The 250,504-nt window shown below is 41.1% G+C and overlaps 13 protein-coding genes and 1 long non-coding RNA gene across 64 annotated transcripts; 7 read left to right on the forward strand and 7 right to left on the reverse strand.

The window, feature by feature from the left end:
- Positions 1-30,511: 30,511 nt before the first annotated feature.
- Positions 30,512-43,914, reverse strand: LOC107218232 (triokinase/FMN cyclase). Of its 3 annotated transcripts, none has more exons than XM_046730205.1 (10): positions 42,887-43,914; positions 39,571-39,640; positions 38,322-38,432; positions 38,010-38,098; positions 35,984-36,200; positions 34,534-34,779; positions 33,786-34,193; positions 32,711-32,991; positions 31,867-32,000; positions 30,512-31,157 (listed from the first exon to the last, which is right to left on the reverse strand). In XM_046730205.1, exons 1-10 carry the CDS (start codon positions 43,010-43,012, stop codon positions 31,037-31,039), a joined length of 1,803 nt encoding a protein of 600 aa, XP_046586161.1. In that variant the 5' UTR covers positions 43,013-43,914; the 3' UTR covers positions 30,512-31,036. The 3 variants fall into 3 exon arrangements, with proteins under 3 accessions (XP_046586161.1, XP_046586162.1, XP_046586163.1); XM_046730206.1 differs by having other exon boundaries at positions 32,711-32,964; positions 42,887-43,910; XM_046730207.1 differs by having other exon boundaries at positions 30,512-31,152; positions 42,887-43,245.
- A 309-nt stretch (positions 43,915-44,223) lies between these two features.
- LOC107223350 (E3 ubiquitin-protein ligase Mdm2) lies at positions 44,224-47,570 on the reverse strand. The gene is made up of 6 exons (XM_015663011.2): positions 47,115-47,570; positions 46,990-47,037; positions 46,736-46,867; positions 46,406-46,557; positions 45,927-46,106; positions 44,224-44,974 (listed from the first exon to the last, which is right to left on the reverse strand). Exons 1-6 carry the CDS (start codon positions 47,152-47,154, stop codon positions 44,282-44,284), a joined length of 1,245 nt encoding a protein of 414 aa, XP_015518497.1. The 5' UTR covers positions 47,155-47,570; the 3' UTR covers positions 44,224-44,281.
- A 1,826-nt stretch (positions 47,571-49,396) lies between these two features.
- On the reverse strand, positions 49,397-111,897 carry LOC107223342 (phosphatidylinositol 4-phosphate 5-kinase type-1 beta). Of its 16 annotated transcripts, XM_046730194.1 has the most exons (22): positions 111,037-111,897; positions 110,682-110,716; positions 109,840-109,968; positions 108,603-108,851; positions 108,336-108,488; positions 107,976-108,140; positions 107,635-107,850; positions 106,903-107,126; positions 106,314-106,449; positions 106,030-106,117; positions 97,930-97,992; positions 96,460-96,537; positions 95,623-95,670; positions 94,313-94,678; positions 90,423-90,630; positions 90,092-90,303; positions 89,869-89,969; positions 51,335-51,478; positions 51,081-51,228; positions 50,782-50,992; positions 49,830-50,046; positions 49,397-49,609 (listed from the first exon to the last, which is right to left on the reverse strand). In XM_046730194.1, exons 1-22 carry the CDS (start codon positions 111,146-111,148, stop codon positions 49,412-49,414), a joined length of 3,501 nt encoding a protein of 1,166 aa, XP_046586150.1. In that variant the 5' UTR covers positions 111,149-111,897; the 3' UTR covers positions 49,397-49,411. The 16 variants fall into 16 exon arrangements, 10 of the variants coding, with proteins under 10 accessions (XP_046586150.1, XP_046586152.1, XP_046586153.1 ...); XM_046730196.1 differs by lacking the exons at positions 49,397-49,609; positions 49,830-50,046; positions 51,081-51,228 and having other exon boundaries at positions 50,948-50,992; positions 111,037-111,886; XR_006902590.1 differs by lacking the exons at positions 49,397-49,609; positions 49,830-50,046; positions 50,782-50,992; positions 51,081-51,228; positions 51,335-51,478 and adding exons at positions 77,056-77,169; positions 88,112-88,217 and having other exon boundaries at positions 111,037-111,884.
- On the forward strand, positions 65,726-72,986 carry LOC107223348 (epidermal retinol dehydrogenase 2). Of its 7 annotated transcripts, none has more exons than XM_015663010.2 (7): positions 65,726-65,881; positions 69,931-70,123; positions 70,377-70,733; positions 71,143-71,257; positions 71,521-71,602; positions 71,756-71,866; positions 72,122-72,986. In XM_015663010.2, exons 2-7 carry the CDS (start codon positions 69,944-69,946, stop codon positions 72,186-72,188), a joined length of 912 nt encoding a protein of 303 aa, XP_015518496.1. In that variant the 5' UTR covers positions 65,726-65,881; positions 69,931-69,943; the 3' UTR covers positions 72,189-72,986. The 7 variants fall into 7 exon arrangements, with proteins under 7 accessions (XP_015518496.1, XP_046586175.1, XP_046586170.1 ...); XM_046730219.1 differs by lacking the exon at positions 70,377-70,733 and adding an exon at positions 65,961-66,532 and having other exon boundaries at positions 65,736-65,881; XM_046730214.1 differs by lacking the exon at positions 65,726-65,881 and adding an exon at positions 66,387-66,532.
- On the forward strand, positions 73,379-74,945 carry LOC124292705. Its single transcript, XR_006902598.1, has 2 exons — positions 73,379-73,665; positions 73,740-74,945. It is a non-coding gene; the product is annotated as an uncharacterized LOC124292705 (long non-coding RNA).
- A 1,166-nt stretch (positions 111,898-113,063) lies between the features above and the next one.
- On the forward strand, positions 113,064-122,862 carry LOC107223340 (epidermal retinol dehydrogenase 2). Of its 6 annotated transcripts, none has more exons than XM_046730213.1 (8): positions 113,064-113,208; positions 116,758-116,917; positions 117,951-118,108; positions 120,645-120,822; positions 121,093-121,222; positions 122,077-122,200; positions 122,460-122,585; positions 122,696-122,862. In XM_046730213.1, the coding sequence occupies exons 2-8, from the start codon at positions 116,777-116,779 to the stop codon at positions 122,760-122,762; spliced, it is 924 nt and encodes a 307-aa protein (XP_046586169.1). In that variant the 5' UTR covers positions 113,064-113,208; positions 116,758-116,776; the 3' UTR covers positions 122,763-122,862. The 6 variants fall into 6 exon arrangements, with proteins under 6 accessions (XP_046586169.1, XP_046586167.1, XP_015518483.2 ...); XM_046730211.1 differs by lacking the exon at positions 113,064-113,208 and adding an exon at positions 114,169-114,203; XM_015662997.2 differs by lacking the exon at positions 113,064-113,208 and adding an exon at positions 114,205-114,242.
- A 459-nt stretch (positions 122,863-123,321) lies between these two features.
- On the reverse strand, positions 123,322-129,151 carry LOC107223345 (ketohexokinase). Of its 3 annotated transcripts, none has more exons than XM_015663007.2 (5): positions 129,134-129,151; positions 128,590-128,738; positions 127,151-127,475; positions 124,386-124,660; positions 123,322-124,242 (listed from the first exon to the last, which is right to left on the reverse strand). In XM_015663007.2, exons 2-5 carry the CDS (start codon positions 128,730-128,732, stop codon positions 123,795-123,797), a joined length of 1,191 nt encoding a protein of 396 aa, XP_015518493.1. In that variant the 5' UTR covers positions 128,733-128,738; positions 129,134-129,151; the 3' UTR covers positions 123,322-123,794. The 3 variants fall into 3 exon arrangements, with proteins under 3 accessions (XP_015518493.1, XP_046586166.1, XP_046586165.1); XM_046730210.1 differs by lacking the exon at positions 129,134-129,151 and adding an exon at positions 129,124-129,132; XM_046730209.1 differs by lacking the exon at positions 129,134-129,151 and adding an exon at positions 128,988-129,014.
- LOC107223347 lies at positions 126,745-132,329 on the forward strand. Of its 9 annotated transcripts, XM_046730224.1 has the most exons (4): positions 130,684-130,951; positions 131,802-131,916; positions 132,021-132,108; positions 132,192-132,329. In XM_046730224.1, exons 1-4 carry the CDS (start codon positions 130,898-130,900, stop codon positions 132,223-132,225), a joined length of 291 nt encoding a protein of 96 aa, XP_046586180.1. In that variant the 5' UTR covers positions 130,684-130,897; the 3' UTR covers positions 132,226-132,329. The 9 variants fall into 9 exon arrangements, 5 of the variants coding, with proteins under 5 accessions (XP_046586178.1, XP_046586181.1, XP_046586179.1 ...); XM_046730222.1 differs by lacking the exon at positions 130,684-130,951 and adding an exon at positions 126,745-126,859 and having other exon boundaries at positions 131,815-131,916; positions 132,021-132,225; XM_046730225.1 differs by lacking the exon at positions 130,684-130,951 and adding an exon at positions 126,786-126,859 and having other exon boundaries at positions 132,021-132,225.
- Positions 131,947-134,184, reverse strand: LOC107223346 (proteasome subunit alpha type-7). Of its 2 annotated transcripts, XM_046730220.1 has the most exons (7): positions 133,886-134,184; positions 133,454-133,580; positions 133,236-133,349; positions 132,997-133,130; positions 132,683-132,865; positions 132,417-132,513; positions 131,947-132,273 (listed from the first exon to the last, which is right to left on the reverse strand). In XM_046730220.1, the coding sequence occupies exons 1-6, from the start codon at positions 133,985-133,987 to the stop codon at positions 132,424-132,426; spliced, it is 750 nt and encodes a 249-aa protein (XP_046586176.1). In that variant the 5' UTR covers positions 133,988-134,184; the 3' UTR covers positions 131,947-132,273; positions 132,417-132,423. The 2 variants fall into 2 exon arrangements, with proteins under 2 accessions (XP_046586176.1, XP_015518494.1); XM_015663008.2 differs by lacking the exon at positions 131,947-132,273 and having other exon boundaries at positions 132,311-132,513.
- A 458-nt stretch (positions 134,185-134,642) lies between these two features.
- LOC107223351 lies at positions 134,643-137,328 on the forward strand. 2 transcript variants are annotated; one of them, XM_015663012.2, is made up of 4 exons: positions 134,643-135,059; positions 135,207-135,688; positions 135,789-136,148; positions 136,496-137,328. In XM_015663012.2, exons 1-4 carry the CDS (start codon positions 134,993-134,995, stop codon positions 137,126-137,128), a joined length of 1,542 nt encoding a protein of 513 aa, XP_015518498.1. In that variant the 5' UTR covers positions 134,643-134,992; the 3' UTR covers positions 137,129-137,328. The 2 variants fall into 2 exon arrangements, with proteins under 2 accessions (XP_015518498.1, XP_046586164.1); XM_046730208.1 differs by having other exon boundaries at positions 134,644-135,059; positions 135,414-135,688.
- Positions 137,329-137,813: 485 nt separating this feature from the next.
- Positions 137,814-170,647, forward strand: LOC107223344 (FERM, ARHGEF and pleckstrin domain-containing protein 1). 5 transcript variants are annotated; one of them, XM_046730201.1, is made up of 21 exons: positions 137,814-137,957; positions 139,586-139,900; positions 141,556-141,660; positions 141,740-141,962; positions 142,402-142,525; positions 142,724-142,811; positions 142,898-143,053; positions 143,230-143,390; positions 143,542-143,616; positions 145,723-145,865; positions 146,509-146,739; positions 164,790-164,977; positions 165,037-165,162; positions 165,752-166,127; positions 166,237-166,346; positions 166,666-166,806; positions 166,895-167,049; positions 167,668-167,795; positions 167,963-168,126; positions 168,232-168,491; positions 168,637-170,647. In XM_046730201.1, exons 2-21 carry the CDS (start codon positions 139,709-139,711, stop codon positions 168,743-168,745), a joined length of 3,255 nt encoding a protein of 1,084 aa, XP_046586157.1. In that variant the 5' UTR covers positions 137,814-137,957; positions 139,586-139,708; the 3' UTR covers positions 168,746-170,647. The 5 variants fall into 5 exon arrangements, with proteins under 5 accessions (XP_046586157.1, XP_015518492.2, XP_046586158.1 ...); XM_015663006.2 differs by having other exon boundaries at positions 165,073-165,162; XM_046730202.1 differs by lacking the exon at positions 137,814-137,957 and adding an exon at positions 137,986-138,306.
- Positions 148,554-163,732, forward strand: LOC124292703. The gene is made up of 2 exons (XM_046730193.1): positions 148,554-149,912; positions 149,955-163,732. Exons 1-2 carry the CDS (start codon positions 148,581-148,583, stop codon positions 155,223-155,225), a joined length of 6,603 nt encoding a protein of 2,200 aa, XP_046586149.1. The 5' UTR covers positions 148,554-148,580; the 3' UTR covers positions 155,226-163,732.
- A 37,882-nt stretch (positions 170,648-208,529) lies between the features above and the next one.
- Positions 208,530-227,446, reverse strand: LOC107223782. Its single transcript, XM_046730359.1, has 6 exons — positions 227,356-227,446; positions 226,710-227,278; positions 225,333-226,601; positions 211,091-211,325; positions 210,722-210,931; positions 208,530-210,461 (listed from the first exon to the last, which is right to left on the reverse strand). The coding sequence occupies exons 1-6, from the start codon at positions 227,444-227,446 to the stop codon at positions 209,860-209,862; spliced, it is 2,976 nt and encodes a 991-aa protein (XP_046586315.1). The 3' UTR covers positions 208,530-209,859.
- A 5,219-nt stretch (positions 227,447-232,665) lies between these two features.
- On the reverse strand, positions 232,666-241,743 carry LOC107223789 (E3 ubiquitin-protein ligase RNF13). 7 transcript variants are annotated; one of them, XM_046732986.1, is made up of 9 exons: positions 241,435-241,743; positions 239,697-240,042; positions 238,827-239,019; positions 238,481-238,689; positions 238,095-238,278; positions 237,833-237,991; positions 237,501-237,707; positions 237,133-237,387; positions 232,666-233,037 (listed from the first exon to the last, which is right to left on the reverse strand). In XM_046732986.1, exons 2-8 carry the CDS (start codon positions 239,871-239,873, stop codon positions 237,158-237,160), a joined length of 1,359 nt encoding a protein of 452 aa, XP_046588942.1. In that variant the 5' UTR covers positions 239,874-240,042; positions 241,435-241,743; the 3' UTR covers positions 232,666-233,037; positions 237,133-237,157. The 7 variants fall into 7 exon arrangements, with proteins under 7 accessions (XP_046588942.1, XP_046588938.1, XP_046588939.1 ...); XM_046732982.1 differs by lacking the exon at positions 232,666-233,037 and having other exon boundaries at positions 235,707-237,387; positions 241,554-241,742; XM_046732983.1 differs by lacking the exon at positions 232,666-233,037 and having other exon boundaries at positions 235,707-237,387; positions 241,356-241,742.
- Positions 241,744-250,504: the final 8,761 nt, after the last annotated feature.

The following is a 250,504-nucleotide window of genomic DNA, read 5'->3' on the forward strand; positions in this document are numbered from 1 at the left end:
AGATCCCTGAGAGATCCCCGAGATCCCCTAGATCCCCGAGATCCCCGAGATCCCCGAGAGATCCCCGAGATCCCCGAGATCCCCGAGAGATCCCCGAGGTCCCCGAGATTCCCCAGATCCTTGAGAGATCCCCGAGAGATCCCCGAGATCCCCGAGATCCCCGAGATCCCCGAGATCCCCGAGATCCCCGAGATCCCCGAGATCCCCGAGATCCCCGAGAGATCCCCGAGATCCCCGAGAGATCCCCGAGATCCCCGAGATCCCCGAGATCCCCGAGATCCCCGAGATCCCCGAGATCCCCGAGATCCCCGAGATCCCCGAGAGATCCCCGCGATCCCCGAGATCCCCGAGATCCCCGAGATCCCCGCGATCCCCGCGATCCCCGAGATCCCCGAGATCCCCGAGATCCCCGAGATCCCCGAGATCCCCGAGATCCCCGAGATCCCCGAGAGATCCCCGAGATCCCCGAGATCCCCGAGAGATCCCCGAGGTCCCCGAGATTCCCCAGATCCTTGAGAGATCCCCGAGAGATCCCCGAGATCCCCGAGATCCCCGAGATCCCCGAGATCCCCGAGATCCCCGAGATCCCCGAGATCCCCGAGATCCCCGAGAGATCCCCGAGATCCCCGAGAGATCCCCGAGATCCCCGAGATCCCCGAGATCCCCGAGATCCCCGAGATCCCCGAGATCCCCGAGATCCCCGAGATCCCCGAGAGATCCCCGCGATCCCCGAGATCCCCGAGATCCCCGAGATCCCCGCGATCCCCGCGATCCCCGAGATCCCCGAGATCCCCGAGATCCCCGAGATCCCCGAGATCCCCGAGATCCCCGAGATCCCCGAGATCCCCGAGATCCCCGAGATCCCCGAGATCCCCGAGATCCCCGCGATCCCCGCGATCCCCGCGATCCCCGAGATCCCCGAGATCCCCGAGATCCCCGAGATCCCCGCGATCCCCGAGATCCCCGAGATCCCCGAGATCCCCGCGATCCCCGCGATCCCCGCGATCCCCGAGATCCCCGAGATCCCCGAGATCCCCGAGATCCCCGAGATCCCCGAGATCCCCGAGATCCCCGAGATCCCCGAGATCCCCGAGATCCCCGAGATCCCCGAGATCCCCGGGATCCCCGAGATCCCCGAGATCCTCGAGAGATCCCCGAGATCCCCGAGATCCCCGAGAGATCCCCTAGATCCCCGAGATCCCCGAGATCCCCGAGATCCCCGAGATCCCCGAGAGATCCCCGAGATCCCCGAGATCCCCGAGATCCCCGAGATCCCCGAGATCCCCGAGAGATCCCCTAGATCCCCGAGATCCCCTAGATCCCCGAGATCCCCGAGATCCCCGAGATCCCCGAGATCCCCGAGATCCCCGAGAGATCCCCGAGATCCCCGAGATCCCCGAGATCCCCGAGAGATCCCCTAGATCCCCGAGATCCCCGAGATCCCCGAGATCCTGGAGATCCCCGAGATCCCCGAGATCCCCGAGAGATCCCCGAGATCCCCGAGAGATCCCCGAGATCCCCGAGATCCCCGAGATCCCCGAGAGATCCCCGAGATCCCCGAGAAATCCCCGAGATCCCCGAGAGATCCCCGAGATCCCCGAGAGATCCCCGAGATCCCCGCGAGATCCCCGAGATCCCCGAGATCCCCGAGATCCCCGAGATCCCCGAGATCCCTGAGATCCCCGAGAGATCCTTGAGATCCCCGAGAGATCCTCGAGATCCCCGAGATATCCGAGATCCCCGAGATATCCGAGATCCCCGAGATCCACGAGATCCCCGAGATCCACGAGATCCCCGAGAGATCCCCGAGATCCCCGAAATCCCTGAGATCCCCGAGAGATCCCCGAGATCCCCGAGATCCCCGAGATCCCCGAGATCCCCGAGAGATCCCCGAGATCCCCGAGATCCCCGAGATCCCCGAGAGATCCCCGAGATCCCCGAGAAATCCCCGAGATCCCCGAGAGATCCCCGAGATCCCCGAGAGATCCCCGAGATCCCCGCGAGATCCCCGAGATCCCCGAGATCCCCGAGATCCCCGAGATCCCCGAGATCCCTGAGATCCCCGAGAGATCCTTGAGATCCCCGAGAGATCCTCGAGATCCCCGAGATATCCGAGATCCCCGAGATATCCGAGATCCCCGAGATCCACGAGATCCCCGAGATCCACGAGATCCCCGAGAGATCCCCGAGATCCCCGAAATCCCTGAGATCCCCGAGAGATCCCCGAGATCCCCGAGATCCCCGAGATCCCCGAGATCCCCGAGATCCCCGAGATCCCCGACAGATCCCCGAGATCCCCGAGATCCCCGAGATCCCCGAGATCCCCGAGATCCCCGAGATCCCCGAGATCCCCGAGCTCCCCGAGAGATCCCCGAGATCCCCGAGATCCCCGAGATCCCCGAGATCCCCGAGAGATCCCCGAGATCCCCGAGATCCCCTAGATCCCCGAGATCCCCGAGATCCCCGAGAGATCCCCGAGATCCCCGAGAGATCCCCGAGATCCCCGAGATCCCCGAGAGATCCCCGAGATCCCCGAGATCCCCGAGATCCCCGAGATCCCCGAGATTCCCGAGATCCCCGAGATCCCCGAGATCCCCGAGATCCCCGAGATCCCCGAGATCCCCGAGATCCATGAGATCCCCGCGATCCCCGAGATCCCCGAGATCCCCGAGATCCCCGAGATCCCCGAGAGATCCCCTAGATCCCCGAGATCCCCTAGATCCCCGAGATCCCCGAGATCCCCGAGATCCCCGAGATCCCCGAGATCCCCGAGAGATCCCCGAGATCCCCGAGATCCCCGAGATCCCCGAGAGATCCCCTAGATCCCCGAGATCCCCGAGATCCCCGAGATCCCGGAGATCCCCGAGATCCCCGAGATCCCCGAGAGATCCCCGAGATCCCCGAGAGATCCCCGAGATCCCCGAGATCCCCGAGATCCCCGAGAGATCCCCGAGATCCCCGAGAAATCCCCGAGATCCCCGAGAGATCCCCGAGATCCCCGAGAGATCCCCGAGATCCCCGCGAGATCCCCGAGATCCCCGAGATCCCCGAGATCCCCGAGATCCCCGAGATCCCTGAGATCCCCGAGAGATCCTTGAGATCCCCGAGAGATCCTCGAGATCCCCGAGATATCCGAGATCCCCGAGATATCCGAGATCCCCGAGATCCACGAGATCCCCGAGATCCACGAGATCCCCGAGAGATCCCCGAGATCCCCGAAATCCCTGAGATCCCCGAGAGATCCCCGAGATCCCCGAGATCCCCGAGATCCCCGAGATCCCCGAGAGATCCCCGAGATCCCCGAGATCCCCGAGATCCCCGAGAGATCCCCGAGATCCCCGAGAAATCCCCGAGATCCCCGAGAGATCCCCGAGATCCCCGAGAGATCCCCGAGATCCCCGCGAGATCCCCGAGATCCCCGAGATCCCCGAGATCCCCGAGATCCCCGAGATCCCTGAGATCCCCGAGAGATCCTTGAGATCCCCGAGAGATCCTCGAGATCCCCGAGATATCCGAGATCCCCGAGATATCCGAGATCCCCGAGATCCACGAGATCCCCGAGATCCACGAGATCCCCGAGAGATCCCCGAGATCCCCGAAATCCCTGAGATCCCCGAGAGATCCCCGAGATCCCCGAGATCCCCGAGATCCCCGAGATCCCCGAGAGATTCCCGAGATCCCCGAGATCCCCGAGATCCCCGAGATCCCCGAGATCCCCGAGATCCCCGAGATCCATGAGATCCCCGAGATCCCCGAGATCCCCGAGATCCCCGAGATCCCCGAGAGATCCCCGAGATCCCCGAGATCCCCTAGATCCCCGAGATCCCCGAGATCCCCGAGAGATCCCCGAGATCCCCGAGAGATCCCCGAGATCCCCGAGATCCCCGAGAGATCCCCGAGATCCCCGAGATCCCCGAGATCCCCGAGATCCCCGAGATTCCCGAGATCCCCGAGATCCCCGAGATCCCCGAGATCCCCGAGATCCCCGAGATCCCCGAGATCCATGAGATCCCCGAGATCCCTGAGAGATCCCCAAGATCCCCGAGATCCCCGAGATCCCCGAGAGATCCCCGAGATCCCCGAGATCCCCGAGATCCCCGAGATCCCCGAGATCCCCGAGATCCCCGAGATCCCCGAGATCCCCGAGATCCCCGAGATCCCGGAGATCCCCGAGATCCCCGAGATCCCCGAGAGATCCCCGAGATCCCCGAGATCCCCGAGATCCCCGAGAGATCCCCGAGATCCCCGAGAAATCCCCGAGATCCCCTAGATCCCTGAGATCCCCGAGAGATCCCCGAGATCCCCGCGAGATCCCCGAGATCCCCGAGATCCCCGAGATCCCCGAGATCCCCGAGATCCCTGAGATCCCCGAGAGATCCTTGAGATCCCCGAGATCCCCGAGATCCCCGAGAGATCCTCGAGATCCCCGAGATATCCGAGATCCCCGAGATCCACGAGATCCCCGAGAGATCCCCGAGATCCCCGAAATCCCTGAGATCCCCGAGAGATCCCCGAGATCCCCGAGATCCATGAGACCCCCGAGATCCATGAGATCCCCGAGATCCCCAAGATCCCCGAGATCCCTGAGAGATCCCCGAGATCCCCGAGATCCCCGAGATCCCCGAGATATCCGAGATCCCCGAGATCCCCGAGATCCCCGAGATCCCCGAGATCCTTGAGATCCCCGAGATCCCCGAGATCCCCGAGAGATCCCCGAGATCCCCGAGATCCCCGAGAGATTCCCGAGATCCCCGAGATCCCCGAGATCCCCGAGATCCCCGAGATCCCCGAGAGATCCCCGAGATCCCCGAGATCCCCGAGATTCCCCAGATCCTTGAGAGATCCCCGAGAGATCCCCGAGATCCCCGAGATCCCCGAGATCCTTGAGATCCCCGAGATCCCCGAGAGATCCCCGAGATCCCCGAGAGATCCCCGAGATCCCCGAGATCCCCGAGAGATTCCCGAGAGATCCCCGAGATCCCCGAGAGATCCCCGAGATCCCCGAGATCCCCGAGATCCCCGAGATCCTTGAGATCCCCGAGATCCCCGAGATCCCCGAGATCCCCGAGATCCCCGAGATCCCCGAGATCCCCGAGAGATTCCCGAGATCCCCGAGATCCCCGAGATCCCCGAGATCCCCGAGAGATCCCCGAGATCCCCGAGATCCCCGAGATTCCCCAGATCCTTGAGAGATCCCCGAGAGATCCCCGAGATCCCCGAGATTCCCCAGATCCTTGAGAGATCCCCGAGAGATCCCCGAGATCCCCGAGATCCCCGAGGTCCCCCCCGAGATCCCCGAGATCCCCCCGAGATCCCCGAGATCCCCGAGATCCCCGAGAGATCCCCGAGATCCCCGAGATCCATGAGATCCCCGAGATCCCCGAGATCCCCGAGATCCCTGAGAGATCCCCGAGATCCCCGAGATCCCCGAGATCCCCGAGATCCCCGAGATCCCCGAGATCCCCGAGATCCCCGAGATCCCCGAGATCCCCGAGATCCCCGAGAGATCCCCGAGATCCTCGAGATCCCCGAGATCCTTGAGATCCCCGAGATCCCCGAGAGATCCCCGAGAGATCCCCGAGATCCCCGAGAGATCCCCGAGATCCCCGAGATCCCCGAGAGATTCCCGAGAGATCCCCGAGATCCCCGAGAGATCCCCGAGATCCCCGAGATCCTTGAGATCCGCGAGATCCCCGAGATCCCCCAGATCCCCGAGATCCCCGAGATCCCCGAGATCCCCGAGATCCCCGAGAGATTCCCGAGATCCCCGAGATCCCCGAGATCCCCGAGATCCCCGAGAGATCCCCGAGATCCCCGAGATCCCCGAGATTCCCCAGATCCTTGAGAGATCCCCGAGAGATCCCCGAGATCCCCGAGATTCCCCAGATCCTTGAGAGATCCCCGAGAGATCCTCGAGATCCCCGAGATCCCCGAGATCCCCCCGAGATCCCCGAGATCCCCCCGAGATCCCCGAGATCCCCGAGATCCCCGAGAGATCCCCGAGATCCCCGAGATCCATGAGATCCCCGAGATCCCCGAGATCCCCGAGATCCCTGAGAGATCCCCGAGATCCCCGAGATCCCCGAGATCCCCGAGATCCCCGAGATCCCCGAGAGATCCTCGAGATCCCCGAGATCCCCGAGATCCCCGAAATCCCCGAGATCCCCGAGAGATCCCCGAGATCCCCGAGAGATCCCCGAGATCCCCGAGATCCCCGAGATCCCCGAGATCCCCGAGATCCCCGAGATCCCCGAGATCCCCGAGATTCCCGAGAGATCCCCGAGATCCCCGAGATTCCCGAGATCCCCGAGATCCCCGAGATCCCCGAGAGATCCCCGAGATCCCCGAGATCCCCGAGATCCTTGAGATCCCCGAGATCCCCGAGAGATCCCCGAGATCCCCGAGAGATCCCCGAGATCCCCGAGATCCCCGAGAGATTCCCGAGAGATCCCCGAGATCCCCGAGATCCCCAAGAGATCCCCTCGAGATCCCCGAGATTCCCGAGAGATCCCCGAGATCCCCGAGATCCCCGAGAGATCCCCGAGATCCCCGAGATCCTTGAGATCCCCGAGATCCCCGAGATCCTTGAGATCCCCGAGATCCCCGAGATCCCCGAGATCCCCGAGAGATCCCCGAGATCCCCGAGATCCCCGAGATCCCCGAGAGATCTTCGGGATCCCCGAGATCCCCGAGATCCCCGAGATCCCCGAGAGATCCCAGAGATCCCTGAGATCCCCGAGATCCCCGAGATCCCCGAGAGATTCCCGAGAGATCCCCGAGATCCCCGAGAGATCCCCGAGATCCCCGAGATCCCCGAGATCCCCGAGCTCCCCGAGAGATCCCCGAGATCCCCGAGATCCCCGAGATCCCCGAGATCCCCGAGAGATCCCCGAGATCCCCGAGATCCCCTAGATCCCCGAGATCCCCGAGATCCCCGAGAGATCCCCGAGATCCCCGAGATCCCCGAGAGATCCCCGAGATCCCCGAGATCCCCGAGATCCCCGAGATCCCCGAGATCCCCGAGATCCCCGAGATTCCCGAGATTCCCGAGATCCCCGAGATCCCCGAGATCCCCGAGATCCCCGAGATCCCCGAGATCCCCGAGATCCATGAGATCCCCGAGATCCCTGAGAGATCCCCAAGATCCCCGAGATCCCCGAGATCCCCGAGAGATCCCCGAGATCCCCGAGATCCCCGAGATCCCCGAGAGATCCCCGAGATCCCCGAGATCCCCGAGATCCCCGAGAGATCCCCGAGATCCCCGAGATCCCCGAGAGATCCCCGAGATCCCCGAGATCCCCGAGAGATCCCCGAGAGATCCCCGAGATCCCCGAGAGATCCCCGAGATTCCCGAGATCCCCGAGATCTCCGAGATCCCCGAGAGATCCCCGAGATCCCCGAGATCCCCGAGATCCCCGAGGGATCCCCGAGATTCCCGAGATCCCCGAGATCCCCGAGATCCCCGAGAGATCCCCGAGATCCCCGAGATCCCCGAGATCCTCGAGATTCCCGAGAGATCCCCGAGATCCCCGAGATTCCCGAGATCCCCGAGATCCCCGAGATCCCCGAGATCCCCGAGATCCCCGAGATCCCCGAGATCCCCGAGAGATCCCCGAGATCCCCGAGATCCCCGAGATCCCCGAGATCCCCGAGATCCCCGAGATCCCCGAGAGATCCCCGAGATCCCCGAGATCCCCGAGAGATCCCCGAGAGATCCCCGAGATCCCCGAGAGATCCCCGAGATCCCCGAGATCCCCGAGAGATCCCCTCGAGATCCCCGAGATTCCCGAGAGATCCCCGAGATCCCCGAGATCCCCGAGAGATCCCCGAGATCCCCGAGATCCTTGAGATCCCCGAGATCCCCGAGATCCTTGAGATCCCCGAGATCCCCGAGATCCCCGAGATCCCCGAGAGATCCCCGAGATCCCCGAGATCCCCGAGATCCCCGAGAGATCTTCGGGATCCCCGAGATCCCCGAGATCCCCGAGATCCCCGAGAGATCCCAGAGATCCCTGAGATCCCCGAGATCCCCGAGATCCCCGAGAGATCCCCGAGATCCCCGAGATCCCCGAGAGATCCCCGAGATCCCCGAGATCCCCGAGATCCTCGAGAGATCCCCGAGATATCCGAGATCCCCGAGATCCCCGAGATCCCCGAGATCCCCGAGATCCCCGAGATTCCCGAGAGATCCCCGAGATCCCCGAGATTCCCGAGATCCCCGAGATCCCCGAGATCCCCGAGAGATCCTCGAGATCCCCGAGATCCCCGAGATCCTTGAGATCCCCGAGATCCCCGAGAGATCCCCGAGAGATCCCCGAGATCCCCGAGAGATCCCCGAGATCCCCGAGATCCCCGAGAGATCCTCGAGATCCCCGAGATCCCCGAGATCCTTGAGATCCCCGAGATCCCCGAGAGATCCCCGAGATTCCCGAGATCCCCGAGATCCCCGAGATCCCCGAGAGATCCCCGAGATCCCCGAGATCCCCGAGATCCCCGAGATCCCCGAGAGATCCCCGAGAGATCCCCGAGATCCCCGAGAGATCCCCGAGATCCCCGAGATCCCCGAGAGATCCCCGAGAGATCCCCGAGATCCCCGAGAGATCCCCGAGATCCCCGAGATCCCCGAGATCCCCGAGATCCTTGAGATCCCCGAGATCCCCGAGATCCCCGAGAGATCCCCGAGATCCCCGAGATCCCCGAGAGATTCCCGAGATCCCCGAGATCCCCGAGATCCCCGAGATCCCCGAGATCCCCGAGATCCCCGAGATCCCCGAGAGATCCCCGAGATCCCCGAGATCCCCGAGATTCCCCAGATCCTTGAGAGATCCCCGAGAGATCCCCGAGATCCCCGAGATCCCCGAGATCCTTGAGATCCCAGAGATCCCCGAGAGATCCCCGAGATCCCCGAGAGATCCCCGAGATCCCCGAGATCCCCGAGAGATTCCCGAGAGATCCCCGAGATCCCCGAGAGATCCCCGAGATCCCCGAGATCCCCGAGATCCCCGAGATCCTTGAGATCCCCGAGATCCCCGAGATCCCCGAGATCCCCGAGATCCCCGAGATCCCCGAGATCCCCGAGATCCCCGAGAGATTCCCGAGATCCCCGAGATCCCCGAGATCCCCGAGATCCCCGAGAGATCCCCGAGATCCCCGAGATCCCCGAGATTCCCCAGATCCTTGAGAGATCCCCGAGAGATCCCCGAGATCCCCGAGATTCCCCAGATCCTTGAGAGATCCCCGAGAGATCCCCGAGATCCCCGAGATCCCCGAGGTCCCCCCCGAGATCCCCGAGATCCCCCCGAGATCCCCGAGATCCCCGAGATCCCCGAGAGATCCCCGAGATCCCCGAGATCCATGAGATCCCCGAGATCCCCGAGATCCCCGAGATCCCTGAGAGATCCCCGAGATCCCCGAGATCCCCGAGATCCCCGAGATCCCCGAGATCCCCGAGATCCCCGAGATCCCCGAGATCCCCGAGATCCCCGAGAGATCCCCGAGATCCTCGAGATCCCCGAGATCCTTGAGATCCCCGAGATCCCCGAGAGATCCCCGAGAGATCCCCGAGATCCCCGAGAGATCCCCGAGATCCCCGAGATCCCCGAGAGATTCCCGAGAGATCCCCGAGATCCCCGAGAGATCCCCGAGATCCCCGAGATCCTTGAGATCCGCGAGATCCCCGAGATCCCCCAGATCCCCGAGATCCCCGAGATCCCCGAGATCCCCGAGATCCCCGAGAGATTCCCGAGATCCCCGAGATCCCCGAGATCCCCGAGATCCCCGAGAGATCCCCGAGATCCCCGAGATCCCCGAGATTCCCCAGATCCTTGAGAGATCCCCGAGAGATCCCCGAGATCCCCGAGATTCCCCAGATCCTTGAGAGATCCCCGAGAGATCCTCGAGATCCCCGAGATCCCCGAGATCCCCCCGAGATCCCCGAGATCCCCCCGAGATCCCCGAGATCCCCGAGATCCCCGAGAGATCCCCGAGATCCCCGAGATCCATGAGATCCCCGAGATCCCCGAGATCCCCGAGATCCCTGAGAGATCCCCGAGATCCCCGAGATCCCCGAGATCCCCGAGATCCCCGAGATCCCCGAGAGATCCTCGAGATCCCCGAGATCCCCGAGATCCCCGAAATCCCCGAGATCCCCGAGAGATCCCCGAGATCCCCGAGAGATCCCCGAGATCCCCGAGATCCCCGAGATCCCCGAGATCCCCGAGATCCCCGAGATCCCCGAGATCCCCGAGATTCCCGAGAGATCCCCGAGATCCCCGAGATTCCCGAGATCCCCGAGATCCCCGAGATCCCCGAGAGATCCCCGAGATCCCCGAGATCCCCGAGATCCCCGAGATCCCCGAGATCCCCGAGAGATCCCCGAGATCCCCGAGAGATCCCCGAGATCCCCGAGATCCCCGAGAGATTCCCGAGAGATCCCCGAGATCCCCGAGAGATCCCCGAGATCCCCGAGATCCCCGAGATCCCCGAGATCCTTGAGATCCCCGAGATCCCCGAGATCCCCGAGATCCCCGAGATCCCCGAGATCCCCGAGATCCCCGAGATCCCCGAGAGATTCCCGAGATCCCCGAGATCCCCGAGATCCCCGAGATCCCCGAGAGATCCCCGAGAACCCCGAGATCCCCGAGATTCCCCAGATCCTTGAGAGATCCCCGAGAGATCCCCGAGATCCCCGAGATTCCCCAGATCTTCGAGAGATCCCCGAGAGATCCCCGAGATCCCCGAGATCCCCGAGATCCCCGAGATCCCCGAGATCCATGAGATCCCCGAGATCCCCGAGATCCCCGAGATCCCTGAGAGATCCCCGAGATCCCCGAGATCCCCGAGATCCCCGAGATCCCCGAGATCCCCGAGATCCCCGAGATCCCCGAGAGATCCCCGAGATCCCCGAGATCCCCGAGATCCCCGAGATCCCCGACATCCCCGAGAGATCCCCGAGATCCCCGAGATTCCCGAGATCCCCGAGAGATTCCCGAGATCCCCGAGATCCCCGAGATCCTCGAGAGATCCTCGAGATTCCCGAGATCCCCGAGAGATCCCCGAGATCCCCGAGATCCCCGAGATCCCCGAGATCCCCGAGATCCCCGAGAGATCCCCGAGATCCCCGAGATCCTCGAGAGATCCCCGAGATCCCCGAGATCCCCGAGAGATCCCCGAGATCCCCGAGATCCCCGAGATCCCCGAGATCCCCGAGATCCCCGAGAGATCCCCGAGAGATCCCCGAGATCCCCGAGAGATCCCCGAGATCCCCGAGATCCCCGAGAGATCCCCGAGAGATCCCCGAGATCCCCGAGAGATCCCCGAGATCCCCGAGATCCCCGAGATCCCCGAGAGATCCCCGAGATCCCCGAGATTCCCGAGATCCCCGAGATCCCCGAGATCCCCGAGAGATCCCCGAGATCCTCGAGATCCCCGAGATCCTTGAGATCCCCGAGATCCCCGAGAGATCCCCGAGAGATCCCCGAGATCCCCGAGAGATCCCCGAGATCCCCGAGATCCCCGAGAGATTCCCGAGAGATCCCCGAGATCCCCGAGAGATCCCCGAGATCCCCGAGATCCTTGAGATCCCCGAGATCCCCGAGATCCCCGAGATCCCCGAGATCCCCGAGATCCCCGAGATCCCCGAGATCCCCGAGAGATTCCCGAGATCCCCGAGATCCCCGAGATCCCCGAGATCCCCGAGAGATCCCCGAGATCCCCGAGATCCCCGAGATTCCCCAGATCCTTGAGAGATCCCCGAGAGATCCCCGAGATCCCCGAGATTCCCCAGATCCTTGAGAGATCCCCGAGAGATCCCCGAGATCCCCGAGATCCCCGAGATCCCCCCGAGATCCCCGAGATCCCCCCGAGATCCCCGAGATCCCCGAGATCCCCGAGAGATCCCCGAGATCCCCGAGATCCATGAGATCCCCGAGATCCCCGAGATCCCCGAGATCCCTGAGAGATCCCCGAGATCCCCGAGATCCCCGAGATCCCCGAGATCCCCGAGATCCCCGAGATCCCCGAGATCCCCGAGAGATCCCCGAGATCCCCGAGATCCCCGAGATCCCCGAGATCCCCGAGATCCCCGAGAGATCCCCGAGATCCCCGAGATCCCCGAGATTCCCGAGATCCCTGAGAGATTCCCGAGATCCCCGAGATCCCCGAGATCCCCGAGATCCCCGAGATCCCCGAGATCCCCGAGAGATCCCCGAGATCCCCGAGAGATCCCCGAGATCCCCGAGATCCCCGAGAGATCCCCGAGAGATCCCCGAGATCCCCGAGAGATCCCTGAGATCCCCGAGAGATCCCCGAGATCCCCGAGATCCCCGAGATCCCCGAGAGATCCCCGAGATCCCCGAGAGATCCCCGAGATCCCCGAGATCCCCGAGATCCCCGAGCGATCCCCGAGATCCCCGAGATCCCCGAGATCCCCGAGATCCCCGAGATCCCCGAGAGATCCCCGAGATCCCCGAGATCCCCGAGATCCCCGAGATCCCCGAGATCCCCGAGATCCCCGTGACGGGGAGTGTGTGGTAGACAGGGTTGGTATTGCGAGGGGAGGAGCAGATCGGCGATAGAAGGCAGGCTAACCTGGTTACGTCGACGTGTGTGTGTGGAGGTCTTGAGGTGCGGTGGAGGGTAGCTGGGTGTTCGGTGTGTGTGTGTGTGTGTCGGTGACTCTCTCTCTTTCTTTCTCTCTCTCTCTCTCGCTTTCGCTCTTGGGTTTCGTCTACGCCGGTGTGGCTGCTGCTACGGCCGTGCTCGTACTTCGTCGTGTAGGGTGCTTGCTGGTTCTAAACTTGCGATTATGGCTATTATCTCGGGGTGTGGTCCTGTGTATTGTTTGCATGTTTGTTTTGTCTGTGTCGATTCTGTGTGTCTGTCCATGTTAGCGAATGTCTGTAAAATCCTGTCCTCTGTCGTCTGTGGTGGTCTCGTGAATCTGGTGCGTGTCCATTGGGGGGTTGGTGTGGGGGGTGGTGTGTACCGTGGTGTTGGTGTGGGTGTGGGGCGTGTGGTTGTATGGGGTGTTTGTTTCTTGGTGGGTGGGTGTGTAGTCGTGTGTGTGGCCGTGGTTCGTGTGGTGTGGATAACTGTTGGTGGGTGTGTGATAATTTGTGGTGGGTGTGGTGTGTCTGTGTTAGTTTGTGTGCATGTTTGTATGTGTTCTGTGTATTTGGTGCCCCGGACCAGCCCGTTGCATTTCGGGCATTGCCTTGGTCCGGAGGGTGTAATTGTGTGTGTGGTCATCGTTGTGTGTGTTTGTGAGTGTCTCTGTGTGGCTGTGGGTGCAGTGGTTGTTAAGTGTGTTGTCGTCGTGGTGGTCAGTATTACCTTTCTGTATGTGGGGGGTGTCGGTAGTAGGGTTTGTCGGGTCTCCGTCAGGTGTGTGCCGTCGCGTCCGTATTTGTGTGGGTGTGGGGCCTGTCCTGGTGTTTGTAATAGTGGTGTTTTTTCTGTTGGTGTCGTCGTTGTCGTCGGTCTCGTCAGTCGCAGCGTCATCAGGGCCGGTATTTTTGTTTGTTGGTTTTCCATGTTGTGTTTCTGTGGAGTGAATACACATGTTAGTTTATTTTCGGGGTGTGTTATTTGATTATGTATATAATTTTAGGTCTTCTATATGACATTTTCCTATATTTCTACCGCTCTCTGTTGTTAATTCGTATATTGTGGGTGAGACTTTTCTAGTGATTATGTATGGGCCTATGAATTTTTTATTTAACTTAGCTGTCGTTCGTTCTGGTCCGGATGAGAGTGTGTGGTTCTTTTTTAGTACTCTGTCTCCCTCCTTGAATTGAATGTCTCGTCTTCGTAGGTTGTAGTAGTGTGCTTGTTTTTCGTTTGCTTCTATCAAGTGCCTCTGTACTTCGTCTCTAAGTATTTGTAGTCGTCTCAAGTGGTCTGTCCATCTGTCTGTGTCTTGTAATTCTACTTCGTCGTGGTTCTCTAACTGATTTCTTAGACATTGTGTGGGATTTAATTCCCTTCCTAGGTTTAAAAAGGCTGGTGTGTGTTTAGTTGATGTGTGTGTACATGTATTGATTGCAAATTGTAAGTCTTGTAAGTGTATGTCCCATTCTGTGTGGTCGTTGTTTACGTAGGCTTGGATCATTGTTTTAGCGGTTCTGTTGACTCGCTCTACGGGGTTGGCTTGTGCGTGGTATGGGGGGATTGTTGCGTGTCTTATGTTGAATTTTTGTGTCAGTTCGCGTATGAGTTTGTTTATGTATGGTGTGCCGTTGTCTGTCAGTAGTATGCGTGGTGTACCCCATCGTGATATTACGTGTGAGTGGAATGTCTGTTCTACTGTTTTGGCGTTTGCTTTGCGTGTCGGTATGATTTCCACCCATTTAGTGTATAGGTCTTCGAACACTATGATGTATTGGTTTCCTTTTTTTGATCGTGGGAGTGGGCCCATGATGTCGGAGGCTACTACTGTCCATGGTTCTTCGATAATTCTCATGCCCATTAGTCCTGCCGGTCGCGCTTGTATTGTTTTTGTTCTTTGGCATGTGTCACATTTTTTTATGTAGTTTACTGTGTCTCTGTACATCCCTGGCCAATAATATGTTTTTGCTACTCGTTGGTATGTTTTTTCGATCCCTAAGTGTCCTGCTTGTGTTACGTCGTGGTTTTCGTGTAGTATGTGTGTTATTTTGTCTTTGGGTATGACTAGTTTCCATGGGTTTGTGTCTGGTAGGAGGTTTGAGTGTAGGGGGTTAGGGCGGTGGAAGTATAGTTGATTGTTTCTGATTCGCCACGACTCGTTTTTCTCTGGGCGTGTTTGTATTTGTGTTTTCCCATTCGATATTTGCTTCCCATTCTTTTGCGGCCATTTCCAGTTGGTCGAAGTTCGCGAAATCGTATGGTTTTATGTATGCCTTGTATTCTATTTTCATGTTTCTGTATGCCAGGTCTAATTGTGTTCGTGGGTGGTATGGTGGTTTTAGTTGTGATAGTAGTGTTCTAAATTGTATTAGGAATTGTGTGATTTTTTGTGTTGGTCCTTGTACGTAATTTCTGATTTTTTGTTCTAGCCTGTCCCTATGTTGTATGTCTTGAAATGCGTGTGTAATGTCTCTTTCGAATTCTTCCAGTGTTCGCCATTTGCCTCTATTTAATCTGTACCAGTTTTTTGCGTAACCTTCGAGTATTGGGCTGAGGTTGTTGATTAATTGTGTGTCGTGTATTTCATAACCCGTTTGGTAGTCGCGGAGATTTTGTAAAAATTCATCTATGTCTTCGTTTGTGTTTCCTGAGTATTTTATGTTCCATGTTTGTATTGTTTTCATTGCCATTGCTGGCTGATTCCAGTATGTATTGTTTGGGTTTGATGTGTGGTTTGTGTTTGTGGGGTGTATTGACTGTGTGCTGTATATGTGTGGATCTTCGTATACGTTTCTGTCGCTTGGTGATGCTTCGAGGTCTATTAGGTTTTGCATAAGTCGTGTGTTACGTGTGTTGGTGGCTAAAAATGTGTCTGTTCCTGTGAAGTGTCGGTTCGTTTGATTGGTGGTTACCGTGTTAGTTTGCGTGTGTGTAGGTGTTGGGATTGTATTGTATGTTTGTGTGGGATTTGTTGGTTCTGGGCTTTCTTGGTGTTGAATTTGTGTACTGTGTAAATTGTGTGTATTCTCTATGATAGCTGCATCGATTATATTTATTGTGTTTGGTGAATTTATCGTGCATCGTCTATTTATTTCCTGCCGTTGGGTCGGTGTTTGTTGATCTCGTGTCGCGCGCGGCTCGCTCTGTGTCGAGTTGTTTTGGTTGCGTTCGGGTGTGTGTATGTCCATGTGTTCGCGCGCTAGGCCTTGCGGTTCCCTGTGTCCTTGGTCTGCCATTGTGTGTATCGTGTTTGGTAGTGTGTGTGTTCAACTGTCTTTATTTGAATTTTCGTGACTGTGTAGTTTTGTTTCGTGAGTCTATGTGTACTTTGTTAGCGTTTATTCCTGTGTTTTGTCTCTTAATTGTTTGGATTTGGGGTAAAAATGTGGGTAATTTACGTTGGGCGCCAATTTGTGACGGATTTTGAGTCCGCACGAATAATATGGGTGGGGAAGACAATTAGAGACGGGGCGGATATGATCGGTAAAACTTAGTGTGTGTATTTTTTTTTTCTTTTGCACCAGGGCTCGACTTAAATTAAGATTTACAAAAGGGTTGTAGACGTAAGCGGTGGCTGATCACGCCTCAGCCCTTAGCGTTGCTTAATACTAACTTACAGATACGCGCGCAGGGGGGGGGGGGAGGAGAGTGGGAGGTGACGGGGAATGTGGGGTCGGAAGGGTTGATATGGCGAGGGGAGGGTGGTGTAGAGTGACGGGGAGTGTGTGGTAGACAGGGTTGGTATTGCGAGGGGAGGAGCAGATCGGCGATAGAAGGCAGGCTAACCTGGTTACGTCGACGTGTGTGTGTTGAGGTCTTGAGGTGCGGTGGAGGGTAGCTGGGTGTTCGGTGTGTGTGTGTGTGTGTCGGTGACTCTCTCTCTTTCGCTCGTAGCCTAGGCTGTTTTTGGTCTCGATTCTGTCACGGCCGTGATCGTACTGAATCTGGCGCTCGGCTCTGCCGAGCGTCGGGGGGGCTTCGGTGATGTTCGGGTCTTTCCCGACGGGACAGGGCTCACCCGTTCGGCTCTTCCCCGCGGGTTTGGGGTTTGTTGTGACTTGCACTCTAGGTGCAACGTCACAACTTGCTATTTATTTTTAGTTTTTTTTACACCTACTTTTTTTTCTACAATTATTTGCTACTCATTAAAGTAGTCAACCGCTTTCCCGTACCACTCCGCTTACATCCAGCTTGCGCCCTACTGCCGGCGGGGAATTTGCTGACGCAAGGGTTACACACCGGCCCGCCCACACTTGTCCTACCATTACGGTAGTGTTACTTACTTTCAAATTTATATCTTCAATAGTGTTACTTACTATTTATTCCTGCACCTCGTTTTATTACAATTACTTGTTACTTATTGAAGCAATTATAGTATTTTTGAAGAGATCAACACTTACTTCCGAATCGACGCATAGGCGGTCGGATCTGGGGAGGGGATTTGTACTTCAAGAATTCGTTCTCTTTAACGGATTTGAAAAAAAACAAATAACGTTAACCATGGTATTACAATTGATAGGGGAAGTTATTCGGCTTCGCCGTACAATTGGCCAGAAAGAGAGACTGAGCGCTCCGCTTTATCTCGTCCCGTTGTGTCTTACAAAATGGCGTCGTCGGCATGCGGTCTTCCTCCCGCTTACTGTAATTGCGCAACTGCACTCATCGTTCACACAGAAAACACACACGTACCCACGGCTCTCACACAGAGAATTCCGGCCACACAGGTGTAACGTCCGACCGGAACGTCCGTATGTTTTATCGACTATTATTACTGCATGTTACTTTTATCAACTAACCAAACTCGAAGTACGAGAATCTTGTAACCATAAGAAATAAAAACAACTGTCTAACTATTTGGAATATCCCTAGATGGAAATAACTATGAAATTCACTAGCCAAGGCTTAAAAACCATGTTACGAGATCTTCGTACCACAGAGAACTATAATACTATTATACGTTATTATATATCACTATCATATTAACACTATAATTAACTAACACAATTATACCCAATTATTATATAGCACTCAACAATGCCATTTGTGCATTCGGAGCTGAGAGCTATACTTAAGCAACATACGCTTTACTATATAGCCTGGAGTATAGAAGACTGTAAAACCATAGATAAATGCATAACCAATATAATGTAAAGATAGCACTGCTGCAATAATCCATAAAACCAGAGACTGCAAAACCATCAAACCGTGAATGCTAATTACCCAGCATGAACTATACCTTCTTTCGCAACGCCGTATTGTAGGCAACACGCGCAACGTTTTGAAGGCAATGCAGATCTCCAATGTGGAGCCAACAGAGCTTCACCTAGAGAATACATTAGGAAACTTACCGACGAAACGAAAACGTTCTAGAAGCTTCCAAGCCGATTTATATCAATATAAGAATTAACAACTACAGAAGGGAATCATATACAAAAGCACACATGTAAACCTGCTCTAAAGCTATGAATCATCAAATTACTAAGTACCCTAAATCTGTTAAGATAGTTATAACACAAACAACTAAAGATATTCGCAGCAGCGTGATTCTAATAATGCTAAACAAATAACAAACTATGTTCATAAACAATTGCTATTGTACTCCAGATTAACAACGACAGTAGTCGACTTTAATACATATGCAATTCTATATAGATACAACTATAAAACTAACAACGACAGTAGTCGACTATAATACATATACAATTCTATATAGATATAACTATAAAACTAACAAACGACAGGTAACCAAAATGAAATATGGGCTTTGTAACGAGCAAGATAGCAAAAACATTCAGAGGTAGACAGGTAGTTAAGTGGCTGACGGGCGCCACAAAGGGGCTGGCGCCACAAAGGGGGCTGGCGCCACAAAGGGGGCTGGCGCCACAAAGGGGACTGGCGACACAACGAAAAGCTCACGCAGTTCGGAGAACTACGGAACCAAGTCCACGCACCTACACCACCGCACCAAGCAGCGATATACCATACGTAAAAACCTACAATATAGTAATAGCTAAAGAAATAAGATCACAGGCGTGCATGCGGCGAAGATGTCGTGCCCTAATTAGAATTCCTAGAAAAGAGGGGAGGTGCGCAAAGGCGACCAAAAAACTAGAGAGGGGGATCGTTCTGCGCAACGATCGACCCCTATAAAAACGGCGACCGATCACTCGATCGCTCTCTTGTGTTTCTACCTCCAGATTCGTCATCTAGTTCCGGTACAGTCTCGCGGTAAAATCCTTTAGCCTTTTGCATTAAAACTTTCATACAACGTTACTCTGCCCAAAAGTTCAGCGAGCTTCAACTCCATTTTTACTAAGTCTAAGATCTTACACTGTGTAACTCTGCGTTTGTGACTTTTAAATATCAAACTTATAAAATAAACCAAGTTAGTCAAAATATCCAAATATATTAAGGTCAGTTATTCCACTAAAACCTCTCACCAATCTACAAGTCATCGCATCCAGAATACTCTCAAAAAGGTAAGCCAAATTAAATCTTTTATCCAACAATTTCTCCCTCTTCGGTTCGTTCGACTAGAGCGACAGAATGCCCGTTGTCCGGTGTATTTCAATACTTAATCGGTAATTGGTGACCCAAACTACTGATGTGAGTCTGGCTGTAACTGTGTGTGAATGTTTCCGGTGTCTAACATCTGGAGATTTCCACTAGGTACCGTTCCGACGTCACATATCAAAAATTTTCTGGTGCATCGGCCGGGAAACCAAACGTTATAATCGCGAAAAACTTTTTGTGACGCGAGTAGCGACCGACGGACGGCGGAATTTTTGCGCGCTACCGACACGAACTGAAGATCACCCTAATCTCGCTCGATTTAATAAAATGACTAAACAAACTCGAATTTTAATACCCGTTAACTCGCCAAAATCCTAAAAATCAATGAGTAAATCAAGAATTTTTCTATCCGCTCTGGAAATTTCCCATTCAAATATTTCTTCGATATCGCAACTACTGGGACCTTGTATCACTGAGATCCCTCGTTTTCATCGAAATACTCTGTCGAACCAAGTTTTCAACCTTTAATCGAAACCTCTGACAAATACCCTTTGTTCTCATAACGAATGCTCCCAAAATCGAACGAAATAAACGGAGGAAAACGCGGAACCATAGCGAAGCTTTGGGAACAATATACTCAGCCGATTATATTAAGCGATCCGCACGAAATCCCGGACTCTGTAAAGGAGCCTTATCTCAATAAACCGCAGAATTCTAACCACACCATCAGAACTTCTGAAGATATTTGCTATTGCAAGGGAAATACAGAAGAACGAATAAAAGAAAGAAATAAGCTGTTCGAGCCCCCAACGCGACCCAGAACGATTAGCGAAGAAGACGCAAGGATTAGGAAAAAGGCGAAAATTATTTCTAAATACCTCCCGTTCAAACTTCCAACGATTCCTACCTCCTTTTTCTCCGACACGGGATCTAAAATTCAAAATAAACCTTATTAACAAAAGATTGTGCAATCCCAACATTAAATGGGAAAGGAAGACCCTCCTGCCGATAAAAAACGCACAGCCGTAGTACATAGTCCGCCTTCAGACCGACGACTCAGATCACAAGTTAGTACGCAGGGCACCCAATTATTCGAAGGACAATTAGAAAAATTAGAGGAGACGAACGCGTCGGGAACCTCAGGTCTAAATCCTGAACAGTCGCAAATCTCCAGCCAAAACTCTAATTCAACGAATAAAAATTCTCCGGAGAACTCGAGAAAAACAGAAAAACCCACTCAAATACTTATTCAAACGCCTGATTCGGAAAACCAATCCCAAACACATATTAAGATTCCTCAGGAATTTAAAATGGTGAGCGAACCCGTTGCAAGTACAGGCGCAACCGCCTTACCCGCACCGACTTATCATTATATCTCAATTAAGGATGCCTTAGAGGCAGTCCCGGTGTTTGACGGCAATCCGTCCCAGGTTAGAAGTTTTGTGCAGGGATGCAAGGATGCACGCGAAATGGTCCCGCCTCAAGTCGAATTAAGCCTCGCGCGAATAATACGTAATAAAATCAAGGGAGTAGCTCGACGTGTGATCGAGAACGAACGGTTCGATACCGTAGACGAATTAACCGCGCGAATAAATGAGCTTTATGGACCAGCGAAATCCGTTAATCTGTGTCAGGGTGAACTAGGGAAAATTTTCCAAAGACAGAATGAAGACGTCGTGACGTACGCCTCGAGGGTACGCGAAGCGATGGAAAATATAAGACAGGCATTCTTGCAAGAACAACGTACGGACGATTTCGAAATTTTTACGCGAAATACCGAAGCGGACGGCAAAGCCGCTTTTCTGCGCGGATTAAGACCTGAAATCGACGGAAAAATCCCCACAATACCCGGTACTCTGAAAGAACTGGTCGACGCGGCGATGAAAATAGAAAAACAGGAGAAAATTAAAATCCAACTTAGACGAGGAGATCAACCTAACACAATTCAGGACGCTACGATAAATTACGCGATGTTTCAACCATATAATTGCGTTGTGTGTGGAGCAAACGACCACGATAAATACGATTGCCAATATAATTCAGATAAAAGCTATTACGACCACCGTAAACCTCGGAATCAGACTTATGTTATCCAAGGTGATCGAGCAGACTATCGGAATAATTATAACACAAGAGACACTTATTCGGATCCCCGACGTAACTCGAACACCTACCAACTTCAAAATAATACTAACTCGAGAAATCAATTTCCGAAGCATCAAATAAATTACCAACCGCAGCCCGGTTACGATCCAAGAGAAAATCGTTCCAATCGGCAACAGGGACTTCCGAATTTTAGTAACCAGGACAATTACAGTAATCGAAGGTCGAATTCCCCTAATCAACAAGGTTATCCCAGAAATAATCAATATCGCGAAAATCGCTATCAAGGGAACAATCAATACCGCGGAAACATTTATCCCAGCAATAACTCGTACCGTGAAAGAACTTATTCAAGGGACCCTAGCCCGCAGAGGTCACAACCAAATTTCAGACAGGGAAACCAGCGTCCAAATCAGTACGACGATAATCAAATAATTAGACAAACGCGTTATACTCCGCAAACGAATTATCAGCCCTACAATTCGAACCGACCTGACGAATACCAGACAGAACAACCACGCGAACACTGTCGATATTGCAGAAACTACGGTCACTTAATCAGCGAATGCCCAATTAAACAGCGAAATGATAGATCAAATCAAATACCGCGAGAAAATCGAGTCTCATTTTCGGGAAACGGGGAGAGCCTGCCGAACGACGGTGCGACCTCGGAGGCTCTCAAAATACCGAACCGCACCTTATCTATTATACAGGGCGTACCGATAGAAAACTAGTGACGTTGGCTACAAGCGATATGGAACAAATAATTATAGATCCACCTCAAAATTCCGATGACAAATCAATCAATACGATCATAAATCCAGAAAGTATAATCCCCACGATCAAATTAGAAGCGAGCGAATTACAAAATCCGAGTACTTTCATGTTGGATACAGGCTCCGACTTGAACATTATAAAAAATAACTGTGTAAGGTCAGAAATTGAAATAAACGAACAAAAGAAATTTAATCTTAGCGGAATAGTCCCCGCGTGCGTAGAAACTATGGGAGAAGTTCCCATAAACGTAATAGGAACCGAAGCTCAATTCCATATAGTTCCGGAAAATTTACCAATCCCACAGGACGGAATAATAGGATCCCAGTTCTTCAACGAAAATCGAGCTCAGATAAATTTTGATAAAGGCACATTAGAATTCGGTAACGTACAAATCCCATTTCTAAACCGGCAGGAAAAAACGACTCCGTATAGAGCGCAGACTGGCAACTGCGACAAACTCGCGGAGACCGAACTAGGCACCGAGGTTTTACCGCTCCTGGATGTAGAATCTAACGGGTGTCTCGGTTATACAAAATCCGAATTAACGACGGAAATTTCCGAACCTCTTAAAGGAAAGGAAAAGGTCGAAAATCCGGAAGATGTTATCGTAATTCCATCGAGGACACGGCTTGGCATCCGTATCAATCTCGAAAAAACTGAGTTGACCGAAGGGTACGTACCTCTGATAGACGCAGGTGACAACGTCTACATAGGGAACGCGTTAGTGACAAACCGAGATGATAAAGCGTACCTTTATGCAATTAATACGTCAGACTCGGAAGTAAGACTGAGGATTCCACCGCAAATCCTGGAAGAAATAAGTGAAACAGAGAACTCCTTAGAATCAGATACCCAAAACTTTAAAATCAAAAGTGAGAATGCAAAAGAAACCGTTAATTATAAGAATATACCCACAAAATATCAAATATATCCCGACGAATGCATGAAATACGACAATGAATCCGATGAATCTACGAAATATTCCAATAAATCCATGAAAAATGACGACGAATCTGCGATAAATCCAAGTGAATCCGATGAATCTACGAAATATTCCAATAAATCCATGAAAAATGACGACGAATCTGCGATAAATCCAAGTGAATCCGATGAATCTACGAAAGATAATAATAAATCCATGAGAAATAATAATGAATCTACGTTAATACGAAGTGAATCTAATGAATTTGTGAAAAACGACAATAAATCTACGAAAAATAACGACGAATATGCAATAAATCAAGGTGAAGCCAATGAATCTGTGAAAAACGATAATAAATCTACGAAATATTCCAATAAATCCATGAGAAATAATGACGAATCTGCGATAAATCAAAGTAAATCCAATGAATCTGTGAAAAATGATGATAAACCTACGAAAAATTCTAATAAATCCATGAAAAATGACGACGAATCTGCGATAAATCCAAGTGAATCCAATGAATCTGCGAGAAACGATAATAAATCTACGAAATATTCCTATAAATCTATGAAAAATAATGATGAATATGCGATAAATCCAATCGAATCCAATGAATCCGTGAGAAACGATAATGAATCTACGAAATATTCCAATAAATCTATGAAAAATAATGACGAATCTACGATAAATCAAAGTGAATCCAATGAATCTGTGAAAAACGATAATAAATCTATGAAATATTCCAATGAATCTGTGAAAAATGATAATAAATCTACGAAATATTCCAATAAATCGATGAAAAATAATGACGAAAATGCGATAAATCCAATCGAATCCAATGAATCCGTGAGAAACGATAATGAATCTACGAAATATTCCAATAAATCTATGAAAAATAATGACGAATCTGCGATAAATCAAAATAAATCCAATGAATCTGTGAGAAATGATAATAAATCCACGAAATATTCCAATAAATCTATGAAAAATAATGACGAATCTGCGATAAATCAAAATAAATCCAATGAATCTGTGAGAAACGATAATAAATCCACGAAATATTCCAATAAATCTATGAAAAATGATGACGAATCTGCGATAAACCAAGGTGAATCAAATGAATCTGTGAAAAACGATAATGAATCTACGAAATATTCCAATGAATCGATGAAAAATAATGACGAAAATGCGATAAATCCAAATGAATCCAATGAATCTGCGAAAAACGATAATGAATCCACGAAATATTCCTATAAATCTATGAAAATTAATGATGAATATACAATAAATCCAAGTGAATCCAATGAGTCTATGAAAGATAATGATAAATCCATGAAAAGTAATAATGAAACTGCGATAATACCAAATGAATCCAATGAATCCGCGAAGGACGAAAATAAAACTACGAACAATAAGTGTAAAAGTAACTCCGACGAGTCCGAGAAAAATAAGAATAAATATTCCGACGAATCCATAAGAAATGATAATTCTATAGTAAACCAGAGTGAATCCAATAAACCCACAACGAGTGAATTAAATAAAATCAAACTAATGGGACCGTATATTACTGACAACACAAACAAGGCTGTAATAAATGAACACACCTCGGTATTTAAAGAAGAAATAGATCGATGCAATAAAAACCAAGAGACAAATAAATATAAAAGAAGACAAGAAATAAAGAAGTCTACGCGAATCCGAATTTAAATCCTATACGAAAAACAGCCGAAGACGAGTATAAAAGGAAGATAACATGCGCAATCCCACGGAATATCTCTACGCAAAACACAAACCGATCTAATAAAATAAATATCCCGAAAATAAAACGATTATTTATGGTTCAAAATTCCCACAACCTAGTCAAAGCCAGGGTCGAGCCTTTGGAATCCTTATTGAGATTAGAACACTTAAATGCCGAGGAGAAAGAGAATGTCTATAACCTAATCCGAGCGAATGCAGATATATTTCGCCTACCAGGAGATAGTCTAGGATGCACTAAGCATGCATACCCTGTACTCAGCAGCAACGCACAAGTTGCGGCAGAACTTCGTAATGCGCAGGCACACAACACACGTACAAACATACGCACACATTCAACTCTCAGCCCAGAGGTAGTGAACTATGCAGTGAGACTACGAAGCACCGCACAAAGAGGAGACCCCGAGTATAGGATACGCTTTGTAATATATCCCATCTCATTCTTTTGCACGTTCAATCTTACAGATACATATATATTTGTCTCTTTCTACTTAACGCCTCAAGCTTTCGAACGTTAGACTTGAAATTTCCGTACCTGGCCTTATAACTCAAATAGTTTCTTAAGGAATAAACTCCAAAAATTTTAAAACTCACGCTTCCCCTACTCCAAGAAGACATACCCAACCACACAAATCCCGTTAAAAACCAACCGCTCGCAATTAATAATCCTCATCAACACTATGATTTCAACTACTATATCAACATTTCGATTTTGCAGATGAAGCTCTTGGCAAACCAGGAAAATTTTGTCATAATATTCGCCGATAGATTTCAGCCAGATATGCGAACCTTAGAAATAAGGCGAGCTGGTAATATTATTGCCGTAATATGCAATAGAATCATGCCAAATTGGGTAAAGAGCGTGACCCGCCAGTTGTTATGGAACGATGACCTGCCACCAAGAATCTATAACTATAGCATATATACCGACTACATCGTTAGCGATATATACACCACCGTCAATCTTTTCGATTACGGGAATTATCCGAATAGCATAGTAATGATCAAAGACGTAGATGGCGATACATTTTCAATAGTTTTTGATGATCAAAATTACAAAGTCAAGCAACACTTTATGATCGACAATCTGGCAATCGAAATTCCTAACAACGGCGACGATGAATTAATAAACTAAAACCATAACAAGACCCACTGTCGGGTACATTATTAACTAATTCCATTATCATAACTAATCATGCCGCGCATAGATACCTTTCGTTAAGTACATCGGATATATATAGCATACATCTAACAATAAGATAAGAATAAAGAAACACCCAACCCTTATGCGGAGTGACAGCTAATGTACGATGAGAATATACACCGAACAAATCCCTTAAAAGAAATGATGCCATACGAGAACGACGTTTTAACCTGTGTGCAAGGGAACTACCACAACGACAATCGCACTGATGCGAAACTATGGTGATTGAAGTACATCATAGACCTTCAAGGATTTCACGGGGAAAATCATATCTTCATGATAAAGGAAATCGCAGTAATGAGTGGCTGCGAAGGCATACAATACTCCGACGAATACGGAACATGGAGCGACGTAATAGTCCAAGGATATGTAAAGATCAGTCTAGCCGAATATACTGCAAAAATAAATCTAAATTCAAATAAAATCATATTTCGATCCGGAACAACGTGTGAATTCAGCAACGGTAATTGCGTAGATAATGAAGGAGGAAACACGTTCTGGGAAACCTTGCCAAAGGATTCCTGTCAACTGGACCGATACGACGTCTTATACGACGGCAGAGCCACAAAAATCAAAAACAGCGACGAAACCTATGACGAAGTGTATACAGTTACCACCCAAGAAATAACCTTCGCCTTTTCGAAAAGGGGACGTCAACAAGTATGCGGATACGAATTGATTCGGACCGAACACCCGAAGCTACTTATCATCGAAGAACCAACTAAAAACGCGTTCACTCACAAAAAACCCATAGCAACCAGCAACTTGGACATTTTTACCTATGTAAATTCAAAATTCGTATACGTGGAAAGACATATGAGAATGCAGATGTCAGCATTATACCGAGACGTACTCTTGCAGAAATGCAAATTGGAACAACAAGTTTTACGGAACTTATTGACATCCGCAGCCGTAACGCCCGACGACTTCGCGCACCAATTAATGAAAGGACCAGGCTACATGGCAACAATAGCAGGAGAAGTAATCCACATAATCAAATGCATACCAGTTGACGTAAAAATTAGAAAGACGAAGAACTGTTACCAAGAATTACCGGTATTCAGAGGAAACGCCAGCATGTTTGTATCACCGAAGAGCCGCATGTTGTTAAAAACCGGAGTCCAGATAGAATGTAACCCTTTCATCCCAGTAATGTTCAATCTCGATAAGAAATGGTATAAATTACTACCAGAATTGACCGAATCAGTAAAACCAGGCACAATAGAACCTTTAACCACACCAACATGGAAATACATTAACCCCAATAACCTAGCAACCAGTGGAATCTACTCCTCTGAAGATCTGGAACGACTGAGAGATCATATCATGTTCCCAGCAGAGAGATCTGGAATACTAAACGACATGGCAAGGGGAATGTCAGGACAAACCATAGCAAATCAACAATTATCTATCATGCAATTCCTAACCGAAGAGGCAATGCAAAAAATAGCCAAGAACACATGGACAAAGATGTGGGGTTGGTTCGTAAGCTTTGGCACCCTCACCGCAGGAGGAATCGGAATTTGGGTAACCATCCAAATAACCAAATTCATCCTCGACACAATAATCCACGGATATGCTCTAAGAAAGGCCTACGGGTGCAGCTTTCACATGCTCGGAGCCATATGGAATTCCCTGACTAACCTACTCTTACATCTAGCCAGGCAAAAACAAGAGGACGATACGGAATCCAAAGGACCATCTAACAATCAAAATAAACCGCCGCCACAACCAAAACCTTTAGACATATCCTGGAACCAAGAACAACCAAAACCAAAACACTGCTCCGGAATCCCCGAGATACACATGGACATGTCAATCAAACACGAATACGCAATACCCGGATCCTTCAAGCAAGAAGCACCAGCGCCAAAACCTACGGTCGGGCGATATTACGAATCAATGGGAAACAACACGAGAAACATTAACCAGACTGAACCAACAACAAAAGAGGACGGAGAATACAAAGCACCCCAAGGAATGCCGATACCCATATACCCCAATTTAAACATGAAGCCAGCAACCCAATCACCAATTGCAAAAAACGTCTCAACATCGACCATGGACCCCAAGGACAACCAAAGTACCGTATGGATTGAAAAACCTACAGCACCCAACGACCGTCAGAAAGAATGATCGAGCAGAGGCTCGCCATTCTTGCATAAGGGGGGAGGTGTAACGTCCGACCGGAACGTCCGTATGTTTTATCGACTATTATTACTGCATGTTACTTTTATCAACTAACCAAACTCGAAGTACGAGAATCTTGTAACCATAAGAAATAAAAACAACTGTCTAACTATTTGGAATATCCCTAGATGGAAATAACTATGAAATTCACTAGCCAAGGCTTAAAAACCATGTTACGAGATCTTCGTACCACAGAGAACTATAATACTATTATACGTTATTATATATCACTATCATATTAACACTATAATTAACTAACACAATTATACCCAATTATTATATAGCACTCAACAATGCCATTTGTGCATTCGGAGCTGAGAGCTATACTTAAGCAACATACGCTTTACTATATAGCCTGGAGTATAGAAGACTGTAAAACCATAGATAAATGCATAACCAATATAATGTAAAGATAGCACTGCTGCAATAATCCATAAAACCAGAGACTGCAAAACCATCAAACCGTGAATGCTAATTACCCAGCATGAACTATACCTTCTTTCGCAACGCCGTATTGTAGGCAACACGCGCAACGTTTTGAAGGCAATGCAGATCTCCAATGTGGAGCCAACAGAGCTTCACCTAGAGAATACATTAGGAAACTTACCGACGAAACGAAAACGTTCTAGAAGCTTCCAAGCCGATTTATATCAATATAAGAATTAACAACTACAGAAGGGAATCATATACAAAAGCACACATGTAAACCTGCTCTAAAGCTATGAATCATCAAATTACTAAGTACCCTAAATCTGTTAAGATAGTTATAACACAAACAACTAAAGATATTCGCAGCAGCGTGATTCTAATAATGCTAAACAAATAACAAACTATGTTCATAAACAATTGCTATTGTACTCCAGATTAACAACGACAGTAGTCGACTTTAATACATATGCAATTCTATATAGATACAACTATAAAACTAACAACGACAGTAGTCGACTATAATACATATACAATTCTATATAGATATAACTATAAAACTAACAAACGACAGGTAACCAAAATGAAATATGGGCTTTGTAACGAGCAAGATAGCAAAAACATTCAGAGGTAGACAGGTAGTTAAGTGGCTGACGGGCGCCACAAAGGGGCTGGCGCCACAAAGGGGGCTGGCGCCACAAAGGGGGCTGGCGCCACAAAGGGGACTGGCGACACAACGAAAAGCTCACGCAGTTCGGAGAACTACGGAACCAAGTCCACGCACCTACACCACCGCACCAAGCAGCGATATACCATACGTAAAAACCTACAATATAGTAATAGCTAAAGAAATAAGATCACAGGCGTGCATGCGGCGAAGATGTCGTGCCCTAATTAGAATTCCTAGAAAAGAGGGGAGGTGCGCAAAGGCGACCAAAAAACTAGAGAGGGGGATCGTTCTGCGCAACGATCGACCCCTATAAAAACGGCGACCGATCACTCGATCGCTCTCTTGTGTTTCTACCTCCAGATTCGTCATCTAGTTCCGGTACAGTCTCGCGGTAAAATCCTTTAGCCTTTTGCATTAAAACTTTCATACAACGTTACTCTGCCCAAAAGTTCAGCGAGCTTCAACTCCATTTTTACTAAGTCTAAGATCTTACACTGTGTAACTCTGCGTTTGTGACTTTTAAATATCAAACTTATAAAATAAACCAAGTTAGTCAAAATATCCAAATATATTAAGGTCAGTTATTCCACTAAAACCTCTCACCAATCTACAAGTCATCGCATCCAGAATACTCTCAAAAAGGTAAGCCAAATTAAATCTTTTATCCAACAATTTCTCCCTCTTCGGTTCGTTCGACTAGAGCGACAGAATGCCCGTTGTCCGGTGTATTTCAATACTTAATCGGTAATTGGTGACCCAAACTACTGATGTGAGTCTGGCTGTAACTGTGTGTGAATGTTTCCGGTGTCTAACATCTGGAGATTTCCACTAGGTACCGTTCCGACGTCACACAGGCACCGTTGAGATGGAGGGTTCGCGATCCCTCCACTCAATCGTCGGTCGTACTCGCCTCCTTGCTCGCACGTTCACTTCTCACTCGCACGTTCTCTCTCGGACGGTACGCGGCGAACTGCTCGAGGTGGGGTGCTTCCGCCAGCCCTACGACCAGATCACGTGGTTGGTAAGCCACGTGATCGAGCCGCGAATGCCGCGCGCCCGACTCTGGCACCTCGCCGTTACCAACCGTCGTCCCTGCCATCATTTTTTCTCTAACAGTATGATGATTGTTATTAGTCTCCTACACCTAATTTTGTTGGCATTATTTACTATTTGTTATAGCAATCATCATTTAATGTTAGTCAACCGCCTGTCCGTACTGCTCCGCGTACGTACCACACGCGGCCTACTGCCGGCGCAGAGTTTGCTGACGCAAGGGTTCTGCGCCGGCCCGTCTGCACCTGTCCTGTGATTACAGTACTGTTGCATATCAATAATAATAAGGTAGTGCTACTTGCTATTTATTACTGCCCTCAATATTTCTTACCAATTATTTGCTATTTGTTAACTACTCCGTATATTATACGCATGGCGTATTGCGACAACCGCACGAGTCTTCTCATACGAATGTCTCATAAACCTTACAGCGAGTGTTGTAATCACGACTGTCATATTTGCTACTCATCCCACACGTAGAATACAATATTTTTTACAAAAACTGATCTGGAAGTCAAATTTGAGAGGAATATAATAATTTTAAAACTTAAATTACTGTAGCGGCATCGGATGGTGTTTGAGTAGTTTCTGGTAAAGTGACAAAGATAGAGTGAGTTTAATACAGACTGTACTCGTGTGGTTACATTTCTATAGTAGTATAGTTTAGGTGGAATCTGTGCAGTTATCTGATACTTAACCGAACATGTGCGTTTATGAAACACATGGTATGGTCAAGTATGCGATTATTGTGTATTTCGGAGATGACATACAGCGCTCGAAAAGTCAACTTCCAGAGCAGGTGTTATAAAAAGTCTTAATCGTACGATTCGAGCATTGTCGAGACAATTGCAGTAATCCATGTGGCAACGGCAAATGCTCCAGCGTCGACTTTTTGCAAGAAGGTAGTCTGCTTCACGTAACTAGCACGACCTGCCCTGGAAAATATGTTATTGCGATTGAACATATACTTTATAACTGCCGTACACTGAACTTCACATTTGAGTCCCCGTGTCGGTGTCGGGTCGTCCGCGTCCGTAAAGGAAAATCGCGAATGTCTACGGCCTTGGGCCCTCCTCATCCCTGTCACAATTGGTATCGATTTTTGAACCCCTCCCCCTACGGATCGTTCGACGATCGCAATCAAGGACCCCATCCCCTTTTGCGTCCGAATCGAAGTATACTACAAGTAAAATTCTGCACAAACGATTAAGTTTCATATGGCTGCATTTAGTTTCGTAATTAAATAATGTTGTGCGTGAATCTTGATTGGACCAAGTTTTAATGTGTCATTAATTAACCACGTAAGAGAGTGTTGAAATGATGTGCAGATTAACAAACACGACGTTCGGAAATAAATATGAAAACAATTTGTGAAAAAATGTTGCAAGAAAATGTTAATTTTCAATGCGAAGAAAGCACAGATTTTTCAACAAATATTATAAACGAGATTTCTGTAACGGACGTTACATTCAGCCATATCCCCTCCCCTGGTCACGCATTGTCACATTTTATGAGCCCCACGTCCTACGTAAACGGGGACGTCCTTTAAGAACGGTCCCCAATAAGTTTGCCATACAGTATATGTGAATATATTTACATCTTGAGCCTGCGCTATCAATATTGAATATCTTACATAACACCCACCTGGCTTCCATATGTTTTGTACCCTCACATCCATCTTGGGCAGCTTTGGCAATCTTTTCCAAAGCCTTCCTACGTAACCCGCCGGAGAAATCATTACTCTCAAATTCTCTGCAAGCTGGATCTAAAGCGTCCAACTGTAAACCGAATACCCGTGATCATGTTATTTTCTATCGTGGCAAGTATCATAGCTATGTGTGAGTCGCATTAAAATATTTATACTAATAATATTTGGACTCCGTTATTGCAACTGTGTCAATGACGCTGCTGAACAACGAAGGAGAAAAACGTGCATTTTGGGCAACCATCACAACGCATCGGTTGTGACTACTGTATCAACTCTTGAAGGACTTGCGCACAGTACAGCATGTATATGAATAGCTCTCCTACTATCCATACGATTGGTCAACTACGGCAGTTGTTTCAATTCAACTGCGGAGTCAGTACGAGACGTTTCAATTCGAACCAGAGACCCATTAGTTTGTAGCTTGTCCTTTACCATTACAGATCGTTGACAAATAATTGGGAGCCGCTAGTGTCGGTGTGGCATTAAATCTAGTACATTTGCATGCATGGATTGCTTATGCTTGACGGAGGTTGCGTCCTTGGCGAAAAATGAATACATCTAATTAGATCAAAGTTTTTTATCTATCTAGCCTGATCGAACCGCGTACAATTCATGCATCTAAGTAGATCTCATTAGATCCTAAGTGCGTATTATCAAACTAGATAGATAATTTATAGATGTAAGTTATAGATCGAGAATTTTTGCATTGACAGATCGTATTAGACAGGCACAAGATTTGAATGATATCTATAAATATTTTCTTAGATCTTCACCACCTACCATTGTACGATCTCCCAGTCTCGCCTTACTGTATCTCAGAATTCCATCGATACCACCTCTCCATGCTTGACTCCACGTTAGTGGACAAACTTGACCACATTGTGGTAATTTCAACTCAGCCGCCGCCGTAGTGAACATCAGCGAATAAATTGCACCTGAAGTTCCCCCCATCGTTTCTTCAGCGATGGCCGACAATGCCGTCAGTACCGATGAAGGGTGCGAGAGGGGCAGGTTTTCCAGTGACAACGAAATTCCTTGAATCCAAAAACGCGCACGAAGCACTACATATCCAGATTTGTTTTAGAGGAACAACGCCCATTCGCCGATCGTGAAAACGTAGCAGTTATATATGGGGCGTTTCACGTTGAACGTACCTCACTTCCTTCAGTTTGCATTACTTTTTAGTATGATGTTTTTATCCACCCAAAAGGGCCTCAGGAATATTTTCATATTTTCTTTAGCCACTGGTGAAATTTATGCTAAGTCACATGACCAATTTGTGAAACGCTATGTTTTAAAATGTGAAAAAATTTACACGGATTCTATGATTTGAAATGTGATTTTGAAGCACCTCACGACAACGGCATCTCAGTATTAATTTTTTTATTTTTTTTTTCTTGCAAGTTTCTAGTTTTTCCATGTCAGGTTTTTTTTTTGCTTCGCTCTAAATAGATTGCAGAATCACATTATTTTCATGATTCCGTGATCTCCGTATAGATCGGAGATTGGAAAAAAAAAAAAATACAATTCCGAGCATGGAAAAACTAAAAACTTATGAATAAATTTGTAGACATTGAAATCCCATTACCGTGTAGTGCTTAAAAATCACATTTTAAATCATAGAGCCCGTGTGAATTTTTTCAGATTCTTGAAGATGGCGTTTTCGGAATTAATTTTTCGATTTTTTTCAAATTTCACGCGTGGGCAATAAAATGTGAAGAAAATTCCGTGATAGTTCTGAATCGGTAGGAACATCGTACTAGAAAACTATTGAATCCGAAGCGGGTGAGGTACGTGGACTGCTGATTTGACATGGAATGCTACATATATCAATTGATAAATCGCGTGCCCATACCTTCGGCGAGACGTCGCATGGTCGTACCGCAATCCCCGTCGCCACATCCGGTATCCAATTCATTGATGTAATTTTCTTTCGCCGTTATCGCCATGCAAGCCCTTTTCAGACATTTGCGCAGTAAATTTTCTCCCTCCTCATTCAAAGTTGGACCAACTTTGGCGATTTTCTTGTTTGCGTCTCCGGTACTGGCAGGCTTGAACGTACCCTGCACCCCCCTAGACAGCAACGACACGCTGTACACGCTGCCTGGCCAACAAGGCGCGTCGGTTGCCTGATCCAGACAACTCACCAGACTTGTTCCGTGATGATCGCCGAGTCTTAAAATTGATATTTGTACACCAGCACCGTCAAGAGATGTCATCAATGGACCAGCGTACACCCGTAGTGGCTGTATACCCCTACAACCTACGTGCATAGGATAGTAATTTTAATACGTCGACCATTTATTGTTTTTAATGAACATATACGATACACGCCGTGCGTTATTCCGAAGAATTGGTAGCTGACTACAGGCAGGCATACAGTCATACTGAGAGGTTTTCTGAGAACGAATTTTCAGCTGAATAAGCGCCCCACCGCTGCCTGCCGGTAGCTGCGATCGCCAACCCTGAAATAAGACGCACGGGATAAAGCGGGCCTGACAGCCCCTAACTTCGACAAGTCGGTATCCGATTCTGACATTGGAAATCACTTAATCGTGCATGCAAATTAAAGGTATAATATATGCGCATCGGTTCTCCCTCACCAAGCTGCATGACGACCTCATGAACTACGATTCCTTGTTCCAGTTGGCTTGTAGCCCCAAAATTATTGACAATTACAGCGACAGATTCGCCATTGATCAGTGACAAGGTTTTCAAAATATGCTGCAGCATCAGTGAAACAACTTGTGATGCGCTCGTCAGTTTCATTCGCTTATATCCCGCTTCACCATGTACCCCCAGACCGATTTCCATCTCATCGTCGAGAACGTGGAACATTCGCCCTTGCCCTGTTTGTCAGGAAAGTTCATGATGTTGGATCTAGCATCATACAGCAACACGGCGTTTTTATTAGTTCATCATATGCATATGGATACCTATTGTACATATATGCATACAATGTATGTGCGTGTATACAATAATATAGCAGCATAGACTTAATTACCAACGCCTTATGTGCGGTGGGTCTTTTGTGAACTATAAATATTTATTGACGATGAAGTAGCATAATAGTATATGCATACCGATGTATACGAGGTGTGGTTATTAAATAACCGGACTGAAGTCATAACACTTTTTATTCGTCACCAATTACAGCAGAAATTTTTTCGCCTTCAATGTACAGCCCTTGGCTATCCCTACGCCGCTCCATACGACGTTTCCATTGGTGAAAGTAGTGCTGGAAGTCCTCTTCTGTTAGCTGGACGAGAACCTCCGTCGCTTTTGCTTTAACCACTTCCACACTTCCAAATCTTGTCTCCTTCAGCGCCGACTTGACTTGACTTGGGAAATAGACAAAAGTCACAGGGGGCAAGGTCGGGCGAGTACGCTTCTACATCGAGGTTCTGACGGCCCTACGTGAGCGTATCAGAAGACGAAGACCCGATTTGTGGAAAACCAAGTCCTGGATCCTTCACCAAGGCAATACACCAGCCCATTCTGCCTTGTCTGTGAAAGCGTTTCTCGCAAAATACAGCATCACTGTGTTGGAACATCTACCGTACACGCCCGACCTTGCCCCTTGTGACTTTTTTCTATTTCCCAAGTCAAGTCAAGTCGGCGCTGAAGGATAAAAGATTTGGAAGTGTGGAAGCGGTTAAAGCAAAAGCGACGGAGGTTCTCGACCAGTTAACAGAAGAGGACTTCCAGCACTACTTTCAACAATGGAAACGTCGTATGGAGCGGTGTAGCGATCGCCAAGGGCTGTACATTGAGGCAAAAAAACTTCTGCTGTAATTGGTGACGAATAAAAAGTGTTATGATTTCAGTCCGGTTATTCAATAGCCACACCTCGTAGACGCATTACAAGGGGATGCTGAGACATGCCTATGAGGAGGTTGTACCTTATATAAGGTTGATGTGACATTACAATATTACTATTCTGGTTATACGAATGAAAAAAAAAGCAAGTGGAACCATGTAACTACTTTGATATAATAACGTCTCTTATGCGAAGATTAATGCATGCACATAAGCGAAAGTTATCAGTTATACCTGGTAGGGCGCAGGCAGTTAACCCGACCGCATAGGTGGCCACGTTGTTGGTAACTATTTCGGCGTATTGGGCCACCGAGCTGAGATTTAACCCACGTTCAGCCAGAGCACCAGCTACCTTACCGACAAACAACATTCCCACAAGACCTCTACGTCCAGTCCTCCCCAGTTCGCTCATAGGTATACTGCAATCCTCTCCGACGGTCAACTCTGTCACCTTTACGTAATGAAATTACAAATGGTTCATAGCTTCCACATTGGTTCTGGGCTCAAGTATGAATCCGCCGGATGAATAGGTATTCGAAGGAACGATGTTTCCTTCGACAATGTAAACCTACTATTTATGGAACGTTATTGCACGGCAAAAATTTTCACCGAAGGAATAATTTTTCGATCATAGAATTAAATTTCCGTGTGAACGCTTGTTTTTCACACCTTTTGTCTATTATAAACTTTTTCGGGAAATCTGAAAAAATCAGGGTTTCCTCTACAAGTGTTAACTACGTTATATAAAAGTTGTCAAATTGAAAGGTTTTGAAGTATTGTTCATAAAAATTTGTATGCAGAAAACGACTGTTCCCTGTAAGACCCAGTATTTACACGGAGGGTTAATACAGATACCTTGTAATTTTCATGGATTTATCCCGCAAAAATCACTTATACGCGTGTACATTATAGTCGAGGAAATAAAGCACTAAAAACGGCCCAACTGTCGATTTTTTGAGCAGTAAGACGGATTTTAATGCGGTTTTTTGCATTCGATTCGTAAGAGCGCCTACAAACTTTGTGAACTAAATTGATTAATTAATTTTTTGAAAATGCATTATGGCATTAATAATATGCATTTTGCAAGTGCACTTCCAAGAGACACTAAATAAAAAATTTGCTACTCGGAGGTTTTTGGGGTCGCTGAACACGAATATCGCCACGGCGACCGTCTCCGAGGTACCTGGTGCCCAGGGTGGACAGTATCAACGTCTTCTCCTAGAGTTTTGGCGAAAATTGTGATCGAATTTGTGATTGAATTAAGAACAATGTTCTTTAATTGAGGTAAAAATGATAATACTCAAGATAATTCCAGAAAAAGACGTTGAAACGTTCACCCTGGGCACCACGTACCTCGGAGACGGTTGCCGTATCGATATTCGTATTCAGTGACCCCAAAAACCCCCAAGCAATGAGTTTCGACAAATTCGATCACAATTTTCGCCAAAACTCTAGGAGAAGACGTTGATACTGTCCACCCTGGGCACCAGGTACCTCGGAGACGGTTGCCGTGGCGATATTCGTGTTCAGCGACCCCAAAAACCTCCGAGTAGCAAATTTTTTATTTAGGGTCTCTTGGAAGTGCACTTGCAAAATGCATATTATTAATGCCATAATGCATTTTCAAAAAATTAATTAATCAATTTAGTTCACAAAGTTTGTAGGCGTTCTTACGAAGCGAATGCAAAAAAACCGCATTAAATACCGTCTTACTGCTCAAAAAGTCGACAGTCCATTGCTTTATTTCCTCGACTATTATTGCACTAAGAGACATGCATGGTTCGCTCCTAACAATAGTCTTCATTTGATACGCTATTATGAGTACCGGGGAGATTATTTTCGCAAACCTCTACGAGGGACACTCACTGATCAGACCTGCGTCTATAGCCTGCATGAACCCAAACACTTTTCAATTGGCAATTATTTCGTTATCATTTTGTCTAGTAGTCATCCAAAAAGTCAACCAGAACTTTTGTCTAGATGTTTATCTGAATCCATTGTAGGCCTGTACATTATTGAGCAGCTTTATCAGAAATTAAAGCTTTTATCTACTTATGGAAAGTTTAAAGGATACATTCGCGCATCATTCGATGTAATATAGTCAACCAGTTTGATAGTCAAGATTCGAACACATCGAGATATATCACGTGATAACGGAAAGATATGTAGGACGTCGTTTGCAGTTATGTTATATGAACGTGTACATGTATGAAAAGTAAATCAAGTATATCAGCAGTGTATAATAGAAGTGCATTCGTACCGACACGCCGTTGTTTCTTGCTTTCTCGATCGCTGTCCCGAAATTCAAGCAGTCCCCGGTGTAATTTGGGACAATCACTAATATTCCAGCTGGAAAACATACGGTGTATATTTATATAAATCTATTATTATAGCAAGATATTTTGAAAAATGTTTCAGATCTCATAAAAGTATTGCCTTGAGGTGTTTGGAAATCGCGAGAATGCGAAAATGGAAATATTCGAAGTTTTGATTGAGGTGTCTCATTGTCAGGTATATTTTTCAAATATTTCGTGCTGCGGAGGTTAGTGGTTATAGGAATATGTGACAATACCTGTGTTGTTTGTTGATACACATTGTAAGGCGTGCAAAATATGATTGGACGGAGGAGACGCAAATACCGGCCCCGTAATGGCACCAGTCAGTAATCCGGATCCTACGAAGCCTGACGGGATAAAAATTACACACAAATGTTTCACTGTAATTATAAAGGATATTCAACTAATTGTAAGTAGTTATAGGTATAACAGAGTTGTCGGATTTCTACCGTATTCTCGATTTTGTGTGATTAATGCCGTTACAGAGAGTTCGAGTAGAAAAAATTACCGTAGTATTATATTACTATAGTCATATTACTATAAAAAAATTACTACAGTAATAAGTATAGTAGTGAAAATTCACAATCACAAGTAACCCTCATAATTTCAATTTGACTTGAATGCTGAACTTGCCGACTACGTCTAATGAACTAAACAGCCGAACTACGCGTAAAGACTTATACAACATTCTATTGCTCCTTGTATAATAATTTTACACCCATATACAGACAGACGGAAGTCTCCAAGTAAACTAGAGGAAAGTTCATCGCAAAGAATGGTAATTTTCTTCTTCATCTTTCCTCGCACCAATTCGACGAGATATACTAAGGTACATGTACTATACTAATATGTATACGAGGAAGCGATGCGAATGGACAAATTTAAGGTTTCAAATTTCTTCTTTCAACAACACCAGAATGGAAATGGTGCCCTTTTTCGTACCGTCTATAAGCACCGTAATTAGTATTTCGCAAACCCCGTGCGAGAACATTCAACTCCCGTACCGACAGCAACGTGAATACCTAATCTCTCAGTCTCATTTAAGAAAAACCACTTCCGGAACCTGTATATGGCAATGCAAGACGACCCTCCACGGAAAACGGAAAGAAGAATTGATATGTACCCGGTCAACGCGCGTGCTGTGTAGCGGCATAGCCCAATTGGAGTGAAGCCGCTGCACTGACGGACGGGAAGCGCCACCAGCTTTGCGCTCTTGTATCGAAGTAGCGTTATACTTCCCCGACTACACAAGTCAATAGTAATTAATAAATAATCTGCCCGTCATTAATTACCCAGCTTCGTGTATATATTATATGCCAGTATGATCATTCAAACGTTTCGAGTGATATGTTATTATGTATGTGCATACATGCAGGTTGCTGTACTGTACATTATACGTCAGAAATCAAGTATGCTGCAGCGTGTTCTGTGTCGGAACTTTGCTAGTGATATGCATGCGTATAATAAAATCAATGTGATTGAAACCTGCTGCGTATGGCTCGTGTCCTCCACCTCCACCGCTGACTATGGCTACTTTACCGCTGCGCGTCTTCCACTGTAAACCCAATAAGACATTGTAAATCAGCGCAAGTCTTTTGACGAGGCAGTAATAATTATTTTCAACCACAAGTTGGTTGCCCTCGCAACTTCGCAATGATGGCGAGGATTTCGTGGTTGCATAACAAGCCAACAATGGTGGATTTTAATTTATTTCGTTAACACGACTATTGGTCATTCGATGTCGACAGTATCCGATTATGTTCTTATTGCCGACCTGTTTGTAGATTTGTAAAGACCATTCCAATATATTACAAGTGTGAAATCACATTTATAAAATCGCACCAGAAACTGGATAGAGTATGCGCGACCATTAGGTGTGCCTAATAATTGTCAATAAACCCTCTTCACCAAACCACAAAATAAAAACAATGATAATATACATATCAGGTTCAGCTATTCTCTCAGCTAATAATTTATTCGCTACTTACTACTGATCATCACTATACTATTATACCATCTACATCGATCTGTTAACTTCGTTCCACACACAGAATGTAACCAAAATTATGTATCTAAATAAGTTATACTGATATCTATACATGCGTTATTTAGTATACCACTCGATAGGCTTGTATGTTGACGGTATCCACTCGCCCGTTTATATATTCAGCACTACGATCAGTGTTAATCAATCTCTGACCTTTAGTCCACATCCATCTAGGGTATCAGGCATTCTGCCTGGTATTTCGACTCTTATTACTCGTACTGTTTCATACGTTTCTTAAAGGGGTGCCCTGGTCGATTTTCACGTCGACTTATAACTGATATGACTTGGTAGCCGAATAAAAGAGTTTTGAAAGGAGTGGGAAAAAAAATTTCTGAACACAAAAAATTTACAATTTTAAAAAAATGAGTACATAAGCTGGGAAAAACATAGTCGTTTAACTGTAAAAAGTAATGAGCACGAGAAAGTACGTGTTTGTTAGTAAAACATGGGAGACCGATTTATTTCCCGTAGAACAGGAAGTTCAAATTAAACGGGAAATAGCAATTTTTCGCATCCGTCATTTTATTGTAAAATCCTGTAAGTTTCAAATTTCTTCAACCAGTCGTTTCTGAGGTCATCGTGGGAGTTTGTTGGACGGGCCGACATGCGGATTCGTTGAAATTGGAAAAAGTGATTTTCGTCCGAATCTAATGGTTTTTTTTTATATCTGTAAGTAAAAAGCTGCACCGCACGGTCGCCGCGGCTCATGTATGCCTTTTAATTCACCGCGTTAAGAACATTGCATGCATCACAAAAATACTGTAGGCAGAGGTCCAGAGTTCTGTGTTACCAGTTTGAGCGGGCGAAAGTGCGTCTGAAAATACAACTGTAGTAACAAGTCGTCGCGTTTGCCTTTACATAGTAGAATTTTTAGAATTAGGGATTGCTGAAGAAGGGATTCACTTCGGTTTTTAGAAAGTCAGAAACCATTGAACTGAACCCTTTAATTAAGTAGCCTACCGTCACATAATACGTGATCGGGATTGGGATTTTCCAAGTTTCTGGGAGCCACATACTAACATTAGTTCGAGAGGCAAGCTTATAAGCGTATAATATAGTTACACCCTCATTTCTTTTACAACTCTGAAGTGCTAGCAATTGATATATATCGCAGCGGTCACAGGGCGGCAAGCGTTTATTTATTTTTCTTATCTTTACGAGCAGTATAATATAAGTATACTAATTATCTAATGATTTACCCGATGTGCATTTCTTATACCTTCTTACAAAGAACGTGTCCCAGGTCGATCTCCTCGATTTCATTTCGTCTGTAATATGTCATAGTAGACTCAAGACTAAGCGACGCGTATTCTTTTTTTATCCACCATTAAACACTTTAAGGGGGTGAAATCAGCCTCGAATGTAAGGTACGTCAACGAGGGACACGGCAAATTTTTTATTTTATTTTTTATTCATTTTATTTTATTTTTTTTTTTTTTTGTCGAGAAAATTAGCTTTTTCATTTTTCGTATGAGTCAACTTTTCCAGTTGGATTGGCTAAGAGATATTATGTTCTTGTGAGTGAAGCCGCCAAATCGCCTCTTGACATACCTTACTTTGAAGAGTGATTTCACGCCGTTAAAGTGTACGGCAGATAAAAAAAAATTACGTGTCGCTTAGGTTTTAGTCTACTTCAACATCTGACAAAAGAAATCAAATCGGAGAAATCGAACTGATATACCTTCCTTGTTATTCCCCAAAAAAAGAGAAGGAAACAAAATTAATTCGCGTTTATCACAGTATCGAACACGTCTGCCTCAAATGCTTTCATGAATTGTTGGAACTTCGTGCCTCACTTTTGATCGTAAATGTATTTTGAAAACTTCTGCCGCTGCAGTCAGTTCGACATCACCAGCTTGAATCCCATTTTTACTCATGTAACGCTTATAATCGTCAGAGGATTGGACTCATCACCCCCGATGTAACCGTCGTATTCTCGCCAATTTTTTATAACGTGTAAAACAGTACTTCTCCTTACCTCTGTCAGTTTCTCTTCGGTATTAAACAAGCAGTGCAATAATACCCTGAACAGACAATTACCACCCGGAACAATTTTAATGGTTATTTGTTTTATTTTACCGCAGCATGATTTTAATCACTTTCACTCGAGGAGAAAATTTTTCCCCCGTGAGATTAAATTGTTTGCATTAAAGCATGTGAATCATATAGAGAGAGGCTAATGAAGCTTACTTCATCTTCCTTATTTAAAGAGCTAAATGCATGCAACTTAATAAACTGAACTTCATGGATTTTCCAACATCTTTTCATAAATATAGAGAGGTATGATCAGATAAACACGGTGGATCAAAACGCAGAGACTAGCACATTACATCTTTTTTTCTTTACAACTTTGAATTGCAATAACTTTACAACGCGGCGATGACGTCCAGACAGAAGTTGTAATTATTGCTACTATTCCGTATCAGTTAGTGACTACGGTATGTGTGCGTGTACTCAAAATAGGGAAACTTTTTCACCTTACGTAATAAGGGTGTTTATTGGCACCTTGAATTACATCCGAGGCTACATAAAGAATAGCATGCAGTACATATCGGACGATACTCGAGTGAATTATTCAGACGCGTGGTTAAATAGTTCGCCGATGTACGGAAATTTCGGAGTGGCAACTGCTACATTATCACAACCATGAATGGGCACGTTTGGCGCGATCGAATACACCGTTTAACAATAGCTGGGGATAGATCGCGTTGCACTGCAATTGGTCCAGGTTAAGAATCCAGAAATAAAACTTACATCTGGCGATAAAACGACTCTCTTTGAAGGATGGTATTCGAGCTGAGGATAGAGCAGGCAAAGACCCGACAAAGATTCGTTAACCACATCGTCGGGAGCGTTGATCAGCTTCTTACCGGATGCCATTGCGGTAATGTGTCGGCTTTTGCTTTGATCGGAATACAGGGTGGGTACATAAACAGATAGAGAAGCAGATGGAGATGGATGAGATTAGATTAGATTTTTTCGTTGGGTTGGATAGGTGTGGGGGGAGGAGGATGAGATTAATCGAAGTGCACACCGCGGCGCCTGTTGGCAAACTTTGGTGGACCTAGTATATGATGCTTACATGCATAGGACACATGTGCTACGGAAATTGTCGGCCTTAACTCCTGAACCAACAGTTATCGATAAGCGTATCGCGTGGATTACGACAGCGTTGGATAGAAGGCAAACTTGGTTTATCTCGGTCACTAATTCTACCAACATGTACGCACACACGCTTTCCGTCCGATCATCATGCCTACAATAAACTTTAAATTGCGGCACGTGGATTACTTGAGTGGCTGAGAAGTAGGTGAATCGCGAATTCCGACGAATTTCAAAACTTCGCGCAATATTTTCCGTACATATATATATGTATATACACACGGGTCGCTGCAGAGCTTTCATAAACGGCTTGCGCACATATATATACATGGGGCATTCCAGGTCAATTCGACAAGGGTCTGACCCTCACCCTCTCCAATCTGAGTCTTAATGACCGGAGGTGTTTTGTTAGCCTAAAATAACATCTCCAAATTTTTCTCAGATTTTTACCAACCCCCCTGACGCTCCCCGACCCTTTAAGTGATGATATTTTCGAAAACGGTCAATCGGACATTTTTGAAAATTGTGATAAAAATTACATAAATTTTGTTGCCAAAAAGAAAAATATCCCGACCAAAATCGAAGTAGGCTGGCAAAACAGTAATTTTTCTATGAATTTTTACACCGAATAATTTTTTTTTTTTCAGTAATTTGATTTTTTTCGCATATACATATATATATATAAGTATATACTGGAAAGTAGCAGGTTCAATGAAAAATATGGTTTAAAAATATGAAACTGGAATTTGATATAAGTAATCCGGTTGCAGAATGCACACGTACTACGCCATTACTATGTTAATCACAGACTAGTTACTCATTATTCGCGAGAATTTCCATGTGCGCTCGACTAGTAATAAGTCTAATCCCTCTTTTCGGTAGTGAACCTGGATGTTTGTGTGTGCGCGTCACGAGGTGAAGGGATAATAGGTGGAAGGATGAAGACGATAGAAGACTGAGCGCTGGAGAAACATGAGTAACAAATCGTGTCACTGGTACTTTTTTTTTTATTCCCTGTGTTTTCTTCCCAGTCTCCTGTATGTGTATTCAAGTGTAAAATGCTTTAAGCACGTTGGTAACTTTTCGATTACAAATTGGGCAGCGTTTTGTCTTAGACCACACTTTCACTGCGCAACGATAACAACAACAAATGTGGGTTACAGCTCCGTGAACAAATGCACCGTTTTTGGGAGCTGCTGTACATGTAATGCACAACTTACTCTCTGTTTCGCCCAGCGTTGAGTGCGTCTCAACGATAATTTTATCACGATACTTGGGGTCTCGGTTCATCATCCATGGTATATTCCTATTCACTGTTTCATCGTTAGGTCTATCGTTGTTACCATTGTTCACCAACATGCTACCAGTCGTGTATTCTGACTCGTTCAAAATGTCCTGGGAAATCGAGGAAGGGCAGGTATCAACAGCTGCTGGTCGATCAATTTTGAATCCAGAGTCAGCCGTATCCCCAGATTGTCCAAGCTTAGAAGGTGACATTGGCAATGATGATGATGATGTGACACATGTCTTGCTTGGTATCGTTGTCTCATCCAACTCCACATCTAGCATCGGGGAACATTTGCCATCCTGGCTTGAACCGAGACCCGAGTCTACACTGCTTAATTCCTGCTTGAACGACCCTTGTTCGGATAAATTCTTGTTCAGGCTATCTTTGCATGACTGGAGTTGACGTCTGCTTTTCCTCCACTTTGGTCGTGGGGGAAAAAAATTTTTTCGTATCTGAAAATTCACAAACGAATTTGAAAAGTTATCATAACGAGGATGCAAGATGCTACCCATTTTGCATCTTAAACTTCACTGACTTTTTCAGAACTTCCAAATCCACAATTTTAATCTTCCATTACGTGTTACATTTTGTTTATTTCAAAGTCTTCTGTACCACAATCGCGTTCAAGTTTTTCATATGAAACTGATCACGCATATACAGGCATGCTAAGTATTTTGCGAAAACTATAATATATAAAATGATACAAGAATTTGATTTTCAAATTATAATTCATCTGGGAATTGAAAATATTCCCTGGGTTCTCCATAATTTTGTCGGGTAGAACAAAATTCCCTGGCTATTCCAGGTCTTACAGATGAAGTGACAACCCTGATTGTGACATAAAAAGTAGCGCATAGAAGATGGGAACACTATGGTTCTAGTTGTACCACAGGCTACCATAGCAACAGCCTGAGTTGCAAAATAATTGCTGAATAGCTGCAAGATAAAGAAGTCTAATAGCGACTACCCATTTCTCTATAAACTTCCGCATCTCCAAATAAAACAATGCCACAAAGATTTTTTAAAACGAAATGCACCCATATTGTGTGGATGCTTTATAAATTACATATAAATCCAGCTACGCACCGCATTCCGCCCTGCATCTACCTTGCCAGTACCTTGCCCAACCTCATGATTAACCCTTGGCTAGCACTTGTAAAAATTACCAGTCTTCAAACTGTTTTCTCAAAAGATAATACAAGTTGTTTAGATAAAAAAATTTTTTTCTTTATTCTGATTGGTTTAAAATTAGTATGAGCGTTCGATGAATGAGAGTGGGATCATCTGGGATCCCACAAGGCCAGCTAACGGTTGTAACCCCACCATAAGTGGCCGAAAGTTGCAGTACTTTTCTCTGTTATGAGACAGTTGCCAGGGTGGCTCATGAAAATGTGAGGTTTGTACCTGATAGCATTTTTCGCAGTAACGAAATAAGGGATTGTTATTCTTTGTATTACACTGGACGCAAGTCCAGTAGTCAGCTGTCCCAATCTCGCTGTCAACCGAGCTTCGGGAATCGTTGCTGTCATCCGCTAAACCAAGGTCAGAGTCGCAGAATGTCAGTACACCCATAGCCACGATATCCTGTCAAATATTCCAATAGTAATCGTTTAATCCAACATCCCCCTCACAGGATTGAAGTATGGATCTTTATAGGATGCAAAATTACTTATTCATTACCCAGTGGGGAATGTAAACCGCAGAATGGAATTAATATCAGTGAACATATTAATACCAATTCTATCCGAGTGGACTTTCGTTTAGCTTTATATGGAACTCGGAATATATTCAGTGATTGTATCGGGTATAAAAAGTTTCAAAATACTCCGTCAATAGACCATTCTTGAGATCTACAGTATTGGACCATTGTTCTTAATACGTACAGATACGTCAGACGACGACGTGTTGTTGTCAAATGGATTGGGATCTTCGGAGAGTGAGGCAACTTCGTACTCTACATGAAGGGCCAAATCGCCGCCGTCAGTGCTACTGACCCAAGTGTGCGTTGAAGTGTCAGAAGTGTCGGTGACGTAATCTGTAGCAATGATTAAAGAACATTGATGAAATTTAGAAAATCCTATTGTTCATCACCCTGTCGAGACATTCGTGTTTTGTTTCAACTGTGCGGACTGCAACAACAGGTGCACACTTTCGATTGCATGAATTACGAAAAACTTATCAATTCAACGGAAAGGCAAATTCTCCGTACTAACCTGTTTCTTTATCTTGGACACTATACACAGACTCGTCATCCTCGTCAGTTGGTTGTGGTGATTCGCTCTCCAGTGTAACATACCACGAATAACGTGGAACCTTTGAAGGAATTCCCTCACCGTTGTCGTCCTCTAATTTCAGAGGAAACAATATTGATTCACAGACAGTTGACTGATTGATGTTCTGTAACGGTCCTTGGGCACGCTGGAGACAATTTGAATGTTTCTAATAAAAACGAGGAAATAAAACATACCATTTTCCGAATCTGGGCACCTTTTCAACCAAGAACCTCGAAGAAGACCTAGAATCACATGCCAGATGTAGAATAACCTCAATACCGCGAATATATTCGTTCGAGATCTAAATTTTAATACGCACCAGGCGGCTGAGTATTTACAGACAGATTAACCAAGCTCATTGCGTTGGGGTTTTTCGTACATCAAGGCTTATAAGTGTTTTTCCATGTATTTTAATATTTCGTAGAAAAGTCGAACGCCAACAACTACTGAACCCAGAACCAGAGATAAATGGGTAAATTCTAAGGACTTAACAAAAGAAAGTAACCTCGATACTTTTTATTTTCTTTTATTGGCCGTTGGGTATATAACACCGTTTAAGGCGCTGCTGAACTGGCTTGCATTTTCACATTTCGTGATGTCTAAGTACGGACTGTCTAAGCACTTACGGCACTCCCTAGACGTTCAAAGTTGAATTTAATACCATTATTTTATTGGTCGGGTCTAACGGAATAGACTAGTGAAAACACTAGGGATTTATTCCGAAATATATATACTTCCAGTACTGCCGACCGTAACGTCAGGCAGTCAACTGCGAACTGCGTTCCGTTCTTCTGGCGGCGTTCAAGTAGCAGAACTATTCGAATTGCTAGCTCTGACGTCACGCGAGAAGAGAGATAAATGTGTACAGGCCACGGTCTTACATTCCGGTCTGGTAACTAGTAGGGTGGGGAATGACTCGGATAATAAGGCAAAACCGTGGTTCTCGTCTTCGCCGTCTGCAGCGCTGCCCCCTCGGTGTGAGCCAATCATAAATCAGATCCGAACAGCTGATTTTTCGACATCAACAATCCTGAATAACACTCAAAAATGAAGAAAGATGCGAATAAAAAATGATTGAGATGTTTACTAGCATTCCATGGCGGGCGTGATAATTGTTTTATTTTAACGGAATCCTCAAATGTTTAAGTCAATAAAATCCATAAACATCAAGCGAGAGCTCACAACTTTTGAGACAGTTTGAGATCTTGTGGAGAAGGTCCACCGTTTACACACTTTACACTGAGTTATGAACTGTCAAAAACTTCGATGAGCAGGTCATCTTATCGGTATATATCTATATCTAACATACCCCGGGCCAATGGCGCCCCTACCGAATAGATAGGAAACAAGACCGTGTGCCTCATTAACGGTGACACCCCCTACCACTCAAAAGTGCCGGAGTTACCAGACCTGTATGTAAGACCGTGGTACAGGCCGACGCCGCGACGCTTTTGGGCCGATCGTGCCTCTCTATCGCTTGTTCCGCGCTCTCGCTTGCGCGCTCAGGCTCAGGTGGAACGTGACACTTTTTCGTGCGTGCAACCGGTGTTCATCGATTTATAAGACGTGACGTTATCACGTCAAAATCAGACCCGAGCACACATACAACATATATACCTGTGCAACCACTGGTAGGCGTGCATCAAACAATATCCTCCAAGAAAAATTCAAAAGTTACCTGGGTGGGGGGCTGCAGACCTGCCCGGTTTTTCTATTACCATAATGCTTTTTGCCCTTCTCAAATTATAAGGCATCAACCGACACTAGAAAGTTATAATAAAAATGTATCGATTTAGAACAATGTGAGCCGTTTTATTCATACAATTACTTATCATTGTCAATCATTTTTTTGGGGTGATTTTCATTCACGTAATTTTTCAATGGGCGAATACCAATGCCACAAATTTCAAACGGATGACATTACTGGCACACCCTGCAGTAGATCGCCTACATGCTGAATCGCACAATAGTTGCATATTGATCGTTAAACATATCTCAGATAATAACGATATACCGGACCTGGCAAAATGATGAACCTGCGATGCCGAAGTGAAAAAAAAGTTGGCAGCTGCCTATTAGTAACGATGTCTAATGGTGGCGGTCGCGCGATATCATGTTGTGCCTGCCCGTTGCGGATCGAATCGTACAGATCTTGAAATTGAATGTAGCTGAGTTTTCGTATAAGCCCGCCTTAACCCATGGGCAATACGGTAGAACCTCGTTTATGCGGCATTCGATTGACTGAAGCTCCGCGTTACGCATGGCATCCGACTCATAGGAGCACTCTGCGTTAACTGAGGTGTGAACTCGTATTGTATAACACAGGAAAACTCAAATGAAACTGAACTCACAAGCTGGTGCCCACGTTTAGATGTATTTTTTTACAGTGTCACGATTCATACATGTTTTTCGCATTATCCGAGATTCAACGCACATCCGAGACGTCCTCTGCCCACATTACCTCGGATAAACAATTAGAATCTACCGTATATGATCTCTGGACCGCAACGTGATCAAGTTCTTGTAGATAGGCGTTCTTCTTTCCCGTGCATTCAACTTTACGACAAATCCGTCCGAAGGTCTTGATGACGCGATTGCAGTTTACTTATAATTCGTTCAACACACATCGATTTTTTTTTCTGCATTTCTTTCGTCTTGATATTTTTCGCACAGCGACAAAAACACATGTTCCATTGTTGTTTGACTAACAGAACTGTCAGATATTTCAGGATATCTGGCTTTCAGCTTCTCAAGCCTTTCAAATATCACACTATACTTTTCTGCGCTCGCATTGATTGCATACTTCAATATACCCTGAAAATGAAGATAAAAAAGTTTACTATACTGCCAATTGGAACGCGTTGAATGGAGAGTGGAAGGCGAGTTAGGTGCTTTGCATCAATTTCTTTATAGAACACTATAATACTTCTATTGCAGCTAGTTGTTTTATTTAGTCATTATATTCATCATTCAACGGGTAAAACGGCCCCAACAGTGTGAAATATGTGTGGTATTAGGTATAGAAAGAACTTGCAGCATGGAAGCTCTTGAAGTTAACATCGGTGAAAATTTTCTCTGTAAAGCCTTTAATATCTTGAATCGTCTTTTGATTGAGCGTTGCCGGTATAGCAATATTCAGTGTAAAATAATCGCCGTGTTGATGCTTGAGCTGCTCGCTACTCCCAAACACGACAAATTGTCCGTTGACCAATATTCCTATTCTAAAGCAAAGGGTTTCTGCTTCTTCCATGCTGAAATATATAGATTGTGCACGTATCTACTAATCATATTTCCTCGGAAACACTTACACATACAGAGTCATTTATTCGTTGCTGAGGATGAGATCCGGGTGAGAAAGCCGCTTATGCGGGTGCCTGGTTAAACGGCTACCTTCGTCGTACTAGTGTTCAGCAACGAATAAATCACCATGTATAAGGAGTATAATAAACAGTAAGGATATAATAGTCCAAGAGCCAGCGACCGCCAGACATATAATGCGTTGCAGTGTTAGGCCTTAGATTTTTGACGTCCGTGCACAGGTGCACAGTAGATAAGAACTTTGGGTGTTACGAACCTTGAGTCACGCGGACTTTGGCAGATAACAACTGCTGAAGGTGGGCATAAAAATGTTTGAGCAGCCTGTTATGATATCAAACCTAATTTCTTGACATGTTCAATGGGATAGCATTATAAAATAGAATCGACAATTACCAGGCATATTTCACATCATAAACAATAACGGTGTCATTTACGTTACGGTATTAAATCTGAATTTTATACATGTTATTCGGACGGTTGTTTAGCGATATTATTCTAAAAGCCAAACACGTCCGAAGAGTCCAACCTGTCACCTGCCGAAGCACGCGTGGCGCAAGGTTCGTAACACCCAAACGTTGATATCTTAAGCTCAATATTGTAACCTATGTCTGACTGTCACTGGCTCTCCGTTTGTAAAGAATAGAACTGTAGGGATAAAGAAACTGCACCTTTGCGTAGTGACCAATAAAGACCTGCCCATTTCACGGATGAGGTGTAGCGAATCGCATACAACCTGCCTTGCGATTGCGTCTAATCCCGAAGTCGGTTCGTCCAACAGAACAACAGGCAAATTGCCGATTAAACTCTGCAGGATACAAATTTTCTTCCGTATACCCCAAGGACAATGCATTACTCTGATATTTTCATAATCCAAAAGATCTACGAGCATACATGTCAAGTTGGGTTAGTCTTCGGACGATGAAATACGTAAAACAAAAAAAAAAAAAAAAAGATTGGAGGCATCTACCAAACACATCGAGCCATTTGTCCACTTCGTCTCGTACTCGGTCCGGGGGTACGCCACGAAGAGTTGCGTGTAAGCGTAAGTTTTGTCTGGCAGTCATGAATTTATTCAACCCTCCGATTTGGGGACAGTATCCAATCATGCCAGCGAACTTGATCATTTTTATGTCAGTTTATGGTATTCATTATGTATTATCGAAAACAATGATAACTTCAGCTCGGTTAGCTTCACATTGGTAGCAAAAATTAAAAACTTACCAAGTGCTTCTCCTTCGTTAAATCGTAGTTCTTGATAACCGCTTTACCACTTGTCGGTAGTACTTCCCCACTCAAAATTTTAAATATCGTTGACTTGCCAGACCCCGTCATTCCGAGTAATCCGAGACAATCGTTTTTGTATACCTGCAGCATACCGTTCATTTTCATTTCATAAAAGTTGCAACATCGAATTCCGCCAAATATACCGTTAGACGTACGTGACATACACTGATCGTAACAATGACGGATTACTTGCATTAAAACTGATTCCTCGAACCACTGCCTTTCTGCCGAATTTCTTTGCTAGACTTTGAACCGATAACGTTACATCGGACGAGACGTCCGTTTCGCCTGATTTATAATCTATAAATTTAAGTTACGTTATAGGTATGCATAGGCAATCTGAAAGCATTCGAATAAATCATGCCAGCTGTGACATTTCTATTTTTCTTATATTCTTCAACTTTACCACGCATGAACTCATCTGCTCGTTCTTTTTCACAAAGAACATACGGTTCCTTAACAGTTTCATGTATCGCAGCCGGGTAGCACCGCCCGTCGAACCATTTTTGGATTCTCGCTTTGTACGAAGACTCGATAAACATTACCATTGTTATAAGCATAATAGTTTCCAGTGACAATATGGCGATGTCAAGCATTACAGAATGATGAATCAATTTCGTCCGCATGGTACTCAGCGGCCGAAAACAGCCTTTATCTCCGCAAACATCTGCGGAGCAATTCAAGTTTCATTTCAATTGTATATTTTTTATAATTTGCCAGCTTTTAATTAGTCGTTCAGACTATGCCGTCTCGTTTTTTTTTTTTTTCAAGAAAATTTTATAAAAAGTCATTCGGAAGCTATGTTTTTATACCAAATCGCCAACGTTAGATGTGTTATGCACTGTGGTGGGGCACTGGTCGAAATTCTTAATGATCAAAGTTCAGACAGACCATGACACTGGTTAGTCGAAAGTCCAGAATGGTCGAAACGATTAAAACTTCTAATGGTCCAAATTCCGGAATTTGCTAACCCTCACTTATGCCTCACTTATGATGTTGATTCGATATTTCGCGCGATTAAAATGCCCTCGATCTGAACAATGCTGGTCGGAATCAAAAACATCAATTCGGTGTCGCCACAAGTGTCTCCTCTGGTTATACTTACTCTGAGGTGACGGTCTGTCTGAACTTTGCAGATAATTCGTAACTTTTCCCCGCATCCAAGTAGTGCCATTTTTCGTACCGTGTTGGATAAAATTCGTAAGAATATACTACAACGAAGTCAAACAAGTTGAAAATCACTTGTCGCAATTTTCGGGTTATAAACAGTCCGAGCATCATCCGTTGAACTGTATTGTGAGATCTCTGAAAGCTTGACAGATGTCTGGAATTATTTTGTAATTGATCATTCATTGCCCGTCCAACGCATGCAAGATTTAATTACGATGCACTTATATCTGAAAGGGTATTGCAGCTCCGAAGCGATCAAGTGTGAGAATTTGAAACGGATCACGTCAGTTTTCTCGACTGTAGGAGTATAATTTGTCCGATTGAAAAGAACTGGATATGGCAATGAGAGGTCTACGATAAGATTAACAAAAAAAAATAAAATAAAATAATTCGCAAAGCGAAATTTCGTATTATATGTGGGTGTGTGTAATTAGAAACTGTAACTATACATTCATTCTGTACTTGTATACTATGTAGCCTTAATACGATCGGAGAATTTAAATTGAACGTATCTTACTTACGGCAGCATGGATCTTCTGCCCAGAATGGGGTGGAGCAACTGTCCAATTGTCTACATTGGTAGTTGTAAATGTGTATAGAAAGGAAATTTCCGACCGCACAAGCCAAGGTATACTGAGGAAATATGTGGAGCAACATATCGCTCAATTCTCTTCCAGTTTTTGAAACAATTCGCGTTAATATTGGATGTGTCAGAGTTCCATTAGTAAAAGTAACTGAAAAGTAGATCATTGTTAAGAGAGGGTTCTCCGCCGTGAACGAAATAACAAAATGTCACTTTTTTTTTTATGCTTTGTTTTTTGTTATTAAGGATATTATTATTCAAAGAACCAGCTGGCCAAGCCTAATTTTCACTTTTTCTTCCACTGCCACGCCAAGCTTACAGTGATACTTGAGGATTATTTTCATCTTGCATCATATAGATACTTACGAATTGTTACGTTCAGTATTACCACAAGTATACACATAATTTCAACTCTTCTCACAAAGAAATGTATAATATAGCCCATTGGCAACGCTGCTATCCCGTACAATAGGAAAATCACCAGCATTCGGACTATGATTGGAACAGTTTTTCATTCATATCGATGCTTCAATTGCGAATCGCAAGGCATTCGTATATAGATTTCTCATGGACCCTTACCATATTCGATCCCATCGACATCGGGGATGACATTGTAAAAGATAGGGACGAGAAAAGCAATCGGCAAAAGACACAGCAAATAAATCAAAATATCTGTGACATAGATCGGAGCCCAATATTTTATAACGGACATTCCGATAGTATTCAATTGCAACTGTTTTGAGCTGGACCTGAATTCCGTCGTCGCCGAAGCAATGCTTGGCAAGAGTAAAAATAGGGACGCAATGACAGCGAAGTTTTGCCAATTTCTAATCCCACGACTGTTGATGATACGGCTTTGCCACTAAAGGATCAATCTTTGTTAATGTTTCAATTTTGTTTGAAAAAAGCAAGTGGTTGATGTTTCCGATTCATCAAATTTTCCAAGTAATCGAAGAAATAAGAGAAGACCATTCCAAGACTCTTACATGCGTACAATCCAAAATTGGCTCTGTTTGTATTCTAATGAAACACTCCTTACAGCCATTGTGTCTCAGCAGCGCGTTGTGGAGGAAATTGACTGAAATTGGGCCACTGTGCGATGCGGTTACAGAGTACAGAAGGTCTATTCCATCTTTCTCGGACACATCAATTCCCAAGAAATATCGTTCTCTGATCTAGAGAACATGAACTTGTCTACACGTATTCCATCACTGCAGGTAGAATGAATTACTGTCGTGCAGGTCGTCAAACAATTTCCGCAATTTTCATTAAATTTACCTCTATGGAATTCCAGGTGGGCTTTGTGATAAGCTCTCTGACACTGTCGTTGGACACGTAGTAATAATTACCCTGTCCGTTAGAATCGTACAACCTGCTCGTATCTATCAAATCACCGAGCAGCGCCGTCGAACTTCCATCGCTGCGGTGAAGCAGAATCCCGAGACCCGCGGCAGTGTATTTTGAGATGTTAACTTGGTTCACCCTGCAGATCATGTGGGACGAAAAATATATTGATACACGCCTAAGGGTGATGATGATCACAAATCATCACAAAATAATTCGGTTTTCGGCAATACTTTTCAGACTACGGTGCATGATAGGTATTGCCTAATTATGTTACCTTGATGTCATGATACGGAGATTCGCTGAGCCGGCCATTTCCATACACACGATAGATGTGACCAATGAAAATAGCAGCTGGAAAATAGTTTACAAGAAAACATCACGGATTCCAGCACATGAATAGTGGTAACTAGGGCTTGCGATCAGCGTGCCGTTTATACAAAACTTACAGAATAACCGTAGACATTCCACAACGTAAATACGTGCAAACACTTCTTGTAAAACATAATGCCAATCTGTTGCATGAAAAGCCTCCATCCTTTCATTCTCTTCCATGCCTTTGCTGAAATAATTACAGCCTGTTTTCCTCGTCAAATAAACTTTTTTCAAAGCCTGTATCCGATTCATATTATTTAATAATACAATATAATACCCAGTAGATGCGATAATGCATTGCAGGTGTGTACAAATTTTTCCGAAATAAATTGCAATACTATTATGTACGTAGGGTGTAGGGTACTCGTGTATTACAATTCATATCCCAAGGGTAGATTCCGGGTGACTAAGAATTTTAAACTTGAACCTGATGGCTGCGAAAATACTCTGATAGAAAAAATGAAAAATAAACGGGTGCTGTTCTCGTATTATTATCCACCCAGCTTGTACCTAGACAAGGGTGTAATAAAGTATCACCTGTAGTAAGGAGTTCGTGCCGTCTTTTTCTGATCATCATTTCGAATTCATTACTGTTGTAAAAGCCGTTTATACCGTGCCGCGTCTTGATATGACTCGCGAATCCTATTCTGGATCACACACATGAAATAGCCAAAGATACAGACTGAGATTAGTAATATCATTTTCAACTGACTATTTCAGATTATGAAAATCGAATCACTCATTATTTGAATTGGATTAATAGGAGTTGGCTTAAAGTTCCTTCTAAATATTTACCTACGAAATTGCTCTTCAATACTGGCAACACTCAATCCGAGAGTCTTTATTCTCAACGAATAAGCGTTGTACTCAAGATGTTTGAGCAATCTTGTGAACATAGTTCTTCGTGGTAAGTCATACTTTATTACTAACCCCAATCTGCTTCGCAATTTTATCTGATCCGAAGAAAAGTTCTGGATCGCAGCGGTGAGAAGGTCAAGGTCGCAGTCCTCTTCGAGTACTATACTGAGCAGGTAAGCAACACCTGTTTTCACGTTTCACCCATAAGATTAGAGAAATTATTGTCCGGGTCTTCCAAAAATTGAATAATTACGCCGCGGTCTTCAAACACCCTACAATCTTACAATTAGGTGATGAACGTCAACTAGCTTCGTTTTGTTTATTTCTCGCGTGTCTCAGTTGTTTAGGTGGCCGAATTTTTAGAAATAAGCAATCCATTCTGTCCGGTAATACTTATAATAATAATAACATTAACAATAACAATAGCAATAGCAATAACAATAGTAATAACAATAACAATAACAATAATAATAATAATAATAATAATAATAATAATAATAATGATAATAATGACGCCGATGACGATGATGATGATGAAAAACTAACCGAAACGTCGATTCAGATACATTTTGGTTCCATAGCACTCGACTTTACCATTTGCGATAATTGCAATTCTATCCGGTAAAACGTCCGCAGCTTCCATCGAATTTGTTGTCATTATTATGGTTCGCTGTTCCCTAAACGCCTTGACGTTTTCAACATACTATAATATATTTGTTTCCCATGACACTATAAAATGTATACTAAGTTTTACAACACGTTTGCACCCACCAGTAGCGTGTCCCAAACTCTACGCCTGTTCTGAGGATCGACGCCGTACCCGGGTTCGTCCAAGACTAGGATCTAAATATCGGAGAACCAATTAATACATTAAAGGTATTTCCATACGTGTGTATAATTAAGGTACATGTGTGTTTTCTATTTTGTAAACTTATAGTGATGAACCGGATGAGAAAAAGTAAAAAGTATCCTTGGCAACCTGGGCTAATCAATTGTTAGTATATACCTTGGCGTTCCCAATTAAGGCCATGCTCAGACAGACACGTCGTTTCATACCCAGCGAGAAATGTTGAACTTTGTCGTTCCAGTTCGAGCCCAATCCCAGCTGAGTAAGCATCATTTCAGCCTTTTCAAATGCATCCTTGTAAGGCATCCCTTTTAGCTAAATTTAGTCACATTAAACATAGATGCGTTGCATATTGTAGAAATCGCATGACTTGCACAAGAATCGTATAATACCCAGTAAACATGAGCCGGTTAAAATGTGGTTGAAGAAACGTTAAGGTCGTATAATTATGGTATAGGTAGAAAATATTACCGTGTTCGATATACGGTAATTTTTCAGTAAAATATTAATCGTTGTCTCTCCACAAATATTATACGATTTTCATTACACGTACATTTAAACAACGGTTTCTAGACTAATAATCAACGTTTTGTTTACTAGTTCAATTGCTAATTTAAATTCGTTAAAAACCGGTATATTTATAGATATTAAAATACAAATTTTCTACGTTTCATCGTTAACGTTTTGTTGTGGTAAGCGAGATTCGTAGTATAAACGTGTGGTAAAACCGTTTATATTTCTAGTCTTATGAACAGTTAATATACATGTTTTATTCCTTCACCGGTAACACAAGCTTAACGTTTCATTCACTGCTTTTCTACAACATTTAAACAACGGTTTCTAGACTAATAATCAACGTTTTGTTTACTAGCTCAATTGTCAATTTAAATTCGTTAAAAATCGGTATATTTGTAGGTATTAAAATACAAAATTTCTGCGTTCCATCATCAACGTTTTATTGTGGTAAGCGAGATCCGTAGTATAAGCGTGTGGTAAAATCCATTATATTTCTAGTCTCATGAACAGCTAATATACATATTTTATTCCTTCACCAGTAACACAAGTTTAACGTTTCGTATAGTTACCATACCTTGCCAATATGTTCTCATTAATTGTTTAATAATTAAGTCAATACACTTTTGATCTACTGATCACATGTAATACGTGAAAATTACGTCGTACATAGACTTGTCATATCGATACACAGAATTATATACCTACTCGGGCCGAAACGTAAACAAGATTTGTTTCGTACCTTTCTGACCTTCATATCCAAGAATACTACCCTTTTCAACATAGTGAGGGCAGGAATCAACTTTTACATCATTTACTTACATATTGCGATGTTTGAATTTGGAACTATAATCATTATATTCAAGTTTTTCTCATGTTAGCAGTGACTAAAATTCAACGTTTTGTTATCCTCCTCAGCACGTTTTTCTGATTACCTTAAATTTTGTAAACAACTGGTCATTCGATTTCCAATCTTTTTTTTCATTCGATAAACTAGTAAGTATCATCAAAAATATGAAAAAATTCAGGTGACATAACACTAGAAGTGATAATTTTATTCTACGTAATATTGTAAAGTAGAACAATATGTTACCTCCATTTTTTCAAATTCTTTTCCTTGTGTTATTGTTAATTCCCCAACATAGGAAAAAAAGTTGAAAAATCGATGAACAGATTTTTTTACAAAGGTCACCAAGAAATTACGTAGTTGAGCATATAAGTGCATCCCTTCGCGGCGTCTTTATTATTTGTAAAACATACGTTTTCCTATACCATAATGTATATATTGGAATAACCCATGCTAGGAAAGCGAGTGGCCGTAGATGAAGCTCGTGTACCATGGATGTTACATATACGTATAATGAGCGCATGTGTCAAACGGCAAGCGGTCGCGAAGAATCGAGAATGTCCTAGCGTGAAATACTCGCGCCTCTTCTTCTGCCTCTGATTGGCTCGCTAGGTCAGCGTGTTGTAACTCGTACGGTTCCTGCACGCTGAGAGCCGAGGACGACGCGCCAGAATGCCCCCCCACCACCGTTCGCGAAGGCTCTCAGCTCACGCGATCAGTGAATCAGTCTAATTTGACCAACTTCCGAGGCCAGTGCACGTCCGTGTTTATGTGAGCCTTCGATATAACTGATCTATGCAATGTAGGTATTTGTAAAAGACTGTGTATATATTACATCCCAGTCAAGTTTCACGGATTAGCAGTGATATCAGGAAAGTTAATACTCCAACTGCGGTCCAATATTGGTTAAAACTTGCGTACTGCGTACCTAGAAGACGCCCTCTATAGCATCTGTGTTCTGTGTTGAAATAATGTGCCAATACCTTTTATTATTTTACTTTGTCAGGATTGTGATTTTTTACCTAGTCCCGAGATGAAAGTTAACAATTTTCCTCGTTAGGGTATAATCGTTGTATGATTATTTTGTTTCATGTTTTATTTGTTATCAAACCTCTTGTATCGGATATAAGTTTTTGTTTGTTCATGTTTACTTAATTTTACTATTTGCTATACTTCTATACTCTTGTGAGTACATCTGTACAATTGAGGTATGCGTATATGTAAAAGACTGTATGTTTATTTATACATCCCAGTCAACATTCACACAGTTACATCGTTGGCATAATAAAATGTCCGCATCAACGATACAGACAAACTGGTATATAAAAAACTACTGTTATGTTTCGGATACATTGTTAAAGCGGATATTTCGATACGTGTGCAATGTAACTATTGTCATTGTTGCCTTGGATGAAAGTACCTTATAATAAATATATATCATGTTTCGCAAAGGTGTGTGCTTTATCTCATTTAATTGTCCTGTATTTCTCATAAGAATACATAGGTGTGGATGTAAAATAATTAATATCATTTAATTGGTGCAAGTTACCATTACTGAAATAGCTAAGAATGTGAGCGTTGCTGTATCATCTAACCCCTGAGATAAGTCCATATTGACCATACAAGAAGCTTTTAACAGCTTGTGCATTAATATAGTACATGAAAAATTATACCGAAAACATATTCTCAAGTTGGTTGTTACACGTTTATCGGAACCGCGTGATACTCGATTAAGTGTATTCAATTAAACGTATAATAATTGTTTACGGATATCGTTTTTACGTTAAATCAACACACATTAAGTACGTGTATTATTATAAAAAAAATTTTCCAATGAACACGCTTATTAAACGTGTTTGAACCACGAAAAATGGTGGCTATAACAGGTATATATTAAACGTCTACGTTAACATTTAAATTGCGTTCTTTCATACTTGTTTCATTACATTTCCGAAAACCGTAATTTCGACGTTTACTTCAACCGTGGAATATCCGGATCATAATCACTAACAGAAAACGTTGATGAGCGCAGTCGAAAAAACCTGTATCAGGGCGGACATTTTTCACGAGAAAAAACGTATGTGCTGAACGATTATTCAACTATATACAACGTTATTTTTCGACGAATTTCTTACGATTTATTTACCAGCAATGTTTATTGGGTACGATACTCGAAATTGCAATGATCATGTTTCATACACAAAATGCATGATATGTTTGTTAGCGCGATTCTGCCTGCGTGGCTGCATGTATGCGGGCGTGCATGTGAGAAAATGACACGCGTTTGCACGATGAAAAACTCTCAAGTTCAAATATTTCTGTCATACCATTCCGAACAAGTAAACATGTTGTATGGCAGTCAGATCGTTGACAAGAATATTATCTTGTGGACAGTATCCGATGAGGTATTTTGACGAGTCCTTCTGCCTATTATAATCCCTTCCAAGGATGTAGATGTCTCCCCGCGACGGCTTGTGAATACCTGTTTTATACAAGACATCCATCTGCTCGTATCGGATTTTTATACTTATGCAATTGATATTACGTTATATTTATGGCCTAATTAAATCTCGTATATAGGTATCTATGCATTGAAGATTATATTTTTATGGTGGCCTTAAAGCAAAATTATAGCCCCGTGAGTCGTTACACATCTGTCAAATGACGAATTGCAAAATTTCTGATTCTGACAAATCGGAAGGGTGCTGATATTTTTCTGTCTTTTTGTTCTTGTATCGGATTATTAATAGACAATGATATGCCGTATCTTCGTCGTTTTCGGAATTGTTATTTTTGAATGAACTTTTTGCAAAACTCCTAATTCCAATTGTTAGTAATACACTGTGAGATGTGTAAAAAAAACTCAGTGAACAATGATATCAAGTTTTGAAGCAGACGACAGATTTTTTTAAACAAGTGGCATTCGAAGTCCCACATTTTGCACTCATAAATGACTGCAAAGTTTCAAGTATAGTGACGTCTACTGTAAGTCATAATATGTACACGTAGTAATGATTTTTAAAACTGAAGTAACAAAGCGTGACCGTAAAGGTGGATTTTTTTCTAATTTTGTGTGCAAGAGGTGTATTTATTTACATCAATCTTGCGTTATTTTATCTATTCAATGATTCACGATCAATAAAGAAAGTTCAGAGCTATCCAGTATTTCACCATCTGAAAGGTTGTTGTTATATTCGACAATACGAATTCCGAAAATTACTATGAAAGTGACCAGAATCTATTTTTGATATAGGACAAAATTTCGCAACAAAATCATATGTAAAAGAAAATTAGCACTCTACCGGCATGGATACTCTATGGGTCTAAAGTTTTGCTTGCGGTTTCGCTTCGATGCGTATAAATTATCACCGTTTAATATGTGAGAACCAATTGTCATGCAGTACCTACAATCATTTTTAGGAGAGTACTTTTCCCAGCGCCGTTGTGCCCAAGGATAATATGGAATTCCCCCTCGTAGAAATCGATATTCATACCATCGATTGCAGCCACTCGATTTTTCATCGAGCCAAACGTTTTCGTAATCTGCCTGATTGTGATTATCGGCTGTAGCAGATTAGTACCGACAATGAGTTGTTACATCGATCGGTTACGCGACATCAATTGGTAATTAGGAAAATTCTGCGGTTAAGGTCCATATTGGGTAGACAGATATATAATATCACAATGCGGCAGCTGTATTACGCTCGGGGCGTAAGGTACGCGATAACGATCGCGAAACTATACTCACCGCCGAACCGGTCGGCGCCTTCTCAACGGTAGACCGCTTTGTCGTGCCGTTGTAACTATTGACGTCGAGATTTTCTGACCCCGAACTAAATGTCTGGAAAAACATTTTTTTTGCCGGTTTATCAATCATTTATAACCAGGTGAGAGCTGCTATCGAACGTCGATATTCGATTGACACAATTACAATGAATTGAATTATTATTTCATTTGACAATATGCAGAATTGTTTTACGTTGGAGAGTGCAGGTATTACGGGCGTATAGGTAGATAAGTGTGAATCACCTCGCACGGATAGTACCATGATCTGGCGGCCCCGAGTTTACCTGGCCTCAGGCTGTCAAAATAAAGTGTCAATAGTATCCAGAAACATGCGTGCAACGTCCAAGACGCTAGAATCATGGTAAGAGATGGTCGGTGCTCCCCGTGTACCAAGTAGATCGCTTCTTCGGAATCTACAGCTTTTGATTCCATCGGTGCCGACCTCGAAACTGGCGTGTTATTTGAATTATATCCGACGACGCGTTCTCCTATGTACGAGGGAAGAGATTTAGAGCGCTGGCGGTACTTGTTATTCAGGGCTCCAGCGCCCTGCCAAAGTCCGAACTTGGCTTTTAATCCGACATTTCGGACGGTCGCATCCAGCAATGGGAGCGGGCTTACCAATATTCGTATCATGCCTTGCCGCAAAATTGGACAAACCATAGAGCAATCCGGTATGCGGTAGACACAGTGTTGCGAGTTGTATAAAGTACCTCATGTTTTCTGTCTTCTGGCTTAATATCACTGATAAATAACTCAGTACCAGCCACAGCATAGTACCTACGAGGCATGCTTTCAATGCTGAAAGATAATATTACATGCCAGTATCGGCATTATTACAAAAACGAATCACAATGCATGTCGTAGCTGTACATAGGCATGTGCATACATATCATCTGAAGTGTAAACATTGATCCGTGACGTTCCGGACGATACAACGCTCCGACATCACGATAAATAATGTAGGGTGTTTATTTATCCATAGCAATATTGGATAACAGTACAAATGTAATCGACAGAAGAGGGAAACAGCGTGTGTGTGCGTGTGTCTGTGTGTGTGTTTTGAATTGACACGTATTCTAAGGTTAGATTCGACGGTCATGGGTTGTGTTATGTTTATTGAGGTTGAGTTTGTTTCGCGCTCGGCCGACTATGGTGCTTAAAAAAAAATTACCCGCCTCAGGTTCATTGTCGCCAAGCGTACACACATTTCAGAGATAGAAAAATTACTAGAATGAGGTTGAAAGTGGATATTCAAAGAGAGATGAGCTATATGCACAGTAAGAGCAAACTTGTAACTAAAACTAAGGTTGAGCTAAGGTAAAGTACGTCTAAATTAAGTCTACACAGCTCTCAGAAAGCTACTGTCCTATGTCGAGTGGTCGAGCTCTGTCTAAAACAGGGGGCTTTGTGTGAGTTATTGCCTATAACCTTCAACTTACAGTCATCGAAAAACGTCCCTACGAAAACCATGAAGCACGTCGACATTGTCAGATAAAGTATAACAAACAGGCAGACAGTTGGAGGATAGGTGTTCACGAATACGGGATTCAATATAATGGTAGATGCTATCGCCGCAGGCAACCCAACCATCAACATGTACGACATCCAGCCTGCGTACAAAGTGCTCGGCGACATTCCCATGGCATACATCAAGTCCTGAATCATTATAAAAAGTCTATATATTCGAGCGGTCAACATCTAGATGTCGGAGGACCGCTCAAAAAACATGCCGCCCCTGACTCGAGTCCGCAGTTCTATTCGTTATACATAAGTATACAACTGTTGCGTGCGGTAGTAATCATCATGCGGCACATGTATCTCGCGTAGCGTGTATTTACCCGAAAACCTTTGTACTTGTCGTGGACCACCTTATACAACACTTCGGCAGGTATCAATAGGAGCGCGATGATTATCAGGTAGTATGCAACGGTTACCGAAGGCTCCAAAAGCACGGGCATGACCAACAGGTTTAGCGTATGATAGGGGAAACGCCCAATCCGAATCTACTGGGAGATTTTACGTGAAATTAATTTTCGTCAAGACGTTGACCTCAAATTTCATCGAACACTGCCAGCACATTACCCATTTTCCCGTTACCTTGTTCTTTAAATTGAACAACTGGCCGTCGTTCCACATATTCAGAAACGAAACGTCAATCGCGATTTGCAGCGGTATGAAACCAGTGACCATGTAAGGGTCTGAAATATAATCGAGGCACTTGAAGTTCTTCATACGTACTTTTCGCTCGTTGTATATTGGGTACGCACTTCGACCCAATATCCTCGATTCATTGGTAATATAAATACTTAACGTTTCGTTGCGAAAAGGAAATTACAACTATTGGACGAGTTATGCATAATTAACGCTTGCCTTCTCTAGATGGCTCCTCGTCATTCCACATGGCAGAGAGACTGCTGCTGAAATCGTAAGATCGAATTTTGTAATCCAACACCGTCGGCTTGTTGCGTTGATCACCGGTTATGTTAAAAATCGCCCACAGCGACTTGACGTGAGTATTCTTGCCGTGTGCTTCGTTTTCAGCAACCGGTGCAACTGCGAATGCGGTAGGTGTGTACGCATATTATGTACAATTAAGATGCTCATTAAATGAATAATCCGAATTTTCAATATTCCCAGGTCGAGATAATCTTACTATTGATTCTCAACAACTTTGCAGCTTCCGACATTAGTTCGCTCACGAATCGGTGATTTGGGGTGTAACGACAACTCACATCTTTCGGCATCTGGTTAAAAATTTCTGCAACCTTCAGAGGTTCGTTCAGCTGGAACATCATTTCATTGTATTATTGAACTTTATCAGAAATTCATTACGGGTCGCATTAGGAGCGACGCTACACTCAACTAAAAATATTTGCATCGTTGCAGGTTTCCGGCATTCGCAGATTTTTTATAAAACTGAAATCGGAACGTGCCGAGCAAAAGGAGCGGCACTGAGTCACGCCCGCTATATGTATCCCGTACAAGTACACGGATGGTAACTTTTTTCCAGATTCTCCAAATTCAAAATCTCAGCTTGCTCAGCTTACGAGATAACGGGGAAACCCGCAATAATGGTAATTTCGCTCCATGGCATAATGTTAGTTGATATATTAGGTATTTCGAAATTTATTTATTACTTCTGAACGAAGCGCTCGCGGTTCAAAGATTAACCGAATTTGCAGAGTGAATATTATCGTGACGAGAAATTGCAGCAGCGTGAAGATGAACGTATTTTTTCTCACGAGTACAGTTTTCCGCAGTATTAAGACAAGTTTTCGCCAAGCTTCTACAATCATCTCGTTTCTGCAGCACATTTCGACAATATATACGCATATATTTATATATTATTTATAAAAAGTTCACCGGTGCCCGAGACAATCACGATTATTTCAAGAAATCTACGGCTTATCGTACTTTTTATTATGACTAAGATGACAAATGTAGACAATGTCTGTTTTATCATCTCTCAAATGTCATCTCGTCATGGTTACGCTACCGGCGGATGTTATCCCTCATTATCAGTGCCTGTGCCAGTGGTCTGTACTACATACATGCACATGATACACAGGCGTGTGTAACTAGCTGATTATAGGGGCCATGCGGCCATGTGGCCTCGTGGTCATCGACTTTTATGAAATTTCCTTTTCTCTTGAAAGTTTTGTGGTTAACAATAAGCTTGAACCCAACAATGAGTCGCGTATATTATACTCCCATGTCGTGTGCGTATAATGTTGTACAGTACATTTTCTGGTCGTTCCTTCGAACCATGTGCGTCTTTGCTATTTGTTTCCCCGCTGCTCTATATTATAGTACCGATACACGTTCGTTTCATTAACCACTATGGCGATCGAAGATGTGAGAGAAAGTCAAGATAACCTTGCAAAAGTATCTTATTTTCAGGTATACCGTATAATTAGCGGTCATTAAATTTGCATGACATTAAATTGTTCGAGATGAAACGGCGGTGGGGGTGGAGGCGAGGGGAGCACGAGAACCTTGCCTTTGGTTGCGAGCGGTAGGTTTGCGGGCTCGTTTGCCTAGGAATGGCCTCTCACTGTTTAGTAACAAGTGGTTAGTACGGTGAGAACCTTGCCTGATTACGGTGCATGCTACGAGGGGCTATTCAAACTGAACGGAGCAGCCTCGTGCAATAACGCGGTAAGAGAATTAGATATTTGACATGTTTCAATGAAAATTCGCTAGCCATTTGACGAATAAACATTTATTAACCATATAGGCATCGTCATGGGGTTACGGTGAATCGACCAATCATCGATCATTATTCTATCAAATTTACACGAGGTCTACGTTCAACTGTCACAATTTCAACGCAATAACGTTTCATTCAAGGTTTCAACGCTGCAGTATTATAATGCAACTGCTTCCAGATAAAACTGTACTGTCAACTTGAAAACTTGTATTAATCATCATCCGTACATGTATACCTATAAACATACCTACCTGCGATGTGTAATTTCTACATGCGTATTGAAGGGATAATGAAAACGTATTTTCATTATCAAATTGTCGGGCAGTGATTCGTGTTTTTCATACGGTTTAAAGGCTGACGCCGACTAGACCGCGGCGGACGGCGGCGGACGGCGGCGAAATTTTCGCTCATACAGTTATCCATATAGGTGTTCACACTAGACGGCGGCGGACCGCGGCGGACCGCGGCGGATCGCGACAATTTTTCGCGAGTTCCAGGTTGGGAATATTTCGGCGGTGCGCCGCGCATCGCCGCGCATCGCCGTCGTCTAGTGTGAACACCCGACCGATGCCGAAATTCATCCCAAGTATAAAAATAGGGTAACCTGCGTTACTTTGATGTAAATGGTTATGGTTTACAAGGATTCTTTTCATTCTCTCCACTGTTCTTGCGAATAATAAATGTATTCATTTTTACATCTTAAACAAATCCTACGGATATTAAATAAATGTTACGTAAGTAATTACTTCATTTTTAAGGAAATTTAAGTAAATGTGAGTTTTAGAACAACAAGTTATGATCAACGGATTATTTTGTGTGAAAATTTTTTTTTTTTTTTTTATTGTTCGGGTATGATGCTGATTTCGTGAAGACTGTTTTTTATTTTGCGTATTAATTTTTATGCATAAGAAATGAGAGAGTATATTTTGAGCTAAAATTTATTTCATTTTTACTATACATATATTATATGTATAATAGGGTGTTTCAAAATAAAAAAAATTTCGATTTTCCAACGGACCACACCCGAAATAGTTAGTTTAGGTAGAAACAAAAATTGTGGCGAAAGATGAGCATTGTCGGTTGAGTGGAAGATCGGGCACATTTGATTTTTAATCCTTTTTTCCTTTTTATCGAATTTATGATGGACAATTGTTAGTAATTTTTTTTCGTGTTAAACACTTCTTCATCTGAGCTATCCATAATGAGTAATCAAGAAGTAGTGGCAAATATGCATGAATATTTATTGTGTGCCCATGACGACTGAGACAAATGGTGGTCATCAGATAATTGAAGAATATCTCTTTTTCGTAGAAACAGTATCGGTGGGTGGTCAGGCGACTATAGTGGGCGCATCTCACAGTAACTGCGCCGCGGTCCGCCGCGGTCCGCCGCGGTCCGCCGCGGTCCACCGCGGTGTAGTGGGCGTCAGCCTTAATGTGTATGAGTTTTCAGTAAACAATCAGTGTAGACCACATATTATTGCGAATGCAACGCAAGTCGTGATTGAAATGATTGTGTAAACCGGTATACGGTATCAAATTCGACATAGGTATAATAATGTAAGCGATTCAAATTTCCCAGTTATATGTAAGTACAGAATGCGGTATTTGCCCAATGAGTAATGTTCGATATAGATAGTAATCTTCAATTTAACGTCCATCATGTTTTCACTATATTGTATTGCGTTTATGACGACGACTGCGCGTCGCGTATATTTCCCTATTGCTAGCGGCTTGTGTTCAATATAACTTGCCAGTGATGTATGAAAACTGATTGCCAGCTGGTGTGGTAATAACTGCCCGAAAAGGACAATGTACTGCATATTATTTGAAATAGACAACCCAATTAGTATTAGCTAGATAAGGGGGCATGAATTACGTGCATTCAAAACAGCCATTTATATATTATTGCCACAGCTTTTACAAAGGGGAACCGTAAAAAAATAAATAAATAAAACTGACCCTTTTTTTTTACGATACATTCCAAATGATTGACAACGCGACATATAATAGTGAATTTCGTTTGCATCGCACCAATGTGTTTCTCGCTTCGGTTAGTATATTTCAGAAAAATCGTTCGCAGACAGGATTTATAGCACAAGCCCGATAGGTCCAAGTTCAATGTGAGCTGATCAGCGCTGATGTCTAGTTGAAATATATAATACGTTATACTGGTTCACCTTGAGAATTATATGCGAAACAACAATCACTTTCGTAATACTGTCGTCGATTTCTTTAGACGTATATGTATACTTGTATGTAAGGTATAATGATGCATAGGTATGAAACCCTCACACTACTTTCGTACAGGTTGCTCCACACGGCAGGATACCTACGCGTGACGTCTACACCTATGTATACCAAGAGTTTCCCGTGGGCCTCAACGCTCGGCTGATTCTTAAATTTATTATGAAATGCAGCTTTGGTTGCCTATATCTGATAGCGTTGAGCGGGGAGTTTCACGGAATACTCATGGCATACACAGCGTATACGTATCTGTATACCGATTGCTTTTCACTGCCGATCCATTCATCTTGTCGATTTTGTACAGCAGAATCGCTTGTAAACATTGATTAGTAATAATTGAATAATTTCACCTATCAATATCTAACGGTTTATGCCGCGATTATAGGTATTGGAATCACTCAACTCCTGCCGGCAATTTTCCGCACGGTTGGGATCTAAATTCCAAAGTACAAATGTTCAACTGATGAAATATATTGTGAACAAAGAATATCGATGTAAGAACCCCGTTAATTAAGTTATAGGTGACAGATATCATTTATCCATGGTTGGTAGTGTGTGTCGTGTGCTACGCATGAAACCAGTTTTCGGGAGCGAATGCGGAAATAGAAGAATTTCGAACACACATTTTACGTCGGTAAATGCTAGGGGAGGGAAAACGTTCCATAAATTCGTAATTCGCTTGTAATTTGTGATTCCGACGCCAAGAAAATACTCGCATCTATAACATCAAGCCCTTCTGATTCTTACTCTTTGTTCGGGTATACCTTGGTTTTATCTTGCTGCATCTCCAAAATCTCCGACTATTAGAATCGCAAACATTGGGGTTGGCCTTAGTTCGAAGCCATTGACCTGCCAAGGATAGACAGCTTTCATAACTCCTTCCGCTCCGACGTTAAGGATGGCCTCGATTTCGCGTAATTATATGAATTGGAGGATACGCATTAAGTCAACATATTTTACATGCGAGATTACCATTGAAATACTTTTTATAGCCATACAGGTGGCCACAGAAATTCCGGTAAAATCCTTGAGACTTCCCCTAGTCAAAATCTATTGTTTCCCTGACCGACGCTAAAAAAAAATACATACAGAGATGAGGTTTTCTTCTTTCAATTCAAAAATACGAACAAGAACAACTAAGATAGAAAACAATACTAAAAAGATGGTCGGATGAGGGAAATACAAAGTTTAACTCTGTCGGCACGAACTGTCAAAATCGAACCTTTTCGAATTTGAAACACGTTCGTTTAATTAATACATCTTTTCTACATTCTTCCGTCGCGGGACGTTATTACACAGCGCATGTTTTACTAATTTCATTTGCGAAGAGTGAAGCTATGAAGTGACGGTGTACGGAAGAGCGCGGCTAATAACTTTTTTTACTTCAATTTTTTAAGTCGCAAGCAAATAGAAAAAAATCACCGGCTGATAACAGAGATAACAGAGTTCCCTGAAACATCAACGTTTTTGCCTGACCGTGGTCACCCTGTGACCAGATCAATCACAGGCAATTGCTACAATTCGACATTGACGCGTCTTAGCGGGGTAGACAATAACCGTTATGCTAAAGTACTACATAAGATTACTAATTGTCACATAAAAGTTTTCGCGTTTGTCACTCTGCAGGCTCGATTGCCTACCAAATATTGTCCCGGGATAAATGTCACACCATTTGATTTCTTGATAAAAATTCTCCGAACGATACGTCGTCGCCACAATATACTGAACTTCAATTTTTTTTTATTCATCAGATCCCGGTGTAGGATGTTGACACATCAAAGCGAGCCATCAAATCACAATGCACGAGTTCCTGTCACAACCTTCTTCTATCTCGGAGCAGAGATACTGCTTGCAGCACTGATCGGTCTCTCATTGGCTATGCTTGCTATCATAAAGAGTACACTGCCAAAACCACCCAGAGACTTGACCAACTATAAAGTTGTGGTATGGATATAAACGCACTTTGTCGATAGTTGCGTAGTACAGATAAATCAATTCCTCGCCTCGTGGTAATACTGCGGGCACTGCACGGTATGAGACATATTATAGTTTATAGGCAGAGGAATCTGATTTTACGAGGTACCTATAAGTATAAATTCAGTTTCTTTTTTAACCTACACATACGTATAACACACATTATGAAATCAATCAAATGGGGGGAAAGAGTGAAATGATTATGATAGTTTTCGTCCAACAGGTAACCGGGGCAGGATCCGACTTGGGAAGAGCTGTGGCTCAGGCGTTCTTTAGAGCTGGGTGCGTGGTAGCGTTTATTGATCAGGATTTGAATTTAAATCAGAACAATTCGCCAAATCCCGCGTCGCAGCACCGAAAAATGAATGACTTCGAGCGGTTTAATGAATTTTATCACGTACCTACGGAACGAATGATAATTACGTACATGTGCGATTCAGCGAGTAGATCGAACATCTCTGATGTGGCGGAAAAAATTCACAGAGATGTTGGACATATAGACGTCTTAATCACCTGCCCAGAGGATTCTAGTAAAGATATTATAACCTCCCTTTCCACGCATCTTATGAGTCATTACTGGGTTAGAACATTTCTATTCTGTATTTCCCGGTCTTTAAATATTCTTGTCGGCTAAATCTGTCGAATAAGGCGTGTTTACCAAATAATCATCGACCGCTACACTGTTGGAAAAAATATGTTTATTTCAAAATACGCCCGAGGTCATGAAAGGTTTACTAAAAATTTTTATCTCATCTTAAAACATTTGCACACTGAAATCCAAATTGAATTAAGGGTGTCCAATAAGATGTGCTGAAAATCACACGGAAATTCAGCACATTGCTTTCGGAACTACAAACAGATTTCGAACGAGTGTAAAATTTCCAACAGCGTATTAACCTTACACTACAGGGACAGAATTTTTGAACATCTTAAAATTTAATTGATTCGTCGCTTTGTATCCACTATTCTCTTTTTTACCAATGTTTCAGACAATTTTAGCATTCATACCTTTTATGATACAATGCGATCACAGTCACATCGTCGCCGTAATACCGACGACGTCAACCGAGGATGCTCATATGGGATCGAAGGCAACTGTTTCTGGTTGGTAAAAATATTGTTTTGTGTCATAATGAGTCTTTCCATGTTCAAAAAAAAAAAAAAAATGAACAAGCTGGGAATATCCTCGCTATCTTCAATCTGGTATAATTTGTCAGCATTGCCACGATATGAATTGTATAAATAATTGCCATTGAATAGACTATCACTATACAAATAATTTTTTAGTACGTATATTGCAGGCACTGAGCAATACATTGATCAATCGCTATAATACTCTTGTTCCTTATCGATGGTTGTCTATTCAGGTATTATTGAAGCGATCAGACAGCACGTTAATAGCGCAAACCAGCTGACGTTCACCACCATGGCTCCGAAGGCGGAGGCAAGGTACGTAAAGCCCTCAACTCGCTGGAGCGAGCGATAATACTCAGCTAGCTAACACCAAGCTGTATCCCAAGCGGGACAAGTGGAAACAATAGTTCGTTAAAGTACCCCGAATTGTCGAATATTCATGTATCGTTTCATGTTTTCGTTAATCAGGTTAATGAACCAAAGTAAGCAACAAACGGCACAAGATATAGTCGAAGCTGTTCGTAGAGATCAATACACTCTGATCACAAGCTGGGGATCTTACGCGTTGTATCCTGTCTGGTAGGTGTCTACTCTTGGTTAGAATAAAAATACGTTAGCAGCTAATAATGTATGTATATGATTACTACCGCTTTAGCCCACATCATTCTGGAATGATCGCTCACATCGAAGATTATTGTTTGACATTAAACCACCACCACCACCGTCATCATCATCATCATCATCATCATCATCATCATCATCATCATCATCATCATCATCATCATCATCATTGTTGCGCCTTGCCTGTCTGCTCATAGGTCTACCTTTTTTCAGCTGCATGGCCTACGAAGCAATCCACACTTTCACCCAGTGGTTATACAGGCAAGGTTGTGAAGATTAGTCGTGATTATTTCCCGTAAATTAGGACGCATGAGTTCAATGTCAGTCTGACTGTACATTTTATTATCGTTCGTTGAAGCGTAGTAGAGATAATGATAGTTTCTCAAAAAATGTATACAGTTTATATTACAATACATTAACATAATGTTGCGTTATGCCAGGAAAATATTAGAAATACATTTTGTAAACTGCAGAAGTAACCTTGCATAATGAAAGTTCTGTCAAATACGTAGTTGAATGATAGAGTTGAAGCAGAGCATATAGCTCAAAAAAATTTTATCCCCCCAAACGGAAGCTTAGTGCAAGATGAAACTACAACAAAACTGATTTCAATCCATAGTTTAATAGTAAAAAATTAATTTGTTTCTCAAATTCACCCGAAGTGCAGCCGGATGAAAATTGTATTGGACCCTTGCTAAGGGCCGGTCTGATTTACACACGCGCACGCACGCACGCACGCACACACGGACACACATGTACACAACTACATGCTTCTACAGTGAGTTATGAAAATGTATCGGTTCGGTACGATGCTAGATTTGTACTAACCATGTTCCAGATTTATTGAGTTCTTTTTTTCACCAACTCGGTGCAGCGCATACATACTCATAAAATATTTGTAAGCATACCAGTACAAAACATAATATATGTAATGCCATACACTACATAACATATGAAATGTGATAAAGCCACGAATATATTTACCTATGTATAAATGTGGTGAAATTTTCAGTCAGTTTTATGCCATAGAGTCGAAGGTTGTCAAGGCTTGTAAATAAATTTCAATCTCGAATTAGTACATCATAGTGACCGCTGTCCGTGTTTCCACTGAACAGCAGTCTTGCAGTACGGTAATTTTTATTTACCCGGTTATGAAAAATCCGTTCCAAAATTTTCCTGCCATCAATTTGTCGATAAATCGACAAATTCATGTGGTAAAGTTTCGTCGCGACTACACACTCTAGTTCTGTCGCGTAGGTACCGTTAGCAATCATATATTCGTAGTAATCCTGTCGATTGGAGATATTCCATTCCGCCATTACGAATGCACTGTAGTCATGCCAATTATCCTTGATATACTCCACCACCTAAAAAAGTGAATAAAATCGGCACTGACGACGACGACGTTGCGAGTTGGTTGCATTGTCGGTGACAGGATTTACTTTGTTTATACCTACCATTGTTCGGAGTGATCTGTGCTCGTCTTCGTCACCCCATATTATGTAGCTCACTGAACGATACATGCAGTTGCCATCCCCAAATATTTTATACACGCTGAAAGTACCTTCGGGAGATTCGAACTGGTCCGTAATTTCTTGATGATGAGAAAAAAAAGAAACATTGTCAAAATCAACCTGCGACGAGAATCGTTGAATTCGGCCGAAAGATACGCATATACGTTGAGAATAATTGAGTAAAGTGATCGGTCGATGAAGGGGAATCCTACAAATTCCAGCTGATTGTCGCAATTCGTACAGGTATACGCATTATTTAATACATTATGATTCTTATATTATTTAATATCTAAACATCAGAACCTGACCTCCGACAGAACGTAACGAGTGACGACTCCGGGGAGTGGATGGTTTTTCAGGGAAATTATTTTTCAATTTCCTTCGGCCGTCGTATAGCTTGTTGCAGTTATAATCACTCGCCGGGAAGAAAATAGATTGGCTTCTTTTTCCTCTGCCACTGTCACCTCTGTCACAATTACGAGCATACGTAACCTCAACGGGACAACGCAGAGGTTTGCTTTTCTTCTTCAGCCGCGCAGAATTGAACTGACTATCTACAAGAAATATAAATGACCTACTATTGAAATAGATTTTCACCTATTTTTCTGAAAATTCGAAACTTATTAAGTTGATGCCAACAGAAGATAACCCCTAAAAGTAAACCAAACTGTTCGGTGAGTCTAGATTAATTATTAATGTTACCAACCGTTCGCTCGTATTTGAGCGTATAAATTTATGCACCAAATGCAGGGCGAACAAAGCGTGCCCAAGAGCGCCAACGACTGGAAGCTGCGATCGTCCAGTTTAATTTCTTCGGAACTCAAAAATCGAAGAAGACCACTACGCTTTACGTTCTTCCTCTGCGTTTAATTTTTCATTAATTTCGTTCAACAGCCGCAGTGAAGTACCCGGGACAAAATATAAGTGAATAAATGTCGAAGCGGCGGAAGATGCTCGCTACCATCATTGCTAGAACAGATAGTGATTCATGATAAGAGTAGTTGTGCAAATTTATAATTTTCAATTGAATTTTCTGGCTTGAGGGCCCAAGAACTCGCGGTTGCAGCTTTGGTAAAAAACATACGTCGGAGCGTAACACGATAAATGCGAGTGTCAGTTTATTCTGCTGTTAGTATTCCTGCAGAATCTAATGAAGTGAGCTCGAATTTTGCAACAATTATAAATTCTGATAACGATATTTCGCAATCTGCGGGTAATAACAATCAAAAACATGAAGTCTAACGAATCCGTAAACCGATCCGTGTTGTCGTCCGGGTCAATTTATCGATACGTCTGCATGAAATGAGTAATCAATTAATTTTTTTAAATCGTTGATTTCACTGTGCTTTATTGGCATAAATATACACGTATGTTCCTTGTTCATTGATAACAGATAAAAATATCTGATTTTATGTTTATCTTCAACGTTTGAGTTGTGCCTGTATGTCAATTCTGTTACCAATATACGGTATGAATATGTCTGTATCCTGGTTACTAATAAATACAGTAAAACGTTTATTCTATACCCTTGTAACTAAATTTTCAATGCCTCCAATAGTTACAACCCGTGCAATATATGTAGATTTTTCTATTACTTTTGTGATAATGTTTGCCTAAGGTTTACCGGGTTTTGTTGCAGCATGGATTCAAGTATTTGTAAAAAGTATGAATTTTTTAATTTCAAATAAATATCTACAAAGAATATTTTTATGTGAAAAAGCCTCAGCTTGCCGATGAAAATGCACTGGCTTCCAATAAGACTCGATAATTTGACGTAATTGTATGAAAAACTGATTTTCTGTATCCGCCCCCTTTTCGCTAGCGATGAAAATATTAATCATGTATCTTAGTCTTATAAGGACATAAGTTACATATAAGTATAGCTTTACTGTATTGTACTAAAGGTACTGAAACGTTGTTAAATAAATAATACTCTATCGATGTTATAAACGTTGCCGTAAGAGTTATATTTTTGTCGAGAAAAACTTGTATTTCGAGTGCTCAATCATTGTAAATAAAAATATGCGAGTAAGCGAAAAAATGTATAGGACTGAATATACGCCTCTCGACAAGACCTGCAGCTTTGATGTCTACATGTTTCGTCAGAAAACTCATATCTATGGAGATATTCGGCAAAACCAACTTTTTTGTTCTGAAAAAATGCTTCAGAGGTCGTAACAATTGATTTAAAATTTTGAATTCTTTTTTGGGAGCTTTTTTTAACATTTCTCACAAATAGGGGCATGGAATTTGAAGTAGGTCGATTCCTTCGCAATGACACTGGTAGAAATTGTTTAAATATTTAAGTTATTTTTTAGCGGTCTTCTGCGTTGCATTCGGCGTGGAAAGAAGTAATCGAAAAAAAATCACTGGCCCGATCGGACTTTTCCGTCACATACACGAATTGATGGGTGTACCCTCCCCTTAAAACCCTTGGCCGTTAAAGCTCGCTCGGGGTCGGTACGCCTAGTATGGTTGATTTTTATGCTCGTTCGCTCGCTACGCTCGCTCATTCAATTGGATAAGCCTTACTTTTAGTGGTTTACCCTATGTTCGTAAAATAGTGAAATTTAACTGACTACCTGATAATATTACTCGTATACATCGTAATATATATAGCATAAATAATTTCCTCTCAAACTGCGTGACATAATTTTTTGTTTGTTGCCGTGTGAAATACGCCATTTTGACGCTCTGAAAAATCGCACCAGGTTAAAGCCACATCTCCACTATACTTACAGTATACCATTCGTCTGATTATGTACTATATTAGCAACTCACCGACAGGTGTGTTTTCGTTATTTTCAATTTTCTTCGATTGTTCCTGTACTTCTAGATTGGTTCCTAAAACGTATGTAGATACATACATGTTGCTTTGTTAGTGAAATATACTCAACGAATAACATTATTGACAATAAATTGAACTCACCTTGGAACTCACTAAACAAATGTCCCCACGATCTTACCGTACGTACCGTACTCCACGGCTGTTTGGATATCAACTAAGATCGACGCCGGCAATTTTCAATGAATATGAGTTAATACACAGGCGGACGAATCATAAATGATATATCTTATGTACAAGGATTACTGATTACTATTAAATATATACACTACACACTGACATGTAGGTATATATCACCAGCATACTTTCTTTATCCTATCTAAGAAAAGAGGATTTCTCAAGGAACGTAATATTTTGCAAAATCTACGTCCTCGTAAACTTCAAGTACGAAAATATCGTTATAAGATTTATTGAGGAACACATCAATTATTATACATTAGTTACCGTGTATCATACATACCGTGGGTTTTTTTATTATCGAAATAATCATGCGTCTAGGGCAGACCACCGAAGTTACAGCTCACATTACAATCCATGAGCGTTTTTTTGATAGAATAGCATAATGTGGTCACCACCGAAAACGTGATTTCAGTGGTACAATCGCGTATGATATGAAGACCTCGGTACAGAAAAAGTGAAATAAGAATTTTTGGTAGATACAACCTTATGGAATTAGCTGACGTAGGATTTTATAATTGAATCAGTATCAATGGAAACTTGTATCTATCAGGTGAACCTACGGAGTGTTAGTTCTGAAAGTTAAAATTCGTCAGATAGAGGACCTAGAGTGCAGGAACTAGGGAGCGCTCGTCTTGGAAGTCGAAATACACCAGGTAGACGACCTGGAGCCCAGGAACTACGGAGCGCTCGTCCTGAACGTCGAAGTTCACCAGGTAGAGGACCTGGAACGCAGTACCCAGAATGTAGAGTACCTGGTGCTCCAAATTCCCGGAGCGCGATTTTCGCACGTCCTCTCTGCTGCGCATTTATTTCCGGACTGAGGAATTTTGCTGACTGATTTTGGTGGTCGAACATATAAGAGAAAAAAAACTTTCGGTGACGTCAAAATGTAATTTCTGAACTTCCGAAAATCCGAAATTTTTATTTGGATCTTTAATACTATGTATGATGTATGATATATGATGTGTGATGATGATATGATGATTTTCCTACATTCGTGTCTGTATATCTGTAGGACCATGACCTGAAAAAAGCCGATCCCCCCCTCCAATGCTAGCCAGATATATGTCAAGACCCCTATGCATAACGATCATATAAGATCGTGTGGCATGTACATACATGCCCGGCATAGGCGCACATTTATACAGTTCTACATATTTTATATAAATCTATATGTTACGTCTTTGTATGAAGAATGGTTAGAATACTCTTGGAATGTGTTTATTACTTCCATATCGACTATCCTTTCAAATATCTAATTAGATTCTATAATTAATACTACGTAATATAGCCAATTCACTCGAAAACGAATGATTGCGGTATCAAGCTATTACTTGAATATTTGATTTTACAAATAAACAATAATACTATCTAACAATGACTTTTTTATACCATGAACCAAATTTTTACTTAAGAAACCTTAAGTACAATTGGAGCAAGTTGATGATTAGTATGTCCTGACTAGCGGGGTACTTTCGGTGTTGGAATGTTCGCAAACACCATTCCACTGTTGTACAGTGATGTGTATAAACACATGGGAAACAAGAATGTGCCTTAGTTGAGTGACCTCAGTTATAGAAACTGCGATAATATTACCAGTTCGATTCAATCTTTTGGTGAATAGTGTAAATATAGCAAAACCTGATTGTTATCATCCTCGATATTAGCAACTTGGGCCACTCAGCCAGCATCTTGATGGCCTATTCATTGGCTCTGGTATGCAAGTGTATTCAGTCACATTACCTCACCATCTGACTGGCTCAGGCATCGATTGGTACAACAATGGTCCCTTTCTCTTTGTTCAACTTAAGATCAAAGCAATTCACAACGACTAAGTACATACTATTACAATTGTAACAGATAATAACAATAACAAGAACAACAACAACAACAATAACAATAATAATGATGATTATGGTAATAATAATAATAATAATAATAATACTTGCAATAATAGTAATAGTAATAATAGTAACAATCACTACAGTCCCGCTATACTCTTTCGGGTATGTCCCCATAAGCTGACAGCTTGTGCAGGGTAAGGGAGGGGTGGATTAGTACCATTACAGATTAGTCTGCAGCCGTCTCAAGATATTTACTATAAACACCCGCATTCACACAAGGGACAAGGAAAACTGCAGAAAATCTTGTTCAAGTATAGCCGGACTTGTTTCAAACCTCAGCTTGCCGATTACGTGCTTGAGCAATGTGACACTTTTTTACAATTTTTGCGAGTCGTCGCTCAGGTCCGCATCGATACGCTGGGCATTTCAACTCTAGTCCCCCCCTTCCTCAGTCTCGTACGCTACATGTTACGCTACTATCGTCGGCATGTGAGTTTCGATGGCATCAAATGTTCCCTATACCGCCCTTGGTAATTTTGTATGTTTCGTTCTATAGCTGAATATCGGGGAGATTTGCGATTCAAAGGATCGTTATTGCTTTGAATATTTTTTCGTTATATTGAAATTGATACTGATAAACTGATGGACAATCTCAATTGGACACCCAGAAAAAGCACATCAACAATAATGCTGTATAATTTTTCCTATATATTATATCACATGTTCGTTCCATTCGTATCCATTGCATTAGCCACGTTTTATTTCGGTGGACATACCAATTAATATGCTATTTCCATACCACGTAATGCATGTGTATATCTAAGCCCTTTAACCGCGGGATTCCACCGTGATTCATAAGACGTGCAACTGGATTCATTTTTCGAACCATTTTGTGACTACATTTCGTAGAAATAATGCATCACAAATAGTTCAATGCATTCAAATGAATGATTTTAATTGCGACTTCAAGATTGTGAGTGATTACCAAGTGTAGACAATCATATGTTCCAAAGATGAAAAATATTGGGAAATAAGAAATAATAACACAAAATTAGTACATTCTACAACTTCCAGTGAAACGTTATCTGTGACGCATCAACTTTTCTAACATGTGAATTAAATGGATTTAATTTTAACATAATAATATATGATTGACTCTCAAATATTTCAAACAAGTAATTTTGTACCTATTGAAGTCCAAATGGGAGTGTAATGATAATATCAACAAACTTCACAACATATGCAATTTCTGGATACAAGCGCGATACCAGCCAATAACAAATGCATACCTCGTCCAAATGATACTTCATGTTTCACGACATACATATATCAGTACATTATGTAACAAGGGAATAATTTGACTGAGAATTGTTGACTTGAAAAGTAGTTACCCCATTAGCGGGAGAAAAGTGCTGCTGTTTTCCCAGAAATGAGCGGGAAATAATAACTTTTCCCTCGCAAATGCGGGAGAAAGTAAGTTTGAGCGAAAAAATGATGAGAGAATTATACCTATGCTACATTCGTCCCGTTTTTCAGGTTAATAAAGTGGCCATTACCGTTGAGTCGGGGTTAAATATATATAAATATACAACGGTTATGAAAGAAAATGGAAGACTACAGTGGTTGTGATGTGCCAGTTGTGTATAGCATTAATATCAAGTCGAAATAGAAAAAACTATAAGAATATAGTTTAAAATGAAATTTACAATAAGAATAAGAAATACTTGATACTTGTTCTAATGGAAACAGACCACATGATTATCCGTACTTGGAAGTACTTTGCGCAAATCTGTACATTACATCTTACTATTAAAACTTACAGAGTTACAAAAACAGTTTGGTTTAGCTGTTTAGATTTTTATGTATATATATTCTATTGGAGATTTCTGAACGCATCTTCATAGCAATTCTTCTCTCAGATTTTTGTTTCCTTCTTCGTGTTAGAGGTGCGTCTGAAAGGGTTGAAAGAACGTTGATAAGAACTCTTTAAGAGGAAAAAACTGCGAAGTCACCATTGGTTATACTTAATTTCGCGATTCGGCTGGGGAAAAACGTACGACTGGAAAAGTGCAGCTATATGCGGTCCAGAAATGTAGGTATTCGAGACGACTGAGTAAACTGAATACATATATTGGATGTAAATCTATGCTTCCCTCGTCGCTGTCACAAGTAGTCACATTCATGTGGAACTTTCTCCCCCTCCCGCCCCTGTTGTGACTACACTCATTTAGCAATTTTTTATTTAGAACTTAATTAAAAGAGCACTCCTAATATTATCATTATATTACAATATATTCAAATAAAGTAACAATTTGTACGTTCTCAGGCAATAGATAGGTACTCAAAATCAGTAGAAAAAAATTTCTTATTATTATATTGTGTTTGACTGAACAAGAAATTCAGGCTTTTCTTTTACATTATTCATTACTGACATAGCACGCACTGTTATTTTTTTGGAAGGCGGTGGGAAACTTGGAAGTCTCAACGTCTTCTTCGTCCAAATATAAGGCATCATTGTCATTGTTTATCAAACGGAAACTTGTATAATTTGTTGATTTTTAATGACAAATAAATATCAGAACTAAAAAAACGACTGTCAAGGAGCAAAAGTAAGCGTCGAATGAAGACATTATCTGTTTTTCGGCGTATGAATATTAAACGCGGCCGAAAAGTCGGTCCACGAATGTTTTGAATAAAGCGCGTTGAAAAAGTATAAATGCAACCAATTTTCAACTTCAAAATGATATTCTTACGATCAATCCGCCCATAACCATATTCACTTGTATTATAATTGTAGCCCCCCACCGCACCTTCTGGATCCCTCCCTTCCACTTTGTGTGTAACGTAATTAATGGACCCCCAGTAAATATACGCATGTTTCAAGAAAAGTAGGTACCATCACGTATGATCACATGCATATTTATTAAAATAACTTTTGAAACCGATTGTACTAATTCAGATAAATAAGACAAAGGCATTTTGTCAAGATTTTATTCCACCTTTTTGAAATGTTATATCATTGTGACGGCGTTCCATACAAATTCGTAACTTGCAATCATGATTAGTATATAACAAATTTTAAAACTGGATCATTGAAAAATATTTGCAATGTGATTTTCAACGTTAAACGAATGAGATTCAATTATTATCACTCAAACGTCGACTTTGGTGCCAGCAATGTGAACTTTACAAATCACTATCAGCATACAGTATATACCACAAGGATTTCGTGGAGTGTGTATACAACAATGAGTCCGGCGCACAAACTTGTTCACTCTGACATTGAGCACTTGCTTGCACACAGACGCACTTGCACAGATAAGTAATGGAAAGCCACTACCGCTGCAGTGAACGTAGCAGAAACGTTTGTCTACCGAGCTAATCACTGTGGGTTGACCTCATCGCGATTGTCAGGAACCCGCTAAATCAACACTGACTTATATAAACCTGTAGCTAAAAATAAATCTGTACGTAACTTTACAAGCCTAACTAGATTTAGTAAATGTTATTTGATTTCCTTATTTATCCGTAGCAATATACTTTTTGACGTTACAGTCAAGTATGCATGAAATCAACGTTGTCTAATAGCTTGACTACTGTCTTATAAAAATAGTAATTTTATTACTCACTTCAAGTATCGTACAGGAGTGGCTACACGTTCTTCCCCTTATTTCCACACATGTTAAATAATTTTCATTCTAATAAAGTTCACCAGCACAGTAATTGGCGAATCTAGCAATTTAGGCTCAACTTTTTTTTATGCAAATTTACACTAATTGTGGTATTTGAGTATTTGCGGATATGCAACTTGGCGAGTGACTGGACCTCGCATTACGTTCAACTAACAAGACTGATAGCTAGTCATTGAACCAAGGAATACTCGAAAGTAATACAAGTCTATTTCGCGGCCTAATTATGAGTGAAACGACAAAAGCTGATGTGGTCTCACGGTAATCTTCTCACACCCACACCCAGCGTCTTCAGCTTTGTTGTGGCAAGGACTATGCGGCTCAGGCTAACTCTGTTTCTGATCCCTGGCTTCCAAAACATGGTCCCTGTACTATGTTCGTATCGAGTCTCGTTCCCGTTATCGTTGGTAATCTGTTTCTGGATCACCCATAACAGATGATACTACAGGATAATTAGATATAACGTCTCTTACCGATTGCATTCTACCGCATGACAATTCACTGCAAAAGTACTTCACAATTGCCTCTCAATTAAGAAAAATCAACGCTAATTCAAACTGTTCGACAAAACCTTATAACGTAAAGTTGCAACGAGATACGGAAGGACTTTCGAGTCAAAATGTCCGCACAGTTTGAGTGAAAAGAGAATATTACATGCACAAGATGAATTTATTGTCACCGACGGTGACCGGATGTATACTTGGAATTTCATCCCGACCTGTACGTATATTTGTGGTGATGCACACGTTGATTGGCATATAGCTGTAGTCATCGTGAAAATGTATACTAAGCTATTAGCACATAATCCGATGAACTTCAAAACGTAGCACACGAAAGTCAAAAGCCGCCGGGATTTTGGAATTAGCAGGAAAATTGTGTAGATTAGGATAAATGAAAGAATCATCAAATTTGCATTTTGGATAGAACATTCAAAAGATATATTGCTATTAGGGGAATGGGGGCTGCTGTGAGTACTGATATCCAATCATTTAGCAGATCTTCAACTGTGGAAGTACTGGTTTTGAATTGAGACTTGAGCTCAGCAATATTCACAAAGCTAAACATCAAACAGATACACAGTTTCTAATGAAAAACTTTTCATTAATAACATTTCAAATTATAGTCAAGCGTATTTAACGCCAGCGGTATTAATCAATCATTAATGAACCCCGTTTAAAGTTTTCTAAAACAACCTCTCAACTATGGTAATATAAAATCAACAAATGTTCCAAGTTAATCCCTACTTATATGTGATATAATCTAAATTTACCAAGGGAATTTCATGCAGTGATTAATGACTTCTACTTCTAAGTTTATCCTAAGTCTGAATGAAGTAGGTATATCTGAAGGGATATCCTAAGATCTGACAGGTAACGGTTAGACTTAAAAGCAGGTCGTTTAAAAGCCAGCAAGAAATTTCTTGAACCACGGCAGGTATGATACTGGAATGCAAATAGATATAAATATTCCACTGTGCTCTCAAAATAAACTATACCTATCTGACATCGAATGAATAACTACGTACAGTAGTGTTGACTGAAAATGTTGATAGCCTGCTTAATTTAAAGGGATCACAGTGTCTCGAGTTTTGGACAGGCGACAGGCGTCGGCAGGTACTCGGCAGTTACCGACCTGATCAGAAGTTGATCCGACTAAAAATAAGAACCTGAAACTACCTTCAGGATCATTTGGGCCATTGCCATATTCAGCGGTCTTTACGTGACTCAAGTCAATGTAGTAGTCCGTGATTTAAACAGAGTCATTGATTCGTTGGTGAACACGAGTACAACTGACGCAGTTGTTTTACACGGCTCTCTTTTGTTTCGGTTCTCATGTTCAGCAACGAACAAATTACCCTGTACAGCTGATGACACAGTTCTCTTTTATAGATTAGTAAGTATATTAATACTACGAGCGTCGGGCGAGATACCTGAACAGTAAATTTATTTTGAGTACAGTTATTTCCTTAGTTCAGATGCCGACAAATTTCATGATTCAATTTTAAATGCTTGTTACGCCTCAAATCGCATGGCATTCCGAACATGCGTTGAACAAGGTTTCATAAAATGATAGTGAAAATAGTGTAAAAACACAACGTAAGGTTGCAATTTCGGTTTGCACCCAATTTCCAGAGTTTTTGATAATAACTCGACAGTTTCTTATAATCAGGTATGGTTCGAAATTGGAAGCAAAAAATTCAATGTGACTCATGTTCCCATAGGTGCTCTGGATAGCGATTATAAAATCGCTATTATCGATAAACTTTCGTGATGTTTGGCGCTAAGCTTTGATGATTGTGCAGCCCCAAGAACAGTAAGCAGGCTAGAGCCTGAAACGGAGCATATTCGTAATGTTATACTTGATGGGGTCAACTAGTATATGAACACTTATATAATATCTTAATTACATAACAATCATACTTAAAAAGCAGCAAAGATATTTTCTGTATATGTATAGTATCCGATATAAGCAATGGTTATAGTACGTATCAATATTATTTATACAAAATACCAACGAATCTTACATGTACACTAGAACTTAAGTCAATTCTAGTGCTTCTAGCGGCACGAAAAAGGGAAGGAACAAAGTAAAAATCTATGGTGTCGTCCAATTTCTCCATTACCCCGCAACATGTTAATTTGTGGAAAACCTGGTAAACCTGAGGAACCGCAGTTTCTAGACGACCTTTCAAAAGCACGTGAGAATGAATTTTTCACACCAGATCAAATAAAATTAGCATTAAATTAAACTTATGGAAGTTACAATAATTATCATGTACAGACAGACAATGTGAAAGTAGTTGTACATTGATCACTACTTTTAGATCATAATGCACTGAACACTGATGTGGTCACTTTTTAATAGTAAAGAGTAACGAATACTGTATAAATATATTCAAATTCAAATGGTGAAACTGATTATTTTGCATCTAAAATTGAATTCACAAATGTTACGATTTCTAAGAAAGTACTCGTTGATATTTTGAGTGCAAGCGTTAACCCTTAATTACAATCGTTGAACGACATTTTGGCTTTTGTAACATTTAGACTGGAAACGATATCTTTTTTGATTTTAGTTCCCGTTAACATATAGTTACACAGTTTTTAAATATACGACTTTATAACGCATAACGTATAAGGAGTTATACGTGGTACATAACAGACACACATATATGTACATATTATGATTATGTTGAAACTTGAAGTTACATTTGAGTATTGATTCGGTTATATTAACTAAGTATTTACATCCTTTTATAAACTACATCAATAATCGACAGCTACCTCTCAGGATCCCAAACTGGTGTCAAGTGAAGCCAATAAGTGACATTTAAATGGTACCAGACTTAACAAATTTCATTTATCATTATTTGCTACCGTCAGTTTTCCCTCTGTCTAATATGCGGTACACATTATTATCATCTTCTTTAACACATAGACACTTTCATTAACATGGACAACATTTTCAACATCGCCATCTCACAACTATACCTTGACAGAAGTTTGTGTTTACCTCTGGAGAGGGTAGGATATGCCCAATGAAATGGAAAAGCCACTGATGTAATCACGTTCTTGAATACACATATTTAGTACAAATGACGAAACTCGTTGCTGCAGATAATCATCTGCAAGCTCTAGCTTGCCACAGCTATACGTCAGCTCAGATTCTCATCAACATATTAAATATTTTTTCATTTAATATTATACAATATACATCCAATGTTGAAATATGCGAGTAAAGGAACTGGTCTTAAATTCAATCGAATCCAAATATTACCAATATCATATTAGTTACAGCAAAGCGATATAAGAAAATATGCCAGCTGACTCCAATTTTATTCATGGAGAATTCTCCTGCTTAATCATCAATAATGGTGTCCAGCCGTCAGGCACTTGAAAATATCTCGAGAATTCCAACTTTTTCAAATCAAAGTACCCATTTTGCCAGACTCAGAAACTTAGTTTTCCAATCATCATAGGAAATAAATAAAACTTTCTGCTTTCTTCAACAAACAGCATTTGTCCACTCTAAATTATACGTTTTACTGCAATCACCCATGATGTATTCAAATGTGAGATATTTATTCTTAGATTGAAAATTGGAGAGAAACGAAAAATTATTTTCAAACAAACAACCGAGAGTAAATATTAGGGTATGAGAAAACTCAGGTGAAAATACAAGAAGTTTTCGGAAATACTACCCAAACAGTGTTGAATTTACATCAAAACGCGCTTCGCAGTACTATACCTATAGGTATGTATACTACAGTAATATTGGACAGTCGAGTTTTTGTGATGCGTTATAGGAGTAATCTGTAAACTATGCAGCGCTATTTCGAGGTGTGTGTGCGTGTGCGTGTATTTCCGATCCGTCCAGAAATAAAAAATTTACTTATATAAGTACTCTTGTGAAATTTCCGGACATTTTGAAGTATTCAAGATCGCTGGACACACGCGATGATGTATTATTTGTAACTAGTTTATGAGTCTAGCAATTGTCCAAAAATCAATATTCAGGTATAAGACTCAGGATTAGGAGTAAACATTATTTCAGCCAGGCTCGTGCTAATCTAATACTAGCGATAATGAAAGTTTGTAACTTGTTGTTGTCAGAAAGAGGTATGCAAGTACGCCTCACTTTCAGAATTTTATTGACTCCTCTTATGTGCGTACGCCTACCGACGATGATTTTGTCCTGAGACTGTCACTGCTAGTACAAACTTACATAAGGAATTTCTTCTGTGGCAGGATTAATATTGCTTGGTGCACTCGCATATAAAATTGAATAAATCCTTCCAATTGATGAAGAAATTTAAATTTCGTTTTCAACACGAGGCGTGAGAATTTTTTTTACATAATTAATTTTATTGGCATTTTATTTCAGCTTGCGTTCCCAGGTTCAGAATACGAATCTCATGCTTTAAGCCATAAAATTTGTCAAATAATCTATGCATCATAAAGTTTCAGCAACTATAATAACTTCTACTGCAAAGGTTGTGGTCTTGTATTAAAACTAGCTATAAATGAAAATTGTATATGATCGTTTAGTGAGCCTCAGATATTACAATATATTATACATTCTTGGATGGTGCTTCCAGTAGAATTACGATAACAGTAATTGTGCTGTAGTTCGAAGTAACTGTATTCAACGTGCCCGTCATGCCGATCAGGGACCAGTAATTAGAAAGAATGGCAAAGCTTCATGATTGAATACCAATCAATGTTTATAACGTTACAGATTACCTCTTAACGCAATGATAAGATCATTTTCACCAAAAACCAAAGAGTACCAAAAATTCGATGTAGTAGTAGTGTATAATTACCAATAAAAACGCAAATGCCGACATAACACGAGAGTAGGTAATTGTACGTACGGCAAAGAACTGCAATTTGCTGCCGTTCGTAGGACAATTTGTCGTTTGATTAAGTCCTTTGATAATTAATAATTGACTTCATGGATTGAACGGTAAAGGGAAAAAAAGGAAACATGTCGATTTGCAGGACGTGTAACTTGCATAGACCAGTGACGGTCCTTTGTGGAGATTCATTGTTGCAGCATAATTTGTCCAATGGTGGTTCCAAAGCTATGCAACATTTCACTCCCGCTGCAGAATCGCCTGACACGTACAAATATAGAATCGCATGTCATTGAGATCGGAACAAATCGAAACACAACATAAAATACAGACACGAACGATATATATTCTTATCGATGGGTAAAGTGTAATAATCTGTACACTAAAAGAATAGATATTCAAGAAAGAAAAAAAAAATTATTCGAGAAAATAACAAACCCAAAATAAACGCAACTGAAATAATGAACCGTAACACAGGGAAAACAACATATACACAATAATTGAAGCGAGATACCCGACCCCTGCATACCCTGCGCACAAGTTGTGTCAAACAAACAAACGGCGCGGCACTCTACACGAAGAAGCGCGGGAATCTACCTCTACAAATGTAACAGTAAACATAATTGATTTTGCACTGCAAAATGTAACAAGAAAACCTTCATATGAGAAACAATAAACTAAACTGAACTCAAATATAAGAATGACCAATGGTAAAAATTATGATTTAAATTAAGAACGCATCGCTTTGTAATACACGGTTGCAAATAAAGATTACCTTTCTATAAATCTATTGGCGACGACATCCAGACACTTGGGACACATTATCCGGCCGGCAATTATTAACAGTATTCACATTCCAGGCATGTAGTTTCGAACATCGTCTGTGCGTATTATTATTTACTGTCATGAGAAGGCATGTGATTAAACTGTATCCAGGCAACATCATTCCTAAGCACTACAGTTACTGTGCATTCGCGTTTGTATTCATTTAAATTAGGCTCCGCAATAGATAAGTAGGCCTTTTTGAAAGATATTATTAAGTGGTTACATGCGGTCGCAACTTTTCAAAAAACGATTTTTTTTATTGCATATTATTATAGTTGCATGATCTAAGAATATTTTGCCGAAAAGCCAATGTCTAATTTCCAAAACTTGAGAAATTTATGAGCACTCGAATGAAACAATGCGCGATGTGCGTCTCAATAGAGCAGAGTTCAAGGCTAGAAATATCAGGCTTTCAGGAAGCTGAGAATGCGGCAGAAGGCCTTCTATATGCCCGAGAAATCGCCGATTAAGGGCATGAAAAATTTCTATTTCTTCTGAAACAGAAATCAACGTCAAACCAGAGGTCAAAGCTTTAAACGCGTTCATATGGAAACTACATTTTCTACTTCGCTGTTCATCCTAACCTGGACACCATTCGATGGAGTAAGTTCAAACTTTACATATGTATGTCTTTTATGATTCCGCATGATAAATTGACCGGAATTTTTTTTTAAGATTTAGCGCTTTTTGATGACAGTTAAAATACGAAGCGATTTTTGATGATAAAAAAAAAAAAGCGACGATTTTCTTCGAATCGTCATATCTTTTGGATTTGTTCGAAATTGCGAAATGCCGATCGGTATACCATAACTATTGTCATCTATATTAAAACGAATTTTGAAGATTTGATTTCAGACACGGCACTTGGTCGCTGCAACGTACACCGTTTGGTCCTACGAAAAGCGCAGAGCTACGCCGTTTTTCTGTCAACGAAAAAATTTTCAACCGGATGTAACCCCTTGAAAAGTGTCAATCACAAGAATATTTAATCATCCTGCATCGCGTTTGGCCATTTACGTTGCTGAACTTTCTCAATATGCTAGTATGGATTTTGAATCTTATTAATATTTAGGAGAAGTTTTGCTACATCTTGGGATAAGATTATCACTTCTTATCTTGACTTTCTATGCTTTGATGAAAATTATCAACTTCGTACAATTGATTAGATTATTTTTACCGATTGGTGAAAAACCGAGCAAGTGTAATCAAAAGGAATACGAGTTGTTACAAAAATATTATCACCGGAGTGCAGCCACAAATATCTGTAAAAGTATTCGCTGACTGTTTCGAGTTTTCAAGAACCTGAAATACCATTTTTCTACGACTCTTATCTTCTTCTCATGTAAGCAAAAACGAAAGCTGGATAGGTTCTTTCGAAAGTTTCAAATTTGCTTTACATACCTATATTTCTGAACTTTAGCACATGAATGTATATTAACAGTGAGAAAAAATTATTTTCCAAATTGAGGTGCTGCCCAGCCGTTTCTTTTATCACCTCATTTACCAACGCCAATAAAAATTTATAGCTGAATGAACCATCCATTTTATCGTGTCAAGATTAATTCGGTCAACCTTCTCTGCGCAAGCACACATTTTGCTTAAACGTTGTACTGTACAATGATTGAGCGTCAAATCGCAACCGTACGTTGAGCTTGCGAAACAAGGATATTCGTAAACTAGTAAAAATTGATAAATTTACTGACTTACCATTTCGGATGTCAAACTAGCTAATGCCTCCTCGACTGTAGCGACAATTCGATTATCCTCTTCCCCTCTCATACCACTTCTAATCGGTGTTGTGGGACAGCCTATCAATATGATTAATATGGTGTAAATTAAGCATTACAAAATTTGCTGGCAAATCTTCCTCATGTTGGATTATTCCATTTATTTCGTTCTCACATGAAGAACTACTAATAGACGAGCTAACCCATGTCTCCGCTACTCGAACTCTCTGTAAAGGATGGCGTCCCCTCAGTCCATGTAGGAGTAGAACCTTCGACACTGCCGGTAGGTGGTGTCCACGTCAACGCACCACCGCCACGACTGCTACCCCCGCTTTCTACGCTTAAGGACGACTTTGTTTCACGCCCGACGCTGCCGCAGCCACTACCACTGCTTTCTAAATGCACGTCAGATATACTAGAGGAGAAATAGAGAGACAGTGATTGATTGAAATGAATAGAGATACCTCGTCCACGAAATTAACCAGCATTGTGCATATGACATTGTATAAGCTAGTCAATGTTGAGCAAACTTACCTAACAGCATCGTGATAGGTTTTGGTTAAAGTAACGTGATGCACTATTTTGTTTTGCTTCGTATGCGACGAACTCAAGCTGCTAGTGAGGATCGTCGTTGTTCCGTGATGGGAATGGTGACCCCCCGATGCTAATGTTGCGTCGTTCGATGTAACAGCGTCGTCAAATGGCGGAGGTGGGGTGGAGCATGTAGAGGGAAGGGTACCACCTACAACAAGCGTACTACTATGATACCGTTGTACATCATAAAGGTAAGTGAAATCGGCACATTGCACGCTGTCCAATGTTGTACTACGAAAAGAACAAATAAAGAAATAAGAACTAGCAACAACACCAAACACTGTCCATCGTAGAATACTCCAATGATCTAACAACAATCAAGCAGCAAATCGGGTCCATTACATTGCAGCAGAATGTACGAAACAGAAGAATGCAGACCAAACTGCATTTTTAGTTCTCACAAAGGTATTTCGAGTTCCATTACAGTTGCATTAACCAGAGTGTCAACTAGCTTCAGCTCAGTGGGATCGTTAATGTTATTATACATTATTTTGTATGCGGAGGGGAAAAAAAATTCAAATAGTCATGAGAATCCCGGGACAAACTGGGCGTTGATTTCAGAATTTTTGTAGGACATATTGAGAAACGAAAAGCGCAAAATTATCACGAAAAGTCTTATGAAAGTATGAATCTATTATAAATAAATATTTTACAGTGAGAGTAGCTTGGGCTTGAGAATAGAAGCAACACCATTATTGAATTGTTTTTTCAAAATTGTGTTGTTGGAGTTTTTGCACGATTATTGGCTAGGTTGCAAATTAACTGGTGGTATTGTCAGGGACTAAAATCATTTTACACTTGAAATAATTGCTAGCTGATTCTATCTTGCAGTTTTTTTGGCACGAGTAAATTTCGGAACAGTCGCCACAAACAGGGCTGGTAGCTGCTGATTGTAAGTCGTTTCAAAAAAGTGAGAGAAGTGACTTTCAAGTCTAAGGAAAGTGACGTAAAACTGACTGATAAGAACTAGTAATGAAACTACAAGTGCTACCACAGTGTTATTCATCTCATCAGAAATTGCCCTATTTGCTATTACGTCGCTGTACACGGGTTTTTCTTGTTTTTCACGTCTTCTGCCGCATTAAAAAAATGTAACACTGTACATGATATTTGGTAAATGAATGCCAAGTGAACAACAACTGTGATTTATGAATATGTTGTCCTCTCGTGAGGAACATTTGGATACAGAAACAACGAACAATCTGATCTTAATTGATTTTCCGAAATAAATCTGAAACTGATCTTCTCGGTAAAAATACTATAATACTTAACAAATAAAATGTTGTTCAATGCATACCGCGTGGGAAAAAATCTGTGCAATCAAATTTTCTATGCACGAAACTCAATTAAAACCGAAAAAGTGACTCAAGTGACCATCTCTTGTAAAGAGTGACAAAAAGATACTTCATTAAAAAACGTGGCTAACAATGAGAAAGGTGACTTAAGTACCGGCCCTGCACAAGGTATATGTATTACTGTTCCATCATACTGGGTTCTTGGTGAACCAAAAAGGGGAAACAAGAAAAGCGGCGGTTTACATATTTGAAAACGAGGATACAGATTTGAGAAGATTTGAAAATATCAACAGCCAAAATTGTTTCAAAAAGTTACATTTGTAATGGGTGTACAAAATTACAGGGGAGCATCTTATGGGAAGAACGTTGTCTTTCCGGTCCCTTTGATTGACTAAATCAATTGCGAATCACGAATGTATCATAATATTGTTAGCAAACTAAGTTGATCAGTTGTTTGAAATTTCAACCACCACATTCTCGCAGTAGAGAATGCTTGTCCAGCCGTGGATGGACAAATATATGTGTATGTGGTATTAAAAATACAATATTCTTAAGGCCGAAGGTTTCATGCAGATAGTTGATGACGTAAAAAAATAGAACAGAAATATTCAAATTTAAAGTTTAGTCCATGTATTCCATACAATTCAAATTAAAAGTATCAAGAACCATCGGATTTAAACCTCGCATAGTTGTTGAATCATTTCAAAATAGAATGACCTCAACTCTGTGAGGCATGTCCATTCCAAACTTCTAATTTGGAATCCATTGAAGAAAAATAATAATCAAACAGGATGATCACTAAATTGGGAGTATATTTCATATAGTCAATAGTTGATGTGTCGACAAAGGCTGGACAAAAATTAACTTGAGAAATGGTATCGCTTAAATTGTCCATATGCATGGTAAAACTATATCAAGTTGAAAACATGACAGGCGGAATTCATGAATCTTTCATTTTATTGTAATTATTGATGCATTTTAGTATAACATGTGACGAATTAATACCACATGACTAACAAATGATATACCTGCTTATATCTAGAATAACACTCATAGATTAGTTTCATCTCACAATGACTTGTAGATTTCTTTAATGCTCTAAATTTTAAGGATCGGATAAACTAACATTTTTCTATTTACGACTATGCTTTTTGCATCAACACACCGTTAACATGAAAAATATTCATGGAAGAGGAAAGAAACAAAAACAGGTCGCAACTAATTAGTCAGAGTTATAACGCATCGTACTCAAGATACTTTGAACAAACAATAAATAGTACATTAAACCACAAGGGACGAAATTCAAACTTCGTGACTTAATATACTATATGTAGTAATAAAGGCGGATTGCAGGTGCATCGAAATATGACGTTTGGATAATTGCATGCCAGCAACGCTATGCAAGAACAAAACGATGTGTTTTTCACATCGGCAACGCAGCTTTTATAACTGAGTAGATTAGCCAACTGTATGCTATATTCATTATCAGACAGGTGTGAATTTGGTGTTCTGCAAGTTGTTGAACTTCTTCTGTCCTGCGCTACGGAAGGCTAATTGTCAGATATGGTATTGCTATTAGACTTTTGTATTACTTTTAAATATCTGTCATATTCAGGCGTGACTGTACAAATTCGCGTAGACCTAGCTTCCACTTTCATATCGGTTTAGTAGCAGAGTTTATCGCCTTAGGGGCAGTTTTCTTAAATTTGATTAGTTTCAGAGCCATTTGAGTATAGAAACGATTAGTTTCATTCAAGTTCGAGCTAATTACTGGCAATTAAATACGTTCCATGTTGTATTGTTTATACAGAGTATTGACTGATTTTGTTACAATTAGACCCTGTCAAGTAACACAATTTCGCTTATTGCGTAACCTTTCATTGTAAGTCTCAGAATGTTTCTTGTCCTTGCGAGACATTTTATGAGCGGGTTGTAAACTGCTTTTCAACGTAGCATTCGTTTGCGGTACAAATGTAAATTTATGAGCTTCAGAAGATTTATCTAGATCGGACATCGATATCGAAGGTTTCCCAAAATTGGCAGAGATATTGACATTATTTATACAAGATTTGAAAACTGGTGCAATGCTTAACGAGTCGGAAAGCGTAGACTGTTTGATCGGTAATGATGAACAATTTGGAGGGTACCCACAAGTCAGCTCTGAAGTCGATTGGACAGCGTTATGTGATACACCAGATGCAGATAAGACGTGTTTGCGTCTAATAGGTTTGAACGGGCAGGGACTCGTTCTGATGATATAGGATTCATCAACTTTCTCAACGCTAACAAACTCGTCAGTGTCAGAATAATACGCTCCATGAATATATAAAGAATTAACGTCATATTTCGATATATTCACATTTCTGGGTGGCACACTGTGTTTGTAGTGACTAAAATATTGATTCAAACAATAAGCAGTGTCACAGTTGTCAATGGGTAAGTCAGGCGCATTGGACGTGGTGCGTGAATTTTGCCGTAAACAGGATGCATGCAGCTGTGACGGCAGCAAAGTGGCATGCAGTGTGAATGCTTCACCTCGACTGGAGATGGTCGCGTTATTCGCCGACGTTCTCCGATGATCGTCGACTCGACTTCTCCCCGAAACAGATCCCCTAGGAGGTACCGGTGGAGGGATTTTGCCGGAAGGAACGAGATTCGGATTAGGAGGGCTGGCTCCGCGTCTGCCCTTCAAAACAGCTGGGTAACTTGACGTACCAAAGCTTGTTATATCATGGTGGTTGGTTTCATCTGCCGTGCCAAAGAGCAGAGACGGAGGCGTAACGGGTTTGCAAACAGTGGGCAAGTTTATCGGAGTTGATGTCGCGTTTGGAATGGACGTTGTGGATATTGTGGGTGCAGCAGATATGACTATGGATGAGGCAGGCAACTCGGTGGGGCTTGCTAAGCAACCATCAAGAAGCACAGTCATTGGCCGACGCGTGCGGAACAAACAGAGAAATAAGAACAAGCTTTAGAATTGTTGAATTTTTGTGAGAGCGAGTCGGATATGAGATGTAAGTAACAAGCACGAAGTAATTATTTCGTGGTAACAAGTAACAATCGGCAGATAAATATTTTCCACCAACATTGCAACGAACACGACATCTTTCATTCAAACCGACAACTCTATAGAACTGATGGAAGTTCATTTTACCTTATATGTGTACACAACATCCGCCTGACTGTTACTTTAGAGAAACGGGTGATCGGAGAATCGGTTTATGATGATCGTAAAATGTGAAGGGCATTTGTTTTGCACTACTCTTGGTGGCATACAAAATAACTTTTCTATTATGATTTTAAACGGTGACATTAAAATTATTATAGGTATGCTATTCATTAAATTTGAAATTTACGAATATGATGAATTTGAAAATGTTGGGGCGATTCGTACTTGGCATTGCATATCTTCGATATTTTACAAATGCATGATAACTGATACAAGTACATGATGCCAACATAGTTGTATCGTATAGAAATGTCATTGTAAATATATAATGTTTGTAATCAAGCAGAGTAAGGCCCAGAATATGTGAAATCTAGTATTTGAGTCCAATTTATGGAACTAAAATTGGCATCACTATTTCTGATTCACTCTATTCCAATTTTCCGACAAAACGTAACTGCAAAACTGAGTGGTTGCGAGAACGCACAGGTGCATGCTAAATTTGACTTGACACCTACGCTCCTACATAAAATTTGTTCACATCTCAACCGGCACATTGTCCCGCTAATGTTCAAATCACCAAAGGGCGGAAGCCAAGATTAACCATTTTTCGATACGATAATCACTTGCTGTTATTGATAGCAGGAGGGGGGGGGATATTGCCAGAGCAAAGACTCACCAGGCTTGGAGTTCGTTGAAGCATGCACTGCTGAACTTCCAGACGCTGCTACCGTTAAACCACCACATTACTGTTATACTGTCATCAGATGGTTTGATTGCTATCGTATTACGGTATCAACTCATAACATTTCCTTGATCTTACCAGCCCACACCATGTATCAAACTAACCTATCTCATTGCCAGCATTATTTGCAAAAGATGGATAAAGAATATTATAACCCATTATGTTCTGATAGTGTACTATTTTTATTTTAATCGTAATTTTTGTAACAAAATTTGTGACCTCGCTGAAGAAAGAACTGGGTTCACATTCGCAGAATATACATTTCCTGTAATTCAAGATGGCTATGTATTTCTGCATGTACAATCTTGATTCGGCTTAACTAGTATAACAGGATTGGATGCAGAAATTATGAATCTGCAAACAAGTCACGGATGATGCTCGTAAAGCTTTTTGACAAAGGAAATGGATTGAGCTACTACACAACTGTGGGTTTATCATAACATTTCCCTGTGGTGTCAACTTTCGCCAAAATAATGGAAGTTTCATAAATGGCATAATGACAAATGAGTTGAATATTAAATATTCTTAGTAAAGCCCATAATGGGAAAGGCGGAAAACTCAACTTAAGTGTTAATGCTTGATAGAACAAACGTGTAATAGTTTAAGTGTGAGAATCGACCAACTTAATTCCATTAAGAAACGTGATATTTATGTGGAGAATCAAGTGAATCCAGTTCTGGTTGCACAACGAATAGTGAATACTGTTGCATCGTTAAAATGTAGAAACACACAATACGAGTACGATATATTAATTGAATTAGAATTACTCACCTGTGGAATCAAAGTCTCCTTCCAACGGTCTCAGTGGCCTCGTAATACTTTTCCGTTTCGAAGGGGAATGTTTCAGAGCTGTAACAGATGGTCAATGAATTTTACTACGTAATATAAATAAAAATAAATATTCGTATTTAGAATACGACACAAGAATAGTGCTGTTCAGCATGTGACACCCCGGCATCAAGTAGCACTAGCAAAGTCTATGTGAACATTACGAGTTATTACTGAATGAAAAACTATCCTCGTCCACCCGTTTTTTTCTAAAGGACGATTTCTTAGGATGACTTATTACCAACTGCTATTAATTTCAGTTAATTTGCACAGCAGCGATATATTCGATCTTTATTTCCAAACATATTGGCTGCTGGAAAGTAAAATTTCACTCCAATTTACCCAATTTTAAGACTTTGTGATCAAAGTTATGATAATCCATTCACAACACACTTATCGTATCACGTCAATAGCATCGAAGCCAGGCCAAATACAGCTAAGATAAGAAAAAAAAGAATCAACTACCGAACTGCACTAAGATACTGCGAATCATGATCGAGTTGAAATTTTGACATACTTATCGTTTTGTATCTTTATAAAAGAGTAGAATGTAATGGAAATGATGTAACAGATACAGAGGCAAATCCACTTCTCAGCCTCAACTCTACGACACAGGATTGAATGCGCTTCCTCCATTATTGCAAGCGTCAATGAGGTAGACTGAGAGGGAAATGCATGCATAGTTACCCATCGGCTGACTAAAATCGATTGTATTTCATTGTTACTCATAATTTTAATCTATACACGGTCGAGATTTTTGTGTCAAATCACCTTGACTGATACGTTACATTGTCCAGAAGCATCAAATATTACAGCAAATTTCACTCCACCATTGATTAATGTGAAATAATTTCAAATAAGGCTTTGATGAAAATGCATCCAAGTGATCCTAAGTCCATATTATCTCTAGTGTGTCAGGAAGAGAAATACAAAGTGAACAAAATTTTGTAAAAACAGTGTTGATGTCCGACTGAGTGTCGACTTCGTGAGAAAATGTGACAAGTAGTGAGGATCGTGATTGTGATAATTTCAATGCAAAGACGGTTAGCAATTGGATGTAACAGCGAGAAGCCGGGTAAAAGTGAATAAGAAACAAGCATTATATGCGATGCATCATAACAGTCTGAGGAGCAATTACTTGAAATGGTACATGCCAAGTGTTGTGGCTGGTGGTGTATAGGTAGTACAAATGTGTTTACAGACAGACAAATAGGTAAATGAACAGCTATTCGGGTCAATGCATGTATAATATGTAAACAGAGTGGAGAGAACTGGAGAGAAATACAAGAAAAAAAAAGGATACAAGCAAAGAAGGTGAAAATGGGTAAAGAACGAGGCAGACCAATGGCCGACAGACAGACAGACAGACGGACAGACAGACAGACAGACAGACATACAGACAGACAGAGTTACCTATGTAGCTGGTGACCAGGTTACGGAACTTGCGATGGTTTCCCTTAATCTCAGGCAGGTCCACTTTTGATTTCAGTTCGAATGGTAGCAGGTGATGCGTGTCAGAGGGGTGACAAAGGGTGCAGAGACACAAAAACAACAACATTTAGCTAAACCAACACCCAACCAGTAATCATAGTCATAATTATATATGTTTTGTCAAAATTCCTAAATGTAAATGACGGAAGGACTACTTGTACAGTGAAACCTCAGTTATACGTTTCGCAGTTGTACGTTTTTCTCGTTTATGCGTTACATTTTCTTAGTCCTCGCAATTTCTGCCTGTAAACCATGTGGAAATATTTCACTTCTATGTTTCTCTTTTATACGTTTTTCGCACTTATACACTACGCATTGTGTCACCTAGCCGTGTTCTCTATTCCGTTATTACACTTGACTTTTTTAGTCTAATCGTTTGATACAATGTTTGATCTACCGCTAGATGGCATAGCTTGACCCCTATGTGCCTATTGCTATCCCATACACATTCTGGCAAGTTCAGATTAGCATCCAATCTACGGAAAGATGATCTTTACATACTGTCACTGGATTAACCTTATTAACCCATCGAGAACACACCTATTTGTTCTATCATAGAGAACACCCTGGGTCAAAATGACCATGTTCCATTTTTGATGTGTTTCCATTTCGAATATACGAGTAAGATGTACTTGAATAAATTCAGAGTTATACTTTCAGTATTTTAGAATGGCATAATATTAAAACTATAGATGTATTTCACGAATGTGATATACAAATCTGGAAATAGAGAATTTTTTGAAGTTCTACTATTTTAGAAGAAAAAGGTATCGGTCAGAATGATCCGGTATGTTCTCAAAGGGTTAACCTAGCACACGCTGCGATGAAATTCCCTAATAATAATATTGATCAGTTTCGCTAGGGAGTGAATGAAACGACAAGATGATGCCTATAAAATCATTGAAAATCACAAACTTTTCATCTTCCAGTCATGGAGGTTTGGAGTATTTAGGTGTTTCGATTTAACATTACTCTCACTTATATACGTCAACATTTCCATATCCGTTGAAAAACGTATAACTAAAGTTTCACTGTCATATTGAATACATATAAAATTAATAGATCTGGCAGTGGTTCATTGTTTGTTTACATAATTTTTAAGGATTACACATTTGCGGATTGTGTTGTGCTGTTTTATACTTGTTTGTTTTTGTTTCGTTACATTGCTTCTACACAATTGCACTTCAACATTATGCATTACTGCAGTTGGAATTGTGCATTGCAGCAGTAATACTCTAGGTTCGGTAGCATATTTACACTTGAGCACTGGTAAAATACTATCCTAGTCACCGCTCGGAGGCCTCTGGACGTTTTTAAGTTTTTCTAACTGCAGAGAGAATCAATGACAGACCTCTCAAGACCAGTTTCATTTTGACTTGCAGAATTATTTTTGATATGCTGACAAATGAGTAAGAGATTTCACGAGTGTCAATAATTTTTCAAGATTTAAGTTGGCTGCCCATGGTTTTTGGTAAGGGACGGTGTTACAAATGCAACAACCATGCGGTTTTCCAAAAATTTTTTGGTATCGTTAAAATTATAAAGCAAACACGCGTCGTTCACCATCTCTGCTGAAGAAAATCAATTTTCAGATTGACAGAGTTGTGACAAGTTGACTGAAATCCAATTTCATCACCCAAAAATTCAATTTTTCGATGTCAAATTCGAATCAACTAAAGACATATCGACCTACATTTGTTTACAGGATTCAATCCAAGAAGTAAATTACTCTACATCAGATTTTTGACGAAGTATATATTGTAACATTTTTTAATTTTGCCAATAAAAATTGGAGCCTGAACCTCGTCAAAAGCGATAAGAGAAAAAGTGTACAGTGCCTGTAGATAAACATTGATCCCTAATTATTCCCAGCTGATAAGATCTGTCAATTACCACCAGTTTAATCGAGGTCCCGATTAGCTGCCATCATGATTGACTACTAGTGGCACAAATTTTTCGTATGTATATTCTATAACGCTACAGCATAAAGAATCGACATTATCCATGAAATATGACAATTACAGAATGACAGTGTTACATGCCAAACAAGGTATTCCTCAATTGTGTAGTTTTGCGCTGGTAATATTCACTTTAAAGGCAATACATTGCTGTGAATCTCGATTTCAAGAGCAACCTATTTTTAGTGGTAAGTTTAGAATTCATCCTTCACGCATGATGCAGCGTATGTATAATCATCATCAATAATAAATACGATTCTTGGTACATGTAACTATCGAAAGTTCTAGGTTTACTAAAATCGCTACAAGTAAGTCGGAGAAATGTATACTTGTGCTAGCAGACCTCCGGAAATGGGCCCATCTTACTACCCGGTGTGATCCTGCGTCTTCTTGCATTAAATCGGAAAGCTAAAATGGGGTGCAAAACAACTAAAGGGAAAAAGTATGACTAGATTTCAATTTTTAATTGTAAGCAACTTTACCGGAATTTTTTGGTGCGAAAATAAAAACACGAGTGAAATAATACAGAAGGTTGGGTCGGACTTGGAAGGTTATAGTGAAATCTGCGTGGGGCACAGCCCGCAACCTCTACAAAAAATAGTTTGTTAAAAAAAATCTTATGGGGCTATTACGCCCATGAAAAAGCACGCAATCAATTGGTAAAAAAAAAAAAAAAAATAATTTTGAAAATTTCATTCAGCTCCTTCAAGCTCTGAAATTTAAGATAAATAGCAATTGCAAAAATTTGTCAATGGGCTTTTTTATAAAAATATTCACAGATAAGCGGTTAAATATTTGTAATTCTTCTCGTGAGTCGCTGAATGTATAGAACAGAGATAGAGCAAAAGAAGAGCCTTCTAACTTTCGCTACAGTAACAGAAAGAAATAACTTTTCTTATCCTGAAGCAGTGATTTTGATACCCCAGAGTATATAATTCAACCTATATGCAATCGTTCCTTCAAGTATCCGTTAATCGTCACAACTTGGCTTGTACCAAACTTGCAGAGACCCACTCCAAGCGGCGCGCACACGTAAATTCACTAGCACACTACCATTTTATAATGATTACTGACTGAGCTAAGTAAAACGCTGATGCATAGGAAAAAAACATTTCATACTGAAGGGCGGAATATTTGCTGTGTATCGGTCTCAAATCTGGCAACAATTACAAAACTGAGTCGCTTGCGCTACATCCCGATTTTCACCTAGTCAAAATGCATAACTCTGCACATCAGCTTAGCCGACAGGGATTTTTGTATCGAGTTACAAAATTCAATCATAAAATACTAGTAACCGACATATTTTGCGTGATAAACAACTGAATCAATGATGATTCACAATAAATCAATCTGATGAGATAAGGATAAAAGACAAACGAAAATATTTGGCGTTTCGCAAGAATAAAACGAAAACAAAAAAAAAAATAAGAGATAGAAATCAAAACTCAAGAATGTTAGTTGACTTATCTCACCGTTCGAAGCATTCCACTGACAATAAGCGAAATCATATTGTTGATGTTCTCGTAAAACAACGCTGTAATAAATCAACTAAAATCGTCGATGAAATCAATAAAACACACAGCCAGACAAATGTAAGACTACAGTAGTGTAATAATAATATGGGACAGACAGTGGAAAGGATTGTAAATGAAATGGGTTTGCTAACAATGAATATATTTATTTTGATATGTTTACGTACACGGTGTCCACATAATGATAACAGCTGATTATGGTCATGCACTTGATAAAAAATAAAAAAAAAAAAAACCTTATCGCCTTTTAACGGTGTGATACATAAATTATTTTGAACTCGGTATGCTGATTACACATACATATAATAATATGGGCAATGTATATATCCCATTTGCCAGAGTCCAATTAAACCTTGTTCGAATGTTTTCCTTTCTACTAGAGACTCCGACTTGATCCCGATTCCTCAATATATTACCCTTCGTATTGGGTTAAAACTAGGGCCACGGATCTTGATGCGCACTACGTTTAATATGAATAACTTGAATTTCACATCTTTTTAGATCAAAAGTACTACCTACATAATGGCCCGTTCATAAATTACGTTACAGTAGAATCGTGGATCGATCCACGATTCATCAATGTAAGGTCCGAAGACCCCTACTCCTTCCCTCATTCATGACTTTTTTAATCAATCTTCCCCCTCTTTTCTCACATACATTTTTTCATTATGGTTTCAACAAGAATCATAATCAAATTTATCATAACAAATATTCGTCTAAACGCAATCCAATGCAGTCAAATGCAGATAAACATTTTCTACGCCGAAGCTAAATCAGACAGTTCGAGGTTAATCAGGGCTGAAAGTCGATTTTAAAATTTTCTATTCATACAAGCGTAAGATAAATGAAAAATGGAAACCATTCTATACCTGTAGAGCTGCTCTATACAGAATTTCGGTAAGAAGAACAAGATGTTGATTATCATTGTTTAAATTTCGTAAATCAAAGTAGAATATTGCAATGATCACAAGGCAGACATGTTTTAAAAATGGTTCACCGTAAAGTCAAATAAAATGATATCAGCTAATGATTAATGAATAGATAATCAGCTATTACCGTGGACACCGGATCAACGATTCAAGTTTGCTGGTGATAATAGCGAAGATTACTCATTAGTTCACTGCAAATAGTCGATCAGCCACAAACTGAATGCGAAAAAACAAATTAATCCACAAATGCACAAGAAACAATTGAGGGAGGTGGAATGTGAGACCAAAAATAAATAAATATCGAACAACCAATTGAAGATTCACAGAGGAATAATAACAATGGATTTAAATAAGTAAATAAAGCGCCAATGCATACCCCAAAAGTAATCAAATGAACGCAAAACGTGATAGTAAGAATGACACTCTAATAAATTGGAATATTTCTTCTAGGCATTTGAAATCTGAAAAAATTTATATAATGCGAAAGGTTACTTCGAAACAAATGTTAACACTTTCCCTGCAGTGTAGTTGTATTAAACCGCCCAAAATATTATGTCACGCCTGGCGGTTGTAGAAAACATCGAATTCAGCGGTCCAGGCACCGAATTCTCAAGCGCATACGTGACAACATTGTTTCATATAAGAATCAGCATAATGTTGGAAAGGGTAAACCAAACCCGACATTGATATCATAGGGAAAAGGACTTCTCCACTACGTCTATTCCAATGTGCTACCGACGCTGCTACCACCGCAGATCCTGTGTCACCAGCGCCACCAAACGACAATAATTTTTTGACTACGTTAAATTTATAGCATCAGAGTTACCGTTCCTTGGTCAGGTTTTCGAGCACAAAATGATAATGATGGATATTGAAATACCGCGAATTTTTAACATTTTCACTTATTTATTCAAGTCAACCACGTGTGATGCGCGGCTTTATAGAAGTATGCGATCTGCACACTATTATTTCGAGTAAACTTTAAATCTATTTTGACAATACATTTCTATATTGGGAGGATTCTGTAAGGGTTTACAACTCGGACGAGGCTTTGGCAGATGAGCAGCCAAGGTTACATCTTACACGCATTAAGTACCCCAGATGTAAGTTTAGTTGCCTATCTGCTGGCAAAGGATTGTTCACATCATTAAGCCTTAAGAAATCCTCCCGATATATTTCTTAATTCCAAACTACTTTGGATCAAGAAGCTTTTTGCAGGTTTTACATCAATTCGACACTGTGTTTAGTTGGTTTCGATTGAGGATTACTGGTATCAACAAGTAGATGTGAGCACTTTCAACAATTTAACAAGGAATTGAGATTCGCGCTTATGAAATAAACCATACGGAATCAAATTTAAGTAGACATTTACAATGATAAGATAAATTTTGTATACATAGCATTCTTGCAAAGTTGAAAATACCTCCAATGATCACATTGTGTCCATCTTGTAATCTAATAATAATGACCAATTGAAGAATACCTAGTATTATGTAGTGAAATCCTTTATGTTTGTTGCGTATACATCAAATTTTTGTTTCATGGTATATATTTCATAATTTTTTATTCTATAGGCCGACTGTGTACCGACACGAACATACAACATTTAGCCAATCCTGTGTACGTTTAGGCTTATTGGCATCTATAGCACAGATAGAAACGGACTTTTTTTTCAATTGTATACCGGTGTGAAAAGACAAAAATGTGATGGCTATACTTGTGCAGATAACCAGGTTCCCTATATAAACCAAATCCTAAACATGTTTTTGAATATCATTTAAAAGTAGAAATGATGTAAAAGAATGAGATTTCATAACGACTGCCTCAACTCAACATTCAATGTAGATACCAACATTTGTTTGTCAACATAGATTTCTGCATAATGTGTGGAGCGGCACAAAAAGAATAAAAATTATTTGAAAAATAATGATTACCGATGTAAACTGTATGCCGTAGGTGAAAATGTACTTAGTATAGTGGCATTAGAGAACCCAGAGTATATTTTTCAGTTTCTTGTGTTACACAAATATTGTGATATGGTCACTCACAATAAAACTCGGTTAGTGTCAACTTCTAACATCCCCTATCATACGGCCCTCTCTTTGACAACTTCTGTCAACTGCAGGGGGCTGCAGTAGTCCGCCACCCAGCACACCCAGACCAAACCCGAGATTACTGTGGATTATCAAATATCGAGAGTTTTCTGCGTTCAAACATCCTTCGAATAAACCAAATCGAATAGAATACAGCAAAGCGAGATCAACATGAATTGAAACAAACGAAAACAAATTCAAAAGTATTGGCACATAAATCTTTTCTATTCGCTTTAATTCGAGTTAATTCCGTTTTTGGTTGTTGTCAATTCTATTCAATTCACTTTGGTTTACTGGGCTGTGACTGCCCCACCACAGGTGCATACTGCAGCGTTTCCCCATTAAATCAAGCGTCACACACGCCATGTACACTTGTGGTGGTCTTGTTATAGAAGATAGAGAGTCCGAAATCACTGAAGACGCTCAATATTTATGTATGTACATCAAAGAAGCCACACCACCAGTGTTGCTTTGGCCTCTTTAATATCCCCCTGTAGTCGACACTAACAAGGTTCTACTGTACTTGAAAAGTAAGTACTTCGTTCCTTTCATCAAATCATTCAACATCTTTTGCTATCCCAAGAGGCTTGAAGGCAAATACATAAATGTGAATTGTCACTTATTTCTTGAGTTTGTATACTTCTTTCAATAAAAATCCAACGAAAATAGCGAATTATTGTTTAATCACATTATCATCACTGTGTGAAAAAGATATTTTTAACTATAGAAAACTTGGAAAACGTAAAAGTAGCACTCGCACATTTTTAATTACTTTATAACAGGCAGTCGCGAGTCAGTCTATGTACGTGAGAACGTTGCATTTAAATTACATTGCATTGAAGCCTGTTGGTGTAGGAGAAAATATTGAGCAATCCGAATTACCATAAAAACTCGATACCTTGCTGCTTTCTTTCTTGCCATCGAGGCACCTTCCCTATCATACGTATATCTACAATTACAATTATCAGCAGCATGAAGTCGAAATGACATACATTTAGAACATAGACCATGCACAGTATTGAACTCGGCCGAAGTAAATAGACGCGGCACCTCCAAAGTGAACGAATCAGAAAATTCGTTACCTTCAAACATACGAGCAAGTCTGATTGTCAGAGATATTCGTGTCACATTACCATTCCAAATACTGAAATTTTCCACCCTTAGCACCATACAGGCGGCAAAAAAATCTGCCAAGGTAAGAGCTGCTACGGCATAAGCGAAAAGAGCCTTTCCAAGTAAAAAGTGAACATTTCCGTGCTAATAAAAACCAACAGCGCTACTTTGAGCTTTTTTTTTTTTTTACCCACCCTAGTATGTACATATTTCTATTACATCCTTTAAAAATCAATGCTTAACGTAGCTTAAAATTACTCCGACATTTCTTTAATGCCTCAATCATAATTAATAAGCAACGTAAAGTGATGGGACCATTAAAGTCAATGACGGGTTTTGTTTAGGGCAAGTATGGAGGTAAGGTGGTTGAGGAGAGGTTGATTGGGGTGGTACTTACGTGACGGAATCTTCTTGAAAACAGTTTTTGCCATGAAATCTTGAAAGCGCTGAGCGTAGAAACCAGGTCTATGCACGGAAACTGTATCCTAGAATATGTGCGACGATCTTTAGAAAATTTTAATCTCAAAAATGTCAATTTTCGCAAGATTATATCATAATCAAATAATTTGCTTTTACTGCTGTTCGTAATCTATCGTTTTTCCATATGTCTGTACTCCATGTGTTACACAAACTCATCTCAATTTTAGGCCAAAACAGGTTGTATGACAAAACATTTCTTACCCCGTCATGAATCATGGACTTCCATGTGTGCTCAAGCTTTTTCTTCAGTCTGTAACTCTGAAGTATGTCGATGATGCCGAGAAAAAGTAGGAGACGTTCGCCTCTTGCATTTCTAGCTGGTATACCACCCGGACTGCTACCAAAACAGCGTTAGATGTCGATTACAATGGTGTCATAACCAATTAAAACATCCTCAAATATATTTCAAAAGCAATTTGAGAAGATAAAATTGCGCCCCGCAGTAGTCCTCTCATTGGGATCTGACAATCCTTCAGTAATCCGTATCCCCGCTATTTATTATTAAAGCTGCATCTGTATTGACGGAGGCCAGCTGTCCCAAATAATTCGCGTTGGAACAGGAGATTGTTGCAACATATAGAGGGAGAATTTTAGAACATGCTGACAGACTACTGCGAGGCTTGCTGAAGGGAAATCCATCAACTATTTCAGTTCATGATCACGATAACAATTAGCTTGGACAAATAAATTGAGCCTTCAATTACAGCCAAGAAGTAATATTTATTTCCTGGTGGCAGCAAAAAAATTGTTGAATCGAGTTGAAAAAAATATTTCTATTTCAACTACTCACGGTACATCATCTTCTTCATCGATAGGTTCGCTCTCGGCCTGAATACTTTCCATCGCAGTACTGTGCGCTACTAATCTTTGCCTGTTAATACTTCGAGATCGATTCAACGCAGCCGCGCCAATCCTGTCTTCTCTTTCCCTCTCCTTTTCCGCTTGAATAAGGGCACCGGCCTCAGAACTTGCTCCGCCGGTTTCTTCATCCGCACTTGCCGATAACCTCTGTTCCTATAAAGCAACAAATGCTCCAATTATTCAAGATTGATGAAGAGATGGCTGGGTTAGGTTACAAATTTTTTACTGTGCCGATGCATTATCCAGGGATGTTTATGAAGCTAGAAATTCGTAATGAAAATTTTATGTCTGTGAGTAAGCATAGAATAGATGTGAAATATAAGGATCATTATAAAAATATTTTACAGTTTATAGAGATTGTATACTGCACATATATAAGTATATCACAATTTGAATAGTGAGAATATAATGCACTATTGTTCTTTCAATACAGTTGGGGACAAGTAACCATTTTAAATTACCGTGTTCAAATTGCTCAAATTGGTACAGATAACAATTAAGCCTTTGCGATATCAGAGTATTCCATTAGGTCGAACAGGCATACCCGATATGATTATAATAAAAAAAATTATACAAAATAAAGTATGAGTGATTTTTCTTCTCGATACAACTGTGTTATTCTGTATCTCTGAATCAGGATAACAACGCTATTCAAACTTACTGCTTTTTCCCTAGCCGCTTGATCCAAGTTATGAATTCCAACTAGGAGAGAATAGTCCATAATTTTAAAGCTCTCCAATACTCTACAGTCTCGCTGTATCGTTTTAACAAGTGCCCCATAAGTATCAGCTTCCAAGAAAATACCTTCGGTGTGATGCTCCATAAAATCCAAATCTTTATACGTAGGAGATGACTTGGATCTTTCGGATTTGGAAGCCTGATGAAGATGAAACCGTACATCATAAAGTATGGCTGGGGTGCAGATGACGCCAATTGAAGCGTATGATTTCTAATCATTGCGGCGGTAAATGAAATTAGGTTTACTTAAAATGAGATACTTACTTTTCTTTTATAAGTGGAACCTTTCAAATCGTATTTCTGATGTAGCTTGACGGCCGACGGAAGCAGATTATTCATTGCGATTAATCTGACATTTTTACTATTGCACTGGTAACAATACAGCCCAAAAAATTTTGGAAGTAACGTTCGAGGATTCTGGTTCAAATTCTACAAGAAAAGTAGGATAAGACGTCGAGTTGAAGTAATTTTTCATTTTATATATTAATTATGATTACACAAGATGTTATGTTGCAGAAAACCATGAGCTAGAGGTGCAATTTTTCAAAGAAAACATGGTCCTATTGAAGTATAAAGCAGAGCAACCAAAATAAACAGAAGCCGATCAATCTATTCCTTGCTTACCATGTAATATCCAGGTAGCAGCTTCTGCAAAAATTCCCCTTCTTTGTGTTGAACAGTTTTGATGATAAACTCATCATCTTCTGTCAGATAAAATATGCTACCACTTGCGCCAGGATTAGACAACTCCCTGAGTGGGGAGCTGCACATTGACATCTGTAGTAAGAAGTACACGTGTATTAATATTCTTATTGAAACAGTAGCAAAGGCGACAATACAATTTGTGCTTGTAACAAAGAAATGGATAGTGTTTGGGGAAAGCTGATGTACCAAAAAGTCGTCAGGTTGAATGCCAAATAGGTCTCTGAAGTACCGAAAGGCAATAGGAGCATAGTTTTTGAACTTGAATTCGGAGAAATGATGAGCAGGTGTGTGATTGGACCCTTCACTGGGAAAGTTGGTCGTTTCCACTGTCATAAAATCCTGCATAAGAAGATCTCGCTCTGGTTTACTAGCAAGACCCCCAACAGCGTGCTGGATCCCTAGTTGAATGGATCCCATGATTTGTGTCGTTTGAATCTGATTAAAGAATAAATATGGAATTTAAATTTCATCCAAACATTGCATACAATATTCGAACAAAAAAGTGTGACTGTAAGAGTCAAATACACGAATGGGACGTTATAGTATTGCATAAGATTTTTTCAAGACATAATGTAGAATATAATATGATGCATAGCATTCACACACACATACTGGACATGATAAGATATCCAGAGCAACTATTATCAAAAGCATCTTTTGTTAGACCTTCTAGCAATCTATTTTCTTCCGTCAAATAAGTATTATATTGAATGAATATAATAAACAAATAGAATGGCTCGATTTGGGTAAAGTTCAGATAATGAATGACATCCTACACATTTGTCTTGATATTTGTTTTCGACTTCCAAAGCAGGAGATGCAATGCAATGCATAATTCAAACATTCTTTACAGAATTAAGCTTATGCAGAGTATCAAAGAGATTTCTGATAAACTAATAGTTCTGAATCAGTTTCATTCATAGTAAAATGGGATCTCGTTATAAGACAACCAGCTTCAACATAATTCTTTGCTACACGAATCGGGAATATTTTCTTTCTATGGGAGAAACCTGTGCTTGCGCCAAGCGCATAGTAAGTGATATCGTCTTTTCGCACGGCATGATTGACTACTTTCTCTCACTAGCAAGTAAGTTGCGGTAATCAGGTCACCCTCGCTTCAACATATACTTAGGAAATTGCCGTATTACATCAAAGCCCCACTATAGCTCCATTATATTAAATGCCACTAAATATAGCTTCAGCAAGAATTGCACATAACAATCATATTCATCAACCAAGAAGAAGAAAAATAATCCAAGATTGGCAAATCCCTAAATATTTGATGAAGATGAATAAATGCTTTAATTCTCTATTTCATGTCAGCGCATCCAGTTCAATTAAAATTCTGCAGTTTCACTTCACAATTTGTTGTTCGAGAAGTGCACTATTTTAGTTATTCTTAAGTTGTGTAACTTTGTCTTACCTTTTTATATGTGATTTCACCTCCCACTCCGACTCTCCGATGGCCAATTTTTCTTTCCCTTTCCGATTTGTTTCGGGATATACCCGACGAAGTTTTGGGACCACCAGAGCCATGATGCGTTGTGGGTACCTGACAGGTATGCGACAGAATATAATATGTTTATGCCGGTTAACGGATAGGTATAGAACGGAAAATAAAACAAATCTAACCTCAAATATATATGAAATAAATATTGTAATAGCTGTGCCTGTTGCGGCAAATGTGAATATATTTTGGCCAAAACCGAGAAATTGTATTGAATGGGGGGACTACAAATGGTTATAAATGACAGCACTCTGATTATCACAACGATTGTTCGTAGCTAAAAAATGAATTTGCTTTTTTAGGTGGAAAAATGCCCAGCATTTATCATAGTGGGTTAAGAAGAATAGGTTCAATAGACAGACAGAGATACAGTTGATAATTCTCACGTGTGGAAAAATTTGTGTGCGAAAAAGATTATCAAGATGAAGAACTTGACCTTAAGCACCAATTATATTCATTTTCAGAGGATCATGGCGTTGGGAATTTTGGTGTCATTTTGAAAATTAAGTTTGAAATCTGAGTAAATTGCAGCATGAGAGGTGGACTGAGTTAGTATGGTTCGCAATAGTGCAAAAGGTTACATCCAATGCATTACTAATTGCAATCATACACTGATCCAATTGGATAAAATGAAAATAAGAAATCGTCGAATGGCAGCTGGTGCATCATTTGATACATAAGGGAGCAGCACAAAATTCCGAAAATCAAACTTTGAACTTGTTTGTGGTTTTCCTGTTTCACCGAAGTAGAATACTTACTTCCAAGGCTGTAACTTTCTCCCCGGTGGACTTATCTGCAAATAAAAGAAAAAGTGAAATGAAGCATGAGTGACTAATGCCGAGTGACTAAACAGTTGCCAGAATTAATTTAATTAACAAGGTGAAATATTCCAATTTTCCAAATGAGAATTTCCGCTTGTTAATTGGTAACTAAATACGGAATTAGATACGGTCGAGTACCACCGACCGTTTGACAGCCTGGCAATCGTAGATAACACATGCTAATTGGTTAAAAATGAAGATGACACATATTATTAGTTAAGTGACGTACGGTGTGGGACATAGGTTATGTTCACCGATCAATCTCCATAAATTTTTTACGAATCAATCGTACCTTCATCTTCCATGGCGAAGCCGCGTCCTACCCGGTCCACCATCTCCAAATCCGGGGATGTGAAACTCGATTCAACAACCTCAATCACATCCACATTATCCCCAGAAGCCATTTTGTGTCAAATCGGCTTCGCACAGCCCACTGGGCACCAGCCGCTTCCTGGCCGCTCTATTCGTTCAACGCCCAAGTTTCGCCCTGTAGATCCGCATCTCGTCGTCCCGTTAACTTGCCTTTCGTTTTGCTTGCGCTTCTTCCCTTAATCAAAGCCGGAAGCACTTCGACGCTCTTATCGCACGGCGATCGAACAACCCATCATCGCAGTTTCGACTGATCTCTTGAATAAGATCAACACTTGGCGCTTATTTCACTTCGTAGACGACAAAAGTTGGCATCGGCCTTGGCGTCGTTCCGTTTCCAATTCTTTGCTTTCCGATTATTGACCCGTCGCCATTTCAAGCGTAATTTTAATCAGCTGGGAAGGTCGGCCGCAACCGCGATTACCTTACGTCACGGCACTTCGACTCTTCCCTATTTCTTGTCAGGTGTAATTGCGCCTCCGGCTTGACTTTGCCTTGCAAATATGCGCAGATAAAATCCAAAGGCCGCAAGCATGTCGTCCGATATCACTATATACAAGTCACTCCTCCGCCCGGCAGCTCCGCCTATATTCCAGAGACCAGCTGTGATTCATAACATTATCGAGTAACCATATCTTGTCATCGGCAGTCAGCCCTGGGTAATATTTCCTGCAGCTTCGGGGGGGAGGGGGGCGTGGGCTGACGCGTTGCTCGGTAAATTGTATAATTTACAGTGTTTTTCGGTAAAAGAAGGTGTTGCTGCGGTGTACGGTCGATGATAGTATTACCTAACCTAACCTGATATTCACTGTTCCTTTCCAACCGGTGGAATGGAAAGGGGAAGGATATTTTTGTCGGTATGTCAGTCAGCCGTACCGGCAGTACAGATCGCGTACTGATTTGCTATAATCGTTGATATCAGCAAACCGTGGTGAAACTGATTTCTATGATTTGCTGCGAATTTTTAGGGAAATTAGGATATGTTGTACAATGTTGTACAAAAAATTGTTTTTGTACAAAATTGTAAATATGCGTAGTTTCTTATAACAACTTGTAGATGTACATGAAAATTTGTATTTTTTCGATAACAAATCTACAAGATACTACAATTTTTAACGAAAAATTAACAATGATTTATGAAAAACTATTCATATTCAAAATTTTGTACGAAATAATACGAAATGTTTCAATTTCTGTAAAAATTCGTAGTAGTAGAAACTTTCACCAGGGAATAACAATTCAATTTTTCTGGGAAAATTGATGATTGAAACAAGCTGTATAACTGTCGATTACCACATAAGTTTTGTTCTGACGATCTCTTACATTATCCGTACGATATTTTTTCGAACAAACGGCGTCACCTGCCTAAGGTCTTAAAGTTCAGTAGGTCCTTATCGTCAAAATTACATCCTACGACTACACTGGGGCTGGATCGTACGATTGTTACGAATATTGTCAAGAACAGAACAAACCTTGTACTGACTTTGAATCTTAAAATACATCCTGAAGTTGAATTTCCTTTCAGACCGTGGGTCGTGAACTTTCGCCGTAAGTCTCCTGGTTGAATCAACGAGGGTCGCAACTTATTCAAAACCAGAGCGGCCGACTCTGACACCTATGAATAAAACATATCAAATGTTCACCCGTTTTCAAGTCGTACTGAACTAACGATGCAAATTTCAACGGTCACGCGAGTACGATAAGAAAACTAATAACTGCCAAGCGCGCATGTTTTTCGAATTCTGACAATGCGTAATATAGTGAGTTCTTTTTTCAATATTCGCGTCGCTAAAACAAGTGTGCTAACGATGAGTTGAAAACACAAATAATGAATATAGACGCTCTGGCATGAAATTTGGTTCAATGGAGCGGGAAGAAGAACACAGTCCGAACGTACCCTGAACCCTTTGCTCTAAGCCTGAACTGTACATCACGCTCTTGACGTAAAAGATGGACAATCTTCAGGGCCGACCAACTTCCGGTGGATACTTATAAATACAATCACTGTCGACTCATACCTCGACTCAACTGGTCTCACAATCAGTGATGAAACCAGCTCTGTAGAATTCTGTCAATTCCTGCCTATATGCAAAAAGTATGTGTGAACTTTTTTAGCATGAACCTAAATTATTCATGTACGTGAATTTATATATAACTACATCGTGGTTCTTTGGTATTTCAGTAGAAATTAATATTTTTCAGTAAAATCCAATAATATGCCTCTGAGAAAAATTCATAAATTCTTAAATAAACAAAGACGGTACAACGACGGCATTTTGGAGTAGAGAAATATTTTTCTGCAAATCTCTGCAGATGTGCAGTCTCGGAATTTTCGAATTAACATATTTCTGAAATTCTACTGAAGCCTGCGGATTGATACTTTTTACAGTATAGCGTAAAATTTCAGTAAATTTGGTTTTAGTATCGGCATTTGAGTATTATTGAATGTTTCTCACCCTGGTAAACCTGGAAACTCGTTCCACTCAGCATTCATCCGTAGAAAATTGATAAATTCAACGCCGCGTACATGTAATTCAGTTTTAATAAGCGATTTAAACTTCCGTTCCAATATTAATGTTACATAACGATTTAGCCCATATCGGGGAACACGGAACACGTGGCCACCGAACGAATGAAAAGTATGGTGAAAATTCTGAATTTCGTCTCCCTCCTAAATTATAGCCTGCGGCGCACAGTGCAGAGTGATTAGTAGGACATTGCAATCAGCAAAGCAAAGTAGATAGATACCCACAACGTAGCGGAATCGGTACACCGTGTATAATGGATTGCAAGTCGTCGTACACATTAACATTATTCGCACTCGCATTGCAATCGTATTTCATTGACCAAACTTTCATTCGTGTCCTCCCCACCCTGCGTTCAATCTCTTTCTTGATTAACGGAGGATTCAAAAACGTTGAACCGCTCCGCATAACTTAATTGCTGCTACCCTCTTGGACTGGCAACATCATAGTTTACACTCGTTAATTAACACTGGCTCACAAATTGACTGATACAAGTAATTCTCAGCAACGAATATTACGAAATACAGAGCACGAGTCGTACCGGTATGGTGTCTCATCGGGCGAGGTGAGTTCCCGCCTATATGCTCGCATCTACTTTGGACACGTACGTAACATACGTTAGCTTGCCTAGATGTAGAAGACGCGCCGATAAGTCGGGTCAAAAGATATTTGGAAGTTCAATTGAGTTTTTTTAGTTGTTACAATTGGTGAGAAAAGATTTTTCAACAAGCAGACACATATTCGCTGTTCGCAGTCAAGGCAAAGAGGAATTTTCAATGCAAGAATTGAGAGTCTGATTATTTCGAAGAGATGAGAACATTCCCACGACTTCCTACAGTCATTGCTAATTGCAGTATGTAAATGGAAAAAAAAGTGAGCAGAAAGAAAATAGTCTTGGTGTTTTTAAGGTCCTGCTACACCGCGAAAAAGTTTGAGGAAAACAAATAATATCAGGTTTAAAATTTGGTCGTGTATATACGGAATGCTTCATACACGTGTAATGATATGGACGGTCTGATCGGGTTTAAAAAACGTGTTTTTTGACCCAACTTTAACTCGAGGTAAAAAATGACGATTGAAGACGAACAGAATAAGGAGCATATATGTCTGGCGTAGTACGCCTATCCACAACAGCGAACCTTGTGGTTGCGGTTGGCTCCAGCATACTCGCATGAGAACATACAGTATAAGGCTGGTGGTACTGTACGTATAATGTCTAGTTGATTATGAGATGGAGGGGAGGGAACGTTTAGTATCGTTTCGAACGCGAGCAGTTACGGATTCAAACTTGTGTCAATCGCTTCACCGGGTTCCACAATTCGGTTTTCTTTCCGTCTTCAAGCACTCATTACAGGAATAACTAACTACTGCGGCATAGCATTTTCAAAGGTCTGTAGGCTGCGGCACTAGCGAACGATGGTTTAGTCCCCACTTGATGTTTCATCAAATTCCGTAATATGTTTTATGTAACTATCGATAACAGCTCCCTCCCCGCGTGTCGTACATTAGAATCGTTAGCAGAATGAATCTTTTCGGCATCTGCATTTTTATGTAAGTGTAGGGAACGGAGGAGGCGTGTCTGATACGCGAAGGCAAGTAGCATGTTTATAGACGTGGTAACAGTCGGTCAGAGTGAAGCGAAGGTCAATTCTCAGTTCCGCATTTGTGTCTTCCGTTTCCCGCATCAGGAAATCATAGAATCTTTCAGCAAAGTCATACTCATCCGGTAATTAATCGAGACGTGGGAGGTCGCAATCTTTCATTTCACATTTCGATTTTTAGTCGTTGCCGAGTATGTAAGCATTATGTCGGGACAGTCGTTCGTTGTTAAGTTTTTCTAGAATTCTGCACAAACTTTAACCTGGATAGCGATAAGTCTGCCTCGTATATTGCCCAAAATCGTCACGGCCATAATGAATTATCTCTATCTCGTTATCTATAAAATTTGATATACGTATAGCTGGTACGACGGTGTATACAAGTTTGTCCAGTATATTACAGTACATCATCATATCAAATTGTAACTGCTTGTGATGTGTTTCTTAGAGGGCGGCGGCCGTTCCGTCTTAAGTTTAAATGTAATTATTAAACGTGGACGCGCATTGTTTTCGGCAACTGAAGATCTCTATCTAGATCTCAATCTAGAACGTATTCGACACCTGTACCGTGCACCGTATCCCTGTGACATGCGTAAACTTACGTTTACGAATAAGCACTCGTATTAATTATTACGTACCTACATACATACTGATACGCTGACGCTGCGAGGTTCGCTTAGAGTAGGAATACCGAGTCACACTCACGTGTACTTAATATCTATAATATTTACTGATCGTTGCATAAATCCAAAGTTGTACAGTTGTACAGTAGAATATGGAATATCCGGATTAATTAGGGCCGGGCCGCCCACTTGTGATTAGCGGAAGTTCGGTATAATGCTGAGTGAAACTACGCTACAAGTAGACAAAGAATTTCAGAAACAGTAGTGCATTATACGTATATATTTGTATTTATATTATATCTGGTCGCGTAATGTGTTACTTTAACACACCTCACATCGCTTGTTAATTACTACCCGGTACGGTCACGGTGAACTGAAAAGTCGCCTCGCATCTTTTTCTCCTAACAGCGTATTTATATATTCGAAAATCACGATACATTGTAAGCGTGAGCATGTTTAAATGATGTCACGATTCGTCCAATCGGAAATTGATATACCTGTACTACAGCGAAACGGTAGAAGCAGAATTAGCGTAGCGTCTAACTAGATCCAAAACCAACCATCCGATCTCCTGATAATTATTCATAGTTTCATAAATTGTATAGTCTCGAGTCTAAACTAAGTAAGCTTTCCGATGGTCAGCCAGATGCCAGCGTAACGCAAACTCGTTCCAAGATGTTTGTAGTAATTCTGTCGTTTTTTTTTCCTACGTAAACATCACAAGTGCCATCTGATAAATTGTTTGCTTTCCCCTACCCGCGAAATATCCAACACACCGTCTTTTCGTGACCTTGAAAGAGTTATTTCAGACCAGGAAGCGACGGTTGAATCCAGTCGCAGAGAGGTGGAAATCGAGCGGAAATAGTCAAGTTTAAAAACTGTTCGATCTCTGTTTCAGGACAGTCACTTGTGCAATCATGGTTACGGCGTACGCAGGGATCGCGATCTTCGCTGACATTTTTCTTTTTCTCGTCAAAGTGACGTACTTTATCGTCGAGGGTACGTTCCGGATATTTTTTCCCGTCGAGGAGAAGAGCGTCGCCGGCGAAATTGTTTTGGTATGACAATCATTCTTCATTTTACAATTTTAAATACTTTAAAGAGCTACCGGCTTGTCACAGCTACCCGCTTCTCCGGAGAATGTATAATGTTTTGTTTAGATCGATAACGGACTCCGCCCTAGCCGAGGCTATTCCGGTTAATCGTTACGTTATTTGCCGTGTATAACAAAATTAAATAACATGCTCGTATTGCAAACGTTGTGTCATATAACTATAGCCATGGATATCAATGAAAACTTTCGATCCGTCGCGCGCAGGTTACATCCAATCGCAGTTCAGACAATAACGTCGGCTACAATCAAATTTGTGAAGAAAGATCCGTATCTGATATCATAAGTTGGTCTTGATTAACGCTAATTGTAAAACTCAATCTAGCTTACGGAATGATATTTTTGGAAACGTCGTGAGGTTAAAGATATAAATTTCGTTAGGTACCGCAAAAATCATCGTTGTTCCAACAATAAACCGAATATACCTATGTGGATAAACTGCAACGTGTTTCACATGATGGGCATAGAGAGCGGGAAAAGTTTCCGTGCATTTGAAGTGCACACGATGGTGGTGCAAAATTTTCACCACATGCATTCAAACAATTAATTTCCATACCTTATTGTCAAATTGACTATAGAATATCGTCAGTCCCGCATTTATCGCAGGCTATAATGAAAGCATGATGTCAGAATCTCTTAAAAATCCAGCATATAATGTAATGTGTACCTTGTAGTATACCTAATTCTAGTTGTTGTAATATTACCTTTAATGCAAATTATTCGAAACGAACAGGTAAAACAACCTTACGCGATCGAGTGATATCCATATCCGTGAGTAACGCGACGTATACTATGCTGTATGTGTATGCTCGTACCTACTTAGAATAATTGCTTTACTAAAGAGTAGAGGTCGCCTCCGGATAATTTATCGCAACAAGTTTTTTTTTTTTTTTTTCCGTGGTTTAGAATTGATAATTCATATACATAAATTCCTTCTGCCTACATCATGCTATATTCCACAACTAATGTTCGTTGCCCAGATTACCGGTGCGGGTCACGGGATTGGCAGAGAGCTAGCCTTGCAGTATGCTTCCCTGGGAGCGAAGATTGTTTGTTGGGATTTGAACGAGAAGAGTAACAACGAAACTGCCGAGGAAATTAAGAGAGCGAACGTTGCTTCGGCAGTGTATACCTACAAGTAAGTATAAATCCGGGCAGAAGAGAAACAAAATAAGATATATGTATTCGTTAAGAAATCGCACTCAATCACACACAATCGCACACAATCGCATCGGTGTATGCCTGTACGAAAACATAGGCGAAAGGTGAGGAAAAAAAGTCAGAGCTTCTACGCTAAGTTTTTGAGAAATCTAAGAATATGAGGTGTTTTTCTTCAACTTGCGGAAACGCCAATAATTTTTTGCTTATTATAACTTCAAAATTCACAAATACTCTTGCCGTTTGGCGGAAACGTTTCACAAAGTCGGAACCAGTTCTGAGACGTTCAAGGATTCGGTCGGGCCGATAATACGTGGAATGCCCCGTATGAATAATTAATTCACGCGATTATGCAATGTATAACGAGACAAAAAACAACTGTAGTGTTGAACTTTAATTGAATCTGTAGCATTGTACGCATATAGTTGACTTTGGTACAAATGACGCGTAGTTCCCAATCATATCGTTCAACACCCCTCCTCGCCCTTGCCGTTCTCAACCGCACCGCGGTTAAAAATTAGTATATATATATATAAGTTTTCAATTTGCATACCAGTGAAACAATTTGTTTGGTAATTTAATAAATTACACTTATCTATATTTCACAGTCTATTCGTTACGATCAGAAAATGATGTGAAAAATAGTGCGATACGTCGTTATAAGCATTGCTAACTATTCAGTATAATCGCATCAAGTGCCTTTCTCATTCCTCAAGTTTTCACAACCATTTTTAATTTTTACTATTACAGTTTTCTCTGGTTTTATCTGCAGCCATCCATTATATGTTCGTATTTTATCATGCAAATTTCACACTCTTGGAAAAATAGATTGACAAAGTTTACGCCGTGTAGAGTGGGATACTCCAACGATCCAATCTATCATATTAAATATGTTGTGAAAGTTCTATGCATCTGCAAATTTCGTACTTTTACATGCTGTATTATTACACCGGTCAACACGAATTATGAGTCTGGGTTCTAGATGTCGAATTTTGATTTCTTCTATATAATAAATGAAAAAATAGTTTTATTAAATAAAGTTTGTGCTTGTAGAAACCGAACCGATATTTCGGATTTTAAGAAAAATTACCTATTTCTTCAAACATTTATTGTAACTAACAATCAAACAAACGTCAGGTTTGCATTCAAATCATTTTCATTCAAAAATAATAAATAACAATAAACTACAAATGTAAAAGAATTGGCAAACAAAGTTTAATAATAAATATTTTTCGTACTTCTACTATTGCCGTATGGACTTTCTCGTATCAAACCACAAACGTCATCTCCCATCATGCTCTCATAATACTGCCCCTCATAACGTCGATAACGATAAAGCCCACCACATCTTGATGAAAACGTTTTCCTTTTTCTTCTGAATAGGCACCCATATTAGCTGTCGACCAAAGACTTCAAGACTTATTAATCAAACTTAAAAGAGACAAAAACAAACTTCATAAGTAATAAATAAAGGTTTTGGTTATTATTCGACGTATAGAATTGGAAATTGTCGATCTCAATAGAAACTCAAAAAAAAATAAAAATTTCTGCGAACCCAAGTTGTAATCATCCCAAGGGTGCATCGATTCGAATTTCCAATATTAAAAGAGGGTTTTAGTTGCCAAGAAATTATGTAGGTGACCCATTTTTTTTAAAACCTCTGAGTAATTTTTCTTTCTTTATCTATGCCTGCACTCGCTTTATCTCAATAATAATGCCATTGATTACCTGAGTAATTATATAGATTTTTGAGAAAACTGATCGAGCTTGTATCTAAAAATTTGAGAGGAAAATTTTTTCTGTTATTTATTTTTACATTTTCACCATTTTTGCCACCGAATCTCAACTGGTACGGATTTTTCCCATAGACAGAAACACTTTTTACATTCTAGTTCAGTATATGCGCAATTGAAGTTTCCGCTTAGAATTGAAAAATCTCAACTATTGAGCCGTCCGAGTTTCTTTCATTTTGATCTAAGACGTATTATTGTTGAGACAGAGCGTGATGGAAGTATAAAAAAATTTGAGAAAAATTACTTTCAAACTTTCAGAAAATCGTCACCTGCATAAATTCTCGACGAGAAATAAGATCCTCCCTTATTTTGAAGTTTTTGAGAAAATGGTCAATGAGTTGATAAGTTTTCAACGAACTAATTCTTTTTTCAATTTTGAAAATTGGATGCACCGTTGCAACGATACGGTACATCGAAGTATTGAATTTTCATGTGCATCATAGAACTTTCACCTTATAAGTAAATTCATCCGTCAAATATAATTGCGCAAATTGTGCCCTACGCTTATCCGGATTTTCAGATAAGCCATTTCAGCGAACACTGCATAGAAATGCTGCTAAATGAGCCACCTGGTGAAATAACAATTCACAACTTACGATCTCGTGTGTGCTCGCAGCCGTCACAAAAATCTTAGTAAACTGAGGAACGACCGTAAAAAATGATGAAATAAATGCAAGAAAATTATACCGTATACTCATGCAGAGATTTCGTATTCACTTGCAGATGCGACGTAACGAACAGGGAGGAGGTGTTTCGGGTGTCAGAAAATGTGCGAAAGGAAGTCGGTGATGTGACAATTCTCGTAAACAATGCCGGTATCATGCCTTGTCGTACACTCCTGGATCATACGCCCGAAGAGATACGAAAGATTTTTGACGTGAACGTGATCGCCCATTTCTGGGTAAGATAATTTCATCAATGTATATATAATTCGTAAACAAAATATGTGGTAGATATGTGTTCGGGAAGATTTGGCCAAAAAACAATTCGTTATAAGGTGACAAAGATACTTTAAGTGCTCTACGGTTAGAAGTTCCAGTGTGAATGAATGTATGAAAAACTTGACAAGAAAAAAAAATAAAATAACGAAAAAAAGAATGGTTCATCGAAGTAAAAGTTGCATTACATTTATATCTTATATCGTATGCGTATACCGTGCCGCGATTTCTAGACGCTCCAAGCCTTCTTGCCGAGCATGATTGAAAAAAATCATGGACATGTCGTCGCCCTGTCGTCGATGGCTGGAATCTCGGGACTTCCGAACCTGGTGCCCTACTGCGGATCCAAATTTGCCGTCAGAGGTGAGCTATGCATATAGTTGGGCAGCAGATTACGGACTTTTTATTTTGCGTAACGATAATTCGCGAAGCGTAAACGCTGGATATTTTTACCACGTATGTTCAAAATGGTCTTAATGTTGGGTAAGTTTTTTGTACCGGAAAAACATCGGTAGCGATTTAAGAAAATCAATTTGTGTCAATATCTCGGAAGTAATGATACTTACGACTGAACTGATATCATCAGGACATGCGTCCCCTTGGGAACCATACAAGTATTGTCTCGGAACATTTTCCAACAGAATTTCTAGTTTTAGAGATAATCTAATGTCTGACACACGATGGGATACCCTGCAGTATATAGACGTGGAATTCGTACAGATATTTCACACTGATACCAGACCGAAATCGTTAAAAATTATTGTCGACTTGTACGGGAGTTTTAAATCTCCAAATGCCGGCCAACTAAGGGTTAATAAATTTAAACTACGCTTTAATTAGAACTGTGCCTATGTAAAGATGGATCAATTAGTTAATTCAGGAAATCGAAAAAAATTTGTTTCGATCTGACTAACAAGTCTTACAAACGGATGGGAGGGGTGGAATTCAAAGTATAAGATCATGTAATTGTTGAATCAATGTGCGCATTCGAGTTAAGCTTGCATTCTTTGTGACAGACAAAATAACAGCTCAGGTCAGTAAATATCATATTTTTCGAACGATAGAAGAAAAAAGAATTTTGACGGGTTGAAAAAAATGTTGTCATGCCAACTGATCTTTATTCTCGGTGGGCGTGTACCTGTATTCTGCACGCGGATGATTCTGGTCTTTTTTCAATATCTTACTCATACTTGGTTATCATTATTATGCTTGATCAGGATTGATGGAAGCCACGGCGTTGGAGCTGCGGGACTTGATGGCAACGAAAGAAATGAACATTAAGTTCACGTGCGTTTTTCCATACATGGTTGACACTGGGCTGTGCAAAAAGCCAAAAGTCAGGTAAGCGACACGCCTAAATTCGACTGGGTATAGATTCACTGATGTCAGTGAATAGTCGCTGATTTTCAATTACATATTAATATACCACTGAGAAAAGGCAGTGGCGTAATTATAAAATGAAACTAGTTACTGTAATTACATATGGATATCAGTGAATTCCCAGTGATTCATATTTAGAGAGAACGAGGATCACAGTTCTTTTTTCACGTTACCTACACGTCAACTGGCCTAAATTAATTATTTCGATTGATTCCTCCAGGTTTCCAAGTATAATGTCACTACTTCCACCAAAGGTTGCCGCCACTGAAATCGTTAGGGCACAACGGCGCAACATTCCGGAAGCCTCGATACCTGGCATATTTTTTCATGTCAACAATGTAGCGAGGTAAGCTTATTGTTCGAACTAGAAATATCTAATCCTTATAAGATTTTAATTATTCATCTTAGGCGGAAGTCGAAAGCGAATTAATTATGATCGTTCAATTCCCGTTACAGGAATTTCCCTACCAAAGTTGGATTGTTGCTGAGGGACTTCCTGGACAGCGGTGTTGAAGCAGACTGATCGTAAATGTCTCGTATAAAGATATGATTGTTAATTTATTTTTAAGGAAAATATTCGTGTACACGTATCAAGATTATTATTAAATAATATTTTATACGTCTTGTCAGCTTTGTACCAAGTCTGCAGACGGTACGTCAGACGTTTATGCAAGTTCGAATTTTACACGCGTAGAGAAATGATACGGTTCAAGTATGTATTCGAATTTTGAAAGCTCTGAAAATGCATATTTATACATGTTAATACCTGCGTATTGGTTGTAAAATGACAACGCACGATCGAGATTAATGATAATATTCAAGTTCCAAACATACTGCCAAGAAACAGATGAAAATCGGTGAGAGTTTCGTAATGAACGAATTAAAATTAAAATCTCGTTTGCTAGCACCAAACAGTTACCAACACTCGCGGTGCTTGGTAGTAAATCGATGTATAGTAGTAGTAGTAGTAGTAATTAGAATGTTCATCATTCAACGCTAAGGGATTATCCGATAACCAAGTGTAGTATAGGTATACGTATGTATAAGATGAATTTATGAAATTGCCGAAGGCATATGTATCGTTTATTTTTTTTTATTTAATATACATATATATATATAATATGTATATATATATATATATATGTATATAAAGAAACAATGGAAGTATATACACATCACCAAGCATTGTGCGTGTACATGCGCGCGTGGGTGCGTTACAACACAGATTTATAACGTAAGATTATCGCTAAATTGTACGATCTCTCGGAATTTCGTGAGAATTGAGTTGACTGACTTCCCAGCTGGATAAGCTAAGGACCGATAGTTATGCTACCAGCCCAACTAACCGCATGGTTTTCTCTATTTCTCCTTGCGGTATTTATGTTACAGATATATAAATATATAAACTATATTTAGTTGAAAATTCAACAAAGAGTGATAAACACTTTGCACATCTATTTTACTGTATACCACGCACGATGCCGTGCAAAAGAAATTAAAAAAAGTACTTTCACCCACATTGTGCGCATGGCATCGTGTAAACTTTGGTGTCAAGTTAATCTTTCAAGAGATCTTTAAAAACGTTGCCAAGTCCCTCGTAACCAGTTAGCCCAATTTTCGCCCCGGCAACTTTGCAAGCAAAAGTAACGGCGTTTTGCAAAACAGTGCAATCTATAAACTCCGTCAGACTCACTTCAAGGCTTTCGATGTTGTAATTTTGTGTTATTTTACGCTTCACCTCGTTCAACTGTAACTCTGTATTCGGATCTGACTGGGCTTCTGCGCCTTTGGTGTTTCTTGCGAGATCAGAGTCGTTTCTGTTTGACAATGGTGGCTGTAGCTTGACTCTATTCAGATAAAAAAGTATCGCTGCGGTAAACGTGTCCCCAGCTCCCAGGCTGTCAATAATCTTGTGTGGGGGGAACGCAGGTGATTGGACAATTCGGCCATCGGGCGTACGCGCCATGGCACCCCTGTCGCCCCATGCACAAATTATGGTTGCTCTGCGTAATAAATATACATAAGTATGAGAAAAAAAAGATCTCATCACAGCGCAAGTGGGAGGGACTGGATGCGTTAGGTATGGACTTGGCATGGATATAATATGTGTAATATATTAAGATTTTTGGGTGGAAGACGTACTGACCCGGACTTGGCTTCCTGAGATATTCTTCTCAGTGTTTCGGTCATATTGTCAAATCCTCTAAATTGGGCAAATGTTCTGCCGACGAAAGTGACGTCTACGTAAGGCAGCAGGTCCAAAAGCTGCTCGTCAGATTTTTCCAACTCAATGCTAATAGTGATCGGCATTGGAAGTGCAGGATCGAGACGATTTTTAATGTCCTTCGAAGCCAATTTCAACGAGTTATTGTACGTCTCTACATGCTTGATCATAGACAAAACCGTGCCCACGTTCCTTCCCTAGAAAAAGGACAGTCGCGGTCAAAGTTCGGGGTTTGAGCTTACAATAATCAATGATGAATGAATTAAGTTCATGTGCGAAGAACAGTTTGCAAGTCATTCTAAAGCGGATGTAGCATTGGGTAATATACCAACACCTGCAGCTTAAGGCGGCACGTATTCGGGAGCGTTAATTTTTATTCGAAATTCGTAAATGTCGTTAATTTTAACCGAATGAAAATAAGAATGGGCGAGATATATATATGAGCGTAGATCTTGTCACCTCTATGCATGAAAATAAATAGTAGCAAGTATGAGAGAACCTCTACAAATACAATGAAATGCCCTTTCACAGTTGCATAAACTTCCAAACTTAGTCTGCTACTCAAATATATTCTATCCGCATTGGGACAATAAGACTGCCACTTTATTTTTTTTCGTTAATCTATGCATATTTCAACTTGAATAAGCAGAGTTTTGAGAGTGTTGTAGAGAATTTCGTTGTTTAAAAAACAGCTTTAAGGCCTACGTTTCTAATGTAAACATTAGATAAACCTTACGGGCGATTAATAATATATTGTGCATCAAATAATGAAAAGTTGGTTTCTTTACGTCGAGCGTAAGTTTTCGCAAGGGTTTCGCCGGCAACTCATATTACAAATACGCGAGGCGAAAGAGACTCGGTCTCTATAGTGCAGACGAAACTTTTTGTACCAAAGTACGAAAAGGTGCACTTTCAAGTACTAGGACGTAATGCAGAAACGATTACTTTAAGTACGGAACGCAGAAAAGATAACACGCGTAAATCATACTAGCGTTACATAGGATAAACTTTATCGGACCAAAATTATTCCTAATCAACTACCATATATACACTATTGATTTTAGATCAATTTTGATACAGCATTTTTCGTAAAGATTATAATTTTCTATTAAAAAAATATGTTAAATGTCAAGTCTCAAACGGCACAGTTAAGGCGTCGCGGGCAATTAAAAATTTGTAATCGATCAAGCACCCTCCTAACCGCGGACGAAAATACTCGCGTTTGTCAGGACTTGTTTATCAATATAAACTAAGAATTTACACCATGAGTGGGAAAGAAAAAAAGTCTAGTAAAATAACATAGTTTAATACAACTGTACTGACGGAATAAAAATATTGAGTATGAAGATTAGCATTTTATCTATCGAATTATTACATTACTCTCTCAAATTGAAAAAAGAAAGTAGCACTCCAACTATTTTTATCAACATCTCTTCATTGAACGTAAAATTGATGAGTACTTATAACAAAATAATATCCCTCACACCGGCAATAGATATTCGTGATTCCAAAAATTTGCAAACCATTGCTTTCAGACCGAAAATAGCTAGTTCTGGAAAAAAATTATCAATGTGTATCATTAAAACCCCATATGTACTGCTTTTCTGATTTACGCAAAGGGTGGCAAACTACTCAAAGCCTAGGGTGGCCGAAAGTATCTGTGACGCATGATACTAATACGCGCGTAGTACCCTACAAGTTATATGTATAAATTTTGACGCTCGCTGAACGATATATGCGGATCCTCGTTTGTATTTCAGAAGACGAGACTGGTGCTTGACAATACAATTATGGAGGGTAGAGGCAAGGAGGATTATGCCTGTATATACAAAGTGTTATACTTACGTAAAGTAGAGTACGTATAAGATGGCGTTGCTGTAGCAAAAGTAAAACGTTTAAGAGAAAGCGCCAAGAATTGATAGAGTTAGGATACAATTAAACGGAAAAAGATAAATATCCGCTTTGTGAAGGCGCTATTTTCAAAAAACTTATTAAATGACATTTTAAAGTCTCAATTAAATAAAGTTATTTGTTCCAATTATTAAATCTGTCGTTAAAAATTTGAATTTCGTTTTATAATAACGTCTTGTGGTAAGTCTTTAGGATGTATCGAGTATATTTTCATTTCACAACGTTAGCAGTTGACCATCCATTTACATGTAGGCACTTTTATCAACTATCTAGTCACTACAACTACTCTGTAACATACTTCACTTCATCTATAACGGCCAAGTTCAGAGTAAACCCTTATTGCTTATCAGTGCTATTCCGGTGACTTATTGAACCACTATTTGCTGCTTTGTGGCGAACACTTTTCCAGGTGAAAACCCACATGACATTGTCCGCCTTACCTCCAACCTCCATAAATACAATGCCAAGTTCAGGGAAACATGAAGGTAACATGCTGGGTAACAGGCATTTTTTTGTTGCATAATTAATCCAGTCATCAGTGATAATACGCACAAAAATTAAGATTCCTTCGGAAAAACGGTAGATAGTTGTAAATGTTTGCAAAAATTGTTTGACCAAAATCACAAAACGTGAATTAACCTGGCATTTGTACAAAAACTGATGATAATTAGTGCTTATAATGTGATGTAAGAGTTGTTCAGCAGACTTTAGTGTGCGAATGTATTAATCTCGCATCCGCTGCATTTTTGCACATGAAAAATAAGTAGAGAATTCACCTCAAAATGAATCCAACTATATTCTTCCAAATTTAATTTCTCAAAATTTTCCAAACTCAATTCTGGCAAATTCGGATTGTAGTGCAGAATAGTTCGACTTCCCGAATTAAGGCTCAGGATGACTGTTGAAGTTGGACAGCCAAATCCTTCCACCGTCGGGCAGTGTGCAAAGTTTATTTTACATTTGCGCATATCATCTTGTAAAAAATTTAAATGCTGCTCCGCGCTTAGTGTACCCAAAAACTCGCACGAATTCCCAGCTTCAGATAGAACGGTGCAGTTGTTGGAAGCATTTCCTCCGCGCTGCCACCTGTGCGCGACGCATCTTTAAAGGAAAATAATTCATTTCATGGTTTTGAAGAACCTTCAAAGCTAGCCTCTTATGTTTAACAGGCGAAGAAAAGCTGATGACAATGCCGAAGCTGATCTCAGATGTGAGTTTGAAACATGACAAATGCGATTGGTGAATAGTCGTCTGTTCACTCGCAGAACAAATTGCGAAAATAGTATGTTGTGTATCAAGGAGGCAAACTCGGTTCTTTTCGGGCCGAGCGTAAGCAAGTTGTAAATACGCGGGGCGAAAAGACCGTTGCCTTCTTGATACCACACTATACTTTACATAACAAAAGTATGTTACGCGTTTTTTCGCGAAGCACGAAATCGAGGTCAAGATCGCGTAATGCCAGATTTTTTTTGCGATTACGCATGCGCGGAGGAGTTGAAAGTAATACTTTCTGGCTGCGCGCATGCGCGTTGGCAGACTGACTCTACCGTCATAGCAACGGATCATACTTTGTGTACGATAAACACGTATGAAAAAAGTTCGCATAAAACATGCTTGCGTTATATAATTAGTGATTAATTTGACCAACACCTTGTGCATATCTAGCCTACAGATTCGACATATTGATTTTACATTAAAAACTGAGAAAACAACCGTCCCGAAGTCAAGGAAACGATGACGCATGTTCCTTCGAGTTTATGGAATGAGTGTTGAGAGACGGCGAGTGGAACTAGAGCTATGTCAACTCGACACCGTATCGGTAATTTGATCAAATCAAAAAGCGGGATTAAACAGTGAAGGAATTTCTTCCGAAAACTTCCATACGGTTGGGATATACCATCCAGGGATTGGTAACCCTGATATGATCACTGTCAATTCGGCGTTCTCGATACGGTTGAAGCATGGTGGAAAATTGGATTTAAGGTTAGCAAAAGAGGTTTGACCGGCATATAAATAGGCACCCCAACAGGCGAAAATTATGAAAGCGTGACGATAATAACGCTAAGATTCGAGAATGACGAAGTGAAGATGAGTGAAGTACATCTGTATGTAGATATTCATGTATATGTATACAGGACGCATACGTGTGCGTGACTTCGTCTATACATGCATGCTTATATAAATTCACGTGCAAGACGTATGTATGTAGGCATACCTCTGATCGCTGTCCTCAGCTGGGAATTGTTTGCAAACTTGCACAATGTCCAGGCAGATCAGGCCGACACAAAGTATTTTAGGTTCATTGGGCTCAGGTGGAGGCGACGTACCCACGATCTTTTCGTAAAAACTTGAAATCATCTCCTTCTTGATAAACATACACACACACACACACAAGTATATACGTATGCATTTGCCGTTGCTCTACATACATTTATGTATTGTACACAGGACGTCACAGGAAGTAATACTTCCTGGCGCAGACGCAGAGAACTTGAGAGAGGAGTGAACACCCGTAGACTGAAGATTGCTAAAGACAGCCAGCCACGAGTATCAGTTTGAAGCAAGCGAAAGGACACGGGGATAACGCCGATAACGGCAATGCCCTACACTTACCGATTCGCTCATGGGGGTTACAATATTAATTGACAATGAGTCAGTACGGTAAAAAATTTCTATCTCGCAATTGCCCGCACTTAACTGACTGTCTTTAGCAATCTTCAGTCAATACGTTCAAGTTTCTGTAATTTACCGTTACATACCTTTGTGGACGCACAAAAAGGACGCCATGCGCGCTATGTTATTAATGGTTCTAATTGACATTCATGGTATTTACGATGACGTAACATTCGCCTAACGTACATAATATCAGCGTAGCGGGATATTTGAATAAAGGCCTTATAACCGGCCTGGTAAAAATATTTTTGTTCTAGAAATATTTATAAAATGCAGAGTACCTCAATGTCTCATAACTTTTGACTCTGAACCCTCTGTGAGATCAGTCTACGGTGCATAAGGTATAAGACGTAAGACGTGGTCCGACTGGCCCTAGGTCGCGGTGATTTTATTGTCATAGTACAGCGGCAATTCGCCAGGAGCCTCACGCGCCTACAACGCTGGTGTAAACAATAATGGCGTCGTTGTATTTACGAAAGTTGACACTTGACGGGGGATAAACTTCCGTTTAGCTCATACCTCCGTTCGATCTGAAACTTGGTATACTTAGGTATTTCGATGCGCTGATTAAGAATATGATATTCAAAATTGGCGCAAATTTTAGTTTCGATGTCATATCGAAGAAAAGTCGTTTTTAAAATTTTTTTTTGCGTTTATTGCGATAAATATGGACAGTGGAGAAAAATGTTTCAAGTAAAAGTTGTAGACCATGAAAGGATCAAAATTTTATGTCTCTTACGTTTTTTATGTAGAACCTCGGATTTTTTTTATGTATCTCGAATGGTGTGTGGGACATAGTGGGGTGGGTGCGGGGCATCTCGGATGGTGGGTCGGAAATAGTGGGGTGGGTGCGGGGCATCTCGGATGGTGTGTGAAACATAGTTAGGTTGGCGCGGGACACGATACAGGGAATCTGCATCAGCATTGTATTGTATTGTATTGTATTGTATTGCAATCGAAGTAGTTTTGGCGAAAAAACAAAAAATTCCGATGATTTTTGTATTTCTCTCCCAAATTACCGGTTCTACATGAAAAACGTAGGAGAGATGAAATGTTAATTTTGTCATGATCTACAACTTTTATCTGAAACATTTTCCTCCACTTTCCATATTTATCGCAATAAAAGCAAAAAAAAAATCGGAAACCTAGTTTTCTTCGATTTGACATCGAAAATAAAATTTGCGCCAATTTTGAATATCATATTCTCAATCAGCGCATCGAAATACATTAGGACACCAAGTTTCAGATCGATCGGAGGTATGGGCTAAACGGAAGTATACCCACGCCAAAATATGTCGATCACAGTATACTGTACTACGTTCCGTTTTAAACAGTGACCAGTATAGCTAACTATAAAGGAACGGCTTCGCAGTATACTAAATTGACGTCACACCTTACAGTGCTCGCAGTGTATATCGGATCATACCCGTAAATACATACGCCTCCAGTAATCAGGGTTCAATGGGGAACCACACTGCCAACTCTTGAAGCCTGGTGGCAGCACCATCGTTGGTTTAAAATTCAAATTCAAGCATACAATATTACGTTAAAATTCATTTTCCTTTATAGAGGATCTTTTTTCTTCACTTGGAGAAAAGCAGCATGGTAAATTAACCTGTTTAAATTCTTCAATCGTCCAAACAAAATACTTTTTCGTTTCGGATCACCGGAATTTCGCGGCAAGGTAGACCAACGATTGTGCGCCACCTGCAATCAGCTTGACAACTGTGGTCCCCCATTGGGTTCAAACGGATTGACGCTTTGTGGGACTTTTGCTGTTGCAACGCCATCTCGATTGTACTCTATTTTATGGACACTTACTTGACACGGAGATAGTCCTCCTTACCTTTATGCTTCATAAGTCAATAGTTCGAATTGCGAGGGAATCGTTCGAATTCGATGAGGTAAGTTTCGAATTGAAGTTACTTCATTATAAAATTAATAGCTATATTCGCACTTTCGGCTGGATTGAAATCCGACAACAGGAGACGTGCGATATTTGCGTTGTTACGGTACGGTCTGCACGTGCCGAAATACGGATTTCAATTGTTCTACATAATGATCGTCTTATGTTTGAAATTTATTTACGGAGAAATCACGTACGAAAGGCAAACTTTTAGACCTACCTGATTAGAAACATAATTTCAAATAAGTATCATCGTATATACGAACGAATTGAGTGGTCGAGATGTACGACGATTGCCTGCTTCTGTCTATGCGGTTCCCGCAGAAACTTTGGAGAATTGTGAACGAGTGCAAAACAGGGGCGATTAGGTGGAGCGTCAATGGTGGGACGATATTATTGGACTATAAAATGTTTCAAGACGAATATCTGAAAGCCCCAAATTCAATATTCAAAACGAATAACATAACGAGTTTCATAAGGCAGCTTAATCTCTACGGATTTCGTAAAGTTACCTCGCACAATCGTGACCCAATGTGCAACTCCCTTAACCCCGATGTCCACGAATTTTTGCATGAAAATTTTCGCGCAAGTCGTACCGATCTCCTGACAAAAGTATGCCGAAGGACTGGTGCGGGAAAAATCAAGATTTGCGACCACTTCCGAACCAAACATTCCATTAAACGTGAAATTGGGGATAATAATGAGGTCCGCGTAATTTCGCGGTTGCAAATGTGCCAGGTATCAACGTCTGTACATACATAGGGGCGTTGAATGGAAAACGTGACTTGACCCAATCTTAAATAATAACAGAAATTGTCAGTTAACCTGTCGATGTTTACTCTTATTAGTTTGCCCTGACAGAGGCCCTGCAGCAAGTGACGCGGGAGTATCATCGTGAGAAATTCTGGGAAAACGCAATAAGAGACGATCCATTGGCAGAACTATCAAATTCTCAGGAAGCAGGTGAATTGTTGAATAACTTACCAAAAAATGCAACAGTGCAATTTTTTTTTTTTTTTTGCTACTTTGGCTGCGGTTGCAGATTACAAGATTGAAAATATTTTCAGGTAGCATCGGAGTTTGGGTATCAAGTATAAAATTCGGTGTCAACGAAGCCGCGAAAGATTTGAATTTCAATGACAAGTGCGATTCAAGGTTTGCTTCGGAACTGTTACGTTATACACAATTAACATGTTTCATTTGCTCATATGTATTAAATTGAATAAATTCCATTTCAGTCGTCAACATGAGCAGCAAAGTAGAGTTGTCTGACTTCTGTGACTATTCTATGGCTAGCCATTCCTCTCAGAGAAACAGATACTAAGAAAAAAAATAAATAAATAACAAAGTTACCATATGATTGGACACTGAGTGTGATTCTTTATTTTTAGTATTTTAATGATTTCTTGATGTACCAAGATATTATTTAAAAATTGAGAATAATTATATGTATAATCACATACATTAGTGTTACTTTTTCTGTTTCTTTTTCTCAGCTTCAGCCTCTTTTTCTTTTTCAATTTCTGTAACGTATTCACCAATTGTTTCAACATCCAGCATCTGAAAACAGATCAGCGAGCAACCATAAATTATTGTCCGCATGTTCAATGTGTAAGATTTTTGCAAATCAAATTTGCATCTTCATGGGACACTTTTCATCCTTTTGTCACATAGATGTTATTACAAAGTCCTGTGTACAATATGTATTTAGCTTCATCATAGAACTTACCTGCAACGGCTGACCACGGCGCATTACAGCTATCTCTAAATTCTTTTGTCCAGACTGGACAACTTCTAGCAGCGCTCGAATGGCAAGTTTCATGGTACCTTTCTCAGTTGTTACTTCTTCAGGAGAGTAATACTTCTCAAGGAATTCACGGACTGTTGTGGCACTGCGTCCTGTAGCGTTAGCCTTATATTCAACAATGCAAAAAGTTGTTGTTATACTGGGAACTGCTTATGTGGAATGTGAAGCGATGTATTTCTGCCTTGCATTGAATTATGGAAATATAAACAGTAACGGCAATCTGCAAAATATCTCACCTTCCATTCAAAATAAGTTCCAGATGGATCGGTTTGGTACAAGTGAGGTACACCATCATAATCAAAACCTGCCAATAAGCATGATATTCCAAAAGGTCTGCGGCCATTGCTTTGAGTGTATTTTTGCTTCAACCCTGCAAAATCAAACATAATTGACGGCATGAGAATATCGAATTTGTGACTATTGATTTAAGGTATAATTCTGTTACATGTATCACTGTTTTTAGATTCAGTTTTACCTGCTACGAATCGTGTGATATATTCCAAAGTCACAGGGTCCTCAACAGTTAACTTGTGACTCTGGCATTCAATTTGTGCTCGATTTATTAATACTCTTGCATCAGCGGTTAAACCTATAAATACGGAATCCAGCAATTAGTCATATTGTATTAGATATTGATATATAGTAACAAAGTCATTGACGTAATAATACAAGTAATATACATGTTTTTCATACCTGCGAAAGCCATCACAACGTGTTCATCCAGGAGACATATTTTTCGAACTGTTCGTTCCTCTTGAAGTTTGGCCACTGATTTTTTCTCCACACCCAATACAACAACATCGTTGCCGCGAACGCCAACCTTGAACCAGTGCTCTTACGTATGAATTCAATAAGCTAAGAGGCGTTCAGAGAAATATCAGGAGTACATTGAATAAAGTTCGTGGCAAAAATATGTTTTTGAATCAAGCAATCCATGTGGTTGAGAAAATAAGGGCACACCTTTTCTTGAATGCCAATTCAGTGAACAAGCAGCCATAGAGGTTTTACGATTACGGAATATGACGGAAAATACGATTGATCTATTCGTCCACGTCTGTGTAAATTAATAACAATTGACAAGAGACCGGCGTATAGGTTATTATTATACAGGGCACATCTACTTACCGCTGTTGATCCCTTTTTCACTGCTTCTTGGGCATATTCAACCTGCAATAAGTGACCGTCAGGTGAAAATACCGTAATTGCTCGATCGTAACGAGACCCCATATTTTTATCGTGTAGAACTACTTAGAAATAGCGTTTACTTTTACAGTGACTCTACTCTTCTTCACTTTCGAGGATTCCGTATACTAGAGGTTGAGTGTATCTCACATTTCGATGAAGTTAGCACAGAATGACAAGTGAATTCTCAATTCGAATACACGTAGCCATCTCTGACTATTTTGCTGAACCCATAGACCACACCGGAAAATCGTCGACATGTTAAATGGCTGCTACGCCGCCCTACCGGGATTAAATCGTACTCTTTAAAGTGTTCAAAATCGTCGATTTAAAACCTATACACATCAATAGAAAAGGGCAGAATATAATTGTCAGTATATCAGCGTTGACTGAGATGTCAGTTAGCTATATCGACAATGTGCATTTTGGACTGAATTTTTTTGGTAAAAAAACTCTCGTCAGGCAGGATTTCTTTCACATAATATAGAATGCGCTCCGATATTAGCTCCCACTGTTGTCAACAATCTTTTATCTCTTTTAGATTGCCGAGTTCGTGACGCTCTGCCTCTGTCCTAGTGAGTTTTTAGCGCTGCCATCTAACTCCCGAACGCACTGGGACGGGCCCATAGTAACGATGACTAATCGCACTCGGTGCGCACTAAAGTGCGATTTTCCCAGTTTTTAACCAATGGCTGTAGCGATTTGCTTGAAAACACACAAGTACTGCAGACTGTTGAAAACCACGGACTTATAGACCACTGTTATAGACGGATCCCAAAGCATAGACTTTAAGCTATGGTTTCCGTGTTGAAAACAATGCACGACGCCGCCGGTACCGTAGGTAGTGACGGGAACGTCATGAGGACTTCACCTTAATGAAGATAACTATAAACCACGTGCTAAGAAGTGAACGACGCATCTCAATGTTACAGACGTTGTAGAGAATCAGTTTGTAACTTCTATTATACAGTATGTTGTAAATCCATATTTCTTTTTTCATGAATTTTTTTCACCGCATTTAACGGTGTAATCACTCATTCGCCAACCACTATGGATTCTTCAGGCAGTGCTCACCGTTCAAATTCTGTTGAGGAAAGCACCAGAAACGTAATAGGTGGTAAGCAAAAATGATCTTGCATCACAATTAACACGTTTGCATCTTACATATACAATCAAACCCCACCATCAGCGAAGCATTTCTTTGTAACTGGTGACAGATAACCTATTTCGAAAGTGTATGCAACCAAAAATACCAATCTTTCAGCTACATTGAAGGAGCAAAAGGCAGTGCTTAGAAAAGAGATTCAGGAGCTGGAAGAACTTAATTTCCAAATAGAATGTTGCCTTAATATTTCCAAATTTGGTGACATCAAGCATCTATTTGACTTTTCCACACAATCCCTCATCGTACCTTCGAAGAGATTACCTGACACTGACACAGAATACATTGACCAATTGTATCGGCTTGCAGGAATGCACTGTACCAAGTTTACTGAAAATGAATACATTTTCAATTTTGTTTCATCGAGTGTTCATACTGCGGATCGTATTTACACAGTACAAGTTACTTGTGTCTCAGACAAGCTAAAACTTGGCAAATGGGTGATGCCGATGTCAATAAATATGAACAGTATTCTTCTACAAACTCCACTAACGAGAACCTGTGATTTGAAATCCTTTTTAATGAACTGTAAACACCACATCGAATGTTACACTAACAGAGTGAAACAGTATAACGAGTTGCAAGTAAATAATTAAGTTCTACCCATATGATTCCAAATGCTTTGTCGATTGATGAAACAAATTACAGCGGTATGCATACGTAGTCTAAACATTTGTATTTCAGGTTTTCCTGACAGATCAATCAGGGTGCTATTTGGATTCAAACTTTGGACATACTCTTATTTCCTTGACATTGTTTGGTATGCAAGAACTGGATTCCGGAAACCTATACAATATTACATTACATTTGGTATATAAGTCTGACAGAGTTCGACCGCATGAAATGAAAATTGATTCTTTGGATTCAAAGAACTTGAAGCGTACTACGACAATTAAATTTAAAGCATACTTTAAAAATTTCAAATGTTCTGCTTTGAAAAAAGGATTCCAAAAAACTACTACTGCGATAGAAACTCATGTAGCATGGACGAAAGGAAATTACCAAAATGCTGAAGAACTAGATTTGAGTGTAACTGGAATAGAGGTAAGACTAATAACTGTATATATTGATTTCATTTAAAAGTTCAATTGAATAAGTGTTAAACCTGTAAAAATCTAAAACATTGATATCTCAAGCAATTTTATCATATCCTCAAGCTTATTCAAACTTTTGCTGTAGTTGACAGGTACAAAAAAATGTATCGCACTAGTGAATCCTTTTTTTTCTCCATTGTAGCAATTCATGGCTGCATTGTGCTCCTGTTATTAATATTTTAAAATTTTGCTCTCGAAAAGAAAAAATGTGTAAAGTTATACTACTTGGTTATACTATATTTGTATTGCTCATTTCACTGTTTATTGATGTAACATTCTACTCCATCAAATTTTTAGGGTGGCAGCACACCAAGCGCAGAAGATGGTTCTGCAACTAAATCGAGAAGAGTTGGAAAGAAATTAATTAATCGTCAGTCGAATCATAAAAATGCAAACATATCTTTACACAGTTATGAATCGGCAACTAGAAAACCGAGTTCTGTTGGTCCAAATTCAGAACTGGTCGAAACCTGTCATTTAAGTATGCCTAATCCAGTATATCCAATGAAGGAAAAATGTGGCAAAAGAAAAGGTAAACGGCAATCAACGAATAATACGCCAAAATCAAGAAACGAAGCAGCCCATACTTCAGCTGTGCCTAAAGCTTCAAGTGAAAAATTAACATCTATAAAAAATTTGAGCCACAACTCTAACCTGAAACAGAGTACTTTGCGATTTGAACTTGAAAAAAAAAATGAAATACAAAATGAAACACCTACGACAGAGTTGCTAACATCGACCAGGGGCAAAACTGTATCACAAAAATTAAACATGAACTTGACTGGATTGAAAAATCACAAGTTTGGTACCAGTACCCCGGTATCCAATTTAATTCGGAACAAGAGGCAGTTTGTTGCCGATGATAATACTGAAGTAAGCCCTATCATATCAAAGCGCATTACAAATTCGAAAAGAGGACGAAATGTGTAAAACGTAAATAACTAGGATATGCACATATTTTGTTTCAATATATATGTATATATTTATTTTTTTTCAATACATTGCGTCGTTACAAATATAAGGTGGGATAGACCCCAGGTAGAATATTCTTGTACGCAAATGTTATTGCGATAACGTACAAATTTAATCAGAAAAGAAACACGCATTGGTAATAAATCAGTTTATATGGATTGTAGGCTCTTGTGTGTACTCTGAAATTTTATCACACACGAATAAGGTTTCATAGCAAAACCTTCTCTTGTTGGTAGAAACAACTACCACCGCTCGTTACATTACTCGCATAAGCCATGGAATATCGTGTTTGAGTTTTGTGACACATGCATATCAATCGGCAATTAGCGGTGCTCAATCGTTGTGAACTAGCCTGGCCGCGAGAAAAATGCAGACAATGTGTAACAATTTTTCTCGTCTCATAAAATTCAGTGATAATGATTTTGAATGCGCATCACTGTAATTCATATTTATGCAGCTATATTTCAGTTAGCATTCAGCCTAGAATTTCCCGAAGGTGTAGGTGTACCCGCAATACTCATATACCAATCGGCTGCATCGTTGAATTTAAGTGGCATAATCATCGCGTAGACGAATTACTATCAATGTTGGCAGCCTTCCGACTAGAATCGAGTTGAGTGCCACTGTCTCGCAGTAGTAGTACCTCAGCGCGACGGTGAGGTGGGAGAAAATTTTACTCCGTGGTTGTCAGTGTTCTTCGGTCAGTCCCGCGACGAATTGGTCTCCGCTTGCTCAGGATCTGTGAACAATTACGGGGTGAAAAGCGGATACATTGACCACCATAAACGTAAGTGAGGTGGATTTAACAAGTTTTGTAGCGGCCGCCGTCGCTACCACATGAATACTGCGACAAAAGTGGGAACACGTAGGGTCCTATGATCAATGAACTCCGAGTGGATGTGTCGGGGCCGTAGGTCGGGGCGTGCGAGCGGTAGAGCCTTGTCGACTGTCTCTCTCGTTTCATCCATCATTACGGGCCTTTTGTTCAGTGCTTTTCTACGGCGACGTTCTATCCGTGAAATTCGTTACGGTACTCATGTTACCATGCCGTAATTGTGTTAGACACGTACTTATCAGTCAATATTTTCATCTCCGTACGTGTATCTGGAACTTGTTTTCGGATATCCGACAGAGAGGTAAGCATTAGTTAGTTACGGTGCAACGCTACGGTACATACTGCAGCTGCGGTATGTAGCCAACGGTGAACCGCGAAACTCTATTATTTAATCCGAATTTCAACTGCAACGTTATACCTAGGCGATACACGTTTATAGGAGTGTGGCATTGATTTTTGATAAGGCCCCATCCGACTCAAAATAGAGCCCCACTCGAGTTGAATGGGCTGTGAGTAGATGAAAGACCTAGGCGAGGCCACTAGAGAGGCGCCTTGGAAGCTTTATACGGGGCCTGATCGTGATTATTCTTTCTTTTACGATCGGTGTGCAGAACTGTGATAGTATTCATGAAGGAGGTTTAACCGAACAATCTCCTTTATAACACCATAAAGTATCAAAGTTGGTACAATTTCAAAATGAGGCATCAGCTGGATGCCTATCATTTTCTATACTTGTCTGCTGGTTTCTAAATGATTATTTGAATACAAATACACGCCGGATTAGGTAAAAACATGGTAATGCAACTGACTAGCAGCATTAAAACAGGACATTCTGTTTCAACTTATGAAATTACGTACTTTCACGCGCCCAATTAAAAAAATATTCATACTATAATAGGCATTGACGGGGACTAATCGAACAAGGGCATAAATCAAATTAATGCAGGTTGGTTTATTAAGAATGATAGCTGATATGTCACTCGCGCTTGTTCGAAGCCTGTAACTTGCATGACAATATTGTAGCGGGTGGAGTCAATTACGTGTCAGCCCATTATACCTAGAGATCAGTACCAGCCGACGGATCCAGACCACACGGGGAACCTTATTCTTATAACCTTATCTTATGTGAGAAAAGTGACAAACGCCTAAATGGGCTTTTTTCATTGGTCCAAACGACGGTTTCTTACTTTCACGGCCGTCCCACAATCAGCCGGATAAAGCTACAGAATCCCCCACGGCCCGAGCTAAACCCGTTGAAATGCACCGGAAACATTGTATAATGCAATGATTAAATTTTATTTTCCAAGTTTACCGTAACTTTGCCTCTTGTTTTCTCTTCGGTATTGTTGGGGAACATGTATCTAGGTATAAAAAACGTATATATTATAGATATACCTATGCGTACGTACGCCACCTGCATGAAAAAATCTCTTATGATGTATACAGTTTCCGCCCGATGACCGATGACCACCCCCGCAGTTATTTAATCGCAAAGAACATATGCAGCTACTAATTAGGCACTGGAACGGCGTAGTTTGTTAAAGAAAAGTGCCCATAGGTATACAAGTTGTTTGTTTCAGATGACCACCTAACGGATACCATAGATCGTCGTATTCCTCGACGTTCTGAACGACACATACCGCGAGCTCCAAGAGCCTATAACGTCAAATTACCGTCGTAAGATAAATGGTAATCACGCGAAGATGAATGACATTGAGAATTTGGGAATTAATTCCGCCGGGGGCATCGGCTCGAAAATGCCGCACAGCCACTCGACACCAGCCGGCGTTGACGGCGGCAGCCGGACACCACCTGCAACGCCGAGGAAGGCTGGCAAAATGCTCGCTGTTCGCGTACAGATGCTCGACGATACAGTCACAATGTTCCAAGTTCAGGTAAACACAACAATTTGCATAGGAAATAATCGAACAAGGGCTTCTACTTTTTTTCGCAGTTATTCCTTGTACTCCATCGCACGGACAATCTAAGATATATGTAATATTGCCCAAAGTTTGTGAAATGAATTCGAGAAATATTTAATGACCCTTCCGGTTAAGATTAGGTTAGATGACAGGGTGTCTGGACGTCATCTCGATGGCTGTATATACCCAAATGTATGTTAGCTAGTTCCCTCGTCGATCGTTCGTCGTTTGTGCATGGCACGGATAGCTATATCACTGCTTGGATTCTAAGTAATGCATTTAGAGACCCTTAGATTGATTCTGACGTATTTAAGGCCACCGGTGTAGTCTGCTGCCACCTGTTAAGAATGTCAAACAGACGCATTTGGTCGTCTTGGATGAGTCAGAATCGATCGGAGAGTTCGTGTATACCTGCCTATTTCTCACAGAATACCGATTTGACGCACATGGTGGGTGATACATGTATATGATAATTGTGACCGAGTGTCTACTGTATCGTTTATGCAATATCGTTATCTCAATTCTACAAATAATTTTGAATGTCCTTTTTACCAATCACAGCCCCAACCTATTGTGCTAAGCACTGATTTGCAGCGTCTTGATTTCTCGCACCGTCATTTATGTCGCGCAAAGTAGCATTTGTGACGTTGGGTAGAGAATTGTAGGTACCCAGTAAATAGAGTTTACTACTTGGTCATTTTCTTCTTTTTAGAATTAAGCTGTCATTGAACGAACCTGCTGTGTATAAATTGATGCCCTTGGTTGATATCATAGATTAAATAATTCCCTGTTGATTGGAAAGATTGACAGCCAGCCGTCGCACACCATACCGCATAACAGACCTATAGTTAATATTATATGTGGTCCTTTTCTTTTCCTTGCCTGAAAAGCTTTCAAGGTCAGCTTTAATTTGTATAGGAACTACTAGCCAACCTTAAATTTAAGTATACAGTGAAATTGAATTTGAATTGAAATTGAATGCAATTGATTTAAGTTAGTGACTATGATATTCTCACCTCGGATCATTGTGAATTACCGTAGACAAGTGATTGCAAGATTTTGTAGTTTTACCTACGATGTTAATCTTTGTATAATTTCTTCTTTCACTGAATTCTGGATTGGTGAAGGCCTTTTAGGTTCCGAAAGTATTGAAACTGAGATCAGCAATGTTCTGGAATGCTGCTGTTTAGCATTTATTTTTTATTGAATCTAAAACGGTTTGGAATCCTAATAACGATCAACTATTCTTTTACTTTTAACTCATACATGTCTCGTTATTTCTTGACCCACGAACCAATGTCAAATGTTTTTTTTGAAAATTGCCATTTCAATAGGAGATGTTAATTCTTACTAATGTTTGGCATCGTATGTCTTACACGCTTTACGATGGAGGCATTAGAACATTTCTAGAAATTGGTGAAGAATGTCGTATCTTCCTCAATATCATGTAAACTTGCCATGTGAGAAATTTTATTTTGACCCTACTTTGGTGACGGATCTTGCCTGTTTGGAATGTCTGCCGTAAACTCTTCAGACACTGGCTCAACATAGTTTCCAATTACTGTCACATTTTACACAGCGGTACTTTTATATTTGGTATGTGCATATTAATCACATAATTTTTACAGGCAAAAGCGTTGGGCAGAGTATTATTTGACCAGGTTTGCAAACAGCTGAATCTCTTGGAAGCAGATTATTTTGGATTGGAATACCAAGAATTAAATGGGACAAAGGTTGTGGCAATAAGAATTAAACTATTTATGTCTACTGCTAAATTGAACCCTATATACTCCAGGTTTTCTTTCTTTTTAGTATTGGCTGGATTTAGAGAAGCCTGTTTGCAGACAAGTCGGACTTACTCTGGTAGACCCGCTTCTGCGGTTTTGTGTGAAGTTTTATACCCCAGATCCAGCACAATTAGAGGAGGAGTTTACCAGATATTTATACTGCTTACAAATAAAACGGGATTTAGCTCAAGGGTCGTTACAATGCAATGACAATACAGCTGCGCTAATGGCCAGTTATATCGTGCAAGGTACGCTCCTGGATATTTATGCAATTTGACACTCACCGACCCGTCCTTCATTCCATCGCAGGTTCACTTTACTCAACTGCATTGTCTAGCTCGATTATTTTCTGCATTACTTCCAATTATTCTTAATGTGTACGACCTCAAAGTGGCGCGGAAGCATTGATTACTTTAATTTAAGCACAATAGCCCTGTTGGCAACGAAATTGCTGTCATACTGGTTACTTCGCTTATCTTCTCACTTGCTGTTGTTCATGATGCATTTTATAGTGTGTTTGTAAATTTCCATAGAACTCTCTGGCTTACAATTAGAATGATTGAAAAGTTTATAAAGAAGTGTAATGCTGAGCCTGTTGGCCAATCCTGTGGGTAAAAACCACCTGGTATAATCGACCTGGTGTTTAAGTGGGTCGACCTGATCGGTAAGTTCAATATATTTTTCCAGCTGAATGCGGTGATTACGTTATAGAGGATTATCCCGATCACACTTACCTGTCGACATACAAATTTATTCCTCATCAGGACATGGAATTGGAACGTCGTATCATGGAGAATCATAAAAAACATGCGTAAGAATATTATTGATTGTTACTTTTATGTCAGTTCTAAACTGGATCAGAATAATTTTACATATAGAAAATAAGAATTCCAAAGACTCAATGTCAATCATATTAATTGAAATTTTCTATGTTTAACGAAGAACATTTCTTTATCTAGTTTCCACAGTCGTCATACTAACATGAATAACTTTTTATTTCACCACACAGTGGACAGTCTCCTGCGGAAGCAGACTTGAATTTATTGGAAACGGCTCGGAGATGCGAATTATATGGAATGAAAATGCATTCTGCTAAGGTTTGTGGTGATTATTATTTTTTGGCGATTAATAACAAAATTATCGATTGTTGCGTAGACTGACATTACCTGTTCTTGTTTACAAGGACCACGAGGGAGTTCCTTTGAATCTTGCTGTGGCACATATGGGTATCGTAGTCTTTCAGAACTACACAAAAATAAATACATTCAGCTGGGCAAAGATAAGGAAAATCAGCTTTAAACGAAAACGATTTTTAATCAAATTACATCCTGAAGGCTATGTGAGTATGTTTGTATCTGAAACTGAAGTTTCGTAATGCCTCTTTGATTCATTGAATTTTTACCACTTTTGTGTAAGATTGTAGTGCAATATTGAGGAAATCAGATAATTCCAATATATGTATATTATCATAGAGAGTGATGATTGATTAAGTTCTAGCAATCTTTGTGCTTATAGGGATATTACAAAGATACAGTTGAGTTCTTTTTTGAGGGGCGCAATGAGTGTAAAAATTTCTGGAAGAAATGTGTCGAAAATCATGGATTCTTCAGATGTTCTACTGTAAAACACGTTGTTCGACAAAAAACTCGAGTCTTGAGTCGCGGCTCGTCCTTTAGGTATTTAGCTTATTGGCTTTTAGACAAAGTAAATACACATCTAATTGAATTGGAGAACCAGATTTCATATTCATTCTGACATCAAATGAAAGAAGAACATTTCGTAATCCCGTTAGTCCACAATTTACATGACATGTTTCCTCATGTTTAGGTACAGCGGCAAGACTCAGAAGCAGATTGTAGAATTTGTCCGAGACAACTACGTCAAGAGACAAACGTTTCATAGGTGAGTAATATCTGATTAGGATTAACCAATTTCTTGTGAATAGTCTATACATATGAGGAAAAGTCTGTTACAGGTAGTGCATGCATTAAATTGATGCGTATACACATATCCCATTTCTACTCCCACCTAGATATTGATTTGGTCTATTAACTTTTCATTGATGTATTCATACATAAAGACATAAGTAGTAAATGACAAGAAATAGCATGTCCTACACTGAGGTAGACATTGGTCTACTGCTAGGGATCGTGTCAATAGATACGAAAAATTTTTTTTTGCCACTCCTTATTTAAATTTTTTTCACATCCGTTAGATTTCACTAATTGAGCAGTGCATCCATTTGTAAAATAACTCATAACTCGCATGTAGCTAATGTTAGCCACTTCAGGGTTTTGAATAATTCGTTTTACCACACGCTTAGGATCATAGGGATACTCTGGGGATATTATTTTTTATAGAGTTATTTGTTAAATCTCATCTCCCTCAGGTGTCTATTGTATTTGCGTTGGTTTGTTTGTTTGTTTGTGCATTTATTTTATGTTTGTCAGTGTTGCCTGCACGGACGAGGGTTGCGGGGAGTCAGGCTCATCATCAGGCACGATTAGACCTGAATAATTATTGTATTCTCTTTATGATAGATAAATAATCAATAACTTGGTCGACTAATGCACGCGCGCGCATCACACAACCATGCACGCTTACACACATATATAAATGCTCAAACAGCGCGCGCATTTGTGTATGTGTGCATGTCCGTACGCGCGCGCGTGCGCGTGTGTATTTAACATATTTGGATACATTAATCGGGAGGATTCGCTGAACTGAAAAAGGTACCTACGAGCAGTAAACGAATACTTATCCATGTATTTGGACACATACCTTCGAATAGCTACAGGTATTCCGTTCTATGGATAATTGTTCATTTGCAGCCCGTAAGTATCATTTGCCCGTCACTAAAACCTAACGGTATGGTGTACAGTAAAGAGTTTAAAAATACTTTTGTATAGTATTGCAGTTCAATACCTCTACCACGGATCTTTCTTTAAAGAGAGACTAGAGGCATAGCTAACGAACTTATAATCGTCAATGATTATTATTATTCAACAGGTGTCATATTTTGATAAGGTCTTTCACATGAATTTTCATTACGCACTAGTGACATTAGTTGTCAGAATTATTATCTAAACTGCCTTATAAAATCACTGCTCTGTGATTGTTCATTTGTGAGGAAAATTATAGTCCAGAGCTTGTCTACTGGTATTTCGAAGAATAGCTGAAAATGATGGTTTATGTAGTGTTAACACAGTGGGGGTTTTTGAGGCATACATCGATGATTTTTTCAGTACTAACAAATAGAACTAAAACATATTTTTTAAGTGAAAATTCTTACGGCGTGCCTCTGTATGGAGATGAGTCAATGAAACTGTCACACAGACAATAACTTCTTATGGTGAGCCTCTTTACAGAGAGGGAATATTGCCGCGTATCGTATTATAAATTATAGCACAATAACATCAATCTATTCTAAACCTATCGTTGTAGTGCGTTGATTTGAGATGAGAAGACATAAATATATTTCATCGTAACATTTGAAAAGCACTTATTCTTTTTTGGCCATTAGATAATATTTTTAAATTGACGGCAAAGGAGTTTCACTTTAACCGCGCGTAAAGGTTACACCCGGACGATTATGTGATTCTCTTTCAAACAACTATTGTCCGTTGGTTTTTTTTTTACTTAAGGAGTGTTCGTACACTGCTACAGTGGGAAAACGACTACACGCACTGTGTGACAAGTTGATTAACATTGGGTATTCACTAGATTAAACCTAATCGAAAAATATAGGTACTAAAGCAGTCACAAGATGCAGTCCAGTCGTCTTAAATTACAGTGGTAGGGAGCAGTAAAGGCACAGACTAAAATTGCTTGTGAGGAAGAACTGAGGCTTTCGTATTTTGACAAAAAAATTTGGGGTATAATCAAAGGTAGCAGCAACCCTGCCCAATAAAATTGTAATAAGTAATACGAATGCTTGAAGAAGTTGGTTCCAAACGAGCATTTGACAGCATAAGTCTGATGCTGAACTTGACTCTCTCTTGCTCACAGGTCCAATTCGTTCCGGCAGACTAGCGGTGGTAGGGCACTGCAGGGCTCGGAGGGGGGAGGTTATCGTGGCGCCACCCCAAGCAGCTCCCTTATGGGCAGCTCCAGCATCTCTGCCCACCCCCTCCTGCCCCTTGGCGACCCTGGTACGTACCACCACTGACAACAACACCATCACACAAAAGCTTTATTTCTTTACTTTCTGAGTATTGTTGAGTCATATTTTTTATACAATACTCTTCTATTCTTTTATATTTCTTGTTTTGCATTCCCTTCTCGTTTAGTTCGCTTTCATTCAAGTATTGCAAGACTTGCTGTCCCATATTGTAGCGTAGCCTATAATTAGTGCAGTATTCTTAGGATGCTTCTAATTGTAAGTCGACATACATAACCGAATCGAAAGTTTTTACAATTTCTATGGGGCTTTTTGAATCTTGAAAAGTGCCCATCATGCTTCTAAAAACTTGAAAATATAAAATATAAAAATATTTCTGTCACTTGTCAGCTAAGTAGTAGGCACACCCCTGAGCGTACGAATTTCTGATTGATAATCTATGTCTCAGAGAACAGAGCTTTGATCACTATGTCAAATTCGGGTAGCTGGAGTATAATTATAGTGCCGTTAAGAACAAACCATACATAGGTGTAAACTTCTTCCCAAATGCCACTACCTACTATTTACTGACACTCTGACTCACGTGGATTTGTCAAGTCGAGCCAAAATAATGGAATTTTGAAATGAATATGTATGATAAAATTGACCGGGGTTTGACCTCAATTGATCTCCAGTTTTGGGAACACCAGCTCTGTCTCTGTCATGCGGCTCGATGACACTGGATTCTCCGACGACTGCGACGAGTGTCTCGATGGGAGGGACGACGGATCGCCGTCGCGAAGACACAGCTACGTCCTTTCGGACGCTCACCTCTATCGACATTCACTCCCCAGCCACTCCCAACCTGGCACCAGCGCCATTGCATCATCTTCATGCCAGCAGTCAGCAGCGGATTTCAACAACAGGTCGTATCAGCCCCTCTAACAGCAGTCCCCTTGAATTCCCACCACCTCGACCTTTGCCTCGACATCCATGGCAGCGCTCGGCCAGTTGTCGCGATCTTTACGCTTCGAGCTTTGAAGATTCTGGCAAGTCGCGTTCCAGAAATGGCAAAAATTCCACAAATTTACCTCTAGAACCATTTCAATTACCTTCTCAAGGCGAACTTGACAAGCCTGTTACTCGATACGACGAGACTAATCGGTCGTACAGCGCAGCTAGTTCGAAATTACCATCCCTTGACCATGACCCGATACCGGATAAAGTTTATAGCAGCTCTTATCCTGGCACTTCATCATTGTCCACCGAATCTGGACATGAGGAGTCCGGCCCAGCCGGAGATCTCTCACACGATGATTTATCCCACGATTCTTATGAACTGTTGGAACGTGAACACGAATTTGAGTACCCCGAGTCCGACTCGAGTCCTCGAGACGAGCCAGCGTCGGAAAATTCCGACGAAGGTATTGAACATGAATTATTCGAGATGGACTCGGAAACAGACGCATTTATTAAGCACAAATCCGTCAAGTCTTCCGATAGACAGCACTTTAAATCCGTGCTCGCGGATATAAAGTGTATGAAAAAAATGGCGAACGATTGGCATCCCACAGCTCTCAGATCCGAATCGGACATAGGACTAACCGAATCTAAAATTCAAAGATCTAACACACAGATTCATCGAAAGTTTGAAACAATGCATGTAGATGTAGATTCTCGCGATCAGCAAACTGTAAACATTATGCATCACTTTGATCCTGTAATTACTCAAGTCCAAAAACAAAAGGTCAACTTACTGAACGAACTTAAGAATTTGAAACAAAAAACAAAAATTACCCATGTTGATTCGGAGGTCCTAAGGGATGAAGGAATTATGCGTCCTAAGTCTAGAATTGACGATGATCTTAGTCCTGTTGACCTGGATAAGTATATAATAGGTCGGGGAATTCGTAAAACGACCAGAGCAAAGAGTATTGCAAGTTTGGAAGACCGATCGCCACGTTTGCATATGGAAACTGGCAGCTTAGGCCGGGGTCACAGATCCAGGGAGAGAAAGACACGCGAAACAGAAGCAAAAATGGAAAAGCTATTGTCTAAAATGCAGGAGAAGGAACGTAGGAGCTTAGAGAAGGAGGAGAGGAAGCGAATCGAAAGGGAAAACTCTAGGGAGGCTAGACGATTAGAGAAATCTGATTCGCGAGAACGGAGGTCGATGGATAGGTTAGATTCGCATGTCCGTAAGAGTATGGAGAGGTTAGACCTTCGGGAATATAATAGTAAGCGCGATAATACAGATCGAAGCGGTTCTCAAGAATCCCGTAATAGTTCTGAGCGACTAGATTGTATTGAGAGGAGCTACGAGCGTGTTGATTTGATTGAGCGAAACCGGGAATTGCGATGTAGAAGTATTGAACGTTTAGATTTACAGGAATCGAATAACTGTATTAAATCTGTGGATGATTCAAGTTCTTTATGTAGTTTTAAAGACAAACTTCCTTCGAATCATGATGGAAAAGAGCCCGTAGGGGGGACATTGGGATGTCATTTCGATTCTCGCGAAGCGTGTCGAATGCATGCTATGAACACAATTGACTACAATCAAAGGCATACTTTGGAGCGTTTTGATTCGGGTAATAGGAGTCCGTTTGAACGGCTAGGTTTTAGAGAACCGAGAGGCAAGAGTGTCGAACGACTTGACTATCCAGGTCATCTTGCGTTCGACTTTGATATCAAGGCTATCGAGTGTTTACGCTCACATGATAGACGTGTGCTGGACCACTCAGATTTGAAGGATAGACATCGCGAAATGAAAAGTTCGGAAAGGCTGAGTTCGAAGGAGCGAAAGAATATCGAGAAAAAGAATCTGGAGAAGATAGACCCGCGTGAACTGCGGAGTTTGAACCATTTAGATGCGAGGGATAAAAAGAGTTCGGAACATTTTGACAGACAGAATAACGAGCTGAAGGGAAGTGCCGATACATTAGATACTCGCGAATTTCAGAATGGCAAGGTAACAAATACGGACAGAAATCCGCCGGAAAGAGGGAAGTCTGAGGAAAAACCGCGTGAGCGAGATGATTGGAAGAGTTTAGAAAAGGCACGAAAAGACGATGAGCGGCGGGAAAGGGACCGTCAAGCTGCGTTGTCCTCACAACTTCTAGAGTTCCACTCCGAGTTAGTGACAGACATTACGGAAGAAAAAACAAAGGGATCTGTATTTGCTGAATATGATCCCATGATCGTTGGCGGTGTTGTGTTGGGCTTCGACGATGCTATCTTGCCAATTCATAACACAGTTGAACGTACCAAGAGTGACCCTAATCCGGCAAGACAAAGATTAGGGTCCAATAGTAAACGACACATGCTGACCCATCAGAAGTCCATTGACTTAACTCCAGCAGATTCTGGGGACGAGGATGCATTTTTCGAAGGTACACGTACCCAAAAATACAATGTGGACATTCCATATACCTTGCACAAACGTCACGTTATGAACGGTACGGCCTCAGATGAGAAGTCGGAATCAGAAAACGGAAAGACTTCAAAAAACGGTGTGAAAAATTTAGCCAAAGATTTGCTCAAGCTACCCTTGAAATCAGTGGCTGACTCGTCTTCTTTAGATGTGAAGAAATTAATTGCGCTCGAAGAAGGACCTGCCTTGTCGCCTGAACGGCCAAAGAGTATTTTGATAAGCCCTGATAGAGTCAAACCAAGCCCGAGTGTCTCTGGGAAAAATAAAAGCATATCAAGTCCTGTTTCTAAGTTTTCTCCCACAGATCAAAAACTCATCGTCTCTAACGCTACCCCAGCTGATAAAAGTCCTGTGAAAAGTGGGATCAAGTTGTCGTTAAATTCTCAAGCATCCTCAAGGTCTTTGTCATTGGACAGAATCGGGTCGAAAGCCGTTGCTAAAGATCGACTAACAGTAAATAGTAAATCCTCTAGTCTGGATAAAAAGTCTTCCAAGTTACTGCCAACTGAACCTAATGTCAAAGTTGTTCCGTCGATTGAGAAAAACTCTTACAAGCTTTCCCCGATTGAATCCCACTTGGTTATCGTTTCTGCTGTTGAAAAGAGAAGATCACCGGTTCGTGTACCGAGAAGTCAAAATTCCAGTAAACCGAGCAGTCAAACAGATTTGCTGGAGACGTCTCAGCTCGAGGAACAACCGAGTCCCAGGTTGATGGATATTGTAGGGCTGCAAATAAAACAGAAACTGGAACGAAGAGAAAAAGAAAAGCTCAATGTTCCAGATGATAGTTTAGAGAAACAGGATAGCATTGAAAATGTCCCATTGCCGGAAATTCCGTTGAAGGTTAACGATTCCGTCAAACCACCTTTGCCGATTACGCAAAGACTTGCCGAGGATCTAGGTATCCCAGATAAACAGGTGCTATCACCTCAACAAAATTCAGTGCCACAGACCTCATATGTTGATCAATCATCGCGAGCACCGATGGAAATTATTAGCTCGGAATGTGAGGAGAATGGCAAACGAGGCGGTGAAAATGTAGAAACCGAAAGACTGGTAAGGGTTCTTGAAACAGAATCTATACTCACCGATAAATCTAAGCTGCTAGAAAAATCAAGACTGTTGCAAAAGCCGAGCATACCGGAAAAAACGAAACGCATACTGGATAAAATTGAATCGAGATTTACAGAGATAAATAAAAACTCGGCCTCAAAATTAAGCAAACCTATGATCATCGATACAGGTTTTGACGATTTTGTCGATCCTGTTGCCGATCTACCTTTAGACGAGGTACCTGTGAAGCCGGCGCTAGACAGTCTCAAGGTCCCTGAATTTACTCCATTCATTTCGAGACCTCATGCCGAACCATTGCGGTGTAAGTCTTTATCCCTAGCCGAAGAAAAAGCTCCCATTGATACTTTGCTTTCTCCAGAACTAGAAAGTAAATCTTTTATTCAGGATGTTTCGCCAAAAAAATCAAGGCTTTGCAAGTCTGATGGGAAAAAAGATTTTAAAAAGCAATCGAAATCTCTAGAGGGTGACAAGCCGTCGTTCAAAAAAACTGCTTCAAAGGAATTGAAAACGTCACCTGCAAATTCAAAGGTAGGCAAATCCAAACTCAAAATAGGTGAAATGCCACAGGAGATTATTATAATAGACTCAACGGACGTTGAACCAGAAATAAGTATTGTACAAAAAGGAAGGTCGAAGTCGGTGACGCGCCTGTCCGACAGGTCGTTTTCTAACTCCAAAGACGAGAAGGATGAATTTAAAAAGTCACGAGTGAAATCTACATCCGTTGACGACGAGTTGATCAAAGGTCCCAGTAATTCGAAGATCGACAAACCGAGACCAAAGTTTCTCGGGATTTCGAAAAGTTTAGGGAGTACAGAAAAAAAGGATTCTACCGAAAAGGTATCCCCAAAGAGAGTTAGCAGCATCAAGGGCACGAGTAAAAGCGAATATTGTCAAGGGGTGAGATTGATGAAATCAGAAACAGATGTGTCGCGACCAGTCGTTAATAACGAGGTGAGAGCATCACCGATTAACTCCGAAACTAAATCGGTTGCCGATGTGGGTGAACGAAAAACAGTTTCGGAAAATTCAATGAAGAAATATCAAAATAACCAAGAGTTATGCCAAAGTTCGACAGTTATGCGCAAACCCGGACAGGTGCCAATACTCTTTGCTCGTGCACGTCTCGGACTGTCGGAAGGTAGTGGGCTCGGTACGCTCCAAAGACAGGGGGCTACCCAGTCTCCGACGGCACAGAGAAGGGCAAAATCGTTAGATGCTCCTGTTATTTCGGTCCATAGGCTGCCGCCAGTCAATGCATTTTCTAGCAAAGATGATACAGTCGACACAACCGAAGAATTGGTAGAGCACGAAATTGTTTGTGACGAAAACTTGGAAAGTCATCAAATTTTCAAATCTCTTCAGTCTGTGCAGATGGAGGCATCTCCTAACCACAAATCTGAAAGTACGGATCACACGACTATACCAGAAATGTTAACAGACTCATTATCTGTCACAGAGACTTCGGCACAATATCTCGAATCACCATTGACCGAATGCAACGAAATTGTTATTTGCCCAGATTTAATCCCGTATGAACAGGAAAGTCAAGTTCAATCTGTGCACTTGTATAATTCCAGAGAAATACCTGTTACTGACAGAAAAATCGACAATTTGGGCTCAACGACGAAATTTATTGACCAAAGTTCGATTGAATCCGGTGCTGAGGTAGAGGCTCTTCAAGAAAATGCCCAACCTAAAGGTCCATTATCTGGGAGGGATGTCCCCATAAGCAATATGCCATATCTGGATAAACATTCCCCTTCCATTTTTGAAATAAACTCTAAAACCGAATTTTTTAGTGGACCGGATAACTGGAACACTGGAGCTAGGGACTGGAATCACGAAAAAAACGCTTCACCCCAGCAGTACAAAATTGCAGCTTGGAACAGTGACACTTTAGATGAAAACAAGGAAGAGACAAACGACACGTTACTCAAAATGCAAACTGTTAAAGCTCATCCACCGTACATAGAATCTACGTCGGGTATCCAAAATTTGGAATGCACAGCTGATACGGAAAAAAATGAGCTTATTCCAGAGATCTTGAAATTTTCGCCAGATCCGAATACAGACACCATCAAGGCATTTATACAAATATCGATAGAAGAATGTTCAGACGACGAACTTGTTATTGAAACTGATAATGATTTAACAACTGACGTAATCGATATAAATCGACGGAAATCACGTCTAGACTCGGGAGATACAAGCGAAGATACACTAGACGCTCCGGAATCTCAAGTACGAGGTGATGACAGTGAGGTAAGCTCACCGGACTACGGTGTTGCGAAAGTAGACGAAAAAACGTTAGTAGAAGTACAATTGACATCGGAATACCTAGATATGAAAAAGGAGGACGAAAAGATCATCGAAGCACTGCCAGAAGATGAACCATTTCCAGCAGATACTAAAGAGGCGTCAGACCCAAATCACTTACCCATTGAAAGAAAATTACGATTAAGCACCGAACGTTCCGGGAGTGAAGAAACTAACACCTGGACACCGGATCGGGAAGATCCAGATTCCAGTTCATGTTCCATAGCACGCCCTCTCGGAATTGGTCGGGTACAACCGATATTAGATAGGAAAGAAATTGCCATTATGAAAGAGACTCGGAAGGATGGATCTCAGGAGGAGGAGAGTAGTAGCAGTTCGTTTCCCATACCTAAACCAGAGCTGAGCTCAACGTGGAAGCCATTTCCCCTGGAGAGTTCTGGCAGTTCTAGTTTGGAGGACGGGTGGTTTCCACCGGACGATGGCAACCACCATCAATCGCACTCAGAAGACAGTAACGGGCAAAATGAGGACAGTTTTCAGGAAGATTTGATTGATTTTCCCTCAGGATTTGGTTATCCAATGGGGCCAGATATTTTGGCAAATTATGGCGGCGCGTTTTGCCTTTCACGAACACTATCACGAATATCCGAACGTTCTACCACCTCGGAGCAAGACAAAAGTGAAATGGAGGACTCGTTCAAGCCCAGTTCAAGGTCGCCAAGCTTGGATGACGAATCATTAATATCTAGCGATCATCAGCCTTCGTTGTCTTCCGATCCGCCATCCGGTACCGCATTGCCGTCTGTTTCAGATGATCGGAGAACATCGTCGGAGCTCCCCGACATTCCCATCGACGTAATCAATGATCAGGAAGATGAGGGCAGATCGCCGAATGTAAAGTCGCGATTGCAGCTGCAAGCCTCGGAAGAATGGCCGTCCCCACCTAGTTCTCCGCTCTTCGATACGCCCGTCGTCAGTCACGTTGAAACATTTTACATGGAAATAAAGCCAGAGGAAGCTGTTAAAGTAACGGTCACCGATAGTACAGACACGCCGAACAATATCGGAAACGATACCGATTCGAGCGATGAAAACAGAACTTTACACGATGATTTGCACTCGACTCTTCTGGAGGATGGACAAAGCTCTATGTCTGCTACTACCGTTGACGGAACCGTGAAAATCACTGTTAAACCAAAATCAAATTCCTATATCACCGGATCATCTCACAGCGAGGATACATCTATGGGGCTGTCGATGTCGGAGTGGTCAAGTTCAAATAACACTGTTAGGCAATTTTGTCAGTATTCTGGTACCAAGTCTGATGACAATTCGCTGGCGGAATTGGGGGCGTCGATATCCGATTGGTCAGGCAGCACGACGATTGTGCCGCAACAATATTACGGAGTGGTCGCTACAGAAAAAAGTCAGAGCGATACTACGACTTCTGACAAAAGTATTACAAGCATGCGACCCAATTCACGGTGCCGGCACATAGATAGTTCATCAGGGGCAAAGGGTGATGTCACAGACTTAGACGGGGTCAGGTTTGGTAACATGCAGCAACAACAGCACAGTCAGTTAGAGCGGCAAGATTTTGCCCGATGTCAATTCGCAGATGGTTCGTACGGGGACGCGATAGAATTTGAGGACTCTGTGAGATATAGCGAGGTGAGGAACTATGAGGCTGCTCAATTCGACGAGGCTAGAAAGTTTGTTGAGAGCCAATTCGATAAACATCAGTTCGATGATTCACAGTATGAGGAAACAGATATACCGCGGCCAATTTTCACGGATATTTCACCGCCGCAAATATCCTTTCAAAATGCATACGACGACAGTATAAACGAGTTTGAACATATGACAGATCTCACACTGATTACCGACAACCCGGGGGCGATACCTGAGGAAAGCGATGAACAATTGTATGACAATGTGCCAGCTATGAAGTATTCGAGCGGCGATCAAGTGCGAATGGAAGTAACGAGAGGCGACAGCTCTGAGGATATGCACGAAAGATACGCCAGCCTAGCATCTCACACCAGATACGAATATGACCGGTCTATAGACGACCAACAAACGTTGGAAGAGAAACTCCAGAAACGTTTCCATGAAAAACCATTCAACAAATTTGACAGAGGCTACTCGGAGTCTGGTATAGAACTTAGACACGGGACGAAATCGACCCAACGACCCGTCATTGTTCCAATCAGAGCCAAATCGACTCCATATTATTCGACGACCAGTTTGAGCGGCGAATCTACGACTTCCAGCCCTCCAATGCAAATGAAGGCACAAATCAGAACCAAAACTATGGCCTACTCGTCGAGCAGGAGCCCGCAGAGTGAAGGGGACACGTCCTCCAGTATGGACAGCCCTGGGCATACACCAGAAAGAGGAGCGCGAGCCTTTAGACGAAAACGGCAACAAAATATCAAACGACGACACCGAGTGACGGTTGATCTCGAGTTGAAGGATGAGCAAATTGTATCAAGTACCGATTCGAGCTTCGACGTTGCAAATATTCCACCACCACTTTTGCCCGAACAAAGCTTGGACATTGACGACGAAGAGTTATTTGTTACAGGAAATAACAGGCATCATCAAGAACGAAATCCCGAATAAGTCTGAAAATGGATGATACGTCGTGCTTCTTTGCCGATTGAGGCTGTCCGAGTACTCAAGCCAAGCAACGAAAGATATTGTGTACTGCTCTATATATGCCAGTGTTCGATGAGAGTCGACACAGAGATTGACAAACAATAGAATGAATAGCAAAATTAGAGAAATATCAGAACTCAAAATAAACCTTGCACAGGAAAGCAAGATACTTTTACAATATGGTATGCCTTAATTTCTATAGATACGTTCATAAGATCAATCATGACGATGAAGCTAATCGATAATTTCCATTTTCATTACAAAATGACGTATTTTAAGTTTAATTTCGTACGACATAAATTGTTACAGTTGTTGGAAGGTAGTACCTGCAAGGAATTAGATATGGAAACGTTCATTGACACTATTAACTGCTTAGATTGTTAGAGCGTCGGAACATGCAAGAAAATACGGGCTACAATGATATGCTAAGTAACAGGTGTTACATGAAAAATATCATTGGTTCGAAATTACTGCAATAATATCTAGCGTAATTTCGACGGCTGAATAGAACAAACTCTTATCCTAGGATTCGGTTTAACAACATCTTATCTCAGGATTTGGCTTAACAACCTTATATTCGACAATGGGATTAAGAAATATTATATCACAGAATTTAATTCGGAATTGACTTAAAGACCATTGTATCTTACAATTTGGTTCAACATCAACGTACCTCGAGTTAACATTTCGTTCACGAAATTTTCTGAGGTACGCGACCGCTGAGTACGTAACTTTTTAAATAATAACCATGCTGGTTAAGTTATGAATTGCGATTATTAAAATTTAATATTACTTTACTTAATCATAACTCGATTTTGGAGCATATACATATTTGCTCTATGTATGCAAATTTATACTGTTTATGATTGTAAATAATTATAGCATTAGTCTCTAGAGAACAATTTTTTTATAAAATTACTTCGTTAATCATATTCAAAGCAACAGGCAAACAAATTAAATCAACAATACAATTAAGGCTTATGTATATTGTTTTATGTCTGTACAGACAAGTAGAGTCCACATGGTAAATTGAACTATGGTGCAATCTTTCAATAGTCACTCACAGGCTGTGAGGGAAATACATTTCTCATAATCTCGGTTCCCCCACTCTATTACAAACTCTCGTTACCGACCCTTTTGATAATAACGCGCGAAAAAGTGTAAATTTCGTACCTATGTGTTCCATTTACGTACATACTACTGAATCATTGAAGTGAGTATGTATGTTTTTCACCAGCGGAATTGTTGAGAGAGCGGAATTGTTAACGCACTTTTGGGTCTTACAATTAGTTGTTTTTCGTAAAGAAATGCCAGGACCGCTCATTAGGCCTTCATAATCAGTAATTTATGAATCGAAGTGAAAATGCCACATGCCGATTTATTATTGACTACAGTAATATTAAATCTTGGACGAAGTTACGATACGATGATGCTGGTGATACGATGATGCTGATCCGAATTCTGAGGTGAAGTGGTTTTAAATCAAATTGTGAGATATGATGATTCTAGATAAAATTCTGAGTTGCCAAGTTTTTGAATCCAGTTCTCGAAGACGATGTTGTTAAACTCAGTTCTGAGACATGAAGTTGTTGAACCAAACCTGAGCCCCGATGGTGTTCTGACCAACCATCAATTTCATAATGGAAAAATACATACCAAGGAACAAGACTTAGGCAATGCTTTATTAATAATTAATGTTTTAGATGAATATTATCCTAGCACTAACGGAATTAACAATAGGTTTTCTGAGATAAATACGAACTTATTACTTTGAAAAAAAAATTACATTAAAATAACACGTATTCAAGTTTTTAGGATTATGATGCAGGTTTGATGATGTTATTTGATTTTTTGAGAATGACAATCATCGTGATCCTTGATTAACTGTTGAAACTGTAACGATTCGAACATACGAATTATACGTGCATAGAAATGTACATACATACTGTGAATGCGTCTAGAAATGGTTCCTTCCAAGCCACACATTCACCCATTGCACCAAGGTATACACAAGCAAAAACATGTGTAGACGCAGGTGGTGAACGCACGAGTTGCAAGGGTCTGCTTCAAGCGACATTTATGGTAACGCAATATATTATATATATTCAGTTCAGTATATATAAATATTGTAACCTATTGTTTTCCCTACATTTCTCTTGTAGTAGGTCATATATTGCTCAAATTAGATTTCTTAGTCGGAGTAAGGATTTCATCTTTTCTTTATTGTGGTGATATTAGCGTAGGTTTCTTTATCCTACCCGCATATTTGCGAGTTTATATTGGCACAGTGTAGGGTATTTGAGGCAATATCAATACATCTATCGCTATATCAAAGCAAAGCGATATGTGTATGAGTACTTGAATTGATAAGCTGCTTTTGTCTTGTCACTATACTTCAACCAGATCTCATTCTGCGGCCACTAGTTATATCGAAACTATACTCGTGTGTCATTATACTCCGTTTGCTGGATTTTGATCATCCAAACCTCTCTGTTAGAGAGTTGATTAGAATTAGGCCATCAAAAATTTTACACGTAGTGTATTTTGCGCGATACGAACATGTCCACAATGCAATTCTCTGGGATTCTCTTATAGAAACTGTACAGAAAACTAGACCACCAAAAATTACTTTCTGTATTATTTTAGATTTCTCGATAACTATTCAACAAGGATTATGTGTTATTCCCGATGTAGTTGAAATCAATTGCTTTACCCTATTCCGAACTGCTAAAATTGAATCCCAATGTATCCATATTCGAACAATACACTCTTGCTTGAATGGGACACGTTTAGTGTTTTGACAAGACCTGGAATAAACATCAATTGAATCGTTGCTTATTCTCTAACCTGTTACTCTATGCAGTTACCTTGAAAATAATGAGCAAAATTATCAAGAAATATGACAAATTCAGGTAAAATGGTGCCTAGTGTTTTTACTGACTATTTACATTGTTATCTTCTGATATTTGTATCGCTGTTTAATTTAGCGCCAGGCTGAATTACAGTTATACTGAAACACGATTTTGAAATGGCATAATTAATAAGTTCAAATTCATAATTAAACTGTCTGTGCAGGCGTTCTATGATTCGTTGCAGCATATAGCATAAGTAATGTAGAATTTGAATTTGCCAACACGTTAGATAAAGTGGACAGCTACAAAGTATTATTTCACACGAAACTAGAAGGATAAGCTACTTGCGCCTGCTTAATGCTCATAACATATGACAGAGAAATAGTTCTTCCATCCCCAATCCAGGAAATTGTTGTTTGGCATCACCTATGCTGTGAGCCAAGGTCAAGTTATAACCCATGTCCTATGTAATTAATTGAAATCTATAAATTATGGCAAACGAGCATTCAACTAACTATGTCGCAAGTTTGGGATTGATTATGTAATGTATAAGCAAACGCGAGACTTTTTATTTTACGTGCCTATCCTTCTTGCACAAACGTTATTACGCATTATATTGAACATGGTGTTCTGCCGCAATTATACAACGGCAAATTAGAGCAGGTTCAATGATACATAGATACGTGAACGAAAAAAAAATGCAATATAAATAGAATTTACATTCGTTGCCAAATAGCATTATAATTGATAAAGTAACGATGTGTAGTAACCGTGCGTTGTCGATCATCGCACGATTCTACAGTGGTCTTGATCATATTTTACGTAGACTACTCAATTCTCAGTGTTCCCAATTTTACTCTAGATTAGGTCGTTTATAGTTTTTCAATTTTCAATGTACTCCCATATAAGACAGTAATTCTGTCAAGATAATACATAATTTTTACACTATACACATACGCGACACATATACATATACCATATATATATATATATATATATATATATATATATATATATATGTGTGTATATATATGTGTGGGTGTGTGTATATATACACACACACACACATCTATATATATATATATATATTAATATATATATTAACCATATAAATCGATATACATATATGATATAGGTGCAAGATTATACCGAGGATAATTAGCTAATCGTAAGCGAACTCCCGTGAGAAGGGTGGGCACAGTGATTAGCGCTAGGTCAGGAATCACATAAAGTGCCGCCAAAAGGCTCCGCTTTATAAAATATACTCGGTATAAAAAGCTTTGATGTGATGACTCGTAAGCAACAAACAACACTTGAAAAGTATCTAGTGGTCTGCGCCAATATACATATTGGATCTGATCAATCTTGAAAGCCACATACATTTACGGTTACAGCCAGAGGATTGAAATAAATCAGAAAACAATCGAATGAAATTAACCATTAAATTGTTGAAGTATGGTTGACATTGCTTTACCGTTGAACCAAGTATGTCAATACTAGGCCGTGCTCATTTTTTAGCTTTTGCCTATTTAAACATAATCCAAATGCATGAACTGTTGATTTCACCTATTTTTAAACATTCTTTTGTATTCCTGCATCATCGTGCTACCATCGTCGCACATATTTTACGCACAAATTTTTTTAACGAAATTTATTATCTACGAAGTCGTTTCACCAAATTTTTTCCAAATCATAACTGTTATTAGTTTTGTTGTGTATGAAAAAAATAAGAGGACACAGATTCAACCATTATAATCCATTACGGAAGACACTAATATATATTATATTATTTGTTCTGACGCGTATCTTTGCGAATGAGGTCATTTGCTGGCAGGGGACAAGGTATCGGCACGTAACGAATAGAGCACACTTAATTCCGTAATACTTAAACCGTGTCAATTTGAAAGAAATGTCTTGATATCAGCTGCTCAATTGTTGAATAATCAGTATACAATCACTGTATGATAAAGAGTTGAATACCAATGTTTAGTTTACACTATGTTGCTAAAATGAACACATGTGTATGTATTACAAACAGTAGAAAAGAGTGCCGTCGCTATTAGTCATTTACTATTCGGACCAATCATCTGAAATCGTTGGTTGGAACATCTCTCAATATCAATTTCGAAGTCCAAGCGACTTACCTTGACCAACTTGGTATATCACGCGGTAAAAGTTCCCTGCGTGTTTGCTTCACAGTCTTGTTTAAAATTACTGTCGGATTTGGTCTACTTATTCAGTCACATGTAGGTATGTGCTTACAGAGTTGTGTCCAATTTTACCACGAAATCTAGACGTTCTAAGAATCTCCCTCCCATAAGTTGAGAGTATTCCTTGTTTATATTCCGACTGTCATTGCAATAATAAATGTGATTTTTACATCGGATAACACAAGTAGAACATAACTTTTGGTCTAGCTGAGGGAGGACGAATGATCTCAAGGTTTTGGGGTGGATATTTTTCGTAGACGAAAAACGTGCCAATCATTAATTGTATACTGCTACCCAGGTTTTTTTTTTTTTTTTTTTGATCAACTTACCGCTTTTGACAGGTGGTGATTACAACCGTTGGACATGTTCAAATGGCTATGTCAATTCTCCAGCGTGCCACGTACCCTATCAGGTGTGCCAGGTGCGTAACGCAATGGTTCATGCATCGCCGTGCTCTCTCACCAACCGATTCGTACCGGCTTACCCTCAATGAGCCAAGGTGGTGGGAGTATAAAGTTGAGTACCACGACACAGGAAGCAAAAATTCAAAGAACCAATCTACCGACAATAATATCAACTTTCCCACATTAGTCGGTGTTGCTTAGATGCTCATGTTATTCCATTATTATATTATTATAATTAGTGTTTGTTTTTAAGTCACAGAGAAACGTGATTCAGCAAGTAAAAAAAGACATGCTCAGTGTGCACTTGGTGTAAAGATACATTTCTACCAGTATTCATAAAGTACAGTTTATGTTGTTGATGGGCTTAACGATAAGTTGGCGACGATTGTTTATTTTGTTCTTCCTTGATAGAATCACACGGCTGCCATGTAACATTCAAGCTTCCGACATCTTTTCAGTATTCAGTCGAAATATCTATGGCAAATGAAAGCAAGGTGCCGCTTCTAGTTGCAAAATAAGAGTGACAGACAATTCTTTATTTCTATTCAACTTGAGAACTTAGCAGACTCAAAGATTAAGTACCTGCTCCTTCCTATCTTGTCATTTACATAGCTTTCCTGTCACACGTAGTAAATCTATACTGGTAGAAGTCGTGCTCCTGCCAACAGTAGTACTGACCAGTCAAGGGGCTGACCTACGATATCATAAATCACAACAAGTGTTCGAGTCGTATACGGCTAATTTATAACTACATCACTTTTGAAGTATGAAAAACTAAAAAGATTGCGTTTGCTATGTCGAGTCGTTTACTAACTTGCAATTTCTGAAAATTTTCCCATTCTTGAGTCTCTTTGGGTGCCAAGACATCGAGGTTTGACCTGTACAAATTTTGATGATGATACGAATCTAATTGGTATTTCGCACCAATGTGTATTTTTGAAACCAGTAACAATTCGTGATCCCCTTGATCTTTTAGTAATGATTTGAAACATATTATATAACAGTGAATAGAATTTACCTGTCGCCAAAAAGTTTGTACAACGTTGAGATGACTTATTAAGTCAGCGATGCAATATATCAGAATTCACATTATCGGTCACTTGAATAACCAAGTGTTGACAATTATTGAAAGTTTTCAATAACATTGTTCCAAGGGTAGTATTTCAATTTCTATAAATACGGGTCTGCGCCGAATAGTATGTGTAGAATTGATTCTCCGATTTTTATCGGGATAGTCTTCCCAAGATACTGCCTGAGCAAGATAAGAAGTCCAATTATGACTCGTAAATTAGAAGAGAATAAAATATCAAAAAAGGATCCATATTTATTTATTCAATATTACAATTTGTGCGATTGTGTAAGCATTGTAGTTTGTAGCCTGTAACTTTACACACTGCAATGTGTCTTCTGATCCCGGTGTGTTTAGATGTTTTTTTAGTTGACCTTTTGCATATAGATAATTGCTCCTAGCGCCTGTGTTGTTTGGTACTAAGCTTGCCGCATCTTCATAATGTACACTCACAATATAAATATCTCTACTACAGGTTGCTACTTGTGAACCATTGCGTAGCGATCCCTCACAATTTACATAAATTAAACTGATTGCCGTTAATCACCGCATTGCACACTTGTCTTGGCATTTTGTTCGATTGACGCATTTCCATTTTGGTATACTCAATTCCAGTTATCCGAAACGCAAGTTTAAGGAATGGCTACTTTTATAGATAGGTAGGTGTGTCAATCGAACAACAGCTGAGAATACGTCATAGTATGGCAATGGAAACATTACCCTTATGGGAAATAAAATTCCTCAACACTTGAGTGTATGGTCGTTATATTAAAATTATGTATTAACGTAAGACTGATGTGTATATATATATATATCGGCACAGCGTTGAGACTGTAACTACAATCTTGTATTATTGGATACGCATGTTGTAACTTGAAACACATTGGACACAATGGTATGTTGAACATTAGTGCACCTATAGACACGTTGATTTACGTTGATAACGAAAATTTGGAGCTAACTAAGCTGCTCTCGTTTTCGACACATGAGGTGACTCAACTATTATATAACGAACAAGGGAAGAGCTTGCCTTTGCCACTTACACTAGTCTAATAAAAAAGTTACACCTTACCCAATCAAATCTATTTGCTGGCAGGTCCTCATATTTGGCAAACGTAATCACCACCTGCCCTTTGTTGTAGATCGAATAACCTGATCTTTTTAGACTTCTTAGAGTTTTATAATAGAAACGATGCTTTGCTCAGAAATTTTCCTGAGTTGAACAATTTTCATACTGTCATTAATCTCAGACAAAAAGCATATTTTTCGAGACATTGTCCCAGAAGTGAGCATCGTGAATTGTAATAAACGTCCTTCGAGGGACAAAATTGAATTTAATATATATTCCCCAGCCTTCAGTGTAGATTTTGATTACTGAAAATATAATACGTAGAACTCTTGTCATCAATGCGAGGACTTACTGCAGCTTACCAACATATTTTTTGTACATAGTTTGTACGGCAATTGACTGGATCAAAGATACGTAATGTGCATCGAATACATGCGTATACGTACATACAAAACGTTATTTTAGATCATTTTGTATTTAACCACAAGGAATCCAACTGGGTATACGCAAAACAGTACCAACTTCGATTTTTAATATCAACTCTACATCTGAGTACGGCATTTCACATCTCGTAGCTTACCTGTCTACTTCAACATTCATCTACCCAATTCATTCTAAAAAAAAATGGATCCGACTGATAACTTAATTGAGTGTTGATGAAATAACAGGCGATTTAACGCAAACTTTTTGATCAGTTTGAATCTGTGTATTTCGGATTATTCTAATTCTACTTGTTAACTCATTTGTTAGAGCGTTCCCTAGGCATTATTGGGAAGCAAAGAAAAATGATATTCAAACGTAGAAAATCTATTGTACATTGATTATTGACACATAATAATGATAATAATAAATTATATACAAACTTAATATTCGTAAGAATTGATCATATCTCCATTGAGTTTGTTAGTTTATTACTATTAATGGATTATTTTCTACTTCCGTCTTCGTTTAGTTAACATATTCTCTCTTATAGAATGGAGATAATTCTTTATTGAGTGTTTTGCCTTGGTTTGTTTTCTTTTTATTTTTTCGTATATATATATATATTTTTACCGCACTCCTGGAATTGTTGGTCTACTGGATGAAAATACCACGTGTGAGTAAGCCCCTAGCTTATCTAACTGTCAATGCATTCGATGTTGCCATATTGTAGAAAAATAACGAGCTGGATAGTGGTGAGCAGCCAAAAATAATGACTCTGAGAAGATGGAATGGATTGATATAGCTGCATTGTAGGTTTAAGAATATATTTCAACATTAAGGGAATATGAAACTCTTCTTGGAGCCTTTTCTGCTCTTGGACAATGACGACGACGATGACGATGATGATGATCATACCTTAATGCATGCCAGCTTTTGATGTATAGCTTCCTTTTTTCAACTTGATGTTTAATAACACTTTTTTCCATCACCTGCATATCAGTGACGTAACTAGTATATGCGGCGTGATAAGATGAACATGGAATAAACTAAGTAACGAAATATAGTACCAATTTTTTGCAAATTCGTGTCCTTGTACAGGTGACATGATGAAAAGAGCTGAAGATTAATTAAGAGCAGAATTAATCAGCGACGATGCTTGCCTTTAGTCCTAGATTAGTCTTTCATCAGTTGAATAATATAAACAAACAGCGAGGTTTTTGATCTGGTTCTTATCCCTTTAGTTTTTATAATTTAGAAAAACTATTCATTCCCTAATACAAGGGGTTACTGATAGTATATTTTATTTTGCCTGTCGTCTAATTATATTGGGCGATTTTTGTACATTTGCAATACACCCTACTTCCAATTGAAGATGTTTATTTGCTGCACTAGAGCATGACATTTTTATTACCGAATTTCTCTGTGTTCACTAAAAATGTATTATTACAGTATGATTTGATACTTGGTTACAGATATTTGACTAACAATCCTCTGTTTACAGACACAGAGTCAGAGTTACAACAGCTTGTGCACAAGCAAGAAAACAACAACTCGTTTTACAATTCATCGCAAACTGAAAAGTGTCCTAATGGAAGTACGGGTATTAGCACCAACGGCGTAGAAAACGTGCCAGACCTAAGTCCTGTCAAGCAAATGAAAAATGGAGAGGTTGAAGATAGAAAGACGAAGGTAAAGTATATGGTGTATCGTATACAACATAATCCATAAAGTGACACTCTGCCCCATAGATCATTCTTTCACCTACCAATGGATTTCATTTGCAGAGATGGCCAACCGATAAAGCATATTATATTGCCAAAGAGTTGTTGATGACTGAACGAACATACAAAAAGGATTTGGACATCATAAATTTGGTAAGAAAAGTTTTATTAATTGATTAGTCACATTGTGATGAAATGTTTGTGAGCGAATTTTGAATTTCTGGTATCAATATCAATATCAATATTTAATAATAATTTCCATGAAAATATTGGACAACTTGGAAACATCTGTCTGAAACAAGTTTAACAAATATGAAAACAGAAAAATAAAAAAAAATAAAAAAGTCCAACATGAGAAAACTAAGAATACTGCTTCAAAAAATCAAATACATTCGAGTTACCTTAAAAAAAATAATCTGAACAAACCAACAGGATCCATAAAAAGAGATACACAGAAACAATTCACACAAATGCAGTGATAGAAATAAAATCACAGAACTGTCAAGGAGACGAAAGCATGGTAAAAGTATAAAAACGTACGTCAGGTTACATAAAAACGGTAAAAAATAAAAATAAATATAAAAATAAAATGAAATTAAAGTCAAATAAATCAAATTAAAATAAAATAAATAAATATAAATATAACTACACAGCTAAAAATTCAAATCAAAAGCACAAATAACTAGAAAAATACGTCACATACAAAATACATATCATAGTGTATACATAAGGATTTTTGCAGTGGTTCAGAGAGGAAGTATCGAGAGAAGCCGAGCTCGAAGCTGGGCCAGCCGTTGCTTTGATAGAACTACTAGCTGATGCACACGCACCTTGTCTTCAGGAGATGGAAGCGAGACTTGCCAGATGGGAGGGGAATGCGCGTCACAATATCGGCGATTTTTTATACAATACTTTATTGAACGTACTTCCGCTCTATGACCAGTATTTAGAAAATCTCATGCCAGCTCTTGAGAAGATCGAGTATTCTATACGAACTTCACGGAGGTTTGATCAACTTTGCCGAGATTTCGAATCCCAGAAGCACTGTTACTTACCTCTCAGCTCTTTACTTCTGAAACCGTTACAGCGGTTGCTTCATTACAATAGCATTATCGATAGTAAGTTCTTTTGTTCTTTGGCAATACACAAAAACCTCCTCAGCTCCCATTAGGATTCTCAGAACGGTCGATGAATTGGAATTATATGAGTTTTAAAAAAATTTCACAGGACTACTCGATCATTATCCAAAAGATCACACGGATTTTGAAGACTGCTTAGCAGCAAGGGATCGTCTTGGCGAAACATTGTTAGAAGGCCTCACCGTATTGAATCAGGCGGTAAATATTACAAAAGTTTCAATGCCAGCGCACATTTTTATTTATCAATTACTTGCATCGTGATTTCGTCACTTTTCTGTACACAATTGCAATAACATTTCAGTAAAAGCGAATTCTTTGTGCAATAATTTGCAACAAGTAAAAATTATCACAATCTAATATTAATGATGTCAGAAGTTGATAAATTTTAACAATGTTCGGTTCGTAATTGATTTCAAGTCTATTGCTTTTTTCTTAATTCTAAGAAACAAAGGTTTCTTTGCATTATTCATTAGTTTCCGGAAACTCTGCTGTAATGCCGTATTCTTGGTTTTGCCAGGAAAATTTGGTCCAATTATGCGAATTGCAAAAAGATATAAGTGGATTTGACGACCTCGTGCAGGACGGCCGAAGATTTATTAGACAAGGTTGTTTGCAGAAGTACAGTAACAAAGGATATCAGCAGCGGATGTTCTTTCTGGTATGTTGTAACATATATACTTTGATGAACCAATGACTTCCTGCACGATAAAACAAATTGACAATTTAATTTAACCATGTAACTACAGTTCTCCGATATTTTGCTGTATACGTATCGAACCCAACAACCAATACAGTGTTTTCGAGTCCATGGTCAGTTACCCCTCAAGGGAGTCAAAATACAGGATGGAGATAACAAGACTGGAACGGATTTCGCATTTGTTATCCATGGATTGGGGAACTCGTGAGTAACTGTATTAGTATCTGAAGAGATGAGCTGCAGGAAGTGATGTATTTCATGGCGTTATTATTTACTAGAAATGTGGAAACTTTCCTCGTTATATTCTTAGTCTCCCCGTCACGCGTGACGCTGAGTATATTGGATGAAAAACTATGAAGCTCAATGATACACAATGAACCAGTCCGTAAAAAATATCCTTATATTGAAGAGTCAATTGGTGATGTTTGATATTTTGCAGCAAGTTCAGACTTTTGTAAGTCCCATAGAGAAGCAGCCAATGAACGCCTTCTGTGTTCAGTCCAGTAACGTTCTCCAGAGATTTAACCCCTTGTAGCCCCTTGTGACATTTCTGTAACAAACTAAATACGATCCTACAAAATCCATACGGAAGGTATTAATCACAAGCCCTTAAATGCTTATTTATTTTAAAATTTATGATTTTGGGCTACAAGGGGTTAAACAAATGTCAGTGTAGTAATTTCCTTCTAGCCTAATCGAAAGAAAATAGAGTTTTCAAACATTTGGCACAGTAAAACTCTGTGATACATTGTACAATCAGACGTGGCTATTTTAGTGGCCTTGAAGACGTTATTAAGGAAACTATTTCTATTTATTTTCTAGGCCCTTGACAGTCGCGGCAAGCAATGAAGACGAAAAAGAACGCTGGCTGGAAGACCTGAATGTGACTGTCGCGCAAGCAACCGATTCGGTAGATGGAAAATGTCCTTATTTATCATCCAAATCTTGCAGTGAGTCAGATTTCACGATTACCTTTTTTCAACTCTTGGCCATTTTGGACACAACAGAAAATGTATTAATTTTACATAGATGCTATACACATTAAATTGCCTCTTATATACAGGTGAAAAATATGATAGTTATATAGGGTAAATTTATTTTTGGTCAATGTCAATAGTCTTAGGTTCGACCGACGAAGTTTCGGACGAGCCTGGATCAAGAGAGATAGATAGAACTAATTGTGGAGGTGCAAAGACTTCTCAACGGAGCAACACGACGGTTCACGTCTGCTGGCACCGGAATACTAGCATAAGTTATAGTGATCAACTTAGAGCATTTCAGGTAATTGATTCCATACTACATATATCACATAGAATTTCATCTATTTATGAATATCACCTTTGAATCGAATTCTTGATACAGTGTAGCTAAAATATATTCTTTCAGAATCAGCTCAGCGGTTTTTTGTTAAGGAAATTCAAGAACTGTAATGGCTGGCAAAAGCTTTGGGTTGTTTTTACGAACTTTTGTCTGTTTTTCTACAAATCGCATCAAGATGACTTCCCATTAGCCAGTTTGCCATTGCTGGGATATACGGTATCGACTCCAATTGAGAAAGATGGGATCAGCAAAGATTTTGTCTTTAAGCTGCAATTTAAAAATCATGTCTATTTCTTTAGAGCAGAGAGCGACTATACATTTGGAAGGTAATTTTTTTCTTGTTTATTCCAACTTGACGCATTGGTTCACCAAAATATATTTCCCGCTGCTAAATTACAGTCTTACTTGAATCAAAATCTGCCATGCTATGATATGAAGTACTTTTAGATGATACATATCTTTAATTTGTAGATGGATCGAAGTTATCGGAAGTGCGACGCAGCATAGTCATATATCAGTTAGTTTTACCCACAAGAAAATCGTTGGTGAATTTCGTGACGGATTAAACGAAGCTGAGTAATAATAAGCAGAAGCAATAAAGAGAAATTACTGCAAAATTGATGATATGTTGTGTAAAAATCAACACACTCAACAGTCCAGGGCCTGAGTTTTGCCAGTAAGAATAGTGCTTATGAACCGTAAAGCTGGACTTGTCTGTGCGACTAGCATCTTCTCGTGCTGGCAAACACTGACCGAGTTATCATTTATAGTCACACGCGTACCAATATCAGAAATAAATTTGGAGCTACAAGTATTATCTTGGCAAAACTGATGTAGCAATCAAAAGAGTAAAGCGACCAATATTTTCATTATTTCACTTCAAGAGAAGGACGGTACCTGCTGTCTCTCTTACTGTGTGAGACTCAGGTCGCTCCACAACGAGTGCATGAGAAAAAGGAAGTGCACGCATTTCTCCTATCCCAGTGAACGCTCTCCTATTTCCCATCTGCTTCAACCCAACTGGCTAAATATATATGGAGTGAATCTCAATGCTCCGCAGTGAGTCAAGTCAGCCAACACTGATTCTGTTCTGAGAAGAAGGAAGTAGCTTTTCTGTTTTGGACAGAGATTTATTGAAAGGCAATTGTACGTATGCGGGTATAATCTTCCTAAAATATGGCAAATAAAATTTCTTACTTTGTTGTTCACGAGAGAAATTCAATATTATGATACTTCGAACCACAAGTCAGTAACTGGAGTTCAATACATCTGGTAATTATTGACGAAAAAAAAGTAAAATGGATGCTGGTTGTACGGTAATGAACAGCATTCTATTCAGTTTTATACAGTGACGAATTGCATCATCAATGCGTTAGGAATTCAACGATTTCTCTGAACCTGTATCAAAACAATATTCTACCCTGTAGATAACGTCAGGAATTGTACATATAATCATTGCATATACGTACATGAATAGGTATATCAATATAACCAATTACACAAGGAAATAGGTATACATATATATATAATATGCATCTCGGCAAAATTTAATCTGCGTAAATTGGACCAATTCACATTTCATAATGTATAGTTTTATCTGTTAGGTTGCGTTGACAAAAAAAGAAAAAAAAAAACAATAATTTTGATGTGGCATTTTTACCAAGTTTTCAAATTTCATTTTATGATGGATATCATTTTCGCATCCTTCCCTTTTATCCTACTTAGTTCAACATTACTTTGTGGCCGTATTAAAATTCATTCACATTTCACATATCATCTTTCCCCCTGACAATCAGTGAAATTTTTTGCACAACTATCTGAAAATTAGCAAAATTTTTTACTCGGTTCTGCCCCTTAAAACGAAGTGTTACCTTCTTTTTCAGCCTATTTTCATACAAATTATTTACATTAGCTAACCGTCCATTGTTGAGTTTGATTTATTATTATAATTTCTTATAAATATTACTCATGCACATACTTCTATTCCATTTCAATTTTTGTACTACAAATACAAATCTAACATCATTTTCTGTTTTCTATTTCACATGCGGTACACATTTGATACACGCGTTTATTAGTAGAATTTTTTAATAGTCCTCCATGGATATTTCAACATGCTAGGTTGTGCATCGATTACAGTGAAACCTCGAATAACCGAGTGCAATTTATCCGGGCTGTTGATTAACTAGGCCTGCTGTGAAATATGATTTGTCTTTTTACTTTTGAAAATACATTTTATCGTCAATAGATTGACCATATGTATACATAAGGAGTCCGTCGTGTACATAAGGAGGTGAATTCTGACTGACAGCCAGTATAAATGTAATAATGAAAATGTTAGATTTCTTTTTGATATACGATATAATGATGAGAGAATGATTACAAATAACACCATTTATGCATATGGTACTGTTACAGATGTTTGCTGAGTTAATTAATAACTGTTGATTAGAATATAATAAACATATAGGTATGTACATAATTTCTGGATCATCCGTGGATTACACTTATTGCAGCTATTCCTATTACCACACTCCCCGCTTAAAAGAGGTTTTACTATATTTGGTAGCTTGTGTGTACATTACATCAAGGTCCGGTTTGTTACTTGATTAACTTCCCAGTCTTCTTTTTTCAGCGAAAATACGGAATAAGAGAAATAGAGAACATTCTTTAATCACTCGGAAAATGACAAGTTGGGTATTTAGTAAATTTTCACATTATGAGATATAGACTACAGAAAATTACAATCAACTATTTTTATTAATTTACGGACGGGTTGCGACTTTGCGCGTGAGTCTGTGTGCGAGTGTGATTTTAACTTTTGTCCGGTTATATCTCTGTAAGTGATTATCGGATTTGGATGATTTGGTCCCAATTGACGGCGGCGAGTTTTTTTTTCACTTAATACTGATTAGATTCTTGATACGATGGTCCCATTAGTTACAGAGTTGTTTGAATAACAAAGCCATGAAAAAATCGATTTCGTTGATTATGTTGTGTGCACTCGATACGCATGCGAGCGAAACGCTTTTGGACTGGCTCATCTAGCACACACGCTTCCACGTACTCAGACTACCATTGAGGAATGGTCAGTAACATATTCTCGACAAGGAAAAATTCGAAGATGGGTTAATTCTAATTACTTGCCCCATCTGGCCCAAAAGATTGCGTAATGCTTCATCAACGCTCAATTGAAACCATAGTTGTCAGACGTGGGAAAGTTAAACTGAAGTCATATTGCGGAACTGCAATACGAAGAATCTTACGCCATACCTTTTTTTGGGCGGAATCTTTTGTAACATGATGGATTTGTGTGACCCTTTCTAGAATATTTGGACCCCCAGGATTATAGAAAACGTATCAAAAAGAGCATGTGACCAACAGCAGAAAAGTTACGGAGGAAATCTGACGTTTGTTGGTTGTATCTTTTGAGCCATTGATCGCACCGTATTGGGACTGCGCCCGATCGATTTTCCTCACAAAATTTCGTTACAACAATGCATGGAGGGATTTATTCCAGCACTTTTCAAAATCGTCAGAATTATCGCCAAAATTGGAAAGGGTAGTTTTTTCTTCATTTTTGGAGCTGAAAATTTTTCGTCTCAGATTCGATTTGTATGACCCTTTCCTGACTAATTGGACCACCAGGAACTCAGAAAACACAGAAAAAGAGCGTTGGATCAACAGGAGAGAAATTACGAAGCAAAAATCACCTGCTCAAAAATGTCGAAAACACAGGTTCTCGTTTTTCGTCTCTAACTTTTGATGCGTTGATCGCAGCGTATTGAGACTGCGCCCAATCAATTTCTCCAGCGAAATTACGTCGGAATAGTGCATGAAAGAATATATTTCAGCATTTTTCAGAATCGCGAAAATTTTCGCCAAAAATGCGAAGGGGTTAGCCTTAGTTTTTCTTCATTTTTGGAGTCGAAAATTTATGGTCTCAGATTCGATTGATATGACCCTTTCCTGACTAATTGGACCACCGGGAACTCAGAAAACGCAGCAAAAAAAGCGTGGGATCAACAGGAGAGAAATTACGAAGCAAAAAGCACCTGCTCAAAAATGTCGAAAACACGGGTTCTCGTTTTTCGTCTCTAACTTTTGATGCGTTGATCGCAGCGTATTGAGACTGCGCCCAATCGATTTCTCCAGCGAAATTACGTCAGAATAGTGCATGAAAGAATATATTTAAGCATTTTTCAGAATCGCGAAAATTTTCGCGAAAAATGCAAAGGGGTTAGCCTTACTTTTTCTTCATTTTTGGAGTCGAAAATTTATGGTCTCAGATTCGATTTGAATGACCCGTTCCTGATTAATTGGTCCACCAGGAACTCAGAAAACGCAGCGAAAAGAGCGTGGGATCAACAGGAGGGGAATTACGAAGGAAAATTCACCTGCTGAAAAATGTCGAAAACACAGGTTCTCGTTTTTCGGCTCTAACTTTTGATGCGTTGACCGCAGCGTATTGGGACTGCGCCCAATCGATTTCTCCAGCGAAATTACGTCGGAATAGTGCATGAAAGAATTTATTCCAGCACTTTTCAAAGTCGCTAGAATTTTCACCAAAATTGCGAAGGGGTTAGCCTTACTTTTTCTTCATTTTTGGAGTCGAAAATTTATGGTCTCAGATTCGATTTGAATGACCCGTTTCTGATTAATTGGTCCGCCAGGAACTCAGGAAACGCAGCAAAAAGAGCGTGGGATCAACAGAAGAGAAATTACGAGGCAAAAAGCACCTGCTCAAAAATGTCGAAAACACAGGTTCTCGTTTTTCGGCTCTAACTTTTGATGCGTTGATCGCAGCGTATTGAGACTGCGCCTAATCGATTTCTCCAGCGAAATTATGTCGGAATAGTGCATGAAAGAATATATTTCAGCATTTTTCAGAATCGCGAAAATTTTCGCGAAAAATGCAAAGGGTTAGCCTTACTTTTTCTTCATTTTTGGGGTCGAAAATTTATGGTCTCAGATTCCATTTGAATGACCCGTTCCTGATTAATTGGTCCACCAGGAATACAGAAAACGAAGCGAATAGAGCGTGGGATCAACAGGAGATTAATTACGAAGGAAAAAGCACCTGCTGAAAAATGTCGAAAACACAGGTTCTCGTTTTTCGGCTCTAACTTTTGATGCGTTGATCGCAGCGTATTGGGACTGCGCTCAATCGATTTCTCCAGCGAAATTACGTCGGGATAGAGCATGAAAGAATATATATCAGCATTTTTCAGAATCGCGAAAATTTTCGCCAAAAATGCAAAGGGGTTAGCCTTACTTTTTCCTCATTTTTGGAGTCGGAAATTTATGGTCTCAGATTCGATTTGTGTCACCCTCTCTTGACTAATTGGACCACCAGGAACTCAGAAAACGCAGCGGAAATAGCGTGGGATCAACAGAAGAGAAATTACGAAGCAAAAAGCACCTGCTGAAAAATGTCAAAAACTAAGGTTCTCGTTTTTCGGCTCTAACTTTTGATGCGTTGATCGCAGCGTATTGAGACTGCGCCTAATCGATTTCTCCAGCGAAATTACATCGGAATAGTGCATGAAAGAATATATTTCAGCATTTCTCAGAATCGCGAAAATTTTCGCGAAAAATGCAAAGGGGTTAGCCTTACTTTTTCTTCATTTTTGGAGTCGAAAATTTATGGTCTCAGATTCGATTGGATTGACCCGTTTCTGATTAATTGGTCCGCCAGGAACTCAGGAAACGCAGCGAAAAGAGCGTGGGATCAACAGGAGGGAAATTACGAAGGAAAAAGCACCTGCTGAAAAATGTCGAAAACACAGGTTCTCGTTTTCGGCTCTAACTTTTGATGCGTTGATCGCAGCGTATTGAGACTGCGCCCAATCGATTTCTCCAGCGAAATTACGTCGGAATAGTGCGTGAAAGAATTTATTCCGGCACTTTTCAAAATCGCGAAAATTTTCGCCAAAAATGCAAAGGGGTTAGCCTTACTTTTTCTTCATTTTTGGAGTCGAAAATTTATGGTCTCAGATTCGATTGGATTGACCCGTTTCTGATTAATTGGTCCGCCAGGAACTCAGGAAACGCAGCGAAAAGAGCGTGGGATCAACAGGAGGGAAATTACGAAGGAAAAAGCACCTGCTGAAAAATGTCGAAAACACAGGTTCTCGTTTTTCGGCTCTAACTTTTGATGCGTTGATCGCAGTGTATTGAGACTGCGCCCAATCGACTTCTCCAGCGAAATTACGTCGGGATAGAGCATGGAAGAATATATATCAGCATTTTTCAGAATCGCGAAAATTTTCGCCAAAAATGCAAAGGGGTTAGCCTTACTTTTTCTTCATTTTTGGAGTCGAAAATTTCTGGTCTCAGATTCGGTTTGAATGACCCGTTCCTGATTAATTGGTCCACCAGGAACTCAGGAAACGCAGCGAAAAGAGCGTGGGATCAACAGGAGGGAAATTACGACGGAAAAAGCACCTGCTGAAAAATGTCGAAAACACAGGTTCTCGTTTTCGGCTCTAACTTTTGATGCGTTGATCGCAGCGTATTGAGACTGCGCCTAATCGATTTCTCCAGCGAAATTACATCGGAATAGTGCATGAAAGAATATATTTCAGCATTTCTCAGAATCGCGAAAATTTTCGCGAAAAATGCAAAGGGGTTAGCCTTACTTTTTCTTCATTTTTGGAGTCGAAAATTTATGGTCTCAGATTCGATTGGATTGACCCGTTTCTGATTAATTGGTCCGCCAGGAACTCAGGAAACGCAGCGAAAAGAGCGTGGGATCAACAGGAGGGAAATTACGAAGGAAAAAGCACCTGCTGAAAAATGTCGAAAACACAGGTTCTCGTTTTCGGCTCTAACTTTTGATGCGTTGATCGCAGCGTATTGAGACTGCGCCCAATCGATTTCTCCAGCGAAATTACGTCGGAATAGTGCGTGAAAGAATTTATTCCGGCACTTTTCAAAATCGCGAAAATTTTCGCCAAAAATGCAAAGGGGTTAGCCTTACTTTTTCTTCATTTTTGGAGTCGAAAATTTATGGTCTCAGATTCGATTGGATTGACCCGTTTCTGATTAATTGGTCCGCCAGGAACTCAGGAAACGCAGCGAAAAGAGCGTGGGATCAACAGGAGGGAAATTACGAAGGAAAAAGCACCTGCTGAAAAATGTCGAAAACACAGGTTCTCGTTTTTCGGCTCTAACTTTTGATGCGTTGATCGCAGCGTATTGGGACTGCGCCCTACCGATTTCTCCAGCGAAATTACGTCGGAATAGTGCATGAAAGAATTTATTCCGGCACTTTTCAAAATCGCGAAAATTTTCGCCAAAAATGCAAAGGGGTTAGCCTTACTTTTTCTTCATTTTTGGAGTCGAAAATTTATGGTCTCAGATTCTATTTATGTGACCCTTTCCTGACTAATTGGACCACCAGGAACTCAGAAAACGCAGCAAAAAGAGCGTGGGATCAACAGAAGAGAAATTACGAAGCAAAAAGCACCTGCTCAAAAATGTCGAAAACACAGGTTCTCGTTTTCGGCTCTAACTTTTGATGCGTTGATCGCAGCGTATTGAGACTGCGCCCAATCGATTTCTCCAGCGAAATTACGTCGGAACAGTGCGTGAAAGAATTTATTCCGGCACTTTTCAAAATCGCGAAAATTTTCGCCAAAAATGCAAAGGGGTTAGCCTTACTTTTTCTTCATTTTTGGAGTCGAAAATTTATGGTCTCAGATTCGATTGGATTGACCCGTTTCTGATTAATTGGTCCGCCAGGAACTCAGGAAACGCAGCGAAAAGAGCGTGGGATCAACAGGAGGGAAATTACGAAGGAAAAAGCACCTGCTGAAAAATGTCAAAAACTAAGGTTCTCGTTTTTCGGCTCTAACTTTTGATGCGTTGATCGCAGCGTATTGAGACTGCGCCCAATCGATTTCTCCAGCTAAATTACGTCAGAATAGTGCATGAAAGAATATATTTGAGCATTTTTCAGAATCGCGAAAATTTTCGCCAAAAATGCAAAGGGGTTAGCCTTACTTTTTCTTCATTTTTGGAGTCGGAAATTTGTGGTCTCAGATTTGATCTAAGTGACCCTTTCCTGACTAATCTGACCACCGGGAACTTAGAAAACGCAGCGAAAAGAGCGTGGGATCAACAGGAGAATAATTACGAAGGAAAAAGCACCTGCTGAAAAATGTCGAAAACACAGGTTCTCGTTTTTCGGCTCTAACTTTTGATGCGTTGATCGCAGCGTATTGGGACTGCGCCCAACCGATTTCTCCAGCGAAATTACGTCGGAATAGTGCATGAAAGAATATATTTGAGCATTTTTCAGAATCGCGAAAATTTTCGCCAAAAATGCAAAGGGGTTAGCCTTACTTTTTCTTCATTTTTGGAGTCGGAAATTTGTGGTCTCAGATTTGATCTAAGTGACCCTTTCCTGACTAATCTGACCACCGGGAACTTAGAAAACGCAGCGAAAAGAGCGTGGGATCAACAGGAGAATAATTACGAAGGAAAAAGCACCTGCTGAAAAATGTCGAAAACACAGGTTCTCGTTTTTCGGCTCTAACTTTTGATGCGTTGATCGCAGTGTATTGAGACTGCGCCCAAACGACTTCTCCAGCGAAATTACGTCGGGATAGAGCATGGAAGAATATATATCAGCATTTTTCAGAATCGCGAAAATTTTCGCCAAAAATGCAAAGGGGTTAGCCTTACTTTTTCTTCGTTTTTGGGGTCGAAAATTTATGGTCTCGGATTCGATTTGAATGACCCGTTCCTGATTAATTGGTCCACCAGGAGGGAAATTACGAAGGAAAAATCACCTGCTGAAAAATGTCGAAAACACAGGTTCTCGTTTTTCGGCTCTAACCTTTGATGCGTTGATCGCAGCGTATTGAGACTGCGCCCAATCGATTTCTCCAGCTAAATTACGTCGGAATAGTGCATGAAAAAATATATTTAAGCATTTTTCAGAATCGCGAAAATTTTCGCCAAAAATGCAAAGGGGTTAGCCTTACTTTTTCTTCGTTTTTGGGGTCGAAAATTTATGGTCTCGGATTCGATTTGAATGACCCGTTCCTGATTAATTGGTCCACCAGGACTTCAGAAAACGCAGCGAAAAGAGCGTGGGATCAACAGGAGGGAAATTACGAAGGAAAAATCTCCTGCTGAAAAATGTCGAAAACACAGGTTCTCGTTTTTCGGCTCTAACTTTTGATGCGTTGATCGCAGCGTATTGGGACTGCGCCCAACCGATTTCTCCAGCGAAATTACGTCGGAAAAGTGCATGAAAGAATTTATTCCGGCACTTTTCAAAATCGCGAAAATTTTCGCCAAAAATGCAAAGGGGTTAGCCTTACTTTTTCTTCATTTTTGGAGTCGAAAATTCATGGTCTCAGATTCTATTTATGTGACCCTTTCCTGACTAATTGGACCACCAGGAACTCAGAAAACGCAGCAAAAAGAGCGTGGGATCAACAGAAGGGAAATTACGAAGCAAAAAGCACCTGCTGAAAAATGTCGAAAACACAGGTTCTCGTTTTTCGGCTCTAACTTTTGATGCGTTGATCGCAGTGTATTGAGACTGCGCCCAATCGACTTCTCCAGCGAAATTACGTCGGGATAGAGCATGGAAGAATATATATCAGCATTTTTCAGAATCGCGAAAATTTTCGCCAAAAATGCAAAGGGGTTAGCCTTACTTTTTCTTCATTTTTGGAGTCGAAAATTTATGGTCTCAGATTCCATTTGAATGACCCGTTCCTGATTAATTGGTCCACCAGGAACTCAGAAAACGCAGCGAAAAGAGCGTGGGATCAACAGGAGGGAAATTACGAAGGAAAAATCACCTGCTGAAAAATGTCGAAAACACAGGTTCTCGTTTTTCGGCTCTAACCTTTGATGCGTTGATCGCAGCGTATTGAGACTGCGCCCAATCGATTTCTCCAGCTAAATTACGTCGGAATAGTGCATGAAAAAATATATTTAAGCATTTTTCAGAATCGCGAAAATTTTCGCCAAAAATGCAAAGGGGTGAGCCTTACTTTTTCTTCATTTTTGGAGTCGAAAATTTCTGGTCCCAGATTCGATTTGAATGACCCGTTCCTGATTAATTGGTTCACCAGGAACTCAGAAAACGCAGCGAAAAGAGCGTGGGATCAACAGGAGGGAAATTACGACGGAAAAAGCACCTGCTGAAAAATGTCGAAAACACAGGTTCTCGTTTTCGGCTCTAACTTTTGATGCGTTGATCGCAGCGTATTGAGACTGCGCCCAATCGATTTCTCCAGCGAAATTACGTCGGAATAGTGCGTGAAAGAATTTATTCCGGCACTTTTCAAAATCGCGAAAATTTTCGCCAAAAATGCAAAGGGGTTAGCCTTACTTTTTCTTCATTTTTGGAGTCGAAAATTTATGGTCTCAGATTCGATTGGATTGACCCGTTTCTGATTAATTGGTCCGCCAGGAACTCAGGAAACGCAGCGAAAAGAGCGTGGGATCAACAGGAGGGAAATTACGAAGGAAAAAGCACCTGCTGAAAAATGTCGAAAACACAGGTTCTCGTTTTTCGGCTCTAACTTTTGATGCGTTGATCGCAGTGTATTGAGACTGCGCCCAATCGACTTCTCCAGCGAAATTACGTCGGGATAGAGCATGGAAGAATATATATCAGCATTTTTCAGAATCGCGAAAATTTTCGCCAAAAATGCAAAGGGGTTAGCCTTACTTTTTCTTCATTTTTGGAGTCGAAAATTTCTGGTCTCAGATTCGGTTTGAATGACCCGTTCCTGATTAATTGGTCCACCAGGAACTCAGGAAACGCAGCGAAAAGAGCGTGGGATCAACAGGAGGGAAATTACGAAGGAAAAATCACCTGCTGAAAAATGTCGAAAACACAGGTTCTCGTTTTTCGGCTCTAACTTTTGATGCGTTGATCGCAGCGTATTGGGACTGCGCCCTACCGATTTCTCCAGCGAAATTACGTCGGAATAGTGCATGAAAGAATTTATTCCGGCACTTTTCAAAATCGCGAAAATTTTCGCCAAAAATGCAAAGGGGTTAGCCTTACTTTTTCTTCATTTTTGGAGTCGAAAATTTATGGTCTCAGATTCTATTTATGTGACCCTTTCCTGACTAATTGGACCACCAGGAACTCAGAAAACGCAGCAAAAAGAGCGTGGGATCAACAGAAGAGAAATTACGAAGCAAAAAGCACCTGCTCAAAAATGTCGAAAACACAGGTTCTCGTTTTCGGCTCTAACTTTTGATGCGTTGATCGCAGCGTATTGAGACTGCGCCCAATCGATTTCTCCAGCGAAATTACGTCGGAACAGTGCGTGAAAGAATTTATTCCGGCACTTTTCAAAATCGCGAAAATTTTCGCCAAAAATGCAAAGGGGTTAGCCTTACTTTTTCTTCATTTTTGGAGTCGAAAATTTATGGTCTCAGATTCGATTGGATTGACCCGTTTCTGATTAATTGGTCCGCCAGGAACTCAGGAAACGCAGCGAAAAGAGCGTGGGATCAACAGGAGGGAAATTACGAAGGAAAAAGCACCTGCTGAAAAATGTCAAAAACTAAGGTTCTCGTTTTTCGGCTCTAACTTTTGATGCGTTGATCGCAGCGTATTGAGACTGCGCCCAATCGATTTCTCCAGCTAAATTACGTCAGAATAGTGCATGAAAGAATATATTTGAGCATTTTTCAGAATCGCGAAAATTTTCGCCAAAAATGCAAAGGGGTTAGCCTTACTTTTTCTTCATTTTTGGAGTCGGAAATTTGTGGTCTCAGATTTGATCTAAGTGACCCTTTCCTGACTAATCTGACCACCGGGAACTTAGAAAACGCAGCGAAAAGAGCGTGGGATCAACAGGAGAATAATTACGAAGGAAAAAGCACCTGCTGAAAAATGTCGAAAACACAGGTTCTCGTTTTTCGGCTCTAACTTTTGATGCGTTGATCGCAGCGTATTGGGACTGCGCCCAACCGATTTCTCCAGCGAAATTACGTCGGAATAGTGCATGAAAGAATATATTTGAGCATTTTTCAGAATCGCGAAAATTTTCGCCAAAAATGCAAAGGGGTTAGCCTTACTTTTTCTTCATTTTTGGAGTCGGAAATTTGTGGTCTCAGATTTGATCTAAGTGACCCTTTCCTGACTAATCTGACCACCGGGAACTTAGAAAACGCAGCGAAAAGAGCGTGGGATCAACAGGAGAATAATTACGAAGGAAAAAGCACCTGCTGAAAAATGTCGAAAACACAGGTTCTCGTTTTTCGGCTCTAACTTTTGATGCGTTGATCGCAGTGTATTGAGACTGCGCCCAAACGACTTCTCCAGCGAAATTACGTCGGGATAGAGCATGGAAGAATATATATCAGCATTTTTCAGAATCGCGAAAATTTTCGCCAAAAATGCAAAGGGGTTAGCCTTACTTTTTCTTCGTTTTTGGGGTCGAAAATTTATGGTCTCGGATTCGATTTGAATGACCCGTTCCTGATTAATTGGTCCACCAGGAGGGAAATTACGAAGGAAAAATCACCTGCTGAAAAATGTCGAAAACACAGGTTCTCGTTTTTCGGCTCTAACCTTTGATGCGTTGATCGCAGCGTATTGAGACTGCGCCCAATCGATTTCTCCAGCTAAATTACGTCGGAATAGTGCATGAAAAAATATATTTAAGCATTTTTCAGAATCGCGAAAATTTTCGCCAAAAATGCAAAGGGGTGAGCCTTACTTTTTCTTCATTTTTGGAGTCGAAAATTTCTGGTCCCAGATTCGATTTGAATGACCCGTTCCTGATTAATTGGTTCACCAGGAACTCAGAAAACGCAGCGAAAAGAGCGTGGGATCAACAGGAGGGAAATTACGACGGAAAAAGCACCTGCTGAAAAATGTCGAAAACACAGGTTCTCGTTTTTCGGCTCTAACTTTTGATGCGTTGATCGCAGCGTATTGGGACTGCGCCCAATCGATTTCTCCAGCGAAATCACGTCGGAATAGTGCGTGAAAGAATTTATTCCGGCACTTTTCAAAATCGCGAAAATTTTCGCCAAAAATGCAAAGGGGTTAGCCTTACTTTTTCTTCATTTTTGGAGTCGAAAATTTATGGTCTCAGATTCCATTTGAATGACCCGTTCCTGATTAATTGGTCCACCAGGAACTCAGAAAACGCAGCGAAAAGAGCGTGGGATCAACAGGAGGGAAATTACGAAGGAAAAATCACCTGCTGAAAAATGTCGAAAACACAGGTTCTCGTTTTTCGGCTCTAACCTTTGATGCGTTGATCGCAGCGTATTGAGACTGCGCCCAACCGATTTCTCCAGCGAAATTACGTCGGAATAGTGCATGAAAGAATATATTTGAGCATTTTTCAGAATCGCGAAAATTTTCGCCAAAAATGCAAAGGGGTTAGCCTTACTTTTTCTTCATTTTTGGAGTCGGAAATTTGTGGTCTCAGATTTGATCTAAGTGACCCTTTCCTGACTAATCTGACCACCGGGAACTTAGAAAACGCAGCGAAAAGAGCGTGGGATCAACAGGAGAATAATTACGAAGGAAAAAGCACCTGCTGAAAAATGTCGAAAACACAGGTTCTCGTTTTTCGGCTCTAACTTTTGATGCGTTGATCGCAGTGTATTGAGACTGCGCCCAAACGACTTCTCCAGCGAAATTACGTCGGGATAGAGCATGGAAAAATATATATCAGCATTTTTCAGAATCGCGAAAATTTTCGCCAAAAATGCAAAGGGGTTAGCCTTACTTTTTCTTCGTTTTTGGGGTCGAAAATTTATGGTCTCGGATTCGATTTGAATGACCCGTTCCTGATTAATTGGTCCACCAGGAGGGAAATTACGAAGGAAAAATCACCTGCTGAAAAATGTCGAAAACACAGGTTCTCGTTTTTCGGCTCTAACCTTTGATGCGTTGATCGCAGCGTATTGAGACTGCGCCCAATCGATTTCTCCAGCTAAATTACGTCGGAATAGTGCATGAAAAAATATATTTAAGCATTTTTCAGAATCGCGAAAATTTTCGCCAAAAATGCAAAGGGGTTAGCCTTACTTTTTCTTCGTTTTTGGGGTCGAAAATTTATGGTCTCGGATTCGATTTGAATGACCCGTTCCTGATTAATTGGTCCACCAGGAACTCAGAAAACGCAGCGAAAAGAGCGTGGGATCAACAGGAGGGAATTTACGAAGGAAAAATCACCTGCTGAAAAATGTCGAAAACACAGGTTCTCGTTTTTCGGCTCTAACTTTTGATGCGTTGATCGCAGCGTATTGGGACTGCGCTTAATCGATTTCTCCAGCGAAATTACGTCGGGATAGAGCATGAACGAATATATATCAGCACTTTTCAAAATCGCGAAAATTTTCGCCAAAAATGCAAAGGGGTTAGCCTTACTTTTTCTTCATTTTTGGAGTCGAAAATTTATGGTCTCAGATTCGATTGGATTGACCCGTTTCTGATTAATTGGTCCGCCAGGAACTCAGGAAACGCAGCGAAAAGAGCGTGGGATCAACAGGAGGGAAATTACGACGGAAAAAGCACCTGCTGAAAAATGTCAAAAACACAGGTTCTCGTTTTTCGGCTCTAACTTTTGATGCGTTGATCGCAGCGTATTGGGACTGCGCCCAATCGATTTCTCCAGCTAAATTACGTCGGAATAGTGCATGAAAAAATATATTTAAGCATTTTTCAGAATCGCGAAAATTTTCGCCAAAAATGCAAAGGGGTTAGCCTTACTTTTTCTTCGTTTTTGGGGTCGAAAATTTATGGTCTCGGATTCGATTTGAATGACCCGTTCCTGATTAATTGGTCCACCAGGAACTCAGAAAACGCAGCGAAAAGAGCGTGGGATCAACAGGAGGGAAATTACGAAGGAAAAATCTCCTGCTGAAAAATGTCGAAAACACAGGTTCTCGTTTTTCGGCTCTAACTTTTGATGCGTTGATCGCAGCGTATTGGGACTGCGCCCAACCGATTTCTCCAGCGAAATTACGTCGGAAAAGTGCATGAAAGAATTTATTCCGGCACTTTTCAAAATCGCGAAAATTTTCGCCAAAAATGCAAAGGGGTTAGCCTTACTTTTTCTTCATTTTTGGAGTCGAAAATTCATGGTCTCAGATTCTATTTATGTGACCCTTTCCTGACTAATTGGACCACCAGGAACTCAGAAAACGCAGCAAAAAGAGCGTGGGATCAACAGAAGAGAAATTACGAAGCAAAAAGCACCTGCTGAAAAATGTCGAAAACACAGGTTCTCGTTTTTCGGCTCTAACTTTTGATGCGTTGATCGCAGTGTATTGAGACTGCGCCCAATCGACTTCTCCAGCGAAATTACGTCGGGATAGAGCATGGAAGAATATATATCAGCATTTTTCAGAATCGCGAAAATTTTCTTACTTTTTCTTCATTTTTGGAGTCGAAAATTTCTGGTCCCAGATTCGATTTGAATGACCCGTTCCTGATTAATTGGTCCACCAGGAACTCAGAAAACGCAGCGAAAAGAGCGTGGGATCAACAGGAGGGAAATTACGACGGAAAAAGCACCTGCTGAAAAATGTCGAAAACACAGGTTCTCGTTTTTCGGCTCTAACTTTTGATGCGTTGATCGCAGCGTATTGGGACTGCGCCCAATCGATTTCTCCAGCGAAATCACGTCGGAATAGTGCGTGAAAGAATTTATTCCGGCACTTTTCAAAATCGCGAAAATTTTCGCCAAAAATGCAAAGGGGTTAGCCTTACTTTTTCTTCATTTTTGGAGTCGAAAATTTATGGTCTCAGATTCCATTTGAATGACCCGTTCCTGATTAATTGGTCCACCAGGAACTCAGAAAACGCAGCGAAAAGAGCGTGGGATCAACAGGAGGGAAATTACGAAGGAAAAATCACCTGCTGAAAAATGTCGAAAACACAGGTTCTCGTTTTTCGGCTCTAACCTTTGATGCGTTGATCGCAGCGTATTGAGACTGCGCCCAACCGATTTCTCCAGCGAAATTACGTCGGAATAGTGCATGAAAGAATATATTTGAGCATTTTTCAGAATCGCGAAAATTTTCGCCAAAAATGCAAAGGGCTAAGCCTTACTTTTTCTTCATTTTTGGAGTCGGAAATTTGTGGTCTCAGATTTGATCTAAGTGACCCTTTCCTGACTAATCTGACCACCGGGAACTTAGAAAACGCAGCGAAAAGAGCGTGGGATCAACAGGAGAATAATTACGAAGGAAAAAGCACCTGCTGAAAAATGTCGAAAACACAGGTTCTCGTTTTTCGGCTCTAACTTTTGATGCGTTGATCGCAGTGTATTGAGACTGCGCCCAAACGACTTCTCCAGCGAAATTACGTCGGGATAGAGCATGGAAGAATATATATCAGCATTTTTCAGAATCGCGAAAATTTTCGCCAAAAATGCAAAGGGGTTAGCCTTACTTTTTCTTCATTTTTGGAGTCGAAAATTTATGGTCTCAGATTCCATTTGAATGACCCGTTCCTGATTAATTGGTCCACCAGGAACTCAGAAAACGCAGCGAAAAGAGCGTGGGATCAACAGGAGGGAAATTACGACGGAAAAAGCACCTGCTGAAAAATGTCGAAAACACAGGTTCTCGTTTTTCGGCTCTAACTTTTGATGCGTTGATCGCAGCGTATTGGGACTGCGCCCAATCGATTTCTCCAGCGAAATCACGTCGGAATAGTGCGTGAAAGAATTTATTCCGGCACTTTTCAAAATCGCGAAAATTTTCGCCAAAAATGCAAAGGGGTTAGCCTTACTTTTTCTTCATTTTTGGAGTCGAAAATTTATGGTCTCAGATTCCATTTGAATGACCCGTTCCTGATTATTTGGTCCACCAGGAACTCAGAAAACGCAGCGAAAAGAGCGTGGGATCAACAGGAGGGAAATTACGAAGGAAAAATCACCTGCTGAAAAATGTCGAAAACACAGGTTCTCGTTTTTCGGCTCTAACCTTTGATGCGTTGATGGCAGCGTATTGAGACTGCGCCCAACCGATTTCTCCAGCGAAATTACGTCGGAATAGTGCATGAAAGAATATATTTGAGCATTTTTCAGAATCGCGAAAATTTTCGCCAAAAATGCAAAGGGGTTAGCCTTACTTTTTCTTCATTTTTGGAGTCGGAAATTTGTGGTCTCAGATTTGATCTAAGTGACCCTTTCCTGACTAATCTGACCACCGGGAATTTAGAAAACGCAGCGAAAAGAGCGTGGGATCAACAGGAGAATAATTACGAAGGAAAAAGCACCTGCTGAAAAATGTCGAAAACACAGGTTCTCGTTTTTCGGCTCTAACTTTTGATGCGTTGATCGCAGCGTATTGGGACTGCGCTTAATCGATTTCTCCAGCGAAATTACGTCGGGATAGAGCATGAACGAATATATATCAGCACTTTTCAAAATCGCGAAAATTTTCGCCAAAAATGCAAAGGGGTTAGCCTTACTTTTTCTTCATTTTTGGAGTCGAAAATTTATGGTCTCAGATTCGATTGGATTGACCCGTTTCTGATTAATTGGTCCGCCAGGAACTCAGGAAACGCAGCGAAAAGAGCGTGGGATCAACAGGAGGGAAATTACGACGGAAAAAGCACCTGCTGAAAAATGTCAAAAACACAGGTTCTCGTTTTTCGGCTCTAACTTTTGATGCGTTGATCGCAGCGTATTGGGACTGCGCCTAATCGATTTCTCTCGCAAAATTACGTCGGAGTAGTGAGTGAAAGAATGTATTTCAGCATTTTTCAGAATCGCGAAAATTTTCGCCAAAAATGCAAAGGGGTTAGCCTTACTTTGTCCTCATTTTTGGAGTCGGAAATTTATGGTCTCAGATTCCATTTATGTGACCCTTTCCTGACTAATTGGACCACCAGGAACTCAGAAAACGCAGCAAAAAGAGCGTGGGATCAACAGAAGAGAAATTACGAAGCAAAAAGCACCTGCTCAAAAATGTCGAAAACACAGGTTCTCGTTTTTCGGCTCTAACTTTTGATGCGTTGATCGCAGCGTATTGGGACTGCGCCCTACCGATTTCTCCAGCGAAATTACGTCGGAATAGTGCATGAAAGAATTTATTCCGGCACTTTTCAAAATCGCGAAAATTTTCGCCAAAAATGCAAAGGGGTTAGCCTTACTTTTTCTTCATTTTTGGAGTCGAAAATTTATGGTCTCAGATTCTATTTATGTGACCCTTTCCTGACTAATTGGACCACCAGGAACTCAGAAAACGCAGCAAAAAGAGCGTGGGATCAACAGAAGAGAAATTACGAAGCAAAAAGCACCTGCTGAAAAATGTCGAAAACACAGGTTCTCGTTTTTCGGCTCTAACTTTTGATGCGTTGATCGCAGTGTATTGAGACTGCGCCCAATCGACTTCTCCAGCGAAATTACGTCGGGATAGAGCATGGAAGAATATATATCAGCATTTTTCAGAATCGCGAAAATTTTCTTACTTTTTCTTCATTTTTGGAGTCGAAAATTTCTGGTCTCAGATTCGATTTGAATGACCCGTTTCTGATTATTTGGTCCACCAGGAACTCAGAAAACGCAGCGAAAAGAGCGTGGGATCAACAGGAGGGAAATTACGACGGAAAAAGCACCTGCTGAAAAATGTCGAAAACACAGGTTCTCGTTTTTCGGCTCTAACTTTTGATGCGTTGATCGCAGCGTATTGGGACTGCGCCCAATCGATTTCTCCAGCGAAATCACGTCGGAATAGTGCGTGAAAGAATTTATTCCGGCACTTTTCAAAATCGCGAAAATTTTCGCCAAAAATGCAAAGGGGTTAGCCTTACTTTTTCTTCATTTTTGGAGTCGAAAATTTATGGTCTCAGATTCGATTGGATTGACCCGTTTCTGATTAATTGGTCCGCCAGGAACTCAGGAAACGCAGCGAAAAGAGCGTGGGATCAACAGGAGAATAATTACGAAGGAAAAAGCACCTGCTGAAAAATGTCGAAAACACAGGTTCTCGTTTTTCGGCTCTAACTTTCGATGCGTTGATCGCAGCGTATTGGGACCGCGCTCAATCGATTTCTCGAGCGAAATTACGTCGGGATAGAGCATGAAAGAATATATATCAGCATTTTTCAGAATCGCGAAAATTTTCGCCAAAAATGCAAAGGGGTTAGCCTTACTTTTTCCTCATTTTTGGAGTCGAAAATTTATGGTCTCAGATTCGATTTGAATGACCCGTTCCTGATTAATTGGTCCACCGGGAACTCAGAAAACGCAGCGAATAGAGCGTGGGATCAACAGGAGGGAAATTACGGAGGAAAAATCACCTGCTGAAAAATGTCGAAAACACAGGTTCTCGTTTTTCGGCTCTAACTTTCAATGCGTTGATCGCAGCGTACTGGGACTGCGCCCAATCGATTTCTCTCGCGAAATTACGTCGGAGTAGTGCATGAAAGAATATATTTCAGCATTTTTTAGAATCGCAAAAATTTTCGCCAAAAATGCAAAGGGGTTAGCCTTACTTTTTCCTCATTTTTGGAGTCGGAAATTTATGGTCTCAGATTCGATTTATGTCACCCTCTCTTGTCTAATTGGACCACCAGGAACTCAGAAAACGCAGCAAAAAGAGCGTGGGATCAACAGGAGATTAATTACGAAGGAAAAAGCACCTGCTGAAAAATGTCGAAAACACAGGTTCTCGTTTTTCGGCTCTAACTTTTGATGCGTTGATCGCAGCGTATTGGGACTGCGCCCAATCGATTTCTCCAGCGAAATTACGTCGGAATAGTGCATGAAAGAATATATTTGAGCTTTTTTCTGAATCGCGAAAATTTCCGCCAAAAATGCAAAAGGGTTAGCTTTACTTTTTCTTCATTTCTGAGGCCGAAAATTCATGGTCTCAGATTCGATTTGAATGACCCGTTCCCGATTAATTGGTCCACCGGGAACTCAGAAAACGGAGCGAAAAGAGCGTGGGATCAACAGGAGAGAAATTACGAAGGAAAAAGCACCTGCTGAAAAATGTCGAAAACACAGGTTCTCGTTTTTCGGCTCTAACTTTTGACGCCTTGATCGCAGAGTATTGGGACTGCTTTAATCGATTTCTCTCGCAAAATTACGTCGGAATAGTGCATGCAAGAATATATTCCAGCACTATTCAGAATCGCGAAAAACTCCGCCAAAAATGCAAATGGGTTCAATGGTTCAATGGTTTAATGATTTATTTTTCATCTCTTCCATGACAATATTGGAAAACATTATTGCACAATTAAAAGTAAACAAAGACTTAATTCCTAAACCTCAGCCTAGTCCTATATTACTATTTAAGATCTAGGGATAAAAATTTAGAACAGAGAATAGAACAGAGAAAGACGCCGAAGACAATGTCAGAAAAAAAAGCGAAAAAGAAAAGAATAGACAAGAAAGCAGAATAAAGCTAAGAAATCAGCAACAAAGAAACGTGCGAAAAAGGAAGTGGAGAAGACTAGATGACGCGTCGCCATCAAGAGCGGGTCTCTTTCTTCCGGAACAGATGTTGATATAGATCGCGTTTAAAAACAGCAAGCGTCGAGACAGACCTGAGTTCGGCAGGTAGAGAGTTCCAGTGTCGAGCGCCTCTGACCGTCAGGGAGTGACGAAAAGCCTCGAAAGGTCAGCCTTACTTTTTTCTTCAATCTTGCACCAAAAAATTTTAGGTCTTAGATTTGATTTGTATGACCCTTTCCTGACTAATTGGACCACCAGGAACTCAGAAAACGCTGCGAAAAGAGCATGGCATCAACAGGAGGGAGATTACGAAGGAAGAAGCACCTGCTGAAAAAAGTCGAAACCTCGGGTTCTCGTTTTTCGGCTCTAACTTTTGATGCGTTGATCGCAGCGTATCGGGACTGCGCCCAATCGATTTCTCTCGCAAAATTACGTCGGAATAGTGCCAGAAAGAATTTATTGCAGCACTTTTCAAAATCGCGTAAATTTTCGCCAAAAATGCAAAGGAGTTAGCCCTTCTTTTTCTTCATTTTTGGAGCTGAAAATTTATGGTCTCAGATTCGATTTAAATGACCCTTTCCTGACTAATTGGACCCCCAGGAACTCAGAAAACGCAGCGAAAACAGCGTGGGATCAACAAGAGAGAAATTACGAAGGAAAAGGCACCTTTCAAAAATTTCGAAAACACAGGTTCTCGTTTTTCGGTTTCAACTTTTGATGCGTTGATCGCAGCGTATTGGGACTGCGTTCAATTGATTCTTCTTGCAAAATCACCTGGACATAGTGCTTCAAATAACTTATTCCGTCATGTTTCCGAAATATCAAATTCTTGTCAAAATCCGAAAAGGGTCAGCCTCTGTTACTTCAACGTCAATAAAGTTCTCCGTATCAGTATTAACGTGTATATACCATGCCAGACTAATTGATTTCCTCGGAATGCAAAGAAGACGTACGGAACAGCAAAATACTAACAGGCTAACATACCGAGGATATCAGTATTCCATTCATTTCGATCCACGATACGTGAACACTGACAATACAATATCCTACGTCATGTATCGTATTCTCCAGAGATGTGTTGCCTTCGCACGCAGGTCAGAGCTCACGCTGTATTCAATACCAGGATAATTACCAGCAAGTGATACAATAGTGTTTATATTTTACTCAAGGTAATGTGTACTGCACACCCATTTCCCCATGTTATAATAAGATATCTTACGTAATTTTCGATCGTAGTTCTGCACTACTGTTTGTTTGTCACTTGAATTTCATTCGTCACCTTACGTTAAATTGTTACACATTGACACTCAACACTTGTACTTAAGGCATATTAAATAAATTTTAAAATTAAATAAATAAAAAAAGTTGAATTCTTATTCAACATATTAAATAAACTGCACTGGTGTGAGTATGAAACTGTGCAGCTATGACTATTCGATTTTTTCCCCACCTCTGTCAAAATTTTGGCGCAGATTTTATATATTCCGGACGCAACTTTTGATCCATTGCTCGCAGCTATTCCAGACTGCGCGTAATCGAGCCCTCTCGCAGAATTCCGTTCATATAGCGTGCCAAGGAATCGATTCCAACATCATCTACAATCGTCAAAATTTTCATCAAAAATTGAAAGGGGTTAGCCTTACTCTCTGGGGTAAAATATATTTAGTCTCCAAAACGATTTTTTCAACCCTTTTCAGACTAATTAGGCCACAGGAAACGCAGGAAAGACATCACAGAAAGCGTGGCACCAACAGCAGAGAAATTACGAAGGAAATCTTTCGTTTCCCGGCCATCACTTTTGATCTCTCCCACTTGCAGCGACTCGAGACTGCGCGCAATCGATTCCTTACGCAATATCGCGTCCATCTGGTTTATCGAGGATCTAATCCTCACAATACCGAGAATCCTTCAATTTCCGACTGAAAAATTTCAAAACGGTTAATCCTTGCTTCACCTTGCAATTTTCCAAGCAACGAATTGCCCAGAACTATCCTTCACACCACCTGCAAGAACATCGCAGTATGATCCTCCTCACAATCCAGTAAATATTATGATTGGTATGCATGCCTACATGTAAATAAGTGATAATATTACTGTTGGAATACGAGCAAATTATATTCCCTTGAATCATTCTGGTCAAGACATCTCTGTGTGTCAAGATGTAAACATAGTAAGTAAGAGAAAGAGAGTGTAGGTGTGTGCGAAAGTAGGAGAAGAAACAGAGCAGTTGAAGCAGAGACTTTGAATAGAAAGGGACAAGATAATAGCCGCCCGCTTACCAAACACTTGATTATATCCATGTATGTAATTTACTTGAAATATATTATTACATTCAAACTACCGTTTTCCATTCCTCCCAATTATCACCACACACCCCTCAAGAACAATAAATCGAACAATTACCGTGATGTATCTGGTGGTCACTTCGGTAACTCTGCTCCCGGAGATCACATCAGCTTCCGCCTTGCCTGTGTTTCGTGCTAGGCTCTGTGAACACCTGCGTGCGAAGGAGGCTAAAGGCGTGTGACGATTGTGACGAGTGTGATGTGTGTGACATGAATGGAATGGAATCGTTTCATGTATTGTATGATGTATGATGTATAAGGAACGTGTCTTCTCTTCGTGCGTATGCTTTTTAAACTTATGCCTATTTTTGTGGCGCCAGCAGTGCGAATCTGGCTTAGCCGTGTACTGGATTCTAGTGCCAGCATAATCTTAATCCTATTGTTCCGGTTCACCGCTAACTCGTTATATTTCCCATGCCTATGGCCTAGGAGGTATTACCCCGTGATCAAATTAATATTCTTCTATCTATCTGTATATCTATCTCTCATTATTGTACTTCTATTTTTATCTATACCTTGCTTTTGTTCTACTTACATATTTTGTGTTCTTTACATCTTTTTTCTATGTGCCCGATCTCCTCTCGCGGTATATGTATATATCTCTATATTATAAAGTTATCTCGCCGCCACCGTGACAGGAATCCAGCGTATATGCCCTCAAATCTTGACAGATTTAACATCGAACCCATATATATATACCCTTATACCTTGACAAATTCAAACTCGAACCCACATATATATGCCCTCAGGCCTTCACAGATTCCCTTCACCCTCTCGCTCTTTCCATCCGCCGCCCACCCTTCCCCTATTTAACCTTTCACGCTTTGATCTTCGACCTTCGATATTCGGTCTTCGAACATCGATCTTCGACCTTTTCAACATTTATGCCCTTATGGCTATGACGATTTAACCCTTCACCCTACGTATAAACAATGCATAATGATGCATGTGAAGATTTAACCCTTTACCTTACGGATACATCCGCATACCTATGCAGTTTCAACCCTTTATCCTACATTTATGGCTATATAGCTATGAAGATTCAACCCTTCACCCTACATATAGTATACCGCAATACCTATGAAGACTCGACCCTTCACCTTTGCATCCATCTAGGAATCTGATTTTCAACATTTGACCCTTTATACATATAAATCTCTATACCTTCAAAAATCTAACCTCTTACCGCCTTTCCTCCCCCCCTTTCATAAAAACTCGAAAATAGGGGTTGGCGCGCGAGCGCCCGGGAGGGGGGGGGGGGGGGGGGCGAAATAATATATATTTTGCCTCAAGCTCGAACCAAGGCATAATAAACATGAAATCAATTAATCGTTCGATCAGTCAATCAACCAATCAACCAATCATATCCTGTCGTCTCTGCCGAACTGTAACACACGATTCATGACGATTGATTCAGGGAGGTGAATAGATATTTTCATGTCAACAAATGATATATTTTTAGTACCTATACAATGAGTTCTTGCCTCCTCTAGTTTTACAATACACTTCTCATTAAATTTAAATAATTACAAATCAATAGTATCAACACTTAAAACGGAAGTAATCGATTCCTCTTACAAATGATCACATAGTAATTTTTTCAAATTTCTTTTCAAACGATTTTTATTATATTATTTTCCCCGTAATAATGTAGCAATACTATCATTCGTACAGTATTATCTGACACTTAACTCGAAACAATTAAATTACGGTACAAATAATGCGAACACGACATGCTCGATCAGGGATTTAATTTATTATTATTAAATATCTCTCTATTTATTATAAGCCGTCGCCCCTCTCCCCTCACATTCCTCGGTAGGGCGAGGATTCTCATTCGATTTTCGCATTCAATCTCGTGGACTGTGAGATTCGGTATATTCAATCGTTCCAAAATACGGCCGGCAGACAGTGAAAGAAATCGTAGTATTCAACGAATGTATTCCAAGCTGACCAAATTTTTAGCGTCTGGTGTTTCTCAGTTAAATCAAGCGAATCTGATATTACTGAATAACGCATACGATTCAGGTGATCGAGAGAAAAAAATAAAAACATCACCCTCGTTCTGTCATATTTGACTGACAATGAATCAAATGAACATCAGTTTGTTCAATAAATTCCTTCTGTACGCTCCAATCTGACCGCAGGCATGCGCTACCATACACACACACATATATATATATATACATATTTGTGAAGTATTAGTGACCAGGAGGTAGATTGAAGAATGAAGAAAGTTTAGTCGAAATTCCGGCCAGGTAAATGGAAAAATTTAATTGTTGGGAAAACGAACATGTTTGCGTTTTCGACGTTTCGGCCGGGCCCTGCCGACCATCCTCAGGAAATTTTGACGACCTGTTCCTGCTTAGGTGTTATTAGTTCAGCATTTTGGACGGAAGTCCAAACTTCACTTCCGTGAAAACCGAAACGTCGAAAACGCAAACATGTTCGTTTTCCCAACAATTAAATTTTTCCATTTACCTGACCGGAATTTCGACTAAACTTTCTTCATTCTTCTATACACACACACACACACACACACACACACACACACACACATATATATATATATATATTTCTATATAAGTATGTATGTATACATGTATATTACATGAAATACATGAAATACTACTGCGCGAAAACTACACTGAGGCTTGAATAATCGGCCGTCGAAATCTGTGACACTTGCTCATGTAATCTTTTCATATTTCCGAACGACAGGGATGAAAGTTTAGGAAGGTCATAAAATAAAAGAGTCACAATATCCATTTTTCAAATACGCCATAATCTATTTTATGTGATTTTTTCAAATTCAGAACGAAATATAGAAAAGTCAAAATGTAGAAAGATAAAGTATTATGGAGTGCCAAAACATAGAATCATCAGAATTTTTTTAAATATATTCTTATTCACTCTCACGACAATATGTCATAGCTTCAAACGTTTTAAGAATTTCATAAAACAAATATTCGCGTCTTTGAATTACATCCCATGTTGCGATCCTCATACCTTCTGATCTTTCTACGTAATAACCTAAACCCATTTTCGAACAACTGCAACGGTGGGAAAACAAAACCAAGTACGTAACAAGACAGAGAAGAATAACGAGTTAGAAGATGAATGAACAAAACAAATAACCATTATGAACGACGATCCACAAAATTCCACCCCTTCGTCAGCATAAAGGCCGTACGATGGATATACCATTACATTCTAATATTACGCACCTATACCTCTAAATGTATCTACCTATTTGATATACGAATATCAAATATACATCCATACATAATAATACAATAATCGGGCAGTGCTTCAATTGTTGAACGCCATACGAAATGGAGTACGACCTCGAATTTGAAGGCTAGTTCGTAAGATAGATCGTGTACATGTACGTAGAATGCCGGGGTTCCGTTAACGAGCGCTAATATGACCCTAATATACCCCGTACTTCGACCCTGTCTTGTATGAACAATTGCGGATAGGCGGATATGCGAATCCGCGCAACCCCGCATGATCTGCATGTCTGAGAGAAAAAATGCGTCAACTCAGGCGCGCTATACGAATGCGAGACTTGGATTATACAGATTGCATATAGATAATGTGGCTGATGGCCAACGTTATAGTTGGGTATACCTCGGGAATGTCATTTAATATAACTTGAAACGGTTGTGCGGCAGGAACGCTACATACGAAATATAAAATAAATCGGAAAATAAAGTCAACACTTTTTGCAATGAGGTGCGTACGATATTCTAACACTGCATTCGAATGTACACAGGGTCGGATTACCGATTACGCCAACCACGCCATGGCGTGGGGGCGCAAGCTGTCTGGGGGGCGCCGGATGTCTCAGGTTTTTTAAAAAGTTTTTTCTTTGGTTGAAAAATTTGTACAAGCTTAAATTTTTTTTTATTAAATCAGCAACTCACGCAATGAGTTCAAAACGAAAATACCCTTATAATCTCTTAAATAGACAACAAGCGGGAAGATCAATGTGAGTATGATTCAATGATTCCACTGCCCCTTAACTTCACAGGGCGCAGCTAGTCACATAAAAATGTATTCCAGCTTCTCAAGTACCTGGGATTTAACTGATTCTATATAAAAAAAACTTTCAATCCCTCAAAAATCCAGTAACCTTATGGAAACTGAGCTCTATACTGAAAAATTTCATGCTAACAGCAACTTGCAAACCTAAAATACCCAAGGGAATGCGAGTCACTGTGCGATCGATTTGGCGTCGGGGTGCCTCATATCGTAATTCGGCCCTGAATGTACATGCATAGTTATTAATTTATATTACAGGCACGTGTACGTGGCTCATTTGACAAGTATGAAGTAAAAGCAACCACGTCGCCTTCTTTCCGAAAGAATCGTCTACATTTCTCAACGACTAGCGTGCCAACCGATCGTACACCTACCTACGCGTATCGCACAGGCTATCCATAAGGTAACTTGGTGCGTGGTTTTTAATTTGAATATCTCTAAACAGCCTGCCACAATTTCATAAAATAATTGCATTTTTTATATAAGACGACGAACAGGTAATGACCGTCTTATTTTGCTGATTAGTGTCGTCTAGAACCGTCCATGTATTTAAAATGAAAATTTTAAACGCCAAAATGTTTCCGTGTTGGGAGTCCGTATGCATAATGATATTGTGGCATTCGTTAAACGCTTTCGAGCCGTACGGCAATGTTTTTTTTTTTTTTTTTTTTCACCAACAATCGCTACTTGCAATTTTGGACAAGAACAAACCCGGCAGGCCAGACGTGTCTGAAGGAGCATCGAAGTCGAACTGTCACAGTCCGTTCCGGACGTATTCTCCATTGTGGCGGTATTTAGATTTCGTAAATGGCGTCGTAACAATAACAATATACCGGATTAGAATATAACCATATAATAGCAGAATAGCTATGCAATTACAGTTTTCCAACGTTACGTAGGTATAGATGGATGACCTCTTTTTATCCACGGGTTAAAAATATGTACATAAGTACGTATACTCCGTTCATCCAGTTATAAATCAATTTATGCAGCGAAAAGTCCAGACCTTTAACATAACCGTACAACATTTGGTCACTGTTACTGTTGTTGCCGTTGTTATTGTCGTTGTTGTTTTCATCGCCGTTAACATCTCCATCATTATCATCATCGTCATCAATATCGTAACTATTATTTGACTGTCATGATTGTATTATATTATATTGTTTTTGATGCATGACACTGCTGCAGTTGCTGTAGTTATTAGATACTGCCGTTTTTGTTGTTGCTATTATTATTTTTACTATTATTATTATTATTATTATCATCATCATTAACAGTATTATTATTTATTATATACTTCCGCTACAATGTTTCTCGAGATACCGGAGGGTGTGACAGTTTACCAATCCCATCGTCACTGCATCCGGGATGCGACGAGTAACATACATACAGCAGCGTTCATTAACAGGTCCCCAGTGGCTTACGATTTTTTCCGAATCAAAAGTGGAACGAATTTCCTTTATAATCAAATTTTATGTGCCAATGACTAGCGACGCAAGTCACAGGAGAAACAAACGATTCGTTGATCATAGACACGTAAAGTTTTGATGTGCCAAGAAACGTCGTTTCAGTTTAGATTCCAGAAAAATATAGCGAGCGACTTGGAACCTATTAATGAACATTATACCTAATTACGTTTTGAGGTAATTCTGCTTACAGGCTGCAACTGCAGACACGATGTGTCTACTGCCTCATTTGACTGCGGGTCTAACATCAGAATCTGCATTACATTCTTAATCTTGCACAAGTCTGTTGTCAGGTGGCAAAAATTCGCTTTCAGGGAAGATTCTGTATTGACTCTGTAGAAAGACTGCCCAAAAAAACTTCTCAAATTTTTGCAACTGAAGGCAACGTTATCGTAAACAGAAAACTGTCGTTACTTTAACAGAAAACCGCGCCAGTCCCTAATCTTCCCAGAGATGTGGTAAATACGTGGAGTTAATCCAACGGTAATTATTTTTCTTTTCATGCTTTGACATTACCACTATGTGACGATTTGATTTTGAGGGGATAAAAGACAACAACAACCACTTGTCATATAGTCAGTTTAATCTCGTGCGTTCGTGCATTTAATTGAAGAATTTTGGCTGTTGCGTGAGGAAAATCGAGCACACAAGTTGTAGTATTTTCAATTGATATGCCCGAATCGTCTAGTTGTACGTTATTATTGATCAACTCGAAAAAAGCCCGACCAACACGGCGGTGCGGTAAGGTTTGGTCCGTTATCTGCAAAGTTCGTTTATTGTTGAAATCAGTTAAACTCTACTCTATGAAAATCCCGCAAGACAGCAAAAAAAAAATAAAAAATACGCGCACCTCCTCTAGGAATCCCGTTGTTTACCGTAGAGTTCAAGACTCTGTCCTGTTTCAAACGACTGAGGGTTAAGAATCGAGGATTTATACGCTCATCGAAAAGTCGTTTGTCGTACATTTTGGAGATTACACGATTGTGTAAACCCCGCACAAGACGCGAACCTTTCGCTTTAGATAATATTGCGGTTTTATCCAGAAATACGGGTTAAGTTGGAAACATATGATTTCTGCAAAGTCCTCTATAGGGCCATTCGTCAAAGAAAGAAACTGAAATTAGGCTTATACCTGTATGGTCCAAAATGTCAATCCGTGGATAAGTATTTTCGAGATACTACACGGGGACATATTATACTTACGTGTACTTCGAGTTTTATTGAACTACCGCGATGCAATATCTTGTCGCGTTGGCACGAGATGACATTTTCAGCGCACTCCCGAATTGCCCGGAATAAATTGTCCTCTCCAATTATTGTATATGTAAAGGGTATCCCAGCGCCTAGTGCTAATTTCAGTTATGCTATCCTAGCATACTTTTGTCTTCTTTTTTTATTCCTCATACTTGTTTTCTGTTTTCACTTTGCTATTCCTATCCCCTTTTCACCATATTACACGTAACATTTTATAAATGCCTAAATATTATTTGAATAGTTTCAATGTGATAACAATTTCTTACAGGCTAGTTATGTTTCTTCTGTGTTATAACTCTAAGGCCTTGTTTAACGCTGGTGTTGCTGTCGCCAGGGCAGTGCAATATCATTTTCAATTTTATCAATACGGCAGTCGCACGAATAACCAAAAGTGCAAGTGTAATGTTGTGATATAGGTAGATACATGTAATATATCCTAATTCTCTACAAGACCCCCTACTTTTTTCCAATTGTGGAAACATTGAGATGCCAATGTGGCATTGACATTGTTCCGAGACCGCAGTTGTGTAATGCACAATAATATGCAAAGGACGATGCGGGGGTCGGGATTTTCCAGTGTAGCAGGTGACTAGGTAGAAATAATTATGGTCTTACATTCGGAAACAAATATGCAGATCTCTAAATATGAAGCCCAAACCGATAAACGAAAATTGCTCGAAACTTGAAAAAGTAGAAAGAAATTAGAAGTACGCAGCTACGTCATTGCAACATCTCGGCGAATGGTTCTTTTATTAGCTAACTGTTTTTCTTCGTACATTTGTTTGTACTAGGACCGTGGTCAATGATGAACGATGCAGTGATTTAATATAGTATTCAATAATGAGCTAGACTTCAAAACAAATATCAACATCTCGTACACTTGTGTAAATGGCATAAATTGCAGGAGCGCATAAGATGTAACAGTGACATTAATTATTCCCGAGTGTGAAACTTTACCCTATATTGAATTTAAAGACGATTCGCGAAGCATTTTGTGAGAAAAGTGTCAATTGCAGCCCTCGAGCGAATTTGTAATTTTTTTATTTTTTTTCTTGTCACTTCTCCTCCGCACGAAACAAGGGGTGGGGAGCTCGGCCTCGAGTTACCCCGGGAGGTATCACGGGGAATCGGGATCAATACACGTGACACTCGCCCTGAACCCGCGGATCTCCCCGCCCCAATCTTTATCTTTCATCGCCTCCACGTTCGCGAGATCTTTGCCGGTCCATCCGCAAATTTAATGCCATTATTATTTTAACTCTAATTGAACGATTGCTGCATGTCACTCTTAGAGTGCGACGACACGAGAGAAAATGTTTGGGGGTTGAATTGCAATAATATAAGCTAACCAGGATTGTACCGATAGCGCATATGCCAGTATACGTATATCACTGCGACGAAATCCGTGGTAAAGATTGATTGTGAGCCCGACTTGCGCAATGCGTGCGGGAAGAGGATATAATTGTGTCTGTTAATGTATGTAAAAGCGTTTTATGGGTGAAAAATTAATGTTAATGTACACGTGTTTCAGTTAATCATGCGTCAGATATCGCCGGCTACAGAACCGAGATTCATTGAACCCTATACATAGCCATAACTTTCTTCTTGCCGCCTACGTAGGGGATCTGGAAATTTGGAACGACAACACGTGATTTACCCTTAACAGTCACGTAAAGACTTCAGGCACAGGATCGGGCGCCGCGGCGCCGCTACTATACCATTCCACTCATGAGTTCCCCCTCACTTGTAACACATACGTACATATTGTATACATACATATATAATATACACGCGGATGCAGAGAAAAGTGTTATCTTAGTACCACGGGGCCTGTTTCCGATACATTTGATATTATAATTATAAATAACCCCTAGGTACAAATTGGGTGGGTTGTTGTGGAATATTAACCATGCATAACGCATATTATCCGCTATTCTCTCCATATAAGATGACGATTTTAAAGAAAAACCTCTTTACCTCCCACCCGCCTACCTGCCTACCTACCTTATACCCATCTATTTTTCTATATCCCTTCACATCTATTTTTCTGTCTCGTAACTACCTACACGTTGCCGTGCAGCTGCATTCGCTACTTTCGAACTGTTTTAAACGCGTTCAATGTTGAAAAATTCCTCATTCGTTTACCTGGCTGCAGCATTTGATCGGAAAACAAGGTAAAATATCCATTTACAATTAACTTGAATTGTATTAATCGACGGCTAGGTCCCCTAACACCAAAATGGCATACGATGGAATTTTTACACGGAAACGGATGAAAAAAAATCTGCGACAAGGTTAGCTGAAAACAAACATATTCGCTGGGCACGTGAGAAATATTTGTAGTAAAAAGTATGTAACATAACCGCTGCGAAAAACCTGAGTTACGTAAAGCTCCCGACACGACCACGAGGAGAAAAAGACTCGCTAGCTTGAGGAGTTTCGTATCTTCGCTGATAATTGTGACAAAATTTTCGAAAAAAAAAACAAACTATAGTTGATTATTTTTGATAAGAACAGATTAATTGATGTTAAGGTTTTATGTATTTTTGGAACTTCGTTTGCGAGTAAATACAATTAAAAACTCATTGTACCGTGATCGAAGAAGTTTCCCGCACGTAAGAAAACATACAATACTTCGAAAGTTTCATAACTTTTGACACAAGTTCCTTGAATACATATTTTGATGTTTTCACAGTGACTTTGTGATACTCATTATACTCACTGTGATTTTTTCATCAACTTTGGCACGGTGTCTTGATAATTCATTTTTTTAATTTTTTCGTTACCTCATTAGTTGATATTTGATACACTTGACCAAAGAAAAGTCTATTCCGTGGTTTGAGACACTTTATGGTGTGCATAAACTATATTCTTCATTTCAACCGACCGAATTATAAAAGTGATTAACGAATTTCACGAGTGATGAGCCGCCTTGAGTGAGCGAAAGAAATGCTCGTAAGGTTTCAGATCATCTTCCTGTTTCTCATGTGGCAGAAGCAAATGGTGTCAGAAAACCTACATTTTTCACATCATACATGTGAATTCATGCTTATCCGGAACTATCGGTCGGATAATGAATTATGTGTGAGATGCATATAACCGGGTTAACCTTTGCTTCTGCTCCGCATTCGTATAATGCCTACATACTGCACACCTACCGTCTTTGTCTACCACACCGAATGTCGCACACACTATTCACGGCACCGTGCGGAATTGAAATATGATTACATAGGTATCTGTATATTTGTATACGTCACTCAGTGTCGGTACTCATTCAAATATACCTCGCATATCAACTGTCACGTACTGTATATACCTACAATAGGCTGTGAATCAGAGTCACAGCATCGCGGGTTTATATGGACTTCCACATTCGCCAAAGTATATAATTAATATTCATCGTTCGCATGGATATTGAATTTGGCACAATTGACCAACTCATTATTGTTGTTGGTATTCGTATCACTGCTTGCGGGATGACGTTTGAAAAATTTAGACAGTTCTATTTTCTTCAGCAATTCAACTGCCCAAGACGTCAGAATTTTTGATTTTCCACTCGCACTATTATTTAGCGTGCATGAAAGAGATGATGATACATTGAGTCAATTAGTAAATAAATGATATTTCTACAGCTGATGTAGGTATATGTATAATATGTACAGCCATGGGCAGAAAGGTAGAGTGGTATAGTAAAGAGTGTTACCAAACACTACGAACTGACTTACCTGAATTCAGGCAGCGGAGCTCATAGACCAACTTATCGTTAGCGACGTTCACTACCCATGGCTTAACACATACATATACTGCATGATTAGGTGGAATTTCTAAAGTACAGGTGTCGTAAATTGAAATTTTTAAACGTTAGCTGGATAAACAAAGCTGAAGGTTAACAGTGAGAGCATGGCCTGTGTGTTTTATACAGGTTTACCGTCACGGTTAAACGGACGTTGGCAGATCGCCATGATATACACGCGTGCGGCTGAACTTAAATTCGTTATACAATTTTACTTTTCGTCAGAGACACACGAGCATACATACCATAAGAATGACAACAGACCGTGTATATTCAACTTCAGAAAGTTAAAAGTCGTCTCTCTCTCTCTCTCTCTCTCTTTCTCTCTCTCTCTCTCTCTCTCTCTCTCTTTCTCTCTCTTATATCCACGCACTTTCGTCCCAAATATTTGTGGTACGCGTGCAGATTATTAGAAACAAGGGAATTACATACGTACGGTATCGATAATAACGATAGTTAATTATAGGTAGATACAAACTTTATGGTCCGAGAACATTGCTTATAATTTACTTCAAGGCGGATATACAGTTTGATGATCCAATTATTCGCCCCTGTACATACATCCGGTGCAGGCATAACGGACGTACGTGCAAATCCTTTAATTCCTTCTTCTTTCTTTCCCTTCTTGTGCTAGACTCAAATAGGATCGGTATTTTGTCGGATTCCGTGCAAGTTACAATCTAGATGCATAATTCAACGTGTGATCAATCCTCTACTGGCATCTTATTCTTCCCTAGCTTCGGTATTTCGAGTAACAACCAGTAAATATTGGGATCATTGGCGTGCTTTCCGGTCGTGCAGTGCCATTTCGTAATCGTTAATACTTCACACCGGAATAAGTACGAAACGGAAAAGTCGCGGATTTCATTTCTTATTTTGTATTCTGTTGATAAACATCCAGTTATCTTAGTCTCACTTTCCCATTACATTTTATTGTTTATTCCTATACCCATCTGTTCGTTCATTTATTCAAATTCCTCGATTGCAATATCGCTTGTCAAAGGGCAATTGGGTTACAAGCGACCTTACGGCATTACTCCCGTCCCACTTGAGTCCAGCATGGCGTAGCTCCATTGTTATTAGTTACAAGGAATTTAGACAAGTAAGACATTGATCATTAAATGTATAAGGAAAGAGTATATCGGTAGAGAGTTATTGAAGTGAAGGGATCCACTTAATTATACAATAATAACAATCGACGTACTTGCATTTGCATCGGCATCGTTCATCTTTCATCCCGGTCATTTAATATTCTACTGGCAAATTAAAATCGTATGATTTTCATATACGCAAACGGGATAACCCTATCATATTTCAAGCTCATTGTCAAATATGTGTTTTCTATATGATAATACTAGAAAAATCAAGATTGAAACAGTATTATTCACTCTACTCATTCTTCTACTCGACAATTTCATTATTTGCTTTCACTTTATTCTGTTCAATTTCAAAAAATTACTCTGCGTTGCGCGCGTGATTGACGGTACTGACAACGATATCATCGCTGCGCGATATGATTGCGTCGTGTCGCATTTTTGTTAAATATTATACATGCACGAGTAATGGTGTACATGCGGAAAAGGGGTACCTCCACGCCTCATTTCGACTCGTTTCAAACCACTTTGCACACTACCTCATCCGACACGGCATTATTCGGCACCAACTTATCGTACACAGGTATAATATTGTTCGAAACGGACTTGTCGTGGGCACACGGGTGTTGTGTGAAACGGCGCTCTCCTGGTACAGGTCGCCCTTGTAAACGTGATTGTAGGCAGGTATTTTTACTTCCCGATGTATGCAGGGCATGTATTTCGGTTCTTGTGATTCAAATTATTGACTAGCGCTAATGCTGAGGTGAATCCGACTCAAGAGCAAAAATACATGTTACGGAACATTGGAAATAAAAATACAAGCGTGGAGTCACGTCTCCTAAGAGGCCCTAGTGGAAGAACGCTGTAACTAACACCCGTGTAGATTAAGTTGTTTTCGAGTGATACCTGTGCACAACAAGTTCGTAACCAATGAAGACCGTGTAAAATACGTCCGCGTCGAATAAAGCCTGACAATGTGGCGAATAATGTCGTGTCGTGTAACGCTGTATCGAATAAAGTCACGTGCAATATTATGTTTGTGTCCAAAGTGGCCTAGGGCGAATCGGACCTTTCCCCGTATGCGAATATCATTTTGAATTCCGGCATGTGTTACTTTTATACCTGCAGTCTTAAATAATGACCTGGGTCATAACGTTTTTAATCATTTCTTTTTCTTTCTAGTTTTAAATCATATATATATATATATATATGTATGTATGTATATATATATATATATATATATATGATGATGATGATGATGATGATGATGATGATGACGCTATTTGAGATATTTATGATGTTTGGTAACAATTATCGGTGAACAATACTTAACAATATACAATAAGATTGGCTCACATCTGCGGTTACAGAGGGATCGTCGGCGCGATAGCCGCCGTTATTACGTTATAAGTATACGATGTGCTTGCTATTTTTATTACTGATTAAGTACAATAGCAATCAATCATAATGGGCCGGAACACTGATCACAGCCTGTTCAAGTCTTCGACCGCGATCGCAAGGTAGAAAAAAGGGTGAAATTATTATAAAAAGTTACTCCGAATTAACGTTAACATTTCAAAAAGCAGCCTGAAATGTTGGAATGTAAAAAAATACGTATAGAAACGAACTCATCAAGTGAAACCCCGAAATTACCGCAGATAGACTCGCGCAGATTCAGTTGTTAAGAATACTAACAACATTAAGACCACGTTCCATGAAACGAGAAAAAGTAATTAGCCAAGATAGTCGACGGTGTACGTTTACCTATAATAAGATATCATTTACAATTAATTCACTCGTCGCAACAGTATAATTGCTTCCCCCAATGGCGTGTGTCTTTCAACAACGTGTTGCTAGTTGAATAATACTTACAATTAATCTGTTCAACTGATAGTTATACAATAACACTTCTTTTCCCAATATAATTTTTTTTTCCTGCTTTGTTGTTTGTTTTCTGCAAGTTCATCAAAGGTCTTATTTAATAAAATATTCGTCTTCGACGTGTAGCAAGGTGGGTATTAATAGTTATGTAGTTGTGAAAATTCGCGTGTGTATGCGTATGCTGCGTACGCCGCATTGCTATGAGTGCCGAATGAAGCATTGATTCTGCAATTTGGGCGGGTTATTTGAAAAGATTGAAGCCGGATGAAAGACTTTGATGAAATGTATCATGAAATATCCAGAGGAACATGGGGGTTCTGTGAAACTCTCTTCCTTCTCATTCTTTCCTTGCTTTTTATTAATGTAATTCATTTCTCACTAATTTAGTGAATCAATTAAATGCCGAGTTTTCATTTTATTATTTCTAACTATACGTTTTAAATTTAATGTTTTTTTCTTTTTTCTTTCCTTTTTGTATTAAACTCAGGTCTATTTACATGCATCATGTTATTCTCTATAGGATTTTCGGGGGTGCAATGAGTCAAATAAATCGTCGAAAGAACTTCCAGAACTCATCGTTAGTGCTTCCAAAGACCCGTTTCCAAGCGTGGAAAATGGTGCTCCGCCTCGGTCACGGCACGGCGTCGCGTAATCTGATTAGCTAGTGTCAAGATAAACACGCACAGGTAAAGTTGGGCAAGGTTACTTGTGCTATTGTAATTTTAGTCGTTTGAACGGAATCTGAACTAGACCGATCGAGACTGCAGAAACGGTCCTATATAGTATGTATGTATTATCATTAAATATGTAGACATAGCGATACAATACCGCGATCGTATTCATGTAACGTTCAAGGCATCAAAATCATGGTACATCATACATATAATGCATATAAGTTCTGGTTTATCATATAATATATATAAAAAATTTTTAATCATTACACAGCTCCGGTGGAGGCGCGGGGAGGGAGGGGGGTGGGTGGGGTGGGGTGGGGGTACCTACGTACGTATAGTTGTGCGTTTCTCGTACGATCATTTATGATCGTTGGTGAAGTTAAAATCTGAATCCGGAGCTACGTTTAAATATGCAATTATGCAACGTATAATTATATGTATCTACGTATATCAAGCGCAAGTTTAACGTTATTTTAAATAAGGTACAATACACGTGTGTAAGCCTGCCCTGCCCATTGAAGAGAGAGAGAGGTCACCGTACGTGCCACGCGTCTCTAATTCTTCTACACACAATCTCCTACAATTCCCACGTATTGCACTTGAAACTCATTTTTATTATATTTTCTCTCGCTTCCGCACGCGCTTGCGAGTACATAGAGGTACATATGTACGACGTATAACCTATGGTGCTACGCATGCCGGCAGCAGACAGGAATTCGCGTATTTCCTACAAGTTTGCAACAATTCATCTCACGGGATGCAGCGTAAAAACCAATCGAATCAACAACGGGGGATTTATTTTAGTTTTCTTCGTGAATCGTTACTGACACTCGCACTGCGTTGTATTGCACGTAAGTGCTATTATAATTGAGAATATAATACTCCCCCAACGCTTTCGCGCCTACATTTCACTTAAACAATATACAACCTCCAGCCTCTGTCAATCTGTCTGATTGTGTTGTACACGTGCGCAATTTTATTATTATTTTGTATACACGCATATATTACAGGTATACAGGGGTCAATCATTTCTCACCGCTCACTCCGGGGAATCCGTGAGAGACTGTAAACACACCAGCTGGTATACAAATACAGCATGTCTCCTGCCGTAAAGAGCGGCTTGCCATTTCCTTGGTTGCTTGCCGGTAGTTGCTTAGATATCAGCTACACGTATTGTAGTTAATAGCCGACCCTTGCAGGGCCGAGAGAGATTCGCCCCCCAAACGCGGGCTGGACGTACGAGGTCAGGGTATTGTTGCTTGTACTTATGACGGATTACGGTTGATCGGTGAGTAACGATTGGCCCCGTGTCTATTATATACCTCATAGGTACAGTGAGGACTCGACGAACCGGGCCCCTCGCGCTTTGTTCATAAATCACCTACTTTAACGGTAGGGCCAACCTACAACGTTTAGCGCAAGGCACGGCGCGGCGTCCCGAGCAGAGTCCGGTCTCAGTTGATCCGAAGGGCCTGTTTCATCGAAAACTCACGGCACACACACACACACACACACGCACACACACACACACACTTCCTCTCTCACTCACTGAAACGCGCGCGCGCACCCACACACACCCACACACCCACACAAACACACACGCGCGCGCGCGTATTATAATCTATGCATGCGTGTATCGTACGATATACATGATGTATGCATTTATAATATACACGCGCGATTATGCATGCTTTATGCGTTTAGACAATATCCGCGTACCGTGTATATCTCTGTACTTTATATGTTTCTATACAGGTATTTATGTAATATATAATAAGGATATAACTTCTAAAGGAATACGTATTGTGTACTTCGATAACAATAATATAAGTCTTATTGTTTCCTACCTACCTCTACCTATAGATGTGTGTATATAATGTTTTATTCGTTATTTATTATTTATATCTTGAATATATCCACATACATTATACATACATCCATACGTATGAATATGTATGTACATAGGTATAATAATACGTAGATACTTATACCATATATTCATCATGCTTATGTTTTATGTAACTATCTATGACGATTCGGCGAAGAGGCTCTGCTGTCAAGGCATTTGACGGCGGGGCAAAGGCGGGGGAGGGGGGGCTCTGTGCCTTGTACTAATTGTAAGCGCTATAGGTTCGCCCAACTTTCACCGCGAAGGATCCGCCTCGCCAAATCGTCATGTTATGTATTACATACGTATGTATGCGTACAAATGTATATTTGATGGTATATGTATGTGTGTATATATATGTATATTTGTATGAGTTTATATAATATATACTGTAATTATAATGATAATAATAATAACAATAGTATTTACTTATTACTCATTACCATCCGTCATTATCGTCGTAGCCGAGGTCGTTCTTGTCATCGTCACCGTCGTCGTCGTCATCATCATCATCGTCATCGTCACCGTCGTCGTCGTCATCATCATCATCGTCATCGTCACCGTCGTCGTCGTCATCGTCATCGTTCATATCGTTATCATTGAATATTGTTTCTTTCTAACAGTTATCTTTAATGTTGTTGCTTTGATTGTTATTGTTATTATCGTAATTATTCATATTATTATTCATATTGTTCTTGCTGTCTTCGTTACTATTATTAGAGTTGTTTCTGCCATTATTACTATTGTTGTTGTTGTTCTTGTTGGTGTTGGTGTTGTTACTACTACTACTACTACTACTACTACTACTACTACTACTACTACTACTACTACTACTACTACTACTACTACTACTACTACTACTACTACTACTACTACTACTACCACTACTGTTGTTGTTGTTGTTGTTATAATTATCATTGTTATTTTTATTGTTGTTGTTATTGTTATTATTATCATCATCATCATCATTATCATCATTATTATCATTATCGTTATTTTTTATTATTTTTATCATTATTATCCTCATTATAATTATTGTTGTTGTTGTTATTATTATCGTATCATTATTATTAATGTTTTCACTATCATCTTAATCATCATCAATAGTATCATTAGGTATTTTACTATTTTATCGTTATGCGTATTATTATCGTCGTAGTCGTTATCATTATTAATATTATTGTTAGTATTATTATCATCATTAGTGTTGTTTTTATTGTTGTTTTTGTTGTTGTTGTTGTTATTGTTGTTGTTGTTGTTGTTGTTGTTGTTGTTGTTGTTGTTGTTGTTGTTGTTGTTGTTGTTGTTGTTGTTGTTGTTGTTGTTGTTGTTGTTGTTGTTGTTGTTGTTGTTGTTGTTGTTGTTGTTGTTGTTATCATTATTATTATGGTTATTGTGATTATTTGTATAGTTTTTTTCTTTGTCAACATTGGCAATTCGTTTGTTTCATCGTTAATTAATGGTGTTTTTGTTGATGCTGCTGCTGCTGCTGCTGCTGTTGTTGTTGTTGTTACTGTTGTTGTTGTCATCGCAGTTATTACTATCATAATCATCGTCGTGGTATCAATATTATTATTTTTATTATTATTATTACTTTTTCTGTTGTTGTTGTAATTATCGTTTACACTATCATTATTGATGTTGATATTCATATTATTAGTAATTATATCACTATACTACAAATGGTGCTACTACTACTCTGTCACTACAGCTACTGCTACTTTCACTGCTACTGTTACCGCAACTATTTTTGTTATTATTATCATTAACCTTATCATTAATTTACATATTATCGTTTTTATTATTATAAATCATGATGTTAATTTATCACTCCACGACTTGCAACGTTAATTGATGATCACGGTCTCGATACCTGGTTGTATTATATTAAATCCCATCTGTAGCATTGAGTACCTATGTACAGATTGTGCGCTCTATCACCGCATATGGAGTAGTTACGTTATAATAGGTATGTACACCTTCATATTAGTTGGGACGTCAACGTAGAACAGAGGAAAAATGTACCGATGTGCAAACTTGCTCGACGGTCGGGGGAAAAATTTAGGTACCGTTTATATCGAGTTACGAGGGGCGAGGGGCGAGTGAGGAAAAGGGACGCAAGGCCGGACCCGTTCCTTCTTCCCAGGTCGGTCGTCATCTTCATCGTCGTGTTGCCGCGAGCGAAGCTTTCCCAAGCGTCAAAGGACTAGTCGCTACAGCCGTAATGCTGTACATTTATTACAGTATTCGAGTACTTTATACAACAATAATCCATCATTTATTCTCATCGTCATTGTCATAGGGATTATTGGAATCACCATCATCGCCGTTATTATCCGTTATTGTTGTTGATGTTGGCATTTTTGTCATTGCTTTTACTATTTTCTAGCGTTATTATTCATTATTTTTTACAACAAGGTTTCATTATTTTTAATTTCATTAATCCAACAATTTAAGGTTATTATTATCATTATCATTATTATTATTCTTACGTTACTAATATTAATTTTTCGTCTTTGCTGTTACCACTGTTGTTGCTGTGGGCATTGTTACGGCAATAAGAATAATACTACAGCTGTTATCCGTGTAATTATTGTTAACGCGAGGTAACTGCAGGGAACTGTATAATACACACATATAACGGAAACAGTGAGCATTGATCCGATCCGCAAGCAAACCACGTTTTCCAGTTTATTTTTTGTATTTTTATTCGATAAGGCTACGCTACAGAGGCTGGTCATATACTCTACGTTACTTTTTACGCGGACGATCGCAGCCTCGTCCCTCCGCGGATGGCGAAGAGCTTCGGCACTCGTCCCTAGGTCATGAACGGCGATCTTCGTCAATATCGTCGAGGACTAAGAGACGCCATCTCGACAGTATTTTTATTTTGAATAACTCGAACCGTACGACAGTCGACAGTTTGTTGGACAGACCGTAGTAAACGCCGAGTGAAAACGATTTGATTACAGAACAACTGAACATCACCGTTGCGCATACCCTCTCAACTGTAGCGATGCTTACAGTAGCGTAACTCCGAAATTGACGAGATTTTTGTGTACGATGAAGATGACGACGACTTGTACGGTCTCCGGTCTCTTCGTGACGAGTGAAACAAGCCTGAAGGAACCGCGCCGACGAGCCCCCGCATACTATCGTCGTCCAAAGTCTTGCCAGTTTAATTGCGCAAGCCCCTAACGGAGCGGCCCATTCGCAAAACGCGGCAATAACGATAGGAAGGAAGGCGACGCAGGCAGGCGCTGCTGCTGAGGATGACATAGAGCCGACGCCGCCGCTACCGCAGAACGAGGAGTGATGACTCGTCCCGGAGGCCTCAGGGTTATTTCCCTCCACCTCAGACCCAGGCGCCGCCGTACTGCTTGACTGGGACCACGAGGGGTTCGTCGACGATTGATACTCCCCACCTGAAAGCCCGAAATTACTCGCTGATCATTACGTTGGGACACGAATCGCACTCCGTCAATCAATCTATGCCTGACACGTACGCGCATGGTATACAAATTACAGGTATATCGCGAATTTACCTGGAATAATACACCCATGCATAGTTAAGTACAACATGAATTATACATGTGAAACTTCAAGTTGCAACAGATCTCTTTATATGTATGTATAAGGCGGGGGTGGGGGGATCAATCGAATTATAGACATTGTGGCGGTATACCCATTGATGGCGTGCTGGTTTCGCAGTGAGGCGCGGTGGACGGGTCTTTTCGGACGTCGCCACCGCGTAAACTGACTTCCGCCTGAGGCTTCGTACAATTTGGGCACACGCCGAGTCCCGGGTCCCCGTCCGAACAGACGTGGAAGCAGCACTCCTCGTCGGCGTGCAGGGCTCTCGACGCCTGCTCACCCATCTCCGGGATGTTCGGGTCTGCGGGAAGAAATTGATCAGATTGTTAGCGGCGGTTATCGATGTATTAAAGGTGTATCGTAGATGTCTTTACGATCTGTTGTACAACGTAAGGTAAGGTAAGGTCAAGTGCGGTATCTCCCTCTACCGGATAAATCGCACAAATAAGGTAGCATTCACCTCTGCATAGGAAGGTTGGCTCGCCGGCGTACTGCGTTGGATAGGCCGGAGCGCGGTCACCGGGAAGTAGATAGGGGCAGCGCTGCTCCACCGACTGACAGAAGGAACGGCAGGGTCGTATCCGCATCCCCGTTTCCATCCGGGGAACGACCAATCTCTCGTTCGTCTGGCGCGGCGGATCGTCGTGAGCAAAGTAAGGCACCAGAGAGCTGCACACCCATCTTCTATACGCCTCCTGCAATTTCAAACGAGCAGTTCAATCTTCAATCGTTTCTGACCCTCCGGGATATGGATAAACAGATGCTAATCCCTAGGCGAGACGAACATGGGAAAATATCATTCGCGATAAAATAAACATTCTCATCATCATGGTTAGACACAGCACACGTAAGGGGTGAAAAGTCGCGGAATTAGAAGACGATTCGTGCAAGTTTGTGGGTACGCAATCTGTAAAAGAATGCAGTATATGATATGCAGTTACGTAAGCTTGATGTAATCTAGAGTCGGCTGTTCGGCAATTTTTCACGTTATTTCCCAGTACCTATACTTATTCAACTCCGGCTTAAGGAAGTAAGTGGGCACTAGCGGTGGGGCAAAGGAAAAGCCGCCCCAGGCACCGTGCCGTGAAGGCCGCGTTCGAGTGAACTTTTTTTTTTTTTTTTATCAAAAAATTTGATACCTATAATAAACTTGAGAATGGTTCTCCTTGCGTATTTGTCATGGTTTCGCTGTCACCACCGTAACCGAAATCGGTGCGGAAATGAATATGCTAAATGTGTGGCAACCGATATACCCTGCACATTCGGCACGGAGCCCGCGAGCACGACGGTGAACGCGTGACAAACCACCGGGTCCACTATCTATCACTTACTGAATATTATCCAACCGGTTGTGGACACTGAAGTGAAGAATATTTTTGAACGACGATAAATAGTCCAATGGTTTGGAGTGAATGAATACGGTGGGAGTGACGAGCCACCGGGTCCACTATCTCTTATTTGTTAATTTTCATGTAACCCGTTGTGGACACACCCCCGAATAAAGAGATAAAAGACACACGGCGGGTTGCCACCCCGTAATATTTATAAAACGTTCAATTTTCAAATTTTTTTGCTGAAAGTTTAACTGCAACTCTCAACATAGCACACTTCCAAGATAAAGTTGTTGAAACAAAACTTTATAATACAATTTCTTTCAGGAGGATCACATCGCGACTATTATACGATTGCTATCAACAACTATAGAACGAGAAGCAGGCATTTTTATCACCTCAGAAACACTGTTGTCGCTGCTTACCCTGATTAGCATAATTTGCTTCGACTTGCATTCTCCCTTAACGAGATATGTAGAGAATTTTCCACAAAACGGGTCTCTTATAATTTTTTGTTAACTCGACTCTTTCGAAATTTATTCAAGGTTAGTTCATAGCGGTTGAAATGCTTTACAAACAACATCTACAATAGTTTGTGATAAGTCTAGTATTTTCGCTGTTAATCACGAAAAAAGCGAATTTTTACACGATTTCAACTTTAACCTCGAATAACTTTTGAAAGAGTTGAGTTATCAAAAAATTATAAGAGACCTTGTTTTGTAGAGCATTAAATACCCTACAAAAATATGTATCGAACATTTATATATATTGCCTCGTTATTGAGCTAAAAAATTCCGAAATAACTAAAATTATTTTCTAAGGGTAATCAAACAGACAATGGAAAATTGCGTTGAGGTACTTCTGAATATTAATACTAAGGGCTCAAATTGAAACGGGTGTCTCACTTCATACATTATACAAGTGATCGTATTCGAAGCTAACGATCAGATTTTGTAGTGTTCCGTACTTCGCGACAGGCGTCGTTTATGCCCGTTCAATTAGAGATTCTCAGTGCTAGCCTCTGAAAACTTGGTTCGAAACAAGCAAGGGTGCGACGAGTTGAGGCATGCTATTACAAACACAATTGATTTCCCTCTCCTCCTCAGCCAGCTGTATGTATATTCACTCGTTATAAATGCACTGTAATATTACCTATTGAGAACGGCCAAGGGGAACGCTTCTCAACCGCATGCTGATTCTCTTTTCCAACCCCCCCCCCCCCCCCCCTCACTTGCGAATTGCATATTATCACATCGTTGCAATATTATATCAGGGTACCGCTATACAACATAGTGTATACGTACTTAGTTTACTGGTGGCATGTAAACCCGAGCAAACTTGGTTCTGACACCCTCGTTGTAGCGGGGTCAGCAATAAGATTGACTTCGGCAGCCTCTAACCAACGGTAGGGGCGTATCGTACCGACGCGGCGACGTGGCGTGTATTATTCAATAGGCCTATGTTAGACACAAGCACTGTCAACCTTATTTTACGCCCGATGAAATTAGGGGGAGAGGGAGCAAAATCGACTTTACTAGGGTTTACATATAATTTCCCAATTGGCCAGAAGGGTAAGCGAACGAGTTGTCGTTACAGAGTCAATTTACAGTAACGTGGGATGGCTCTTTGCAAATTGATTAACAGTCGTTAAACGATGCAAAAACTTCCTGCCGAATAATCAATTGAATGGATTTGCATGCTGCTGAAAATGATTCAATCTGACGATATTTTTCGCGCACCTCTATACGTATATTTTAGGCGAGTCTGTGTACGTTTGTACGAATTTCGAAAAATGTTCCTTTTTTTCTGAAAAATAAACATGCCAATGCCTCCGCAGCCATTATCTCAATTTTCGTATCATCAACTGCATGACTCGGATATGTTAGGCAGTATTCTATACAACTATCGCGAATGCACGACGAGCGACGGAGTATCAAATCTATAAATGTGCTTCCAACATTTTCACACGACGACTCCAGGAGAAAGGCTGACAATGAGGGAATATGGGGTGAATCCCAACAGTCAGTCATTATACCTTCGGCTGGATATAATATAATACACGGACGACACATTGCAGGTCGAAAACGGCAGAGTAACCGATTCCAGTATAGATGTGATTGTAGTAGAGAGTGATGTTACCTATATGTATATATACGGATACCTATCTGCCATGAATATTTATAGTGGGAATATTGCACTTCAGTACACGATCTACTTCTGCCGTATTTTTCATTCGCTTCGATAGCTACCTACCCTACCCCCGCCGCCCGTATTTCACAATTTCCCCGCATCCATGTCTTTTTCCGCCATTCGCCGTTAGCGAATTTTTTTTTCCAACCTGTATTACACCTGAATCATCAGGGCCGTAACTGCAAGCATTGTACACTACCGGCACACTGTATTTGATGCACCCATTTTGTACTCGTACTTCGTTGCGAGGGGTGATGTCCACATGAACATATGGACCGCGCGTCGGCACGTCCAAACCTTTTAACCTCTACAATGGGTATGAGTTGATCCTTGACCAGGCAAAGTCTGCGCACAGATTTTGATTCAGAATCGGACGCCGGGACATGTGCTTAAGGTTCCGGATGTTCATTTGAACGGAATTAGAAACTAGCTTATACGACGCTAGCTGATTGACAAAACTTCTTTACCGTCGGGACTGGGATTCTTCGTCTTAGCGGAGGCCGTGTTGCGGTGTGGCGTAAGGTGGCCATACCAGTACACATGAAGCACCCTCCAACCTACCTGACCCAATTCCCCGTACTCTCCCTCTCCGTCCGGTGAACTAGAGGACTAGTAGGTAGATGTGCCTGCCCCGGCACCGTGTAAACCGGATCGACTTGGCTTTAGCATTCCACTTACGCCCACGATGAACCCTGTACCTACCCACGGACGTAAAAGAAATCTCACTTTACCTAATGCCTTCACCTCTATTGTCTCTATCTCTTCAAATTTTGGGAAGGCAGGTCACATAGGCCACGTCTCCAGCCAATACTTGATTTTTTCCACAAAAGTATAAATTTAAGGAAAACTGATTCGTTTTCGTTTTCCCTTCCTAATTTGATTCACACATTATCCTAGGAGCAATTTAACGGCAGTCTGTAGTCCACGTACTGTCAGCGCGTCATTCTGGCAAGTGGTAACCCCCGCGACGGCCATGATCTCTGATAAAAAAACGACACCTCTTCATTATTGTAATCACGTATATGTATCACATGTTTTAGGTGCACACGAAAAAACCATGAGTGTCAGTTTTACAAGTACAACGATTTCCGGTACAACAAAGCTCCTATAATAACATATGTGACCGAGGGCAGCAGGAACGCGGGGTTGTTGTTCTGTGACGACGCTGACACTAGAGGGGAAGAGACCGAGGGCTGTGAAGCAATGCCCTAGTGGCCTGGTTACCGCATATCTGTTTCCACGCCCCACCCCGTTCGACCTCGCCTAGCCAACCCCTTCTTCTCCGAAAGCCCAACCTGATATGCAGTTATATCTACGCATACACTAAACTGCTAAGAAGGGGCTATCAATGTTATTTAGCTTTTTTATGGCCAAAAGTATCTGGCATCGGTCCCAGCTACCTCGTTCCTCAACAAGATGAGCCTATAATTACATCTCAGAGTACATAATTTTACAGTTTCGGGTCTAATCCGTTTCATTGTCATAGGATCGTCAGGCTCGTGAATAATGAATTTTTGATAAGATTTCGGAACAGGAAATGCAAGATTCGACCCTACGAAAATTGGAAGTTACAGGTATAATACAGAGGTGACATCGGTCAATAGCCAATTGAGTTTACCATATGTAATTATGTGATGTTAATGTGAAAATCAGTTCGTGATATAACACCACGACAATAATGAGTTTCAATTTTAAGGTGATTTTAAGAAAGTTACGAAAGAAGTGCACCATTTCCATAATAATCCAATACACGAAAAAGATACAGCTCAAAACTCTCATTATTTACCGATGATCCCCTACGATTAGAATAACGAATAAATTGCGTTGCTGATGTTAGTTTCCATCAGTCATTTGCTCGTTTATGCTACGCGCTATGGAAATAGGATTTGCGTGAGTGTTGAACTTCATAATTAAACGATTTTGCGGATAGTCCATAAACTAAAAGGTATTACTACGATTACACTCGGACCTCGGTTTCGACTTACTACCTGAAACCTTTTTCACCGATTCTCATTACTCTCTATTGTTTCTACACTTCTACGTCTCTAGACTTCTAGTCTTAGGTCCGAAATCAGCTGGCTTGGCTATCGCTCGACCGACTCACTCACCTCACACCCAAGACCTGAAAACTAGGTCCGCTTGAACCCTCGCGCTGGCCTCACACCGCATCTGCATAATCAAACCCTCTAGAATGCCTGCTACTAACTCAAGAGGGCCTTCCCCTGCCTACTGGGACTCTTCGGGGCAGCTAGTGTTAAACTTTCAATGTACAACATTATTCGCTCTTTCAAGCGAAGATCTTCAAGCGCCAAAGATCTTGAAAGCACTACTAGAAGCGACTCGACGACATTTTTATATTAAAACCTTCTTATGCTTGAGTACGATTATTTTTCACTTTCTGAATTACCGGACCACTATTTTTCTAACTTTACTACGAATATCAGCATCAATTAGTCAGACAATACAGTGCGAGCGAACAATTTGAATTCCAAGCACTATATCTGGTGTATACCTTCAACAACCAGAGAAATAAATACGAATAGGCTATACGATACAAAGCTTGAAGTACGAACGCGAGGGTAGTGGAGAAATTGGAGTGGACAAACCTACGCATATATTTTTGAAATTTATTTTGAATTTATTCCCTCACCGGCCAACAATCGCACAAAATGCAAACTCCATGCCGATCAGTTGCCTCCCCCACAACATCTGCTTATTCAATGTTGGAAACGTTGCTCACAATGCACATCATTGCGTCGTCTACGCCACGTCTAAATTGATTTCTGATTGCATAAAATGTCATGTTGCATTTAGGCTTACTATCTTTAAGGCTATCATCGGCCTGCCAGGCTTTCCCAAGGCATTTTTAATATGAAAGAGCCAAAATCGAATGGTGAATTCCCAGTTGCAAACGCCAGCTACATAGCGTATACCTACGTAGGTATGTATAATGGTCCGGTAAATGGACACTCTATAAACGTCGAAGCGCTGGATAGACAGAAAACGTAATTTCAACTCCTACCCAACTTCCGACTGTATTTTTATGATGTGATCGTACCGTAGATGTAAGCGAGGCCGCGCAGTATTACTTAGCTGCTTATCCGTTTATTTCGGTTCAATCCAAGAGTACGTCGACAGCGATAGGATGTCGGAAAGTTCTGCAGTTGTTTATACCTTCGGCCTAGAAAGGTGCCGTAACGTAGGAAGCGATGGATATAAACGCGACAATCCAAATCTTATATACCGTTGCAATTTACAGACACAGTTTTTCTCGCTCAAGACGATAAATATCTTTCCCAAACTACTCTACAATTTGGGAGCACAGAGTTCTGCAACCGCAATCATTTTTCTTGCATAATCAACGATCATGACAGGCAAAATTAATATTTGGAGTACCTGGGACCTGGTTAGTTTTATGTAGAATGATTTGACCGCGTAGCCACGATACAATTTTCGTTCGATTCTCTAAATCGTTCGGCTAAAGGCAATCGCGGCTGTAATATAAAAATCGAACTCAACAAAATCTGGAAGTGTATAATATAATATAATAACGGCTAGTCGCTAACTAACTTCACGCTGAAAGAATTAAGAGTATAGTAGGGATCTAAGAGTATAGGTGCCCCTTGGAACGAGCTGAGACGTCTTAAGGAGTTCGGTGCGTCACTTCCCCTTGTATGTACGACGGCTAGAGAAGCAAACATTCAAGTGGCAAGCAACGGAGAAGAGGGCAGCTTTGGGGATTGAAGGAGCGCAAGTTAACCAGGTTTCTCAATGTCAACCTAACGCAGGCTTGGAGGCCCATAAATTTTTATTGCCTCCGGACAACGGAATCAGTAAACGGTCCTCTTCTTGTCCGTGGATCCTGGCCAAGTCAAAGATCCGGCATTGGATGTTTGAAATCCCAAGTTTGCCGATTTCAGACAGGTACACATACTTGCAAAGAGCCGGTAGCATCCGATGCGGGAACAAATTTAAATAGGGGCAGAATGTATGTTGTTCAGCAGCATATTGCACAAAAATGCCCGTGAGGAACGCTGCGTCACCACATAAGAAGGAATTGTCTAAAATAGTGAAACAAGTATGTAAGTATTAATCGAATTTCCTCGATCGTGTTTTCTTCGACTCGGAAATTTCGCTGGGACGACCGTTGAGATTCCTACCGCCCTGATGGTCTCGTTCGCCAGGACATCCAAACTACAGTTAATTCGATTAGTTACCGTCGATGCATTCGAACCGGCGGTGATCCGCCACAGACGTACGTGTGGGCAGTCTACCGAGTATCTCGGCCTCTTGAAATTGCAATGAATTGCCTAACTCACGGATTACCATTCATTTCACTACTGCCGCCTTGTACGTAGCCCTGAGAATCAAGTCGAACGGAATCTGAATCTCCGTGCAACTTGTAGCATACGCCTGTTGTGTTTAGAGTTCGCGTAGGCATAACTGACTCTTGAAGCCTCATCGGGATTTGCAGGTTTCTGTAGGCAGTCCGCAAGCCGGCACGATTCCACTTTGATAGAATATCATTTTATTTTGCCAAATTCAACGGGCGCTCGATTCACATAGAATTCCGAAATATCTTCATGCCTGTGCCATCTATGAGCCGAAATTCTTTTCGTCAGGTGATCAAGGGGTTGAATGAGGACGTGGATGAGGCCGATGACGACGACGAGGACGATTATGAGAATGAGAACGAGGGTAGAGCGGCTAGGGTGAGGGCTGATGAGAAACGGAAAACAAGCGGAATATTCCGAAACTTGGGTGAAATAAGAATCCTGTATTCATCGAGCATTGGATTTGTATACTTGAAGTCCCTCGTTGCAAGATACGGACGTTTAACGTGTTAACGAGGAGCGGCGACGAAGATAGGCGAAAATGGCCGGAACGAGGTAGTCGCGAAAACAAACGAATGAGAAGAGAAGACAGATTACAGACTGCAGTAGATGGCTATACCGCTTGACGCCCAGGTACATACATACAATCAATCTGCGCAGCAGGGTAGCTGCTGGGTCTGCCAAGCTTCCGGAATAGATTCAAGGCGACGGACGAACGAACGTATTGCCCCCCGCCGGAAGCACATTAGTGTCAAGACTAGAGAAAAAATTACTCCGACGAAGAGGTGCTAGGCTGATCGCTAGGCGTCCTTCCCGGCAGCTCTCGATTTTCTCCTCACCTCTTCTAGCCACTTGGCTTACCATTCTACCCCCGCGAAACAATCTTCACAGCTAGCTCGACTGTTTTGCTACGCTCGCGCTCTTTCGCCTCTTTCTTGTCTTCTGTCTTATGCCCAGTTATCTACCGTCAAAATGGCAGCGTGTGCTTGCGTGGTCTACCGCGTATACCGATCTTAAGACTGATTCAGCAGATATATTCTCTGAGACAGTACATAGTTACTTTCCTAGAATCTTTTACACGCTGCAGATTCTTACTATTCTGTTTCGAAACGCCCGTCTGGGTAAAGAAAATTACCTAACCTGCAGTAATATTCGGCCGAGAACTCAGCGATTATAGCCATTATATTGTAGTGCACCTATATATTCCAATCAATTTCTTTGCCGATTATGCAGATCGCCTTATTCTGAACCTACATGCGCACACTTCTGGAAACCTTCGTTCCTTACAATTAGCTATTCGACTCTGCTTATTGCGTCAATCAAATCAAAGTCTTTCGCTGTCAAATGATACGATCCAATGATGATGCATGATGGTGCAAGCGGCACTGATTAAATTTTGATCATTTCTTAGGCGGGTGCCTTAATATTTGATATTCGGGATAATGCTACATGTGAAAATGCAGCCTGGTTTCTGTTAAATTTTAATTTGCATGTAATTCGCCCGAGCTAGGATAAATCATTGTCTGATTTGTACCGTGACTCAATCGTTCTATACAATCCACACTTGACGAATCTCTCAATTTTTAACTTTTATTGAAATGGTAATCTTGGTTGTGGAGGTCATTAAAACAGAACAACCGGAAAATTGTTGACATTTCGGTTCGAGTGGGGGTCCTCCTCAAAACGAATATTAATTTATTGACCACATCTATTAACAAGTGAGAACAAAAGGTAACAGAGGGAAAATAATATAAAAAAATATAAGGTAAAAATAAAAACAGAAGGTAGCATGAAGACAGTAAACTTGGATTTAAAATTATTTTATAAGAAGAAATATCGGGATCGAGGCAATATGCGCCAAACAAAAAACGAAAAACCAAGAAAAGGAAAAAAAAGAAAAAACCCGCGGCAAATACCTGATCGTAACGATGTATGTTGCATAAATAATGAACGAAGACACGACGAACATCACAGGATGAAAAATATAATGGGATGAGCAGCCAAACGTTATAGTGTAAAAACAAAGCGATGCGTTTTTTCCAAGCGTACATCTTAGTCAAATAAATATTTAAAATTGAAGTTGATAAAGTTAAAAATTGATATTGTTCAGAATTTTAAAACTTTAAAAAATTATTATGACCGAAATGACGAAAAATAATTTGAGAAGGCACGTGTGGATCCTCCGACGTGTGAGCGGGGAAAGAGATAAATATTAAAGTAATAGACAGCGCGACGGTGACTCAAAGAGTTAAATGGATAGGATATAGCATGGTTACGAGTAAACTCAGTCGGTGAAGGTTAGGGTCTATGTATCAGTGGAGTGTAGATTATGCTAAGATGTTCGATGTCCTGTCTTAAGTTAACTGCATTAGGATGTGCAACAATATCTTTGCAATTTATCTTTTATACAGCGAAACACGAAAAATGATGTAAAAACAGAAAGAAGACGAAAAGACGGCAGACTATACAATGGAGTGATAATTCAACAGTAGTTTTTTTTAACACGGTATGCGAAATTCGATTTCTCGTGCCCGTTGATGGTGCACGAAGTGCCCGATTCACACATTTTGACACGCAGTGTGCAAAGTAGTTTATTTTGCTCACTGAATGTAGAGAATGATTCACTTCGCACACTGAGTTAAAAAAATATAGTATACGATACGCGTGCGTGTACGTGACCCTCACACCCTCGCTTCGCTTGGTCGACAAACTACAGGCGAAAATCGCACACTCCGCGCACTTTTATCATAATGTACTATTACGGGGATAATACCTCGGAGACGACGAACCTCCCTCCACCTTTGCAGCAGTCCACGGTATTTATTTAACGAAGGTAGTAGAATATCTCGTCATATCGATTCAATTCTCTAACCTCAGTGTGACTCAATTCGCGGGCGTTAGGATCTGAGCGGGTTTACTTCGGACCGAAACGTGATTTATTCAATTCTGTTACCGATGGTTGACGTACTCTCAAAGAAAGAAGCAAGATTAAGAGAATTAGACGACATTGTATGCGCTGTATACGATTTGCGCAGAGCTCGTGAAGAAAGGAAAATAGAAATTACAATAGCCCAAGTTGGATGACAGGTCTTTCTTTTTTTCTGTCGTCGGAATATGAATAAATTCTAGATTCTTTTCTATTCAATTCTGTTCTTTCTATGACCCGTGAGTCAATAGACTACTCTTCGAGTGGTTACTCTCCACTTCTCCAACCCATTCGAAGCTTGCGGTGAAGTAGGTACCTGTGCAAGATATAACCAGCAGTTTTACAACACCCGAGATATGATGTAGGACATGTACGCAGCGGTAGTTGGAGGCTAATCGCGTCAATGGACTAGTCGGTGAATACCCACGCCATGGACCATGCTCCGGCATTCCTCGCCGCGGAGTAGCGCTTGCCTCCGGCGGGTTCTTCTGTCTTTGAACCAAAGCTTCACCGCCTGATATTGATCCATCCCGTCCACGCAGCAAAGCTTACTCCTTCTCTGCCAGTCTTCGGCCTCGCACAGCCCGCTAGATGACTCTTAAAGCTCGATTCACACTGCATCCTTATTTCAAATAAATTTCTTCGAAGCGATAACCTCATAATGTGTTGTTTGTGAAGCTCACTTTTAATTACACCTTACTCTCCAGCACCGCATTTAACAAATCGCGCTCCGACGACTTCCACCACTTACTAATTCTATACCTGTCACCCCGGTTTTGTCCAAATCGTAATTGCCAGCATTCGTATTTCCATCTTGATATCATAAAACTTCACAACCTCGTCACCCTGCAGCTCGTTATACACAGAAAAGAATTCAAGTCTAACGTGTAAGACAAACTTGTTTTTTCTCTCACTCTAGTTTGAAATCGCACCTGCCTGCAGTGATTCGGAAGGTCTCGAGAGACGCGAGTCTGCTTGGTAGTATGGCACGCTATGTTATGACTCCACCGTGGCTTGCGTGGCAGAGGGTAAAAAAAAGCGAGTGGGAGAGAGATTGAAAAGGAGCGAGAAAGAAGATAGAAAAAGAGGAGGAAAAATTGGAATTGTCAACGTACAGATCTACATATTAATATACCTCGTATTTTCTCTCCATCAAGTATTTCGAGTTTTTCGTTCACGAAGGCGATTCAGGATACATTTCCACAGGCATAAAGACCCTTTGCAAGCGCGCTCGTCCTCTGCGTCTTAGCACACCTATATCTTCGAAGTCTGTGCTGGAACTTGAGAACAACTTGGAAAGTTACGTGACGAGATATAGACGAGGTATAAGTGGCTCTGACATACAAGCAGCACCGTGGATAAGTGCATGAAAACAAATAACCACGGATTGAATGTGACCCCCCTCTTGCAGTAGAAGAAAAGTGACATCCCTCTTGCAGCAAGGAATCCAATGAATTTCGTTTATACATGTATAATATATCACTACTTTCAGCGTCGAGTGCTGGAAAAAGGTGGTGATATAATAATATAGACATTTTCGGTTATCATTAAAAAAAAAAAAAATTGGCCATACTCTTCTAGGTTAATTCAGTTCAATTAAGTTTGAATTTATTTCAGTTTGGCTAATTACATGGACAATATCAGACCTTCGGATCACGGACTTTGCTAAAGCTTCTAAGGGTATTTTTTTTTTTTTTGTCAAAAAATTTCACTAGTACATCCATTCTCTCCTGAGGTATGTGATAAACATTAGCAATGGAATCGAAAATAGATAGGATCCGACATTGGTCGAGATGGTACAGACTTGCCCAGCTACGCCTGAAGTTTATAACCACTGAAGCATCACTTCGCTTTAATCTAAGCTCCTCTGTGCGGTATGGGCTATGTCATCGAAGGATATGGAATTATAATTAATTACGTTATAAAACCCGTAAATTGGTGCCTCTCGGTCAAAGTTCGATAAATCACCTTCCAACGACCTATATCCGAATCCGTAAACAGATAGCGTATAAATATTATGCATAGGTATACATATAACGCAATAGCCCACAGGTATGGGTAGATATGCGTACATATACACCCACCTCGTCTCGTCTAATGTCGCCACATCTTTATTATTATAGTAAACCGTAACGTCAGCTGGAAAAGCGCAATATAGATATTTTTTCCGCGAGGCCGTATACAGTTCAATTAGATAAACTTCTAGAGACGAAAGGTTTAATATGCAATGCAGCAAGGTGGAGGAAGAAAATCGGCAAGGCCCTCTTGGGGTTTTGAATTTATTCAAAGAAGTTTTGTTTTCGTTTCCCCAAAGATGGTGCAGCCAGCCCTGAGGATCAGATTCGTTTACGAATAGGCAGTCAGGCTATCGAGGTCTATAACCTTCGGCGGGCGAACCGCGCTGGCCTCAGAGCGATGACACTTCTAAATAGTATATGACATACAATTTCGCCCGGCTGCTAAGAGATAAATCAATCTTCTTCGAAGCACGGTGGTGCAGCAATGATAACCCCAAGGGCCTACGAGGAGCACGAGCGTCGTACCAACACTAGGAGTCGGGTCGGCGATGGAATTATTCGCGGTAAGATGATCCCAATTAAGGGCACTGCGGTAATCCGCTATATACCTATAAAGGTAATCTATATCCAAGCACAACGTTGCTAGATTGGCCCGATTCTAAAGAATGGCCATTTCGCGACACTCGCCGTAACTATCGAAAATCTCGTACCTCCCGTCTTACGCAGTAGAAACTTTATTCTGCCTTCAACTGTTATTCGCGTATGGAATTATTCGTGAACGTAGCTAATACTCGTATATCCAACACTATCTAATCATAATCCTACTTGAATCGATTTCCCGTGCGAGTTGAAATTATTTGCGCGATGCGTCACTCAAATGCAGTGCATTATTCGAGGTGGTAAACGATAACCAAATATTCAATTTAATAGAGTTTTATTTTTCTGAAAAATATTTAGATCGAATTTCATTCACCGTTTTTCTTGTCCTAATCAATTAATGGAAAGCATTGTTATTGACCAAAAAGTAAGTACATCCTGTTAATTAAAATAAAACGTCAATTTATTTACGCCTTCCTTTAATGTATTTTCATCTATATTTTCCAAGGTGCCAACGGACTAGTAGCACCCCAAAAAGAGTGACCTGATTTGATCGTTGCTCTGTGTATAATAAGATATACCGTTCTATGGAACTCGTTGCTCAGCACCAGCATATGGCCAATCCCTAAAGCTACATTTCAAGTCTGTACTGCCATTTCCGAAAAAAATGTTTCTATCTGACTGATGGAGTAGTCTTCATTGGCTGCGAAATCAAATCTTTTCAGGAATAGCAGTGCAGACCTCAAATGTTGATTCGGATTCCTATCGCTGGTGCTGGGTATCGGTTTTTAGAGGATTTTCGTTGTATACAACCGTGGTCCAAAGGCACCGTACAATCACGTAAAACTCTAATTGGTACCAGTGTTGTGCCCCGTGGCGCATTATTCCCGATAAGCTCTGCCAAACCTTCCAAATCTCAATTAGTGAGGCAGACGGCGCGACAGGTTCACCTTCACTTCGGCGAAATGGCATAAGAACAAAAATCAAAAGTTAAATACGGATAGCCTTGACATTAAAGGGAATCCCTCTAACACGCGCTCACTTTTACCGGTCGAGATCAGTCAGGATTTCTACACGGATACCTTTCACCCCCTTTGTGCTGTACCTGATCCACTTGTAATCTAGGTTGTATGCATTCATACACCTGATCCTCGAAATTTTTCCAGGGGTCAGTTATGATTAGATAAAATGACAGCTCGCGTTTCGATTTAGTACAGCTTTATTTTGCTCTTTGAAGCCTAACCAATATTTTTCAAGTAGGTATATCAGACCAAAGATCAGTTTAGATTCCTTATATTTCGCTTACCTTGCAGTGGGAGCAGTTGTAGATTACCGAGTAGGGCTGTCCACAGTCGTAGCGCGCTAGTACCTCGCCAAACTCGCAGTGCAGCCTCGCGGCGAGAGCATCGACCGCCAATAACTTTTCAATGGCATTCCGGCAGCCATTCCCACCCCCGAGGATCTCTTCCAGGGGACCACCATCCCCGGGAGCGAGGGCGTTCAACGCGGCGTGTTCGCAACAGTGCCGAAGACGCAAGCCGCTCAGAAACCGGTAGCGATTCTCACGGATTGTTAAGGATCCCTCTGAGCTGTCCTTACCGAAACCTTCTCGGCATATCTCCGTCTTGTGGGATTCCTCGAGGTAAAAAAGGCACTGTTCCGGCGTCACTCGCCCCTCAGGTTCTCCTCGCGGCACACTCCCAGCCGACCGTAACGAGCCGACCTTGGATTTGACGCTCCCGTCGTAACTGATCGCCTGGCTAACTACCGCGAGAAAAGAATCAACGGCTCGGGAGGCGCGCCCGTCCGCCCGACGACTGCAAGCGTCAGGGCAATTCCGCGGCGTTTCCGGTGGACCGCAGCTTCCCTGAAGGTCGGCCGGTGCTGGTCCCGCCAGATCGCAGGCCGACAACCAAGGATTTATCTGATTCACCTCCCACGTATAACCGCGGTAAGGATGATCTTTGCTATCCTCAACGAAGGATGAGTTGTGATGCGTGGCGTTGGCTGAGCGGAAGTTGACGAGTGGCACATTTTGCCTGAAGGAGAGTGACGCGCGTTCTGTGCCTGGAGGAGAGCCGTTCGTCGCGCAGAAAATCGGCAGGGCCAGGAGGTAGAGGACTAATACCAAGCCGTAAGGCTTCTCGTCGATCCGCCACGGTTGACGTCTGCGGGGCCGGCACTTGTTTCCGTTTATCGAAGGAACCTGAGCGACGCCGAGGCTCCCGACCCGCGCTGCGTTCTTCGGGAGCTTCGCAATAATGCCGACACGGTTACGTTCCACCAACCCAGGATTTTGCACAGGGCTAATAATCTCAGACTTGTTTTCTTTCGGCAGGAATTTTAATACATCCCCGTCCGCCTTCTTTTTCTCCCGCTTTTCCTCATTATCATCATCATTGGCACGATTGTCGCCACTTCCACCGCTACCATGACCATCGTCGTCGTCATCGTCGTCGTCGTCTTCGTCGTCGTCTTCGTCGTCGTGGTCGTCGTCGTCGTCGTCGTAGTCGTCGTCGTCATTGTCGCCGTCGTCCTCATCATCATCGCGATTGTCATCATTGTCATCGTCGTCATCGTCGTCGTCGTCGTCGTCGTCGTCGTCGTCGTCGTCGTCGTCGTCGTCGTCGTCGTCGTCGTCGTCGTCGTCGTCGTCGTCGTCGTCGTCGTCGTCGTCGTCGTCGTCGTTATCGTTATCATTATTATAATCATCATCACCACCATTACCATTATGACAACGATCATCGTCATTCACCTTTTCCTCCTCCACGTCCTTCAATTCGTCCTTCTTCGGTTCCTCCATCTTCTTCTCCTCCTCCTCCTCCGCCTCCTTTTCATCATCCACTTTCTGCTTTTCCGCCTCTTCTTTCTCCTCCTCCTTCCTTTCCTCCGTTTCCTTCTCCTCTTCATCCTCTTCCTCCTCGACGTCGTCCTCGTCGGATTTAATCGATGCTGCGTCGAGATTATTTTTATTCCTGTGGCGGTACAACCAAGTGGTAATGCGTCCAGTGGCAGTCGTCTCTGCGATAGGTAGTATCTTAATGGGCTCGCGGTGCAGGCCCTCCGCGGGGTTGTCATCGCTAAAATTATTACTACGCGGCGGTACTCTACGCCGATAATTCTCCGTATTGTCATCAGTGACGACCTCTTGGTCTGGTCCGTCAAAAGCACGGTCGTCCACAAAAAAAGCAGCGTGTAGAGGAACGCGGTCACGGACTTTAGAAATACGAACGCCGCTACCGTCAGGCCGATCTTTTGGGAAGAAATTCCGTGACACTCCACGAGGCCGAGTACGCCGAATCTTTCCGTATTCCGCGTGTACGCCGCACCGGAGTAACGAACAACGATCATCGGTACAGCACTTGCCGCGAGAAACAACAGAGACTTGGGATAATGCATGAGCACTTGGAAAGTTGGCATTCGGACGGTAGTAGTGCGGAATCGTGTTTTCGTTACATTCATTTCCGGAAACGGAATCAAGTCGCGGATTAACCAAGGACACTGTAACTGAAGGTTGCAGAGTGTGGGTCGACGTCGGAGCAGTACGAGTTTCGAACGTTGGTGCTCGTGACGGTGGGGAGGGCCGTCGTCGTCGTCGTCGTCGACGTCGTCGCCGTCGTCGGCGGCGGCGGCGGCGGCGACGGCGGCGCCGACGACGACGGCAGTGGTGGTGGCGGTGGTGGTGATGGTGGTGGTGGAGGCGGCGTCGGTGACAGCAGCGTAGTTGTACGCCGGGTCGGTGGACTCGGCGCGGAGTGGTAGCAATCGTCTTGCAGACGGTGGTAATTCTAGCCGATGGTCCCGTGGCGTTGGGCGGCGCAGGTGGCATGAACATGGAGTCAACGGGAACTTTGGCGTCTCGGCGACGACACCCCTTCGCAACCACCGGTAAGAATGAGGTGGTGGTCCTGTAGGTTCCCAGGTGACGTAGGCGAAGGCCTCGAGTTCGGCCGAGGTAACGATGACCGTGACGACGACGATGCTTGGGCGTCGATGACGGTGAAGTGTGTAGCAATGATGTGGAAAGATGAGCAACGAGTGCGTCGTGATGCGGTCGCGTGCGCCGGGCTGCAAGGGGCCCTGCATCGCGGCCACGACGACCCGGGCCCTCCGGTCGGTGCCCGCGGTGTACCGCTGAAGGTGCTCTTTGCCCCTCTTTTCCGATGCGGGGACGGCGGTATGCCCACGGCACCGGTAGACAGAGGTGATACTGGAAATGAAGATGAATCCGATTCCAAGGCCAAACCCGCCGACGAGGGCAGAAGTAACGATGCGTACGATGACGACAGCGGCAATGCAGGGGCAATAGGTTGGTGGGTGAAATCCAAACGAAAGGGTTCTGCACTTTGCACCCACTTCCAACTCGTGAACCTCCTCCCCCTGCCGGCGGCAAACCTTCGAGCGAGGGAGCAAGGAACCAGGTCCACGAGGCAGGGTAATCCCCGTCGCTCCCACTGCCGCGTGCGGATAGTGACGGCGAAACCTTTTCTTTTGTGTTTCGACCGGCCGAAAGGCCCGCTAACTGTCGCGAGTCTTTGGGTCCGGTGCAGCCTGCTGATAATAAATTCGACCCCCGCGAGAAAGAACGACCCCCGTCGGTGAGCCCAGGCGCTACTTCTCCCAACTGCGTGGCCACGTGGTCTCGCGATGCCTCCTCGCTTCGTTGTCTTACTAGCGGATCGCGGCGGCTCTCGCCTGCAGTTTCCGTTAGAAGCTTCAGCCCCGCTTGATCGTCTCCTGGGCCGGCGAGCCCTGGAGGGGCCTGGACGACCCGGGGCGGGGCCCTTAGAAGTTCCCCTGGGCCAGAATCTTCCCCGCGGTCGTTGATCGCTGATACCGATACCGACGACGCGGCCGGATCGAGGAGAGGGTGACTCTCCTCGGTAAGATATACCCAGGGCGCCGTCCGCGGGACGTTTCTTCTTTGAGTCCGAAATTCCCCCGTGCCAAGAGCCCGCGGAACCCCTCTTCTTCTCCCGCACCTCGGCTGACCTCGAGCTTATCCTCACGGTTAACCAGATGGTACGCTCCTTGCAGGACAGTGGCAAGACTCCGCCGTTCATGCTGCATTCTGGCACCGCGCTGAATCTACGCTCTTTCGCCTCCACCTCCTCCTCCTCCGCCTCCACCTTCGACCGCCGACCTCCCCCTGCAGCCCTGATCCTTGCGCCTGCACCAATCTTCCGACGATACCTCGTTGAACCCGGCGACAGACTCTTGAAAACGCTGTACGTGCGACCCCAGGACACACCCCGGGACAACGTGTTTCTCCGCCACCTCCACCTCACCCACCGCCCTCACCCCTTCCACCCGCTCCTTGTCCCACTCGTGCTCCTCCTTCTTCTCCTTCTTCGCCTCCTCCTCCTCCTCCTCCTCCTCCCCCTCCTCCTCCTCCTCCTCCTCCCCCTCCTCCTCCTCCTCCTCCTCCTCCTCCTCCTCCTCCTCCTCCTCCTCCTCCTCCTCCTCCTCCTCCTCCTCCTCCGCCTCCTCCGCCTCCTCCTCCTCCTCCTCCTCCTCCTCCTCCTCCTCCTCCTCTTCCTCCTCCTCCTCCTCCTCCTCCTCCTCCTCCTCCTCCTCCTCCTCCTCCTCCTCCTCCTCCTCCTCCTCCTCCTCCTCCTCCTCCTCCTCCTTCTTCTCCGCTCCCTCCGCCTGTCCCTCGCGGAGAATATCACTCGAGGTTCCGCCGCTCTCAAATCATCTTAACCATCCTCCTCCCTTGTCTCATATCCTTCTCCCATGCACGCACTGCCCGTATACACTTGTAACCCGTACGCCTATACACTATACGTCGGATCTACCTGCGTGTGATTCCCCCATCTCTATCTATGTGACTACCTCGATACCCCTCTCCCACTCTCCCACTCTCCCCCCCCCCTCTCTCTCTCTCTCTATCTCTCTCTATCTCTATCTTCCTCCCCTGCCCACCCACCCCCACCCCACCTTATTCTCTCTACGCGTGTAAAGATGTATATATTTTTTTAACTATAGCATAAGAATATATCTAATACTATTGTATTATTAGATACATATAATACAGGTATTTTCCTCCTTGGCGGTTACAGAGAATACGTGTGTCTCCCTCAGGCGACGAGTTGATGCGTTCGTTCCACGCGCAATCGGTTTCACTAGCAATTTAGAGTAATAACACTCTATCTTTGCCACCGACGGTTAATTTCGGGGTTAATAGAAGTGGAAAAGCGGTGCAGCTTTTAAAACGGTTTTTATCTCGATGAAAAACTCGGGAGAAATCCACAGCACTCGATTTTTCCCTCCGCGCTCGCGTTTCACGACGCTGCATCACTTTCCGCGCATCGTTCTATATACATATATAACATAATTAATTTGCGGAGAGTCTCGAATTTATACCCGTCCTTCAGTGAATCGCAATTTCCTATTCACAGTGTCGCACCGTATATGTACCCGGAAGAACCAGAGCAACGCCCTCGGCGTACGAGTTTTATCCCTGTATCAGGACGCGGCTGAAACACTTGTTTCACTCACTGCACAATATATTCGCGCACACACACTTTACAATCCCGAGAGTCGTTATTTCCGACAAGAATTGTACAAGTAGGTATAACACGTTCCGCACACCCCGAAAAATTCGTAACGAATTACCGATCGCCTCCGGTGCAGAAGATCAGCGCCCACTTATTTCCGTACACGGAGCACCCCAAAACTCGGCAACGAACCTACAAATTATACGACCGCGGTATCCAGGACGATGATTGTGATAACGATGATATGAATAACGACGGAGACGGTAGAAATAATAGCACGGCTGTACGAGTATTACGACAATTTCGCTGACGCTTACAGCGGTGAAGTAAGATTTGTATACGCGTCGCGTAGAACCGTGGACGTATAGTAAGTGTAAATGTTTCCACGAAAGGGGCGGTGAACGGGAAAACACAAAATAACGATAAATCGGGACACTTGTATCAATGTCACTGATTCGTCCGTTCGTGCGTTGGGGGATGGAGCTAAGCTGGTCGCTAGAAACGAAAAGAATTATATAGGTATGTTAACACTGCGTACGAGGCACGGGCACAGGGAATACGAATACTGGAAATCACGCACCCACGCACAGGTTCGATCAACGGCTAAACACTTGGCCACAGAGGGATAGTCCTAGACGTATAGCTGTACGGGGAGCAGTGAGAAGCCAGGAGAAGCTGGTCTTATTCCACGCTCACGATAAGAAAGGGCCGAACGGACAGAATCCCCCGCGTTACGTCTCGTAAGGAACGCGCGCGACCGATCGACGCGCTAGGCACCAAAGACGCGCGATCACCCGAGATACGCGGGTATCCTCTATCTCGTCCCTTTTTAACCGTCAGTAGTCTGGCGTCGGGAAGTCCGCCATCTTACTTTTGCCGCTCCCCGCCCGGGTAACCCGACACAGCACCCACTGCCCCCGCAAACCCCCCGCCGCGGCGACCTACCATTCCTCGACCTACCCCTCGCCAATCCCTTCTGCGCCTGCCCCCACCCCCCTGCCGCGCCACACCCCTCCTCGCCCCTCCGCAACTACACGACGCGCATTATGGATTCCTACTCGATCGAGACTCGAATCGTTTGGCGGCAATGCGCGCGCCGAATGCTCCGTCAAACCGCTGTAGCCTCTCCATCCGTTTTTACGTGAGATTACGGGAAGGAGGACCTCGGTGTCCCTGTATCGGTACAACCGATCCTCGGACCGCCAATTTTATGACCCAATATTAAGACCCAGCGTTGCGTGTCCAGTGAGAATTGTCCGACGGAGATACTTCGGCTTTTCCATGCCCCTACCGCCCCCTCCAAACAGGATCGTTCCTTCGTCGCGCCCCCACGCCGCGCCGCGGTGGTAACGTCAGGCGAATACCCGACCCTCCGGTTATCGCGTGTCATATGTGTGAAGTTGGCTGCAGAATCGCTCGCGAAAGGTGAACCATTTCAAACCCGTCCGCTGGACAAGGGATGACGACGGTGGCGTCGTCTCGCGGAAGCCCCCTTCTCTGCCACCCAACGTCGCCCCTCGCACGCCCTAGGCGCGAACCGCAAGGAAGATCGCTGGGTGACGCGCGCGCAGTCAACGCGCCACCCGAGGGAAATTTTCTCCAATCGATTATTCCCGACCGACTGCGGTGGCAGTCGAGTCACGCGGCGTCGACGACGACGCTGATACCCCCGACACCCCCCGACACCGCCGTGTAGCCCGTCTGGGCGGGACGACGGCCGATGCCTACCGACCACTGCCGACGCTCATGACATTGGTGTCGAGCGATCGTGCATCGACACTTGCTTGGAATTTCGACGGGTCCAGAAAAAAAACCGCGCAATCAGAGGTGACCTTACGGGGAGAATTCTCCGTCGGAGATGACCAGGATTCACGAATTTTCTCACTCTAGAGCTTTGGGTAACTAACAATAAGTTTTATGAATTCGGGTACACATCCCTTGTCTGACGCGGTTTCACCCTACAAGTATTAATAGTCCACAGCTTATACACCTCGGGAGAAGTCGCTATATTCTTCAAGCACTTGCAACGCTGTGTGACCTACGCATATAGCGGAAGATGTGTAATGTGTGTATGTATATACACAAGTTCACGATTGGATCCCTGACTGAAAGCACTGGGTTTGGTTTGTTAGACCGAAAGAATACCTCACCGTGTTTTATTGATGACGGTCTTATTGCTATTTAGTAAAATTGCAATCGCGTTGTAGAAATGTGATTTTTCTACTATTTTTCATATTAGGTATAATTATTCATTTCAAGTTACAGATTTTTCGAATTTTGGCAATTTAATTTCTCATCGATAACTTTTCTGTATATCCGCGGTACTCATAGTTCGATCACCCTAATTATACAAATGTATACAGTACGTTAGCAATTATTAGCAAACCACCCAGAGGTATACAAAGCGAAGTGGATTCTGACAGATTCAAGTCCGCCCCTGTAGTCTGCTTTGCAGATGAAATGCAGACGACATCGGTTGCCTTGAATCGGTTGGCGTTCATCTCGGTTTCTCTACAAGAATCAAAAGTGGCTGTTCAAGCGTAGAATTCGGGAATAGGCACGGGTCTATATCTTACAATTAGTAGGACTAAAACTAAGTATGTCGGTTTGTCTGAGATTAGAAGGACGACAAATTATATCGTCCTGCGAGTAAAAGAAAGTTTTGGATAACTGATATATTTGTAAATCCGAAGTTCTTTGCAATAAGAGAACGATGCCTGCCTTCGATGGTGATTGAAAACAGATCGGTAGAACATAGTTGGGGGCTTGAAGCGACTACGTAAACTGCGTCATATGAAAACGGTAATGATATATTTTTATCCTTTATACCGCACTTGCAACGAACTGTATACTTATATGGATGTTCGAAAACAATAAATAACGCTCATGTAGTGATACAGATTGTTATAACGACGCCCATGGACGTGACGCTGCTCGGCAATTTTTCGCCGACAGGCAATATAAGTCAACGTCTTGCGAAGTCACGGGGTAAACTAGAGCGAGACGTGGTGAGTGTTGCAGCCGGAGTATTAGAGTTTAGTTTAAAGGGAGGGTTGGAGTTGGGTCGGGCTGGAGCAGCATTGTATCATCACGTGCAGCCACTTGGCTGGTAAACGCAAGTGACGTTGCGCTCTCCTTTCGATTCCGCCCTGGTTTTCAGCACGTTGGGACCACCGAGTCTTTCCAGGAGCCGGAACCCTGGATCCCGGTGCATTTACGCCGCCTTCACACACACATGCACGCATATACTAACATAGCTCTTAGTTACTTGCCGAAAATTTGATGACGAGTTTGAGCAAGAAGTTTCTAATTGTATCATTCAGCGTACCGCATTTACCGTTGTTACAGTGAAAAACGGATACAAGGCAAAAAAATCCCAATTCTGATACAAGTAATGAAAATCGAAATATCAAAATGAGGGTAATAATCTGGGCATATGCCAGCAAGGATATCCACGTAGAGTTCAATCAATTTTACGAACGGAAATATTATCGTCTTGTTAGATATTTCGGTGTGATTTTCGGTGTGATACACCCGTGATTCGGATGTTTGTCAGAGTTTCAATGCTGATACCATGATATTTTTCAGACGAATCATCGAAATACCGAACAGCCCCCTAGTATCCACCTACAATTTAGACTACTGTTAGTATTATACCCTCCAGTCGCTCTGTCCGAAGATGACATCGATCATTCGAACCGGCAATACGTTGATAAATGTTTAGATCCCATATGATGTTCATCATCGCGTTTACCCGGTTTTCTAGTAGGTAATTGAGGAATATGCTTTTCTCAACTAACATTCATGCCAGTATACCTATAATAATCTCACTATATAACGCATACGACAAATTTAAATGTTGTCCCTACCCGACCACCGACACTCCGCACCGCAATGCGATACTGATGTTTATTTAAGCGACCGTTACTTTTCTTACAACACCAACAATAACATGAAACAAATCGGGGGAAATTTCGCGTGGTGCAACGTGACCGAAAGTGGCCGTGACAAGCAAGTGCTACTACTCCATAACGACGAACAGCATTTTAATGAAACGTTCAGTATTATATGTAATACCGCGATTACGTAATTATAAACTGATATGAACATATTGAAAATTATTAACCTAGTGCAGCTTTGGTAGAAGGGTTAATATACATATTGGGGTGGTCGTGAATAAAGTAATTATCAATTTTTGTTGCCCCCATGAATAGAAATATCTCCAATGAATTTTTTTTTGATTTGGCTGAACCCCTAGGCGTATGTTTCAATCCTAATCGGAACTAATGCCTCGAGCCTTTCGAATTTACCCATTTGAATAATACAGGATTTTCAGCATTCTGCGGCCAATTTTCATGGCCCTGAAATCTAAAAAATTCGAATTGAACATCTACGCTGAGTAATGAAAATTTCATCAAGTTTTACATTTTTTGATACAACACATCGACGATAAACTGAAATTAGTCGCTAAGTGCCAAAAATCCTGTTGCTCAGGTAGGAGAATTCGAAGGTTTTAAGGCAGAATTTAGAATTGAGAATGAAGCCTGGGATTTCAGTTGTATTTTTAAAAATCTTTTTTGAAGTATCTCAGCCCATACGAGCGACAAAATTCGAGAATTACCATATCAAAACCACCCTTAATATAGGTATATATTTCAGCAAATCATGTTGACCTGTAGAGAAAGTTCTCATACTATTAATAGTAGCAGCGGTAGCAATAGTGGTAAGAGTGATATTATTACTAATAAATTTATGAAAGAAGTTCGTGACCAGGAGGTAGAATGCAGATGAAATTAGTCGAAATTCCGGTCAGGAGAAGACGTTTAATAATTTGTAAAACGTGAAAATCATAATCGACGTTTCGGCCGGGCCCTGCCGACCATCCTCAGGAAAAATTTCTATAATAATTAACAAAAAGAATGCTTCAAAACACACAAAATTTTTTTGTTAATTTTTGTTTAATAATTAATTAATAATTATTATAGAAATTTTTCCTGAGGATGGTCGGCAGGGCCCGGCCGAAACGTCGATTATGATTTTCACGTTTTACAAATTATTAAACGTCTTCTCCTGACCGGAATTTCGACTAATTTCATCTTCATTACTAATAAAATTGATAATAATAATGACAATAATAATAATAATAATATAAATTAATTGAAAAACAGTAACAACATCAATAAGAGTGCAATTGCGTTTTAATAATAACTTGATAATTGAGTTAAAATTAACTTTTAAATTACACAAAATAATCGTCTCAAAGGCTCTCAAACTGTACTGGCTATTTACAGCCTTTTTCACCCTACCTCTTCCATTTTAATTTTCCAAACTAGCGATCGATATAAACCCAATGACTGTTGCACTGATGCAATACAACCAATAACACACAATTAAAATAAAATAAAGCCGAACCATTCCATGCCAAGTAAGACTGCGCACGTTTGATGCACACTTTCAAAGTACTCCTTCATTATACGCCAAGGTCCGTTTGAAGAGAAACTAACGATGAGCAGATGATGCATGAAAAAAAAAAAGACAACCATCGGAAGTAACCTTCGTCAATCCTCTGTGCGCCCCACTGCGCCCTCGTTCGCTTCGTGAAATATATTAATCAATGTTCATTGTTTCGTAACTACTAATTACGCATGATTTCTTACTAACAGGCCCTAGCTGCACCGCAAGTTCATTCAACCGAGACAACTTTTGCGAGCTTGACGTTATTCGCATTGTGCTTGTACTTTTATTTTGCAATTCTATGTCTTGCGTTGGAAGCAAAACTCATATGTCTTATCCTTGGTCTTCGCAGATTGTTCTTTAGTATTTCACGGTACCCTAAGTTCTGAGACATTGATGCTGGGTCACTTTAAAGTTAATTTTCACAAATAACTTTCAACATAAACGATACAGTTCCCGGGTTAGAAAATTTTCATACAAAATATCCTAGGCTCTGTGTTAGAAAGATATTAAAAATTAATGGAACGGCTAGAGTACTCAATAGCATGTCTTTTGCATTCTATTCCATTTATTTCGTTTCAAATAGACGAAACTATCGATCGGAAAATACACAGACTAATTATATATTAATCCACAGGTAAGAACTGATGAATTGAAACGTTCAAAATCCATTTTTGGATCAGCGAAAAATATTGCAATGACGCAGATACGTAGACGAGAAAAACTATTTGGCGTGAACGTTTGGACTGCCAAAAATCAGGCAAGACATAGTTGATGAAAAATTATTGAGAACTATGAGATTCCCCAGACTTTAAACTGAGCCTTTGTGTTTACATCTCTAGAAAGACAGGACAGCTCTGCCCTGCAAAGAATCGTCAACGTTCTTGAACCCTATTAGAAAATACCTACCAAATTTTAATATTCCTTCTATTTTCAACTGACTTAAAAAGTACCAGAAAACCCCAAGTGATTGTTCGCAGCCAAGGTTTAACATCAATATGTTATATTGAAACCGGAAGAATTTGAAGAAAAACTTTATACAAAATGACCAAAATCGAAATACTCCAAGGAACTCCAGTTTATTTATCCATTATATAGTTATATTTTATTTGCTTACCTCTTTTTCTATTCTTTTCTTTTTTTTTGCCTTACCTTTAATCGAAACAATAATTAATAACTACGCATGGTAATCATTCCTCTCATGCTCCTCCGAAAGAATTGTCGGTATGGGCAATGGATTTGTCGGTACCATTATCGGATGGCCCGAATTCGGTGCGACTGGGTTAACTAAAATTCTGGGATTTCTCGCAGGCACAATTTGTATGACGGGATGGACATCTTGAGTGTCTAAATTTACTGTGTGGGGCTTCGTACTGCTTGCCGATCGTTCGAGCTCCGGTGGTTCGCCTGTGAAGCGAGTTCAAAATAAGAGTACGTTTCGAAAAAAAAAAACAAAGAATTTTTTTTTTAATCATAATAATCACCGCTAATTTAATAATACTACTGAATTCGAGTGTTACCATTTATACTATGGCTGTCCGAGACCACAAACAGTTTACTTCTGGAAGATTCACCATTGTTACCGTTCTCTTCGTCGTCAGCACTGACCAACTGCCTCTCAGAGTTCAAACTGCTGTTCGAACTAGTCGACCCACTCCTGTTCAGATTTCGGGAGGCTCTTGTAAAAGGATTATCCCGTTGTGGCGTAAAGGTGCCGCCTTGCGTACCTATGTATAAGATTTACGATGATTTCTTTCCAAAACTGTGAATTACTCATCGCATTGCTAATTTTGCTAATTACAGCATTCCTGCTTGTGGATTGAAACTAATCAGCATGTAGGTTGACTAATACCTTGATGCCCGTCGCGGATCAGTGGTGTAGAATCATCGACGTCCGTGTCACTTTCACTGTCGGTGACGCGTTCATCCGTCGCAAATACCTTACGCTTGCAAACTGGACAGACGCGTCTATTTTTCGTCAGCCACGGATCTATGCATTTCGTGTGATAAGCTGTCCAAGGGAACGAGAAAAATAGAGGTCAGCGTAGCAGTGATAAGCTTGGTACACGCTGCTAGTCATAGAAAGTAGTTTTGACTTTTCATATCCATCTCACCGTGGGCGCATGGTAAGACCCTCAGTTTTTCACCTTCGGCATAATCTTCCAAACAAATGGCACACGTCTCGTACGGATCTCCCTTAGTATACTTGTGGGTGGGGATTTTCTTCAAGCTTGAATTAGGTAGCCTGTGCCTGCGTTGCCGTCTTCTGTCCTTGATGCATTTAATTACCTGCACAATCATTGGCAAAAGTTTTGCAACAGCTTCAGCCACTCAAGCGACATATTGACTATTTATTGCTTCTGATCGATAACCCAATGGTACTATCAATGAAATCTAATTCATTTCTAATCTATTATTCACAGCGCTTATTCAATCCGACTGTGATCAGCTATCGAAAGTACGTACAGTAATTGAAAGAGTTGTAGTAAAAATGTCTTACCATAAATATGACCATGACTAGAAAACATATTCCGACGACAATGGCAAAGGGTAGCAAAAGGCGGGTGTTGATGTTAAAAGGTAAATCATCATTAATCAGGATGAAGTACTGATCGTACAGATATTCGCTTCGAAGATAAGCGCCGGTATCCTCGCCGACAAATACAGAGGGAATCCCAATGCCGCTTGGATTTTCCGCTGACATCTGTTCTGAAATATCAAACAATCTCACTCACATCAAACTCAAGGTTAGCTTTGGTGTCAAGATTCAGAAATAAATGAAACATTGCACAGCACCGGTACCACGTCGTACCCTATGATCAGAGTTAATAGTTGAATATACTTACCAATTTCGTTGCTACCTATGTTGTGTATGATCGCTGCATCATAATTAGCAGCTTGTGCCATACGGATTTTTTCTTCAAAGGTACAATTAAAACGGGCTATCAATACAATCCACTTTCCATAATAATTTGGAATATTTGGTGGCTCGGCAATTGGATTGCAGGCTGTTGGCGGGTCTGCATACACAACCATTCCCTGATGATGAAGAAAAAAATGTTTGCAATTAATGACCTACAGTATATGCATAGTCATAACTTTTGGTATCACACTTGCAAATTCCACGTCAACATACTGATCCAAACACATTGAAAATAATGCAGAAACAAGAATGAGATTTGAAAAAAGAGTGAATAATATTTATTGCTGAACGATAACAAAGTGTTGGTTAAATCCGAGTTGATTGAATTTTGATTAGAGTTTTGAAGACAATGTAACCACTTTCGAATACATCATTTACCACAGTTAATGGTTTTAGAAACTTATATTTCTCTTCACTTTTCCAATGTTATCGGTACATATACCGACAGTCGACATTCAAAACAGCATCAACTATACGTCATGCAAAGAATAGCGATGGCAAGTGCGATTTCAAAACGAAATGGCACTTTAAAGGTGAAAAGTTGTCACAGATTCTTAATCCGTTATGGAAAATACTCATCGTGTCTCAAACTGCAAATACAGAGAAAACTTTGAACCCTGACATATCAGAGATTATTGTTTTCTTGTTTTTACTTTTTCTTTTTACTGCGAATATCTTTCTCTCTATGCTATGTTTGATAAGATAAAGCAAGTTTGAAAATATTGTGAGTGAAGGAGTGATATGGGAAAATCGAATATTTGTATATTCTCAATATTACATACTGCGATATTACCTTTATTCCTTCTACCGGTATGAGGCCACCAAATCTTGCCGGAGCATCACGAAATTCAGTTATCTGATGCTTAGCTGTCGTTGAAAACACTAGGATATCGGCACCAGCATATGCGACGCATATCGTTAATATGGCAAGCCATAATTGAACTCTGTGGCTAAGGCAACAGCGAGGCATTCTGGCAAAAGTTCAATGCGCAAACAGTTTCATCTAATTCGAGATATTCACCTATTTTACTCCATGAGCATATCACAGACATTAATCATCACTGCGGTTCTCTAATGAGTACGTGTCCAGGAAAATTCGGGTGTCATTTTCACCACGAAGAAACACACCGAATGTGAGCCTTGAACAATAATGCGGTACTAAATTATGATTATAAAATAGACATTTATTTCAATTTCGTATGTCATACACGTGTTTCATAAAGGTCTGCACATGATTACTGTCGATCGTACAAGTTGAATATTAGTTGTTTGAAATATTGATTGTTTGGAAATGGAAAAAATGCAGCTAGTGGAAGTAAAGAAACTTGGTCCCCTGCCTAAAATACCATATTTATACACTCCGACTCTTGATTGTAATTCGGACTCATTCCCTTCCATAGTCAAATAGTAGTCCTGCATTGTAATTAAGGGCATGTCTATTCACACGCATCTGCATTCTTTACTGAGCAACAGCTACCGCCAGCGTAGTTCATTTCGCGTGTGAGCGTTTTCGTTATGGATAATGACGCAATATAATAATTTACAAAAACTCTAGCAATTGTATGATAAAGACTAAAGTTATTGGAAACACAATCGAAAATCCTGAACGCTTAACATCTGGTGTGTTTAATATGTCTGTTGTAGACTTCAGCAAAGTCACTGAGGCGTGCAAATAGTCATCTCATGAAATACTTCGGTCGGTTTTTCAGTACATATTTGCTAAAATACCAGCCAACAGAAAGATAATCCAATTAATCCAGCGATTCGAAGATGAAACAAAGCTAACGAAAAACAAATAGTTCTTAAAAAAGTACAATTACTATCTTTTTTTCTTATTTTTCGTTGAAAAGGATTGGGTTCAAGGTATCTTCAAAGATGTTAAGACGTGAACTCCGTGGTGCAAACGCTATCATCAGATTGAGGTATTGTCCAAATATATTGTTGTTTGGTTGGAAGGGGTAAGTGGGGGGGTGGGGAAGGGGCATTCTGCTATGAATATACCTGTTTCTGATGCGCAGTTAAGAAGAGTCGTACATATAGACGGATAAATACTGCTATAATCTTGTAACAAAGCACGAGAGTGAAAGAACAACGGTACGCCACCTGATAAACAAAGTCGACGTAGACGGCAAAGGACAAGTCGCGGCACGCGAACGTCGTCTTAAGCCCGCCGACTCGCGCAAGGACACATTTGTTAATGGAACGCAGAGCGGCCCGAGGATTTAGGTTATCGTTGACAGATCGTAATATTTTGAACGCGCCCGCGACGAGCTATTTGTCAATAATTATAAATACCAATATGTTATCAGCTGACCGTCTCCGCGCCGATCCCTTTAGCTTTAGAAAACGAAACGTCAGATTCACGCATGCATGGGTGCATACATGTGTATGCAATCCGCGTATATGTGTCGGTTTATGCGTATGCATGCACGTATTTTATGTATGTACCTACATCCGTACGCAGAGGGAGTTCGAAGTGTGATATCCACGCTACGCAAAAGATTTGCCATTGTTCGGTAGAACGATCTTACCATGTGAGAACGAGCCTTCGATCACGTTTAGCTGATTCGCATCTGGTTAACTGATTAATATGCCCGATTGCCTAATTGTACCGAATGTTTACATTATTCCAAGTGAATATTCCACACACCATTAATTTGTCCAATGTTGTGTTGTTGTTTTTTTTTTTTTTTTTATTCTTCTATTTTTGCAGCAGCAGCAGCAGCAGCAGCAGCAATTCACTCGTAATTTGCACTGTGACGAATCGCGTTCATCGCTATTTGTTAACGCTGACAAGCCAAGAGCCAACCACCGCACTCACTACTCAACTGCCTCGAGTGAGCCGAGCATGCCGGGTAATTATAGTATCTCTCTTTTCTTTTCTTCCTATCTTATGCGTTACAGAACACACGCCAGCCGATTGACAGCTAGCACAGCTATGTTGTGACGATGACAATCACTTCAGGAGGTGGCGCCGCCACATTCTCCCAATCGATAGTTCCCAAAGCCTTCTTACCGATCGCGGTCAGACAGGCGCTTTCGCTTATGAAACTAGAGACATGGCTATTTTTCTGTGTCATAAAACAAGTTTTTACTAACCGCAAAGACAGTAAAACTAGTAGACTATTATGGGTCGGAATTTTGATAATTCCAGTCGATACGGGAGCCAAGTTCATTTTCTCAGTATGACAAATATATATAATATCGCAGTGATTCGTACAGGGGTATAGGATATACATAGAGAACATTTGAGTATATGGCAATGGATGAGTCTGAAAATGGCACGATTCAATCAATTTCTTTTTTCGATCCGAAATGATCTGGTCTTGTCGTAATTGATTATTCGTGTGTCGGTTAAAAGATATAATTGGTACCTGATAATTTACCGGCAAGGTTTTGTTTCATCAGCCTCGTGTCTAATACCATCTCTTGTGTAACGATTTTCGATTCATTCCATGCTTTCCACTATTTTGCATTTCTCTGACCAAATAATAGAAAAACCTAATAGAGCAAAAACCCGAGCAAAAACCTGTCTTCAGTCTAGTTTGGCAGGTTTCGGCACTCGAAATATTCGGAGACCCAGTCCAACCTCATTTCACGATCAACAGTCTAAATGTGCTCTTTTCCTAATTCTGTCTACATGCATCACTTCGTGTCTTAATTCAAACGTTTCAAACTGTATCGCAGACCCAAAAGGCATAGATAGATGGATATAGATTTTTGTCAGCCGTGAGATTGGATCACCTCTAGCAATTACATATAAGGTATATGTATTATCAAAGAGAATATACTTAAATTGAACAAAGAAAGGCACGAGTCGATATTACAATAAACAATTGATAAATATCAGATCACAAAATCAGAAAAACCAGGTACTCGTATATAATATATACGACATTAAACCATAATAACATACCCGTTCGAAACAGCAATTAGAAAAAGAACCAAAAGCTAGATTATTACCAGACAGTAGAGAGCACCAGTGGTGTCAATGAATCACCCTATTGTTAGATTAGATTACTTCGAATAAAATCGATTTAGAAAAAGATAAATATTGGACATCAGCCAATCACGTAGAATGTAACAAAGAAGTTGCATACAGAAAATTTTAACTATTATAAACTAGGGGGAAAGTGGGAGAGAAAGAGACAGAGACAGGGGACGAAATGATTGTTCATTTATGTGAACGAGAACGGTTTGGTCGAGTAGATACTGGTTTTAAAATTTAGCCGTAAGTATACATAAGATAATGAATTACTACACCTAGCGCCCTTAGAACCAATTCTGATAGGTATAGCGCGCATGGCATCTGTAAAGAATTTACTCGTACTGTACGTACCAGGGCTAGTCGTTGTGTAAGATACGCGACGCAAAAATTGTCACCAAGTCATTTTTCTTTTGCCTTCTAGTTTGAAAAATTGTACTTCATTTCGAGTTCGATCTCGCAATGTAACCGATATACATCGACTTGTCTTTTCTGCTCGGCTAACTTCTCTGTAACAGTCACTGTGTTGCATCGTGTGGAATCAAGTCGCATTCTGTACTTGTCATAAAAGGAAAAAATTTTAATCTCCGAAAGCTCCCCGCAGTACATAGGTATGTTATACATATACGATATACATATATCGCACAGTATGTATACCGAAGCATATCGTCGCAGGAAATGTTCCCACAGAAAATGCTACTGTGTTATATTACACGGACGCGCGATAACAGATCGCAGTAATAGAATTCCCCTATCGCCGCTCCGTGCAGAGCGAGCACGCGTTTACACTCAACGAGGTTGATTTTGTCGGTGACAGTTTAAAGTCATCAACCAACTGGATGGTGAAAACACGTCGTCCTGTGGCATAATTAACCTCGCGGAGTATACGTCTGTCTCTACGCCTATTCAAGAACCTCCGAGCTATCGTAACTCCAAAAATTCTTACCGCGAGTAAAACTTGTTCGAAAAATGTTACTTCTAGCTTATATGGGTTTGAAGCGAAGGTATTTAAAAAAGACGATACGCAGGTGAACAGAGCATCGTTTCCCTATAGCGCTGACCTCAATCATTTACGCCCTTGAACCGTGGCTTTCGGTTACATTTTAAAATTCAAACAGAAGTTTCCAACTTGAAGCGGCGATGCCCAGCTGCTTGGTGCAGACTAAGTAGAACCTAAAAATTTAGCGAGCAATGACCCGGGTCATCGAAACCCACAACTGATGTAAGAAGTCCGCGCGGAGCTCACAGACCTCAAGGAATCCGAAGATCCCGCGAAAATGTGATTGGCGGGGACGAGCGACTTGTTTGCATTCCCGGATGATCGCTTCAGAATCAAGCATGTCGGGCAAAAGCGGGACAAGAACCGGGGGAAGTAGGAAATCAAATAGCGAAATTAAGGCTACTTGGATACACCGCGTACATACGTATCCTTCTGAAAGGTGGAAGAGGAAGATGAAACGGGCGACCGGAAGCGAGAGAGAGAGAGAGAGAGAGAGAGAGAGAGAGAGAGAGAGAGAGGAGGGGGAAGGTAAGGGCACAATGTGGTTGATGAGCGAGCGGTTCAAAGTCTTTTAGAGGGCTGTGACCTTGTTAGTTGTCGGTTGAGTCTTGGGCGACAGAAATATCTCGGCGTAGTTTCCCGATCCCCTCCATGCACAGCGCCCGAGAGGGACCCTCAAGGGCCCCGAGAAAGTGCACTCCTGGGCAAAGCGCCTCCTTGCCTGGGAGTTGGGACTGGCGTGCATCGAGAAGCATTCCATTCATGTTTGAGGCACACTCGGCCTGCCGCTCGCTTTCAGCCTCCGCCTTCCTACAGCCTTCTGTTAGCTTCGGTCCGAGACCCCGGGTTGTTGTCGGGTAAGTCGGGTGAGCCACGCTACGCCGCTACTCGCAGTACGTCCCCGTGTCCTCAGGAGGCAGTGGCAGAGAGGAGAGGACGAAAGGGATTCGTCACCGGGTAAACCTTCGCTCGGAGCTGACGTTAAAAATATTTCCCTTAAAACTCTGTTATATATTCACAGTGTGGAAAGTACGGTGCTCCCGTGGAGTTTTCAACCGCGATACGAAACTCTCGCCTGTTCCCCGGCGATATCTACCGCGGTTCACCTCTCCCCGGCTGCATCCCACTGCTGCGAGACAACACCGAAACTCGAGTGATACTGTGGTGGGTGATTGTGAACCGAAGAGACAGTCTAGCTAGGGCAGTCAGCCACTCGGGCTTTCGTTTGTACTCCGCTCGTTTCCGGCCGCACGTGCTCGCGGGGATTCACCGGCTTATCGTAGGTAAGTAGACTGGTTATATTATTACTATACCGTGAATGCGTCGACACGTGGTGACGACAGGGGCAGGCGGAGGAGGAGAAGGAGCAGATGACGGGGGAGACGAAACGCGCTTCATTCGTACGGTCTGTACGCTTGTTCCGTAATACGAGGACGCGTAGGTATGCACACGTACGTACGTACAAGACCCCGTGAGATCGGGGGCATAACTGCGGGGCCGGCCGACCACCCGGTGACCGTCTTGCGCAGCCGGCCCAAACGGTTCATCCTGAACGGTGTCGGTCATTGCATCGCAGTGTTCTCGCGTAGACAGCCGTTACGCTACTCGCATCGTCCCGAACGAGGACGTTCTCGAGGTGGTTCTTCCGTCCCGGCTCCGCGCTGCGTCGCGTCGCGTCGCCTATAAGCCTCGGGTTGGGTCGCGCCGCGTTCCTTCGAACCACGCCGCCCGTGAGAACTAGTCGGCGCGTCACCGGCGCCGCCTGCAACGGACACGCCGTATACCCATACCCATACCCACCTATACCTACGTATTTGCCTTCTCAAATGAAACGAACGAACCCTCGAACCTCGACCGTTTAACTAGTTATCGTTTACGAATTGATAATCCGTTCGGGAGATAACGATAAAAAAGTTTATTCGCTGCCGGAGGAGTTCGACGATAACCTGAACGTGTATTATATGTATGTACACACGTTGTACACATGCCCAGGACACCTCTCCACCCGGCATCGTATTATTATTACTCAATAACGCAGCTATTACCGTTCGGGGCGCGATAATGCAACAAAACGGTGGTTCCGTACTACCTCGAGTCAGGTCCGCGCATCGAGTCAGTGTAATTGCAATGGGTCGGATGAATACGGTTTGGCTGCAACTGCGGGCACTTAATTGCGGATGGACTTGTCTCGGGTAAATAGCGTTATTTGAAAAAGAAGTATATATATAATGTATGCGAGTACACATTACGTTCCGAAGCTAAACGCCTGGCAGCTACACATTGTGACCATATACACGGTACGTGTGTAAACCTGTAATGTGTCTACCCAGCTCTGTATCCCGTATCTTATACGAGTACATACGCACGTGCGCACATATCCACTTCAATTCTCGATCACCGATACTAAATAGTTTCGTGTAAACATTACGGCTTGGTACTTCGTGTCGTTACGAACGTGATTCTACCAATTTCTCATTTTTTATACTTCACGTATACTTTCTCGGAATCGGCAATATTATCACAATTGCGGTAGTTGTGCAATTATTGTTCGTTTCGCGGTTATATCCCGCACACCGCACGGATTTCCCCGCTAACGGCGTTTGACCCAAGCACCGCATACCGAAGTCTGTTAAAGGGGTGCCCTGGTCGATTTCAACGTTGACGGATATATCGCCAAATATCGAAGCTTACGTACTTCCAACGCAAAAAGTACTTGACAGCCCTATTCTATACATAATTCTGAACAAAGAAACACTGCGATGCATTTTCATTTGCCGTAGAAATAAAGAAATGGCACGGATTCTACGAAGTCGCAAAGGTGAATTCGTTTTTTTTTTTTTTTTTAATTTCTACGTCAAATGAAAATGCATTGCAGTTAGGCAGGGAAAATTTCTGTTCAGAATTGTGTGTAGAATGAGGCTGTTAAGCCCCTTTTCGCGTTCGAGAGATGTGCGCTTTGCTATTTGGAGATATATAATACGTACGTCAACGTCGGAATCGACCATGGCACCCTGTTAAACATTTTCCTGATCTTGTATTTTACTTCTCGCTCCTTCGCAGGTCGTCGGTTTCCTTCAAATATTTTCCCACACTTTTCCTCTTACCTGGAGTGGTAAAAACAGCTGCTCCTTCTGAGAACTGGTAGGTGGCAAGACCAGAGATAACGCTAACTGCAGATATGCTGGACGAATTTCGGCATTTGGATTTTTTTTTTTATCTTACCTACGGAACTTCCATGTTTCCTGTTTAGCATGAACAATTATTATACATCGTGCCTAGATCGCCTAGATTGTTAATCATAAGCGTTACCGATCGAGTTAAACGTTACAACAAAATTTCTGTACGTCACGCAATTATCGTTGTACCGTTAAAATTGATTAACTACAATGTATCTGTTCTGTTTGTATTGACCGCCTGCACCAAGCTCGACGGTAATGACAAATTCTCTCGGCCACATTTACCACGTTTAATACACACTATACGTACGTATTTTAAAAACCTGCAAGGATTCCAATTTCTCTTGCATATCCTTGTACCATATAGCCAAGGTTCTTCCGCTCTTATTGTTAGATGATTTGAACGTGATAACTATAGTCGCAATCACACGTGGATTAGTTTAGTATATGTATTTTTTAACCGACTGAACAGCCACGTATGATAATTGATAGTCGAGGAGGTGGAATTACATACGCAATTCCTGGAAACAGCCCTATCCCACTTCCGACTGCGAATACAAATGCTCACGTGTGTACCTTTGCACGTGCATGTATTAATTAATACACGGTCGTATGCACTATGCCTATACCTGAATAAATCTATCAAGGTTCTCGCTGGAATGTAACTAACACCACATCAGCGCTGCGCAATTGCAAAAGTCTTCTGGAAATATAGGTTTTACTGTTTACCGATATTCGAGGGGGTCCGCGACGCTACCGTGCGAGCCTTTAATCATGCCGTTAGCTTTCAGACTATTCGCATAGCATTCTAGTGTAAGAAAACTTGGCGATGAAAACTCGAGGAAAATATCCCTAGCGCGAAAATGGACGTTGAGTAATGAAGAAAAATGTTACTGCCAAAGTATGCAAATTACAGGTGAAAGAAATGCACCGCACGATGATGTAATAATACCTATATCTACACTGTATCTACTCTGGGTAACCAATACTATGTAGAATAAATCACTTGGTCTGTGTTTTGCCGTTGACAGAAAAATATTTTTGTATTCCACTGTAAAATGCTACGGGTTTGCAGGAAAATTCGTTATCTACAATTAAGTACGTGCCCGTGCTGGTTAGATCTACGCAGACTTTAGTTGTATAACATACCCTCCTCGTGTTCCTAATTGAGCGTAATACAGAGTTTGTATAAATATGTGCGACAGTGCGGTGCGAAGTGTCAACGTAAAGGCCAAGTCTCGATTCAATCATAAATTCAAAGCGTATTTTACACGTTCTTTTGCTGCCAGTTTCTTGCTCCGATTGGGCTGGTCCGACATCAAGCCCCAAGACAAGACACGGAAGCTTAGGTTGAACTTTTCAGACTAAAATCTCCCTCGCCGGTAAAAATTTAATAGTTTATAAACAAAGTCTGGATTTCTTATCGCCAGAAGTGCAGCGTTGCAACAACATGTCGAAAAAGAGTGGAAATATTGGGACCGAATAAAAAAATTACCACCAGCCCACTGGTGTTGAAAGTTCAAACTAAGAAGAGGGATGTATCAGATCAGCTGATTGTTTTTCTTAAATTTTATGAATTTTAACAATAAAACAAGCAAAAAAACAACTCCGTACAGCCGTTACGTCTTCGTTGTTACTTTCGCGCAGTTTTCTCTGTCTTCATATTTTTCCAAATGGACAAAAGCGATCAGCTGCTATCCCGTTCTTCTTACGCCATATTGCTACGACACGCCCCTATTTTCAATCCCGCTATCAGTACGTCGAGGAGCAAGCCTGCTCCTCATATGCAATAGTAATTAAATTGAAAGCGAATGATAGACTGAGTAACGAATAGTACAGTTGTGCGTGGTATGCGTACACTGCGTACAGGTCTTTTTTCCTCCGCTCGTACAACTTGCCACGAACGGGGATGAGAAAAAAAAACTGAATGCCCGTGATAAGAACGTTTAGTTTATTATTTCCTCCCGATTAAGATTTTCTGGCGTTCGGTCCCATTTCCTTTCTCCTCACTTGAACTTTGTTTACTTTTTCTTTGCGTCTTTTACATTCTGATTTCTTTACCATTTACCTTTGCAACGTGTATACAGTAAAAGTCGTCAAAGATGATGGTATGGGTTCTTCCTCCCATCCACACACACACACACACACACACACACACACACACACACACACACACACACACACACACACGCACGCACGCACGCACGCACGCGCGCACACACACACACACACACACACACACACACACAGACAGAGGTATAGCTTGGTAGGCCTGTATTCTGTTTACAAGGCGCAGGACAAGTTACAAGGAGCGAAGGTGAGAATAAAATTTGTAACCAAAACAATTGTATAATATATGGCCGAATGGTGACCCGCCGTTAAGAGTGACGCGGCTGGTATCCTTAGCTTATTGTTAGCATTAAAAATCACAAATACCTATAATCCTCGAATCCTCGTAATTTTACAACTGTAACACTTTAACGGTCATCCCGCAGACGGTTGGTCAATGCCTCAACCGAATAGGCAAACTACCTATACTACCCACCGTTGCGTATTGTACATACCTACATGTACGTGTCGCCTGTATACATTAATGCCGGCTGTTGTTAGTCAATGAGGTTCTCAACCGCAGCTGCGTCGCACAGTGGTAAAATCATGCAATGTTTTGCTATGGTCGCAAATGCTGCTTCATGATTTTGTAGACACTACACAATGTATTGGCACTTACCCTATCGGGGTATAGCCAAGAAGGAAAAATAAAAAGAAGAAAACGCATACGCGGTTGCATATATAGATCAGTAACGAGGAGTACGTAAGATTCATTCGACTTATTTCTTGGAACGCACTTTCATTACGTTCCATTTGCGGTATGACTGCCGCTGTAACTGCGCTATGACGAGCATGCAAAGGCTATGTATAATTACAGAGGAAATATTATTCCTTGAAGCGGGCCCCTCAAATCGCTCGAGTACGAGTTGTCTTTTTGTTCTGCACTAACCGCTGCAGCAGGATCGCCACTTTCCTGAGGCGAGCTGCCCGCTTCGACACGTATTACCTGTGCATATGCGCGTGCGCGTGTGTGTGTGTGTGTGTGTGTGTGTGTGTGTGTTCGTGCGTGCGTGCATATGGTACGTGGCGCTCTTCACTCGCGTATCTCTACCACTATTTTCATTGAACCGTCGTCTAGTTGGCACCTCACCCGACACACACATACATATCCTGTATCTGTACACATCGTTCTATACGAATATCCTTTACGATCTTCCAAACCAACAATGAGAATTGCGTTCATCCCCTTTCGTTATATTTTTCCCTCCTTTTGCTCGTACCACCTACTCTAATCCTAGTATTCAATTGAACTGAACGTTAATATAACCCATTGTTTCTCTTTCGATATCCTTGCATGGCACTCCTCTCTCTCTCTCTCTCTCTCTCTCTCT

This window comes from Neodiprion lecontei, chromosome 2 (genome assembly GCF_021901455.1).
Source record: "Neodiprion lecontei isolate iyNeoLeco1 chromosome 2, iyNeoLeco1.1, whole genome shotgun sequence".
Taxonomy (NCBI): Eukaryota; Metazoa; Arthropoda; class Insecta; order Hymenoptera; family Diprionidae; genus Neodiprion; species Neodiprion lecontei.

Excerpts from the sequence above, each read along its gene's own strand:
- LOC107223346 (XM_046730220.1), bottom strand. The coding sequence starts at position 133,987 with ATGGGGTCTCGTTACGATCGAGCAATTACGGTATTTTCACCTGACGGT. Across the intron at positions 133,581-133,885 it reads TGAAAAAGGGATCAACAGCG|GTTGGCGTTCGCGGCAACGA; the intron begins GTAAGTAGATGT and ends CACTGGTTCAAG. Across the intron at positions 132,514-132,682 it reads GCCGTGGTCAGCCGTTGCAG|ATGCTGGATGTTGAAACAAT; the intron begins GTAAGTTCTATG and ends ATCTGTTTTCAG.
- LOC107223342 (XM_046730194.1), bottom strand. The coding sequence starts at position 111,148 with ATGGCTTCTGGGGATAATGTGGATGTGATTGAGGTTGTTGAATCGAGT. Across the intron at positions 89,970-90,091 it reads TTCGAGTAGCGGAGACATGG|GCTGTCCCACAACACCGATT; the intron begins GTTAGCTCGTCT and ends TCATATTGATAG. Across the intron at positions 51,229-51,334 it reads TAACGAAGGAGAAGCACTTG|TTCGCTGGCATGATTGGATA; the intron begins GTAAGTTTTTAA and ends AAAATGATCAAG.
- LOC107223340 (XM_015662997.2), top strand. The coding sequence starts at position 114,220 with ATGCTCGCATCTACTTTGGACAC. Across the intron at positions 118,109-120,644 it reads TCGGCAGTGTATACCTACAA|ATGCGACGTAACGAACAGGG; the intron begins GTAAGTATAAAT and ends ATTCACTTGCAG. Across the intron at positions 122,201-122,459 it reads TGCAAAAAGCCAAAAGTCAG|GTTTCCAAGTATAATGTCAC; the intron begins GTAAGCGACACG and ends TGATTCCTCCAG.
- LOC107218232 (XM_046730205.1), bottom strand. The coding sequence starts at position 43,012 with ATGGCATCCGGTAAGAAGCTGATCAACGCTCCCGACGATGTGGTTAAC. Across the intron at positions 36,201-38,009 it reads CAAGAAACAACGGCGTGTCG|GTGACAGAGTTGACCGTCGG; the intron begins GTACGAATGCAC and ends CATTACGTAAAG. Across the intron at positions 32,001-32,710 it reads GACTGGGAGATCGTACAATG|TTGGACGCTTTAGATCCAGC; the intron begins GTAGGTGGTGAA and ends TTCGGTTTACAG.
- LOC107223348 (XM_046730214.1), top strand. The coding sequence starts at position 66,501 with ATGCCGAAATTCATCCCAAGTATAAAAATAGG. Across the intron at positions 70,734-71,142 it reads ATCTTATGAGTCATTACTGG|ACAATTTTAGCATTCATACC; the intron begins GTTAGAACATTT and ends CCAATGTTTCAG. Across the intron at positions 71,603-71,755 it reads GCTCCGAAGGCGGAGGCAAG|GTTAATGAACCAAAGTAAGC; the intron begins GTACGTAAAGCC and ends TTCGTTAATCAG.
- LOC107223789 (XM_046732986.1), bottom strand. The coding sequence starts at position 239,873 with ATGCCTCGCTGTTGCCTTAGCCACAGAGTTCAATTATGGCTTGCCATA. Across the intron at positions 238,690-238,826 it reads CATAGGTAGCAACGAAATTG|AACAGATGTCAGCGGAAAAT; the intron begins GTAAGTATATTC and ends TTGATATTTCAG. Across the intron at positions 237,992-238,094 it reads GGTCTTACCATGCGCCCACG|CTTATCACACGAAATGCATA; the intron begins GTGAGATGGATA and ends TCCCTTGGACAG.
- LOC107223344 (XM_046730201.1), top strand. The coding sequence starts at position 139,709 with ATGAATGACATTGAGAATTTGGGAATTAATTCCGCCGGGGGCATCGGC. Across the intron at positions 142,526-142,723 it reads GAGAATCATAAAAAACATGC|TGGACAGTCTCCTGCGGAAG; the intron begins GTAAGAATATTA and ends TTCACCACACAG. Across the intron at positions 145,866-146,508 it reads CCTGCCCCTTGGCGACCCTG|TTTTGGGAACACCAGCTCTG; the intron begins GTACGTACCACC and ends ATTGATCTCCAG.
- LOC124292703 (XM_046730193.1), top strand. The coding sequence starts at position 148,581 with ATGAAAAGTTCGGAAAGGCTGAGTTCGAAGGAGCGAAAGAATATCGAG. Across the intron at positions 149,913-149,954 it reads AACCGAGCAGTCAAACAGAT|TTGATGGATATTGTAGGGCT; the intron begins TTGCTGGAGACG and ends CCGAGTCCCAGG.
- LOC107223347 (XM_046730221.1), top strand. The coding sequence starts at position 130,898 with ATGCTTCATAAGTCAATAGTTCGAATTGCGAGGGAATCGTTCGAATTC. Across the intron at positions 130,952-131,801 it reads AATCGTTCGAATTCGATGAG|TTTGCCCTGACAGAGGCCCT; the intron begins GTAAGTTTCGAA and ends TACTCTTATTAG. Across the intron at positions 131,917-132,020 it reads ATCAAATTCTCAGGAAGCAG|GTAGCATCGGAGTTTGGGTA; the intron begins GTGAATTGTTGA and ends AAATATTTTCAG.
- LOC107223350 (XM_015663011.2), bottom strand. The coding sequence starts at position 47,154 with ATGAGCTTGGTTAATCTGTCTGTAAATACTCAGCCGCCTG. Across the intron at positions 47,038-47,114 it reads TGTAAATACTCAGCCGCCTG|GTCTTCTTCGAGGTTCTTGG; the intron begins GTGCGTATTAAA and ends ATGTGATTCTAG. Across the intron at positions 46,868-46,989 it reads GTGCCCAGATTCGGAAAATG|AGGACGACAACGGTGAGGGA; the intron begins GTATGTTTTATT and ends CTCTGAAATTAG.
- LOC107223345 (XM_046730209.1), bottom strand. Across the intron at positions 127,476-128,589 it reads GCTGAGGACAGCGATCAGAG|ATGCGTCGCGCACAGGTGGC; the intron begins GTATGCCTACAT and ends TTTCCTTTAAAG. Across the intron at positions 124,243-124,385 it reads TCTCAGGAAGCCAAGTCCGG|AGCAACCATAATTTGTGCAT; the intron begins GTCAGTACGTCT and ends TTTATTACGCAG.
- LOC107223351 (XM_015663012.2), top strand. The coding sequence starts at position 134,993 with ATGGATTCTTCAGGCAGTGCTCACCGTTCAAATTCTGTTGAGGAAAGC. Across the intron at positions 135,060-135,206 it reads CACCAGAAACGTAATAGGTG|CTACATTGAAGGAGCAAAAG; the intron begins GTAAGCAAAAAT and ends CCAATCTTTCAG. Across the intron at positions 135,689-135,788 it reads AACAGTATAACGAGTTGCAA|GTTTTCCTGACAGATCAATC; the intron begins GTAAATAATTAA and ends TTTGTATTTCAG.
- LOC107223782 (XM_046730359.1), bottom strand. The coding sequence starts at position 227,446 with ATGCCAACTTTCCAAGTGCTCATGCATTATCCCAAGTCTCTGTTGTTT. Across the intron at positions 226,602-226,709 it reads ATAATGATAACGATAACGAC|GACGACGATGACAATGATGA; the intron begins GACGACGACGAC and ends GACGACGACGAT. Across the intron at positions 211,326-225,332 it reads ACAACTGCTCCCACTGCAAG|GAGGCGTATAGAAGATGGGT; the intron begins GTAAGCGAAATA and ends TTGAAATTGCAG.